This window comes from Styela clava, chromosome 2, assembly GCF_964204865.1.
Source record: "Styela clava chromosome 2, kaStyClav1.hap1.2, whole genome shotgun sequence".
In the NCBI taxonomy this organism is placed as follows: domain Eukaryota; kingdom Metazoa; phylum Chordata; class Ascidiacea; order Stolidobranchia; family Styelidae; genus Styela; species Styela clava.
In genome coordinates, this window is record NC_135251.1 from 6,674,056 (window position 1) to 6,962,413 (window position 288,358).

The 288,358-nt window shown below is 34.3% G+C and overlaps 5 protein-coding genes and 2 long non-coding RNA genes across 9 annotated transcripts in view; 4 read left to right on the plus strand and 3 right to left on the minus strand.

The window, feature by feature from the left end:
• The first annotated feature begins 23,418 nt into the window (after positions 1 to 23,418).
• On the plus strand, positions 23,419 to 218,453 carry LOC120336611 (uncharacterized). 2 transcript variants are annotated; one of them, XM_078110157.1, is made up of 17 exons: positions 23,419 to 23,694; positions 24,938 to 25,135; positions 25,516 to 25,608; positions 26,564 to 26,755; positions 27,194 to 27,274; positions 27,425 to 27,613; positions 28,111 to 28,188; positions 28,462 to 28,545; positions 31,430 to 31,507; positions 31,783 to 31,866; positions 33,228 to 34,372; positions 35,005 to 35,167; positions 35,667 to 36,001; positions 38,390 to 38,557; positions 215,917 to 216,087; positions 216,967 to 217,039; positions 217,430 to 218,453. In XM_078110157.1, the coding sequence occupies exons 1-16, from the start codon at positions 23,451 to 23,453 to the stop codon at positions 217,021 to 217,023; spliced, it is 3,360 nt and encodes a 1,119-aa protein (XP_077966283.1). In that variant the 5' UTR covers positions 23,419 to 23,450; the 3' UTR covers positions 217,024 to 217,039; positions 217,430 to 218,453. The 2 variants fall into 2 exon arrangements, with proteins under 2 accessions (XP_077966283.1, XP_077966284.1); XM_078110158.1 differs by having other exon boundaries at positions 31,786 to 31,866; positions 217,430 to 218,452.
• LOC120336614 (uncharacterized) lies at positions 64,236 to 116,050 on the plus strand. Its single transcript, XM_078110246.1, has 6 exons — positions 64,236 to 64,383; positions 69,124 to 69,291; positions 83,111 to 83,278; positions 93,380 to 93,547; positions 106,759 to 106,926; positions 115,680 to 116,050. The coding sequence occupies exons 1-6, from the start codon at positions 64,246 to 64,248 to the stop codon at positions 115,857 to 115,859; spliced, it is 990 nt and encodes a 329-aa protein (XP_077966372.1). The 5' UTR covers positions 64,236 to 64,245; the 3' UTR covers positions 115,860 to 116,050.
• LOC144431378 (uncharacterized) lies at positions 126,722 to 127,925 on the minus strand. Its single transcript, XR_013479963.1, has 3 exons — positions 127,742 to 127,925; positions 127,178 to 127,336; positions 126,722 to 126,876 (listed from the first exon to the last, which is right to left on the minus strand). It is a non-coding gene; the product is annotated as an uncharacterized LOC144431378 (long non-coding RNA).
• An 18,850-nt stretch (positions 218,454 to 237,303) lies between the features above and the next one.
• LOC120332350 (E3 SUMO-protein ligase ZBED1-like) lies at positions 237,304 to 241,366 on the plus strand. Of its 2 annotated transcripts, XM_078109729.1 has the most exons (4): positions 237,304 to 239,214; positions 239,476 to 239,771; positions 239,955 to 240,203; positions 240,459 to 241,366. In XM_078109729.1, the coding sequence occupies exons 1-4, from the start codon at positions 238,602 to 238,604 to the stop codon at positions 240,891 to 240,893; spliced, it is 1,593 nt and encodes a 530-aa protein (XP_077965855.1). In that variant the 5' UTR covers positions 237,304 to 238,601; the 3' UTR covers positions 240,894 to 241,366. The 2 variants fall into 2 exon arrangements, with proteins under 2 accessions (XP_077965855.1, XP_077965857.1); XM_078109731.1 differs by lacking the exon at positions 239,955 to 240,203.
• A 28,639-nt stretch (positions 241,367 to 270,005) lies between these two features.
• LOC120336615 (uncharacterized) lies at positions 270,006 to 271,027 on the plus strand. The gene is made up of 2 exons (XR_013479852.1): positions 270,006 to 270,150; positions 270,535 to 271,027. It is a non-coding gene; the product is annotated as an uncharacterized LOC120336615 (long non-coding RNA).
• Positions 271,028 to 275,375: 4,348 nt separating this feature from the next.
• On the minus strand, positions 275,376 to 278,333 carry LOC144419843 (uncharacterized). The gene is made up of 2 exons (XM_078109948.1): positions 278,129 to 278,333; positions 275,376 to 277,522 (listed from the first exon to the last, which is right to left on the minus strand). The coding sequence occupies exons 1-2, from the start codon at positions 278,204 to 278,206 to the stop codon at positions 277,064 to 277,066; spliced, it is 537 nt and encodes a 178-aa protein (XP_077966074.1). The 5' UTR covers positions 278,207 to 278,333; the 3' UTR covers positions 275,376 to 277,063.
• Positions 278,334 to 282,398: 4,065 nt separating this feature from the next.
• LOC144413628 (uncharacterized) overlaps positions 282,399 to 288,358 on the minus strand; it is an 8,169-nt gene continuing 2,209 nt past the window's right edge. The window contains exons 5-8 of the mRNA XM_078109675.1: positions 286,239 to 286,451; positions 285,397 to 285,739; positions 284,885 to 285,006; positions 282,399 to 284,284 (exon numbers count right to left, since the gene is read on the minus strand). Coding sequence (XP_077965801.1) covers positions 283,844 to 284,284; positions 284,885 to 285,006; positions 285,397 to 285,739; positions 286,239 to 286,451 — 1,119 coding nt within the window. The 3' untranslated portion in view covers positions 282,399 to 283,843. The remainder of the gene's footprint in view (positions 284,285 to 284,884; positions 285,007 to 285,396; positions 285,740 to 286,238; positions 286,452 to 288,358) is intronic.

Genomic DNA, 288,358 nt, shown 5'->3' on the forward strand with positions numbered 1-288,358 from the left:
GCAATAATATTCACATGAAACAAGAGTTATGTTTCTTTATGGAAATTTCAGTTCTAATTTTACTAGAACTTTAAAATTGTAATTTCAGCACTAGGGGACAACAGATTGCTATTCGATTGCATCTCCTATAGGCTGTAACTACAGTGACCTCATAAATTATAAAACATAAAATAGGACCTTTAAATATGTTTGAAGTAGATAAAATTATTTGCTCATAAAAGGCAAAAGAATGTCCGACGTCTGCAGTTTTGGCTGTCCTTGTTTGTAGAGTAAACGCATATATATGTCGGCGTTTTATCGCTTCAACTTAATTTATTGCAACGTTTGCGAAAGTAAGCCCTCCCTGCTTTGTAGTTAAACATTTTCTTGTTAGTTACGTTAGATAACAAACTGGTATGGTGACGCAATATCTTTTAAATATATCAATTTTATTGCAGATGTACTGAGAAATGGATCCGAGAATATTAAAGTATAACATTTTTATAGATTTGTACATAATAGTCCTAGTCATAGTCAATTTTTTTTCTTCATCCATTAAAAACGAACATGCGAAATAGAAAAATAAATAAAATTCAACACCCATTTTTACTGGGGAAGGGAAGCCACGAGGAACCAAAACTGGTTATCGAGCAGCGACACCCAAGATACGCCCTCGTAAACATCCCATTTCATTTTTTCAGCAACACAATAATTTTTTCGTGTTGTTAAATCCTAATAAATTGGCTTATTTTTTTTAACTGAAAATTCATATTTAAAAGTCGTTTAACTGCAGGGATTAAACAGCTTTTAAACACGGTTTTATTTTATTGAAATATAAATATTTAAAAGGAAGTATAGCGTAATTAAAAATAACGATGAGTCTAAGAATTATTAATATTTATACTCGATTTTTACTTTATATAAACCTGTTACTCTATGAGGGAAACTTTGACGGATTTATTAACTCATTTTCCAATTTCAAGTTGATGTAACAGTTGAAAATATTTAAAATAATAATCAAGTGCGAAATTGTAATTGTTGATGTTTATTCTAGGCGATGGCGCTGGATGGTAAATTTCGTTTTTAAGATGAGAGCCGATAAGACCATATTAATGAACACTCGGTTACGAACGAAAATCTGAAAATGCAGCTATATATTAAAAAACCTAGTATTTAGGCGTTGCAATAATGCATTTTTGTTGAATGTTTGTTTCCACAATAAATTGACACGCCATGAATCATGCAAAAGATACGAATCTAGCAACTTTCATTTCTAATGTTTATAACATATAAATGTTACTTTGAAGCCGTTCGAACGCGTAGTTTAGGATGATGCCTCGTAAATGTTATTTCCGAACAAACACTACAAACAAAAGAAAGAGAGAACACTTGTCAAAACTTATATAATAAAATATTCAAATTAAAAACGACTAAAAGGAACTTTGAAAAAATATATTTTGTGAAATTTAACTAGAGAGTCCTACGCTGCAACAGTACTTCATTGTGATTAATCGCAAAGTGAATTACCTTTAGGTAACAGTACATGTATATATTTAATGAAACTTGAAAGAGTGAATAGCTTCTAAATCTTGTGTCTCTTTTAATCACGCGAATAAAAGTATTTTGTAAAATTGGATTCGTTACTGTATAAGGATTTGTTATACGTTTATTATTATTATTATAATATTATTTTAATGGTGCTTATAACTGGCTTAGTTTTGTGCACCAGGACTGTGATATTAAGCGTTTGGTGCTCAAATGCTTCGACCCGTTACGAGGACGTATTCTATAACAAATGATATAATTCTGGGGTTTGTTAGCAAATTGATAATATTCACGGGGCCTATATTCAGTTCTTTGCAATGATTAAGTAAAATTGATCTTGGGAAGTTATAACGGGGACAATTCAATATTAAATGTTCGACGGTTTCGTTTTCCGTGCAGGTGTCGCAAAATCCACTTCCGTGGAGTCCAATTTTATGAAGATGAAAGTTCAGACGACAGTGGCCTGTTTGTAGTCTGAACAATAGTATTTCATATTTTCTAGATAATTTGCAGTAATTATGTACTTTAATCGATGGGAAGAATAATTTGAAATGTTGAGCTTTTTCTAGTGTGATATAATAGTTATTCCATTCCATTTCGCACTTCGCATTAATAATTGACTTTGCTTCGTTTTTCGAGAAATTGATGACAGACGTTAAAATACTTCCGTCCATTGTTGCTTCTTTTCTAGTTTGTCTGCACTTTCGTTGCCAGCAATTCCAACATGTCCTGGGATCCACACGAAATCTACGAAAATATTTTGGTTCCTGAGGGAAGATAGAATAGTTTTAATTTTAAAAAACAACATATGATTAACAAAGTAAATTTTACTTAATCCTTGTAAAAGGCTCAGACAATCGGTCAAAATTAAAACACGTGACGGCCGATGCAAAGTTATCCAAAGCAATGCTCTGTACACGGCATAAAGTTCAGTTGTAAACGAACTTAATTTTTTGTCAAGTGTAAAAGATTTGGAGACGTCATACTTTAAAATACAAAATGATGAACCACATCCTGTATCCGTCTTTGATCCGTCCGTATAAATTAACAAGTATTGACTGTAATTCTCAGTAATATATTCATCACATATTAGTTTACTTATAGGTAACGGATCTGTTTTCGAAATAATATTCGCGAGCGACACATCAATATTTGGAAGTTCCATTTCCAAGGAGGTGACTGAAGAGGGGGTACACGGTTAACCGAAATTTGCTTGAAAACATCCGATGTGGTTAGCATGTTGAAGGTTTGAAACAAGGGTGACTTCGGGTAAAGCTCGTGCCATGTTTGTTCTATTATGTTTCTATTCGGATATTGCGTAATCGATAAAATTTTGCTCTTATATCTCATGCAAGCCTGTCGGTGACGAAATTTAATCGGAATCTCTCTACAGGTAACATTTAGGCAGCAGATCGGGGTGCTGGGCAAAGCACCACAGCAAATACGAAGAGATTTATTTTGTAACAGCGATATTTTCCTAATTACATACTTTGGTGCAAAATAATAAGCTTCTATTCCGTATTCAATTATTGACCGTATTAATACCCTGTATAATTTAAGCAAAGTTTCTCGGGAAGCTCCCCATGTTGTGCCTGTCAAAAGTCTCAACAGATTTAATCTTTTATCACATTTGTGTGTTACATGTTCTACATGAGCTTTATACTTCAATTTGTTGTCGAATATAACGCCAAGGTATTTATACTCAGATTTTTGTTATACGTTTGATGAAGCTAAGAACACATTCTACGCTCGTATGTTGACGCGAACTCTTATTTGGTAAAGTAATTAATCAAATGCTAAACAATCGAACCACATAATTTTTGACCATTTTTTTCATAATTCAGTCAATAATTAGTTTTATATTTGTCAATTTATCACCAACTGTCTGTTTTAGAGAGGCAACTTTCACATTTCAAATTTATAAAGAATAAAATGTACCAAAACAATTATGGGGCTCATGTCATTATATAAACTCTTTTTAACGAGTATTTTTAAAAATTTGCAATAATATTTACATTAACAAGAGCATCATGTTAGTTTTGGTAATTTCTTACAGCATCAGAGTACCAAAATATACAGTACTTGAAAACGAAAAACCAGATGCTGTTATATGTTTCGGAATTCCTATTTGCAAAGTATTTGTAACCTTACAACTATAAAATCGCTGTTGTCGCTCAATACTTTTATTAGAACTATAAAATTGTAATTTCAGCACTAGGTGACAACAGAAAGCTATTCGGTTACGTCTCTCATGGGTTGTAAATATAATGACCTCATAAATTATAAAACTTTAAAATTAAGATTTTTAAATATGTTCGAAATAGATAAACTTGTTTGCTCTTAAAAGGAAAAGAATGTCATATGTCTGCCCGTTTGTCGCCATTTGTTTGAAAAGTAAACACATATTTATGTCGATGTTTAATCGCTTCAACGCTTATTGCAACGTTTGCGAACGCGAACGTCAGCAATTTCTTTCAAATTATAGTAGATAATAAATTGGTGTGGTGACGCAATATTTTTTAAATGTGTCAAACTTGAAGTAGATCGACTGAAAAAAGCTTTTGTGAATATTTAAGTATGAGCTTTTCATAGGTTTGTATGCATTTATAACAATCTCCTAAATATCCTATTTCATTTTTATTCAGCAACACGTTCTTGCACGTTGTGAACATTTTTTCTTAGAAATCCTAATAAATTGGCCGATTTGTTGAACGAAATAGATCCAAAGTGTAGGAAATAAATTTTAAAAATTATTTTGGCGCATAGATTAAACAGCCTATGAAAAACAGTTTAGTTTCATTGAAATATAAATATTTAAAATGTACCAAGGGCGATATCAAACATAACGATGGGTCTAAGAATGTTCGAATTATTTATATTTATATTCAATTTTTATTTGATAGCAACTTGTTTGTACATAAGAAAACTTAGCAAATCAATTTGACAAAACTGATAATAATTTATTTTCTTGTATTAGTTTTCCGGTATGAGATGCAAACTTGGAACAAATATCTTTGCGCTCACGTCAGAACAAAAGCATGTCAAGGACGATATATTTTCTTATATAAAAGAATCACTGGTTTGGTTGACAATGTAAATCAAATGAAACAAAGTAAAATATATTTCTCGTAAGCACATACTTGTCACTTTATTTGTGTTGTTTAGGTCAGATATTTGTCAGTTCTCTTGCATGGCATATGGCATTTATGAGTCCCGGTACACATACAAACAGTATTGGCGTAAAACCGTATGTTACTTCTAAATACTTCTAAATATAGTGGTAACTTGTAGTACATGAAATTCTATGCCCTGCAAGAAGTATTACCAAAAATATTTTATATGCAGGTCTTGACGCATTTGTTGTTTTGTTATTTTATCTATTAATTGAGCTTGAATTGTTATGTCACAATGTAATCGTAAACAAGACGTCCACCCTTCCACACGTCGACTTGCGCGCTTAGTTAGGCTAACAGGAAAGTAAGTTTGGACAAGTTTATTTGCTTAAAAATTCTTTTCAATCATCGGTCAAAGAGCCATAAATATGTTCTAGCCGTTTGAATCTTCATGGCTCTGTAAAAACGGATTATTTGCTATGGCCAAATTTAAAAGCAAAAAGGGCGGGACGGAACCTCAATTCAATTGTTTTTTAAATTGGGCACACACATCGCATTAACATTTGCAGAACAATTTGTTCAAATCCAACTTTTTCTAGCTAGCTTCTTGTCATCATAACCTTTTATTCATTTATAGTTATTTTCGAAAATTTGCAATAATACTCACATGAAACAAGAGTTATGTTTCTTTTTGGAAATTTCAGTTCTACTTTCACTAGAACTTTAAAATTGTGATTTCAGCACTAGGGGACGACAGATTGCTATTCGATTGCATCTACTATAGGCTGTAACTACAGTGACCTCCTAAAATATAAAACATAAAATAGGACCTTTAAATATGTTTGAAGTAGATAAAATTATTTGCTCTTAAAAGGAAAAGTATGTCATATGTCTGCCCTTTTAGCGCCATTTGTTTGAAAAGTAAACACATATTTATGTCGATATTCAATCGCTTCAACCTAATTTATTGCAACGTTTGCAAACGCGAACGTCTAGCAATTTCTTATAAATTATAGTAGATAATAAATTGGTGTGGTGACGCAATATTTTTTAAATGTGTCAAACTTGAAGTAGATCGACTGAAAAAAGCTTTTGTGAATATTCATTTATAAGCTTTTCATAGATTTGAATGCATTTGTAACAATCTCCTAAATATCCTATTTCATTTTTATTCAGCAACACGTTCTTGCACGTTGTGAACATTTTTTCTTAGAAATCCTAATAAATTGGCCGATTTGTTGAACCAAATAGATCCAAGTGTAGGAAATAAATTTTAAAAATTATTTGGCGCATAGATTAAACAGCTTTAACAGAAAAACAGTTTAGTTTTATTGGAATATAAATATTTAAAATGTACCAAGGGCGATATCAAAAATAACGATGGGTCTAAGAATGTTTGAATTATTTATATTTATATTCAAGTTTTACTTTATAGCAACTTGTTTGTACATAAGAAAACTTAGCAAATTAATTTCACAAAACTAATAATAATTTATTTTCTTGTGTTAGTTTTCCGGTATGAGATGCAAACTTTGAACAAATATCTTTGCGCTAACGTCAGAACAAAGGCATGCCAAGGACGCTATTTATTCTTATATAAAAGAATCACTGGTTTGGGTAACAATGTAAATTAAATGAAACAAAGTAAAATATATTTCTTTTAAGCACATACTTGTTACTTTATTTGTGTTGTTTAGGTCAGATATTTGTCAGTTCTCTCGCATGACATATGGCATTTATGAGTCCCGGTTCACATACAAACAGTACTGGCGTAAAAACGTATGTTACTTCTAAATACTTCTAAATATAGTGGTAACTTGTAGTACATGAAATTCTATGCCTTGCAAGAAGTGTTACCACAAATATTTTCTATGCAGGTCTTGACGCACTCATTGTTTTGTATTTTTATCTATTAATTGCGCTTGACAAAGTGCCTTATTGTAAAACGCTACTGCGGAAGAGTTTTATATATGCTGTGACAGTACTAGATCGCAGCTTCACGGGTGTTGGTGTCTACCATGAGTATAGTCGGAAACAAATTGATTTGTTATCTGGTGTCAATGCACATTCGTGAAGTAAGCAATACAGTATTGTAAGACTCATGCCTTGTTTCCGCTCACTATACTTATTTTCTCATTCACATCAAGATTACAACATTGTGCTACTGTGTCCCATTTTTTGTTCGACACAATTTTGATGTCCTAATATGCTAATAAAAAGTTATTCGAAGGATAATTTATTTGTAATACTTAAGTTTCAAGAAGTAAAAAAATCTCTGACGTTTGTGGCAATTGCCTGCACATTAAACGAGTCGTTAAGTCGCACGAAGAAAAATGATTTTTCTGGTATTTGGTTATTACTGAGCCACGATCGGTAATAGGATAGTTATACTTACTCAGTGGTAATATTAAATGAATAGTTATGAACACAGTATTACTTGAGAAAAATCACAATGAAATATTATTATTTGCAAGTTATAGACGTTTGTCATCAATTAATGTTAACAGGTAATGTTTCAAACACAGAAGTTATCGATCTTATAATCCAAATTGAACTTTGGGAAATTAAAATTGTAATGTAATAAAGAATTATTTTATGTTTAACCAAATATTTCATTGTGGACTTATTTGAGTAATATTTAAAAATTAACGAGGTGTACAATTTCAAATTTGACAATAAAGTGCATGAATTACCTCGTTTTTTCAAAGACAGCGAAATTTGTAATAATGAATAAATTAGCCAATTGTAACAGACTGCAATGACGCAGGTCAACGGACACTATTAATATTTGTAAACTAGGAAAGTTAAATATTTTATCTGACCAACTGAAGAATGAGTCACCCTCAATGTACTCTTTTTCTTTGATTCACGTTGATCACATTTAACATTGAATATTTTTGTATTTTACAATTTATAATAAATGTTTTTAATTTAAATCAGATTATTGTCTCATGGCAAAATGAGTAAAAATAAAGATACTAAATTAATAATGTGCTTTAATTTTAAATTATTCACATTTGTCCTTATTAAAATTTAATTGAGACGCAGTTAATAACATATTTTAAATAACAATAGAGTTTGAATAAAATAAAAGAATTTATTTGTTTTAAAATTCAACTGTTTATCACTTTTACATAGTTATGGTGCTTTGCAGCCAGCAGAATATTTTTTAGATAGAAAATATTAGTCAAACTGAGCATAATGGTTTTAAAAAATTCTTTACCAGGACGATCTTAATATTGAAAATGATATAGACCCATCCGTATTTTTTTAATATTCACATATTGAACATTTATAAATTTGTTTGATTTGTTTTAAAAATTCAAAGTGAAGCAAAATTAAAATGGATTTAAATATTTGTGGAAATTTACTTGTAAATAGCAATTTTAAGTTTAATATTTAATAGCAACATGTTGCTCAAACATTACTCGTGCGTTAACCTGTGATTAGCTCATGACTTTGTTCATAAAGAACCGGTAGATATAACCGACGTAAAAAGAATATGTAAAAAATCAAACTCACTCTTAATATTTATGGTCATGTAATTTTCACCTATTCAGAATGGTTGAACTAAGCATTATTTTAGGTTTCTTTTAACATTTTCATCTACTATCCATTCAATCTAATATATATATATATATATATTTTGAACTTTGTTAAGCTGTAGTAACCATTGACCTATTTTAATATTGAATCACATAGATGGATTATGGTTTTAGCAATGGCTTTGTTAAAAATAGAGAATGCATAGACTATCGCAGTGTCAGTTACTGCGAATTAACCAAGAAGATTAAAATTGAAACTATAGAGTATATGACAGATGATGGCGCTCTGGTGTCAAATAAAATTGGTCATGTTTATTTTCCTTCGTACGTCTTGGGGACCAGCCTTTCTTTAGTTATTTGGGAATATTAGCTAACGAAAACGATCGCTTTGCAATATTCCTTCATAAATGAAGTATTTTTCAGAGATATATGAAAGAATTCCAGACATCGCTAAACTATTTTTGCTATAAAACCGTTGATTATACTAACTAAATCAATTCGGACACTTACGTCATGTTAGATTTCAATTTGATAAATTAATCATTAAATATTTTTGAGGTAATTTTCTTGAGAACAATCAGAAATGTTTTTTCAAATCGTATCCTCGATCCTGTTTTCGGTAATGTCAATAATATTATGTCCAAGTATCCAAAAACCAAACAAAGACGGAAAATTCGAATGATGCAAAACAAAACAGTTTCTTGCTATAGGTATACTAAAACGAATGTAGTCACTAGATTTGATTCTTCAATTTCTGATATAGTACAATAATTTGTAAAGCAGCTTAAAGGCAGAGTTTAAAAATGGTGTTTCAGTTATTAATTATATTTGAATTGCTTGTTTTACGATCTATGTACTCGCTTCGCGTACAATATTTAAAAATATCAATGTAGTTTTAGTTAAAATAACTCTTCTTCACTACTTTGATTGTCCAACTCAAAACTAATAAAAAATAAAAGTACAAAAAAGTAGAGCAAAAAATACAAAGTTTTTCAAATTGCTAATTAGTTATTGTCTGATGTTTGTGCTTCCATCTTTATTTTATGTTCAAAATTCCTATCATATGACTTGAGACAATTTCTTGAAATATTTTGAAAATGTTATGATATTTTATTGAATTATACTAAAATAAATTTTTATATGTTGTATTTATTTTGAGTTGTATTTGTTTCACCTGGAATTCATGGAGCAATTATTATGTACACAGAATATAAAGTCTGTAACGTAATATAAACTCATTCAACAAGTTTCGTTTCGTAACGGAAATGGGAAATAGATTAAAAACAAAAATCCTACTAAATACTTTTTCGCTTGATATATTCATAATTTTTATCTAAAATGTTCAAAATTATTTAACACTAAATTTCAAATTTAAGAAGGGTAATTCATAAACAATTCTACACATGATATATAACTGCGAGTTTCTTAATGTTACACGAATAACAAAATTTTATTACGAAAATAATGGATATACATTCATTTTTACAAATTGAGTAGTCAGTTGCGTATTGTTTGCATAAGATAAATTTGTTTTACAAAACCTAAATTTGGTGATAAGTATGATTAATGCTGTTTGCTTATGGTGTGAAAAACAGGTCGTCGAGCAAATCGTTGTAATTTTCCGACGTTTGCTTTATCCCTTTTTTCATTTTATGCGTAATATTTTTCCCTGTTTTTTTTCTCTGCTTTGTATATATACGATAATATACTTTCCATATTATGCACAGATGAAATTTCTCAGATTAAAAATTCGAAACTTCAGCAAATTACATCGTTTTGCTAACGCCGGTTGTGCTCTATTTATCCTCGTCATGAGAATATACCTGGTGGCAATCATTCGCTAAACAGGTCGTCTGTTGTTCAAAATCTTGAAAATTTTAAAATTGCAATGAAATTCATTATACCCTCGTAACTAAACATTGGAATTTTATTAACAACACAATATTTTTTTGAACGTGGTTGAAGTTTGTACTAAAAAATGTAAAAAAATAAAACGCTGAACTGGAAATAATCGGAATAATATGATATTTTTATGAATTCATTTAGCGCAGAAAGCGCAGAATGTGTACAGCTAATAAAAACCATTACAGATTAATGAAAAATATAAATGAATTGAGCCCTCTGTAGTTCCGCTTAGTATTGATAATAACAATGATTTATGATATTCAACTCATAATACTTGTTCGTCTTTTATGGCAAATTATTAAATTGGTTTGAATGTACTTATCATTATAAATATATTCTCCCATATTAGTTTCCCAGCATTGCAGTGTCATAAAATCTGAAAGTTGACCTCTTAGTTCAAGTCGTTTACAATATTTGTCACTGACGACATGGTATTGCATGGCAGTTGATGGATACGTTAGTCGATGGCGCCATGGCGTGTTTTTTAGGAAGTTTCGCTGAACTGTAATGAAAGTCTTTTAATCAATTAAATAAGAACCAATGAATACTAACGAATATTAAAAATTGAGCGACTTAACATAAAAGTGACATGTCATGAATGTATGAAGAAGCTTTTGCCAGTCAGGGATTTCCGGGAAAAGTACGAATTACACACAATTATTTCAGATGAAAACCTTTCGATAAGACTATATTAATGAACATGTGATTACGATAAAAATAGGGATATATAATCAAAACCCTAGTATTTAGGCGTTGCGACACTGCCTTTTTGCTCAATGTCTTTTTAACAAAAAGTGACACCTCATGAATCATGGAAAAGCTAAGGAATCTTGAATTTTTTATCCCTTATTTTTATAACATATAAATGTTACTTGTAAACCGTTTGTGCTCGTAGTTTAAGATGATGCCTCGTAAATGTGATTTTTTCTCAAACAATTTTTCTCAAACAATTTTTTTCCTCGTGAATGTGGTTCGAACAAAAAATACGAAGAAAAACAGGGAAGAATACTTGTGAAAATTTATGTAATAAAATAATTAAGTTAAAAACGACTAAAAGGTACTTTGGAAAAATATATTTGGTCGAATTAAACTCTGAAGAGTCCAACGCTGCAACAGGAATCGTTAATGCTCATTGTGATTAATCGCGAATCGCTTTAGTCAAGCGTTCATGTTCGTTTCGGTAATTTCTTATAGCTTCTGAGTTACACAAAAAAATACACAACACTTGAAAACGAAAAACCAGATGTCGTTAAATGTTTCTGAATTTTAATTTGCAAAGTATTTTGATATCTCGAGTCAAACGTACATTTTATTAATCGGTCAATTTCATAATTACTTATCACAAAATGTCTGTTGAAAAACCTCAACACTTTATCAACAGAAAGTCAGTGTCAAGACATTTATGCTGCTTCACGTCATTTTATACTATTTATTTGAAAAAATGTTTTTGAATTTTTTCAGAAATAGAATCTATTATAGGATTTCAATCAATTTATTTTATGAATAATTTTAATATTAATCCGGCATCCGGCCCGCGGAGTAGTATAATCTGTAGTATAATTATAATTGAACAAAATATTTGAGGAAATAAGGAATTCCATGAGGAAATAAATTTATATTCTATTTGGGAGATGTATAACGGCTTGATTTTTATTATAAAAAGTATCTTTTCAACTTTCTAAAAATACATGCGGCCCGCCAATCACTCGCAACCCTCAATTTTGGCCCGCGAGCGACAAAAACTTGCCGACCCCTGACGTATATTTTAGTGGAAAACATTTGAATCTTACAATATCTAATACCACTTCTATTCGTTGAACACGAAATTGAATTTATCTCGTTAGATAATCAAAGGGGAATAGAATTTCAGACCAAAATACACTAGCGTACAGGGATAATAGTCATTCTACTACAAGTTGCTCAAACAATACGCATATGTTAGTGTAATCACATTATTTAACATACTTTACTTTTATCACCTTAGCTTGTGATTTTATTCATAAAATGCAGCTATTTGATTAATATAAAATGTGAATTTTGAAAAAAAATAATTCATGTAATTAATGTAATTAATTAATTCATAAATCCACCTATTTAAAATAGACCAACCAAACAATACTTTGGGTAAACTGTGGATTCAGTTTCATATTCTCATCTACTGAAAAACAAATTTAAATTAATATATATTTTTGAACTTTGATAAATTATTGAATTATTTTGAATGTACTGTTCATTATATAAGTATATTCTCCCATATAAGTTTCTCGACATTGCAGTGTCATAAATCTACAAGTTGACCATTCAGTTCAAGTCGTTCACAGTATTTGTCACGTGCGACATGGTATTAGTTGATGTATACGTCACTTGAAGGCATGGGGTATTCTTTAGTAGGTTTTGCTGGTTTCTGATGAATATATTTTGATCAATCAAAAAAGAACCATTGTATACTAAGGAAACTCAAAAACGTAGTGTCCTAGCAACAAAGTGACATGTCATGAATTCCCAAAAAGCTTTGGCGAATCATGAACTTTTTATGTCAACAGTACGAACCACAACATTTTTTTTTCATAATTCAGTCAATAATTAGTTATATATTTTTCAATTCATCACCAACTGTCTTTTTTAGAAAGGCAACTTTCACATTTCAAATTTATAAAGAGTAAAATGTACCAAGACAATTATGGGGCTCATGTCATTATAAACTCCTATTTACAAGTATTTTTGAAAATTTGCAATAATATTTACTTTATAACAAGAGCGTTATGTTTGTTTTGGTAATTTGTTACAGTGTCGGAGATAAAAACAATTACACAGTACTTGAAAACAAAACCAGATGTCGTCAAATTAATCAAAATTTTCATCTTCGAAGTGTTTGGAATATCACAAATTATATTCGCACTTGTCGCTAAATCATGCTACCAGAACTATAAAATTTTGATTTCAGCAGTAGGTGACAACAGAGTGCTATTTGATTACGTCTCTTATAGACTGTAGCCGGTAACTACAATGACATCATGAATTATAATAATTTAAAAATAGGACCTTGAAATATGTATAAAGTAGATAAAATTATTTGCTCATCAAAGGAAAAGAATGTCATATGTTTGCAATTTTGGCGACACTTGTTTGGGGAGTAAACGCACATTTATGTCGACGTTTAATCGCTTCAATCTAATTTATTGCAACGTTTTTGAAAGTAGGCCATACTTCGTAGTCTAACAATTTCTTGTAAATTACAAAAAATAACAAAATTGATATAGTGACGCAATATTAGTTGAATACGTCTCAATCTTGAAGTAGATCGACTGAGAAATGGTTTGGAAAGTATTTAAAATAAGATTTTTATAGATTTGTATGTGATACGCCCTTGTAAACGTCCCATTTCATTTTTTCAGCAATACAATAATTCTTGCGTGTCGTGGAAAACTTTTCTTTCAAATCCCAATAAATTGGCCGATTTGTGGAACAAAAAAAATCATATTTTAAAACTTTTTTTAATGCAGGGATATAAAGTAATTTAACTGTACCAATGACGTAAACCAACGTAACGATGCATCTAAGAATTTGGAAAATGTTTATATTTAAACTCAATTTTTATTTTAAATCGACATGTTTTCTATATAAGAAAACTTAGATGAAACTAGGATGCATTTATTTTTCCGTATTACTTTTTCGGTATCGCAGTGTTGCGCAATTTTAAGCTGATGTAACAGTTGATGACATTCAAAATAATAATTACGTGCGTAATGGTAATTGATGATGTATATGTCAGGCGATGGCACTGAATGGTACATTTCGTTCATTTTAGATGTAAGTCCTCCGATTATACTATATTAATGAACACGTGGTTACGAACTAAATCTAAAAATACAGATATATATTCAAAAACCTAGTATTTAAGCGTGGCGATAATGCCATTTTGCTCAAAGTCTTTTTAAAAAAAAAATGGCACGCTATAGATCGTGGAAAAGCTGCGGAATCTCTAGTCTTCCATGTCTAATGTTTATATCATATAAATGTTACTTGTAAACCGTTTGTGCTCGTAGTTTAAGATGATGCCTCGTAAATGTGATTCGAACAAACAATACGAACAAAAACACGGGAGAACACTTGTGGAAACTCATTTAATCAAATAATTAATTTAAATACGAAAAAAATAGTACTTTGGAAAATATAATTCGTCGAATTTGACTAGAGAGTCCTACGCTGCAACAGGAATCGTAAATACTCATTGTAATTAATCGCAAAGTAATTATTGTAAGTTGAAAGGTGAAAAGCCTCTAAATTGTGTGTCTTCTTCAATCACGCAGATGGAAGTATTTTGTAAATCTGAATTCGTTACTATACGATGATTTGTTATAGGTTTAAAAGAGCTAAGAACACATTTTTATAATTTTTAATTGATCACTAAGTGTCTGTTTTAGAACGGCAACATTCACGTTTTTAAATTTATAAGAATTAAAATGTACCAAGACAATTATAGGGCTCATGTCATTATATAAACTCTAATTTACGAGTATTCTTGTAAATTTACAATCATATTTACATTATAACAAGAGCATCATGTTTGTTTTGGTAATTTCTTACAATGTCTGAGTTGAAAAAAACACACACAGCAATTGAAAACGAAAAACCAGGTGCCGTTAGATGTTTCGGAATTTTAATTTGCAAAGTATTTGGAACCTTACAGATACGCCCACACGGATTTCGTTCAATACTTTCACTAGAACTATAAAATTGTAATTTCAGCACTAGGTGACAACAGAGTGCAACTCGATTACTTCTCTTATGGGCTGTAACTACAATGGCCTCATAAATTATAAAACTTCAAAGTTGAGATTTTGAAATATGTTTGTTGAAGTAGATTTTATCAGGCATGTAGGAACCCTTCGGCGGGCAGCGGGTTGGACGACCGTGCGTTATATAGATCCACGCAATCATTTAAATTTTTTTTATCCATTCTTTTCGAATTGATGTATCTCAGATAAATTACACCAAATAAAAACGTCGTGTTAATTGTTAAAATTAATTTAAAATACCGTTATCTAAAAATACGACGTTTTTTAATAATTCAATATTTTACTTTTGCAAGGAGTTGTTATGTATAAACTAGATTCAAATGCGATTCAAAATAGTTTTTCTGATAACTTATAGGCTATATTTAACAAAGTTCAAAAATTGAATTTTTTTTTTGATCCATATCAATTCCCTTGACGCCTTTGACAATTGAAAAATCAAAATTAGATCAAATACCCTTTCTTTTGACATTGATATTTTTGATTAATTGCACAGAAATTACCAGATCTCACTAACTTTCGTTCGTAATCAAATTTTTTATGTGAACTAAAATCACCTTAAATATTATTTGAAAAAATCTAACTGAAATAAACTTAAAGAGAGAGGCATTTAATTAAGAAAGTTTTATCATAAAACAAGTCAACGGGAACTCCAACTTGTATAATTTTGATACACATATCTGAATCTTCGTTTTATTCAGCAACAAATAGAAATACCAACTTAAAGAGATTAAAAAAGTTTGTTTATTTAAATGTAATTGATGCATTTTCTAGAGTATGTTTTTCAGCAGTGCACTTATCTTAGCTAGGTTAATTAAACTTGTAATATATGTTGTCGCTCAAAACAACCAAGAGAAAAAAATATTCAGACGTTGTGCTATTTGGTTTTAGCTAATATGATTTGTAACAGCACTGGCGTCGTAAATTATAACAATTTAATAATAAGACCTTTAAATGTTTGGAATCGATAAAATTATTTGCTCATACTTAAGTTTCAAACGGAAAAGAATGGCATACGTCTGCTGTTTTGGCGCCACTTGTTTGAACAGTAAACGCATAGTCATGCTGACATTTAATCGTTTTAACTTATTTTATTGTAACGTATGTCGAATCAAGCCCTTTGTAGTCTCACAGTTTCTTGTCTACGTATATAAACGTATTTAAAATACGTGTGGTGACGCAATATTTTTTAAATCTAGCATACTTGAATTGAATCAACGGAGAAATGAAATGAGAAATACAATAATAATAGCTTTTTATAAATACATCATTCTTTAGCTACTTTAAGTTTGACATGAGTAAACATTTGTATTGTTTTTGGTTCAAATAGGAATCGAGTAGTGTTAGGTTTCCGTCATTTTTAAATGACGTTTAAAGGCAATTGAATGCTATAATAGAATAAATGCATTACCTGTTGTTTATAAAACACATTTGAAAAAAATATATAAAGAAATCTTGAAACATGAGATAAACATAAAAAGGAAGTTATGAAAAAAATGCTCACAGATAAAAAAAGGTGTAGATAAATATATTTGTATATTGGAATAATAGATTCTCATTTTTTTGCCAAAGTGACATATGCCATAACGTTCTTCTTAACAAAGATGTACCAATCGATATCTTATTATATCTTGGTAAATATAATTTGCATTGACAAGGTTTGTTGAAAAAGCCATGAAATGCATATTAGGTTTATGTATTTTACTTCGACGTTTCCTAGTGTTGCAGTTTGGCTCAATTTTAAAATAAATTTAATATCAGCCTATTGTCCAACTTCAGAAATGTATCTACAACTTCGTCTGATATGGGTTTATAGTCAACGAAGAAACACGCTCAGGTGTCCAAGTAATTGACAAATACACCATGCACACAAGTCAATTTTAGTTAATAAAACTTGTCTATATTCTAACAAAATCATGAGTTTGAAATAAATTTTAAGATAATATTAAATTCTTGTATTTTACGTCTGGTGTTCAATTGTAGTGAATAAGGTGACCACTCGACCGACCTATCGCTTTCTGCTGATTAGCCTTTTTTTTAAATCGTACTCTCAACCAGTCAAGGGCGTGATTTGATATGTGGGGGTCGCCCATTCTCGCTGAAATCACTAATCAACTCAATCAATATTTCTACGTCTTTAAAATGATGCCCATCATTTTTTCAGCACCGCCACATATCGTTCAATATCCACCGCTTGATTTTCGCTTTCAAACCAATATTTCCCATGTATGTCCCAGTAATAAAATATTTGGAAATTGCTGCCCAAATATTTTTTCGGAAGTGTAGTTTCCACGAAATTAATATATTAACATACCCAACCAACAGGAAGTGCAATTCAGCAGAAAACACAATGGGTGACTGACAATGTTGCGCAGAAGATACAGGTCTGTCTCATATGGGTATTGGACCATATCCTTGAGAGAACATAACTTTTGTGCAAAACGATACATATACGAACAATAAAAATAATAACAAACAATCATGCACAAACAGAAGTTCAATTGTTAACAAAATAAAATAATTTACTTCATTTACATTTCATTACATTTCCATTACAGAAGTAATTTGAAAATTTATGGAATCCATATTTTTTGGTTAACCTCTACCCTCATTCATTTATATTATTTTTCATTGTAATGTAACGAATATTTCAATACACACTTTATACAAGAAAAAAATGGATCACTGCTGTCAAAAAAATAACGACATGATATGAAATGCGAAGAACAAATTTTCGCCTAATAAGCAATTCGACTAGCCGTTATCTCCTTTTAACGAACCAGTGACGATTTATGACATTTGCAAATGACATCACTTACCCCAGTAAATTTGAAACTTTTTCATGCTATATGCCATATTTAATTTAAGTTTACTCGTGCGATATTTTGATTAAACTAAAATGAAACATCTCCTGATACTTATTCTATATTTTAGGGCAATAGACTTCAACTATGACGTAATTTTTATTTCAAATTTTCAATGCTAGCTTATGTTTAAGCTCCTATATTAATGTTTTATTTGTATTGCTCAATGGCGTTAATGATATAAGCTTAACTCTGATTTTAAACTTTTTTAAAATCTTGTTGTCTAACTGAGATATTATATAACTGACAATAATTTGCAGGATGGCTCACTTGATGTACAGGCAAATTCATTAGACTATTTATTTTCAATTCTTCTCACGAATAAAAAATTATTCATTGCTAACAGACTAACTATACACATATAAATATTTTTAGAACAAGTGTTTGATTAATTTTTAATGATTCTCGTTATTTTAAATTAAAATATTTGCAACAGATTGGTGTTATGCTGCTTATGACAATGATTTGAATTTCAAAAATTCATTTTTTTTTGTTATAAAATCTGCATTAAAGCATGTTGTGTGTGTGAGACGAGGTTTGGTCGGGGGTTTTGTTTTGGAGGTCGACAGGACCGGCTCGACAGGACCGGGCCGATAGTCAGCATCTTTAGAAACTACATACCTATTCTGTTGCAGGTAATATTAAACTAATATTTTTGAAAAAGTAGCCTGAAATGTTTTTATGTAAAATTATCTCCATTAAATGAAATCAGGTTATTCTGTGCTAACCTTGTGACCGATAGGTTATTGTAATCGTAAGAGACAAACACAATTGAAAATTCATATATAATATAAAATTACGTCAACTAAATAAACATGACATTTTGAGTCAAGCTACCGCTCGTTATATCTATAGTAAACGAAGCACACTATATAATATATATTGAAATATAATTCATTGTTGAACATTAGATGGCAACACTGAAATTCTTTGCAATCTCTTTTGTGATATCAAATTTGTGGAAAAAAAAATATATCAAATTTGTGACGTCAGTATAGGTAATAACTTCATAGTAAGACCATAAATTATGTTTAAAGTAGATTAATTTGTTTGTCATACTTAAGTTTCAACGGGTAGAGAATTTGTTTCAAGAGGTAAATAGTCTGGAACGGGACAATTGTTTGAACACTTAATGGGTCTTTCAATTTGTAGCAACATTTCAAATGATATGTTTCAAGTTTGTAAATTGGCATAAATTATATGTAGAGTCAATTTCTTATCTTTCATGTAGATAACATTTTTTTTATTTCATGTCATAATTATACAAATAATATCAATCGTCGCCATTATCGCCGCATTGTAAAGCGTAACGATATGCACATGCTACAAGTTTCAAATAATATAAAATATTACGTCCTTGATTTTCAGCAATATATTTGTATAGTAAAAACTAGAAATAATAATGCGTAGAAAACTATAAAACACGGAAAAACCGAAGCTGATTCATGATGTTTGCGCATTGTTGAGTAAACATTTCAAACCCTACTTCCCGATGATTGGGTTATTGAATGTTAAATCCTGCAAACTTCAAAAAGATGACAGTTGTGAGCTATACCAATTTAGAATTGAGTTTGTGTTATTGATAGGCATCTGATGTAGATGTTCAGAAAAAAAAATTAGTTTCACCTATTATAGACCAAAAATTACTTGCATAACTCTTCATTTTATTTTTTCAGTTTTCAGTCATTTTTTTAGAAAAATAGGCTTTTGACGTTTTTTTTCTAACGTACTCAGGATAGTTTGCTTGAAGTTAATTGATGCATGTTTAGGATTCCGACTTTGTCCCAGCGCACTTTGAGTTCAATTCTGTGAATAACCTACTGTTGTCCTTTATTGTCAGATGAGGTATTTACAAAAGTTGAAAAAAGTGGGGATGTGTTACCTCAAATGTTATTCTACACTTCACTCACTTAAAATTCTGCTATTTTATTATTTCTCTATATTTTGAATTCATCAATTCCATTTTTTTAAAGATGAAACTTTTAAACGTATTTGAAATAGATGAAATTGTTTGCTAATATTCAAGTTATATGAGGTTCATCATGTCATATGTCGGCAGTTTTCTGTTGGAAAAAATCCTTGAGAAGTGTTCGAATTCTGTGCCAAAAAATACATTTATTCAATTGAATGGTGGTATAAAATCTTTATACTAAATTAATCATATTTCGATGCTTCAACAGTCTGGAGATGAATTAATAAGTAAGCGACTACGTATACGCGGTAAGCTTTTCAAATGTACTTCTGAGAAATATTTTAGAGCGTATACTGCTGATACTGCTTTTTATTATAAATATTAATGAATAATCTGTAGTTTATATCAGGGCTTCCCAAACTTTTGAGCTCGCGGCCCCTTTCAATATAATAAAATTTTCCGCGGCCCTTGTTCGCGCTAATAATGCTAAACAGCTCAAAATATGCATTTTTGATGTTTTATTGACACAGCTAATTCTCAACTTTTAGTAGGCCTACTCAATTACAAAAACAAGCACATACTTATTCAGATTAACGTTACGCAATTATTCAGTGTAATGGGTGCGAATACTTTTTGCTGCATAGCAAGTCCAGCCTTGGCTCAATGTTTGTTTATGCAGGCCTAAATGATGAATTACGGATGTCTGGCCACCGACGGCATGGTCTTTTTCCGGAATTGTTCACTGTTATTGATCAAACTTAGCATAAGACAGCGGTTTGTGTGCCGCCAAATTATCATGGAAAAAACTCATGGCGCACCTACACGAAAAATATGCTGCCTGATAATAAAACACAATTTTTGTCATCGTTAATATGTACTTATCTTATCTCTGCCTGGTTTTTCTTCAAAATGCTAAAAAAATCATCCATGTTCAGCAAATGAATAATTTGCAGCCTACGAAATTGCAGCATGTAGGATACCCGACGTAACAGAGCGTACTTAACATAGAACAGTAAAATGAAATTGATTCGTATATACATCATTGGCAACAATGAGAAACAATAAAACATTTGGAATAAATAAAATATGTAACATATTTCGAGGCGCACTTAGCAAATCGCCCTCGGTAACCGCTAGCTTAACGATTATTAAAGCCGGCATTGATTATGCAAGCCCACGCAAATCGGGTCTTTCGATCAGAATATGCATTGTTATACAAGCGCAGTGATTCTACTGTGTTTTCCCGAAAATAAAACCAAGCCTGAATTTTAGAAGTTATTTTAATATAAGCTCTTCCCTTTAAAAAAGACTTAGTCGATAGCGCAATTTTTTTTTTACCTAATTCCGTGGAAGTGCGTCGTTTCAATTTTGCTAGGACGTCGCAAAATTTCGTGATTCGTGAACTTTTCAAACAACACATATCTTCTACTTTTACAGAAAAACGGGAATACTATATCGATCTTACCTGTGATGGTGTTACAAAAAAAAAGTTTAATTCTGAAAATCCGTTTTTCTGTAGATAAAGATTATTTTTCTTGGTTTCAAAATCGTTGCGGGCTCCTATCCCTATTGCGATTTCGTTTTTACAGACTTTCTACCAAGGCCCGTCAAATATGATTTCACTCAATGTCGTTATGTTTTGTTTGTTTCTTCATATGAATTTCATCGCAAAAAAAAGTCTTTTATTGAAGAGTATCAATACCTATTTTTACTGGTAGTCGTAACTTGAGCATATTTTGGAAGGGCGTCACAATACAATGAAGTTCGAGAACCACTACGTCCTAGTCGATAGCAAGAAATTTATACTCAGGAAAACTCTTTCTACATTTTCAATGGTTAATAATCTATATGTAGCAGTTATTTTAAATGAAGACGTGCTATTTATAAGTAATGGAAATCGGTATTCATATTTGGCATATTAAAAAATCTCGTTATTCTCTACATCACTCTAAAATAAGCCCTAGTGTTATTTTTGAAATAAAATTGAAGACACTGCCTTATTTACACAGTATGATAATGTGTTCATTAGGAGTCGTGAAATTTTTGTTTCACATTTTTTTTAATAATTGTATTTCGAATCAAGAGTCTGAAAAAGTACAATAGATATAGTACTTTGTGTAAAATTGATGTTCTCTTTGCGGCCCCTAAAATTCGTTTCGCGGCCCCTAGTTTGGGAAGCCCTGGTTTATATTATATTGTGATATATACTGTGTGCGTACATAATGCATAAGGAAGTTAAGAAGTGATACTGGTTTTAAAAGTATTGTGAGTGTTAAAGAGAGCTACACAATTATTTGAAGTAATTTGATCTATAACTGTTGAATTTATTTTACGCCGAGTTATAGCATTTTGATGTCAATTACTAGAAATAATGTAAAATTCCACCATTCAAAAGCACGGAACATTTAATTCTAAGTCAAGATTAAAAGCTTTTTACAACAACAAAAAAATACTAATTTATCATACCATGAATCATTTGCTAAACTAAACTAGGTCAAACTCTTATAACATTTTGTCGCTTAATATAATCACGGAAATCAGTTTTCAACCCTTGGTAACAGCAATTTGATATTCGATTATGCTGATTTAACTCGATTAACGCTGATGTCATAAAATTATACAAATTTATGATTGGGGCCTTGAAATATGTTTGAAGTAGATAAAATTATTTGCTCATACTTAGGCTTTAAAACGAGAAGAATGCCATACGTCAGCAGTTTTGGCCTAACTTAGTTGAACAGTAAACACATAGTTAGATCGGATTTATGCGTTTCATGCATGGCGATGTAAATTCCGATGGTCAAATATTTTACGAATCTACCAAACTTAAATTGAAACAAACAATATTATTTTATTTTGATAATAAAAGCTATTACGCATTCGTTTTATCAAAACTATTGCATCGTTTCCCAAGTGTGTAGCCGCGAACCCCAACTAACCCCTTTTCTTTCTAATGTTAACAAACAAACAAAAAAATTTCCTCATCATACATAGCAGGTTTTCATCGTATGACACGCGTTTTAGATCCCGAAGACTCCAACTAAAAAAAAAGTTCTCCGGCCTCCGCTCGGACAAATCCCTTTTCTTTACATTCAAAATTTCTCGGCAACGCCCCTGTCGTTATATATGTAGAATTATTACACGTGGAAAGCTGTGCGGAATGAAAAATATTATAAATTCATGCTGATGTTCTATGCTCATCAAATGCTTATGTTACATTTTTGATTCAATATACCAAAATGTAATTTTTTCCTATATGAATCCAAAATTTGTTTGCAGCAGACAATTTTGTTTGTTCAATAAGGTCCAGAGACTGGTAAACAATTTATTTAGAAACCCATACTATTGCATTTAAAATAAACACAAATATATTCGATGTAAAATAGGGAAACACAAAATACTTTTTTATTTTGAGGTTATTGTTTTTGTACATTGGTAGCCTATTTTATATATGAATGACCTTGAAATATAATCATCTTCACTGAAGATGAATGCTAAAAAATTTGAAACATTTAAATTCGATACAGATAAACACTTTTGAAATAAAAGAACGTTTTGACTTCAAGAAGAACAGAAAATGCAATGATTTATTGTGAACTTGAAATGAATTGTTTGATGTGTAGAAATTATTTTTGTTGTGTTTCTCATCTGCATATGCGGTGATTATAAATGTGCTAATTTGTTGAATGAAAATTTTGGTTCACATTGCTGCCAATTCATTTTATTTCTGGCTCTCATATTTCATGCTCTCTTTTCAGATTATTTTTTCATGACTTTTTAACATAGTAATTATGGCAAACGTGGATTTGTCTACATACCGCATTAGAATCGGTCTATTTCGAGGCGGTTGTAGAACTAAAGAGAAGGGGACACCGATTTCCACTTTACAACTCTCGGATTATTCAACGGGACTGTCATTAGCAATTCGAACAGTCGTGTTTGCATTGCTTGCTGTTCACGGAATTGAAAAGAACCCGGGGCCGAGATCATCGGATCAAAATAGTGTAAATGAAGGATCTAGTGTTGACCCAGAAAGTGAGTTCACTTCTTACGTTAAAAATAAATATGCAACACGGAAGTTCAGTTCATTTTCAAAACCGCGATATCTAAAGATTTACGGATATTAGTTCAGATCGTTTTATTTGTCTTATATTGTATATAAATGCCAACTTTTCTGCACAAATTTTTCGATTCACTTTTGCAACCTTTGACTAAAGAGCTAATCAGGGGCCTCAAACTCAATTTACCTAGCGGCGACCATTGGATGCAGAGACTGGGTAGGTCTGGGCCGCATCATGTTTTCCACAATTAAAGATTAGCTTAAAATATTCAAATAATTTCAAGTTTCCTTTTTTTTTCAACAAAAAACAACAATGAACAAATTCAGACTAAATAAAAAATAATACCTGAAGATGTCAAGAATTAATTAGTGATTGTGACGTGTTAAATCCGAGTAGTTATAATTAAATATATTAATCATTAAACATGCGAGCTTAGTTGAGTGACACACTGACATTAAACTTAATACTAAGTCGGGGGCTATAAACTGTTGTCCTGCGGGCCGCAATTTGGCCTCTGGGTCGCAAGTTTAAGACCCCTGAGCTAATTCAAAGTTGGAAAAAAACTTACAGTTGTTTTACTGGCATTCAGTTTTTCTTTGAAATGCAATTATCTAGTTTATTGGTGATTTTTACCTCTTTTGGAGTATGTGGAGCGCTTTCGTTTGAAAAAGGAATCAATCAATTCAATCAGTAATCAGTAGTTTATTTCCCATCGTACTAAAGAGACAAACGAATTGCAATAAATTATCAGGGTGAAGGAGACGAAAAACTAATACTGGTTATCAATTAGTGGCATCCATAACAGTCAAATAATTATTTATTCCCTTTTAAAATAATTTTACCTGAACTAAAAAATTACCTCTAGGCTTAAATAAAACTGTCTAACCGAGAAAACAGACGGTCCGAAAATAAAAACATTTTTTAGTTTATCTCAATTATCAATATTACAGAAAGTTATGGAACGATTTTCAAATACAATACAGAATACAGATGTTAAATTGGCAACCAATATTATGGAAGTTTTAAATAATACTAGAAAATCAATTAAAATTTGCACTGATCATAAATTTAAAATGTATCAAAATTAGAACTCAAATTTTCCCAGCATCAGACTGCAATTTTTCAGACAAATAAATTAATACATTTCTAATAATTATTGATGTGGTATTTTACAAATAAAAATATATATTTGCATTAAATAATGAATACTTTTTCAGTGTCTGCAATCACCGAACTTGACAATGCTTTCTACGAGACAATAGACAAGTTTTCACTGCAACAATTCAAAATATTTGCTCAATCAAAAAATGGTCTCGTCCTCAGTTATCGAGAAGTTAGTGATATCACGGAGCACAGCTTGGAACCAGTGGATGAACAAAAATATGCTGTTCTATCCCTATGGAAAGAGAAAAATGGTTAGATAAACATTTTTAGATTTATAAGATCTTTCTTTAAAATTTAGATTTGTTCTTCTCTCTGATAACATTTACAACATATATATTTAATCAACCTATCCGAATGACGAGAACTAAAGCCAATTTTTATCATAGATTTACTCTAATAATATTTTATCACTATATTGTCTTAATAAAAGTAAAGTAAAACAATTTCTTCTCATCCTTTTCTGCAACTCAGCAATAAGGTTTTAAACTTTAATTTATTTTTCAATCTCAAGTACAAACTGACAATTATCATTTGCTCATTTCCATATAAATTCTATATTGTAGTAAAAGTATTATTGTATTTATGTTTGTGAACTGTATGCGATATGACCATTTATTATAAAAAAATACAGGAATAAACGGAACCGCGGGAAGAATAGGAGAAGTTGTTAACAATTTCATTAGGCTCGAGGCAAGAAAAGATGTCATTGAAAATTTTGAACCAGGTATAGAAAAAACGATTTGCAATCATTACATTACGCGGATTTAGAGTTGAAATTCAAGTACCCATTACAATCTTACCTGTTATATGTTATGATGATATATAACAGGGGGTGTGGCACCAGTACATGGTGTTGTTTCGACACAAAATTGACCAGAAATTTTTTGCACATATTGTTACATCACTAATGTCACTGAATTGACTACTGTTATGGCTAGCTGAAGCAATTAGCAAAGGTGAATGATGTGCTTGGCAGTCTAAATTGTTATTCAGCATTCTATTATTTGGACGGGAATATATGCAAATAATTTTGGTTGGTATAATCGAATGTTGGTATCATCATTTTGTTGGTTTCATAGAAAACTAGAAATCGAATACAGACTTATTGAACTAGATTAATGTTCATTAATCAGCCTAAACAGTAATACAATAAATGCTGCATATATGTCTGAAAATTCAGTAATTACTATCCTGTACATCACATGTTTTAGCTTGATAAATGACAAAAACAAATAAGCGTGTTTGCACAATGAAACTGTTTGTTTTGTATTGCACTGTTTATCTATTATTGGCACTATTGTGGTCCGCAAACAATACCAAAAAATTATTTTATGGCCCCCCTGAGCTGACAACCTTGGACCACCCTGATATATATATATCTATAAATATATATATCATTTTGCATAGACAAAATATTCAATACTTAAAAGCCCCCGATAGGATACCGGATACCACCATGTGATCACACGGGAGAACATCATTTTAATAATCGATTTAGTAACGTTATTAATATCAATAAATCTTAGTGTAAAACCATGGGCTGCCAATAAATACGATATAACATTTTAGAAAGTTTTTTTCGTAACAAAAAACGACGAAATTCCATTCCAGAACGAATCTTTGGGTCAAAAATGTCGTTAAAATTAACGAATTCAAATTATCACATTGATATATTTCAGGTGCAAGATTTGAAGATGTTTTTCTCGATTTACCGAGAAATTTTTTGAACATAGCTGAGTTCAAACGTTTCGCATTGTCGAAAAATGGATTGGTATTAAGCTTGACCGATGTTACCTCGATTGAAGACGATACAAAATACTCATCACTTGATCAAATGCTTAGCATGCTTTGGTTGTGGAAAGAAAACGCTGGTAGGAATTTCAGAAAGTAAACATAATGAAATATAATAAAATGCTTTCGCATCAACTGTTTTCTTATCGGCTAAACTTTGCTCAATTTGCTTTTAAGCCCACCCACTCGATTTCGTGTTTAGACAAACGAACGATGTAAATTCAACCTTTTTGTTTTATGGAAAAAAATTCTCTTGGACGCCAAACTGAATTTTCGAGAATGAATGTATAAACAAATGTCGAAGCTCTATAATGTCAAAATTAAAAGCTTGTTTCGAACAATTTGATGATGTCACAGAATGCTTATAATGAAGCACTGTACTTTTTAGGTTTAATATGAAAATTATTTTAAGTTTTAGCACTACAGTATTTATGTCGGCCGAATGAGAATTTCCGATTCAACCAGATTGATACATTAGCAACACGTTAGGAACTAATGAATGTATTTACTATATTTAGGTAATTCCGCATCGACGACCCTTATTATGGAAATACTTGATAACTATAAAGAAAATCAACATCTATATTCGAATGTTCAAGGTAAATATTCATCTAATTTATTTTCTTAAATGGAATTACAACATTGTCTCGGAAAATATGGAATGAGCAAAACATAAAATATTAAATGTACATGCTTATATAAAATTTTTCAATGCTAGAAATGATCCGACAAAAACCTTGGATTTTTAGACGAAAGAATTGAAGACGCCTTTCTCGAAATTATCGAAACGATTCACAACCTATCCGAGTTCAGAGAATTCGCACGATCTAGCAATGGATTATCATTGAATAGCGTCGATGTTACTATGATTGAGCAAGATAACAAATCGATTTTCGATAACAAGCTTAGCATGCTTCGACTGTGGAAGCAAAATACTGGTGAGTGGTTGAATTCTTCTTATACGACGAGTTTTCAATCTTTCGCTTTGAACAAGGCTTTGTGTAAGCATTACACTATATTTAAGAACTTCATATTATTACACGGAAAAATCGTAATCTTTCTGGTCGACATTGCTAAAACCAATTTATTGCATCCAGATAGGTGGCTGGAATTTTAACCAGAAATGTGTAATCTGAGTTGCCAACACATTTACCATCCTCATCGCTTCCCAATTATATTCGTTCAATTTTTATGACAGACATATATGAAATTCCATGCCTATTATGATAAAAGATTAATTAATTGCTCAGATGAAAAATATGTAGTTTGTCCAGTTGGCAATCACTTGCAATAAAATGAGCACAGATGATAAACTTGATATTTCAGTGTTACATAATTGCTAAATGGGGTGGTTTGCACTTTCGTCTACGTCAAATCTTTACTTTTTCTTATATTAAACTTGTACTATTGCTCAATGTAATACGTTTTATTCTAGATAATCTTGCAACGGCAGCAACGATCAGAGATCTATTTGAAAAATATGAGCACGCCTCGCATCCGACATCATACCAAGGTAAGCAGTGGATTTATACACAATGTAACGGTAAAACTAGTTTTGTTAAATACAGTTTTTTTTTTCAAATCAATTTTGTGGGAAAATTGGACCATTTAATAATATTCGTTATTGCTGTTTATTTCATGATACTACCTTCCAAAAATATTGACCGGTATATTACAACTGATCTAAAGTTAGAAAATGAATGAATATACTCTCTTGAAAAAATCCCGGTGTTATTTCAGAAAGATTTCACTTCCATTCGTTGAACTGACTCATTTTTATACAAAGCAGGTGAACGAATCGTACCTCGGCTACCTTTGCAGGCAGAACAAGGAAGCTCAATTCGAGAAAACACATCTGCGACAGCAGCAGGTGAATTTAATTTCTAAAATGAATAAAATACAGTGATTCTCAAACAGTGGGGCGCCTCTGACGGGTGTGAAGCTAATTGAAAATAAAAATATTTGTTAGATGTGATCTTGCGCGCTTTATTTTTGATATTTACATTTCTTTATTGTTCACATTTCTTTATTATGTACACATATTTTCAACGTGTTTTTCAAACAAAACATACTATCGCGGTACTCTCGTTTATTTATAGCTTATTTTTAGCTTGCTATTTTTAAGGTGAGCGCGAGACTAGACGAATTCTAAATCCGATGAGAGGCTTAGACAGTTTGAGAACCATTGGACAAAATCGATCGACAAAAGCTTCGATCAGTATAATTCATTTAAATCAGGGTCGACCAACCCGTGGCCTGCGGGCCAAATTTGGCCCGCCGAAGATTTTCGAGTGGCCCGCGTGGTATTATTCGAATCTCAATGTCTTTCCCAAATATGGGCCATTATTGAAACATCTAATAAGAGCGAGAACCATACCCAGCTATCGAAAGCTTATTTATGTCCCTTTGTGAGCTTATTGCTGGAGAGAGATGTTTGAATTTATTTTTATCGTCTGCCATGTATTTCAATCTGTTTTTCTGTGAAGCTAGAAGAGGCAGTTTATATGAATATTTGATATATTTGAAATCTCAATCAATATTTGAAAGCGCTTAGACTATTTGTACGAGCAAGTTTTTTCGCGGATGAACCATGTCGAATCCCCCGTGAGATCACTAATTTCCGCAGTCATATAAAAAATTCGCTATGCTGTGCTACATCGTTCATCGCACCGAATATTGACAAACTTATTGGATAAAAGCGGTGTCATACTTGACCTTAAAATATCTATGTGTGGTAAAAACTTATGACGTAAGTGTATCTTCATATTTTCATTGTTTTTATAACTTTGGTGTGAGGGTTTTATTTGTTTTTTCATTAATCATTAGTCGGTATAGTGAAAACTAGAACATAACAACGATGTCAAGTGGCCCGCGCAATCATTCGTAAACTAATTGTGGCCCTCTGGCCAAAAAGGTTGGACAACCCTGATTTAAATTATAACAAGAAATTTTGTTAGCACATATATTTTGTATGGACTGTTTTTTATGAATCATTAAGCATTTCGAATGTTTCGACTTATATTGCATGTAAAAAACTGTTATATTGAACAAAAACAATATTGAACTTTGATAAAAAAAAATGGCTTTTTTTATTTAAATTGAATATTTCATTAGCGCTGAATGACGTTTTCTACCAATTGACCAATTTATACCAACCAAAAAATTGAAACAAGTAAAAACATAAAATTCTCAATTCATACCAACTTTGTGATATGTGGCATGCTATATCCTAATAAAGTAGTTCCAAAATTGTGGGTCATTGTGGGTAATTATCTTCCGGGGTCGCCTAACTTTTGTTGAACATGCGCACACAAGTCACTAGTATTTGAAAGTTGGAAAGTGAAATTGGCGCTGGTGTAAAAATAAATGCAATTGAGTGATAGTCACCGTAGTGTTACGATCGTCAATATTATTTCCCTTCTTATAGATTTTTGATAAATTGATATCCGAATAAGTATTTGACCAAGTTTCAGACTGAACCAGTGGTCCCAACCGCTGATCATCAAACAAGATTTTTGCCGGTCTGAGTTGAATAATTGTGTTTTGTTATTTCACTACCATATACCGAATATACAAAATAACTTTGACTTATTGGATGATAGGGATTTTGACAAGTATGTTATATATTGATTTCTAGGCCGAATCTCGGCGTGTAATTACACTTTTCGATTCCCTTCCGTTGCGAAAGCGCAATATTAATTCTACGTTTTTGTCCATATCGCCCCCGTATAAAAGTGAAAAAAATCATATGTCTAATCTTTCTAAAACAAAAATACGGAGCGTGTTGTATTTCAAACATAACTTCGAAGAGCTTCACGCACCTGTCAAAAACAAAACGACAACAAATCGAACAAAGTAAACCCAATTAGAAAATTACACTGCACACGTTTCTTCCTATTTTACTTCCATCTGCTTTGATTTCGAATCTGCTTTGATTTCGAATTAATTTTAGAGCAATCTGAAATATTTTAACATGACTAAACAAAACACTGTTGGAATATACAGTATGAGATTTTTAATGGTATTCACATTCAGAAGTATCTTCCTATTTCTCAAAGTACCGTACGCTTTCTCACAACCACGTTTTATCAAGCCCGTCCTTGTTTCGCCGAAAAACTCAGCGTTCTGTCAATATTCCGAATCTCTCGTGGGCCGTCAAAAGGTGCCCTGTGACAACAAATCTTCTAAGATTTGCCCATTTTACCGGAACATCGTCAGACGTGTTCAATGATTTTAAAGTTTTGGGCCTATGTTCATTGTCCACATGAAGGTAATATTTGACCCTAATTGACCGTTTGTTGTCTGAACCATAAACTGTTTCTAGGGTTTTGGGATTTTTTGTGTCAAAGCTGTGCGAAATCACATGATAGTGAATGGTTGAATTCCTCTTTATATGACGAGTTTTCACCCATTTTCCTTCCATCCACAAGGCTTCGTGCATTCCACTATAAATAGGAACCTACTATTAGTATGCGTAAGATCAAGATCAGAAATGTGTATGCTGAGTTGCCAACACAGTGAGGTATAAATTCCATGCTTCTCATGAAATAAAGATAAATTAATTGTTCAGGAAAAATAAATAAAAAATGTAAAGTGGTTGGTATTCACTTGCTACAAAATGAACACAAATGATAAAATGGATATTCCAGCAGTACATAACTGCTGAAAGGGGTGGTTTGCTGTTTCCACTTCTGCAAACCTTCATTTTTTTATTAAACATCTACCATTGCTCAAGGTAATACGTTTTATTCTAGATAATCTTGCAACAACAGCAACAATGAGAGATCTAGTTGAAAAATATGAAAATGTCACGCTTCAGACGACATCCCAAGGTAAACAGTTGGTTTATAGTTATACGAAGTACGGTGAAACTAATACTTTTTAAAAACAGTTTTGAGTCCCAAAACAATTTGTTAAGTAAACTCGACCCCCCAATTTTTTTCATAGCTGCCCATTTTATGATAATACCTTCCCAACAAAAAATATTGACCGAAATATTGAATTGATCTACTGTTAAAAAATAACTAATGAAACTCACTAAAAAATCTCCGTGGGAATTCAGAACGATTTAATCTCCTTTTGTTTAATGCATTTTTTTTATACAAAGCAGGTGAACGATTCGTACCTCGGCTACCTTTGCTGACAGAACAAGAAAGCTCGAATCTAGAAAACACATCTGCGGCTTCAGCAGGTGAATTTAATTTTTAAAATGACTAAAATTCAGGGGTTCTCAAACGGGGGGGGGGGGGGGGCGGCCCCACGAGGAAGCGTAGACAGTTTTTTAGGGGATCATCAAGCTAATTAAAAATAAAAATATTTGTTAGATGTGATCTTGCCCGCCTTATGTCTGTTATTTACATTTCTTTATTGCGTACATATATTTTCAACGTGTTTTTTTTTTTAAATACATACTATACTTACTATCGTTTATTACTTATCGATCTTAAGATCGGTAAGTATATTGATAGGTATTTGTATGTATGTCTGTCTGTGTGTTTGTCTGTGTGTCTGTGTGTCTGTTAGATGCACGCGATATGTCACAAAAGCGAGATTGAATCTGCTCCAGATTTTGCATGTGCATTCATCTTATCTCGGACCAGAAGCCTATTGATTTTGGGCGAATTATGTCGTATAATTAGCGAGTTATCAATCAATTATTGATATAGTGATCTAGATTTTTGTAAAGCGAGAGAATTTTGAAACCCGCCGAGTGTGTGTGTGCGATGCGCAGTGCGCAAGTTACAAGAGCGGATGAATCAAACTGCAGTTTCTGTTTTGGGGGATCCCCTAACTATCGATCGATAAGTCCTCGGTTTCCAACCGATATTCTCGTTTATACCTTATTGTTAGTTATTTCTGAGGTGGGGCGCGGATACTTAACAAATTTTAAAACCGATGAGCGGCTTAGAAAGTTTGAGAACCACTGAAGTAAATTGATCGACAAAAGTTTTGATCAGTACAATCGGGCCTAATGCGGCCATCCGGGTAAAATTGTGCGGCCCGCGGGTAAGTGACAATTTTGAATGGTGTGCTCGCGAAACCAATTTATCAGTTAAGTTAATTTGGTACGTGCGAGCAATTTCAATCCATTTACGTATACCAGTACCTGGGTGCCACTGCAATATGAGTAAAATTAGCTAGAAAAATCATGTTGCAAAATACACAATGTTATAAAAACGTGTTTTTCACTGAATCTCTTCAAATTTGTGTGACGACAATAAATTTGAATAGCATTTTTTTTGCTTCAGATATAATCACCATACAAATACTGGAATAGCTATCTTAAATAATTGATCGGCCCGAGGATTCATCCAGTTACTTGTATCTGGTCTTACTGTAATAATGGTTGCACCTCCCTAGTTTATACCAATGTATAAAGTGTGGAAAAACATGGAGAAAACTTTCAGCTATAATCTATCATCATGAATTGAAACAAACAAACACAAAAAATCTTAAAGTATATATCTTAACCTTGTGATATGTGACAAGCTAAACCTAGTAATCGAATATTAAATAATTTTTTACTGAATATTTAATTGTTCACGGTAACAGAATTTGTCGAAATTGTCAACGATAACACTCGAAAAGAAATTGAGTATGACGTTCGATCCGTATTCAAAGATCTGGAAGTGTTAGAAGAAGAATTTCATCCAAAGCTCACCGTGGCCAATTTCAAAAATCAACCTGGCAACGAAACTCTCGGTCAATCAAACGCAATTGGAACTGAAAACCTTCAAATAAATCTCGATCAATTACACGATGACTTTAGAGGAACCACAACCAACCATGTAATGCTGTTGGGAAAAGCCGGATCTGGAAAAACAATTTCAGCCAAGAAATACGCAAAACTGGTTTATAAAAAGGGATGTAAAGTTTTAAAAAATAACTTAATGATCTTTTATATCTCTATTTCCGATCTTCAACACCAAACAAAATCGACCGCATTTGATATCTTAATTACACCACTAATCGACCTACCAACTGAACTGAAGAAAGCGGGTGAACGATGGGTGCAAAAAAACGCGGACAAAATATTGTTAATTCTAGACGGTCTTGATCGAGCACGCCAACCATTTGAAGGAACATATCCAAAAATTCATAATCTAAATAAGGATTGGGAAACAAACACAATTTTGGCAAACATTATATCCGGTTCCTTGTATCCAGGCATGAAAATCTTATCCACTTCCCGTTGGAGCACATTCTGGAAGATGGATTCAAAACAAAAACCTTCAAAGATCGTAGTTCTGGAAGGTTTCAACGACGATGAAATTCCGAACATTTTATCGAATTTAGTTGTATCTGACGCCAGAGAAGAAGCATTACAAAATGAGATTACCCAAAACCCAAATATCGTTTCTCTGTGTAAGAATCCAATGTTTCTCATCTACACAGCCAAAGTTATCAAACAAACTGGGACCAAAATACCAGAAACAGAGTCTGAGATCATAGTTTCCGTTCTAAATTTTTTCTCCGGTTCTGAACACCTCAATGCAGACATTCAAAAATTAACGAAGCTTGCTTTTTCTGGCATTGAAAATAATACTTTCTTGTTTTCTGCGAGTCATGCTGAAAAAATTGGTTTAGAAGTTTCGGATCTACAAGGTATTATAACAACAAAAGCAGATCCGGAACCCCATCAATTGCACATCGGGAAAATGGATTTAAATTTTGAATTTTTACATCAAACTATGCAAGTAGGTTCACGTCTTACCAAATATAAATCTGAGTGTTTTTTAAACGATATTTGACGGATTCCTGTAATCAGTCGGCCACATTCTACGCAATTCTTTTTATTTATTTGGCGCCATATCTTAGAAAGAAGTAAAACTCTTACTAGAACGTTGTAAAACTTTTTATTGTCTTATGTTTATTCATTATATGAATCTAGCATGAATCTTATACTATCTGGCAATAAGAATGCCAATTTTAATTATCACACTTTCCGCAAACAAAGAAAATCGTATTAATTACGCTTTACTTTAGTGTTGAAAAACTTGCTTCGTTCAAACCTTATCTGCATATGACTACACGTGCTAACGTGAATTACCTTCAAATTATTCGAATTATTCAATCCTCGCCTGTAACTAGTTATTCCACTTTCCACTTTACCTTTATAATTTCAAATTTTTTTGTCGTATTTGGGAATCAACAAATTTGCGCGTCCGCCAAAAAATATTTCCAAATATTATTTTGTGCTGTTTACGGTAATTCAGTGGTTAAACTATTTGTCCTGGCAACAGTGTATAGAAATGAAATTAAATTTTACAAATTCACGCTTAAATAATTAACATTGAGATAGTTTTTGAGATTTATTTCGTTTTTGAAGGAATTGCTGGCCGCTTTGGAACTATTCAATGTTGAAGTAAAGAAATTTCGTGAATTTGTCTCGGTCGAACTTAACAAACCTCAGTGGCAAGCAACTCGTAAATTCTTCTATGGAATCGTCTTGAACCCTATGACAAACAAGCTCGCAGAAAAATATGTCAGAGGTGCGTCAATATTATAGGATTGATCATATAAACTATTAACATTAAACTTTACAATGTCATTGAATGTTTATCAGATTTCTCTTGACCAAATTTGAATCTGATTTTTTCAATCAAAAAATTAAGTGTTTTGGTATGTTTGAACGGCCAATATATTGCTCATGGCTTTGATTAGGCTTGTTAGAAAAGACGTGTTAGGCGGGAAAATTTTTTATTCTTGATCATATAAAATATTAACAAAAATAGTTGTTAAAGCAAATGTTTATCGAGTGCTTCATGACATTTTAAATTTGATTCAAGTTCAATCAAAGACTTGAGAGTTTTATATAACTCGCTCGTTTGAACGGTCAATGTGGACCTGACATCTTCGAGTCGCCTCTGTATCATAGTTAAGGCCATTGCGTTGGAAACATCGCGCTAAAAACCCGTCTGAGTAAATAATGATATTTCACATAATCTACATGAATAATTATTTGAATTGAAATATAACGTTACTTTTCAGACCGGAATATAAGTCTACCACATTGCGTACAATTTCTTGAGTCTCAACTCGAGTCGTTTCTCAGCAGTGGGACAGTCTTAGACATCGAACTCGTTTCTCTCCTACTTGAATGTGGTCCGAATGCAATATTTAATGTAAAAGATTTGGTCAAACGATTCGAGATTTCACAGGATAACTCTGGTTACGAATCATTGAAGCCGGGTGAAGTTTACGCCCTGGCACACGTTTCCAATCAATGTCTGCCTCTAGAACATTTCAGCGTCAAAAGAATCATCCTGAATTCAAATGCATTGCAACTAATGCACGACTCCTCGAAATCGGTGGATGTGATCAAGGTTAGCATGACTATTCTGTTATTTTAATATATATAACGTCAATTATTCTGTTTGATAGCTTCAAAGTTTAAACTATTCAAAGTGTTTATAATTGTGTTTGTCATAATTATCTAGATATTTGATTATAGCAGTGGTTCCCAACCAGGGTGCCGCGGCACATTAGTGTGCCGCGAATAGATTTTGGTGTGCCGCGAAGAGATTTCATTTTTGAATTAATTTCAAGTGATTCCAATTTCAAATTTGAGGAGTTGTATTTCAGGTATTTGGGTATTGTTTCAATTCTAAGTTTCGCATAATGCGCGCCAACACCGTTTCGTAAAATTGAAAATGTCAACCAAGGTAACAAATTATTGTGCAAAATTTTCCCCAAATTTGACCAAGGAATTATTATTTGGCTAGTAGAATAGCCATTATTGCCAATTTATTGAATTATTATTTAAACCCAAAATAACAATCAGGATTCACACAATGACTTTGCAGGGTTTTTAATCACCATTTTATACGAAAATAAAACAGACACAATAGGAAATGTAAAATCATAAGAAAGTCAACTATCGCTTTATAAATATCGCATTCCGACGTCAGAAATGATAATATTGTCAGCTTAAAATTGGGACAGTTAATTTACAATCGGTGGGGAGAAATATCAAAACCAGCGTAAAAGATGAAATTCAGAATAAAATCCCGAATTCACTCTTTAATAGCCGTCTTTAACATATGTCGCCCATATGAACGCATAGTTCTCCCAGGAATATAAAACCAAACGTTGCGTAAGAATTAGTCCTTGTAAAAAAAAAAGAAAGGACGGGCGGAAATAGATTACCAACATTAGAATGCCTAGATGCCTATTTTAAAAATATCCGATATTTGACAATGCGTTAAAAATATTCGAACTATTAGATTCGATAAAGTTTATTTTGCCTATCCTCCCCTCCATCCCCATCTGTAATCATGACAGTAATCAGGCGAAACTCGTGGTAGCACAAACACTGATGCAATGAAACTCAATAACGAGAATATCGGTCGGAAACCGAAAGCTTATCGATCGATAGTTAGGGGATCCCCCAAAACAGAAACTGCACTTTCGATTCATCCACTCTTATTCCTTAGCGACATCGTGTGTCCCATCACTGATTAATAAATTACTCGCTAATTATACGACATTATTCCTCCAAAATCAATAGGCTTCTGGTCCGAGATATGATGATTGCACATGCAAAATTTGGAGTAGATCCAACTTCGCTTTCGTGAGATATCGCGTGCATCTAACAGACAAACAAACAGACAGACTAATACCTATCAACATACTTATCGAGATCGATAAGTGATAAAACCTTCATTAAATTTAGTAAATTGCACTACTTTACGAAAGCGTGCTGGAACTGACGATTATTTCATATCTCGGACACAGAACGGTTATTTTTCGGATAGTTTCTGCGATGTGAAAAGTCGAATAAGCGTTTCGACATAGTTAATGCTACGATATTTGCCATCAAATTATGCTCGGGCCTCGCAAAAAATTCATAACGTGAAAAGATTCTTTCATCGGTGAAAATTGTTTATAACAACTTTAAACCTATTCAGTGTTTTTTTAATAATTAATTGTTGTAATGAAATACGGATTGTTTGCCTCTTCCATTTCTTTCGCTAGTGCCGACAATTTCACCGTTGAATGATTTTGGCAATGGGAGAAACATTAAATTGTAAAAAAATGAATTAGGTCGTACAAAAGTAAGAATATCTGCGATAATAAGGCTACACCCAGGGGAAGGGCGAGAAAAACTAAAGCGTATTTGCGTCACGTATTACCCGTGCGGTCGCGCATCTTTTACAATAATGTGAGGTGCTCCGAAAGTGGGTCTCATGTACATTATTGTAAGAAAACAGTTATAATATCGGTAACTAATAAGCATCCATTTTAAATACAGGTTATGTTATGTTAACAAGAATAGATTTTTCATTATCTGATCTTCTATGTTTTTTATTGTTTTATAGCTAAATGGTTTCAAGAGTAGAAAATGTTCTTGTTTTGTGATAAGTGTGCCGCAATTATTTAAATAGCTCAATAGTGTGCCGCGACATAAAAAAGGTTGGGAACCACTGAATTATAGTATCCAACGAAATAGAGACGTGTACATTTTTTCGACTAATGTCCACCCTACACATATCATGATCATTCCTCTTTGTAAAGAAAATGGTTGCTTATTTTCTGAAGTAGTTAGAATTGATTGTTTATATGCTTGTGAGTGATGATGGACGTGATCGATTAAAATTCTATGAAATTAATACCAGACAATTTTTCATTCATTCTAATACGACGAATTTAAAACAAAGATTTTATTCAAATTTGCTGCAACTCGATGTGCCTATTAATAAATATTTTCACAGATTCATGATATTTTGGTTGAAGACAAAACACTAGAATGTGTCCAATATCGCAACCTTGCTGAACTTGCATCAACTGCGAAACCTGAAACATTTGCATTTTGTGTTTCCAATCTAAATATTGATAAATTAGATTATTTTAATCGAGGATCTTCCGAATACAAATTGAAGGTATGTACAAGAAACATGAAAACTATACTTATAACCGAATCCGTTTATTTTCCCGTGTTTGGTACAATAATCAAATTAGTGCAATTAGATTTTTTTTAAATTTGTCAGTTGAATTATATAGAGCAGGGGTGCACAACCTTTTTGCTATTGACGGCCACATTGCATTTAAATGTACGGCCGCCAGGGGGTTGAAGGCGCGCAAAAATTCTTTTTGGTTTTTATGACGCCATAACCGCGTATTTGACCCATGTGAGGTGCGGTCTGCTAAATTATGAAGTATGTAGGACTACTTGGCAGTATAATATTCGCATTTTAAACGGATTTTTCTTTTCGGTGGACCTATTCTTGAGCAGATTTATTACAGCAAGTTGAATAATGGTTGCACAATTTAAAAAAAAATCGACTGCATATAAGACACACCATCGTATGTGCTGCTGTCTCGATCCTGAAGTAATCTATCTCCTATTTGGAATTGAATACCCCTCCCTTTTCTGCCCCTGTTTTTTACCGTTTTAACGACATGAAGTAATGTTTAAAGGTTTTAGGCAGTTGAATATAGGCTAGCGCTGTAATAAACAAAATCTGGTTTCTAACAGCAAGCTTAATTAGACTTAATTTGAAATGGTAGTCTTCACTGATAAGTTGGCCAATCGACAGATTCCGTATCAAACTTGTCATACAAATCAGAGTCAGAATCAAATAAAACTGCTACAATATCCTCGGCTGTAAGCTGCGGATACCTTGCTAGGCTAGCTTGCTGCGTTGTTAGGCTGCCGGAACGCGTGGTCAATCTAAACCGTGAGGGGAAATCCCCAACAGCAAATACACCATCCAGATTGTGATGCATCGTGTCGCCTGACTCTTTTGCTGTGCTTCTGTTTTGCTTCAAAATACGCCAGCATAGCAGGCCAAATCCTATATTTTGATATGTTTTTTTTTGTTTATAGGATTTTCTATGTGGATGGCCGCATTATTTTTTCACGACGGCCGCAGATTGTGCACCGTTGATCTATTCTAGAACTTCTAGAACTTAGATAGTAATTTGGAAAGATTGAAATTAGGAAAAGAAATTGAAAATTTAAATTTATAATTTTTAAATTAGCGTTTCTAAAGCAGAGAAATGGAAAAATGCCACTTACTAGAATAATGCCACAAAAGAACACAAATTTCAAACAATAGCAATAATAAAGTTTAATATTATAACTGATATTACTGATAGCAAATTGAATATAATCACTATTCATGCTCACTGAGTTAGCTACAGTACATACGTGATATAAGTAAAAAATAGTTTTATGGGTTTTTTGGTTAGGGTCATGGTTAGATATGCATATGGCATTGGCTGTATGTCTATGCATATAGGTTGAGAAAATACGATTGATTAGTATAAGTCAAGACGCTTATATTTCTCTAAAAATGTGTCATATGACCCGAGTTTTGTGACCTGAACACTCATTGTTCAAATATTCGAATATCGATAACATTTATGTTTACTGCCAAAATAAAACACTGAGACTGCCATTACTTTCCATGATATTAAATATATCTTTTAATTAGTCATGCTAAATCAATATTTATCAAAGGTAGTTGTGCCACCATGTCGAATTAAAACTAGTAAGAGTTCAATTACTTCTTTTTGACTTAAACAAAAGAAATGTTGCCTTGATTATACACGCCGCATGCCTAACATTTGCAGTCTCTTTATTTCCAAATTTGTAAGTTGTGAAAAATAACTAAGTTTTTTACTAAATATTCCATTATTAACTTATTAACACAGCACATTTTTATATCTTCCTATAAGTCTTCAAGAAAATTAGATTTTCAGATTATTATTGTATCGGTAAACTTCAAACCAAATTCGAATCTAAAACGACGCCTGTAAATCGGGAACTCTTATTGGATGAGCAATATCCATACAGAAGGTCAACGCTTATAGTAGCTTATCAATTGCTTAACCGATAGAATTTCGGAATAAATTTTCAACCTAATTATAATTTAATCGCACAAATCTTTCGGTATACGGAAAACATATTAATGATTTCCCCCTTTTTTTCATCCTGCATTTTATATTTGATAGATAACCTTTTAGAGCGCGCGTGTAGAGGGAATGTAATAAAAATATAATATTTAGGATTTATAATCTAGCCCACCAAACTCCCGTGAAATAGGTTAATTGACGCTTGTTACATCATTATCACAGTTTAAGCACGTGTATATTCGTAACAAGTCAATTATTCCGGTATGTTATGTATACTCACCTGTATTAGGATTACATACGGCGTAATATAGGTATCGGCCGTATAAAAAGCTCAAAGATGTCAAAAAACGAAAACTAGACACTAAAAACAGACGTTTTTTAGATAAATGGTAGCGTTCTTATTTCTTTATTGAAAAGAATCAACCTTCAGAGATTTGTCTTCCATGTCAACAAACTAACCAGTTATGCAACATTAGACGCTATTATGAGACGAAGCATTCTTCAAATTACGATCAATTAACGCGTATTTTATTATCAAGGTCAACAAACATATTCGAAAAATGTCAAATGGAAGTGAATCCACTTTATTCGCTAGTTATGTTGTAGACCAGAACATCGCTAAAAACAACCGCCCGTTGATCGAAGGGGAATTTTTTTCGCGAGTGTATGCTGCAAGTTTTCAAAACTTCGGCCCAGACTGGCAGATAACCACTGGAATGCTTCATTGCTAATACAATGTACTGATTTGGAGCAACGTTTTGTCCACCTAATTACGAGTTTACGTATACAATAATACACCACCAAACTATGTTGGCATTTTTTTGTTTTATGTTGTTGCTTCCGGTGTTGTTTCAAAGACCGACCAAGACGTGGTGTCGCAGGACTCAAAGGTATTAATCCTTACCTTGATGTAAAGTTTACCCTTTGTAAGTGTATGGAATGGCGTGTTGCCAATAGTTGATGACTCCTTCAATCTGTAGATTTGTCTTGATGGTCTTGATAGCAGTTGTGGAGATGGAGTTTTGAGTGGACTTACAACGTTGTCGACATTTTCACATTTCGACCAGTCTTTTATCTCATTAAGGCAATTTAATTCGTAGTCGGAAGAAGAACATCCACGTACCTCATTAATTGCTCAGCAAGTTGTGCGTCATTCTGGCCCTGCTTTGTTGTTTCAGCGGGTTGCACATCATTCTGGCTCTACTCTGTTGTTTCAGCAGGATGCATGTCATTCTAGTATTGTTGCGAATCTCTTTGCAGAGGTTTTCTTCTCTGTGGAGACAGGTTCCATCCGGTTACAGGGTTGGTGAGAAGAACTGGATGGTCACTCTTTTGTTTTTGACATTCTTTTAGCATATGACCGGGTGCTTCACAATACTTACAAACGGCCTCGTCCTGGCATTCTCTGTATATATGCCCAGAGGTTAGGCACTTCCCACATGTCAGGGTGTATAACTCTCGTTGGAGGAAGGTCTTACAGCTGACGCCATTAACTACCACGTATTCCGGCAGACGGTCTTATTTAAAACCGTCTATTAGGAATGACGTGTGCCCATTGTAGAAGTCGATCCCTCGATACCAATTCTGAACTGCATTTTGTACCATTCCACTGCCTAGCTGGTTGATCTTCGTATCCGCCCTGTTGTATGAAGTTACTGCCGGGATTCCCCTATGGAGATCCGGACAGGAGCTTCGCTTGGCAGTTTCACTGTGATGGTACTCTTAGTCGTTTGTATCTGCCCACCTGTAAAAGAAAAAAAAAACTCTCTCTGCAGTTGGAATTCGGGCTTTCCGTTGCCGCAAAGGTGAGAATCCAAGTCCCTCTGCGGCCTACGAACAGCCCTTTGATCAGGTCGCAGAACTTTCGTGTTGACGCGTTGTTTCGGAGAACGTCCATCATCTTAGGAAAATCCATGTCTTCGTCTGTTTTTAGGAAAAGCATCCGAGGTCGAGATGGTGCAACGGAAACTTCTTCTGGTGCAGGAGTCGAGAATGCGGCGGCAGCGTAGCTCACGGTATTCGTCTTTTTTTCGGATTCCTTTCACTATCAAGGGTCTAACCCAGTGAAGGGATGCTTTAATCATCTTGATGAGAAAAACCAACTGAGATGCGATTTAGTGCAAGGCGCGATTTAGTTATTGAAAAGCATGCCAATAAGAAAATACCCCAATGCCAAACGAGCTGCGCTTAAGATATTGTAAATGTTTGGGTCAACATACGTCTGGAAATTTGTGTTAATTACACTAAAAGACGTGAAAACAAAACATTGATCTCTTCTGACTGACACCCATGTGAAAGAACCGTCTCGGTTGGTTACAGCGACATCAAAGCCAAATTTGAAGAGAATTGTTCAATTCAATATATGCCGGGGGACTCACTAAGTAGCATACCATTAAATGGCTTGTAAATTGATTGGTGACATTCACAATAAACTTGCATTTTAGCAGAGATGAATAAAAGCATATCTGATGTTCATGTGTTCTAGTTCATAATGTGGCTTTTCGCGTTAATGAAGTCCGAATTGTGGCTTTTGGTCTCTGACTGCTGGCTGGCCACCCCTGATCTAGAATGTTATGAGAAACAACTAGATATGTTGACTAAATAATGAATTATTTCCAAAAAATAAAATTTTAATTCATATCAATGCATAGGTAAACGTCATGATAACTTCGAGCTTAAATCGAATTCTGCTAACCGGGAAATTTTATCGGAAGAGCTATTTCCAAACAGAAGCTCAGCCCTTATTATACTGGCTTTTATATTTCCCAGACATAAATTATATTGTGTCTTATTTATGCGGCTTCGAATTTCAATAAGGCTCTTTACAGGCATCAATTGCTAGTTGAGAATCTACTATAGTTTGAAAAGCCTGTTTTTGCCTTTGACATTATCTGCCCAGTATATGAAGGAGAAGTGGCGTGAATTGATGGTATTTGGACCCGATATTTTAGCCTGCGATTTAATTAAAATTTTAGATCTTTCCTATCAAAGAATCTGAATAGGTCTTGTTTCATTATTGGTTCGTAAAAATCATGAATGACCTCTTATAACTTTTCTGTGGACCTAGTGAGAGTTTAACAATTAGTCAAAGCCCAGGGGACACTTAGTCTAATTTAGAACTGATATTCATTCCAAAGTCGTTTTTAATTTTTATATGCTTGTTCAAGAAGTTCACCAGTTCAATAATATTTAAAACTGACATTCATTCACTTCATACTCAGGATATTAATTCTTGTCGCAATTACTTTCTGTTTACAAGGTTAGCAATTAAATGCAGGGGAATAAATGAATTTTTTTAAACTTTTTTTTCAAAAACTCAACAAAAGTTACTATTTTTTTTTGAAAAGTAGCTTACCATTTTATCTTAGCAAAAACGAATCTTAGAATAATAAAATTTGTCTTGTTATATTCGAATGTGTTTCCATTGTAATCCCGTACATTTCAACGAATTCGAATGATTATTTTTATCATTAATGTTTTATTCATTACCTTTCGCGGCTAGGAATAGTTGTTAAGTCGTCAGTTACATTGTGACATGACGTTTTATTACATCTTTGGGTTTTTTGAACATACGATCCAATATATTTGGTTCATTAGCCTACGTGACGTACTCGTATTTTGTTTATGACGCCATAATACATTTAACATGATTTCTAACATCATATCATGACGTAATAATAAATTCAATTGAGCTCTGTTACGACATTGATCAATAGGGGCATCGAAATAGACCATGTCCTCTTCCTGTCTAAATTCGACCTTAAGTGGACCGATGGTTGGATTGACCTTTGAGCAAAATAAACACGTGTTTTGAGCACCAAGAGAAGAGGCACCACAATTTTTTTCGTAGTTTCCATTTCAATTTTCGAAAGTTTCTCAGTCTTTAATAATATGATTCAAGTTGGTCAGACGATACAGACAAAGGCGACCGAAATGTAAATTATTTGAAGGACCGAAAAAATAGCTCATAAGGCGTGCGATTTGCTAAAGGATAATTGGTTGAAATCGCCGATTTCTCTTCGTCAGCGTGACGTAAGTATTTATTTCGTGAACTTCGATATTATGTCGGTAAACTATATTTCGGCAAATTAGTCGATTCCAACAAATTATCCCGGCTTGTGCCATGGGGACGTCGGTAATTAGTTTTTTCATTTTCGAAGCAAGCCACAAGCGTAAAACAAATTGGTATTATGCGGTGACACAGGCAAAATATATATATAACCAAATGAGTGAATCCGCAACTCAAATTTTGTGAAGTGAACGTCAGCCGCTTGTCAACTGATCGAATATTCGTTTTAATACTAAGAAAATAAAGCAAACGAAAACAACGGCATTCTTATTAAAGCTGTAGAAAATCTGTTCAAGATCTTTACAGCTTGGACATTGGGTATATCTAATTGTCTTTTTAAACAATCTAAATTTTTTTTGTTACATTGGCTATGCCAGCTCAAACATCAAGAACAGAGATTTTGAAAACATTTTCACAGAGAGCGACTGATATTGGTTTAAAAGTAGGAAGTTAAAATATTGTTGATGATATGCTTTGAATGTCTACTTCATTGTAAAGTACCATAATGAACGGCATCCCCTATGTCCTCTATGTCCCGACAATCTGAGCAACTATTGAAAATTAGAATATTGTTGACGAAATGCTTTCAATGTCTATTTAATTGTAAATTATCAGCATGACCAGCAACATCAACATTTACATGTACACACGAGGAAAATATGTTACATGAGTACATGCAAGCGTGCATACTCACGAAGTCGGTTTTTTCTCCTCGCACTTGAAGATGCATAAACAGAAGGGCTCAAAATAGGTAGTATAACAACTCAAAGGGTGCTCTAACTAACACATAGGTTCTCAAAGTGCTCCGTACGGAGCCCCAGGGCTCCGCGAGAGAAACCCAGGGGCTCCGCGAGCTATTCGATTACTCTTCGAAATACTGACTCAAAATTTTGTAACTGTTGAAAGAAGCAATAACAGCGTTGATAAAATCTGACAACAATACAGCCTCGAAATATGGTAAAGAGGCTGAATTAAAAATGACATTATTTATAAGCAGGAGCGCAGCCAGGATTCTTAAGAGGGAGGTGGTTCAAAATTGAAATCGGAAATTTCCGCGCAACATTCTTCGCCATTAAAAAAACGGATAACGAGATTTCTCTTGCGTAAAATATTCAATCCATGACCGATGCGAGCATTCAACGTGTCTCTTCGTTATAATGTAATTGTGATCATCGTTACTCAAGTTTGATTCGAGATTAGTATTAGTATTACTTAAATGAAAGAATACTATTTCAAAATAACATAAAATATGTAATAAACTGCCAACAATAAATAAAGTGGAGTCGTATTTTCGCGATCTTGGGATTTGTCAAACTTGATTTGTTCTTTTGCACCTGAGATTATTTTTAAGCAGGATATCGCCGTTTAAAAAATCACAATGTCTGGGCAAAATACGAACAATTAGAATTTACTTTATTGCATTCGGCTCCGTCGGTAGTTTCAGAATGAAAAAAGGTACATTTAAATTTAAAAAGGTACTTTTAACTTGCCCAGGAATATTTATCTGAAAGTAACAATTTTAACATTTATTTTGGGGCTCCGCGAATAATATTCAAATTTTCTAGGGCTCCGCAACACCAAAAATTTGAGAACCCCTGCTCTAACAGATATTTTCCTTTCAACAATCTAGTCTAGTGTATGCTACTTAGTTAATAGACGGTACCATTAAAAGAAAATGTGAGATGCAATAAACAAATTTTAATTTTTGTTTCGTTAATTGCTAGTTTTGTTGTCATAGTGCGATATTTTCTGAAAATAAATGAATAATTTACCCAAGTGCCAAAATAGATCGGACTAAATGCTGTTAGCCATGACGATGAATCACAATTTGAAAAGCACGATTGTTTGTCGGTCTGAACATTGCTGGGAAATCACGACGAATGACAAAACACTCATACTGTAACAAAATAAAGTCTTGTCGGTAAACTGCGTGACCTTGATAACAAGAAACGGCCGCACCAATTGTCAAGCTATCGGTCCAGGCGAAAAATCATACTCATAGTTGAACAAATGTAGATGGTAAAGAAAAGAGTTAATCAATATCAAATATTTGCTTCGACTCTTAATTATTGCTCAAATATGGTTAAATACACAAGGGGATGTGTACATCATATATAATTTAATTCCCACAATTGAAAAACTGGATTCATTCGTTGCATGTTTATCAAATGTATTATTATAGTATTATGGTAAAATTGTATGCCTAATTTTATGAACCTTACGATTGTTCTATTCTATTTGATACATTGGTTTAAACCAAGTGCTTGAAAACATCACTACTCACCTCTGCCCTTTAAAAAAAACATGCTAAGCTAAATGGTAAAAGAGAAAAACAATTAAAATGGGTTTTAAATTTTAGTGTGTGCCATTATGTATAATAATTTAATTTTCGTGCTTGAATAATGAATAATTCAATTCAAAAATTGGATCTCATATAACGAATGATAGGAGTCGTAAGCAGTACAAAATCTGTAAAAATAAATACAAATGATAATTAGCAAGTCTAGCTTGGAAGAAAAGCTAATTTTCTACGCAGCAATATAGGAAATAACTTTATATAACGATTGGAAGTAATAAAATAGCGCTTAAATTTCGCGCGTGTACTCCCCACTTCGATAGAAGAACGCCGCACAACTGGAAATAGGATTTAATAAATCTCGGCGTTGCTAATTAATAATCCAAGCAAGTCCGATAAGTTCTTATTTTGAAGTTCAATTAATATGCCACGCTACATAAAATAGTGAGCCTTTTACAACATCAGGAAGGTGTGAAATGAACGAGTCGTTTGATCGCAGCTGCCATTACAGAAAAAAGTTAGTTTACATAACCGTGATATCGCTCTAATTCTTAATGTTTCACGATTATATTTCCTTTTATGATTCATAATAAATGTTTTATTATGACTCATAAAAGCTTTCACAAGATAACGAACAAATAAACAACAGAAAAATCGATCAATCATAGCCTAGTCTGATTCGATGTGGAGACTTCAAAGAGAAAAATATTTATTGCGCGCCATTCACTCGCGATATATGCACAAGTTTGGTATCATATAATACGTAAAACCAATACGCAGTTAACTGTATAGTCACATTTGAGCTTTGGAAAAGAATATCTCGTCCAACAGCTGACGAATGAAAAAATCGAATTTTTATTTTGGTATTTTAATATTTTGGTATCTCAAAAAGATCTTATCAATGATATATAATTATTGGTATATTGGATATCTTGGAATCGTATGGCATGAATAAGAATGGGCATACAAAGATGGGCCGGATTGCTCATCTGGAGCAGGATCTGATTCTGAAATTCTATCGTAAAAATTACGGAATTTATTTTTTTTATTTCTAAAAGTAAACTTTACTACATGGGAATAAACATATACGTCCGATCTTGATAATAAAAAGACGAATGAGGAGAGATCCAAATTTTGATTGTGTGCTATAATGCAGCTCGTTATACGTCTTAAGTAATGAACGTTTCTAAAAATTTCAATATCAACAACTTGGAAATTTATTCTACATGGAAAGAGAGCTAGAAGTTGTAATTGGGCGTAAAGTTTGGCCGTAAAGATCGTTTATTTATGAGTGTTATAAGACGAACGAAATTTACTGCTGAAATATTGTTGATAAATTTAAACAGTATGGAGTGTTATTACAAAACGCTTCATAACCAACAAATAATAGCTTTTAATGCATTCAAATCTCTTCGTATTTCCAATTACTTCGCTTTGTTGTATTGATTGCATGACTCCTTGGCAATCCAATCATGTTATAAACGTTGATGTATGGATATCGTTCGATGTTTGACCAAACAATTTGATATTGCATAAAGAAAAATCCAAATTTTTGCTTTATTATTGATGAGAACAAAAATTGGAATTTGAAACATTAATATTTACAAACAGTTCTCTCTTACGCAAACTTGAAATCAGATGAATATCACATTTCAATGACCGTTATTGATGAACATTTTGAATCGAAGTTCAGGGGTAAAACTTATTTGACATATATGGTGTTCGTTCTTCACCCATACGTGGAGACGAATTGTGGGGAGGGAAATTAGGATTGGGATTTACAAATTCATCCCGGGGAGAGGAAAACATATAAGACGGCTCAACCATATGGCGAACCATGGCCTCTCGTCCGGTTATCATTTCAAGTCGGGTATGGGATTAGTTAGGTATTTGTTTTCGGAAGCATGGATTCCTGCGAACCCACACAGAGTAATCAGAGATGCGGTGGAAGCGTATTCCAAATGCAAATGGGAATGAATACCTCTTGGCTCGAAATAGTAATTTTATTAATAATTTTGCAGATCAAACGCTTTGCCCTATCAGACAAGACCATGGAGTCCGAAGCGTTTTGTAAATTTGCTCAAGTTGCCTCAACTACAGGAGCAGATGTATTGCAGTTTGAAAACTGTAATCTGACAAGAGAAAAACTGAATGCATTTGCACAAGGAGCCACTGATTTCGGCTTGAAAGTAAGAAGTTAGAATATTTTTGATGAATACTTAATACTTATTCAATGTTCAAAATAACTTATTAAAGTGTATTTTATTTACTCGCGCGCATTAAACGAGTATTTATTTACGTATATAATGCAGGATAGAAAAAAAAAAGACTGTGGAAAACGATAATGCGTTTTTTGTATTCAGAAATATTTGTGTGATTAAATTATAATTATGATGGAAACGTATTCTAAAATTCTATACGGTAAAAAGTGCGTTATCTAATTTATTTGAAATTCTATCAGTTACAAACTGCGGTATTTAATGTGACAAAGCATTCTAGAGTAACCACCTGATCAGCATGTAAATCATCGCTAATGCTATTGCCTAATAATCACGAATATCTTTAGTCGAAATCGCTTTTTCATATTCGTGATGGAACGTAATTGTATGCGTTTTGCGTTGCGGCTGTGCTATTTTGTTGGATAATTGTGTTGTATTGCCTTGAAATCATTCTAATCAGATTATTTATTTGCTCAGAAAAGCTGCTAGAATAAAATGTATAAGTTCTTTATTCTTTTTTTTCTCTAAATAACCAAAATGTGAGTATGTGCCAACATGTAGCGCGGTTTACGTCGTTTTTCCAGCTTAAGTAATGAAAAATTCTAATAATTTCATTATCACCTCGAAAATTTGTCCGAGATGGAGAGAGAGCTGAAAGTCGTAATCGCGCCACGAAACAAGCAAGCCTCGTAATTAGGCGTAAAGAAGGGCAGATCGTATGAGTGTTATAAGACAAATGAAATTTATCGACGGAAACTTCGTGCCTCTTGTTTTGTATAACACAGTGCGCGGTACAGTGCAATACAGTGTAGTTTCTTTTTTTCTAAATTTTCGTATTAATTAGTATTGCACAGTACAGTGCAAACAAATATAGAAAGTGCAAATTTGGGACATTGGATTTTCTTAAGCAGAGAAATAGATATGCCACATACTTAATAAAATTGATGTATTCACTGAAATATCACAAATGTTATACAAAATTAATTATTGTTAATACTCACTGAGATATACAAAAAATAAATTTTTTGTTCGGGTGCAATATTGCTTTTTGGAGTGTATCAAAGATTTAGTTTATATACTTGTAAATATTTTATAATATTAATAAATTGAAATTTTCTTCAAAATAACATTGATGCGTATGATTTAGCAAGCTAAGTTTATCTAGAAATTTGTCACATGAAAATAGTGAAATGTAGACAGGGGCACACATAATTCATTGATCAATTTTTTGCCAAAATGAAGCACTTCGGCTACCATGATTGCCCATAGCATAGGAATACTTTGAGAAAACTTTGGCAGGGACAAAATTTATGAACAAATTTTTCATCGGATTAAGTGTTGTCATGTTAATAAAAACTAAAGAGCTCTAGAAGTATGTGCACCAAGATGGCGCACAGCCTGAATGTACTATGTGTACCAGGTAGAGTTCAGGTTGTGCGCCATCTTGGTGCGCATACTTCGAAAACACCAAAACTAGTACAGGTTCAAGATTTCAATATTGTCAGATGAAACTCTCTAACAAAAACGAGTTGTCCAACTACAAGCCAAATATCTGCAATTCATTTTTTCTTGATTTTCTCGAAAGTGGCTCGAACGATCCAAGAAAATGACGTGCAGCAATCAGGCGTGTAATTAGGCCCATGTTAATTATAAAACATGTACTAAAGATCCCAAACAAAATTCATACACACACTGAAAGAAATAAAAGAAAATGAAAATAAAGAAGAAACCAGTGTCGGAGTTTTTAGTATTCAGAAATATTTGTTTGATTAAATTATAATTAATTTGAAAATGGGTTCCGAGATTCTATCAGTTAAAAAGTTCGCTATTTAATGTGACAAAGCTTTCTTTAAATAGTAACCTCAGCAATTTGTAAATCATGGCTCATGCTTACTCTTCAAATTATTCATATTATTCTTCAAAAATATGTTTTATGCCAAGCCACTTATCCGCGACCGAACGTTGCTCTTTTCGCATTTTTGTAGTATTGTGAAATTTATTTATTCCTTCAACTTGCTTCGATTCCTTGATTTGTGTAAGCTCGAACGTTCATGTGGACTTGTGAATAATCGTTACAAATTTTGTTAGTATAGGTCTTTGAGATATGGTTATTCTTAAAATGAATGAAGTCCACGGTAAGAGCTTCGATCTCAAAATTTCATATCACAGAAATTGTAGCGCTAGTATGAGCCACTCAAAACTATTATATAATAACTGCGCAATGATAAGCCCGACATTGGCAATATTGACTTTTCAGCATATAACATCGCAATAATTAGGTTTGTTGCATTTTGAGATTCGTTGCGCAAAAGTAATTTGAGATTGCCGTCCAAAGTCAACGGTAGTGAGGCAACAAATATTGAAATATTCCAGCTTTCAGGAACAATATTCTTGCGAGTTAAAATACCAGTTTTGTGTAAAGTTCAAGGCCTTCCAATACAGTAATGACTAGTCTAATCGGAGCGGCTGTTATTTTAATAGAAATTTGTCATGTGATAAATGAAATCCAATTGCAAGAAGTTATTGTCTCACTGAAAACATAATGTTTGATTAAAATGTTACATTTCAAAGTAACATCTAATTCAGTAGTTCGTAGACGGTAATAAATTTATTCAATTCTAGTTATTCACGTGTCAATATGAGTGCATTATTCGGGTATTAGCCAACATAAATTAAACAATAAAGCTTTGCGTGTTGGCTCGGTTTTCTGATCACGCTAAAAACCATAGTTTAATTTGTTGGCTCGGTTTTGTTTTAAAAAAAAGCATTATTATCCACTATATTTAAAGTGGAAATGAATGACCTCCTATAATTTTTCTATGGATCAACTGGCAGTTCAACAATCAGTCAAAGCTAAGGGGACACTTAGTATAATTTAGAACTGATATTCATTCTAAAGTCGTTTCTAATTTTTAAATGCTTATTCAAGAAGTTAACTAGTTCAATAATATTTAAAAGTGACATTTAATTACTCTATACCCATGATATTTATTCTTGTCGTAATTACTGTAGTTTTTGTTTACAAGGTTATAAATTAAATACAGTCGAATAAATGAATTTTTTTTTCAAACTTCACTCTTGAAAACTTAACAAAAATTACTATTTTTTTTTTGAAAAGTAACTATACCAATTTATCTAAGCAAAAACGAATCTTAGAATATTAAAATTTGTCTTGTTATTTTCGAATATGTTTTCGTTGTAATCCCGTATATTACAAACAATTCGAATGATAATACTCGTATTTTCCACAATTTGAGAATTCGTTTATGACGCCACCAAAGCTTTTGACATCATTTTTGAATGGATATCATGAGGTAATATTGAATTCAATTGAGCTCTGTTACGACATTGATCATTGACATTGGAATTTTCTATTATGAACCCCCTCCCTTTTAATAAAACCATGGTTGCTGCGCCCTTAGTTATAGATAATGTTATTTTTGAATCACTACCACATTTTGACACCACCGTCGTCAAATTTTATTAGTGACGTTAACGCTTCTTTACAGATACAAAATTAACCAAGTCAGCTTTTCATGTGAACGAATAGCTCGCGGAGCCTTGAGGCTCCGTACGAAGCACTTATAGCAGTGGGGATCAACGCCCAACAAAAGACTCATCTTCTCACCCTCATCGGATAGAAATATATCACTCAAATCATACATATAAGCGGAACAACAGCGAATAATGTATAACAATTGGTTTCACGTGTATATTACAGCAAAGCATCCAACATTTATCAAAAAACAAAACATTTTTTCCCGCCTATCAACGTTTTCATACATAAAATACAATTTCAGTTCAAAGCTAGAGGTAGAAAATGATCTTCGAGTTGCCGTCTCCCAAATTAAACCTCGATTTGATATGTTGTGTATTATACACAAAGCTTATAATTTGCATTAGTCATAATAAACGCTATTATTCACAATTTTATGTGATAAGTTTCATATAATTTTGTGCAAGAAAAATGCTAGCGTCGACAATAGTCTTAAAATCGATAACTAATTACATGTTTATCAAATGCTTGGGTCGCGAGAAGTTGGAAAAAAAATTTTCGGGTCACGCTAAAAAGTAGTTGCGGACCCCTGGTCTAGAGCAGGATCTGATTCTGAAATTCTATCGTAAAAAGTACGGAATTTTTTTTTTTTTTTTTTTTTTTTCAAAAGTAAACTTTACTACGTGGGAATAAACATATATTTTCAATCTTGATAAAAAAAAAAGACGGATAAAGAGGGATCCAAATTTTGATTATGTGCTATAAGGCAGCTCGTTATACGTCTTAAGTAATGAACGTTTCTAAAAATTTCAACATCAACAACTTGTTGTTGATGAATTTAAACAGTATTGAGTGTTATTACAAAACGCTTCATAACAAACAAATAATAGCTTTTAAAGCATTCAAATCTCTTCGTATTTCCAATTACTTCACTTTGTTGTATTGATTGCATGACTTCTTGGCAATCCAAGCATGTTATATACGTTGATGTATGAATATCGTTTGATGTTTAAGCAAATAATTTGATATTGCATAAAGCAAATTATAAATTTTTGCTTTATTATTGATGAGAACAAAAATTGGAATTTGAAACATTAATATTTACAAAGAGTTCTCTATTACGCAAATTTAAAATCAGATGAATATCACGTTTCCATGACGGTTATTGATGAACATTTTAAATCGAAGTTCAGGGGTAAAACTTATTTGACATATATGGTGTTTGTTCTTCACCCATACGTGGAGACGAATTGTGGGGAGGGGAATTAGGATTAGGATTTACATATTTTCCCCGAGTGAAAGGAAAGCCTATAAGACGGCTTAACCATATGGCGAAACACGGCCTCTCGTCCGGTTACCATTTCAAGTTGGGTATGGGATTAGTTAGGTATTTGTTTTCGGAAGCATGGATTCCTGCGAACCCACGCAGAGTAATCATAGATGCGGTTGCAGCGTATTCCAAATGCAAATGGGAATGAATACGTCTTGGCTCAAAATAATAATTTTATTAATAATTTTGCAGATCAAACGCTTTTTTCTATCAGACAAGACCATGGAGTCCGAAGCGTTTTGTAAATTTGCTCAAGTTGCCTCAACTACAGAAGCAGATATAGTGCAATTTGAAAACTGTGATCTGACAAGAGAAAAACTGAATGCATTTGCACAAGGAGCCACTGATTTCGGCTTGAAAGTGAGAAGTTAGAATATTTTTGATGAATTCCTTAATACTTATTCAATGTTTAAAATAAATCTTACTAGAGTGTATTTTATTCACTCGCGCGCTTTAAACGAGTATTTATTGGACACGTAGTGGATATAGCAATCGTTTCAATATTATGTTGTTGTTGTTGTTGTTGTTCTTGTTCTTGTTCTTTGACACGTTTTTAAAATGTCGCTTTTCTCTTGGATTACTGGACCAACTGCTTTGAAATTTTCAGTGGTTGCAGATAAAAATTTTCTTCAGAAGGCTATTTCTTTTTTTTTCTGCAATGACGTCATCAGAATTATTGCCTTCAGGGGGCGCTACGTGTCCATATATTTGAGCATAGCTCTCTTGTTTACGTATATAATGCAAGGTAGAAAAAAAAAGACTGTGGAAAACGATAATGCGTTTTTTGTATTCAGAAATATTTGTGTGATTAAATTATAATTATGTTGAAAACGTATTCTAAAATTCTATACGGTAAAAAGTGCGTTATCTAATTTGTTTGAAATTCTATCAGTTACAAACTGCGGTATTTAATGTGACAAAGCATTCTAAAGTAACCACCTGATCTGCATGTAAGTCATCGAAAATGCTATTGCTTAATAATCACGAATATCTATAGTCGAAATCGCTTTTTCATATTCGTGATTGAACGTAATTGTTTGCGTTTTGCGTTGCGGCTGTGCTACTCTATTGGATAATTGTGTTATATTGCCTTGAAATCATTCTAATCAATGTTCAAAATAAATCTTACTAAAGTGTAATTTATTTACTCGCGCGCATTAAACGAGTATTTATTTACGTATATAATGCAAGGTAGAAAAACAAAGACTGTGGAAAACGATAATGCGTTTTTTGTATTCAGAAATATTTGTGTGATTAAATTATAATTATGTTGAAAACGTATTCTAAAATTCTATACGGTAAAAAGTGCGTTATCTGATTTATTTGAAATTCTATCAGTTACAAACTGCGGTATTTAATGTGACAAAGAATTCTAAAGTAACCACCTGATCAGCATGTAAGTCATCGCCAATGCTATTGCCTAAAAATCACGAATATCTTTAGTCGAAATCGCTTTTTCATATTCGTGATTGAACGTAATTGTTTGCGTTTTGCGTTGCGGCTGTGCTATTTTGTTGAATAATTGTGTTATATTGCCTTGAAATCATTCTAATCAGATTATTTTGTTTGCTCAGAAAAGCTGCTAGAATAAAATGTATAAGTTCTTTATTTTTTTTTCTCGAAATAACCAAAATGTGAGTATGTGCCAAAATGTAGCGCGGTTTACGTCGTTTTTCCAGCTTAAGTAATTTAAAATTCTAATAATTTCATTATCACCTCGAAAATTTGTCTGAGATTGAGAGAGAGCTGAAAGTCGTAATCGCGCCATGAAACAAACAAGCATGCCTCGTAATTAGGCTTAAAGAAGGGCAGATCTTATGAGTGTTATAAGACAAATGAAATTTATCGACGGAAACTTCGTGCCTCTTGTTTTGTATAACACAGTGCGCGGTACAGTGCAATACAGTGTAGTTTCTTTTTTTCTAAATTTTTGTATTAATTAGTATTGCACAGTACAGTGCAAACAAATATAGAAAGTGCAAATTTGGGACATTGGATTTTCTTAAGCAGAGAAATAGATATGCCACATACTTAATAAAATTAATGAATTCACTGAAATATCACAAATGTTATACAAAATTAATTATTATTAATACTCACTGAGATATACAAAAAATAAATTTTTCGTTCGGGTACAATATTGCTTTTTGGAGTGTATCAAAGATTTAGTTTATTTACTTGTAAATATTTTATAATATTATTAAATTGAAATTTTCTTCAAAATAACATTGATGCGTATGATTTAGCAAGCTAAGTTTAGCTAGAAATTTGTCACATGAAAATAGTGAAATGTAGACAGGGGCACACATAATTCATCGATCAATTTTTTGCCAAAATGAAGCACTTCGGCTACCATGATTGCCCATGAGCATAGGAATACTTTGAAAAAACTTCGGCAGGGACAAAATTTATGAACAAATTTTTCATCGGATTAAGTGTTGTCATGTTAATAAAAACTAAAGAGCTCTAGAAGTATGTGCACCAAGATGGCGCACAGCCTGAATGTACTATGTGTACCAGGTAGAGTTCAGGTTGTGCGCCATCTTGGTGCGCATACTTCGAAAACACCAAAACTAGTACAGGTTCAAGATTTCAATATTGTCAGATGAAACTCTCTAACATAAACGAGTTGTCCAACTACAAGCCAAATATCTGCAATTCATTTTTTCTTGATTTTCTCGAAAGTGGCTCGAACGATCTAAGAAAATGACGTGCAGCAATCAGGCGTGTAATTAGGCCCATGTTAATTAATAAAACATGTACTAAAGATCCCAAACAAAATTCATACACACACTGAAAGAAAAGAAAGAAAATGAAAATAAAGAAGAAACCAGTGTCGGAGTTTTTAGTATTCAGAAATATTAGTTGGATTAAAATATAATTAATTTGAAAATGGGTTCTGAAATTCTATCAGTTAAAAAGACGCTATTTAATGTGACGAAGCTTTCTTTAAATAGTAACCTTAGCAATATGTAAATCATGGCTCATGCTTACTCTTCAAATTATTCATATTATTCTTCAAAAATATGTTTTATGCCAAGCCACTTATCCGCGACTTTACGTTGCCCTTTTCGCATTTTTGTAGTATTGTGAAATTTATTTATTCCTTCAACTTGCTTCGATTCCTTGATTTATGTAAGCTCGAACGTTCATGTGGACTTGTAAATATTCGTTACAAATTTTGTTAGTATAGGTCTTTGAGATATGGTTATTCTTAAAATGAATGAAGTCCACGGTAATAGCTTCGATCTCAAAATTTCATATCACAGAAATTGTAACGCTAGTATGAGGCACTCAGAACTATTATATAAGAACTGCGCAATGATAAGTCCGACATTGTCAATATTGACTTTTCAGCATATAACATCGCGATAATTAGATTTATTGCATTTTGAGATTCGTTGGGCAAAAGTAATTTGAGATTGCCGTCCAAAGTCAACGGTAGTGAGGCAACAAATATTGAAATATTCCAGCTTTCAGGAACAATATTCTTGCGTGTTAAAATACCAGTTTTGTGTAAAGTTCAAGGCCTTCCAATACAGTAATGACTAGTCTATTCGGAGCGGCTGTGATTTTAATAGAAATTTGTCATGTGCTAAATGAAATTTAATTGCAAGAAGTTATTGTCGCACGGACAACATAATGTTTGATTAAAATGTTACATTTCAAAGTAACAACTAATTCAGTAGTTCGTATACGGTAATAAATTTATTCAATTCTAGTTATTCACGAGTCAATATGAGTGCATTATTCGGATATTAGCCAACATAAATTAAACAATAAAGCTTTGCGTGTTGGCTCGGTTTTCTGATCACGCTAAAAACCATAGTTTAATTTGTTGGCGCGGTTTTGTTTTAAATACGCATTATTATCCACTATATTTAAAGTGGAAATGAATGACCTCTTATAATTTTTCTATGGATCAACTGGCAGTTCAACAATTAGTCAAAGCTAAGGGGACATTTGGTATAATTTAGAACTGATATTCATTCTAAAGTCGTTTCTAATTTTTAAATGCTTGTTCAAGAAGTTAACCAGTTTAATCATATTTAAAAGTGACATGTAATTACTCTATACTCATGATATTTATTCTTGTCGTAATTACTGTAGTTTCTGTTTACAAGGTTATAAATTAAATACAGTCGAATAAATGAATTTTTTTTAAACTTCACTATTAAAAAATTACTATAGTTTTTTTTGAAAAGTAACTATACCAATTTATCTAAGCAAAAACGAATCTTAGAATAATAAAATTTGTCTTGTTATTTTCGAATATGTTTTCGTTGTAATCCCGTATATTACAAACAATTCGAATGATAATACTCGTATTTCCCACAATTCGAGAATTCGTTTATGACGCCACCAAACCTTTCGACATAATTTTTGAATGGATATCATGAGGTAATATTGAATTCAATTGAGCTCTGTTACGACATTGATCAATGGGGGCATCGAAATAGCCTATGTCTTCTTGTCTTGTCTAAATTCGACCTTATGTGCAATGGCTGGATCAACCTTTGACAAAATAAGCAACAATCTGAAAAGCTTGATCGTTTGTCGGTCTGAACATCGCTGGGAAATCACGACGAATGACAAAAGACTCATAACGTACTTAAATATAGTCTTGTCGGTGAACTGCGGGACCTTGATAACAAGGCGTGAACCAGGAACGGCCGCACCAATTGTCAAGCTAGTCGGTCCTACTCATAGTCATAGTTGAACAAATGTAGATGGTAAAGAAAAGAGTTAATCAATATCAAATCTTTTCTTCGACTCTTAATTATTGCTCAAATATGGTTAAATACACAAGGGGATGTGTACATCATATATAATTTGATTCCCACCATTGAAAAACTGGATTCATTCGTTGCATATTTATCAAATGTATTATTATGGTATTATGGTATGAATGGAATGCCTAATTTTATGAAACTTACGATTGTGGTATTCTATTTGATAAAACAGTTTAAACCAAGTGCTTGAAAACATCCCTACTCACCTCTGCCCTTTAGAAAACCATGCTAAGCTAAATGTTAAAAGAGAAAAACAATTAAAATGGGTTCTAAATTTTTGTATGTGCCATCATGTATAATAATATTTTTTCGTGCTTGAATAATAAATAATTTAACTCCATTTTTTTTAATTTCATATAGCGAATGCTAGGAGTCGTAAGCAGTGCAAAATCTGTAAAAATAAATACAAATGATAATTAGCAACCCTTCGCGGGCCAATTAGCGCATAGGAAAATTTGCGCGACGTTTTGCAATGCAATGTATAACCCATGATGTCTGGAACTCTGGAATTTTCCTTATGGTCTTCCTTGGAAGAAAAGCTAATTTCCTACGCAGCAATATAGGAAATAACTTTATATGACGTTTGGAAGGGATAAAATATCGCTTAAATTTCGCGTGTGTACTCACCCCTTCGATAGAAAAACGTCGCACAACTGAAATAAGATTTAATAAATCTTAGCGTTGCACGCTAATTAATAATCCAAGCAAGTCCGATAAGTTCTTATTTTGAAGTTTAATTCATATGCTACGCTACATAAAAAAATGAGCCTTTTACAACATCAGGAAGGTGTGAAATGAACGAGTCGTTCGATCGCAGCTGCCATTACAGAAAAAAGTGAGTTTACATAACCGTGATATCGCTCAAATTCTCAATGTTTCACGATTATATTTCCTTTTATGATTCATAATAAATGTTTTATTATGACTCATAAAAGCTTTCACAAGATAACGAACAAATAAACAACATAACAATCGATCAATCATAGCCTAGCCTGATTCGATGTGGAGACTTTTCAAAGAGAAAAAGATTTTTTGCGCGCGATTCACTCGCGATATATGCACAAGTTTGGTATCATATAATACGTAAAACCAATACGCAGTTAACTGTATAGTCACACTTGAGCTTTGGAAAAGAATATATCGTCCAGCAGCTGACAGAATGAGAAGCTGAATTTTTATTTTGGTATTTTAATATTTTGGTATCTCAAAAAGATCTTATCAATGATATATAATTACTGATATATTGGATATCTTGGGTCGTATGGCATGAATAAGAATGGGCATACAAAGTTGGGCCATATTGCTCGTCTAGAGCAGGATCTGATTCTGAAATTCTATCGTAAAAAGTACTGAATTTTTTTATTTATTTTTAAGAGTAAACTTTACTACATGGGAATAAACATATACGTCCGATCTTGATAAAAAAAAAAGACGAATGAAAAGAGATCCGAATATTGATTGTGTGCTATAAGGCAGCTCATTATACGTCTTAAGTAATGAACGTTTCTAAATATTTCAACATCAACAAATTGAAAATTTATTATACATGGAAAGAGAGCTAGAAATTGTAATTGGGCGTAAAGTTTGGCCGTAAAGATCGTTTATTTATAAGTGTGATAAGACGAACGAAATTTACTGCTAAAATATTGTTGATGAATACAAACAGTATGGATTGTTATTACAAAACGCTTCATAACAAACAAATAATAGCTTTTTTAAAGCATTCAAATCTTCTCGTATTTCCAATTGCTTCGCTTTCATTGTTAAAATTTTTTACATGGAATTCCATGGCAGCAATTTTTACGGTATTTTCCGCTTAAAATTACTCAATTTGCCTTCTAAAAATTACAGGGCAATCCCGTTTTCACAGCCCAAATTGCAGGGAATTTCCAGTAATATTTATCTGACTTTCCGAGTTGATTTCACCTTAATTCCAAGTGAAACCGACCTGCTTTTCCCTGTAGAAAGTACACGACTTGCATGTATACTTGACATGGATGTTCGTGTAAAATGCGTGATAGAATTTCCCTGTATATGCAGTTACAGGGAATTCCGTGGTAGCAATTTAAACTTGGAATTCCGTGTATTCTCTAAGACTAAGTAACACCCAATCTTATGACAGATCAACTAAAACAAACTTAGAGAAGTTTTTACTCATAAACGAATCACCAAAAAATTAAGCATAAAAATCACAGACACTGACAGTGGATGTGGTAACGACCCCAAAACTTTCAATATGTTTTTAGTGGATTTTCGAGGATGTCATCGAAATAACAAATTTTTCAGCATGCGCCAAGACAACTTCCAAATACGACCATGAACTCAAGCTAGAAGTCCTAATATTTAATCCCCATCCCCTCAAAAATATATTGTTTCCGACTTCCAATTGGTTATTGTCCAAATCTGAAGAACAGTACATTATATAAATGAAGTTTGATTTTGAAAATTAGTGGATTTCCAAAAATCAGGTTTTCGAGGGAAATTTTAACAAAAAACAGCCGAAAATTTTCTTTTTATATAGTCTGGAGCGATTTTCTGGTGCTTTGATACTCCAGAGCCGTATTCCTTGCATTCTAAGTAAAATATTTTGAATAATTTAATACCAAAATAGGTTGAATAACTTTTTGGCAGGCAAAATTAATCAAAAAAAGATGTTTTTTTTCAAGATTTCCAACGAGTCGATTTAGGTACTAATATACATAGTCACCCATCTTCCGCTCATTGTACTGCCATTGATAATGGACGTTCACAAATTCAATATGCATATTGAATACGTTAACGTCCTTTACCAATGACAGTACTGTGAGCGAAGGATAGGTGACAGCATATGACTGAGTACTTGTAAAATCTACTTGGACTATAGTTGAAAATCTAGAAAAATATAACTTGTTCGATCGATTTTGAGTTTTTTAATTCAAGATGTCTTACATAGAATACAAGGAATATAACTATGAAATATCAAAACTCTAGAGAGGAATCGCACCAGACTATTACAATGGAAGTTTTCATACAATTTTCCACCTCCCAAAAAAACGGGAAATCCCCCATTTTAACAAAATCAAACTTTAAAGAAAAATAGGGATTTCCTCAATGTAAGTTAACAGGAAAACTAGGTAAAAAACCGTGAGTTTTTTCGTTACACAGTGTATTCGAAATTATATATAGTGAGTTCGCATATTTTATAGGTTGCATATTTTCTTCAGCTACCTCCGAACCTTCGGGTTGATCTCATGTCGAATTTCTTTTCTTCAGTTTTACTGTCTGCTTACCGAAATATCTGAAAAAGAAAGAGGTCATAAATCCTAAACAAACATATATGCACAATTAGCAAGTGCCAGCCAATATTCAGGCAAGTATTGACAACCCCATTATGTCAAATACAAAGTCGGAGAAACAAGCACATCTCGTCTGTTTTTTAACTCCATATAAAGTTCTAGTATGATGCTTGTTATTCAGCACAACTAATAATCCTGCACAGCAGTCAAGTTAGAATCTGAGTAGTTGTAAACAAAAAAATATATTTACTTACCATTATGTTGTCATAAAATGCTCAATAGAAGTTGTTTCAACCTACTTTTGAATGAACTCAAGAATAGCAGCAGTCTTCCTTGGGTAGACCAAAGGCAAAAACATGCCATGAATACATACATTATTCTATTAAAAAATCCTCCACTGTTGCCAATATTATCCTCTCAATAGACAGATAGTAATAATATTACAATGTCACAGTACCGCCTGTAAAAAGGAAAGTGTACTTAGCTCAAACCCAAAGTCTACATATTTGGAGAGACTTACAACGCAGTGCTATTGACAAACATCAAGATAAGATGGTGGATCGTTTTGCTTAAGAACAGGAAAACCACAGTGTGAACAGCAAGAAATGAGTCTCGGGGGTATAACATGAGAGTCATAGTTCTACTTGCGGACGAGCACGTGAGAGATATATTCGAAAACAGGTCTTATTCACCATTGCTCAAATTTGGTTATTAATGGTATTATTAGAGATTTAGGAAACATAATATCGAAGTTGTATTCTTTGTGATTGTATCACTTGATTTTTTGTTTACTATGGCCACATATGGTAAAAGCACTTCTCTCTGTAAGCCACTACATAGACATGCATTATTGGTAACACTTACCTGCAGACATTGATCGATTTTTCATCGAGGGTATTGAGCAACTCATTCTGCCCTTCCTTGTAGGTGAAATGTTCGTCTAGAAATCCACTCTCAAATAGGAAGGCCAACCCAGTCTGAATGTCTGCAATCGGCAAATTGTTTTTGATATCAAGTCTGTGTTGCGTGTGATGCTTTTATCATAGAGTATCTCTCGCAATAACAGCATCTTTTACTGGTTTCTTATACTCTAATTGTAACATGCTCTAATTGACATGCTTGACAATCATGCTAGAAGTTTGAAAAGATTTCTGACAAGTTGTTAATGAACAATTTAAATCCATTTTTTGAGCATTTACATATAGACCTATAAGTCATCTCAACTTTCTGACATTATATAGCTATCACATAGTTCGGTAATATACTGGTATCGCCTACCCATCAGTATAGCTCAAACATCCTACATTGATCAACTTCCTCAATAAAACGGAAGAACTCGCCTTCTTGGTCAATGGCGGATCGCGGTTCGTGACAGTCAGTCGCTTTATCGCTTGCCGCAAACGTTTTGGCGCGAGAAAATAAGCGTCTGTGATTAGTTTGTTTGAAAACGAGAGAATACAGTAGCCAATAGAAAAGCAAAAGAGATGACGTAGAGTGAAATCCCATCGTTCTTTCTGGAATTCTCAGTATATTTTACGGCGTCACAAAAACAGAGAAGTGAAATGTATTTTTAACTGCCATTTCCTCGTTAAATCTACGAAAATTTTTAGCAGTGTTGCTGCATTGATTGCATGACCCCTTGGCAATCCAAGCATATACGTTGATGTATGGATATCGTTCGATGTTTGACCAAATAATTTGATATTGCATAAAGCAAACTCCAAACTTTTGCTTTATTACTGATGAGAACAAAAATTGGAATTTGAAACATTAATATTTACAAAGAGTTCTCTATTACGCAAATTTAAAATCAGATGAATATCACATTTCAATGACCGTTATTGATGAACATTTTAAATCGAAGTTCAGGGGTAAAACTTATTTAACATATATGGTGTTTGTTCTTCACCCATATGTGGAGACGAATGGCGGGGAGGAAAATTAGGATTAGGATTTACATATTTATCCCGGGGGAGAATAAAGCATAGAAGACGGCTCAACCATATGGCGAACCACGGCCTCTCCTCCGGTTATCATTTCAAGTCGGGTATGGGATTAGTTAGGTATTCCTTTTCGGAAGCATGGATTCGAACCTGCGAACCCACGCAAAGTAATCAGAGATGCGGTGGCAGCGTATTCCAAATGCAAATGGGAATGAATACCTCTTGGCTCAAAATAGTAATTTTATTAATAATTTTGCAGATCAATCAATTTGCCCTATTAGACAAGACCATGGAGTCCGAAGCGTTTCATAAATTTGCTCAAGTTGCCTCAACTACAGGAGCAGATGTATTGCAATTTGAAAACTGTAATCTGACAAGAGAAAAACTGAATGCATTTGCACAAGGAGCCACTGATTTCGGCTTGAAAGTAAGAAGTTAGAATATTTTTGATGAATACTTAATACTTATTCAATGTTCAAAATGAATCTTACTAAAGCGTATTTTATTTACCAACGCGCATTATCAAAAGAGTATTTATTAAAGTATAAAATGCAAGGTAGAAAAAAAAGACTGTGGAAAACGATAATGCGTTTTTTGTATTCAGAAATTTTGTGTGATTAAGTTATAATTATGTTGAAAACGTATTCTAAAATTTTATACGGTAAAAAGTGCGGTATTTAATGTGACAAAGCATTCTTAAGTAACCACCTGATCAGCATGTAAGTCATCACCAATGCTATTGCCTAATAATCACGAATATCTTTAGTAAGAAATAAATTTGCGTTCGGGTAGAATATTGCCTTTTGGAGTTTATCAAAGATCAGTTTATTCACTTGTAAATATTTTCATAATATTAATAAGTTGAAATTTTTTAAAAAGAAGATTGATGCGTATAATGTAGCAGGCTAAGGTTTATCTAGAAATTTGTCAAATGAAAATAGTGAAAAGTTGACAAGATATCATTAATGTTTTATTCATTACCTCTCGCGGCTAGAAATGGTTGTGATGTCGTCAGTTATATTGTAACATGACGTTTTATCACATCTTTGGTTTTTTTGAACTTACGATCCAATATATTTGGTCTATTAGCGTACGTGACGTACTCGAATTTTCCACATTTTGAGAATTTGTTTATGACGCCACAATACATTTAACATGGTTTCTAAAACCATATCATGACGTAATAATAAACACAATTGAGCTCTGTTACGACTTGATCAATAGGGGCATCGAAATAGCCTACGTCCTCTTGCTGTCTAAATTCGATCTTAAGTGGACCGATGGTTGGATTCACCTTTGAGCAAAATAAACACGTGTTTTGCGCACCAGGAAAAAGAGCACCACAGTTTTTTTCATAGTTTCCATTTCAATTTTCGAAAGTTCGTCAGTCTTTAATATTATGATTCAAGTTGGTCAGACGATACAGACAAAGGCGAAACCCCCCGTATTAAATTTTTTCAAGGACCGAAAAAGTATCTCATAGGGCGTGCGATTTGCTAATGGATATTTGGTTGAAATCGCTGATTTCTTTTCGTCAGCGTGACGTAAGTATTTATTTCGTGAACTTCGGTGTTATGTCGGTAAACTATATTTCGGCAAATTAGTCGATTCCAACAAATTATCCCGGCATGTGCCACGGGGACGTCGGTAATTAGTTTTTTTCATTTTCGAAGCAATGCCACAAGAGTAAAACAAATTGTTATTATGCGGTGACACAGGCAAAATATATATATAACCAAATGAGTGAATCCGCAACTCGAATTTTGTGAAGTGAACGTCAGCCGCTTGTCAACTGATCGAATATTCGTTTTAATACTAAGAAAATAAAGCAAACGAAAACAACGGCATTCTTATTAAAGCTGTAGAAAATCTGTTCAAGATCTTTACAGCTTGGACATTGGGTATATCTAATTGTCTTTTTATACTATCTAAATTTTTTTTTGTTACATTGGCTATGCCAGCTCAAACATCAAGAACAGAGATTTTGAAAACATTTTCACAGAGAGCGACTGATATTGGTTTAAAAGTAGGAAGTTAAAATATTGTTGATGATATGCTTTGAATGTCTACTTCATTGTAAAGTACCATAATGAACGGCATCCCCTATGTCCTCCGATAATCTGAGCAACTATTGAAAATTAGAATATTGTTGACGAAATGCTTTCAATGTCTATTTAATTGTAAATTATCAGCATGACTAGCATCATCAACATTTACATGTACACACGAGTAAAATAGGTTACATGCGTACATGCAAGCGTGCATACTCACGAAGTCGGTTTTTACTCCTCGCACTTGAAGATGCATAAACAGAAGGGCTCAAAATAGGTAGTATAACAACTCAAAGGGTGCACTAACAGATATTTTCCTTTCAACAATCTAGTCTAGTGTATGCTACTTAGTTAATAGACGATACCATTAAAAGAAAATGTGAGATGCAATAAACAAATTTTAATTTTTGTTTCGTTAATTGCTAGTTTTGTTGTCATAGTGCGATATTTTCTGAAAATAAATGAATATTTTACCCAAGTGCCAAAATAGATCGGACTAAATGCTGTTAGCCATGACGATGAATCACAATTTGAAAAGCACGATTGTTTGTCGGTCTTAACATTGCTGGGAAATCACGACGAATGACAAAACACTCATACTGTAACAAAATATAGTCTTGTCGGTAAACTGCGTGACCTTGATAACAAGAAACGACCAGAAACGGCCGCACCAATTGTCAAGCTAATCGGTCCAGGCGAAAAATAATACTCATAGTTGAACAAATGTAGATGGTAAAAAAAAGAGTTAATCAATATCAAATATTTGCTTCGACTCTTAATTATTGCTCAAATATGGTTAAATACAAAAGGGGATGTGTACATCATATATAGTTTGATTCCCACAATTGGAAAACTGGATTCATTCGTTGCATGTTTATCAAATGTATTATTATAGTAATATAGTAAAATTGTATGCCTAATTTTATGAACATTACGATTGTTCTATATTCTATTTGATAAAATAATTTAAACCAAGTGTTTGAAAACATCCCTACTCACCTCTGCCCTTCAATAAAACCATGCTAAGCTAAATGTTAAAAGAGAAAAACAATTAAAATGGGTTCTAAATTTTAGTGTGTGCCATTATGTATAATAATTTAATTTTCGTGCTTGAATAATGAATAATTCAATTCAAAAATTTGTATCTCATATAACGAATGCTAGGAGTCGTAAGCAGTACAAAATCTGTAAAAATAAATACAAATGATAATTAGCAACCTTACGTGGGCCAATTAGCGCATAAGAAAATTTGCGCGACGTTTTGCATTGCCATGTATAAACTATGAGGTCTGGAACTCTGGAATTTTCATTATGGTCTAGCTTGGAAGAAAAGCTAATTTTCTACGCAACAATGTAGGAAATAAATTTATATAACGATTGGAAGTGATAAAATAGCGCCTAAATTTCGCGCGTGTACTCCCCGCTAGGAGGATTTAATAAATCAAAATAATAATAGGATTTAATAAATCTCAGCGTTGCCCTTTAATAATCCAAGCAAGTCCGATAAGTTCTTATTTTGAAGTTCAATTAATATGCTACGCTACATAAAAAAGTGAGCCCTTTACAACATCAGGAAGGTGTGAAATGAACGAGTCGTTCGATCGCAGCTGCCATTACAGAAAAAAAAGTGAGTTTACATAACCTTGACATCTCTCAAATTCTCAATGTTTCACGATTATATTTCCTTTTATGATTTATAATAAATGTTTTATTATGACTCATAAAAGCTTTCACAAGATAACGAACAAATAAACAACAGAACAATCGATCAATCATAGCCTAGCCTGATTCGATGTGGAGACTTCAAAGAGAAAAAAATTTATTCGCGCGATTCACTCGCGATATATGCACAAGTTTGGTATCATATAATACGTAAAACCAATACGCAGTTAACTGTATAGTCACAATTGAGCTTTGGAACAGAATACCTCGTCCAACAGCTGACAGAATGAGGAAACCTGAATTTTTATTTTTGTATTTTAATATTTTGATATCTCAAAAAGATCCAATCAATGATATATAATTATTGGGTCGTATGGTATGAATAAGAATGGCCATACAAAGTTGGGCCGAATTGCTCGTCTAGAGCAGGATCTGATTCTGAAATTCTATCGTAAAAAGTACTGATATTATTTTTTTATTTTTAAAAGTAAACCTTACTACATGGGAATAAACATATACTTCCGATCTTGATAAAAAAAAAAGACGAATGAAGAGATATCCGAATTTTGATTGTGTGCTATAAGGCAGCTCAGTATACGTCTTAAGTAATGAACGTTTCTAAAAATTTCAACATCAACAACTTGAAAATTTATTCTACATGGAAAGTGAGCTAGAAAATGTAATTGGGCGTAAAGTTCGGCCGTAAAGATCGTTTATTTATGAGTGTTATAAGACGAACGAAATTTACTGCTAAAATATTGTTGATGGATTTAAACAGTATGGAGTGTTATTACGAAACGCTTCATAACAAACAAATAATAGCTTTTTAAAGCATTCAAATCTCTTCGTATTTCCAATTACTTCGCTTTGTTGTATTGATTGCATGACTCCTTAGCAATCCAATCATGTTATAAACGTTGATGTATGGATATCGTTCGATGTTTGACCAAACAATTTGATATTGCATAAAGAAAAATCCAAATTTTTGCTTTATTATTGATGAGAACAAAAATTGAAATTGGAAACATTAATATTTACAAACAGTTCTCTCTTACGCAAATTTGAAATCAGATGAATATCACATTTCAATGACCGTTATTGATGAACATTTTAAATCGAAGTTCAGGGGTAAAACCTATTTGACATATATGGTGTTCGTTCTTCACCCATACGTGGAGACGAATTGCGGGGAGGGGAATTAGGATTAGGATTTACATATTCATCCCGGGGAGAGGAAAGTATATAAGACGGCTCAACCATATGGCGAACCATGGCCTATCGTCCGGTTATCATTTCAAGTCGGGTATGGGATTAGTTAGTTATTTGATTTCGGAAGCATGGATTCCTGCCAACCCACACAGAGTAATCAGAGATGCGGTGGCAGCGTATTCCAAATGCAAATGGGAATGAATACCTCTTGGCTCAAAATAGTAATTTTATTAATAATTTTGCAGATCAAACGCTTTGTCCTATCAGACAAGACCATGGAGTCCGAAGCGTTTTGTAAATTTGCTCAAGTTGCCTCAACTACAGGAGCAGATGTAGTGCAATTTGAAAACTGTAATCTGACAAGAGAAAAACTGAATGCATTTGCACAAGGAGCCACTGATTTCGGCTTGAAAGTGAGAAGTTAGAATATTTTTGATGAATACTTAATACTTATTCAATGTTCAAAATAACTTATTAAAGTGTATTTTATTTACTCGCGCGCTTTAAACGAGTATTTATTTACGTATATAATGCAGGGTAGAAAAAAAAAGACTGTGGAAAACGATAATGCGTTTTTTGTATTCAGAAATATTTGTGTGATTAAATTATAATTATGATGAAAACGTATTCTAAAATTCTATACGGTGAAAAGTGCGTTATCTAATCTATTTGAAATTCTATCAGTTACAAACTGCGGTATTTAATGTGACAAAGCATTCTAAAGTAACCACCTGATCAGCATGTAAATCATCGCCAATGCTATTGCCTAATAATCACGAATATCTTTAGTCGAAATCGCTTTTTCATATTCGTGATGGAACGTAATTGTATGCGTTTTGCGTTGCGGCTGTGCTATTTTGTTGGATAATTGTGTTGTATTGCCTTGAAATCATTCTAATCAGATTATTTATTTGCTCAGAAAAGCTGCTAGAATAAAATGTATAAGTTCTTTATTCTTTTTTTTTCTCGAAATAACTAAAATGTGAGTATGTGCCAACATGTAGCGCGGTTTACGTCGTTTTTCCAGCTTAAGTAATGAAAAATTCTAATAATTTCATTATCACCTCGAAAATTTGTCCGAGATGGAGAGAGAGCTGAAAGTCGTAATCGCGCCATGAAACAAGCAAGCCTCGTAATTAGGCGTAAAGAAGGGCAGATCTTATGAGTGTTATAAGACAAATGAAATTTATCGACGGAAACTTCGTGCCTCTTGTTTTGTATAACACAGTGCGCGGTACAGTGCAATACAGTGTAGTTTCTTTTTTTCTAAATTTTTGTATTAATTAGTATTGCACAGTACAGTGCAAACAAATATAGAAAGTGCAAATTTGGGACATTGGATTTTCTTAAGCAGAGAAATAGATATGCCACATACTTAATAAAATTGATGTATTCACTGAAATATCACAAATGTTATACAAAATTAATTATTATTAATACTCACTGAGATATACAAAAAATAAATTTTTCGTTCGGGTACAATATTGCTTTTTGGAGTGTATCAAAGATTTAGTTTATTTACTTGTAAATATTTCATAATATTAATAAATTGAAATTTTCTTCAAAATAACATTGATGCGTATAATTTAGCAGGCTAAGGTTTATCTAGAAATTTGTCACATGGAAATAGTGAAAAGTAGACAGGGGCACACATAATACATTGATCAATTTTTGCCAAAATGAAGCACTTCGGCTACCATGATTGCCCATGAGCATAGGAATACTTTGAAAAAACTTTGGCAGGGACAAAATTTCAGAACAAATTTTTCATCGGATTAGGTGTTGTCATGTTAATAAAAACTAAAGAGCTCTAGAAGTATGTGCACCAAGATGGCGCACAGCCTGAATGTACTATGTGTACCAGGTTATGGTTCAGGTTGTGCGCCATCTTGGTGCGCATACTTCGAAATCACCAAAACTAGTACAGGTTCGAGATTTCAATAATGTCAGATGAAACTTTTCAATAAAAACGAGTTGTCAAACTACAAGCCAAATATCTGCAATTCATTTTTTCTTGATTTTCTCGAAAGTGGCTGAACGATCTAAGAAAATGACGTGCAGCAATCAGGCGTGTAATTAGGCCCATGTTAATTAATAAAACATGTACTAAAGATCCCAAACAAAATTCATACACACACTGAAAGAAATAAAAGAAAATAAAAATAAAAAAGAACCAGTGTCGGAGTTTTTGTTATTCAGAAATATTTGTTTGATTAAATTATAATTAATTTGAAAATGGGTTCTGAAATTCTATCATTTAAAACGTACGCTATTTAATGTGACAAAGCTTTCTTTGAAAAGTAACCTTAGCAATATGTAAATCATGGCTCATGCTTGCTCTTTCAAATATTCACAAATATGTTTTATGCCAAGCCACTTATCCGCGAATGAACGTTGCCCTTTTCGCATTTTTGTAGTATTGTAAAATTTATTTATTCCTTCAACTTGCTTCGATTCCTTGATTTATGTAAGCTCGAACGTTCATGTGGACTTGTAAATATTCGTTACAAATTTTGTTAGTATAGGTCTTTGAGATATGGTTATTCTTAAAATGAATGAAATCCACGGTAATAGCTTCGATCTCAAAATTTCATATCACAGAAATTGTAACGCTAGTATGAGTCACTCAAAACTATTATATAATAACTGCGCAATGATAAGCCCGACATTGTCAATATTGACTTTTCAGCATACAACATCGCGATAATTAGATTTGTTGCATTTTGAGATTCGTTGGGCAAAAGTAATTTGAGATTGCCGTCCAAAATCAACGGTAGTGAGGCAACAAATATTGAAATATTCCAGCTTTCAGGAACAATATTCTTGCGAGTTAAAATACCAGTTTTGTATAAAGTTCAAGGCGTTCCAATACAGTAATGACTAGTCTAATCGAAGCGGCTGTGATTTTAATAGAAATTTGTCATGTGATAAATGAAATCCAATTGCAAGAAGTTATTGTCGCACTGACAACATCATTGTTTGATTAAAATGTTACATTTCAAAGTAACAACTAATTCAGTAGTTCGTAGACGGTAATAAATTTATTCAATTCTAGTTATCTACGAATCAATATGAGTGCATTATTTGGGTATTAGCCAACATAAATTAAACAATAAAGCTTTGCGTGTTGGCTCGGTTTTCTGATCACGCTAAAAACCATAGTTTAATTTGTTGGCTCGGTTTTGTTTTAAAAACGCATTATTATTCACTATATTTAAAGTGGAAATGAATGACCTCCTATAATTTTTCTATGAATCAACTGGCAGTTCAACAATTAGTCAAAGCTAAGGGGACACTTGGTATAATTTAGAACTGATATTCATTCTAAAGTCGTTTCTAGTTTTTAAATGCTTGTTCAAGAAGTGCAATAATATTTAAAAATGACATTTAATTACTCTATACTCAGCAATTCCATAAATGTCACTCCGTGACATTTCACACATTTAATCAATTTTACTATATCAAGATCTTGGTGGTTTGTTATTTTTAGAATGCCAATTGGTAGCAGTAACACTGATGTATTTACCATATTTCACTTTTCACTTTCAACCAAATATTTTTCAAACGACGAGACAAAACAAGTGATGTCACGGAGTGACAAAAAGTGGACAAAAATGCATAAAATAACTGCGATATATCAACCAAATTTCGTCAAAAGCTTCATGACATATCAATTATAATAACTTGTCTCTGTATTCTAGAGATATTAATCTCTACATTTGTGACAAAAATTCCTTATCATTAAAATGGTATTAAGAATGTTGAACAATTAGTTGTATTAGGTCAAAATTGGTTGTTTGAAATTACAAAACATTTAAACAAAAAATTGGGATACATTATATTTTTTTGTCGTTCTGCTTGTGTCTCCCTCATATTAATATGCTAAACGAGTGCACTAACTTTAATAATCTATATAGTTAAGTAAAAAGCTATGTTGCACAGACAACATGAAACAAACATAATTATTCCATTCCTATATATCTGGAATCTTATTGCAGTGACTTGGCAAAGTATGGGCAATTCAAAATATAGAATCTGGAGGATCCGTTAATGCAATTCAGTTTAAGAATCTTTGCACCATGCGACGATTTTTGTTATTTGGATATCTAATTTATTAACCATAGAAAAGCATTTTCTATTGCGTTGAAGTCTCTCTTGTTAGGTAGTACTTGCATCTGCTTGCAAAGCACACATAGGAGCAGTGGGTCCCAAACACAGTACTCTTAGTCTGCATATTCAGAACAAGAAGACAGCGATAAATATGTCCCTGCGAAAACTCGTTATTGCATCATTTTTGCTTTTTCCAGCTTTATGATATAGTTGGCACGTAAAAATATTCATTGGTGACAATGAGTGACGCACTGGCGTTTTCTAATTGGAAGTAACTTCAATTTTTGACAAACATATCATATTTCTTTCACATTTCATGATTTTTCGCATCCTATGAGTTAACCCGATAAATGGATATAAACGAAAATCCAGATGTTGATGTTAAAACTTGAGATTTAATATTGTTTGTGAATTATTTGAATTCACTTACGCCTTTTTACAAAAATGTCGAATTATATTGCAAAACGATGCATTTTGCCATATTTATTCTGCCATTCCAACAGATTACATATTTTTTCAATTGTAGTCTACAATAAGTTCGTTCATATTGTTCAAAACCGGGACATGTTAGATCAAATATTTTGGTCATCGATAGCTTTAAAAAAGTTGCCATTGCCATTCCATCATGTCGTTCAAGTTTAATTGTGGGTAAGATCCAAAGTAAGTAGAGGGCAAAGTGGAAGAATTTGCAGTTCAAACCCAATATTATAGTACTTTGCGTACAGAAAAATAATATTTTCCAAAAATGACATCCTTTTGTCACTCCGTGACGTCACGAGATCTCTTGAAGTGCTGCGAAAGAACAACAAGCAACTATCAACTGCCAAATTGGTAAATTATTGGGCCCTACCCCCAAATTGACGTCTCAGTTTTTGAGGCAAAAAGGTATTGAAATATATCAGATAATTAAAATAAAGTTAAAAAATTGTCACGGAGTGACGCGTCACGGAGTGACAACACAAGGCAAATTCTCATAAGCTCTGTTTAGCCCAGTGTTGCCAATAGTGTACAGTGCAATATTTATATTAGGCACAGATATCAGAGGTAAAACTTAACACATACTTTGGTTGAACAAATACATTTTAAGGTAACATAAATAGCATGAGAGTTTATGTTACAAAACTGAAGAAAATTGGGCAGAAAATCATCAATTATTCCGCTGAAGAAAAAAAAATTATTTTGAGCCGTAAATGTACCTTCTCATGCGTTTTTAAAAACTTCAAGATATGTCCCACATTTTCTGCAGTTCAATATTTCAATTGGGCAAGATATAATTTTTACCAAGTTTTCAACGAATTTATGGAATTGCTGTACTCATGATATTTATTCTTGTCGTAATTACTGTAGTTTCGGTTTACAAGGTTATAAATTAAATACAGTCGAATAAATGAATTTTTTTTAAACTTCACTCTTAAAAACTTAACAAAAATTACTATTTTTTTTTTGAAAAGTAACTATACCAATTTATCTAAGAAAAAACGAATCTTAGAATAATAAAATTTGTCTTGGAATTTTTGAATATGTTTTCATTGTAATCCCATATATTACAAACAATTCGAATGATAATACTCGTATTTCCCACAATTTGTGAATTCGTTTATGACGCCACCAAACCTTTCGACATAATTTCTAAAATGATATCATGAGGTAATAACAAATTCAATTGAGCTCTGTAATGACATTGATCAATAGGGGCATCGAAATAGCCTATGTCCTCTTGTCTTGTCTAAATTCGACCTTATGTGCAATGGTTGGATCAACCTTTGAGAAAAATAAGCAACAATCTGAAAAGCTTGATCATTTGTCGGCCTGAACATCGCTGGGAAATCACGAAGAATAACAAAACACTCATAACGTAACTAAATATAGTCTTGTCGGTAAACTACGGGACCTTGATAACAAGGCGTGAACCAGAAACGGCCGCACCATTTGTCAAGTAATCGGTCCAGACGAAAAATCATGCTCATAGTTGAACAAATATAGAAACCAAGTTCTTGAAAACATTCCTACTCACCTCTGCTCTTTAGAAAATCATGCTAAGCTAAATGTTAAAAGAGAAAAACAAATAAAAAGGATTCAAATGCTAGGAGTCGTAAGAAGTGCAAAATCTGTAAAAATAAATACAAATGATAATTAGCAACCTTACGTGGGCTAATTAGCGCATAAGAAAATTTGCGCGACGTTTTGCAATGCCATGTATAACCTATGAGGTCTGGAACTTTGGAATATTTATCATGGCATTGCTTGGAAGAAAACCTAATTTCCTACGCAGCAATATAGGAAATAACTTTCTATGACGTTTGGAAGTGATAAAATATCGCTTAAATTTCGAGCGTGTACTCCCCGCTTCGATAGAAAAACGTCGCATAACTAGAATACGACCTAATAAATCTCAGCGTCGCGCGTTAATTAAAAACCAAGCAAGTACGATAAGTTCTTATTTTGAAGTTCAATTCATATGCTACGCTACATAAAAAAGTGAGCCTTTCACAACATCAGGAAGGTGTGAAATGAACGAGTCGTTTGATCGCAGCTGCCATTACAGAAAAAAAGTGAGTTTACATAACCGTGATATCGCTCAAATTCTCAATGTTTCACGATTATATTTCCTTTCATGATTCATAATAAATGTTTTATTATGACTCATAAAAACTTTCACAAGATAACGAACAAATAAACAACAGAACAATCGATCAATCATAGCCTAGCCATATTCGATGTGGAGACTTTTCAAAGGGGAAAATATTTATTGCGCGCGATTCACTCGCGATATTTGCACAAGTTTGGTATCATATAATACGTAAAACCAATATGCAGTTAACTGTATATTCACATTTGAGCTTTGGAATAGAATACCTCGTCCAACAGCTGACAGAATGAGAAACTTGATTTTTTATTTTGGTATTTTAATATTTTGGTATCTCAAAAAGATCCAATCAATGATATATAATTATTGGGTCGTATGGTATGAATAAGAGTGGGCCTACAAAGTTGGGCCGGATAGCTCGTCTAGAGCAGGATCTGATTCTGAAATTCTATCGTAAAAAGTACTGAATTTAGTTTTTTATTTTTAAAAGTAAACTTTACTACATGGGAATAAACATATACGTCCGATCTTGATAAAAAAAGACGAATGAAGAACGATCCAAATTTTGATTATGTGCTATAAGGCAGCTCATTATACGTCTTAAGTAATGAACGTTTCTAAACATTTCAACATCGACAACTTGAAAATTTATTCTACATGGAAAGAGAGCTAGAAGTTGTAATTGGGCGTAAAGTTTGGCCGTAAAGATCGTTTATTTATGAGTGTTATAAGACGAACGAAATTTACTCCTAAAATATTGTTGATAAATTTAAACAGTATGGAGTGTTATTACAAAACGCTTCATAACAAACAAATAATAGCTTTTTAAGAATTCAAATCTCTTCGTATTTCCAATTGCTTCGCTTTGTTGTATTGATTGCATGACTCCTTGGCAATCCAAGCATGTTATATACGTTGATGTATGGAATGGATATCGCTCGATGTTTGAGCAAAAAATTTGATATTGCATAAAGCAAATTATACATTTTCGCTTTATTGCTGATGAGAACAAAAATTGGAATTTGAAACATTAATATTTACAAAGAGTTCTCTATTACGCAAATTTGAAATCAGATGAATGTCACATTCCAATGACCGTTATTGATGGACATTTTAAATCGAAGTTCAGTGGTAAAACTTATTTGACATATATGGTGTTTGTTCTTCACCCATACGTGGAGACGAATTGCGGGGAGGGGAATTAGGATTAGGATTTACATATTTACCAGAGGGAGAGGAAAACCTATAAGACGGCTTATCTATATGGCGAAACACGGCCTCTCGTCCGGTTACCATTTCAAGTCGGGTATGGGATTAGTTAGTTATTTGTTTTTGGAAGCATGGATTCGAACCTGCGAACCCACGGAGGGTAATCAGAGATGCGGTGGCAGCGTATTCCAAACGCAAATGCGAATGAATACCTCTTGGCTCAAAATAGTAATTTTATTAATAATTTTGCAGATCAAAAGCTTTGTCCTATCAGACAAGACCATGGAGTCCGAAGCGTTTCGTGAATTTGCTCAAGTTGCCTCAACTACAGGAGCAGATGTATTGCAATTTGCAAACTGTAATCTGACAAAAGAAAAACTGAATGCATTTGCACAAGGAGCAACTGATTTCGGCTTGAAAGTAAGAAGTTAGAATATTTTTGATGAATACTTAATACTTATTCAATGTTCAAAATAAATCTTACTAAAGTGTATTTTATTTACTCGTGCGCATTAAACGAGTATTCATTTACGTATATAATGCAGGGTAGAACAAAAAAGACTGTGGAAAACGATAATTCGTTTTTTGTATTCAGAAATATTTGTGTGATTAATTTATAATTATGATGAAAACGTATTCTAAAATTCTATACGGTAAAAAGTGCGTTATCTGATCTATTTGATATTCTATCAGTTACAAACTGCGGTATTTAATGTGACAAAGCATTCTAAAGTAACCACCTGATCAGCATGTAAATCATCGCCAATGCTATTGCCTAATAATCACGAATATCTTTAGTCGAAATCGCTTTTTCATATTCGTGATGGAACGTAATTGTATGCGTTTTGCGTTGCGGCTGTGCTATTTTGTTGGATAATTGTGTCGTATTGCCTTGAAATCATTCTAATCAGATTATTTATTTGCTCAGAAAAGCTGCTAGAATAAAATGTATAAGTTCTTTACTCTTTTTTTTCTCTAAATAACCAAAATGTGAGTATGTGCCAACATGTAGCGCGGTTTACGTCGTTTTTCCAGCTTAAGTAATGAAAAATTCTAATAATTTCATTATCACCTCGAAAATTTGTCCGAGATGGAGAGAGAGCTGAAAGTCGTAATCGCGCCATAAAACAAGCAAGCCTCGTAATTAGGCGTAAAGAAGGGCAGATCGTATGAGTGTTATGAGACAAATGAAATTTATCGACGGAAACTTCGTGCCTCTTGTTTTGTATAACACAGTGCGCGGTACAGTGCAATACAGTGTAGTTTCTTTTTTTCTAAATTTTTGTATTAATTTGTATTGCACAGTACAGTGCAAACAAATATGGAAAGTGCAAATTTGGGACATTGGATTTTCTTAAGCAGAGAAATAGATATGCCACATACTTAATAAAATTGATGTATTCACTGAAATATCACAAATGTTATACAAAAATTTTTATTAATAATACTCACTGAGATATACAAAAAATAAACTTTTTGTTCGGGTACAATATTGCTTTTTGGAGTGTATCAAAGATTTAGTTTATTTACTTGTAAATATTTTATAATATTAATAAATTGAAATTTTCTTCAAAATAACATTGATGCGTATAATGTAGCAGGCTAAGGTTTATCTAGAAATTTGTCACATGAAAATAGTGAAAAGTAGACAGGGGCACACATAATACATTGATCAATTTTTGCCAAAATGAAGCACTCCGGCTACCATGATAGCCCATGAGCGTAGGAATACTTTGAAAAAACTTTGGCAGGAACAAAATTTCAGAACAAAGTTGTTATCGGATTAGGTGTTGTCATGTTAATAAAAACTGAAGAGCTCTAGAAGTATGTGCACCAAGATGGCGCACAACCTGAATGTACTATGTGTACCAGGTTAGGGTTCAGGTTGTGCGCCATCTTGGTGCGCATACTTCGAAAACGCCAAAACTAGTACAGGTTCGAGATTTCGATATTGTCAAATGAAACTATCTAACAAAAACGAGTTGTCAAACTACAAGCCAAATATCTGCAATTCATTTTTTCTTGATTTTCTCGAAAGTGGCTCGAACGATCCAAGAAAATGACGTGCAGCAATTAGGCGTGTAATTAGGCCCATGTTAATTAATAAAACATGTACTAAAGATCCCAAACAAAATTCATACACACACTGAAAGAAAAGAAAGAAATGAAAATAAAGAAGAAACCAGTGTCGGAGTTTTTAGTATTCAGAAATATTAGTTGGATTAAATCATAATTGATTTGAAAATGGGTTCTGAAACTCTATCAGTTAAAAAGTACGCTATTTAATGTGACAAAGCTATCTTTAAATAGTAACCTTAGCAATATGTAAATCATGGCTCATGCTTGCCCTTCTAAATATTCTCAAATATGTTTTATGCCAAGCCACTTATCCTCGACTGAACGTTGCCCTTTTTGCATTTTTGTAGTATTGTGAAATTTTTTTTATTCCTTCAACTTTTGCTTTTTCCAGCTTTATGATATAGTTGGCACGTACAAATATTCATTGGTGACAATAAGTGACGCACTGGCGTTCTCTAATTGGAAGTATCTTCAATTTTTTACAAACATATCATATTTCTTTCACATTTCATGGTTTTTCGCATCCTATGAGTTAACCCGATAAATGGATATAAACGAAAATCCAGATGTCGTTGTTAAAACTTGAGATTTAATATTGTTTGTGAATTATTTGAATTCACTTACGCCTTTTACAAAAATGTCGAATTATATTGCAAAACGATGCATTTTGCCATATTTATTCTGCCATTCCAACAGATTACATATTTTTTCAATTGTAGTCTACAATAAGTTCGTTCATATTGTTCAAAATCGGCACATGTTAGATCAAATATTTTGGTCATCGATAGCTTTAAAAAAGTTGCCATTGCCATTCGATCATGTCATTCAAGTTTCATTGTGGGTAAGATCCAAAGTAAGTAGAGTTCAAAGTGAAAGAATTTGCAGTTCAAACCCAATATTATAGTACTTTGCGTACAGTAAAATAATATTTTCCAAAAATGACATACTTATGTCACTCCGTGACGTCACGGAGTGACGAGATTTCTTGAAGTGCTGCGAAAGAACAACAAGCAAATATCAACTGCCAAATTGGTAAATTATTGGGCCCTCCCCCCAAATTGACGTCCCAGTTTTTGAGGCAAAAAGGTATTGAAATATACCAGATAATTAAAATAAAGTTAAAAAATTGTCCCGGAGTGACGCGTCACGGAGTGACAACACAAGGCAAATTCCCATCAGCTCTGTTTAGCCCAGTGTTGCCAATAGTGTACAGTGCAATATTTATATTAGGCACAGATATAAGAGGTAAAACTTAACACATACTTTGGTTGAACAAATACATTTTAAGGTAACATAAATAGCATGAGAGTTTATGTTACAAAACTGAAGAAAATTGGGCAGAAAATCATCAATTATTCCGCTGAAGAAAAAACAATTATTTTGAGCCGTAAATGTACCTTCTCATGCGTTTTTAAAAACACTCCAAGATATGTCCTACACTTTCTGCAGTTCAATATTTCAATTGGGCAAGATATAATTTTTACCAAATTTTCAACTAATTTATGGAATTGCTGTACTCATGATATTTATTCTTGTCGTAAATACTGTAGTTTCGGTTTACAAGGTTATAAATTAAATACAGTCAAATAAATGAATTTTTTTTAAACTTCACTCTTAAAAACTTAACAAAAATTACTATTTTTTTTTTGAAAAGTAACTATACCAATTTATCTAAGAAAAAACGAATCTTAGAATAATAAAATTTGTCTTGTTATTTTCGAATATGTTTCCATTGTAATCCCATATATTACAAACAATTCGAACGATAATACTCGTATTTTCCACAATTTGTGAATTCGTTTATGACGCCACCAAACCTTTTGACATAATTTCTAAAATGATATCATGAGGTAACAACAAATTCAATTGAGCTCTGTTACGACATTGATCAATAGGGACATCGAAATAGCCTATATACTCTTGTCTTGTCTAAATTCGACCTTATGTGCAATGGCTGGATCAACCTTTGAGAAAAATAAGCAACAATCTGAAAAGCTTGATCATTGGTCGGTCTGAACATCGCTGGGAAATCACGACGAATAACAAAACACTCATACTGTAACAAAATATAGTCTTGTCGGTAAACTGCGGGACCTTGATAACAAGGCGTGGACCAGAAACGGCCGCACCAGTTGTCAAGCTAATCGGTCCAGGCGAAAAATCATACTCATAGTTGAACAAATGTAGAAACCAAGTTCTTGAAAACATTCCTACTCACCTCTGTCCTTTAGAAAATCATGCTAAGCTAAATGTTAAAAGAGAAAAACAATTAAAAAGGATTCGAATGCTAGGAGTCGTAAGCAGTGCAAAATCTGTAAAAATAAATACAAATGATAATTAGCAACCTTACGTGGGCTAATTAGCGCATAAGAAAATTTGCGCGACGTTTTGCAATGCCATGTATAACCTATGAGGTCTGGAACTCTGGAATATTTATTATGGCATTGCTTGGAAGAAAACCTAATTTCCTACGCAGCAATATAGGAAATAACTTTATATGACGTTTGGAAGTGATAAAATATCGCTTAAATTTCGAGCGTGTACTCCCCGCTTCGATAGAAAAACGTCGCATAACTAGAATACGACTTAATAAATCTCAGCGTCGCGCGTTAATTAATAATCTAAGCAAGTACGAGAAGTTCTTATTTTGAAGTTCAATTCATATGCTACGCTACATAAAAAAGTGAGCCTTTTACAACATCAGGAAGGTGTGAAATGAACGAGTCGTTTGATCGCAGCTGCCATTACAGAAAAAAGTGAGTTTACATAACCGTGATATCGCTCAAATTCTCAATGTTTCACAATTATATTTCCTTTTATGATTCATAATAAATGTTTTATTATGACTCATAAAAGCTTTCACAAGATAACGAACAAATAAACAACAGAACAATCGATCAATCATAGCCTAGCCTGATTCGATGTGGAGACTTTTCAAGGGGGAAAATATTTATTGCGCGCGATTCACTCGCGATATTTGCACAAGTTTGGTATCATATAATACGTAAAACCAATATGCAGTTAACTGTATAGTCACATTTGAGCTTTAGAATAGAATACCTCGTCCAACAGCTGACAGAATGAGAGACCTGATTTTTTATTTTGGTATTTTAATATTTTGGTATCTCAAAAAATCCAATCAATGATATATAATTATTGGGTCGTATGGTATGAATAAGAGTGGGCCTACAAAGTTGGGCCGAATAGCTCGTCTAGAGCAGGATCTGATTCTGAAATTCTATCGTAAAAAGTACTGAATTTAGTTTTTTTATTTTTAAAAGTAAACTTTAAAACATGGGAATAAACATATACGTCCGATCTTGATTAAAACAAAAGACGAATGAAGAGGGATCCAAATTTTGATTGTGTGCTATAAGGCAGCTCATTATACGTCTTAAGTAATGGACGTTTCTAAAAATTTCAACATCAACAACTTGAAAATTCATTCTACATGGAAAGAAAGCTAGAAGTTGTAATTGGGCGTAAAGTTTGGCCGTAAAGATCGTTTATTTATGAGTGTTATAAGACGAACGAAATTTACTCCTAAAATATTGTTGATAAATTTAAACAGTATGGAGTGTTATTACAAAACGCTTCATAACAAACAAATAATAGCTTTTTAAAGCATTCAAATCTCTTCGTATTTCCAATTACTTCGCTTTGTTGTATTGATTGCATGACTCCTTGGCAATCCAAGCATGTTATATACGTTGATGTATGGATATCGTTCGATGTTTGACCAAATAATTTGATATTGCATAAAGAAAAATCCAAATTTTTGCTTTATTATTGATGAGAACAAAAATTAGAATTTGAAACATTAATATTTACAAACAGTTCTCTATTACGCAAATTTGAAATCAGATGAATATCACATTTCAATGACCGTTATTGATGAACATTTTAAATCGAAGTTCAGGGGTAAAACTTATTTGACATATATGGTGTTTGTTCTTCACCCATACGTGGAGACGAATTGTGGGGAGGGAAATTAGGATTAGGATTTACATATTTATCCCGGGGAGAGGAAAGCATATAAGCCGGCTCAACCATTAAGCGGACCACGGCCTCTCGTCCGGTTATCAATTCAAGTCGGGTATGGGATTAGTTAGGTATTTGTTTTCGGAAGCATGGATTCCTGCGAACCCACGCAGAGTAATCATACATGCGGTGGCAGCGTATTCCAAATGCAAATGGGAATGAATACCTCTTGGCTCAAAATAGTAATTTTATTAATAATTTTGCAGAGCGATCACTTGATCCTAATAGACAAGACCATGGAGTCCGAAGCGTTTTGTAAATTTGCTCAAGTTGCTTCAACTACAGGAGCAGATGTAGTGCAATTTGAAAACTGTAATCTGACAAGAGAAAAACTGAATGCATTTGCACAAGGAGCCACTGATTTGGGCTTGAAAGTAAGAAGTTAGAATATTTTTGATGAATACTTAATACTTATTCAATGTTCAAAATAAATCTTACTAAAGTCGTAATCGCGTCATGAAACAAGCAAGTCTCGTAATTAGGCGTAAAGGAGGGCAGATCGTATGAGTGTTATGAGACAAATGAAATTTAACGTCGGAAACGTCGTGCCTCTTGTTTTGCATAACACAGTGCGCGGTACAGTGCAATACAGTGTAGTTTCTTTTTTTCTAAATTTTTGTATTAATTAGTATTGCACAGTACAGTGCAAACAAATAAAGAAAGTGCAAATTTGGGACATTGGATTTTCCTAAGCAGAGAAATAGTTATGCCACATACTTAATAAAATTAATGAATTCACTGAAATATCACAAATGTTATACAAAATTAATTATTGTTAATACTCACTGAGATATACAAAAAATAAATTTTTCGTTCGGGTACAATATTGCTTTTTGGAGTGTATCAAAGATTCAGTTTATTTACTTGTAAATATTTTCATAATATTAATAAATTGAAATTTTCTTCAAAATAACATTGATGCGTATAATGTAGCAGGCTAAGGTTTATCTAGAAATTTGTCACATGGAAATAGTGAAAAGTAGACAGGGGCACACATAATTCATTGATCAATTTTTTTGCCAAAATGAAGCACTTCGGCTACCATGATTGCCCATGAGCATAGGAATACTTTGAAAAAACTTTGGCAGGGACAAAATTTCAGAACAAATTTTTTATCGGATTAGGTGTTGTCATGTTAATAAAAACTAAAGAGCTCTAGAAGTATGTGCACCAAGATGGCGCACAACCTGAATGTACTATGTGTACCAGGTTAGGGTTCAGGTTGTGCGCCATCTTGGTGCGCATACTTCGAAAACGCCAAAACTAGTACAGGTTCGAGATTTCGATGTTGTCAGATGAAACTCTCTAATAAAAACGAGTTGTCAAACTACGAGCCAATGTCTGCAATTCATTTTTTTTGATTTTCTCGAAAGTGGCTCGAACGATCCAAGAAAATGACGTGCAGCAATCAGGCGTTTAATTAGGCCCATGTCAATTAATAAAACATGTACTAAAGATCCCAAACAAAATTCATACACACACTGAAAGAAAAGAAAATAAAGAAGAAACCAGTGTCGGAGTTTTTAGTATTCAGAAATATTAGTTGGATTAAATTATAATTAATTTGAAAATGGGTTCTGAAATTCTATCCGTTAAAAAGACGCTATTTAATGTGACAAAGCTTTCTTTAAATAGTAACCTTAGCAATATGTAAATCATGGCTCATGCTTACTCTTCAAATTATTCATATTTTTCTTCAAAAATATGTTTTATGCCAAGCCACTTATCCGCGACTGAACGTTGCCCTTTTAGCATTTTTGTAGTATTGTGAAATTTATTTATTCCTTCAACTTGCTTCGATTCCTTGATTTATGTAAGCTCGAACGTTCATGTGGACTTGTAAATATTCGTTACATATTTTGTTAGTATAGGTCTTTGAGATATGGTTATTCTCAAAATGAATGAAGTCCACGGTAATACCTTCGATCTCAAAATTTCATATCACAGAAATTGTAACGCTAGTATGAGGCACTCAAAACTATTATATAATAACTGCGCAATGATAAGCCCGACATTGTCAATATTGACTTTTCAGCATATAACATCGCGATAATTAGATTTATTGCATTTTGAGATTCGTTGGGCAAAAGTAATTTGAGATTGCCGTCCAAAGTCAACGGTAGTGAGGCAACAAATATTGAAATATTCCAGCTTTCAGGAACAATATTCTTGCGAGTTAAAATACCAGTTTTGTATAAAGTTCAAGGCGTTCCAATACAGTAATGACTAGTCTAATCGAAGCGGCTGTGATTTTAATAGAAATTTGTCATGTGATAAATGAAATTCAATTGCAAGAAGTTATTGTCGCACGGACAACATAATGTTTGATTAAAATGTTACATTTCAAAGTAACAACTAATTCAGTAGTTCGTAGACGGTAATAAATTTATTCAATTCTAGTCATTCACGAGTCAATATGAGTGCATTATTCGGGTATTAGCCAACATAAATTAAACAATAAAGCTTTGCGTGCTGGCTCGGTTTTCTGATCACGCTAAAAACCATAGTTTAATTTGTTGGCGCGGTTTTGTTTTAAATACGCATTATTATCCACTATATTCAAAGTGGAAATGAATGACCTCTTATAATTTTTCTATGGATCAACTGGCAGTTCAACAATTAGTCAAAGCTAAGGGGACATTTGGTATAATTTAGAACTGATATTCATTCTAAAGTCGTTTCTAATTTTTAAATGCTTGTTCAAGAAGTTAACCAGTTTAATCATATTTAAAAGTGACATGTAATTACTCTATACTCATGATATTTATTCTTGTCGTAATTACTGTAGTTTCTGTTTACAAGGTTATAAATTAAATACAGTCGAATAAATGAATTTTTTTTAAACTTCACTATTAAAAACTTAACAAAAATTACTATATTTTGTTTTGAAAAGTAACTATACCAATTTATCTAAGCAAAAACGAATCTTAGAATAATAAAATTTGTCTTGTTATTTTCGAATATGTTTCCGTTGTAATCCCGTATATTACAAACAATTCGAATGATAATACTCGTATTTCCCACAATTCGAGAATTCGTTTATGACGCCACCAAACCTTTTGACATAATTTTTGAATGGATATCATGAGGTAATATTGAATTCAATTGAGCTCTGTTACGACATTGATCAATAGGGGCATCGAAATAGCCTATGTCTTCTTGTCTTGTCTAAATTCGACCTTATGTGCAATGGCTGGATCAACCTTTGACAAAATAAGCAACAATCTGAAAAGCTTGATCGTTTGTCAGTCTGAACATCGCTGGGAAATCACGACAAATGACAAAACACTCATAACGTAACTAAATATAGTCTTGTCGGTGAACTGCGGGACCTTGATAACAAGGCGTGAACCAGAAACGGCCGCACCAATTGTCAAGCTAGTCGGTCCTACTCATAGTCATAGTTGAACAAATGCAGATGGTAAAGAAAAGAGTTAATCAATATCAAATATTTGCTTCAACTCTTAATTATTGCTCAAATATGGTTAAATACACAAGGGGATGTGTACACAATATATAATTTGGTTCCCACAATTGAAAAACTGGATTCATTCGTTGCCTGTTCATCGCATGTATTATTATGGTATTATGGTAGAATTGTATGCCTAGTTTTATGGACCTTACGATTGTGGTATTCTATTTGATAAAATAGTTTAAATCAAGTGCTTGAAAACATCCCTACTCACCTCTGCCCTTTAGAAAAACCATGCTAAGCTAAATGTTAAAAGAGAAAAACAATTAAAATGGGTTCTAAATTTTAGTATGTGCCATCATGTATATTAATATTTTTTTCGTGCTTGATTAATGAATAATTCAACTCAAAATATTTTATCCCATATAGCGAATGCTAGGAGTCGTAAGCAGTGCAAAATCTGTTAAAATGAAAATAAATACAAATGATAATTAGCAACCTTACGCGGGCCGATTAGCGCATAGGAAATTTGCGCGACGTTTTGCAATGCTATGTATCAACTATGAGGTCTGGAACTCTTGAATGTTTATTATGGCATTGCTTGGAGAAAAAGCTAAGTTCCTACGCAGCAATATAAGTAATAACTTTATATAACGTTTGAAAGTGATAAAATATCGCTTGAATTTCAAGTCTGTACTACCCGCTTCGATAGAAAAACGTCGCCCAACTAGAATATAATTCAATAAATCTTAGCGTCGCGCGAGTCTCTTAAATCAGCTATTTAATATTCCAAGCAAATCCTATAGAGTCTTTTTTTGAAGTTTATTTCATATGCTACCCTACATAAAAAATGAGCCTTTTACAACATCAGGAAGGTATAAAATGAACGAGTCGTTGGATCGCAGCTGCCATTACAGAAAAAAGTGAGTTTACATAACCGTGACATCGCTCAAATTCTCAATGTTTCACGATTATATTTTCTTTCATGATTCATATTAAATGTTTTAGACTTTTCAATAAGAAAAATATTTATTGCGCGCAATTCACTCGCCCAACAGCTGACAGAATGAGAGAGGTAATTGTTTTTTTTTTTCTATTGCAAACATTTGGTTTATTTATTTTTAAAAGTAAACTTTACTACATGGGAATAAACATATACTTCCGATCTTGATAAAAAAAAAGACGAATGAAGAGGGATCCAAAATTTGATTATGTGCTATAAGGCAGCTCATTATACGTCTCAAGTAATGAACGTTTCTGAAAATTTCAACATCGACAACTTGAAAATTTATTCTACATGGAAAGAGAGCTAGAAGTTGTAATTGGGCGTAAAGTTTGGCCGTAAAGATCGTTTATTTATGAGTGTTATAAGACGAACGAAATTTACTGCTAAAATATTGTTGATGAATTTAAACAGTATGGAGAGTTATTACAAAACGCTTCATAACAAACAAATAATAGCTTTTTAAAGCATTCAAATTTCTTCGTATTTCAAATTGCTTCGCTTTCAGTGTTAAAAATTTTTACATGGAATTCCATGACAGCAATTTTTACGGTATTTTCCGCTTAAAATTACTCAATTTGCCTTCTAAAAATTACAGGGCAATCCAGTTTTCACAGCCCAAATTGCAGGGAATTTCCAGTAATATTTATCTGACTTTCCGAGTTGATTTCACCTTAATTCCAAGTGAAACCGACCTGCTTTTCCCTGTAGAAAGTACACGACTTACATGTATACTTGACATGGATGTTCGTGTAAAATGCGTGATAGAATTTCCCTGTATATTCAGTTACAGGGAATTCCGTGGTAGCAATTCAAACTTGGAAATCCGTGTATTCTCTAAGACTAAGTAACACCCAATCTTATTACAGATCAACTAAAACAAACTTAGAGAAGTTTATTCTCAAAAACGAATCACCAAAAAATTCAAAATAAAAATCACAGACACTGACAGTGGGTGTGGTAACAACCCCAAAACTTTCAATATGTTTTTAGATGATTTTTAAGCATGTTTTTCATCACTATATGTCATCGAAATAACAAATTTCTCAGCGTGCGCCAAGACAATTTCCAAATACAACCATGAACTCAAGCTAGAAATCCTAATATTTAATCCCCATTCCCTCAAAAATGTATTGTTTCCGACTTTCAATTGGTTATTGTCCAAATCTGAAGAACAGTACATTATATTAATGAAGTTTGATTTTGAAAATTAGTGGATTACCCAAAATCAGGTTTTCGTGGGAAATTTTAACAAAAAAAAAGGCAAAAATTTTCTTTTTAATATAGTCTGGAGCGATTTTCTGGTGCTTTGATACTCCAGAGCCGTATTCCTTGCATTCTAAGTAAAATATCTTGAATAATTTAATACCAAAATAAATTGAATAACTTTTTGGCAAGCAAAATTAATCAAAAAAGATGGGTTTTTTCAAGATTTCCAATGAGTCGATTTAGGTACTAATATACATAGTCACCCATCTCCCGATCATTGTACTGCCATTGATAATGGACGTTCACAAATTCAATATGCATATTGAATACGTTAACGTCCTTTACCAATGACAGTACTATGAGCGAAGGATGGGTGACAGCATATGACTACGTACTTGTGAAATCTACTTGGACTATAGTTGAAAATCTAGAAAAATATAACTTGTTCGGTCGATTTTGAGTTTTTTTAATTCAAGATGTCTTACATAGAATACAAGGAATATAACTATGAAATATCAAAACCCTAGAGAGGAATCGCACCAGACTATTACATTGGAAGTTTCCATACAATTCTCCACCCCCCCCAAAAAAATGCGAAATCTCCGATTTTCACAAAATCAAACTTTAAAAAAAAATAGGGATTTTCTCAATGTAGCTAACAAGTAAACTAGGTAAAAAACCGTGAGTTTTTTCGTTACACAGTGTATTCGAAATTATATATAGTGAGTTCGCATATTTTATAGATTGCATATTTTCTGCAGCTACCTCCGAACCTTCGGGTTGATCTCATGTCGAATTTCTTTTCTTCAGTTTTACTCTCTGCTTACCGAAATATCTGAAAAAAAAGAGTTCATAAATCCTAAGCAAACATATATGCACAATTAGCAAGTGCCAGCCAATATTCAGGCAGGTGCTGCCAACCCCATTATGTCAAATACAAAGTCGGAGAAACAAGCACATCTCGTCTGTTTTTTAACTCCATATAAAGTTCTAGTATAATGCTTGTTATTCGCACAACTAATAATTCTGCACAGCAGTCAAGTTAGAATCTGAGTAGTTGTAAACAAAAAAATATATTTACTTACCATTATGTTGTCATAAAATGCTCAATAGAAGTTGTTTCAACCTGGCTTTGAATGAACTCAAGAATAGCAGCAGTTTTCTGTGGGTAGACCAAAGGCAAAAACATGCCATGAATACATACATTATTCCATTAAAAAATCCTCCACTGTTGCCAATATTATCCTCTCATTAGACAGATAGTAAGAATATTACAATGTCACAGAACCGCCTGTAAAAAAGAAAGTGTACTTAGCTCAAACCCAAAGCCTACATATTTGGAGAGACTGACAACGCAGTGCTATTGACACACATCAAGATAAGTTGGTGGATCGTATTGCATAAGAACAGGAAAACCACAGTGTGAACAGCAAGAAATGAGTCTCGGGGTATAACATGAGAGGTCATAATTCTACTTGCGGACGAGCACGTGAGACAGGTCTTATTCACCATTGCTCAAATTTGGGTAATAATGATAATATTAGAGATTTAGGAAACATAATATCGAAATTGTATTCTTTGTGATTGTCTCACTTGATTTTTTGTTCACTATGACCACATATGGTAAAAGCACTTCTCTCTGTAATCCACTACGTAGACATGGATTATTGGTAACACTCACCTGCGCTGCATACATTGATCGATTTTTCGTCGAGGGTATTGAGCAACTCATTCTGCCCTTCCTTGTAGGTGAAATGTTCGTCTAGAAATCCACTCTCAAATAGGAAGGCCCGCCCTGTGAATGTCTGCAATCGGCAAATTGTTATTGATATCACGTCTGTGTTCCGTGTGATGCTTTCATCATAGACTATCTCCCGCAATAACAGCATCTTTCACTGATTTCTTATAGTCTACTCTAATTGTAACATGCTCTAATTCAGGGCTTCCCAAACTAGGGGCCGCGAAACAAATTTTAGGGGCCGCAAAGAGAACACCAATTTCACACAAAGTACCATATCTATTGTACTTTTCCAGCAGACTTTTGATTCGAAATACAATTAATAAGAATAGTGTAAAACAAAAATTTCACGATTCCGAGTCAATACATCATCATAATACCGTGTTTCCCCGAAAATAAGACACTGTCTTCAATTTTCTTTCGAAAATAACACTAGGGCTTATTTTTGGGATAAAGAATAACGAGATTTTTTATTATACAAAATATGTATACCGATTTCCATTTACTTATAAATAGCACGTTTTTTTCAAGATAACTGCTACATATAGATTATCAACCATTTAAAAAGTAGAAAAGACTGGGACTCAGTGGTTCCCGAACGTCATTGTATTTTGACGCCTTTGAAAAATATGCACAAGTTGCGACTCCCAGTGAAAATAGTATTGATACCTTTTAATATAAGACCTTTTTGTCAATGAGTTTCATATAAACGAACAAACAAATCTTAACGACAGTCAGTGGAATCTGCCTCATATAAATACGAAATAGCAAAGCAGATGGGAGTGCGCAACGCTTTTTGAACCAAGAACAAAGAATCTTTATCCACAGAAAATCGAATTTTCAGAATTAAACTTTGTTATTATAGCCCTATTACAGGTAAGCCCGATTTCATCTTCCTTTTTTTCAGTAAAAGTATAAGATATGGGTTGTTTGAAAGGTTCACGAATCACGAAATTTTCCGACGCCTTAGCAAAATTGAAACGACGGGATTGAGTTAAAAAAAAAGTTGCGCTATATCGACTAAGTCTTTTTTAGAGGCGAGCACTTATATTAAAATCTTTTTTGAAATTCAGGCTTGGTCTTATCCTCGAAGAAACACGGTAGAATCATCGCGCTTGCTTAACAATGCATATTCTGATCGTAAGACCCGATTTGCGGGTGATTGCATAACAATGACGGCTTTTATCGTTAAGCTAGTGGTTTCCAAAGACGATTTGCTGAGTGCGCCTAGAAACATATTACCTATTATATTTATTCTAAATGTTTTATTGTTTCTCATTGTTGCAAATGTTGTGTATATGAACAAATTCATTTTTACTGTTTTATGTTGTGTACTTTCTGTTACGTAGGGTCTATTGTGACGTAACATAAGAGGTACCGGTGGTACGCTACATGCTGCAATTTTGTAGGCTGCAGTTTATTTATTAGCTTCACCGAGTTTATCAAGTATATATGAGTTATTTTTCAGCATTTTGCAGAAGAACCGGGCAGAGATAAAAAAAAAAAAACGTTATCCTTTTGCCTTCATTCAACAGGCCTACATGTTTGAAAAACTCAAAAGACATAAAATACATATTAACGATGACAAAATTGTGTTTTGTTTTGAGTCAGCCTATTTTTCGTGTAGGTGCGCCATGAGTTTTTTATTGATAATTTTGCGTCGCACAAACCGCTGCCTCATGCTAAGTTTGATTAATAAGGGTGAACATTTCGAGATAAGCACCATACCGTCGATGGCCAGACGTCGTAACTATCATTTAGGCCTGCATAAACATACATTGAGCCATGTCTGGACTTGCTATGCAGAAAAAAGCATTCGCACTCATTACACTGAATAATTGAGTAACGTAAATCTGAATAAATATGTGCTTGTTATTGAGTAGGCCTAATAAAAGTTGAGAATTGGCCAATAAAACATCAAAGATGCATATTTCGAACTGTTTAGCATTATTAACGTGGACGAGGGCCGCGAAAAATTTTATTATATTAAAAGCTGAAAAGTTTGGGAAGCCCTGCTCTAATTGACATGCTTGACAACCGTGCTAGAAGTTTGAAAAGATTTCTGACAAGTTGTCAATGAACAAATTAAATCCATTTTTTGAGCATTTACATATTGGCCTATATGTCATCTCAACTTTCTGACATTATATAGCTATCACATAGTTCGGTAATATACTGGTATAGCCTACCCATCAGTATAGCTCAAACCTCGTACATTGATCAACTTCCTCATGAAAACGGAAGAACTCGCCTTCTTGGTCAATGGCGGATCGCGGTTCGTGACAGTCAGTCGCTTCATGGCTTGCCGCATACGTTTTGGCGCGAGAAAATAAGCGTCTGTGATTGGTTTGTTTAAAAACGAGAGAATACAGTAGCCAATAGAAAAGCAAAAGAGATGACGTACAGTGAAATCCCATTGTTCTTTCTGGAATTCCCAGTATATTTAACGGCGTCACAAAAACAGAGAAGTGAAATGTATTTTTAACTGCCATTTCCTTGTTAAATCTACGAAAATTTTTGCAGTGTTTTTGCATTGATTGCATGACACCTTGGCAATCCAAGCATATAATATACGTTGATGTATGGATATCGTTCGATGTTTGACCAAATAATTTGATATTGTATAAAGCAAATTCCAAATTTTTGCTTTATTACTGATGAGAACAAAAATTGGAATTTGAAACATTAATATTTACAAAGAGTTCTCTATTACGCAAATTTAAAGTTAAATGAATATCACGTTTAAAGGACCGTTATTGATGAACATTTTAAATCGAGGTTCAGGGGTAAAACTTACTTTACATATATGGTGTTCTTTACCCATATTTGGAGACGAATGGCGGGGAGGGAAATTAGGATTAGGATTTACATATTTATCCCGGGGGAGAGGAAAGTTAATGAGACGGCTTAACCATATGGCGAACCACGGCCTCTCCTCCGGTTACCATTTCAAGTCGGGTATGGGATTAGTTAGTCATTTGTTTTCGGAAGCATGGATTCGAACCTGCGAACCCAAGCAGAGTAATCAGAGATGCGGTGGCAGCGTATTCCAAACGCAAATGCGAATGAATACCTCTTGGCTTAATATAGTAATTTTATTATTAATTTTTCAGATCAATCACTTTGTCCTATTCGACAAGACTATGGACTCCGAAGCATTTCATAAATTTGCTCAAGTTGCCTCAACTACAGGAGCAGATTTATTGCAGTTTAGCGACTGTAATCTGACAAGAGAAAAAATGAATGCATTTGCACAAGGAGCCACTGATTTCGGCTTGAAAGTAAGAAGTTAGAATATTTCTGATAAATACTTAATACTTATTCAATGTTCAAAATGAATCTTATTAAAGTGTATTTTACTTACTCGCGCGCATTAAAATAGTATTTATTAAAGTATAAAATGCAAGGTAGAAAAAAAAGACTGTGGAGAACGATGATACGTTTTTTGTATTCAGAAATATTTGTGTGATTAAATTATAATTATGTTGAAAACGTATTCTAAAATTCTATACGGTAAAAAGTGCGTTATTCAATTTATTTGAAATTCTATCAGTTGAAAACTGCGTTATTCAATGTGACAAAGCATTTTAAAGTATCCACCTGATCAGCATGTAAATCATCGCTAATGCTATTGCCTAATAATCACGAATATCTTTAGTCGAAATTGCTTTTTCATATTCGTGATTGAACGTAATTGTTTGCGTTTTGCGTTGCGGCTGTGCTATTCTATTGGATAATTGTGTTATATTTCCTTGAAATCATTCTAATCAGAATATTTATTTGCTCAGAAAAGCTGTTAGAATATAATATATAAGTTCTTTTTTCTTTTTCTTCTCGAAATAACCAAAATGTGAGTATGTGCTAACATGTAGCGCAGTCCAGCTTAAGTAATGAACAAACAAATATAGAAAATGCAAATTTGGGACCTTGGATTTTCTCAAGCACAGAAATAGATATGCAACATACTTAATAAAATTCATAAATTTAATAAAATATTACAAATGTTATACTAATTTATTTACTATTAATACTCTCTGAAATATATAAAAAATAAATTTTTCGTTCGGGTACAATATTGCCTTTCGGAGTTTATCAAAGATCAGTTTATTTACTTGTAGATATTTTATAATATTAATAAGTTGAAATTTTTTTTAAATAACATTGATGCGTATAATGTAGCAGACTAAGGTTTATCTACAAATTTGTCACATGGAAATAGTGAAAAGTAGACAGGGGCACACAAAATTCATTGCTCAATTTTTTGCCAAAATGAAGCACTTCGGCTACCATGATTGATCATGAGCATAAAAATACTTTGAAAAAACTTTGGCAGGGACAACATTTATGAACAAATTTTCAATCGGATTAAGTGTCGTCATGTTAATAAAAACTAAAGAGCACCAGAAGTATGTGCACCAAGATGGCGCACAACCTGAATGTAGTATGTGTATCAGGTTATGGTTCAGGTTGTGCGCCATCTTGGTGCGCATACTTCGAAAACGCCAAAACTAGTACAGGTTCGAGATTTCGGTATTGTCAGGTGAAACTCTCTAATAAAAACAAATTGTCCAACTACAAGTCAAATATCTGCATTTCACTTTTTCTTGATTTTCCCGAAAGTGGCTGGAACGGTCCAAGAAAATCACGCGCAGCAATCGAGCGTGTAATTAGGCCCATGTTAATTAAAAAACATGTACTAAAGATCCCGAACAAAATTCATACACACACTAAAAGAAAAGAAAAAAAGGGAAAAAAGGAAGAAACCAGTATAGGAAAGGAGAGTGAAGTCAAACCAAACGACTGTCAGAGAATCCAAACCCGGACAATCTGATACAATTTTGCATAAAACTAACAAAATGTGATTTTTATAATATTCTCACTTGTAACATCGCTCATTTTAGTACTTATTGTGTTTTTATACAATGTATTTATGCGATTTTGAATCCCAACAAAACTCTTCACAAGATTAGTAGATACTATAGATGGGAAGGACATGTTTTTACTTCGGTTGGATATTGGCTGCATGCTCAGTATAGTACACCCTGGATTAGGTGGGGAGAGTGGATGGCATTCAGATCCGAGACTTTTGCCTGGAATTTTATAACTGTAATCTGACAAGTGAAAAACTGAATCTATTTGCACAGGGTGCCACTGATTTCGGTTTGAAGTAAAAGTTAAAATATTTTTGATGAATTTTTGTTTTATATCAAAAAAGGAATCATACCAGAGTCATTGCATTTTCTATACACGCGTGCATTAGAAAAGTATTTATCAAAATATAAAATGCAAGCTGGAAAATGAGTTTTTAGTATTCACAAATATTTCTGTGAATAAAATATAAATATTTGAAAATGTGTTCTGAAATTCGATCAGTTAAAAGATACGTTTTTAATGGGACGAAGATTTCTTTAAAAAGTAACCTTAACAATATAAAATTCATGGCTCATGCTTGCTCTTCTAAATTATTCACAAATATGTTTTATCCCAAGCCACTTGTTCATATCCGCGATTGAACGTAGCTCGTTTTGCCTTTTTGTAGCATTGTGATATTTATTTATTTCTTCAACTTGCCTCGATTTATTGTTTTATGTAGGCTCGAACGTTCATGTGAACTTGTATATATCCGTTACAAATTTTGTTAGTTTAAGGCAGGGGTGGGCAACCCCTGGCACGCGTGCCAAACTTGGCACGCGTGCCCATTTATTCGGCACGCGAGCGAGGCCTCGAAAACGAGATCGTTCTCCTTCAGATAAAAATTTTCAAGATTCTGAATTACCTGAATAAACTTGGTGTTTGTTTATTCATTATCGTTTGTTAACAATCCGTTATTTATTTAAACTCTCTTTGTCTATTCATGACATAGTACTACAAAGAAATATATTATGACGTACAAATGAATGAGCTCGAGAAATTTTGTCGAGAAGAGCGCAGCATTCATTTGTATACATCCTTCCGTAATATAGTCCGTCTGTGCCACCCCTTTACACTTTATTTCCGCTTGATTTATGAAATTGTACAGCTTTGTGGTGTTGCGCATCGAGCTAAGCGTTAGGAATACGCTCGCCACCGCACCGCTGATTGCCTGCATATGAAAAACAAATACCTGGCTAACTAATCCTATACCCGAATTGGACTGGTAACCGGACGAGACGCCGTGGTTTGGCATATGATTAGTCGTCTTATCGGCTTTATTCTACCCCGGGATAAATATGTAAATCCTATCCTATGTCGGTTAGAGTTACTTGCTAACTTACTGTTATAAACTAATTTCGATAGAAATACACGCGGTTAGGAAAGGGAATACAAGAGAGAATTGCAGAAAACGAGCTATTGCGTGATTGGGATGCCACTCCCGGAAATTTTTCATGTCTCAAAAACTTTGCAACTGCATTACTCTCCTTGATTTGATCTACATAATGGTTGTGAATCTCTGTTCTCAGTTATGGACTTTATTAGGTTTCGTAACAGGAGTAGCCCGAAACATGAAACCAGTTGTTCGTGTATTTGTTTAAAGCAGGGGTCATCAAACTTTTTTGACCACGGGCCAGGTATGACTCAAACTGTGTTGAAACGGGCCGGAAAAATATTTTTAAGAGTGCAATACAATGAATTCCCAAAAGTTGGAAAATTCATTCAATTTATTCAACAATATAAACTCTATATTGCAGAATATAGATCAAGAACATCATAGCAAAACAAATCTACAATATGTTTAACAACTATCTCGAGGTTAGCTGTTAACATAACAATTGCTGTCATGAATATCCGCGTGTAAGCAGTACAAAAGTTAATGTGTCTTGTACTATTAGCACAAAATGCACGTTCGACGTTTATTTTAGCACGAGAAACGTACACGGCAATAGTTTCGCCGAAAGAACGCGTCACGAGTGTACGGTACGAGTGCATCCTTCGCAGAAACGCTGAGTTCCGGTATAGAATTTTAGCCTTCTTTATCACAGCTATCTCTAGACAATTTTTGATTACTGCGATTAAACTACAACTCCTAACAAGAAAAATGGACCTCCAGAAGTATGTGCACCAAGATGGCGCACATACTTCGGGAGCGCCGAAAAAATAAGGATTGACTTATTTGATTCATACTTAAATTTCTGAATCGCGACCAAAAACTAACGAATAGCATTCAAAATCGCGAAAACGACATACAGTATTATTTGAAACCACAACTGAAAATTTGGAGCCGATGCAAAAAGGTCTATAGTTAGGTCACGTTTTGCATGATGCTAATTGGCCAATGTCACAAAATAAACAAGGAAGTCGATGCTCGGGAAAACATCCCTTGAAAAAAATGCGCCATTTTTCATGTTAATGCGGGCCGGATCCGGCCCGGGGACCGTATTTTGGTGACCCCTGGTCTAAACGGTACAAGATATAAACCCTACGTAAAATTTCTGTTTGCGTTAATGCAGCAGCAGAAGTCTCACTGACATAGATTAAGAAAAGTAATCAAATCTATTTCTCTTGTATAGTGAATATGTCCTCACATGTTCAAAAGGTTTAATATTGTGTAATTTTGCTTTGAAAGTGGAAAGCATTGTTTTAAATTTTGGTCGGCACGCGGAAGATTTTTGTCGTAAAATTTAACTGATTTTGGCACGCGAGCCGAAAAAGGTTGCCCGCCCCTAGAATAGGCCTTTGAGATATGGGTATTTTTAAAAAGTCTCGTGTAACCAAAGAAATGAAGTCTACGGTATTGTCAGAAAATGGCAGGTAAACGCTTTGATTTCAAGATTTCATGTCACAGATATCGTAACGCTAGTATGAGCCAGTCAAAACTATAATATATTAACTGCGCAATGATAAGTCCAACCTTGGCAATATTGACTTTTTACCGTATTCACATACACAATAATTAGACTTGTTGCATATTGAGATTCGTTGGGCAGTAAGAATTTGAGATTGGCGTTCAAAGTCAACGGTTGTGAGGCAACAAAAATTGAAATGTTTCAGCTTCCAAGAACAATATGTTTGGAAGATAATTGAAATACCAGTTAAGTACAAGTCATTTCAACGTTTTTCAATATAGTGACTATAGTCTAAACCAGTGCTCTTCAACCGGGTATACTGTATACCCAAGTGTATACCAGACAATAAGTTGAGTATATAACTGATAAAGAGTATACAGCCTAAGTCAGAGATTCCTCTAATATAATAAATATAATATAACGCAAAGAACCGACTTGAGCAGTTGTTACATCACAAATTATATAGATAATGCGGGCACGTGTCTGGATTGGTAATTTCGCCTGCCAGCCTGCAATGCACGTCGATTAATTGCTTGATTTGTTGAACATTATTCCCGTTGACGCTAGGGCTGCCAGTCAAATTTACAACGTTTACATTACGGGGGTCGGCAAACTGCGCCCGCGAGCTATTTTATTGCGGCCCTCGAATAGCCGGACATTTAATACATGAAACAAAAATTAATTCTAAATGTAATATTGTATCTACACGGATTTATGTGGAAAAAGTGCTGCTATACGTCGCTTGTTTTGTAATAGGTAGCGTCATTTCTACGTCGTTCGAGTTAATTTTGGTTTTTAAAATGTAAAAATGTCTGAGAAACGGAGGTAAGTTTGCTACGACGGTCGAACATTCTCAAGTGCTTGGAAGGAAAGTATATTTTTATTTCTTTAGCATTTCAAAACCATTTTGCGTGATATGTCCAGTCTGCATCGCAGATAACAGGGGATTCATTGTTAAACTGAAATGCCAATTGAATGCTACCAACATTTTTGGTTTCTATTAATTATATCAAAATTTATGAATAATAAACGTTAAGAAAAAAAAAAATTGAATCAAATTTTCTTGAAAACTATTCCATCAATTTTAATGATAATAACATATTTATCTTTATTTTGCTGAAATCTATTTAAATATACTAAAACTGCAATAGAACAAATTTTTTATTTGGTGCTCAAAGGTGAAATAGGTAATCGAAACCACTCCCTCAAAATGGAAACACAAAATTTTCAAATTTGACTAAAAATTCGCGGATCAATATGTGTTCGAAGTTTAACTCACGACTTCGTAAATGTCAGCAATAAGTCATATCTCAGATAATAATCCAATCTATGAAACTATGGAAGTTTTGTCATCTGTTATCTGAATTTACCATGAACTTTAAAATATCGCTATTGAATCTATTTTCAGTTACACTTTGGCCTATGTATATACACAAATACTTTTTATACTTCTGTGTGAGAGCATTGAGAATAAAGTTATAGTCAATCAGAATCAACGGCGGATCTAGATCTTGTTGTACAGCTATAAATTTATACATCTATCTATTGCATTGTGGTCGCATGCTATTTTTTGCCGCATTCGGGTTACTCCTTTGAAATTTCACGGAAGTGATACAGTTGGTTTAAAATATAGTAAGATTGCCGTCCATTCGTCGTCGCCCAATTCCCAGCAACTATTAAACATCGTCTCTCATTAAAAACGTTCACTGCTTCCCATAAATGCTTTGCTTGTAAGGTAAATTAAACACATGTTTTTTGAACGATATTTGGTATATTTGGTTTATTAGCCTACGTAACGCACCAATATTTTCCACAACTTGAGAAATCGTTTATGACGCCACGATACATTTAACATAATTCTAAAATCATACGTTAACGTAATAATAGATTCAATTGAGCTCAGTTACAAAAATGATCAATAGGGGCATCACAATCGAAATAGAATATGTCACCTTATTGTCTAAATGCGACCTTATGTTCTTATGTGGACAAATGGCTGGATTAACTTTAGAGCAAAATAAACACGTGTTTGAGCCCCAAGAGCATCACAGATTTTTTCATAGTTTTCATTTTAATTTTTGAAAGTGCCTCAGTCTTTACCGATATGATTCAAGTGGGTCAGACGACAAAGACAGAAGCGAAACCTTTACCCGACCGCCTGTGTGAAACACTTCCGAGGACCGAAAAAGTAGCTCATAAAGCGTGCGATTTGGACAGGGATAATTTTGTCAGCGTGACGTAAGTATTTAGTTCGTGAACATCGATATTATTTCCGTAAACTATACTTCGGCAAATTCGCATAAGAATTCTTCTGGGCACGTGCCACGCGGACGTCGGTAGTTGGTTTTTTCTTGTCCAACAGTTTGAAAAATTTATTATTATGCTGTCATCTGTGAAACACGCAAAATATATATAAACAAATATGTGAATTTGCAACTCAAATTTTGTGGAAAGTGGCATCCAAAGTCCGCTCCTCAACTGGTCGGATATTCTTTTTAATACTTAGAAAAAAAAGCAAACGAAAACAACGGCATTCTTATTAAAGCTGTAGAAAAATCTGTTCAAGATCTTTACAGCTTGGACATTGGGTATATCTTATTGCAGAGGCCACCAACGCGTTGCCCGCGGGCACCAAGTCGCCCGCGAAGACCATGTGAGTCGCCCGCAGGTCTGTTCCAAACTAAGCTTAATAACGGCGCTACATCAATTAAATTTTGTCCTGCTATTCTTGTATAAATCACACTTATATGGGAACTGGAAATGACACTATAGGAATATTTGTAACCATCAACCTTATTTTTATTTGACCTCAGTAATGTGACGGGTCAATTTACACTCTTTCAATTATGACATCACACCGATAACACTTTCCACGAAAACGCACCTTTTCTTGTCCGCTGGTTTGTGGAGCAGCAGTAATACAATTATTGATTCATTCCAAAGAAAAATGGCAGAAAAGCAATAAAAAACCCATCATTTTCACAATGAAATCATTTTTACCACCATGAAAACAGCCTGCGTGTGCCTCATTAGTGGGGCGATCATAGCGACGGCAAAGCGGAGAGATATTTCACATCTTGCACGTAATCTTTCGCGCTAACTATCCACTGGTCAACGCAGTACGGGCAGAAAAAGCTCGCGATTCAAATCATACAGCAATCCTATTTTACGAGACCATTGTTTGGTTCAACCTATCTTTGTGAATTAACATTTTTAACATAATCTCAGGATAGGAGGGGATTTACATATTTATCCCGGGGAGAAGATAGCCGATAAGACGGCCTAACCATATGACGACCAAGGCCTCTCGCGCGCTTACCATTCCATGTCTGGTATGGGATTAGTTAGTTATTTGTTTGCGAAAGCATAGAGTTGATGGCGAATAAAGCCGTAACCGGCCAGCGGTTACGTGAACCACCCTACGGCGAGGAATCCAGCAATCTTATAGTACATCTAAATTTTTTTTGTTACATTGGCTATGCCAGCTCAAACATCAAGAACAGGGATTTTGAAAAAATTTTCACAGAGAGCGACTGATATTGGTTTAAAAGTAGGAAGTTAGAATGTTGTTGATGATATGCTTTGAATGTCTACTTCATTGTAAAGTACCATAATGAACGGCATCCCCTATGTCCTCCGATAATCTGAGCAACTATTGAAAATTAGAATATTGTTGACGAAATGCTTTGAATGTCTATTTAATTATAAATTATCAGCATGACCAGCATCATCAACATTTACATGTACACACGAGTAAAATAGGTTACATGCGTACATGCAAGCGTGCATACTCACGAAGTCGGTTTTTACGCCTCGTACTTGAAGATGCATAAACAGAAGCGCTCAAAATAGGTAGTATAACAACTCAAAGGGTGCACTAACAGATATTTTCCTTTCAACAATCTAGTCTAGTGTATGCTACTTAGTTAATAGACGGTACCATTAAAAGAAAATGTGACATGCAATGAATTATCGTTTTTGTTTCGTTAATTGCTAGTTTTGTTAATTGCTAGTTTTGTTGTCATAGTGCGATATTTTCTGAAAATAAATGAGTAATTTACCCAAGTGCCAAAATAGATCGGAGTAAATGCTGTTAGCCATGACGATGAAGCACAATTTGAAAAGCACGATTGTTTGTCGGTCTGAACATTGCTGGAAAATCACAACGAATGACAAAACACTCATACTGTAACAAAATATAGTCTTGTCGGTAAACTGCGTGACCTTGATAACAAGAAACGACCAGAAACGGGCGCACCAATTGTCAATCTAATCGGTCCAGGCGAAAAATCATACTCATAGTTGTAGAAATGTAGATGGTAAAGAAAAGAGTTAATCAATATCAAATATTTGCTTCGACTCTTAATTATTGCTCAAATATAGTTAAATACACAAGGGGATGTGTACATCATATATAGTTTGATTCCCACAATTGGAAAACTGGATTCATTCGTTGCATGTTTATCAAATGTATTATTATAGTATTATAGTAAAATTGTATGCCTAATTTCATGAACCTTACGATTGTTCTATTCTATTTGATAAAATAGTTTAAACCAAGTGTTTGAAAACATCCCTACTCACCTCTGCCCTTCAATAAAACCATGCTAAGCTAAATGTCAAAAGAGAAAAACAATTAAAATGGGTTCTAAATTTTAGTGTGTGCCATTATGTATAATAATTTAATTTTCGTGCTTGAATAATGAATAATTCAATTCAAAAATTTGTATCTCATATAACGAATGCTAGGAGTCGTAAGCAGTACAAAATCTGTAAAAATAAATACAAATGATAATTAGCAACGAGGGCCAATTAGAGCATAAGAAAATTTGCGCGACGTTTTGCAATGCCATGTATAAACTATGAGGTCTGGAACTCTGGAATTTTCATTATGGTCTAGCTTGGAAGAAAAACTAACTTTCTACGCAACAATATAGGAAATAAATTTATATAACGATTGGAAGTGATAAAATAGCGCCTAAATTTCGCGCGTGTACTCCCCGCTAGGAGGATTTAATAAATCTAAATAATAATAGGATTTAATAAATCTCAGCGTTGCTCTTTAATAATCCAAGCAAGTCCGATAAGTTCTTATTTTGAAGTTCAATTAATATGCTACGCTACATAAAAAAGTGAGCCCTCTACAACATCAGGAAGGTGTGAAATGAACGAGTCGTTCGATCGCAGCTGCCATTACAGAAAAAAGTGAGTTTACATAACCTTGACATCTCTCAAATTCTCAATGTTTCACGATTATATTTCCTTTTATGATTCATAATAGTTGTTTTATTATGACTAATAAAAGCTTTCACAAGATAACGAACAAATAAACAACAGAAAAATCGATCAATCATAGCCTAGTCTGATTCGATGTGGAGACTTCAAAGAGAAAAAAATTTATTCGCGCGATTCACTCGCGATATATGCACAAGTTTGTTATCATATAATACGTAAAACCAATACGCAGTTAACTAGTCACATTTGAGCTTTGGAAAAGAATACCTCGTCGAACCCACACAGATAGTCCGGCAGAATCGGGCCTTAACATTGTTTTGGGACATAAAGTTTTTTTTATTGTTTAGATATAATGTATATGACATATATAATAATACCCAGGTGGCTGTGGAGTATATAATGTTGAGCAATTTTTTTTAAGTGGATTTAAAGTATTCGGTCCAAGATGACGCACATCCTGAACCCCGACCTGGTAAACATACAATGTTCAGGTTGTGCGCCATCTTGGTACGAATACTTCAGAAGCGCCTTTTTGTTAAAAACAATTATTTCATAACCACATGGTTTAGTTTTGCATACATAGTAACATTGAATCTCCTTACAATGTCAGAAATCCAAATTTAGTACAATAAATAGTAGTTTATTTCACTAATACAAGCCAAGATCCATCGACAGCATCTAGCCACTTTCTATTGCGCTCTTCAAACTAAATTTGCGTTGCCGCGCGCATTTCGTTTTCCTAGTTTAAGCTTAGGGACTTGGGAAATATTTTATTAGTTGAATTGAATTAGAATATTTGACCTAGTCTTTCACTCTGAACAAGGCCATGTAAAACCGTCCACTGGTATCTAAAGATGTGTAACGTGTTTTCTTTTGGAAGAACCGCAACCTTTCAGTGCTGCATTGACTTTGGCAAAATTAATATACAGTATCCTTGTGGAGATAGAAAGTATGCGTATGCGAAACCGAGATGTGCACCTGTTATGCCAACATAGTTGAATCAAACGTTTTGAATACTAATACATCACACACATTTTCCTGCGTGCTTCGGTTGTACGTAGTAACGCGCAAATTTTGCGAACATGCATCAGATTCCACTTGATTATTGAGCTATAGGTTTTTGACGAGCTTCTGTGTATAATTTCATTCCATAGAATTTCTATGCTGTTCTAAAGAATACTAGTTTCAGCTTTTTCATTCTCTTAAACCGCGTGTTGAAAGTGAGTTTTGTAATATTGCGTGTTGGTTTCCAACATCCCTAAATCGGTGATGTCAGTAAATCCTTAATACAAAAAGATCAGTAACATCAGCAATAAAAACAGCAGTACCCACTCAAATGACAGCTGGGGGATGGATACTCTTAGTATCTGCTCCATCGCTTGCCTCTTACAGTCTTACCAGTTTACATGCGTGTCAATCGGTATCTAAGCTCAGCCAGAGACAAAAAAGTTTCGGACTGCAGTTGGCGTGACGAAATGTTTTTAAATATATATATTCAACAATAAGATTATTTGATTGCATACTACTGAAAGTTCCGCCTTATATGTCTTTTCCCATTGCACTATTCCTTCACTGATATTCTATAATACGACGCTCATATGACATAGTTCTTAAAGTGTGTAGATGGGTATTCTCTTTTCCACGCTGTTCAGATGGGAATGCGCAAATATATATATATAAGAATTGCTAATATTGGTTTGCAATGCGATGAAATCCCATCTTGGCATTTTTGCCTCTTGCAATTGCCGCGTATTCTTATCGGGGATGTTCTGTGGCGTGGTTATCGAATGAAAAAAAAACATGGGAGTATTTTTTCTACTTATCTACTACCATCAAACCTTGACATTTTGTGAAAACTTTTTCCCATGCAACCTTTTTTAAAACATCCCCAACAACCACAATTAATTCTGTAATTAAACTTCCGAAACAAACACATAAAATCATCAACAGATGCATATCACCAAGTAGATATTGCTGAATTGATCTTTATTTTACCATTTTTCATGTAATTCTTTTTGTTAAACCTGTTATCTATCGTAAATACAGCACATTTGACAATGCTGTAGTGTGACTATTTTGGCCTCATATTTTTGATATTTGTAGTTAGTTAGAGCTCTTGGGGCTCTGTCAAACAAAGGTACATACAAAATATTGGTTGCAAATTGCAAAACATGATTATGTTGTTGGAATAACTTGGCATTTTACCACCCGTATGTCATTCATTGTTGAGAATATTAATAAAATCATAAAAATCCGTTTTTGTGAAATTTTTGTTGTAGCTGAATTCCAGGGACAGCATGACAACAGGCAGGAGAGGCACGGTCGCCTCTTTTAGTTTATGACAGGGTTTCTTGAGAGTGTGAAAGTGTTGAGAGTCTTTTGTAGTTTGAAAAGCATTGGCATGGAACGGTGACCGTACATTTGAACCCATGTACATTTGAACCCATGCGTATATCCACGGGTTCAATCTATGTGCGGGTGCTAAAACCCATGGGTTAGGGTTAGTATGGGTTTAACTATCCGTGAAACAAAAAAAATTCCATAGTTGCAATAGCATACAGGTGCAATTGTCATGGGTTCAAATGTACGTGGGTTCAAATGTAATGGAACCGCATGGAACATAAGAATGAACTACATTCTTTCGCAGAGATATACTATAAAATGTAGCAATTTTCTCATTCTTGTTCTCGTGATATTATCTTTCACTGCGTCGTCGTGATCAACCCGCTGCATAACAATTCTCGCTAACAAATAATTGACTGTTCTCCATTGAACCACTGGCGACTGCATTAGCAGGCTTGTATTGTTAATTGCAACGAAAGTGGGTATTTTGAAATAGTACTCTTTATTTTACGCGTATGTTTCGACAGAATTCCCATATACTGTATATGGGTCGCGACCCAAAGCTGGGCTCAACAAATACTTAAAAGTTATTGATTTTATTTCCTAGTAAATTTGGTGCTTGCGTAGTTTGTGCACCAAGATTGCGCACAACCTAAACATAGTATTGTAACAGGTTATGGTTCAGGTTGTACGTCATGATTATGCACATGTTTGACGAAAAACACTAATACAAATATCTCAATAAATACCAAAAAGTTATTGATTTTATTTCGTAATAAATTTGGTGCTTGCGTAGTTTGTGCACCAAGATTGCGCACAACCTGAACATATTATTGTAACAGGTTATGGTTCAGGTTGTGCGTCATTATGATGCACAGGTTTAACGAAAAACACTAATACAAATATCGAGCCGTAAAAAAAATTGCTCAAGGCTGCAAACTCCACACCCATGTAGAAATGATGGGCAATGACCCCAGGATGAATAATCACAAATAAAAAAAACTTTATGTCTGAAATCAAACTTGGGCCAAAAAGATCCCCTTATCTGCCGGACTAAGAGTAATCAGAGATGCGGTGGCAGCGTATTCCAAATGCAAATGGGAATGAATACCTCTTGGCTCAAAATAGTAATTTTATTAATAATTTTGCAGATCAAACGCTTTGTCCTATCAGACAAGACCATGGAGTCCGAAGCGTTTCATAAATTTGCTGAAGTTGCCTCAACTACAGGAGCAGATGGAGTGTTGTTTAGCGACTGTAATCTGACGAATGAAAAACTGAATGCATTTGCACAAGGGGCCACTGATTTCGGCTTGAAAGTAAGAAGTTAGAATATTTTTGATGAATACTTAATACTTATTCAATGTTCAAAATAAATCTTACTAAAGTGTATTTTATTTACTCGCGCGCATTAAACGAGTATTTATTTACGTATATAATGCAAGCAAGAACAAAAAAAGACTGTGGAAAACGATAATGCGTTTTTTGTATTCAGAAATATTTGTGTGATTAAATTATAATTATGTTGAAAACGTATTTTAAAATTCTATACGGTAAAAAGTGCGTTCACTAATTTATTTGAAATTCTATCAGTTACAAATGCGGTATTTAATGTGACAAAGAATTCTAAAGTAACCACCTGATCAACATGTAAGTCATCGACAATGCTATTGCCTAATAATCACGAATATCTTTAGTCGAAATCGCTTTTTCATATTCGTGATTGAACGTAATTGTTTGCGTTTTGCGTTGCGGCTGTGCTATTTTGTTGAATAATTGTGTTATATTGCCTTGAAATCATTCTAATCAGAATATTTATTTGCTCAGAAAAGCTGCTAGAATAAAATGTATAAGTTCTTTATTCTTTTTTTTTCTCGAAATAACTAAAATGTGAGTATGTGCCAACATGTAGCGCGGTTTTCGTCATTTTTCCAGCTTAAGTAATGAAAAATTCTAATAATTTCATTATCACCTCGAAAATTTGTCCGAGATGGAGAGAGAGCTGAAAGTCGTAATCGCGCCATGAAACAAGCAATCCTCGTAATTAGGCGTAAAGAAGGGCAGATCGTATGAGTGTTATAAGACAAATGAAATTTATCGACGGAAACTTCGTGCCTCTTGTTTTGTATAACACAGTGCGCGGTACAGTGCAATACAGTGTAGTTTTTTTTTTTCTAAATTTTTGTATTAATTAGTATTGCACAGTACAGTGCAAACACATATAGAAAGTGCAAATTTGGGACATTGAATTTTCTTAAGCAGAGAAATAGATATGCCACATACTTAAGAAAATTAATGAATTCACTGAAATATCACAAATGTTATACAAAATTAATTATTATTAATACTCACTGAGATATACAAAAAATAAATTTTTCGTTCAGGTACAATATTGCTTTTTGGGGGGAATCAAAGAATTAGTTTATTTATTTACTTGTAAATATTTTATAATATCAATGAAATGAAATTTTTTTCAAAATAACATTGATGCGTATAAGTTAGCAGGCTAAGTATATCTAGAAATTTGTCACATGAAAATAGTGAAAAGTAGACAGGGGCACACATAATTCATTGATCAATTTTTTGCCAAAATGAAGCATTTCGGCTACCATGATTGCCCATGAGCATAGGAATACTTTGAAAAAAATTTGGCAGGGACAAAATTTATGAACAAATTTTTTATCGGATTAAGTGTCATGTTAATAAAAACTAAAGAGCTCTAGAAGTATGTGCACCAAGATGGCGCACAGCCTGAATGTACTATGTGTACCAGGTTAGAGTTCAGGTTGTGCGCCATCTTGGTGCGCATACTTCGAAAACACCAAAACTAGTACAGCTTCGAGATTTCAATATTGTCAGATGAAACTCTCTAACAAAAACGATTTGTCCAACTACAAGCTAAATATCTGCAATTCATTTTTTCTTGATTTTATCGAAAGTGGCTCGAACGATCTAAGAAAATGACGTGCAGCAATCAGGCGTGTAATTAGGCCCATGTTAATTATAAAACATGTACTAAAGATCCCAAACAAAATTCATACACACACTAAAGGAAATAAAAGAAAATGAAAATAAAGAAGAAACCAGTGTCGGAGTTTTTAGTATTCAGAAATATTTGTTTGATTAAATTATAATTAATTTGAAAATGGGTTCTGAAATTCTATCAGTTAAAAAGTACGCTATTTAATGTGACAAAGCTTTCTTTAAATAGTAACCTTAGCAATATGGAAATCATGGCTCATTCTTGCTCTTCCAATTATTCACAAATATGTTTTAAGCCAAACCACTTATCCGCGACTGAACGTTGCCCTTTTCGCCTTTTTGTAGTATTGTGAAATTTATTTATTCCTTCAACTTGCTTCAATTTCTTGATTTATGTAAGCTCGAACGTTCATGTGGACTTGTAAATATTCGTTACAAATTTTGTTAGTATAGATCTTTGAGATATGGTTATTTTTAAAATGAATTGAAGTCCACGGTAATAGCTTCGATCTCAAAATTTCATATCACAGAAATTGTAACGCTAGTATGAGCCACTCAAATTTATTATATAATACCTGCGCAATGATAAGCCCGACATTGGCAATATTTACTTTTCAGCATATAACATCGTGATAATTAGATTTGTTGCATTTTGAGATTCGTTGGGCAAATGTAATTTGAGATTGCCGTCCAAAGTCAACGGTAGTGAGGCAACAAATATTGAAATATTCCAGCTTTCAGGAACAATATTCTTGCGAGTTAAAATACCAGTTTTGTGTAAAGTTCAAGGCCTTCCAATACAGTAATGACTAGTCTATTCGGAGCGGCTGTGATTTTAATAGAAATTTGTCATGTGATAAATGAAATTCAATTGCAAGAAGTTATTGTCGCACTGACAACGTAATGTTTGATTAAAATGTTACATTTCAAAGTAACAACTAATTCAGTAGTTCGTAGACGGTAATAAATTTATTCAATTCTAGTTATTCACGAGTCAATATGAGTGCATTATTCGGGTATTAGCCAACATAAATTGAACAATAAAGCTTTGCGTGTTGGCTCGGTTTTGTTTTAAATACGCATTATTATCCACTATATTTAAAGTGGAAATGAATGACCTCCTAAAATTTTTCTATGGATCAACTGGCAGTTCAACAATTAGTCAAAGCTAAGGGGACACTTAGTATAATTTAGAACTGATATTCATTCTAAAGTCGTTTCTAATTTTTAAATGCTTGTTCAAGAAGTTAACTAGTTCAATAATATTTAAAAGTGACATTTAATTACTCTATACCCATGATATTTATTCTTGTCGTAATTACTGTAGTTTCTGTTTACAAGGTTATAAATTAAATACAGTCGAATAAATGAATTTTTTTTAAACTTCACTCTTGAAAACTTAACGAAAATTACTATTTTTTTTTTGAAAAGTAACTACACCAATTTATCTAAGCAAAAACGAATCTTAGAATATTAAAATTTGTCTTGTTATTTTCGAATATGTTTGAGTTGTAATCCCGTATATTACAAACAATTCGAATGATAATACTCGTATTTCCCACAATTTGAGAATTCCTTTATGACGCCACCAAACCTTTTGACATAATTTTTGAATGGATATCATGAGGTAATATTGAATTCAATTGAGCTCTGTTACGACATTGATCATTGACATTGGAATTTTCTATTCTGAACCCCCTCCCTTAATAAAACCATGGTTGCTGCGCCCTTAGTTATAGATAATGTTATTTTTGAATCATTACCACATTTTGACACCACCGTCGTCAAATTTTATTAGTGACGTTAATGCTTCTTTACAGATACAAAATTAACCAAGTCAGCTTTTCATGTGAACGAATAGCTCGCGGAGCCTTGAGGCTCCGTACGGAGCACTTATAGCAGTGGGATCAACGCCCAACAAAAGACTCATCTTCTCACCCTCATCGGATAGAAATACATCACTTAAATCATACATATAAGCGGAACAACAGCGAATAATGTATAAAGATTGGTTTCACGTGTATATTACAGCAAAGCATCCAACATTTATCAAAAAACAAAACATTTTTTCCCGCCTATCAACGTTTTCATACATAAAATACAATTACAGTTCAAAGCTAGATGTAGAAAATGATCTTCGAGTTGCCGTCTCCCAAATTAAACCTCGATTTGATATGTTGTGTATTATACACAAAGCTTATAATTTGCATTAGTCCTAGGAAACGCTATTATTCACAATTTTATGTGATAAGTTTCATATAATTTTGTGCAAGAAAAATGCTAGCGTCGACAATAGTCTTAAAATCGATAACTAATTACATGTTTATCAAATGCTTGGGTCGCAAGAAGTTAGAAAAAAAAATTTTGGGTCACGCTAAAAAGTAGTTGCGGACCCCTGGTCTAGGGCAGGATCTGATTCTGAAATTCTATCGTGTAAAGTACGGAATTTTTTTTTTATTTATTTATTTTTAAAAGTAAACTTTACTACATGGGAATAAACATATATTTTCGATCTTGATAAAAAAAAAAGACGAATAAAGAGGGATCCAATTTTTGATTATGTGCTATAAGGCAGCTCGTTATACATCTTAAGTAATGAACGTTTCTAAAAATTTCAACATCAACAACTTGAAAATTTATTCTACATGGAGAAAGAGCTAGAAGTTGTAATTGAGCTTAAAGTTTGGCCGTAAAGATTCTTTATATATGAGTGTTATAAGACAAACGAAATTTATCGCTAAAATATTGTTGATGAATTTAAACAGTATGGAGTGTTATTACAAAACGCTTCATAACAAACAAATAATAGCTTTTAAAGCATTCAAATCTCTTCGTATTTCCAATTACTTCGCTTTGTTGTATTGATTGCATGACTTCTTGGCAATCCAAGCATGTTATATACGTTGATGTATGAATATCGTTTGATGTTTAAGCAAAGAATTTGATATTGCATAAAGCAAATTATAAATTTTTGCTTTATTATTGATGAGAACGAAAATTGGAATTTGAAACATTAATATTTACAAAGAGTTCTCTATTACGCAAATTTAAAATCAGATGAATATCACGTTTCAATGACGGTTATTGATGAACATTTTAAATCGAAGTTCAGGGGTAAAACTTATTTGACATATATGGTGTTTGTTCTTCACCCATACGTGGAGACGAATTGCGGGGGGGGGGGGGGGGGGGAATTAGGATTAGGATTTACATATTTTCCCCGAGGGAAAGGAAAGCCTATAAGACGGCTTAACCATATGGCGAAACACGGCCTCTCGTCCGGTTACCATTTCAAGTTGGGTATGGGATTAGTTAGGTATTTGTTTTGGAAGCATGGATTCCTGCGAACCCACGCAGAGTAATCATAGATGCGGTGGCAGCGTATTCCAAATGCAAGTGCGAATGAATACCTCTTGGCTAAAAATAGTAATTTTATTAATAATTTTGCAGATCAAACGCTTTGTCTTATCAGACAAGACCATGGAGTCCGAAGCGTTTTGTAAATTTGCTCGAGTTGCCTCAACTACAGAAGCAGATATAGTGGAATTTGAAAACTGTAATCTGACAAGAGAAAAACTGAATGCATTTGCACAAGGAGCCACTGATTTCGTCTTGAAAGTAAGAAGTTAGAATATTTTTGATGAATACCTAATACTTATTCAATGTTCAAAATAAATCTTACTAAAGTGTATTTTATTCACTCGCGCGCTTTAAACGAGTATTTATTGGACACGTAGTGGACATAGCGATCGTTTCAATATTATGTTGTTGTTGTTGTTGTTCTTGTTCTTTGACACGTTTTTGAAAAGTCGGTTTTCTCTTCGATTACTGGACCAATTGCTTTGAAATTTTCAGTGGTTGAAGATATAAATTTTCTTCAGAAGGCTATTACTTTTTTTTTCTGCAATGACGTCATCAGAATTATTGCCCTTAGGGGGCGCTACGTGTCCATATATTTGAGCATAGCTATCTTGTTTACGTATATAATGCAAGGTAGAAAAAAAAAGACTGTGGAAAACGATAATGCGTTTTTTGTATTCAGAAATATTTGTGTGATTAAATTATAATTATGTTGAAAACGTATTCTAAAATTCTATACGGTAAAAAGTGCGTTATCTAATTTATTTGAAATTCTATCAGTTACAAACTGCGGTATTTAATATGACAAATCATTCTAAAGTAACCACCTGATCTGCATGTAAGTCATCGAAAATGCTATTGCCTAATAATCACGAATATCTTTAGTCGAAATCGCTTTTTCATATTCGTGATTGAACGTAATTGTTTGCGTTTTGCGTTGCGGCTGTGCTATTCTATTGGATAATTGTGTTATATTGCCTTGAAATCATTCTAATCAGAATATTTATTTGCTCAGAAAAGCTGCTAGAATAAAAAGTATAAGTTCTTTATTCTTTTTTTTCTCGAAAAAACTAAAATGTGAGTATGTGCCAACATGTAGCGCGGTTTACGTCGTTTTTCCAGCTTAAGTAATGAAAAATTCTAATAATTTCATTATCACCTCGAAAATTTGTCCGAGATGGAGAGAGAGCTGAAAGTCGTAATCGCGCCATGAAACAAGCAAGCCTCGTAATTAGGTGTAAAGAAGGGCAGATCGTATGAGTGTTATAAGACAAATGAAATTTAACGACGGAAACTTCGTGCCTCTTGTTTTGTATAACACAGTGCGCGGTACAGTGCAATACAGTGTAGTTTCTTTTTTTCTAAATTTTTGTATTAATTAGTATTGCACAGCACAGTGCAAATACATATAGAAAGTGCAAATTTGGGACATTGGATTTTCTTAAGCAGAGAAATAGTTATGCCACATACTTGATAAAATTAATGAATTCACTGAAATATCACAAATGTTATACAAAATTTATTATTATTAATACTCACTGAGATATACAAAAAATAAATTTATCGTTCGGGTACAATATTGCTTTTTGGAGTGTATCAAAGATTTAGTTTATTTACTTGTAAATATTTTATAATATTAATAAAATGAAATTAGCTTCAAAATAACAATGATGCGTATAATGTAGCAGGCAAAGGTTTATCTAGAAATTTGTCACATGAAAATAGCGAAAGATAGACACAGGCACACATAATTCATTGATCAATTTTTTGCCAAAATGAAGCACTTCGGCTACCATGATTGCCCATGAGCATAGGAATACTTTGAAAAAACTTTGGCAGGGACAAAATTTATGAACAAATTTTTTATCGGATTAAGTGTTGTCATGTTAATAAAAACTAAAGAGCTCCAGAAGTATGTTCACAAAGATGGCGCACATAGTACAAGGTTAGGGTTCAGGTTGTGCGACATCTTGGTGCGCATACTTCGTAAACACCAAAACTAGTACAGGTTCGAGATTTCAATATTGTCAAATGAAACTCTCTGAATGCACACACACGCACGCACAACATGAATGTAGTACGTGCACCAGGTTAGAGTTCAGGTTGTGCGCCATCTTGGTGCGCATACTTCAAAAACGCCAAAACTAGTTCAGGTTCGAGATTTCAATGTTGTCAAATGAAACTATCTAATAAAAACAAGTTGTCAAACTACAAGCCAAATATCTGCAATTCATTTTTTCTTGATTTTCTTGAAAGTGGCTCGAACGATCCAAGAAAATCACGTGCAGCAATCAAGCGTGTAATTAGGTCCATTTTAATTATGAAACATGTACTAAAGATCACAAACAAAATTCATAAACACACTGAAAGAAAATAAAGTAATGAAAATAAAGAAGAAACCAGTATCGGAAAGGAGAGTGAAGTAAAATTAAACGACTGTCAGAGAATCCAAACCCGGACATCCTGATACAACTTTGCATAAAACTGTCAAAATGTGATTTTTATAACATTCTCACTTGTAACATCACTCATTTTAGTACTTATTGTGTTTTTATACAATGTATTTATGCGATTTTGAATCCCAACAAAACTCTTCACAAGTTTAGTAGATACTATAGATGGGAAGAACCTGTTTTTACTTCGGTTGGATATTGGCTACATGCTCAGTATAGTACACCCTGGGTGAGGTGGGGTGAATGGATGGCATTCAGACCCGAGTCTTTTGCCTGGTTTAATTGAATGCAAAGATGAATGTTGGTAATGAAAAAAAGTGAAGGAATAATTGTTTACTCGAAATAGTATGTTTATTACTCGTTTTGCAGATTAAACTTGCCTCGTTTCCTTGATTTCTGTAAGCTCGAACGTTCATGTGGACTTGTAAATATTGGTTACAAATTTTGTTAGCATAGGTCTTTGAGATATGGTCATTCCTAAAAAGCCTCGTGTAACCAAACGAATGAAGTCCACGTATTGTGAGAAAATGGCAGGTAATAGCATCGATCTCAGAATTTTATATCACAGAAATTGTAACGCTAGCATGAGCCGCTCAATACTATTGTATATTAACTGCGCAATGATGGGCCCAATATTGGCAATATTGACTTTTCACCGTATTCACATCCACAAAAATTGGACTTGTTGCATTTTGAGACTCGTCGGGCAGTAGTAATTTGAGATTTGCGTTCAAAGACAACGGTAGTGAGGTAACAAAATAGAAATATTTCAGCTTTCAAGAACAATAATTTTGGGAGTTGATTTAAATACCAGTTTTGTATAAAGTACAAGGACTTTCATAACCACAATGACGAGTCTAATCGGAGCGGTTGTGATTTTAATAGGAATTTGTCGTGTGACAATATAAACCGAGTTGCAAGAAATTATTGTCGCACTGACAACATCATGTTTGATTCAAATGTTACATTTTAAAGTTGCGACTAACTTAGTAGTTGTGTTAACGTAGATGGTAATAAAGTTAATTCCATCCTAGTTATCCACGATATCAATATTATTGCATCATTCGGGTATTATAGCCAACATAGATTAAACAACAAAGCTTGGCGTGTTGGCTCAGATTCTAATCACCCGAAAACCATAGTTTAATTTGTTTGTGCGGTTTTGTTTTAAATACGCATTATCATTCCCTGTGTGAGGTATATACTATATTCAAAGCCCTAAAAACATAAAAGGTCATCGTAACATTGAGGTTAATAGATTGATAAATATTTTATAGATCAATCATTTAAAACTAATAGACAAGACCATGGAGTCAGAAGCATTCCACGAAGTCGCTCAAGTTGCCTCAACTGCAGAAGCAGATATAGTGGAATTTGAAAACTGTAATCTGACAAGAGAAAAACTGAATGCATTTGCACAAGGAGCCACTGATTCCGGCTTGAAAGTAAGAAGTTAGAATATTTTTGATGAATTTTTGTTTCATATCTAAAAATGAAATCATACCAGAGTTTGTTTCATTACATTTTCTATACATGCGTGCAATAAAATAGTATTTATCAAAATATATATTGCAAGATAAAAAAGACTAGGAACTCATCAATGAGTTTTTTGAATTCAGAAATATTTGTGTGATTAAATTATATTTAATTTGAAAATGTGTTCTGTAATTCTATCAGTTAAAAAGTACGCTATTTAATGTGACAAAGCTTTCTTCAAATAGTAACCTTAGCAATATGGAAATCATGGCTCATGTTTGCCCTTCCAATTATTTACAAATATGTTTTATGCTATGCTACTTAATTATATCCGCCACTGAACGTAGCTCGTTTTGCATCTTTGTAGCATTGTGGAATTTATTTAATCCCTCAACTTGCCTCGTTTCCTTGATTTATGTAAGTTCGAATGTTTATGTGGACTTGTAAATCTCCGTCACAAATTTTGATAGCATAGGCCTTTGAGATATGGCTATTTTTATAAAGCCTTGTGTAACCAAACGAATGAAGTCCACGGTAATAGCATCGATCTCAAAATTTCATGTCACAGATATCGTAACGCTAGTCACTCAATACTATGAGCCACTCAATACTATTATATATTAACTGCGCAATGATAGGCCCGACATTGGCAATATTGACTTTTCAGCGTATTCACATCCGCAACAATTAGACTTCTTGTATTTTAAAACTTGTTAGGCAGTTGTAATTTGAGATTGGCTTCCAAAGTAAACGGTAGTGAGGCAACCAAAATTAAAATATTTCAGCTTTGAGTAACAATATTTTCGGGAGTTAAATAAAAATGCCAGTATTGTATAAATCATAAAGCACAAAGCCATTCAAAACAACGATGACGAGTCTAATCGGAGCGGCTGAAAATTGAATAGGAATTTGCCACGTGACAATATAAATCGAGTTGCAAGAAATTATTGTCGCACTGTCAACACAATGTTTGATTCAAATGTTACATTTTATAGTAGCGACTACCTTAATAGTTAGGTTAACATATATAAAATTAATTCAATTCTAGTTATCTACAAATTCAATATTAATGCATTATTCGGGTATTAGCCAACATAAATTAAACAATAAATCTTGGTGTTTTTGCTCGGTTGTCTAATCACGCTGAAAATCCCATACAATCGTCCATTATTCCGTCACAGTCGAATTCACAAATTACGTCGTCGACGACTCATTTGATTCTGAGACGAATTCTTCAAAATTCCCTCTTGTCTTAGATGAGGCTGCAACTGACTTGAAGATGAAGATCTATCTTATTTTATTTTATTCTTATGGATCAGGACGTCAAAGTCTAAAATCCAGCCCAAATGCCTTCATACCCAGACTATGCCAACGGAAGTTTCATGGATCATTTGCTCTTCAGTAGAGATCACCGTTGTATGTACCACGTAAAAGTGATAAGCTTCCTGTCATCACATCCGCTTTATGTGTGATGGTATTTTTTGATTTGTTGGGGTTTTACGCCGTAAAATAGACGTTATATAAGAGGAATTTGACAAGCCGAATTGTGATTTGAATTGTCCAAAAGATCTAAATGAGATATAAGCCGAGAAATTCGGTTGAATGATGCCGAAATTTGTATTTATTTTTTTTTACTGTGAGTCCTTTTGGTGATTGTCTGAAATGTTGAAGAATCTGTAGATGTTGTTGTGTCTCTGTTTCTTTTGTTGCTGTTCTCTGTCAGATCCACAATTGACGGCGATTCGTTTGACTGCAGGTAGGCTGGCGCAGATGTTGTTGCTTCCGGTGTTGTTTCAAAGACCGACGAACGTGGTGTCGCAGGACTCAAAGGTATTAATCCTTACCTTGATGTAAAGATTACCCCTTGTAGGGGGATGGAATGGCGTGTTGCCAATAGTTGATGACTCTTTCAATCTGTAGATTTGCCTTGATGGTCTTGGTAGCAGTTGTGGAGATGAAGTTTTGAGTGGACTTACGACGTTGTCGACATCTTCACATTTCGACCAGTCTTTTATCTCATTTAGGCAATTTAATTCGGAGTCGGAGAGAGAAAATCCACGTACCTCATTTATTGTGGCAGCAGGTTGTGCGTCATTCTGGCACTGCTTTGTTGTTTCAGCGGGTTGCACATCATTCTGGCTCTACTCTGCTGTTTCAGCAGGCTGCACGTCATTCTGTTGTTGTTGCGAATCTTTTTGCAGAGGTTTTCTTCTCTGTGGAGGCAGGTTCCATCCGGTTACAGGGTTGGTGAGAAGAACTCAAAAGTCACTCTTTCGTTTTTGACAGTCTTTTAGCATGTGGCCGGGTGCTTTGCAATACTTACAAACGGCCTCGTTCTGGCATTCGCTGTATACATGCCCGGTAGTTAGGCACTTCCCACATGTCGGGGTGTATAACTCTCGTGGGAGGAAGGCCTTACAGCTGACGTCATTGACTACCACGTATTCAGGCAGATGGTCTTTTTTAAACCTGTCTGTTAGGCATGACGTGTGCCCGTTGTAGAAGTCGGTCCCTCGATATCAATTCTGAATTGCATCGTACCGTTCCACAGCCTAGCTGGTTGATCTTCGTGAACGCCCGGTTGTTTGAAGTTCCTGCCGGGATACCCCGTATTAAGATCCGGACAGAAGCTTCACTTGGCAGTGTCACAGCGATGGTACTCTTAGCCGTTTGTATCTGGCCACCTGAGGAAGAAAAAAAATTCTCCCTGCAGTTGGAATTCAGGCTGTCCGTTGCCGCGAAGGTGAGAATCTAAGTCCCTCTAAGGCCTACGAATAGCCATTTGATCTGGTCGCATAACTTTCGTGTTGACGCGTTGTTTCGGAGGACGTCCATCATCTTAGGAAATCCATGTCTTCGTCTGTTTTTAGGAAAAGCGTCCGAGGTCGAGATGGTGCAGCGGATACTTCTTCTGTGGCAGGAGTCGAGGATGCAGCGGCGGCGTAGCTCAAGGTATTGGTCTTTTGTTTTCTTCGGATTCCTTTCGCTATTAAGGGTCTAACCCAGTGAAGGGCTGCTTTAATCATCTTGATGAGAAAGGCCAACTGAGATGCGCTTTAATCAAAGGCGCGATTCAGTTACGGAAAAGCATGTCAATGGAAAAATACCGCAATGCCAAACGAGCTGCGCTTAGGATATTGTAAATGTTTGGGGTGGCATACGTCTGCAAATTTGTTCTGCAACTACACTAAAAGACGTGAAAACAAATCATTGATCTCTTCTGACTGACACCCATGAGAAAAAACCGTCTCTGTTGGTTACAGCGACATACAAGCCAAATTTGGAAAGGATTGTTCAATTCAATAAATGCCAGGGGGGCTCACTAAGTAGCATACTTAACAATAAATGGCTTGTAAATTGATTGGTGACATTCACAATAAACTAGCATTTTAGCAGAGATGAATAAAAGCATATCTGATGTTCATGTGTTCTTGTTCATAATGTGGCACTTCGCCTTAATGAAGTCCGAATTGTGGGTCTTGGTCTCTGACTGCTGGCAGGCCACCCCTGCTCTAGAATGTTATGAGAAACAACTAGATATGTTGACTAAATACTGAATTATTTCCAAAAAATGGAATTTTAATTCATATCAATGCATAGGTAAACGTCATGATAACTCCGAGCTTAAATCGAATTCTGCTAACCGGGAAATTTTATCGGAAGAGCTATTTTCAAACAGAAGCTCAACCCCTATTATATTGGCTTTTATATTTCCCAGACATAAATTATATTGTATCTTATTTATGCGGCTTGGAATTACAATAAGGCTCTTTGCAGGCATCAATTGCTAGTTGAGAATCTACTATAGTTTGAAAAGCCTGTTTTTGCCTTTGACATTATCTGCCCAGTATATGAAGGTGATATGGCGTGAATTGATGGTATTTGGACCCGATATTTTAGCCTGCGATTTAATTAAAATTTTAGTTCATTCTTATCAAAGAATCTGAATAGGTCTTGTTTCATTATTGGTAAAGATCATGAATGACCTCTTATAACTTTTCTGTGGACCTAGTGAGAGTTTAACAATTAGTCAAAGACCAGGGGACACTTAGTCTAATTTAGAACTGATATTCATTCCAAAGTCGTTTTTAATTTTCAAATGCTTGTTCAAGAAGTTCACCAGTTCAATGATATTTAAAACTGACATTTATTCACTTCATACTCAGGATATTAATTCTTGTCGCAATTACTTTCTGTTTACAAGGTTAGCAATTAAATGCAGTGGAATAAATGAATTTTTTTAAACTTTTTTTTCAAAAACTTAACAAAAGTTACTTTTTTTTTTTGAAAGGTAGCTTACCATTTTATCTAAGCAAAAACGAATCTTAGAATAATAAAATTTGTCTTGTTATTTTCGAATGTGTTTCCATTGTTATCCCGTACATTTCAAAGAATTCGAATGATTATTTTTATCATTAATGTTTTATTCATTACCTTTCGCGGCTAGGAATAGTTGTTAAGTCGTCAGTTACATTGTGACATGACGTTTTATTACATCTTTGGGTTTTTTGAACCTACGATCCAATATATTTGGTTTATTAGCCTATGTGACGTACTCGTATTTTGTTTATGACGCCATAATACATTTAACATGATTTCTAATATCATATCATGACGTAATAATAAATTCAATTGAGCTCTGTTACGACATTGATCAATAGGGGCATCGAAATAGACTATGTCCTCTTGCTGTCTAAATTCGACCTTAAGTGGACCGATGGTTGGATTCACCTTTGAGCAAAATAAACACGTGTTTTGAGCACCAAGAGAAGAGGCACCACAATTTTTCTCATAGTTTCCATTTCAATTTTCGAAAGTTTCTCAGTCTTTAATAATATGATTCAAGTTGGTCAGACGATACAGACAAAGGCGACCGAAATTTAAATTATTTTAAGGACCGAAAAAATAGCTCATAAGGCGTGCGATTTGCTAAAGGATAATTGGTTGAAATCGCCGATTTCTTTTCGTCAGCGTGACGTAAGTATTTATTTCGTGAACTCCGGTATTATGTCGATAAACTATATTTCGGCAAATTAGTCGATTCCAATAAATTATCCCGGCATGTGCCACGGGGACGTCGGTAATTAGTTTTTTCATTTTCGAAGCAATGCCACAAGCGTGAAACAAATTGGTATTATGCGGTGACACAGGCAAAATATATATATAACCAAATGAGTGAATCCGCAACTCAAATTTTGTGAAGTGAACGTCAGCCGCTTGTCAACTGATCGAATATTCGTTTTAATACTAAGAAAATAAAGCAAACGAAAACAACGGCATTCTTATTAAAGCTGTAGAAAATCTGTTCAAGATCTTTACAGCTTGGACATTGGGTATATCTAATTGTCTTTTTAAACAATCTAAATTTTTTTTGTTACATTGGCTATGCCAGCTCAAACATCAAGAACAGAGATTTTGAAAACATTTTCACAGAGAGCGACTGATATTGGTTTAAAAGTAAGAAGTTAAAATATTGTTGATGATATGCTTTGAATGTCTACTTCATTGTAAAGTACCATAATGAACGGCATCCCCTATGTCCTCCGACAATCTGAGCAACTATTGAAAATTAGAATATTGTTGACGAAATGCTTTTAATGTCTATTTAATTGTAAATTATCAGCATGACCAGCAACATCAACATTTACATGTACACACGAGGAAAATAGGTTACATGCGTACATGCAAGCGTGCATACTCACGAAGTCGGTTTTTTCTCCTCGCACTTGAAGATGCATAAACAGAAGGGCTCAAAATAGGTAGTATAACAACTCAAAGGGTGCACTAACAGATATTTTCCTTTCAACAATCTAGTCTAGTGTATGCTACTTAGTTAATAGACGGTACCATTAAAAGAAAATGTGAGATGCAATAAACAAATTTTAATTTTTGTTTCGTTAATTGCTAGTTTTGTTGTCATAGTGCGATATTTTCTGAAAATAAATGAATAATTTACCCAAGTGCCAAAATAGATCGGACTAAATGCTGTTAGCCATGACGTTGAATCACAATTTGAAAAGCACGATTGTTTGTCGGTCTGAACATTGCTGGGAAATCACGACGAATGACAAAACACTCATACTGTAACAAAATAAAGTCTTGTCGGTAAACTGCGTGACCTTGATAACAAGAAACGGCCGCACCAATTGTCAAGCTAATCGGTCCAGGCGAAAAATCATACTCATAGTTGAACAAATGTAGATGGTAAAGAAAAGAGTTAATCAATATCAAATATTTGCTTCGACTCTCAATTATTGCTCAAATATGGTTAAATACACAAGGGGATGTTTACATCATATATAATTTAATTCCTACAATTGAAAAACTGGATTCATTCGTTGCATGTTTATCAAATGTATTATTATAGTATTATGGTAAAATTGTATGCCTAATTTTATGAACCTTACGATTGTGCTATTCTATTTGATAAAATAGTTTAAACCAAGTGCTTGAAAAATCCCTACTCACCTCTGCCCGTTAAAAAAAACATGCTAAGCTAAATGGTAAAAGAGAAAAACAATTAAAATGGGTTCTAAATTTTAGTGTGTGCCATTATGTATAATAATTTAATTTTCGTGCTTGAATAATGAATAATTCAATTCAAAAATTGGATCTCATATAACGAATGCTAGGAGTCGTAAGCAGTACAAAATCTGTAAAAATAAATACAAATGATAATTAGCAACCTTACGCGGGCCAATTAGCCAGTGATTTCCCTACACCCCCCCTATAGTGGGTGAACACCCCCCTAAAATTTCAAACGACCCCCCTAATTTTGAGGTGCGATTCCACACTGAGGGGTTCTAAACCGCAGTCTGCGGGCCAATTACGGCCCGCGTGACGATTTAAAATGGCCCGCGGAACTTGAGTGAAATAGTTTAACCCTTCATGTGGTACCTTTTCAGTTTTAGATACCGTCTATTGTTACATCATTATCACAGTTTAAGCACGTTTATTTCGTAACAATTGAATTATTCCGGTATCTTATGTATAGGTATGGGTATTATGATTACACACTGCAGTATTTTAGATATCAGCCATATATTAGGAAAGCTTAAAGATGTCACAAAACGAAAACTAGGCACTGAAAACAGACGTTTTTTAGATGAATGACAGCGTTTTTATTTCTTTATTGAAAAGAATCAAACTTCAGCGATTTGTCTTCTTACAAAATATTTCAGTTCTGAAGGAATACAACATTGTGCGACATTATGATCAGTTGACGAGCGTATTTCAAAATTTAATTCATACAAAAGTCAAACAAACATATTAAAAAAAATTAGAAATGTGTAACAAAACAAGCCATAAGTAGCCATTCATACAATGCCAGATGAGCAAGTAACTTCATTAGTCACTATCAGTTGCAAATTACTTGTTGAAACGTAGTAGTAGTAGTATATATTTACGGTTGAAAGCTATTCCTCGGGAATTCTATCAGCTAAATATTATAATTATTGATTTTATTACATAACAAACTGCGATGCTAGGTGTATCTAAAATCAAGCTTAGAGCCTATTTTGGTGCCTATTTCTCAAAATTTTCTCAGGGCGCTTAAGCGCGACCTGAACCCCAGCCGTGTCGTCCCGCACTTTTCCTCGCTCCCCTTTTCTGGCACTACAATTTCATTCTGCTGTGGATTTTGGCTCGCCGTCAATCAACTTGGGGGGCCCCCATGTACATCGTTTCTTAAATACATACCATTTTTTTAAGAATACAAATAGCCTAGTTTTATCTCTAATAGCAAATTATTTACCACCCCCTAAATTTTGAAACACCCCCCCTAAAAAGAAAAGCTGGGGAACATACTGCAATTAGCGCATAAGAAAATTTGCGCGACGTTTTGCAATGCCATGTATAAACTATGAGGTCTGGAACTCTGGAATTTTTATTATGGTCTAGCTTGGAAGAAAAGCTAATTTTCTACGCAGCAATATAGGAAATAACTTTATATAACGATTGGAAGTGATAAAATAGCGCTTAAATTTCGCGCGTGTACTCCCCACTTCGATAGAAGAACGCCGCACAACTGGAATAGGATTTAATAAATCCGGCGTTGCTAATTAATAATCCAAGCAAGTCCGATAAGTTCTTATTTTGAAGTTCAATTAATATGCCACGCTACATAAAAAAGTGAGCCTTTTACAACATCAGGAAGGTGTGAAATGAACGAGTCGTTTGATCGCAGCTGCCATTACAGAAAAAAGTGAGTTTACATAACCGTGATATCGCTCAAATTCTCAATGTTTCACGATTATATTTCCTTTTATGATTCATAATAAATGTTTTATTATGACTAATAAAAGCTTTCACAAGATAACGAACAAATAAACAACAGAAAAATCGATCAATCATAGCCTAGTCCTAGTCTGATTCGATGTGGAGACTTCAAAGAGAAAAATATTTATTGCGCGCCATTCACTCGCGATATATGCACAAGTTTGGTATCATATAATACGTAAAACCAATACGCAGTTAACTGTATAGTCACATTTGAGCTTTGGAAAAGAATATCTCGTCTAACAGCTGACGAATGAGAAAATCGAATTTTTATTTTGGTATTTTAATATTTTGGTATCTCAAAAAGAGTTTATCAATGATATATAATTATTGGTATATTGGATATCTTGGAATCGTATGGCATGAATAAGAATGGGCATACAAAGATGGGCCGGATTGCTCGTCTAGAGCAGTATCTGATTCTGAAATTCTATCGTAAAAAGTACGGAATTTATTTATTTATTTTTAAAAGTAAACTTTACTACATGGGAATAAACATATAGTCCGATCTTGATAAAAAGAAGACGAATGAAGAGAGATCCAAATTTTGATTATGTGCTATAAGGCAGCTTGTTATACATCTTAAGTAATGAACGTTTCTAAAAATTTCAACATCAACAACTTGAAAATTTATCTTACATGGAAAGAGAGCTAGAAGTTGTAATTGGGCGTAAAGTTTGGCCGTACAGACCGTGTTATAAGACGAACGAAATTTACCGCTAAAATACTGTTGATGAATTTAAACAGTATGGAGTGGTATTACAAAATGCTTCATAACAAACAAATAATAGCTTTCAAAAAATTCAAATCTCTTCGTATTTACAATTGCTTCGCTTTCACTGATGAAAAGTTTTACATGGAATTCCATGGCAGCAATTTTTACGGTATTTTGCGCTTAAATTACTCAATTTGCCCTGTAAAAATTACAGGACAATCCCGTTTTCACAGCCCAAATTACAGGGAATTCCCAGTGATATTTATCTGACTTCCCGAGTTAATTTCACCTCAATCCCAAGTAAAACCGACCTGCTTTTCCCTGTAGAAAGTACACGACTTGCATGTATACTTGACATGGATGTTCGTGTAAAATGCCTGATAGAATTTCCCTGTATATGCAGTTACAGGGAATTCCGTGGTAGTAATTCAAACTTGGAATTCCGTGTATACTCGTCTGTTCGCAGTACAGTACGGTTTACCGTACCGTCAGATCACAGTCTACAAATATATTCACACCAAGCGAAGCAGTACAGTAGGACACAAAACGGCGTCCGATGTCCGCAGAACATTTAATGACGTCATAGCAAACAAAAACAAATCTCACAGAGCTGACAGAAATATTTAAAATGAATAAAAGTAATAGCCTTCTGGGAAAAAATTTTATCTTCAACCACTGAAAATTTCAAAACAATTGGTCCAGTATTTGAAGAGAAAAGCGTATTTTTAATATTTCCACTAGGTGTGTTATTCTGTGTCAAACAACAAGAACAAGAACAACATAATATTGAAACGATCGTTATGTCCACTACGTGTCCAAAAACAAACTTAGAGAAGTTTATTCTCAAAAACGAATCACCAAAAAATTAAACATAAAAATCACAGGCACAGACAGTGGGTGTGGTAACGACTCCAAAACTTTTAATATGTTTTTAGGTGATTTTTGAGCATGTTTTTCATCACTATATATGTCATCGAAATAACAAATTTCTCAGCATGCGCCAAGACAATTTCCAAATACGACCATGAACTCAAGCTAGAAATCCTAATATTTGATCCCCATCCCCTCAAAAATATATTGTTTCCGACTTCCAACTGGTTATTGTCCAAATCTGAAGAACAGTACATTATATTAATGAAGTTTGATTTTGAAAATTAGTGGATTTCCCAAAATCAGGTTTTCGTGGAAAATTTTAACAAAAAACAGCCAAAAATTTTCTTTTCAATATAGTCTGGAGCGATTTTCTGGTGCTTTGATACTCCAGAGCCGTATTCCTTGCATTCTAAGTAAAATATCTTGAATAATTTAATACCAAAATATGTTGAATACCTTTTTGGCAAGCAAAATTAATCAAAAAAAAATGTTTTTTATTTTTTCAAGATTTCCAACGAGTCAATTTAGGTACTAATATACATAGTCACCCATCTCCCGCTCATTGTACTGCCATTGATAATGGACTTTCACAAATTTAATATGCATATTGAATACGTTAAAGTCCTTTACCAATGACAGTACTATGAGCGAAGGATGGGTGACAGCATATGACTACGTACTTCTTAAATCTACTTGGACTATAGTTGAAAATCTAGAAAAATATAACTTGTTCGATCGATTTTGAGTTTTTTAATTCAAGATGTCTTGCATAGAATACAAGGAATATAACTATGAAATATCAAAACTCTAGAGAGGAATCGCACCAGACTATTACAATGGAAGTTTTCATACAATTTTCCACCCCCCCCCCCCCCCCCCCAAAAAAAAACGGGAAACCCCCCATTTTCACAAAGTCAAACTTTAAAGAAAAATAGGGATTTCCTCAATGTAAGCTAACAGGAAAACTAGGTAAAAAACCGTAGTTTTTTGGTTACACAGTGTATTCGAAATTATATATAGTGAGTTCGCATATTTTATAGGTTGCATATTTTCTTCAGCTACCTCCGAACCTTCGGGTTGATCTCATGTCGAATTTTCTTTTCTTCAGTTTTACTCTCTGCTTACCGAAATATCTGAAAAAGAAAGAGGTCATAAATCCTAAGCAAACATATATGCACAATTAGCAAGTGCCAGCCAATATTCAGGCAAGTGTTGGCAACACCACTATGTCAAATACAAAGTCGGAGAAACAAGCACATCTCGTCTGTTTTTTAACTCCATATAAAGTTCTAGTATAATGTTTGTTATTCAGCACAACTAATAATCCTGCACAGCAGTCAAGTTAGAATCTGAGTAGTTGTTGAGCAAAACAAAATATTTACTTACTCCCATTATGTTGTCATAGAATGCTCAATAGAAGTAGTTTCAACCTACCTTTGATGAACTCAAGAATAGCAGCAGTCTTCTTTGGGTAGACCAAAGGCAAAAACATGCCATGAATACATACATTATTCCATTAAAAAAAAACCCACTGTTGCCAATATATCCTCTCAATAGACAGATAGTAAGAATATTACAATGTCACAGAACCGCCTGTAAAAAGGAAAGTGTACTTAGCTCAAACCCAAAGCCTTCATATTTGGGGAGACTTACAACGCAGTGCTATTGACAAACATCAAGATAAGATGGTGGATCGTTTTGCTTAAGGACAGGAAAACCACAGTGTGAACAGCAAGAAATGAGTCCCAGGGGTATAACATTAGAAGTCATAATTCTACTTGCGGACGAGCACGTGAGAGATATATTCAAAAACAGGTCTTATTCACCATTGCTCAAATTTGGTTATTAATGGTAATATTAGAGATTTAGGAAACATAATATCGAAGTTGTATTCTTTGTGATTGTCTCACTTGATTTTTTGTTTACTATGACCACATATGGTAAAAGCACTTCTCTCTGTAATCCACTACGTAGACATGCATTATTGGTAACACTTACCTGCAGACATTGATCGACTTTTCGTCAAGGGTATTGAGCAACTTATTCTGCCTTTCCTTGTAGGTGAAATGTTCGTCTAGAAATCCACTCTCAAATAGGAAGGCCCACCCTGTCTAAATGTCTGCAATCGGCAAATTGTTATTGATATCACGTCTGTGTTCCTTGTGATGCATTCATCATAGAGTATCTCCCGCAATAACAGCATCTTTTACTGGTTTCTTATACTCTAATTGTAACATGCTCTAATTGACATGCTTGACAATCATGCTAGAAGTTTGAAAATATTTCTGACAAATTGTTAATGAACACTTTAAATCCATTTATTGAGCATTTACATATAGGCTATACCTATAAGTCATCTCAACTTTCTGTCATTATATAGCTATCACATAGTTCGGTAAAATACTGGTATCGCCTACCCATCGGTATTGCTCAAACCTCCTACATTGATCAACTTCCTAATGAAAACGAAAGAACTTGCCTTCTTGGTCAATGGCGGATCGCGGTTCGTGACAGTCAGTCGCTTTATCGCTTGCCGCATACGTTTTGGCGCGAGAAAATAAGCGTCTGTGATTGGTTTGTTTAATTAAAAACGAGAGAATACAGTAGCCAATAGAAAAGCAAAAGAGATGACGTAGAGTGAAATTCCATCGTTCTTTCTGGAATTCGCAGTATATTTTACGGCGTCACAAAAACGGAGAAGTGAAATGTATTTTTAACGGCCATTTCCTTGTTAAATCTACAAAAATTTTTAGCAGTGTTGTTGCATTAATTGCATGACACCTTGGCAATCCAAGCATATAATATACGTTGATGTATGGATATCGTTCGATGTTTGACCAAATAATTTGATATTGCATAAAGCAAATTCCAAATTTTTGCTTCATTACTGATGAGAACAAAAATTGGAATTTCAAACATTAATATTTACAAAGAGTTCTCTATTGCGCAAATTTAAAATCAGATGAATATCACATTCCAATGACCGTTATTGATGGACATTTTAAATCGAAGTTCAGGGGTAAAACTTATTTAACATATATGGTGTTTGTTCTTCACCCATATGTGGAGACGAATGGCGGGGAGGGAAATCAGGATTAGGATTTTCATATTTATCCCGGGGAGAGGAAAGCATATAAGACGGCTCAACAATATGGCGAACCACAGCCTCTCGTCCGGTTATCAATTCAAGTCGGGTATGGGATTAGTAAGTTTTTTTTTTCGGAAGCATGGATTCGAACCTGCGAACCCACGCAGAGTAATCAGAGATGCGGTGGCAGCGTATTCCAAATGCAAATGGGAACGAATACCTCTTGGCTCAAAATAGTAATTTTATTAATAATTTTGCAGATCAATAAATTTGCCATATTCGACAAGACCATGGAGTCCGAAGCGTTTCATAAATTTGCTGAAGTTGCTTCAACTACAGGAGCAGATGTATTGCAGTTTAGCCACTGTAATCTGACAAGAGAAAAACTGAATGCATTTGCACAAGTAGCCACTAATTTTGGCTTGAAAGTAAGAAGTTAGAATATTTTTGATAAATACTTAATACTTATTCAATGTTCAAAATGAATCTTACTGAAGTGTATTTTATTTACTCGCGCGCATTAAAAGAGTATTTATTAAAGTATGAAATGCAAGGTAGAAAAAAAAGACTGTGGAAAACGATAATGCGTTTTTTGTATTCGGAAATTTTTGTGTGATCAAGTTATAATTATGTTGGAAACGTATTCTAAAATTTAATACGGTAAAAAGTGCGGTATTTAATTTATTTGAAATTCTATCAGTTAAAAACTGCGGTATTTAATGTGACAAAGCATTCTAAAGTAACCACCTGATCAGCATGTAAGTCATCGCCAATGCTATTCCTTAATAATCACGAATATCTTTAGTAATGAAATAAATTTTGCGTTCGGCTAGAATATTGCCTTTTGGAGTCTATCAAAGATCAGTTTATTCACTTGTAAATATTTTCATAATATTGATAAGTTGAAATTTTTTCAAAATAACAATGATGCGTATAATGTAGCAGACTAAGGTTTATCTAGAAATTTGTCACATGAAAATAGGGAAAATTAGACAGGGTCACACATAATTCATTGCTCAATTTTATGCCAAAATGAAGCACTTTGGCTACCATGATTGCCCATTAGCATAGAAATACTCTGAAAAAACTTTTGCAGGGACAACATTCATGAAAAATTTTTAATCGGATTAAGTGTCGTCATGTTAATAAAAACTAAAGATCTCTAGAAATATGTGCACCAAGATGGCGCACAACCTGAATGTAGTATGTGTACCAGGTTAGAGTTCAGGTTGTGCGCCATCTTGGTGCGCATACTTCGAAAACGCCAAAACTAGTAGTCCGGCAGAATCGGTTTTGGGACATAAAGTTTTTTTTATTGTTTAGATATAATGTATATGACATATATAATAATACCCAGGTGGGTGTGGAGTATATAATGTTGAGCAATTTTTTTTAAGTGGATTTAAAGTATTCGGTCCAAGATGACGCACATCCTGAACCCCGACCTGGTAAACATACAATGTTCAGGTTGTGCGCCATCTTGGTACGAATACTTCAGGAGCGCCTTTTTGTTAAAAACAATTATTTCATAACCACATGGTTTAGTTTTGCATACATAGTAACATTGAATCTCCTTACAATGCTTTGGAAAAGAATATCTCGTCTAACAGCTGACGAATGAGAAAATCGAATTTTTATTTTGGTATTTTAATATTTTGGTATCTCAAAAAGAGTTTATCAATGATATATAATTATTGGTATATTGGATATCTTGGAATCGTATGGCATGAATAAGAATGGGCATACAAAGATGGGCCGGATTGCTCGTCTAGAGCAGTATCTGATTCTGAAATTCTATCGTAAAAAGTACGGAATTTATTTATTTATTTTTAAAAGTAAACTTTACTACATGGGAATAAACATATAGTCCGATCTTGATAAAAAGAAGACGAATGAAGAGAGATCCAAATTTTGATTATGTGCTATAAGGCAGCTTGTTATACATCTTAAGTAATGAACGTTTCTAAAAATTTCAACATCAACAACTTGAAAATTTATCTTACATGGAAAGAGAGCTAGAAGTTGTAATTGGGCGTAAAGTTTGGCCGTACAGACCGTGTTATAAGACGAACGAAATTTACCGCTAAAATACTGTTGATGAATTTAAACAGTATGGAGTGGTATTACAAAATGCTTCATAACAAACAAATAATAGCTTTCAAAAAATTCAAATCTCTTCGTATTTACAATTGCTTCGCTTTCACTGATGAAAAGTTTTACATGGAATTCCATGGCAGCAATTTTTACGGTATTTTGCGCTTAAATTACTCAATTTGCCCTGTAAAAATTACAGGACAATCCCGTTTTCACAGCCCAAATTACAGGGAATTCCCAGTGATATTTATCTGACTTCCCGAGTTAATTTCACCTTAATCCCAAGTAAAACCGACCTGCTTTTCCCTGTAGAAAGTACACGACTTGCATGTATACTTGACATGGATGTTCGTGTAAAATGCCTGATAGAATTTCCCTGTATTTGCAGTTACAGGGAATTCCGTGGTAGTAATTCAAACTTGGAATTCCGTGTATACTCGTCTGTTCGCAGTACAGTACGGTTTACCGTACCGTCAGATCACAGTCTACAAATATATTCACACCAAGCGAAGCAGTACAGTAGGACACAAAACGGCGTCCGATGTCCGCAGAACATTTAATGACGTCATAGCAAACAAAAACAAATCTCACAGAGCTGACAGAAATATTTAAAATGAATAAAAGTAATAGCCTTCTGGGAAAAAATTTTATCTTCAACCACTGAAAATTTCAAAACAATTGGTCCAGTATTTGAAGAGAAAAGCGTATTTTTAATATTTCCACTAGGTGTGTTATTCTGTGTCAAACAACAAGAACAAGAACAACATAATATTGAAACGATCGTTATGTCCACTACGTGTCCAAAAACAAACTTAGAGAAGTTTATTCTCAAAAACGAATCACCAAAAAATTAAACATAAAAATCACAGGCACAGACAGTGGGTGTGGTAACGACCCCAAAACTTTTAATATGTTTTTAGGTGATTTTTGAGCATGTTTTTCATCACTATATATGTCATCGAAATAACAAATTTCTCAGCATGCGCCAAGACAATTTCCAAATACGACCATGAACTCAAGCTAGAAATCCTAATATTTGATCCCCATCCCCTCAAAAATATATTGTTTCCGACTTCCAACTGGTTATTGTCCAAATCTGAAGAACAGTACATTATATTAATGAAGTTTGATTTTGAAAATTAGTGGATTTCCCAAAATCAGGTTTTCGTGGAAAATTTTAACAAAAAACAGCCAAAAATTTTCTTTTCAATATAGTCTGGAGCGATTTTCTGGTGCTTTAATACTCCAGAGCCGTATTCCTTGCATTCTAAGTAAAATATCTTGAATAATTTAATACCAAAATATGTTGAATACCTTTTTGGCAAGCAAAATTAATCAAAAAAAGATGTTTTTTATTTTTTCAAGATTTCCAACGAGTCAATTTAGGTACTAATATACATAGTCACCCATCTCCCGCTCATTGTACTGCCATTGATAATGGACTTTCACAAATTTAATATGCATATTGAATACGTTAAAGTCCTTTACCAATGACAGTACTATGAGCGAAGGATGGGTGACAGCATATGACTACGTACTTCTTAAATCTACTTGGACTATAGTTGAAAATCTAGAAAAATATAACTTGTTCGATCGATTTTGAGTTTTTTAATTCAAGATGTCTTGCATAGAATACAAGGAATATAACTATGAAATATCAAAACTCTAGAGAGGAATCGCACCAGACTATTACAATGGAAGTTTTCATACAATTTTCCACCCCCCCCCCCCCCCCCCCCAAAAAAAAAACGGGAAACCCCCCATTTTCACAAAGTCAAACTTTAAAGAAAAATAGGGATTTCCTCAATGTAAGCTAACAGGAAAACTAGGTAAAAAACCGTAGTTTTTTGGTTACACAGTGTATTCGAAATTATATATAGTGAGTTCGCATATTTTATAGGTTGCATATTTTCTTCAGCTACCTCCGAACCTTCGGGTTGATCTCATGTCGAATTTTCTTTTCTTCAGTTTTACTCTCTGCTTACCGAAATATCTGAAAAAGAAAGAGGTCATAAATCCTAAGCAAACATATATGCACAATTAGCAAGTGCCAGCCAATATTCAGGCAAGTGTTGGCAACACCACTATGTCAAATACAAAGTCGGAGAAACAAGCACATCTCGTCTGTTTTTTAACTCCATATAAAGTTCTAGTATAATGTTTGTTATTCAGCACAACTAATACTCCTGCACAGCAGTCAAGTTAGAATCTGAGTAGTTGTTGAGCAAAACAAAATATTTACTTACTCCCATTATGTTGTCATAGAATGCTCAATAGAAGTAGTTTCAACCTACCTTTGATGAACTCAAGAATAGCAGCAGTCTTCTTTGGGTAGACCAAAGGCAAAAACATGCCATGAATACATACATTATTCCATTAAAAAAAAAACCACTGTTGCCAATATATCCTCTCAATAGACAGATAGTAAGAATATTACAATGTCACAGAACCGCCTGTAAAAAGGAAAGTGTACTTAGCTCAAACCCAAAGCCTTCATATTTGGGGAGACTTACAACGCAGTGCTATTGACAAACATCAAGATAAGATGGTGGATCGTTTTGCTTAAGGACAGGAAAACCACAGTGTGAACAGCAAGAAATGAGTCCCAGGGGTATAACATTAGAAGTCATAATTCTACTTGCGGACGAGCACGTGAGAGATATATTCAAAAACAGGTCTTATTCACCATTGCTCAAATTTGGTTATTAATGGTAATATTAGAGATTTAGGAAACATAATATCGAAGTTGTATTCTTTGTGATTGTCTCACTTGATTTTTTGTTTACTATGACCACATATGGTAAAAGCACTTCTCTCTGTAATCCACTACGTAGACATGCATTATTGGTAACACTTACCTGCAGACATTGATCGACTTTTCGTCAAGGGTATTGAGCAACTTATTCTGCCTTTCCTTGTAGGTGAAATGTTCGTCTAGAAATCCACTCTCAAATAGGAAGGCCCACCCTGTCTAAATGTCTGCAATCGGCAAATTGTTATTGATATCACGTCTGTGTTCCGTGTGATGCATTCATCATAGAGTATCTCCCGCAATAACAGCATCTTTTACTGGTTTCTTATACTCTAATTGTAACATGCTCTAATTGACATGCTTGACAATCATGCTAGAAGTTTGAAAATATTTCTGACAAATTGTTAATGAACACTTTAAATCCATTTATTGAGCATTTACATATAGGCTATACCTATAAGTCATCTCAACTTTCTGTCATTATATAGCTATCACATAGTTCGGTAAAATACTGGTATCGCCTACCCATCAGTATTGCTCAAACCTCCTACATTGATCAACTTCCTAATGAAAACGAAAGAACTTGCCTTCTTGGTCAATGGCGGATCGCGGTTCGTGACAGTCAGTCGCTTTATCGCTTGCCGCATACGTTTTGGCGCGAGAAAATAAGCGTCTGTGATTGGTTTGTTTAATTAAAAACGAGAGAATACAGTAGCCAATAGAAAAGCAAAAGAGATGACGTAGAGTGAAATTCCATCGTTCTTTCTGGAATTCGCAGTATATTTTACGGCGTCACAAAAACGGAGAAGTGAAATGTATTTTTAACGGCCATTTCCTTGTTAAATCTACAAAAATTTTTAGCAGTGTTGTTGCATTAATTGCATGACACCTTGGCAATCCAAGCATATAATATACGTTGATGTATGGATATCGTTCGATGTTTGACCAAATAATTTGATATTGCATAAAGCAAATTCCAAATTTTTGCTTCATTACTGATGAGAACAAAAATTGGAATTTCAAACATTAATATTTACAAAGAGTTCTCTATTGCGCAAATTTAAAATCAGATGAATATCACATTCCAATGACCGTTATTGATGGACATTTTAAATCGAAGTTCAGGGGTAAAACTTATTTAACATATATGGTGTTTGTTCTTCACCCATATGTGGAGACGAATGGCGGGGAGGGAAATCAGGATTAGGATTTTCATATTTATCCCGGGGAGAGGAAAGCATATAAGACGGCTCAACAATATGGCGAACCACAGCCTCTCGTCCGGTTATCAATTCAAGTCGGGTATGGGATTAGTAAGTTTTTTTTTTCGGAAGCATGGATTCGAACCTGCGAACCCACGCAGAGTAATCAGAGATGCGGTGGCAGCGTATTCCAAATGCAAATGGGAACGAACACCTCTTGGCTCAAAATAGTAATTTTATTAATACTTTTGCAGATCAATAAATTTGCCATATTCGACAAGACCATGGAGTCCGAAGCGTTTCATAAATTTGCTGAAGTTGCTTCAACTACAGGAGCAGATGTATTGCAGTTTAGCCACTGTAATCTGACAAGAGAAAAACTGAATGCATTTGCACAAGGAGCCACTAATTTTGGCTTGAAAGTAAGAAGTTAGAATATTTTTGATAAATACTTAATACTTATTCAATGTTCAAAATGAATCTTACTGAAGTGTATTTTATTTACTCGCGCGCATTAAAAGAGTATTTATTAAAGTATGAAATGCAAGGTAGAAAAAAAAGACTGTGGAAAACGATAATGCGTTTTTTGTATTCGGAAATTTTTGTGTGATCAAGTTATAATTATGTTGGAAACGTATTCTAAAATTTAATACGGTAAAAAGTGCGGTATTTAATTTATTTGAAATTCTATCAGTTAAAAACTGCGGTATTTAATGTGACAAAGCATTCTAAAGTAACCACCTGATCAGCATGTAAGTCATCGCCAATGCTATTCCTTAATAATCACGAATATCTTTAGTAATGAAATAAATTTTGCGTTCGGCTAGAATATTGCCTTTTGGAGTCTATCAAAGATCAGTTTATTCACTTGTAAATATTTTCATAATATTGATAAGTTGAAATTTTTTCAAAATAACAATGATGCGTATAATGTAGCAGACTAAGGTTTATCTAGAAATTTGTCACATGAAAATAGGGAAAATTAGACAGGGTCACACATAATTCATTGCTCAATTTTATGCCAAAATGAAGCACTTTGGCTACCATGATTGCCCATTAGCATAGAAATACTCTGAAAAAACTTTTGCAGGGACAACATTCATGAAAAATTTTTAATCGGATTAAGTGTCGTCATGTTAATAAAAACTAAAGATCTCTAGAAATATGTGCACCAAGATGGCGCACAACCTGAATGTAGTATGTGTACCAGGTTAGAGTTCAGGTTGTGCGCCATCTTGGTGCGCATACTTCGAAAACGCCAAAACTAGTAGTCCGGCAGAATCGGTTTTGGGACATAAAGTTTTTTTTATTGTTTAGATATAATGTATATGACATATATAATAATACCCAGGTGGGTGTGGAGTATATAATGTTGAGCAATTTTTTTTAAGTGGATTTAAAGTATTCGGTCCAAGATGACGCACATCCTGAACCCCGACCTGGTAAACATACAATGTTCAGGTTGTGCGCCATCTTGGTACGAATACTTCAGGAGCGCCTTTTTGTTAAAAACAATTATTTCATAACCACATGGTTTAGTTTTGCATACATAGTAACATTGAATCTCCTTACAATGCTTTGGAAAAGAATATCTCGTCTAACAGCTGACGAATGAGAAAATCGAATTTTTATTTTGGTATTTTAATATTTTGGTATCTCAAAAAGAGTTTATCAATGATATATAATTATTGGTATATTGGATATCTTGGAATCGTATGGCATGAATAAGAATGGGCATACAAAGATGGGCCGGATTGCTCGTCTAGAGCAGTATCTGATTCTGAAATTCTATCGTAAAAAGTACGGAATTTATTTATTTATTTTTAAAAGTAAACTTTACTACATGGGAATAAACATATAGTCCGATCTTGATAAAAAGAAGACGAATGAAGAGAGATCCAAATTTTGATTATGTGCTATAAGGCAGCTTGTTATACATCTTAAGTAATGAACGTTTCTAAAAATTTCAACATCAACAACTTGAAAATTTATCTTACATGGAAAGAGAGCTAGAAGTTGTAATTGGGCGTAAAGTTTGGCCGTACAGACCGTGTTATAAGACGAACGAAATTTACCGCTAAAATACTGTTGATGAATTTAAACAGTATGGAGTGGTATTACAAAATGCTTCATAACAAACAAATAATAGCTTTCAAAAAATTCAAATCTCTTCGTATTTACAATTGCTTCGCTTTCACTGATGAAAAGTTTTACATGGAATTCCATGGCAGCAATTTTTACGGTATTTTGCGCTTAAATTACTCAATTTGCCCTGTAAAAATTACAGGACAATCCCGTTTTCACAGCCCAAATTACAGGGAATTCCCAGTGATATTTATCTGACTTCCCGAGTTAATTTCACCTTAATCCCAAGTAAAACCGACCTGCTTTTCCCTGTAGAAAGTACACGACTTGCATGTATACTTGACATGGATGTTCGTGTAAAATGCCTGATAGAATTTCCCTGTATATGCAGTTACAGGGAATTCCGTGGTAGTAATTCAAACTTGGAATTCCGTGTATACTCGTCTGTTCGCAGTACAGTACGGTTTACCGTACCGTCAGATCACAGTCTACAAATATATTCACACCAAGCGAAGCAGTACAGTAGGACACAAAACGGCGTCCGATGTCCGCAGAACATTTAATGACGTCATAGCAAACAAAAACAAATCTCACAGAGCTGACAGAAATATTTAAAATGAATAAAAGTAATAGCCTTCTGGGAAAAAATTTTATCTTCAACCACTGAAAATTTCAAAACAATTGGTCCAGTATTTGAAGAGAAAAGCGTATTTTTAATATTTCCACTAGGTGTGTTATTCTGTGTCAAACAACAAGAACAAGAACAACATAATATTGAAACGATCGTTATGTCCACTACGTGTCCAAAAACAAACTTAGAGAAGTTTATTCTCAAAAACGAATCACCAAAAAATTAAACATAAAAATCACAGGCACAGACAGTGGGTGTGGTAACGACCCCAAAACTTTTAATATGTTTTTAGGTGATTTTTGAGCATGTTTTTCATCACTATATATGTCATCGAAATAACAAATTTCTCAGCATGCGCCAAGACAATTTCCAAATACGACCATGAACTCAAGCTAGAAATCCTAATATTTGATCCCCATCCCCTCAAAAATATATTGTTTCCGACTTCCAACTGGTTATTGTCCAAATCTGAAGAACAGTACATTATATTAATGAAGTTTGATTTTGAAAATTAGTGGATTTCCCAAAATCAGGTTTTCGTGGAAAATTTTAACAAAAAACAGCCAAAAATTTTCTTTTCAATATAGTCTGGAGCGATTTTCTGGTGCTTTAATACTCCAGAGCCGTATTCCTTGCATTCTAAGTAAAATATCTTGAATAATTTAATACCAAAATATGTTGAATACCTTTTTGGCAAGCAAAATTAATCAAAAAAAGATGTTTTTTATTTTTTCAAGATTTCCAACGAGTCAATTTAGGTACTAATATACATAGTCACCCATCTCCCGCTCATTGTACTGCCATTGATAATGGACTTTCACAAATTTAATATGCATATTGAATACGTTAAAGTCCTTTACCAATGACAGTACTATGAGCGAAGGATGGGTGACAGCATATGACTACGTACTTCTTAAATCTACTTGGACTATAGTTGAAAATCTAGAAAAATATAACTTGTTCGATCGATTTTGAGTTTTTTAATTCAAGATGTCTTGCATAGAATACAAGGAATATAACTATGAAATATCAAAACTCTAGAGAGGAATCGCACCAGACTATTACAATGGAAGTTTTCATACAATTTTCCACCCCCCCCCCCCCAAAAAAAAAAACGGGAAACCCCCCATTTTCACAAAGTCAAACTTTAAAGAAAAATAGGGATTTCCTCAATGTAAGCTAACAGGAAAACTAGGTAAAAAACCGTAGTTTTTTGGTTACACAGTGTATTCGAAATTATATATAGTGAGTTCGCATATTTTATAGGTTGCATATTTTCTTCAGCTACCTCCGAACCTTCGGGTTGATCTCATGTCGAATTTTCTTTTCTTCAGTTTTACTCTCTGCTTACCGAAATATCTGAAAAAGAAAGAGGTCATAAATCCTAAGCAAACATATATGCACAATTAGCAAGTGCCAGCCAATATTCAGGCAAGTGTTGGCAACACCACTATGTCAAATACAAAGTCGGAGAAACAAGCACATCTCGTCTGTTTTTTAACTCCATATAAAGTTCTAGTATAATGTTTGTTATTCAGCACAACTAATAATCCTGCACAGCAGTCAAGTTAGAATCTGAGTAGTTGTTGAGCAAAACAAAATATTTACTTACTCCCATTATGTTGTCATAGAATGCTCAATAGAAGTAGTTTCAACCTACCTTTGATGAACTCAAGAATAGCAGCAGTCTTCTTTGGGTAGACCAAAGGCAAAAACATGCCATGAATACATACATTATTCCATTAAAAAAAAAACCACTGTTGCCAATATATCCTCTCAATAGACAGATAGTAAGAATATTACAATGTCACAGAACCGCCTGTAAAAAGGAAAGTGTACTTAGCTCAAACCCAAAGCCTTCATATTTGGGGAGACTTACAACGCAGTGCTATTGACAAACATCAAGATAAGATGGTGGATCGTTTTGCTTAAGGACAGGAAAACCACAGTGTGAACAGCCAGAAATGAGTCCCAGGGGTATAACATTAGAAGTCATAATTCTACTTGCGGACGAGCACGTGAGAGATATATTCAAAAACAGGTCTTATTCACCATTGCTCAAATTTGGTTATTAATGGTAATATTAGAGATTTAGGAAACATAATATCGAAGTTGTATTCTTTGTGATTGTCTCACTTGATTTTTTGTTTACTATGACCACATATGGTAAAAGCACTTCTCTCTGTAATCCACTACGTAGACATGCATTATTGGTAACACTTACCTGCAGACATTGATCGACTTTTCGTCAAGGGTATTGAGCAACTTATTCTGCCTTTCCTTGTAGGTGAAATGTTCGTCTAGAAATCCACTCTCAAATAGGAAGGCCCACCCTGTCTAAATGTCTGCAATCGGCAAATTGTTATTGATATCACGTCTGTGTTCCTTGTGATGCATTCATCATAGAGTATCTCCCGCAATAACAGCATCTTTTACTGGTTTCTTATACTCTAATTGTAACATGCTCTAATTGACATGCTTGACAATCATGCTAGAAGTTTGAAAATATTTCTGACAAATTGTTAATGAACACTTTAAATCCATTTATTGAGCATTTACATATAGGCTATACCTATAAGTCATCTCAACTTTCTGTCATTATATAGCTATCACATAGTTCGGTAAAATACTGGTATCGCCTACCCATCAGTATTGCTCAAACCTCCTACATTGATCAACTTCCTAATGAAAACGAAAGAACTTGCCTTCTTGGTCAATGGCGGATCGCGGTTCGTGACAGTCAGTCGCTTTATCGCTTGCCGCATACGTTTTGGCGCGAGAAAATAAGCGTCTGTGATTGGTTTGTTTAATTAAAAACGAGAGAATACAGTAGCCAATAGAAAAGCAAAAGAGATGACGTAGAGTGAAATTCCATCGTTCTTTCTGGAATTCGCAGTATATTTTACGGCGTCACAAAAACGGAGAAGTGAAATGTATTTTTAACGGCCATTTCCTTGTTAAATCTACAAAAATTTTTAGCAGTGTTGTTGCATTAATTGCATGACACCTTGGCAATCCAAGCATATAATATACGTTGATGTATGGATATCGTTCGATGTTTGACCAAATAATTTGATATTGCATAAAGCAAATTCCAAATTTTTGCTTCATTACTGATGAGAACAAAAATTGGAATTTCAAACATTAATATTTACAAAGAGTTCTCTATTGCGCAAATTTAAAATCAGATGAATATCACATTCCAATGACCGTTATTGATGGACATTTTAAATCGAAGTTCAGGGGTAAAACTTATTTAACATATATGGTGTTTGTTCTTCACCCATATGTGGAGACGAATGGCGGGGAGGGAAATCAGGATTAGGATTTTCATATTTATCCCGGGGAGAGGAAAGCATATAAGACGGCTCAACAATATGGCGAACCACAGCCTCTCGTCCGGTTATCAATTCAAGTCGGGTATGGGATTAGTAAGTTTTTTTTTTCGGAAGCATGGATTCGAACCTGCGAACCCACGCAGAGTAATCAGAGATGCGGTGGCAGCGTATTCCAAATGCAAATGGGAACGAACACCTCTTGGCTCAAAATAGTAATTTTATTAATAATTTTGCAGATCAATAAATTTGCCATATTCGACAAGACCATGGAGTCCGAAGCGTTTCATAAATTTGCTGAAGTTGCTTCAACTACAGGAGCAGATGTATTGCAGTTTAGCCACTGTAATCTGACAAGAGAAAAACTGAATGCATTTGCACAAGGAGCCACTAATTTTGGCTTGAAAGTAAGAAGTTAGAATATTTTTGATAAATACTTAATACTTATTCAATGTTCAAAATGAATCTTACTGAAGTGTATTTTATTTACTCGCGCGCATTAAAAGAGTATTTATTAAAGTATGAAATGCAAGGTAGAAAAAAAAGACTGTGGAAAACGATAATGCGTTTTTTGTATTCGGAAATTTTTGTGTGATCAAGTTATAATTATGTTGGAAACGTATTCTAAAATTTAATACGGTAAAAAGTGCGGTATTTAATTTATTTGAAATTCTATCAGTTAAAAACTGCGGTATTTAATGTGACAAAGCATTCTAAAGTAACCACCTGATCAGCATGTAAGTCATCGCCAATGCTATTCCTTAATAATCACGAATATCTTTAGTAATGAAATAAATTTTGCGTTCGGCTAGAATATTGCCTTTTGGAGTCTATCAAAGATCAGTTTATTCACTTGTAAATATTTTCATAATATTGATAAGTTGAAATTTTTTCAAAATAACAATGATGCGTATAATGTAGCAGACTAAGGTTTATCTAGAAATTTGTCACATGAAAATAGGGAAAATTAGACAGGGTCACACATAATTCATTGCTCAATTTTATGCCAAAATGAAGCACTTTGGCTACCATGATTGCCCATTAGCATAGAAATACTCTGAAAAAACTTTTGCAGGGACAACATTCATGAAAAATTTTTAATCGGATTAAGTGTCGTCATGTTAATAAAAACTAAAGATCTCTAGAAATATGTGCACCAAGATGGCGCACAACCTGAATGTAGTATGTGTACCAGGTTAGAGTTCAGGTTGTGCGCCATCTTGGTGCGCATACTTCGAAAACGCCAAAACTAGTAGTCCGGCAGAATCGGTTTTGGGACATAAAGTTTTTTTTATTGTTTAGATATAATGTATATGACATATATAATAATACCCAGGTGGGTGTGGAGTATATAATGTTGAGCAATTTTTTTTAAGTGGATTTAAAGTATTCGGTCCAAGATGACGCACATCCTGAACCCCGACCTGGTAAACATACAATGTTCAGGTTGTGCGCCATCTTGGTACGAATACTTCAGGAGCGCCTTTTTGTTAAAAACAATTATTTCATAACCACATGGTTTAGTTTTGCATACATAGTAACATTGAATCTCCTTACAATGTCAGAAATCCAAATTTAGTACAATAAATAGTAGTTTATTTCACTAATACAAGCCAAGATCCATCGACAGCATCTAGCCACTTTCTATTGCGCTCTTCAAACTAAATTTGCGTTGCCGCGCGCATTTCGTTTTCCTAGTTTAAGCTTAGGGACTTTGGAAATATTTTATTAGTTGAATTGGATTAGAATATTTGACCTAGTCTTTCACTCTGAACAAGGCCATGTAAAACCGTCCACTGGTATCTAAAGATGTGTAACGTGTTTTCTTTTGGAAGAACCGCAACCTTTCAGTGCTGCATTGACTTTGGCAAAATTAATATACATATCCTTGTGGAGATAGAAGGTATGCGTATGCGAAACCGAGATGTGCACCTGTTATGCCAACATAGTTGAATCAAACGTTTTGAATACTAATACATCACACACATTTTCCTGCGTGCTTCGGTTGTACATAGTAACGCGCAAATTTTGCGAACATGCATCAGATTCCACTTGATTATTGAGCTATAGGTTTTTGACGAGCTTCTGTGTATAATTTCATTCCATAGAATTTATATGCTGTTCTAAAGAATACTAGTTTCAGCTTTTTCATTCTCTTAAACCGCGTGTTGAAAGTGAGTTTTGTAATATTGCGTGTTGGTTTCCAACATCCCTAAATCGGTGATGTCAGTAAATCCTTAATACAAAAAGATCAGTAACATCGGCAATAAAAACAGCAGTACCCACTCAAATGACAGCTGGGGGATGGATACTCTTAGTATCTGCTCCATCGCGTGCCTCTTACAGTCATACCAGTTTACATGCGTGTCAATCGGTATCTAAGCTCAGCCAGAGACAAAAAAGTTTCGGACTGCAGTTGGCGTGACGAAATGTTTTTAAATATATATATTCAACAATAAGATTATTTGATTGCATACTACTGAAAGTTCCGCCTTATATGTCTTTTCCCATTGCACTATTCCTTCACTGTTATTCTATAAGACGACGCTCATATGACATAGTTCCTAAAGTGTGTAGATGGGTATTCTCTTTTCCACGCTGTTCAGATGGGAATGCGCAAATATATATATATAAGAATTGCTAATATTGGTTTGCAATGCGATGAAATCCCATCTTGGCATTTTTGCCTCTTGCAATTGCCGCGTATTCTTATCGGGGATGTTCTGTGGCGTGGTTATCGAATGAAAAAAAAACATGGGAGTATTTTTTCTACTTATCTACTACCATCAAACCTTGACATTTTGTGAAAACTTTTTCCCATGCAACCTTTTTTAAAACATCCCCAACAACCACAATTAATTCTGTAATTAAACTTCCGAAACAAACACATAAAATCATCAACAGATGCATATCACCAAGTAGATATTGCTGAATTGATCTTTATTTTACCATTTTTCATGTAATTCTTTTTGTTAAACCTGTTATCTATCGTAAATACAGCACATTTGACAATGCTGTAGTGTGACTATTTTGGCCTCATATTTTTGATATTTGTAGTTAGTTAGAGCTCTTGGGGCTCTGTCAAACAAAGGTACATACAAAATATTGGTTGCAAATTGCAAAACATGATCATGTTGTTGGAATAACTTGGCATTTTACCACCCGTATGTCATTCATTGTTGAGAATATTAATAAAATCATAAAAATCCGTTTTTGTGAAATTTTTGTTGTAGCTGAATTCCAGGGACAGCATGACAACAGGCAGGAGAAGCACGGTCGCCTCTTTTAGTTTATGACAGGGTTTCTTGAGAGTGTGAAAGTGTTGAGAGTCTTTTGTAGTTTGAAAAGCATTGGCATGGAACGGTGACCGTACATTTGAACCCATGTACATTTGAACCCATGCGTATATCCACGGGTTCAATCTATGTGCGGGTGCTAAAACCCATGGGTTAGGGTTAGTATGGGTTTAACTATCCGTGAAACAAAAAAAATTCCATAGGTGCAATAGCATACAGGTGCAATTGTCATGGGTTCAAATGTACGTGGGTTCAAATGTAATGGAACCGCATGGAACATAAGAATGAACTACATTCTTTCGCAGAGATATACTATAAAATGTAGCAATTTTCTCATTCTTTTTCTCGTGATATTATCTTTCACTGCGTCGTCGTGATCAACCCGCTGCATAACAATTCTCGCTAACAAATAATTGACTGTTCTCCATTGAACCACTGGCGACTGCATTAGCAGGCTTGTATTGTTAATTGCAACGAAAGTGGGTATTTTGAAATAGTACTCTTTATTTTACGCGTATGTTTCGACCGAATTCCCATATACTGTATATGGGTCGCGACCCAAAGCTGGGCTCAACAAATACTTAAAAGTTATTGATTTTATTTCCTAGTAAATTTGGTGCTTGCGTAGTTTGTGCACCAAGATTGCGCACAACCTAAACATGGTATTGTAACAGGTTATGGTTCAGGTTGTACGTCATGATTATGCACATGTTTGACGAAAAACACTAATACAAATATCTCAATAAATACCAAAAAGTGATTGATTTTATTTCGTCATAAATTTGGTGCTTGCGTAGTTTGTGCACCAAGATTGCGCACAACCTGAACATATTATTGTAACAGGTTATGGTTCAGGTTGTGCGTCATTATGATGCACAGGTTTGACGAAAAACACTAATACACATATCGAGCCGTAAAAAAAATTGCTCAAGGCTGCAAACTCCACACCCATGCAGAAATGATGGGCAATGACCCCAGGATGAATAATCACAAATAAAAAAAACTTTATGTCTGAAATCAAACTTGGGCCAAAAAGGTCCCCTTATCTGCCGGACTATAGTACAGGTTCAAGATTTCGATATTGTCAAATGAAAATCATTTTTTTCTTGATTTTCTCGAAAGTGGCTCAAACGATCCAAGAAAATCACGTGCAGCAATCAAGCGTGTAATTAGGCCCATGTTAATTATAAAACATGTACTAAAGATCCCAAACAAAATTCATACACACACTAAAAGAAAAGAAAGAAATGAGAATAAAGAAGAAACCAGTATCGGAAAGGAGAGTGAAGTCAAATTAAACGACTGTCAGAGAATCCAAACCCGGACAACCTGATACAACTTTGCATAAAACTAACAAAATGTGATTTTTATAATATTCTCACTTGTAACATCACTCATTTTAGTACTTATTGTGTTTTTATACAATGTATTTATGCGATTTTGAATCCCAACAAAACTCTTCATAAGTTTAGTAGATACTATAGATGGGAAGGACCTGTTTTTACTTCGGTTGGATATTGGCTGCATGCTCAGTATAGTACACCCTGGGTGAGGAGGGGAGAGTGGATGGCATTCAGAACCGAGGCTTTTGCCTTGAATTTTATAACTGTAATCTCGCAAGGGAAAAACTGAATGCATTTGCACAGGGAGCCACTGATTTCGGTTTGAAAGTAAAAGTCAAAATATTTTTGATGAATTTTTGTTTTATATCAAAAAAGGAATCATACCAGAATTCATTTCTTTGCATTTTCTATACACGCGTGCATTAAAAAAGTATTTATCAAAATATAAAATGCAAGCTGGAAAATGATTAAAAACTCATTAATGAGTTTTTAGTATTCAGAAATATTTCTGTGAATAAAATATAAATATTTGAAAATGTGTTCTGAAATTCGATCAGTTAAAAAGTACGCTATTTAATGTGACAAAAATTTCTTTAAAAAGTAACCTTAACCATATAAATTTCATGGCTAATGCTTGCTCTTCCAAATTATTCACAAATATGTTTTATCCCAAGCCACTTATTCATATCCGCGACTGAACGTAGCTCGTTTTGCTTTTTTGTAGTGTCGTGATATTTATTTATTCTTTTAACTTGCCTCGATTCCTTGTTTTATGTAGGCTCGAACGTCCATGTGGACTTGTAAATATCCGTTTCAAATTTTGTTAGTATAGGTGTTTGAGATATGGATATTCTTAAGCCTCGTGTAACCAAACAAATTAAGTCCACGGAATTGTCAGAAAATGGCAGGTAATAGCATTGATCTCAAAATTTCATATCAAAGATATCGTGACGCTAGTATGAGCCACTCAAAACTATTATATATTAACTACGCAATGATAGGCCCAACATTGGCATTATTGACTTTTTACCGTATTCAGATCCACAAAAATCGGACTTGTTGCATTTTGAGACTCGTTGGGCAGTAGTAATTTGAGATTGGCTTTCGAAGTCAACGGTAGTGAGGGAACAAAAATTGAAATATTTCAGCTTTCAGGAACAATATTTTTGCGAGTTCCAGTTTTGTGTAAAGTTCAAGGCCTTCCAATATAGTAATGACTAGTATAATCGAAGCGGCTGTGATTTTATTAGAAATTTGTCATAAAATAAATGAAATTCAATTGCAAGAAGTTATTGACGCACTGACAACATAATGTTTGATTAAAATGTTACATTTCAAAGTAACAACTAATTCAGTAGTTCGTAGACGCTAATAAATTTATTCAATTCTAGTTATTCACGAGTCAATATGCTAAGTTTATCTAGAAATTTGTCACATGAAAATAGTGAAAAGTAGACAGGGGCACACATAATTCATTGATCAATTTTTTGCCAAAATGAAGCATTTCGGCTACCATGATTGCCCATGAGCATAGGAATACTTTGAAAAAACTTTGGCAGGGACAAAATTTATGAACAAATCTTTTATCGGATTAAGTGTCATGTTAATAAAAACTAAAGAGCTCTAGAAGTATGTGCACCAAGATGGCGCACAGCCTGAATGTACTATATGTACCAGGTTAGAGTTCAGGTTGTGCGCCATCTTGGTGCGCATACTTCGAAAACACCAAAACTAGTACAGCTTCGAGATTTCAATATTGTCAGATGAAACTCTCTAACAAAAACGAGTTGTCCAACTACAAGCCAAATATCTGCAATTCATTTTTTCTTGATTTTATCGAAAGTGGCTCGAACGATCCAAGAAAATGACGTGCAGCAATCAGGCGTGTAATTAGGCCCATGTTAATTATAAAACATGTACTAAAGATCCCAAACAAAATTCATACACACACTAAAAGAAATAAAAGAAAATGAAAATAAAGAAGAAACCAGTGTCGGAGTTTTTAGTATTCAGAAATATTTGTTTGATTAAATTATAATTAATTTGAAAATGGGTTCTGAAATTCTATCAGTTAAAAAGTACGCTATTTAATGTGACAAAGCTTTCTTTAAATAGTAACCTTAGCAATATGGAAATCATGGCTCATTCTTGCTCTTTCAATTATTCACAAATATGTTTTATGCCAAGCCACTTATCCGCGACTGAACGTTGCCCTTTTCGCATTTTTGTAGTATTGTGAAATTTATTTATTCCTTCAACTTGCTTCAATTTCTTGATTTATGTAAGCTCGAACGTTCATGTGGACTTGTAAATATTCGTTACAAATTTTGTTAGTATAGGTCTTTGAGATATGGTTATTCTTAAAATGAATTGAAGTCCACGGTAATAGCTTCGATCTCAAAATTTCATATCACAGAAATTGTAACGCTAGTATGAGCCACTCAAAACTATTATATATTAACTGCGCAATGATAAGCCCGACATTGGCAATATTTACTTTTCAGCATATAACATCGTGATAATTAGATTTGTTGCATTTTGAGATTCGTTGGGCAAAAGTAATTTGAGATTGCCGTCCAAAGTCAACGGTAGTGAGGCAACAAATATTGAAATATTCCAGCTTTCAGGAACAATATTCTTGCGAGTTAAAATACCAGTTTTGTGTAAAGTTCAAGGCCTTCCAATACAGTAATGACTAGTCTATTCGGAGCGGCTGTGATTTTAATAGAAATTTGTCATGTGATAAATGAAATTCAATTGCAAGAAGTTATTGTCGCACTGACAACATAATGTTTGATTAAAATGTTACATTTCAAAGTAACAACTGATTCAGTAGTTCGTAGACGGTAATAAATTTATTCAATTCTAGTTATTCACGAGTCAATATGAGTGCATTATTCGGGTATTAGCCAACATAAATTAAACAATAAAGCTTTGCGTGTTGGCTCGGTTTTCTGATCACGCTAAAAACCATAGTTTAATTTGTTGGCTCGGTTTTGTTTTAAATACGCATTATTATCCACTATATTTAAAGTGGAAATGAATGACCTCCCATAACTTTTCTATGGATCAACTGGCAGTTCAACAATTAGTCAAAGCTAAGAGGACACTTAGTATAATTTAGAACTGATATTCATTCTAAAGTCGTTTCTAATTTTTAAATGCTTGTTCAGGAAGTTAACTAGTTCAATAATATTTGAAAGTGACATTTAATTACTCTATACTCATGATATTTATTCTTGTCGTAATTACTGTAGTTTCTGTTTACAAGGTTATAAATTAAATACAGTCGAATAAATGAATTTTTTTTAAACTTTTTTTTTTGAAAAGTAACTATACCAATTTATCTAAGCAAAAACGAATCTTAGAATAATAAAATTTATCTTGTTATTTTCGAATATGTTTCCATTGTAATCCCGTAATTTACAAAAAATTCTAATGATAATACTCGCATTTCCCACAATTTGAAAATTCGTTTATGACGCCACCAAACCTTTTGACATAATTTCTAAAATGATATCATGAGGTAATAATAAATTCAGTTGAGCTCTGTTACGACATTGATCAATAGAGGCATCAAAATAGCCTATGTCCTCTTGTCTTGTCTAAATTCGACCTTATGCGCAATGGCTGGATCAACCTTTGTGCAAAATAAACACGTGTTTCGAGCACCGAGAGTAGGGGCACCACAAATTTTTTTCATATTTTTTATTTCAATTTTTGAAAGTGACACGACGGTCAGACGACACAGACAAAGGCGAAACCAGGACGCAAAATCCCTATTAATTTTTTTTCAAGGACCTAAAAAGTAGCTCATAGCGCGTGCGATTTGCTAATGAATAATTGGTTGAAATCGCCGATTTATTTTTGTCAGCGAGACGTAAGTATTTAGTTCGTGAACTTCGGTATTATGTCGGTAAATCATATTCCGGCTGTTGACTTAAAGCTGTAGAAAAATCAGTTGAATATCTTTACAGCTTGGACATTGGGTATATCTAGTTGTCTTTTAAAACTATCTAAACTTTTTTTTGTTACATTGGCTATGCCAGCTCAAACATCAAGAACAGAGATTTTGAAAGCATTTTCACAGAGAGCGACTGATATTGGTTTAAAAGTAAGAAGTTAGAATATTGTTGATGATATGCTTTGAATGTCTACTTCATTGTAAAGCACCATAATGAACGGCATCCCCTATGTCCTCCGATAATCTGAGCAACTATTGAAATTTAGAATATTGTTGACGAAATGCTTTGATTGTCTATTTAACTTAACCTAATTTCCTACCCAGCAATTTAAGAAATAACTCAATATGAAGTTTGGAAGTGCTAAAATATCGCTTGAAGTTCAAGCGTGTACACCCCGCTTCGATAGAAAAACGTCGCACAACTAGAATATAATTCAATAAATCTCAGCGCGCCAATTAATATTCCAAGCAAGTCCTATAGTTTCTTATTTTTAAGTTCATTTCATATGCTACCCTACATGAAAAAGATTGAGCCTCTTACAACATCAGGAAGGTATGAAATGAACGAGTCGTTCGATCGCAGCTGCCATTACAGAAAAAACTGAGTTTACATAACCGCTCGCTCAAATTCGCTCGCTCGCTTTATTTTTAAAAGTAAACTTTACCACATGGGAATAAACATATACTTCCGATCTTGATAAAAATAAAGACGAATGAAGAGATTATTTGGTTTCTGCGAGACTAACTACTTATCCTTCTTCTATGTTTTTGTGCCGGTGGATCCGTATGCATATATTGCAAGGATGCTGTAGCAAGAGTAGAGATAACTATCCTAAGTGATTCAAGAGTCTTGCTGCACACTAACACAAATATATTTCTGTAACGTTTCGTCTGACCAAGGTCAGACTTCTTCAGACATACATAATTCAACTACAACACGAAAAGCAGTTACATGCATATTTAAACAATCATAGTAGAATTATAGGAGTCACGCATGTTAAATAATCAATAAAATCTGTGAATTTCTTGATTAAATAACAGCGGGTGGCCGAAATAAGTGTCATTGATGAGATCTCTCTCTTTGTTTTATATTTAGCAATTGAAGTCCAAATTATTCAATGGTGTTTTATTTCTCAGTATTGTATAATGCAGACCAGAAAAGTTGTCTGTGTGTCAAATGTAATATAGTGATATTTTGTCTGTTATTAGCATATCTGGCCATGCATGATCCAATTCTGAGAAAAAAATATATTAGGTACAAGAATTAATTAAAACAATGAATGAAAATATCTAAACTTCCTTAATATTCATCCCTTGTGGCTCGTGTGTCCCGAAAAGATGAATGTAATGGGATTCCTTGTTCTTTCGATAAATGTGGTCATGAAATAGTTTTTCAATGCCAATGACACTCAAATCTTTAAGTGAATGTCCCGGTTGACTGAAATGGGCGCCAACAACCAGATCTTTGTTTTGGGTTTTTATACTTCTAATATGCTCAGTTATTCGGTATTTTAAATGTCTTCCCGTTTCTCCTATGTATTGCATGCCACACTTTTTGCAGCTTATCAGGTAGATTACATTTTCCGAGTTGCATGTAACTTTTTGACGAATCCTTATTTCTGCTGTCTTTTGTTTGTTTGTTGCAATTTTCCTTTCTTCGGAATATTGGCAGGTACTGCACGATTTTCTGCCACATTTGAAAAAGAGAGATCCAACTTTTGATTGTGTGCTATAAGGCAGCTCATTATACGTCTTAAGTAATGAACGTTTCGAAAAATTTCAACATCAACAACTTGAAAATTTATTCTACATGGAAAGAGAGCTAGAAGTTGTAAAAGGGCGTAAAGTTTGGCCGTAAAGATCGTTTATTTATGATTGTTATAAGACGAACGAAATTTACCGCTAAAATATTGTTGATGAATTTAAACAGTATGTAGTGTTATTACAAAACGCTTCATAACAAACAAATAATAGCTTTTAAACATTCAAATCTCTTCGTATTTCCAATTGCTTCGCTTTGTTGTATTGATTGCATGACTCCTTGGCAATCCAAGCATATAATATACGTTGATGTATGGATATCGTTCGATGTTTGACCAAATAATATGATATTGCATAGAGCAAATTCTAAATTTTTGCGTCATTATAGATGAGAACAAAAATTGGAATTTGAAAAACATTAATATTCACAAAGAGTTCTCTTTTACGCAAATTTAAAATTAGATGAAAGTCACATTTCAATGACGGTCTAATGATGAACATTTTAAATCGAAGTTTGGGGGTAAAACTTATTTGGCATATATGGTGTTCTTCACCCATATGTGGAGACGAATGGCGGGGAGGGAAATTAGGATTTACATATTTATCCCGGGGGAAAGGAAAGCATATAAGACGGCTTAAGCATAAGGCGAACCACGGCCCCTCGTCCGGTTATCATTTTAAGTCGGGTATGGAATTAGTTATAGATATTTGTTCTCGGAAGCATGGATTCGAACCTGCGAACCCACGCAGAGTAATCAGCAAATGCGAATAAATACTTCTTGGCTCGAAATAGTAATTTTAATAATAATTTTGCAGATCAATCAATTTGTCCTATCAGACAAGACCATGGAGTCCGAAGCATTTCATAAATTTGCTCAAGTTGCTTCAACTACAGAAGCAGATGTAGTGTCGTTTGAAGACTGTAATCTGACAAGTGAAAAACTGAATGCATTTGCACAAGGAGCCACTGATTTCGGCATGAAAGTGAGAATATTTTTGATAAATAATTAATACTTATTCAATGTTCAAAATAAATCTTACTAAAGTGTATTATATTTACTCGCGCGAAATATTAAAAGAGTATTTATTATAGTATAAAATGCAAGGTAGAAAAAAAAAAAAAGAGACTGTGGAAAACGATAATGCGTTTTCGTATTTAGAAATATTTGTGTGATTAAATTATAATTATGTTGAAAACGTATTTTAAAATATTATACGGTAAAAAGTGCGGACTTTACTTTATTTGAAATTCTATCAGTTAAAAACTGCGTTATTTAATGTGACAAAGCATTCTAAAGTAACCACCTGATCAGCATGTAAGTCATCGCTTATGCTATTGCCTAATAATCACGAATATCTTTAGTCGAAATTGCTTTTTCATATTCTTGATTGAACGTAATTGTTTGCGTTTTGCGTTGCGGCTGTGCTATTTTATTAGATAATTGTGTTATATTGCCTTGAAATCATTCTAATCAGAATATTTATTTGCTCAGAAAAGCTGTTAGAATATAATGTATAAGTTCTTTTTTCTTTTTCTTCTCGAAATAACCCAAATGTGAGTATGTGCTAACATGTAGCGCAGTCCAGCTTAAGTAATGAAAAATTCTAATAATTTCATTATCACCTCGAAAATTTGTCCGACATGGAGAGAGTGATGAAAGTCGTAATCGCGCCATGAAACAAGCAAGCCTCGTAATTAGGCGTAAAGAAGGGCAGATCGTTTAACTATGAGTGTTATAAGACGAATAAAATTTATCGACGGAAATTTCGTGCCTCTTGTTTTGTATAACACATTGCGCGGTACAGTGCAATACAGTGTAGTTTCGTTTTTCTAAATTATTTTATTAATTAATATTGCACAGAACAGTGCAATAAGTGCAATTTCATTTAATTTTTTTTTTCAAAAGAATTTGTCTGAACGAAAATTTGGAAAGATTGGCTTGAACAAACAAATATAGAAAATGCAAATTTGGGACCTTGGATTTTCTCAAGCACAGAAATAGATATGCAACATACTTAATAAAATTCATAAATTTAATAAAATATTACAAATGTTATACTAATTTATTTACTATTAATACTCTCTGAAATATATAAGAAATAAATTTTTCGTTCGGGTACAATATTGCCTTTCGGAGTTTATCAAAGATCAGTTTATTTACTTGTAGATATTTTATAATATTAATAAGTTGAAATTTTTTTAAAATAACATTGATGCGTATTATGTAGCAGACTAAGGTTTATCAAGAAATTTGTCACATGAAAATAGTGAAAAGTAGACAGGGGCACACAAAATTCATTGCTCAATTTTTTGCCAAAATGAAGCACTTCGGCTACCATGATTGATCATGAGCATAAAAATACTTTTAAAAAACTTTGGCAGGGACAACATTTATGAACAAATTTTCAATCGGATTAAGTGTCGTCATGTTAATAAAAACTAAAGAACATCAGAAGTATGTGCACCAAGATGGCGCACAACCTGAATGCAGTATGTGTATCAGGTTAGGGTTTCAGGTTGTGCGCCATCTTGGTGCGCATACTTCGAAAACGCCAAAACTAGTACAGGTTCGAGATTTCGATATTGTCAGATGAAACTCTCTAATAAAAACGAGTTTTCAAACTACAAGCCAAATATCTGCAATTCATTATTTCTTGATTTTCCCCAAAGTGGCTGAACGATCCAAGAAAATCACGCGCAGCAATCGAGAGTGTAATTAGGCCCATGTTAATTATGAAACATGTACTAAAGATCCAAACAAAACTAATACACACACTAAAAGAAAAGAAAGAAAGGAAAAATAAAGAAAAAACCAGTATCGAAAAGAGAGTGAAGTCAAATTAAACGACTGTCAGAGAATATAAACCCGAACATCCTGATTCAACTTTGCATAAAACTAACAAATGTGATTTTTATAATATTCTCACTTGTAACATCACTCATTACTTATCGATCTTAAGATCGGTAAGTATATTGATAGGTATTTGTCTGTATGTGTGTATGTCTGTCTGTTAGATGCACGCGATATCTCACGAAAGCGAGATTGAATCTGCTCCAGATTTTGCATGTGCATTCATCTTATCTCGGACCAGATTCCTATTGATTTTGGGCAAATTATGTCGTATAATTAGCGAGTTATCAATCAATTATTGATTAAGTGATCTAGATTTTTGTAAAGCGAGAGAATTTTGAGACCCGCCGAGTGTGTGTGTGCGATGCGCAGTGCGCAAGTTACACGAGCGAATGAATCGAAACTGCAGTTTCTGTTTTGGGGGATCCCCTAACTATCGATCGATAAGTATTCGGTTTCCAACCGATATTCTCGTTTTAGTACTCATTGTGTTTTTATACAATGTATTTATGCAATTTTAAATCCCAACAAAACTCTTCACAAGATTAGTAGATACTATAGATGGGAAGGACATGTTTTTACTTCGGTTGGATATTGACTACATGCTCAGTATAGTACACCCTGGGTGAGGAGGGGAGAGTGGATGGCATTCAGACCCAAGACTTTTGCCTGGAGTTTCATAACTGTAATCTGACAAGTGAAAAACTGAATGCATTTGCACAAGGAGCCACTGATTTCGGTTTGAAAGTAAGAAGTTAGAATATTTTTGATGAATTTTTGTTTTATATCAAAAAAGGAATCATACCAGAGTTCATTTCATGGCATTTTATATACACGCGTGCAACAAAAAAGTATTTATCAAAATATAAAATGCAAGCTGGAAAACGACTAGAAACTCATTAAAGAGTTTTTAGTATTCAGAAATATTTCTGTGAATAAAATATAAATATTTGAAAATGTGTTCTGAAATTCGATCAGTTAAAAAGTACGCTATTTAATGTGACAAAAATTTCTTTAAAAAGTAACGGTATATGCCATCATGTATAATAATATTTTTTTCGTGCTTGAATAATGAATAATTCAACTCAATTTTTTTTTATCCCATATAGCTAATGCAGAGTCGTAAGCAGTGCAAAATCTGTAAAAATTAAAATAAATACGAATGATAATTAGCAACCTTACGCGGGCCAATTAGCGCATAGGAAAATTTGCGCGACGTTTTGCAATGCTATGTATAAACTATGAGGTCTGGACACTGGAATGTTTATTATGGCATTGCTTGGAAGACAAGCTAAGTTCCTACGCAGCAATATAAGAAATATCTTTATATGACGTTTGGAAGTGATAAAATATCGCTTGAATTTCAAGCCTGTACTATCCGCTTCGATAAAAAACGTCGAACAACTAGAATATAATTCAATAAATCTTAGCGTTGCGCGAGACTATAGCAGCTAATTAATATCCCAAGCAAATCCTATAGAGTCTTTTTTTGAAGTTCAATTCATATGCTACGCTACATAAAAGAGTGAGCCTTTACAACATCAGGAAGGTGTGAAATGAACGAGTCGTTTAATCGCAGCCGCCATTACAGAAAAAAGCGAGCTTACATAACCGTGACATCGCTCAAATTCTCAATGTTTCACGATTATATTTCCTTTTATGATTCATAATAAATGTTTTATTATGACTAATAAAAGCTTTCACAAGATAACGAACAAATAAACAACAGAACAATCGATCAATCATAGCCTAGCCTGATTCGATGTGGAGACTTTTCAAAGAGAAGAATATTTATTGCGCGCGATTCACTCACGATATATGCACAAGTTTGGTATCGTATAATACGTAAAACCAATACGCAGTTAACTAGTCACATTTGAGCTTTGGAAAAGAATACCTCGTCCAACAGCTGACAGAATGAGAAACCTGAATATTTTTTAGTATTTCAATATTTTTGTATCTCAAAAAGATCTCATCAATGATATATATTTATTGATATATTGGGTAAATCTTGAGTCGTATGGCATGAATAAGAATGGGCATACAAAGTTGGGCCGGATTGCTCGTCTAGAGCAGGATCTGATTCTGAAATTCTATCGTAAAAAGTACGAAATTTATTTATGTAGTAAACTTTACTACATGGGAATAAACTTATACTTCCGATCTTGATAAAAAAAAAAAGACAAATAAAGAGGGATCCAACTTTTGATTATGTGCTATAAGGCAGCTCATTATACGTCTTAAGTAATGAACGTTTCTAAAAATTTCAAAATCAACAACTTGAAAATTTATTCTACATGGAAAGAGAGATAGAAGTTGTAATTGGGCGTAAAGTTTGGCCGTAAAGATCGTTTATTTATGAGTGTTATAAGACGAACGAAATTTACTCCTAAAATATTGTTGATAAATTTAAACAGTATGGAGTGTTATTACAAAACGCTTCATAACCAACAAATTATAGCTTTTAATGCATTCAAATCTCTTCGTATTTCCAATTACTTCGCTTTGTTGTATTGATTGCATGACTCCTTGGCAATCCAATCATGTTATAGACGTTGATGTATGGATATCGTTCGATGTTTGACCAAACAATTTGATATTGCATAAAGAAAAATCCAAATTTTTGCTTTATTATTGATGAGAACAAAAATTAGAATTTTAAACATTAATATTTACAAACAGTTCTCTATTACGCAAATTTGAAATCAGATGAATATCACATTTCAATAACCGTTATTGATGAACATTTTAAATCGAAGTTCAGGGGTAAAACTTATTTGACATATATGGTGTTCGTTCTTCACCCATACGTGGAGACGAATTGTGGGGAGGGAAATTAGGATTAGGATTTACATATTTATCCCGGAGAGAGGAAAACATATAAGCCGACTCAACCATATGGCGAACCATGGCCTCTCGTCCGGTTATCATTTCAAGTCGGGTATGGGATTAGTTAGTCATTTGTTTTCGGAAGCATGGATTCCTGCGAACCCACACAGAGTAATCAGGGATGCGGTGGCAGCGTATTCCAAATGCAAATGGGAATGAATACCTCTTGACTAAAAATAGTAATTTTATTGATAATTTTGCAGATCAAACGCTTTGTCCTAATCGACAATACCATGGAGTCCGAAGCGTTTCATAAATTTGCTCAAGTTGCCTCAACTACAGGAGCAGATGAAGTGCAATTTGAAAACTGTAATCTGACAAAAGAAAAACTGAATGCATTTGCACAAGGAGCCACTGATTTCGGCTTGAAAGTAAGAAGTTAGAATATTTTTGATAAATACTCAATACTTATTCAATGTTCAAAATGAATCTTATTAAAGTGTATTTTATTTACTCGCGCGCATTAAACGAGTATTTATTTACGTATATAATGCAGGGTAGAAAAAAAAAAGACTGTGGAAAACGATAATGCGTTTTTTGTGTTCAGAAATATTTGTGTGATTAAATTGTAATTATGATGAAAACGTATTCTAAAATTCTATACGGTAAAAAGTGCGTTATCTAATCTATTTGAAATTCTATCAGTTACAAACTGCGGTATTTAATGTGAAAAAGCATTCTAAAGTAACCACCTGATCAGCATGTAAATCATCGCCAATGCTATTGCCCAATAATCACGAATATCTTTAGTCGAAATCGCTTTTTCATATTCGTGATTGAACGTAATTGTTTGAGTTTTGCGTTGCGGCTGTGCTATTTTGTTGGATAATTGTGTTATATTGCCTTGAAATCATTCTAATCAGATTATTTATTTGCTCAGAAAAGCTGCTAGAATAAAATGTATAAGTTCTTTATTCTTTTTTTTCTCTAAATAACCAAAATGTGAGTATGTGCCAACATGTAGCGCGGTTTACGTCGTTTTTCCAGCTTAAGTAATGAAAAATTCTAATAATTTCATTATCACCTCGAAAATTTGTCCGAGATGGAGAAAGAGCTGAAAGTCGTAATCGCGCCATGAAACAAGCAAGCCTCGTAATTAGGCGTAAAGAAGGGCAGATCGTATGAGTGTTATAAGACAAATGAAATTTATCGACGGATCGACGGATGTTTTGTATAACACAGTGCGCGGTACAGTGCAATACAGTGTAGTTTCTTTTTTTCTAAATTTTTGTATTAATTAGTATTGCACAGTACAGTGCAAACAAATATAGAAAGTGCAAATTTGGTACATTGGATTTTCTTAAGCAGAGAAATAGTTATGCCACATACTTAATAAAATTGATGTATTCACTGAAATATCACAAATGTTATACAAAATTAATTATTATTAATACTCACTGAGATATACAAAAAATAAATTTTTTGTTCGGGTACAATATTGCTTTTTGGAGTGTATCAAAGATTTAGTTTATTTACTTGTAAATATTTTATAATATTAATAAATTGAAATTTTCTTCAAAATAACATTGATGCGTATAATGTAGCAGGCTAAGGTTTATCTAGAAAGTTGTCACATGGAAATAGTGAAAAGTAGACAGGGGCACACATAATACATTGATCAATTTTTGCCAAAATGAAGCACTTCGGCTACCATGATTGCCCATGAGCATAGGAATACTTTGAAAAAACTTTGGCAGGGACAAAATTTCAGAACAAATTTTTTATCGGATTAGGTGTTGTCATGTTAATAAAAACTAAAGAGCTCTAGAAGTATGTGCACCAAGATGGCGCACAACCTGAATGTACTATGTGTACCAGGTTAGGGTTCAGGTTGTGCGCCATCTTGGTGCGCATACTTCGAAAACGCCAAAACTAGTACAGGTTCGAGATTTCGATGTTGTCAGATGAAACTCTCTAATAAAAACAAGTTGTCAAACTACAAGCCAAATATCTGCAATTCATTTTTTCTTGATTTTCTCGAAAGTGGCTCGAACGATCCAAGAAAATGACGTGTAGCAATCAGGCGTATAATTAGGCCCATGTTATTTAATAAAACATGTACTAAAGATCCCAAACAAAATTCATACACACACTGAAAGAAAAGAAAAAAATGAAAATAAAGAAGAAACCAGTGTCGGAGTTTTTAGTATTCAGAAATATTAGTTGGATTAAATTATAATTAATTTGAAAATGGGTTCTGAAATTCTATCTGTTAAAAAAACGCTATTTAATGTGACAAAGCTTTCTTTAAATAGTAACCTTAGCAATATGTAAATCATGGCTCATGCTTACTCTTCAAATTATTCATATTATTCTTCAAAAATATGTTTTATGCCAAGCCACTTATCCGCGACTGAACGTTGCCCTTTTCGCATTTTTGTAGTACTGTGAAATTTATTTATTCCTTCAACTTGCTTCGATTCCTTGATTTATGTAAGCTCGAACGTTCATGTGGACTTGTAAATATTCGTTACAAATTTTGTTAGTATAGGTCTTTGAGATATGGTTATTCTTAAAATGAATGAAGTCCACGGTAATAGCTTCGATCTCAAAATTTCATATCACAGAAATTGTAACGCTAGTATGAGGCACTCAAAACTATTATATAATAACTGCGCAATGATAAGCCCGACATTGTCAATGTTGACTTTTCAGCATATAACAACGCGATAATTAGATTTATTGCATTTTGAGATTCGTTGGGCAAAAGTAATTTGAGATTGCCGTCCAAAGTCAACGGTAGTGAGGCAACAAATATTGAAATATTCCAGCTTTCAGGAACAATATTCTTGCGAGTTAAAATACCAGTTTTGTGTAAAGTTCAAGGCCTTCCAATACAGTAATGACTAGTCTATTCGGAGCGGCTGTGACTTTAATAGAAATTTGTCATGTGATAAATGAAATTCAATTGCAAGAAGTTATTGTCGCACGGACAACATAATGTTTGATTAAAATGTTACATTTCAAAGTAACAACTAATTCAGTAGTTCGTAGACGGTAATAAATTTATTCAATTCTAGTTATTCACGAGTCAATATGAGTGCATTATTCGGATATTAGCCAACATAAATTAAACAATAAAGCTTTGCGTGTTGGCTCGGTTTTCTGATCACGCTAAAAACCATAGTTTAATTTGTTGGCGCGGTTTTGTTTTAAATACGCATTATTATCCACTATATTTAAAGTGGAAATGAATGACCTCTTATAATTTTTCTATGGATCAACTGGCAGTTCAACAATTAGTCAAAGCTAAGGGGACATTTGGTATAATTTAGAACTGATATTCATTCTAGAGTCGTTTCTAATTTTTAAATGCTTGTTCAAGAAGTTAACCAGTTTAATCATATTTAAAAGCGACATGTAATTACTCTATACTCATGATATTTATTCTTGTCGTAATTACTGTAGTTTCTGTATACAAGGTTAAAAATTAAATACAGTCGAATAAATGATTTTTTTTTAAACTTCACTATTAAAAACTTAACAAAAATTACTATACTTTTTTTTTAAAAGTAACTATACCAATTTATCTAAGCAAAAACGAATCTTAGAATAATAAAATTTGTCTTGTTATTTTCGAATATGTTTCCGTTGTAATCCCGTATATTACATACAATTCGAATGATAATACTCGTATTTCCCACAATTCGAGAATTCGTTTATGACGCCACCAAACCTTTTGACATAATTTTTGAATGGATATCATGAGGTAATATTGAATTCAATTGAGCTCTGTTACGACATTGATCAATAGGGGCATCGAAATAGCCTATGTCTTCTTGTCTTGTCTAAATTCGACCTTATGTGCAATGGCTGGATCAACCTTTGACAAAATAAGCAACAATCTGAAAAGCTTGATCGTTTGTCAGTCTGAACATCGCTGGGAAATCACGACGAATGACAAAACACTCATAACGTAACTAAATATAGTCTTGTCGGTGAACTGCGGGACCTTGATAACAAGGCGTGAACCAGAAACGGCCGCACCAATTGTCAAGCTAGTCGGTCCTACTCATAGTCATAGTTGAACAAATGCAGATGGTAAAGAAAAGAGTTAATCAATATCAAATATTTGCTTCAACTCTTAATTATTGCTCAAATATGGTTAAATACACAAGGGGATGTGTACACAATATATAATTTGGTTCCCACAATTGAAAAACTGGATTCATTCGTTGCCTGTTCATCGAATGTATTATTATGGTATTATGGTAGAATTGTATGCCTAGTTTTAGGGACTTTACGATTGTGGTATTCTATTTGATAAAATAGTTTAAATCAAGTGCTTGAAAACATCCCTACTCACCTCTGCCCTTTAGAAAACCATGTTAAGCTGAATGTTAAAAGAGAAAAACAATTAAAATGGGTTCTAAATTTTAGTATGTGCCATCATGTATATTAATATTTTTTTCGTGCTTGAATAATGAATAATTCAACTCAAAATATTTTATCCCATATAGCGAATGCTAGGAGTCGTAAGCAGTGCAAAATCTGTTAAAATGAAAATAAATACAAATGATAATTAGCAACCTTACGCGGGCCAATTAGCGCATAGGAAAATTTGCGCGACCTTTTGCAATGCTATTTATCAACTATGAGGTCTGGAACTCTTGAATGTTTATTATGGCATTGCTTGGAGAAAAAGCTAAGTTCCTACGCAGCAATATAAGTAATAACTTTATATAACGTTTGAAAGTGATAAAATATCGCTTGAATTTCAAGTCATTACTACCCGCTTCGATAGAAAAACGTCGCCCAACTAGAATATAATTCAATAAATCTTAGCGTCGCGCGAGTCTCTTAAGTCAGCTATTTAATATTCCAAGCAAATCCTATAGAGTCATATTTTGAAGTTCATTTCATATGCTACCCTACATAAAAAAATGAGCTTTTTACAACATCAGGAAGGTATAAAATGAACGAGTCGTTGGATCGCAGCTGCCATTACAGAAAAAAGTGAGTTTACATAACCGTGACATCGCTCAAATTCTCAATGTTTCACGATTATATTTTCTTTCATGATTCATATTGAATGTTTTAGAATTTTCAATAAGAAAAATATTTTTTGCGCGCGATTCACTCGCTCAACAGCTGACAGAATGAGAGAGGTAATTGTTTGTTTTTTTGGATTTCAAACATTTGGTTTATTTATTTTTAAAAGTAAACTTTACTACATGGGAATAAACATATACTTCCGATCTTGATAAAAAAAAGACGAATTAAGAGGGAACCAAATTTTGATTGTGTGCTATAACATCAACAACTTGAAACTTTATTCTACATGGAAAGAGAGCTAGAAGTTGTAATTGGGCGTAAAGTTTGGTCGTATAGATCGTTTATTTATGAGTGTTATAAGACGAACGAAATTTACTGCTAAAATATTGTTGATAAATTTGAGCAGTAGGGAGTGGTATTACGAAACGCTTCAAAACAAACAAATAATAGCTTTTTAAGAATTCAAATCTCTTCGTATTTCCAATTGCTTCGCTTTGTTGTATTGATTGCATGACTCCTTGGCAATCCAAGCATGTTATATACGTTGATGTATGGAATGGATATCGCTCAATGTTTGAGCAAAAAATTTGATATTGCATAAAGCAAATTATACATTTTCGCTTTATTATTGATGAGAACAAAAATTGAAATTTGAAACATTAATATTTACAAAGAGTTCTCTATTACGCAAATTTAAAATCAGATGAATATCACATTCCAATGACCGTTATTGATGGACATTTTAAATCGAAGTTCAGGGGTAAAACTTATTTGACATATATGGTGTTTGTTCTTCACCCATATGTGGAGACGAATGGCGGGGAGGGAAATTAGGATTAGGATTTACATATTTATCCCGGGGGAGAGGAAAGCCTATAAGACGACTTAACCATATGGCGAACCACTGCCTCTCGTCCGGTTACCATTTCAAGTCGGATAAGGGATTAGTTAGTTATTTGTTTTCGGAAGCATGGATTCGAACCTGCGAGCCCACGGAGAGTAATCAGAGATGCGGTGGCAGCGTATTCTAAACGCAAATGCAAATGAATACCTCTTGGCTCAAAATAGTAATTTTATCAATAATTTTGCAGATCAATTACTTTGTCCTATTCGACAAGACCATGGAGTCCGAAGCATTTCATAAATTTGCTCAAGTTACCTCAACTACAGGAGCAGATGTATTGCAATTTAGCGACTGTAATCTGACAAGAGAAAAACTGAATGCATTTGCACAAGGAGCCACTGATTTCGGTTTGAAAGTGAGATGTTAGAATACTTTTGAAAAAAAACTTAATACTTATTCAATGTTCAAAATGAATCTTACTAAAGTGTATTATATTTACTCGCGCGCATTAATTAAAAGAATATTTATTAAGGTATAAAATGCAAGGTATAAAAAAAAAGACTGTGGAAAACGATAATGCGTTTTTGTATTCAGAAATATTTGTGTGATTAAGTTATAAATATGTTGAAAACGCATTCTAAAAATCTATACGGTAAAAAGTGCGCTATTTAATTTATTTGAAATTCCTTCAGTTGAAAACTGCGTTATTTAATGTGACAAAGCATTCTAAAGTAACCACCTGATCAGAATGTAAGTCATCGCCAATGCTATTGCCCAATAATCCCGAATATCTTTAGTCGAAATCACTTTTTCATATTCGTGATTGAACGTAATTGTTTGCGTTTTGCGTTCCGGCTGTGCTATTTTGTTGGATAATTGTGTTATATTGCCTTGAAATCATTCTAATCATATTATTTATTTGCTCAGAAAAGCTGCTAGAATAAAATGTATAAGTTCCTAATTTTTTTTTCTCGAAATAACCAAAATGTGAGTATGTGCTAACATGTAGCGCAGTCTACATCGTTTTTCCAGCTTAAGTAATAGAAAATTCTAATAATTTCATCATCACCTCGAAAATTTGTCCGACATGGAGAGAGAGCTGAAAGTCGTAATCGCGCCACGAAACAAGCAAGCCTCGTAATTAGGCGTAAAGAAGGACAGATCGTATGAGCGTTATAAGACAAATGAAATTTATCGACGGAGATTTCGTGTCTCTTATTTTGTATGACACAGTGCTCCGGTACAGTGCAATACACTGTAGTTTCGTTTTTCTAAATTATTGTATTAATTAGTATTGCACAGTACAGTGCAATAAATGCAATTTCATTTTTTCTAAATTTTTCAAAAGAATTTGTCTGAACGAAAATTTGGAAAGATCGGCTTGAACAAACAAACATAGAAAATGCAAATTTGGGACAATGGATTTTCTTAAGCAGAGAAATAGATATGCAACATACTTAATAAAATTAATGTATTTAATTAAATATCACAAATGTTATACAAAATTAATTACTATTAATACTCACTGAGATATCTAAGAAATAAATTTTGCGTTCGGGTACAATATTGCTATTTGGAGTTTATCAAAGATCAGTTTATTTACTTGTAAATATTTTACTAATAATAAGTTGAAATTTTTTCAAAATAACATTGATGCGTATAATGTAACAGGCTAAGGTTTATCTAGAAATTTGTCGAATGAAAATAGTAAAAGGTAGACAGGGGCACACATAATTCATTGATCAATTTTTTGCCAAAATGAAGCACTTCGGCTACCTTGATTGCCCATGACCATAAAAATACTTTGAAAAATCTTTGACAGGGACAACATTTATGAACAGATTTTTAATCGGATTTAGTGTCGTCATGTTAATAAAAACTAAAGAGCCCAGAAGTATGTGCACCAAGATGGCGCACAACCTGAATGTAGTATGTGTACTAGATTAGGGTTCAGGTTGTGCGCCATCTTGGTGCGCATACTTCGAAAACGCCAAAACTAGTACAGGTTCGAGATTTCGATGATGTCAAATGAAACTCTCTAATAAAAACAAGTTGTCCAACTACAAGCCAAATATCTGCAATTCACTTTTTCTTGATTTTCCCGAAAGTGGCTCGAACGATCCAAGAAAATCACGCGCAGCAATCGAGCGTTTAATTAGGCCCATGTTAATTAAAAAACATGTACTAAAGATCCCAAACAAAATTCATACACACACTAAAAGAAAAGAAAAAAAAGGGAAAAAAGGGAAGGAACGAGTATCGGAAAGGAGAGTGAAGTCAAACCAAACGACTGTCAGAGAATCCAAACCCGGACATCCTGATACAACATAATAAAACTAACAAAATGTGATTTTTATAATATTCTCACTTGTAACATCACTCATTTTTGTACTTATTGTGTTTTTATACAATGTATTTATGCCATTTTGAATCCCAACAAAACTCTTCACAAGATTATTAGATACTATAGATGGGAAGGACCTGTTTTTACTTTGGTTGGATATTGGCTACATGCTCAGTATAGTACACCCTGGGTGAGGTAGAGAGAGTGGATGGCATTCAGACCCAAGACTTTTGCCTGGAATTTTATAACTGTAATCTGACAAGTGAAAAACTGAATCTATTTGCACAGGGTGCCACTGATTTCGGTTTGAAGTAAAAGTTAAAATATTTTTGATGAATTTTTGTTTTATATCAAAAAAGGAATCATACCAGAGTTCATTTCATTGCATTTTCTATACACGCGTGCATTAAAAAAGTATTTATCAAAATATAAAATGCAAGCTGGAAAACGACTAGAAACTCAATAATGAGTTTTTAGTATTCAGAAATATTTCTGTGAATAAAATATAAATATTTGAAAATGTGTTCTGAAATTCGATCAGTTAAAAAGTACGCTATTTAATGTGACGAAAATTTCTTTAAAAAGTAACCTTAACAATATAAATTTCATGGCTAATGCTTGCTCTTCTAAATTATTCACAAATATGTTTTATCCCAAGCCACTTATTCATATCCGCGATTGAACGTAGCTCGTTTTGCTTTTTTGTAGTGTTGTGATATTTATTTATTCTTTTAACTTGCCTCGATTCCTTGTTTTATGTAGGCTCGAACGTTCATGTGGACTTGTAAATATCCGTTTCAAATTGTTAGTATAGGTGTTTGAGATATGGATATTCTTAAGCCTCGTGTAACCAAACAAATTAAGTCCACGGAATTGTCAGAAAATGGCAGGTAATAGCATTGATCTCAAAATTTCATATCACAGATATCGTAACGCTAGTATGAGCCACTCAAAACTATTATATATTAACTACGCAATGATAGGCCCAACATTGGCATTATTGACTTTTTACCGTATTCATATCCATAAAAATCGGACTTGTTGCTTTTTGAGACTCGTTGGGCAGTAGTAATTTGAGATTGGCTTTCAACGTCAACGGTAGTGAGGGAACAAAAATTGAAATATTTCAGCTTTCAGGAACAATATTTTTGCGAGTTCCAGTTTTGTGTAAAGTTCAAGGCCTTCCAATATAGTAATGACTAGTATAATCGAAGCGGCTGTGATTTTATCAGAAATTTGTCATAAAATAAATGAAATTCAATTGCAAGAAGTTATTGTCGCACTGACAACATAATGTTTGATTAAAATGTTACATTTCAAAGTAACAACTAATTCAGTAGTTCGTAGACGGTAATAAATTTATTCAATTCTAGTTATTCACGAGTCAATATGAGTGCATTATTCGGGTATTAGCCAACATAAATTAAACAATAAAGCTTTGCGTGTTGGCTCGATTTTCTGATCACACTAAAAACCATAGTTTAATTTGTTGGCGCGGTTTTGTTTTAAATACGCATTATTATCCACTATATTTAAAATGGAAATGAATGACCTCTTATAATTTTTCTATGGATCAACTGGCAGTTCAACAATCAGTCAAAGCTAAGGGAACACTTAGTATAATTTAGGACTGATATTCATTCTAAAGTCGATTCTAATTTTTAAATGCTTGTTCAAGAAGTTAACTAGTTCAATAATATTTAAAAGTGACATTTAATTACTCTATACCCATGATATTTATTCTTGTCGTAATTACTGTAGTTTCTGTTTACAAGGTTATAAATTAAATACAGTCGAATAAATGAATTTTTTTTAAACTTCACTCATGAAAACTTAACAAAAATTACTATTTTTTTTTTGAAAAGTAACTATACCAATTTATCTAAGCAAAAACGAATCTTATAATATTAAAATTTGTCTTGTTATTTTCGAATATGTTTCCGTTGTAATCCCGTATATTACAAACAATTCGAATGATAATACTCGTATTTCCCACAATTTGAGAATTCGTTTATGACGCCACCAAACCTTTTGACATAATTTTTGAATGGATATCATGAGGTAATATTGAATTCAATTGAGCTCTGTTACGACATTGATCATTGACATTGGAATTTTCTATTCTGAACCCCCTCCCTTAATAAAACCATGGTTGCTGCGCCCTTAGTTATAGATAATGTTATTTTTGAATCACTACCACATTTTGACACCACCGTCGTCAAATTTTATTAGTGACGTTAATGCTTCTTTACAGATACAAAATTAACCAAGTCAGCTTTTCATGTGAACGAATAGCTCGCGGAGCCTTGAGGCTCCGTACGGAGCACTTATAGCAGTGGGGATCAACGCCCAACAAAAGACTCATCTTCTCACCCTCATCGGATAGAAATACATCACTTAAATCATACATATAAGCGGAACAACAGCGAATAATGTATAAAGATTGGTTTCACGTGTATATTACAGCAAAGCATCCAACATTTATCAAAAAACAAAACATTTTTTCCCGCCTATCAACGTTTTCATACATAAAATACAATTACAGTTCAAGGCTAGAGGTAGAAAATTATCTTCGAGTTGAGTCTCCCAAATTAAACCTCGCTTTGATATGTTGTGTAATATACACAAAGCTTATAATTTGCATTAGTCCTAGGAAACGCTATTATTCACAATTTTATGTGATAAGTTTCATATAATTTTGTGCAAGAAAAATGCTAGCGTCGACAATAGTCTTAAAAAATCGATAACTAATTACATGTTTATCAAATGCTTGGGTCGCGAGAAGTTAGAAAAAAAAATTTTGGGTCACGCTAAAAAGTAGTTGCGGACCCCTGGTCTAGAGCAGGATCTGATTCTGAAATTCTATCGTGTAAAGTACGGAATTTTTTTTTTATTTATTTATTTTTAAAAGTTAACTTTACTTCATGGGAATAAACATATACTTTCGATCTTGATAAAAAAAAAAGACGACTAGAGAGGGATCCAAATTTTGATTGTGTGCTATAAGGCAGCTCGTTATACGTCTTAAGTAATGAACGTTTCTAAAAATTTCAACATCAACAACTTGAAAATTTATTCTACATGGAGAGAGAGCTAGAAGTTGTAATTGGGCGTAAAGTTTGGCCGTAAAACTTTTTTATATATGAGTGTTATAAGACGAACGAAATTTATCGCTAAAATATTGTTGATGAATTTAAACAGTATGGAGTGTTATTACAAAACGCTTCATAACAAACAAATAATAGCTTTTAAAGCATTCAAATCTCTTCGTATTTCCAATTACCTCGCTTTGTTGTATTGATTGCATGACTTTTTGGCAATCCAAGCATGTTATATACGTTGATGTATGAATATCGTTTGATGTTTAAGCAAAGAATTTGATATTGCATAAAGCAAATTATAAATTTACGCTTCATTTTTGATGAGAACAAAAATTGGAATTTGAAACATTAATATTTACAATGAGTTCTCTATTACGCAAATTTAAAATCAGATGAATATCACGTTTCAATGACGTTTATTGATGAACATTTTAAATCGAAGTTCAGGGGTAAAACTTATTTGACATATATGGTGTTTGTTCTTCACCCATACGTGGAGACGAATTGCGGGGACGGGAATTAGGATTAGGATTTACATATTTACCCCGAGGGAGAGGAAAACCTATAAGACGGCTTATCTATATGGCGAAACACGGCCTCTCGTCCGGTTACCATTTCAAGTCGGGTATGGGATTAGTTAGTTATTTGTTTTTGGAAGCATGGATTCGAACCTGCGAACCCACGGAGAGTAATCAGAGATGCGATGGCAGCGTATTCCAAATGCAAATGGGAATGAATACACTGTTAAAAATTTTTACATGGAATTCCATGGCAGCAATTTTTATGGTATTTTCCGCTTAAAATAAGTCAATTTACCTTGTAAAAATTACAGGACAATCCCGTTTTCACAGCCCAAATTGCAGGGAATTCCCAGTAATATTTATCTGACTTTCCGAGTTGATTTCACCTTAATTCCAAGTGAAACCGACCTGCTTTTTCCTGTAGAAAGTACACGACTTGCATGTATACTTGACATGGATGTTCGTGTAAAATGCGTGATAGAATTTCCCTGTTTATTCAGTTACATGGAATTCCGTGGCAGCAATTAAAACTTGGAATTCCGTGTATTCTCTAAGTAACACCCAATCTTATGACGGATCAACTAAAACAAACTTAGAGAAGTTTATTCTCAAAAACGAATCACCAAAAAATTAAACATAAAAATCACAGGCACAAACAGGGGGAGTGGTAACGACCCCAAAACTTTCAATATGTTTTTAAGTGATTTTTAATCATATTTTCCATCACTATACATGTCATCGAAATAACAAATTTCTCAGCATGCGCCAAGACTTAAGACAATTTCCAAATACGACCATGAACTCAAGCTGGAAATCCTAATATTTGACCCCCATCCCCCCAAAAATATATTGTTTTCGGCTTCCAATTGGTTACGGTCCAAATCTGAAGAACAGTACATTATATTATTCAAGTTTGATTTTAAAAATTAGTGGAGTAATTAGTAAATTTTAACAAAAAACAGCCAAAAATTTTCATTTTAATATAGTCTGAAGCGATTTTTTAGTGTTTTGATACTCCAGAGCCGTATTCGTTGCATTCTAAGTAAATATCTTGAATAATTTAATACCAAAATATGTTGAATTACTTTTTGGCAAGCAAAAAGACTGAAAATTAATCAAAAAAAATATTCCAACAAGTCGATTAAGGTACTAATATGAAATAATAATAATAAAATTTTAACAAAAATCAGCCCAAAATTTCATTTTAATATATTCTGGAGCGAGTTTCTAGTGTTTTGATACTCCAGAGCCGTATTCGTTGCATTCTAAGTAAATATCTTGAATAATTTAATACCAAAATATGTTGAATAACTTTTTGGCAAGCAAAAAGACTGAAAATTAATCAAAAAAAAAATATTCCAACAAGTCGATTAAGGTACTAATATGCAATAATAATAATAAAATTTTAACAAAAAACAGCCAAAAATTTTCATTTTAATATAGTCTGGAGCGATTTTCCAGTGTTTTGATACTCCAGAGCCGTATTCGTTGCATTCTAAGTAAATATCTTAAATAATTTTTTACCAAAATATGTTGAATTACTTTTTGGCAAGCAAAAAGACTGAAAATTAATCAAAAAAAATATTCCAACAAGTCGATTAAGCTACTAATATGAAATAATAATAATAATAAAATTTTAACAAAAAACAGCCCAAAATTTCATTTTAATATATTCTGGAGCGATTTTCTAGTGTTTTGTTACTCCAGAGCCGTATTCGTTGCATTCTAAGTAAATATCTTGAATAATTTAATACCAAAATATGTTGAATAACTTTTTGGCAAGCAAAAAGACTGAAAATTAATCAAAAAAAAATATTCCAACAAGTCGATTTAGGTACTAATATACATAGTCACCCATCTCTCGCTCATTGTACCGCCATTGATAATGAACGTTCACAAATTCAATATGCCTATTGAATACGTTAACATCCTTTACAAATGACAGTACTATGAGCGAAGAATGGGTGACTGCATATGAGGACTTACTTGTGAAATCTACTTGGACTATAGTTCAAAATCTAGAAAAATACAACTTGTTTGATCGATTTTGATTTTTTTTGATTCAAGATGTCTTACATAGAATACAAAGAATATAACTATGATATATATCAAAACCCTAGAGAGGAATCGCACCAGACTATTACAATGAAAGTTTTCGTCCAATTTTCTACAAAAAAAAAACGATTTCGGGGTAATCCCCCATTTTCCCAAAATCAAACTTTAAAAAGACAAAAATGTGATTTCCTTAATGTAAGCTAACAGGGAAACTAGGTAAAAAACTGTGAGTTTTTTCGTTACACAGTGTATTCGAAATTATATATAGTGAGTTCGCATATTTTAAAAGTTGCATATTTTCTTCCGTAACCTCCGAACCTTCGGGTTGATCTCATGTCGAATTTTCTTTTCTTCAGTTTTACTGTCTGCTTACCAAAATATCTGAAAAGAAAAGAGGTCATAAATCTTAAGCAAACAGGTGTTGATAACCCCATTATGTCAAATACAAAGTTAGAGAAACACGCACATCTCGTCTGTTTTTTAACTCCATATAAAGTTCTAGTATAATGCTTGCTATTCAGCACAACTAATAATCCTGCACAGCAGTCAAGTTAGAATCTGAGTAGTTGTATGCAAAAAATATATTTACTTACTACCATTAAGTTGTCATAAAATGCTCAATAGAAGTTGTTTCAACCTACCTTTGAATGAATTCAAGAATAGAAGCAGTCTTCTTTGGGTACACCAAAGGCAAAAATATGCCATGAATGGTATTCCATTAAAATATCCTTCACTGTTGCCAATATTATCCTCTCAATAGACACATAGTAAGAATATTAGAATTTCAGAGAACCGCCTGTAAAAGGAAAGTGTACTTAGCTCAAACTCAAAGCCTACATATTTAAAGAGACTTACAACGCAGTGCTATTGACAAACATCAAGATAAGATGGTGGATCGTTTTGCTTAAGAACAGGAAAACCATAGTGTGAACAGCAAGAAATGAGTCTCGAGTGTATAACATGAGAAATCATAATTCTACTTGCGGACGAGCACGTGAGAGATAAATTTAAAACAGGTCTTATTCGTCATTGCTCAAATTTGGCCGAAGCTAGCACAATTGGCAAGTTCATTAATGGTAATATTAGAGATTTAGGAAACATAATATCGAAGTTATATGCTTTGTGAGTGTCTCACTTGATTTTTTGTTAACTACTGTACATATGGTAAAAGCACTTCCCTCTGTAATCCACTACGTAGACATGCATTATTGGTAACACTTATCTGCAGACATTGATTGTATTTTTGTCTATGTTATTGAGCAACTCATTCTGCCCTGCCTTGTAGGTGAAATGTTCATCTAGAAATCCACTCTAAAATAGGAAGGGCCTCCCTGTCTGAATGTCTGCAATCGGCAAATTGTTACATCACGTCTGTGTTCAGTGGGATGCTTTCATCATAGAGTATCTCCCGCAATAACAGCATCTTTTACTGATTTCTTATAGGTCTTATATATCTAATTGTAACATGCTCTAATAATCTAAATGACATGCTTGACAATCACGCTAGAAGTTTGAAAAATTGTCTGACAAGTTGCTGATGAACAATTTAAGGCCTATAAGTCATCTTAACTTTCTGACATTATATAGCTATCACATAGTTCGGTAATATACTGGTATCGCCTACCCATCAGTATAACTCAAATCTCCTACATTGATCAACTTCCTCATTGAAACGGAAGAACTCGCCTTCTTGGTCAATGGCGGATCGCGGTTCGTGACAGTCAGTCGCTTTATCGCTTGCCGCATACGTTTTGGCGGGGGAAAATAAGCGTCTGTGATTGGTTTGTTTAAAAACGAGAGAATACAGTAGCAAATAGAAAAGCAAAAGAGATGACGTACAGTGAAATTCTATCGTTCTTTCAGGAATTCCCAGTATATTTTACGGCGTCAAAAGAACAGGGAAGTGAAATGTATTTTCAACAGCCATTTCCTTGTTAAAGCTACGAAAATTTTTAACAGTGTACCTCTTGGCTCAAAATAGTAATTTTATTAATAATTTTGCAGACTAAAGGCTTTGTCCTATCAGACAAGACCATGGAGTCCGAAGCGTTTCGTGAATTTGCTCAAGTTGCCTCAACTACAGAAGCAGATGAAGTGCAGTTTAAAAACTGTAATCTGACAAGAGGAAAACTGAATGCATTTGCACAAGGAGCCACTGATTTCGGCTTGAAAGTAAGAAGTTAGAATATTTTTGATGAATACTTAATACTTATTCAATGTTCAAAATAAATCTTACTAAAGTGTATTTTATTTACTCGCGCGCATTAAACGAGTATTTATTTACGTATATAATGCAAGGTAGAACAAAAAAGACTGTGGAAAACGATAATGCGTGTTTTGCATTCAGAAATATTTGTGTGATTAAATAATAATTATGTTGAAAACGTATTCTAAAATTCTATACGGTAAAAAGTGCGTTATCTAATTTATTTGAAATTCTATCAGTTACAAATGCGGTATTTAATATGACAAAGAATTCTAAAGTAACCACCTGATCAGCATGTAAGTCATCGACAATGCTATTGCCTAATAATCACGAATATCTTTAGTCGAAATCGCTTTTCCATATTCGTGATTGAACGAAATTGTTTGCGTTTTGCGTTGCGGCTGTGCTATTTTGTTGGACAATTGTGTTATATTGCCTTGAAATCATTTTAATCAGAATATTTATTTGCTCAGAAAAGCTGCTAGACTAAAATGTATGAGTTCTTTATTCTTTTTTTTTTCTCGAAATAACCAAAATGTGAGTATGTGCCAACATGTAGCGCGGTTTACGCCGTTTTTCCAGCTTAAGTAATGAAAAATTCTAATAATTTCATTATCACCTCGAAAATTTGTCCGAGATGGAGAGAGAGCTGAAAGTCGTAATCGCGCCATGAAACAAGCAAGCCTCGTAATTAGGCGTAAAAAAGGGCAGATCGTATGAGTGTTATAAGACAAATGAAATTTATCGACGGAAACTCCGTGCCTCTTGTTTTGTATAACACAGTGCGCGGTACAGTGCAATACAGTGTAGTTTATTTTTTTCAAAATTTTTGTATTAATTAGTATTGCACAGTACAGTGCAAACAAATATGGAAAGTGCAAATTTGGGACATTGGATTTTCTTAAGCAGAGAAATAGATATGCCACATACTTAATAAAATTAATGAATTCACTGAAATATCACAAATGTTATACAAAATTAATTATTATTAATACTCACTGAGATATACAAAAAACAAATTTTTCGTTTGGGTACAATATTGCTTTTTGGAGTGTATCAAAGATTTAGTTTATTTACTTGTAAATATTTTATAATATCAATAAAATGAAATTTTCTTCAAAATAACATTGATGCGTATAAGTTAGCAGGCTAAGTTTATCTAGAAATTTGTCACATGAAAATAGTGAAAAGTAGAATTCATTGATCAATTTTTTGCCAAAATGAAGCACTTCGGCTACCATGATTGCCCATGAGCATAGAAATACTTTGAAAAAACTTTGGCAGGGACAAAATTTATGAAGAAATTTTTTATCGGATTAAGTGTTGTCATGTTAATAAAAACCAAAGAGCTCTAGAAGTATGTGCACCAAGATGGCGCACAGCCTGAATGTACTATGTGTACCAGGTTATAGTTCAGGTTGTGCGCCATCTTGGTGCGCATACTTCGAAAACACCAAAACTAGTACAGGTTCGAGATTTCAATATTGTCAAATGAAACTCTCTAATAAAAACGAGTTGTCCAACTACAAGCCAAATATCTGCAATTCATCTTTTCTTGATTTTCTCGAAAGTGGCTCGAACGATCCAAGAAAATGACGTGAAGCAATCAGGCGTGTAATTAGGCCCATGTTAATTATAAAACATGTACTAAAGATCCCAAACAAAATTCATACACACACTAAAAGAAATAAAAGAAAATGAAAATAAAGAAGAAACCAGTGTCGGAGTTTTTAGTATTCAGAAATATTTGTTTGATTAAATTATAATTAATTTGAAAATGGGTTCTGAAATTCTATCAGTTAAAAAGTACTCTATTTAATGTGACAAAGCTTTCTTTAAATAGTAACCTTAGCAATATGGAAATTATGGCTCATTCTTGCTCTTTCAATTATTCACAAATATGTTTTATGCCAAGCCACTTATCCGCGACTGAACGTTGCCCTTTTCGCATTTTTGTAGTATTGTGAAATTTATTTATTCCTTCAACTTGCTTCGATTCCTTGATTTATGTAAGCTCGAACGTTCATGTGGACTTGTAAATACTCGTTACAAATTTTGTTAGTATAGGTCTTTGAGATTTGATTATTCTTAAAATGAATTGAAGTCCGCGGTAATAGCTTCGATCTCAAAATTCCATATCACAGAAATTGTAACGCTAGTATGAGCCACTCAAAACTATTATATAATAACTGCGCAATGATAAGCCCGACATTGGCAATATTGACTTTTCAGCATATAACATCGCAATATTTAGATTTGTTGCATTTTGAGATTCGTTGGGCAAAAGTAATTTGAGATTGCCGTCTAAAGTCAACGGTAGTGAGGCAACAAATATTGAAATATTCCAGTTTTCAGGAACAATATTCTTGCGAGTTAAAATACCAGTTTTGTGTAAAGTTCAAGGCCTTCCAATACAGTAATGACTAGTCTAATCGGAGCGGCTGTGATTTTAATAGAAATTTGTCATGTGATAAATGAAATCCAAATGCAAGAAGTTATTGTCGCACTGATAACATAATGTTTGATTAAAATGTTACATTTCAAAGTAACAACTAATTCAGTAGTTCGTAGACGGTAATAAATTTATTCAATTCTAGTTATTCACGAGTCAATATGAGTGCATTATTCGGATATTAGCCAACGTAAATTAAACAATAAAGCTTTGCGTGTTGGCTCGGTTTTCTGATCACGCTAAAAACCATAGTTTAATTTGTTGGCGCGGTTTTGTTTTAAATACGCATTATTATCCACTATATTTAAAGTGGAAATGAATGACCTCTTATAATTTTTCTATGGATCAAGTGGCAGTTCAACAATTAGTCAAAGCTAAGGGGACACTTGGTATAATTTAGAATTGATATTCATTCTAAAGTCGTTTTTAATTTTTAAATGATTGTTTAAGAAGTTAACCAGTTCAATAATATTCAAAAGTGACATTTAATTACTTTATACTCATGATATTTATTCATGTCGTAATTAGTTTCTGTTTACAAGGTTATAAATTAAATACAGTCGAATAAATAAATTTTTTTTAAACTCCACTCTTAAAAACTTAACAAAAATTACTATTTTTTTTGAAAAGTAACTATACCAATTCATCTAAGCAAAAACAAATCTTAGAATAATAAAATTTGTCTTGTTGTTTTCGAATATGTTTCCATTGTAATCCCGTATATTACAAAAATTCGAATGATAATACTCGTATTTCCCACAATTTGAGAATTCGTTTATGACGCCACCAAACCTTTTGACATAATTTTTAAAGTGATATCATGAGGTAATTATAAATTCAATTGAGCTCTGTTACGACATTGATCAATAGGGCATCGAAATAGCCTATGTCCTCTTGTTTTGACTAAATTCGACCTTATGTGCAATGGCTGGATCAACCTTCGAGCAAAATAAGCAACAATCTGAAAAGCTTGATCGTTTATCGGTCTGAACATCGCTGGGAAATCACGACAAATGACAAAACACTCATACTGTAACAAAATATAGTCTTGTCGGTAAGCTGCGGGACCTTGATAACAAGGCGTGAACCAGAAACGGCCGCACCAGTTGTCAAGCTAATCGGTCCAGGCGAAAAATCATACTCATAGTTGAACAAATGTAGATGGTAAAGAAAAGAGTTAATCAATATCAAATATTTGCTTCGACTCTTAATTATTGCTCAAATATGGTTAAATACACAAGGGGATGTGTACATCATATATAATTTAATTCCCACAATTGAAAAACTGGATTCATTCGTTGCATGTTTATCAAATGTATTATTATAGTATTATGGTAAAATTGTAAGCCTAATTTCATGAACCTTACGATTGTTCTATTCTATTTGATACATTGGTTTAAACCAAGTGCTTGAAAACATCCCTACTCACCTCTGCCCTTTAAAAAAAACATGCTAAGCTAAATGGTAAAAGAGAAAAACAATTAAAATGGGTTCTAAATTTTAGTGTGTGCCATTATGTATAATAATTTAATTTTCGTGCTTGAATAATGAATAATTCAATTCAAAAATTGGATCTCATATAACGAATGCTAGGAGTCGTAAGCAGTACAAAATCTGTAAAAATAAATACAAATGATAATTAGCAACCTTACGCGGGCCAATTAGCGCATAAGAAAATTTGCGCGACGTTTTGCAATGCCATGTATAAACTATGAGGTCTGGAACTCTGGAATTTTCATTATGGTCTAGCCTGGAAGAAAAACTAATTTTCTACGCAGCAATATAGGAAATAACTTTATATAACGATTGGAAGTGATAAAATAGCGCTTAAATTTCGCGCGTGTACTCCCCACTTCGATAGAAGAACGCCGCACAACTGGAATAGGATTTAATAAATCTCGGCGTTGCTAATTAATAATCCAAGCAAGTCCGATAAGTTCTTATTTTGAAGTTCAATTAATATGCCACGCTACATAAAAAAGTGAGCCTTTTACAACATCAGGAAGGTGTGAAATAAACGAGTCGTTCGATCGCAGCTGCCATTACAGAAAAAAGTGAGTTTACATAACCGTGATATCGCTCAAATTCTCAATGTTTCACGATTATATTTCCTTTTATGATTCATAATAAATGTTTTATTATGACTCATAAAAGCTTTCACAAGATAACGAACAAATAAACAACAGAAAAATCGATCAATCATAGCCTAGTCTGATTCGATGTGGAGACTTCAAAGAGAAATATACTTATTGCGCGCGATTCACTCGCGATATATGCACAAGTTTGGTATCATATAATACGTAAAACCAATACGCAGTTAACTGTATAGTCACATTTGAGCTTTGAAAAAGAATATCTCGTCCAACAGCTGACGAATGAGAAAATCGAATTTTTATTTTGGTATTTTAATATTTTGGTATCTCAAAAAGATCTTATCAATGATATATAATTATTGGTATATTGGATATCTTGAAATCGTATGGCATGAATAAGAATGGGCATACAAAGATGGGCCGGATTGCTCGTCTGGAGCAGGATCTGATTCTGAAATTCTATCGTAAAAAGTACGGAATTTATTTTTTTTATTTTTAAAAGTAAAATTTACTACATGGGAATTAACATATACGTCCGATCTTGATAATAAAAAGACGAATGAAGAGAGATCCGAATTTTGATTGTGTGCTATAAGGCAGCTCGTTATACGTCTTGAGGTAATGAACGTTTCTAAAAATTTCAACATCAACAACTTGAAAATTCATTATACATGGAGAGAGAGCTAGAAGTTGTAATTGGGCGTAAAGTTTGGCCGTAAAGATCGTTTATTTATGAGTGTTATGAGACGAACGAAATTTACTGCTAAAATATTGTTGATGAATTTAAACAGTATGGAGTGTTATTACAAAACGCTTCATAACCAACAAATAATAGCTTTTAATGCATTCAAATCTCTTCGTATTTCCAATTACTTCGCTTTGTTGTATTGATTGCATGACTCCTTGGCAATCCAAGCCTGATATATACGTTGATGTATGGATATCGTTCGATGTTTGACCAAACAATTTGATATTGCATAAAGAAAAATCCAAATTTTTGCTTTATTATTGATGAGAACAAAAATTGAAATTGGAAACATTAATATTTACAAACAGTTCTCTATTACGCAAATTTGAAATCAGATGAATATCACATTTCAATGACCGTTATTGATGAACATTTTAAATCGAAGTTCAGGGGTAAAACTTATTTGACATATATGGTGTTCGTTCTTCACCCATACGTGGAGACGAATTGTGGGGAGGGAAATTAGGATTAGGATTTACATATTTATCCCGGGGAGAGGAAAGCATATAAGCCGGCTCAACCATATGGCGAACCATGGCCTCTCGTCCGGTTATCATTTCAAGTCGGGTATGGGATTAGTTAGTTATTTGTTTTCGGAATCATGGATTCCTGCGAACTCAAACAGAGTAATCAGAGATGCGGTGGCAGCATATTCCAAATGCAAATGGTAATGAATCCCTCTTGGCTCAAAATAGTAATTTTATTAATAATTTTGCAGATCAAACGCTTTGTCCTAATCGACAATACCATGGAGTCCGAAGCGTTTTGTAAATTTGCTCAAGTTACCTCAACTACAGGAACAGATGTATTGCAATTTGCAACCTGTAATCTGACAAGAGAAAAACTGAATGCATATGCACAAGGAGCCACTGATTTCGGCTTGAAAGTAAGAAGTTAGAATATTTTTGATGAATACTTAATACTTATTCAATGTTCAAAATGAATCTTACTAAAGTGTATTTTATTTACTCGCGCGCATTAAACGAGTATTTATTTACGTATATAATGCAGGGTAGAAAAAAAAAGACTGTGGAAAACGATAATGCGTTTTTTGTATTCAGAAATATTTGTGTGATTAAATTATAATTATGATGAAAACGTATTCTAAAATTCTATACGGTAAAAAGTGCGTTATCTAATTTATTTGAAATTCTATCAGTTACAAACTGCGGTATTTAATGTGACAAAGCATTCTGAAGTAACCACCTGATCAGCATGTAAATCATCGCCAATGCTATTGCCTAATAATCACTAATATCTTTAGTCGAAATCGCTTTTTCATATTCGTGATGAAACGTAATTGTATGCGTTTTGCGTTGCGGCTGTGCTATTTTGTTGGAAATTGTGTTGTATTGCCTTGAAATCATTCTAATCAGATTATTTATTTGCTCAGAAAAGCTGCTAGAATAAAATGTATAAATTCTTTATTCTTTTTTTCTCTAAATAACCAAAATGTGAGTATGTGCCAACATGTAGCGCGGTTTACGTCGTTTTTCCAGCTTAAGTAATGAAAAATTCTAATAATTTTCATTATCACCTCGAAAATTTGTCCGAGATGGAGAGAGAGCTGAAAGTCGTAATCGCGCCATGAAACAAGCAAGCCTCGTAATTAGGCGTAAAGAAGGGCAGATCGTATGAGTGTTATAAGACAAATGAAATTTATCGACGGATCGACGGATGTTTTGTATAACACAGTGCGCGGTACAGTGCAATACAGTGTAGTTTCTTTTTTTCTAAATTTTTGTATTAATTAGTATTGCACAGTACAGTGCAAACAAATATAGAAAGTGCAAATTTGGGACATTGGATTTTCTTAAGCAGAGAAATAGATATGCCACATACTTAATAAAATTGATGTATTCACTGAAATATCACAAATGTTATACAAAATTAATTATTATTAATACTCACTGAGATATACAAAAAACAAATTTTTCGTTTGGGTACAATATTGCTTTTTGGAGTGTATCAAAGATTTAGTTTATTTACTTGTAAATATTTTATAACATCAATAAAATGAAATTTTCTTCAAAATAACATTGATGCGTATAAGTTAGCAGGCTAAGTTTATCTAGAAATTTGTCACATGGAAATAGTGAAAAGTAGAATTCATTGATCAATTTTTTGCCAAAATGAAGCACTTCGGTTACCATGATTGCCCATGAGCATAGGAATACTTGGAAAAAACTTTGGCAGGGACAAAATTTATTAACAAATTTTTTATCAGATTAGGTGTTGTCATGTTAATAAAAACTAAAGAGCTCTAGAAGTATGTGCATCAAGATGGCGCACAACCTGAATGTACTATGTGTACCAGGTTAGAGTTCAGGTTGTGCGCCATCTTGGTGCGCATACTTCGAAAACACCTAAACTAGTACAGGTTCGAGATTTCAATATTGTCAGATGAAACTCTCTAATAAAAACGAGTTGTCAAACTACAAGCCAAATATCTGCAATTCATTTTTTCTTGATTTTCTCGAAAGTGGCTCGGACGATCCAAGAAAATGACGTGCAGCAATCAGGCGTGTAATTAGGCCCATGTTAATTATAAAACACGTACTAAAGATCCCAAACAAAATTCATACACACACTAAAAGAAAAGAAAGAAAATGAAAATAAAGAACAAACCAGTGTCGGAGTTTTTAGTATTCAGAAATATTTGTTTGATTAAATTATAATTAATTTGAAAATGGGTTCTGAAATTCTATCAGTTAGAAAGTACGCTATTTAATGCGACAAAGCTTTCTTACCTTAGCAATCTGTTTACCTTAGTAACCTTAGCAATATGTAAATCATGGCTCATGCTTACTCTTCAAATTATTCATATTATTCTTCAAAAATATGTTTTATGCCAAGCCACTTATCCGCGACTGAACGTTGCCCTTTTCGCATTTTTGTAGTATTGTGAAATTTATTTATTCCTTCAACTTGCTTCGATTCCTTGATTTATGTAAGCTCGAACGTTCATGTGGACTTGTAAATAATCGTTACAAATTTTGTTAGTATAGGTCTTTGAGATATGGTTATTCTTAAAATGAATGAAGTCCACGGTAAGAGCTTCGATCTCAAAATTTCATATCACAGAACTTGTAGCGCTAGTATGAGCCACTCAAAACTATTATATAATAACTGCGCAATGATAAGCCCGACATTGGCAATATTGACTTTTCAGCATATAACATCGTGATAATTAGATTTGTTGCATTTTGAGATTCGTTGGGCAAAAGTAATTTGAGATTGCCGTCCAAAGTCAACGGTAGTGAGGCAACAAATATTGAAATATTCCAGCTTTCAGGAACAATATTCTGGCAGTTCAACAATTAGTCAAAGCTAAGAGGACACTTAGTATAATTTAGAACTGATATTCATTCTAAAGTCGTTTCTAATTTTTAAATGCTTGTTCAAGAAGTTAACTAGTTCAATAATATTTAAAAGTGACATTTAATTACTCTATACTCATGATATTTATTCTTGTCGTAATTACTGTAGTTTCTGTTTACAAGGTTATAAATTAAATACAGTCGAATAAATGAATTTTTTTTAAACTTCACTCTTAAAAACTTAACAAAAATTACTATTTTTTTTTTGAAAAGTAACTATACCAATTTATTTAAGCAAAAACGAATCTTAGAATAATAAAATTTGTCTTGTTATTTTCGAATATGTTTCCGTTGTAATCCCGTATATTACAAACAATTCCAATGATAATACTCGTATTTCCCACAATTTGAGAATTCGTTTATGACGCCACCAAACCTTTTGACATAATTTTTGAATGGATATCATGAGGTAATATTGAATTCAATTGAGCTCTGTTACGACATTGATCATTGACATTGGAATTTTATATTCTGAACCCCCTCCCTTTTAATAAAACCATGGTTGCTGCGCCCTTAGTTATAGATAATGTTATATTTGAATCACTACAACATTTCGACACCATCGTCGTCAAATTTTATTAGTGACGTTAATGCTTCTTCACAGATACAAAATTAACCAAGTCAGCTTTTCAAGTGAACGAATAGCTCGCGGAGCCTTGAGGTTCCGTACGGAGCACTTATAGCAGTGGGGATCAACGCCCAACAAAAGACTCATCTTCTCACCCTCATCGGATAGAAATACATCACTCAAATCATACATATAAGCGGAACAACAGCGAATAATGTATAAAGATTGGTTTCACGTGTATATTACAGCAAAGCATCCAACATTTATCAAAAAACAAAACATTTTTTCCCGCCTATCAACGTTTTCATACATAAAATACAATTACAGTTCAAGGCTAGAGGTAGAAAATTATCTTCGCGTTGCCGTCTCCCAAATTAAACCTCGATTTGATATGTTGTGTATTATACACAAAGCTTATAATTTGCATTAGTTCTAGGAAACGCTATTATTCACAATTTTATGTGATAAGTTTCATATAATTTTGTGCAAGAAAAATGCTAGCGTCGACAATAGTCTTAAAATCGATAACTAATTACACGTTTATCAAATGCTTGGGTCGCGAGAAGTTAGAAAAAAAAATTTTGGGTCACGCTAAAAAGTAGTTGCGGACCCCTGGTCTAGAGCAGGATCTGATTCTGAAATTCTATCGTGTAAAGTACGGAATTTTTTTTTTATTTTTCAATTTTGAAAATAAACTTTACTACGTGGGAATAAACATATATTTTCGATCTTGATAAAAAAAAAAGACGAATAAAGAGGGATCCAAATTTTGATTATGTGCTATAAGGCAGCTCGTTATACGTCTTAAGTATTTCAACATCAACAACTTGAAAATTTATTCTACATGGAGAGAGAGCTAGAAGTTGTAATTGAGCGTAAAGTTTGGCCGTAAAGATCGTTTATTTATGAGTGTTATGAGACGAACCAAATTTACTGCTAAAATATTGTTGATAAATTTAAACAGTATGGAGTGTTATTACAAAACGCTTCATAACAAACAAATAATAGCTTTTAAAGCATTCAAATCTCTTCGTATTTCCAATTACTTCGCTTTGTTGTATTGATTGCATGACTTTTTGGCAATCCAAGCATGTTATATACGTTGATGTATGAATATCGTTTGATGTTTAAGCAAAGAATTTGATATTGCATAAAGCAAATTATAAATTTTTGCTTTATTATTGATGAGAACAAAAATTGGAATTTGAAACATTAATATTTACAAAGAGTTCTCTATTACGCAAATTTAAAATCAGATGAATATCACGTTTCAATGACGGTTATTGATGAACATTTTAAATCGAAGTTCAGGGGTAAAACTTATTTGACATATATGGTGTTTGTTCTTCACCCATACGTGGAGACGAATTGCGGGGGGGGGGGGAATTAGGATTAGGATTTACATATTTTCCCCGAGGGAAAGGAAAGCCTATAAGACGGCTTAACCATATGGCGAAACACGGCCTCTCGTCCGGTTACCATTTCAAGTTGGGTATGGGATTAGTTAGGTATTTGTTTTCGAAAGCATGGATTCCTGCGAACCCACGCAGAGTAATCATAGATGCGGTGGCAGCGTATTCCAAATGCAAATGGGAATGAATACCTCTTGGCTAAAAATAGTAATTTTATTAATAATTTTGCAGATCAAACGCTTTGTCTTATCAGACAAGACTATGGAGTCCGAAACGTTTTGTAAATTTGCTCAAGTTGCCTCAACTACAGAAGCAGATATAGTGGAATTTGAAAACTGTAATCTGACAAGAGAAAAACTGAATGCATTTGCACAAGGAGCCACTGATTTCGGCTTGAAAGTAAGAAGTTAGAATATTTTTGATGAATACTTAATACCTATTCAATGTTCAAAATAACTTATTAAAGTGTATTTTATCTACTCGCGCGCTTTAAACGAGTATTTATTGGACACGTAGTGGACATAGCGATCGTTTCAATATTATGTTGTTGTTGTTGTTGTTCTTTGACACGTTTTTAAAAAGTCGCTTTTCTCTCTGATTACTGGACCAATTGCTTCGAAATTTTCAGTGGTTGAAGATAAAAATTTTCTTCAGAAGGCTATAACTTTTTTTTTCTGCAATGACGTCATCAGAATTATTGCCCTTAGGGGGCGCTACGTGTCCATATATTTGAGCATAGCTATATTGTTTACGTATATAATGCAAGGTAGAAAAAAAAAGACTGTGGAAAACGATAATGCGTTTTTTGTATTCAGAAATATTTGTGTGATTAAATTATAATTATGTTGAAAACGTATTCTAAAATTCTATACGGTAAAAAGTGCGTTATCTAATTTATTTGAAATTCTATCAGTTACAAACTGCGGTATTTAATATGACAAAGCATTCAAAAGTAACCACCTGATCTGCATGTAAGTCATCGAAAATGCTATTGCTTAATAATCACGAATATCTTTAGTCGAAATCGCTTTTTCATATTCGTGATTGAACGTAATTGTTTGCGTTTTGCGTTGCGGCTGTGCTATTTTGTTGGATAATTGTGTTATATTGCCTTGAAATCATTCTAATCAGAATATTTGTTTGCTCAGAAAAGCTGCTAGAATAAAATGTATAAGTTCTTTATTTATTTTTTCTCGAAATAACCAAAATGTGAGTATGTGCCAACATGTAGCGCGGTCTACGTCGTTTTTCCAGCTTAAGTAAAGTAAAATTCTAATAATTTCATTATCACCTCGAAAATTTGTCCGAGATGGAGAGAGAGCTGAAAGTCGTAATCGCGCCATGAAACAAGCAAGCCTCGTAATTAGGCGTAAAGAAGGGCAGATCTTATGAGTGTTATAAGACAAATGAAATTTATCGACGGAAACTTCGTGCCTCTTGTTTTGTATAACACAGTGCGCGGCACAGTGCAATACAGTGTAGTTTCTTTTTTTCTAAATTTTTGTATTAATTAGTATTGCACAGTACAGTGCAAACAAATACAGAAAGTGCAAATTTGGGACATTGGATTTTCTTAAGCAGAGAAATAGATATGCCACATACTTAATAAAATTAATGAATTCACTGAAATATCACAAATGTTATACAAAATTAATTATTATTAATACTCACTGAGATATACAAAAAATAAATTTTTCGTTCGGGTACAATATTGCTTTTTGGAGTGTATCAAAGATTTAGTTTATTTACTTGTAAATATTTTATAATATTGATAAATTGAAATTTTCTTCAAAATAACATTGATGCGTATGATTTAGCAAGCTAAGTTTATCTAGAAATTTGTCACATGAAAATAGTGAAATGTAGACAGGGGCACACATAATTCATTGATCAATTTTTTGCCAAAATGAAGCACTTCGGCTACCATGATTGCCCATCAGCATAGGAATACTTTGAAAAAACTTTGGCAGGGACAAAATTTATGAACAAATTTTTCATCGGATTAAGTGTTGTCATGTAAATAAAACTAAAGAGCTCTAGAAGGATGTGCACCTAGATGGCGCACAGCCTGAATGTACTATGTGTACCAGGTAGAGTTCAGGTTGTGCGCCATCTTGGTGCGCATACTTCGAAAACACCAAAACTAGTACAGGTTCAAGATTTCAATATTGTCAGATGAAACTCTCTAACAAAAACGAGTTGTCCAACTACAAGCCAAATATCTGCAATTCATTTTTTCTTGATATTCTCGAACGTGGCTCGAACGATCTAAGAAAATGACGTGCAGCAATCAGGCGTGTAATTAGGCCCATGTTAGTTAATAAAACATGTACTAAAGATCCCAAACAAAATTCATACACACACTGAAAGAAAATGAAAATAAAGAAGAAACCAGTGTCGGAGTTTTTAGTATTCAGAAATATTAGTTGGATTAAATTATAATTAATTTGAAAATGGGTTCTGAAATTCTATCAGTTAAAAAGACGCTATTTAATGTGACAAAGCTTTCTTTAAATAGTAACCTTAGCAATATGTAAATCATGGCTCATGCTTACTCTTCAAATTATTCATATTATTCTTCAAAAATATGTTTTAAGCCAAGCCACTTATCCGCGACTGAACGTTGCCCTTTTCGCATTTTTGTAGTATTGTGAAATTTATTTATTCCTTCAACTTGCTTCGATTCCTTGATTTATGTAAGCTCGAACGTTCATGTGGACTTGTAAATATTCGTTACAAATTTTGTTAGTATAGGTCTTTGAGATATGGTTATTCTTAAAATGAATGAAGTCCATGGTAATAGCTTCGATCTCAAAATTTCATATCACAGAAATTGTAACGCTAGTATGAGGCACTCAAAACTATTATATAAGAACTGCGCAATGATAAGCCCGACATTGTCAATATTGACTTTTCAGCATATAACATCGCGATAATTAGATTTATTGCATTTTGAGATTCGTTGGGCAAAAGTAATTTGAGATTGCCGTCCAAAGTCAACGGTAGTGAGGCAACAAATATTGAAATATTCCAGCTTTCAGGAACAATATTCTTGCGAGTTAAAATACCAGTTTTGTGTAAAGTTCAAGGCCTTCCAATACAGTAATGACTAGTCTATTCGGAGCGGCTGTGATTCCAATAGAAATTTGTCATGTGATAAATGAAATTCAATTGCAAGAAGTTATTGTCGCACGGACAACATAATGTTTGATTAAAATGTTACATTTCAAAGTAACAACTAATTCAGTAATTCGTACACGGTAATAAATTTATTCAATTCTAGTTATTCACGAGTCAATATTAGTGCATTATTCGGATATTAGCCAACATAAATTAAACAATGAAGCTTTGCGTGTTGGCTCGGTTTTCTGATCACGCTAAAAACCATAGTTTAATTTGTTGGCGCGGTTTTGTTTTAAATACGCATTATTATCCACTATATTTGAAGTGGAAATGAATGACCTCTTCTAATTTTTCTATGAATCAACTGGCAGTTCAACAATTAGTCAAAGCTAAGGGGACATTTGGTATAATTTAGAACTGATATTCATTCTAAAGTCGTTTCTAATTTTTAAATGCTTGTTCAAGAAGTTAACCAGTTTAATCATATTTAAAAGTGACATGTAATTACTCTATATTCATGATATTTATTCTTGTCGTAATTACTGTAGTTTCTGTTTACAAGGTTATAAATTAAATACAGTTGAATAAATGAATTTTTTTCAAACTTCACTTTTAAAAACTTAACAAAAATTACTATAGTTTTTTTTGAAAAGTAACTATACCATTTTATCTAAGCAAAAACGAATCATAGAATAATAAAATTTGTCTTGTTATTTTCGAATATGTTTCCGTTGTAATCCCGTATATTACAAACAATTCGAATGATAATACTCGTATTTCCCACAATTCGAGAATTCGTTTATGACGCCACCAAACCTTTTGACATAATTTTTGAATGGATATCATGAGGTAATATTGAATTCAATTGAGCTCTGTTACGACATTGATCAATGGGGGCATCGAAATAGCCTATGTCTTCTTGTCTTGTTTAAATTCGACCTTATGTGCAATGGCTGGATCAACCTTTGACAAAATAAGCAACAATCTGAAAAGCTTGATCGTTTGTCGGTCTGAACATCGCTGGGAAATCACGACGAATGACAAAACACTCATAACGTAACTAAATATAGTCTTGTCGGTGAACTGCGGGACCTTGATAACAAGGCGTGAACCAGAAACGGCCGCACCAATTGTCAAGCTAGTCGGTCCTACTCATAGTCATAGTTGAACAAATGCAGATTGTAAAGAAAAGAGTTAATCAATATCAAATATTTGCTTCAACTCTTAATTATTGCTCAAATATGGTTAAATACACAAGGGGATGTGTACACAATATATAATTTGGTTCCCACAATTGAAAAACTGGATTCATTCGTTGCCTGTTCATCGAATGTATTATTATGGTATTATGGTAGAATTGTATGCCTAGTTTTATGGACCTTACGATTGTGGTATTCTATTTGATAAAATAGTTTAAATCAAGTGCTTGAAAACATCCCTACTCACCTCTGCCCTTTAGAAAACCATGTTAAGCTAAATGTTAAAAGAGAAAAACAATTAAAATGGGTTCTAAATTTTAGTATGTGCCATCATGTATATTAATATTTTTTTCGTGCTTGAATAATGAATAATTCAACTCAAAATATTTTATCCCATATAGCGAATGCTAGGAGTCGTAAGCAGTGCAAAATCTGTTAAAATGAAAATAAATACAAATGATAATTAGCAACCTTACGCGGGCCAATTAGCGCATAGGAAAATTTGCGCGACGTTTTGCAATGCTATGTATCAACTATGAGGTCTGGAACTCTTGAATGTTTATTATGGCATTGCTTGGAGAAAAAGCTAAGTTCCTACGCAGCAATATAAGTAATAACTTTATATAACGTTTTAAAGTGATAAAATATCGCTTGAATTTCAAGTCTGTACTACCCGCTTCGATAGAAAAACGTCGCCCAACTAGAATATAATTCAATAAATCTTAGCGTCGCGCGAGTCTCTTAAATCAGCTATTTACTATTCCAAGCAAATCCTATAGAGTCTTTTTTTGAAGTTTATTTCATATGCTACCCTACATAAAAAAATGAGCCTTTTACAACATCAGGAAGGTATAAAATGAACGAGTCGTTGGATCGCAGCTGCCATTACAGAAAAAAGTGAGTTTACGTAACCGTGACATCGCTCAAATTCTCAATGTTTCACGATTATATTTTCTTTCATGATTCATATTAAATGTTTTAGACTTTTTAATAAGAAAAATATTTATTGCGCGCAATTCACTCGCCCAACAGCTGACAAAATGAGAGAGGTAATTTTTTTTTTTTTTGTATTTCAAACATTTGGTTTATTTATTTTTAAAAGTAAACTTTACTACATGGGAATAAACATATACTTCCGATCTTGATAAAAAAAGACGAATAAAGAGGGATCCAAAATTTGATTATGTGCTATAAGGCAGCTCATTATACGTCTTAAGTAAAGAACGTTTCGAAAAATTTCAACATCAACAACTTGAAAATTTATTATACATGGAGAGAGAGCTAGAAGTTGTAATTGGGCGTAAAGTTTGGCCGTAAAGATCGTTTATTTATGAGTGTTATAAGACGAACGAAATTTACTGCTAAAATATTGTTGATGAATTTGAGCAGTATGGAGTGTTATTACAAAACGCTTCATAACAAACAAATAATAGCTTTTAAAGAATTCAAATCTCTTCGTATTTCCAATTGCTTCGCTTTGTTGTATTGATTGCATGACTCCTTGGCAATCCAAGCATGTTATATACGTTGATGTATGGAATGGATATCGCTCGATGTTTGAGCAAAAAATTTGATATTGCATAAAGCAAATTATACATTTTCGCTTTATTACTGATGAGAACAAAAATTGGAATTTGAAACATTAATATTTACAAAGAGTTCTCTATTACGCAAATTTAAAATCAGATGAATATCACATTCCAATGACCGTTATTGATGAACATTTTAAATCGAAGTTCAGGGGTAAAACTTATTTAACATATATGGTGTTTGTTCTTCACCCATATGTGAAGACGAATGGCGGGGAGGGAAATTAGGATTAGGATTTACATATTTGTCCCGGGGGAGAGGAAAGCCTATAGGACGACTCTACCATATGGCGAACCACTGCCTCTCGTCCGGTTACCATTTCAAGTCGGGTATGGGATTAGTTAGTTATTTGTTTTCGGAAGCATGGATTCGAACCTGCGAACCCACGGAGAGTAATCAGAGATGCGGTGGCAGCGTATTCTAAACGCAAATGCAAATGAATACCTCTTGGCTCAAAATAGTAATTTTATCAATAATTTTGCAGATCAATCAATTTGTCCTATTCGACAAGACCATGGAGTCCGAAGCATTTCATAAATTTGCTCAAGTTGCCTCAACTACAGGAGCAGATGTATTGCAATTTAGCGACTGTAATCTGACAAGAGAAAAACTGAATGCATTTGCACAAGGAGCCACTGATTTCGGTTTGAAAGTGAGAAGTTAGAATACTTTTGAAAAAAACTTAATACTTATTCAATGTTCAAAATGAATCTTACTAAAGTGTATTTTATTTACTCCCGCGCATTAATTAAAAGAATATTTATTAAGGTATAAAATGCAAGGTAGAAAAAAAAAGACTGTGGAAAACGATAATGCGTTTTTTGTATTCAGAAATATTTGTGTGATTAAGGTATAAATATGTTGAAAACGCATTCTAAAATTCTATACGGTAAAAAGTGCGCTATTTAATTTATTTGAAATTCCTTCAGTTGAAAACTGCGTTATTTAATGTGACAAAGCATTCTAAAGTAACCACCTGATCAGCATGTAAGTCATCGCCAATGCTATTGCCCAATAATCCCGAATATCTTTAGTCGAAATCACTTTTTCATATTCGTGATTGAACGTAATTGTTTGCGTTTTGCGTTCCGGCTGTGCTATTTTGTTGGATAATTGTGTTATATTGCCTTGAAATCATTCTAATCAGATTATTTATTTGCTCAGAAAAGCTGCTAGAATAAAATGTATAAGTTCTTAATTTTTTTTTCTCGAAATAACCAAAATGTGAGTATGTGCTAACATGTAGCGCAGTCTACATCGTTTTTCCAGCTTAAGTAATAGAAAATTCTAATAATTTCATCATCACCTCGAAAATTTGTCCGACATGGAGAGAGAGCTGAAAGTCGTAATCGCGCCACGAAACAATTAAGCCTCGTAATTAGGCGTAAAGAAGGACAGATCGTATGAGCGTTATAAGACAAATGAAATTTATCGACGGAAATTTCGTGCCTCTTGTTTTGTATAACACAGTGCTCCGGTACAGTGCAATACACTGTAGTTTCGTTTTTCTAAATTATTGTATTAATTAGTATTGCACAGTACAGTGCAATAAATGCAATTTCATTTTTCTAAATTTTTCAAAAGAATTTGTCTGAACGAAAATTTGGAAAGATCGGCTTGAACAAACAAACATAGAAAATGCAAATTTGGGACAATGGATTTTCTTAGGCAGAGAAATAGATATGCAACATACTTAATAAAATTAATGTATTTAATTAAATATCACAAATGTTATACAAAATTAATTACTATTAATACTCACTGAGATATCTAAGAAATAAATTTTGCGTTCGGGTACAATATTGCTATTTGGAGTTTATCAAAGATCAGTTTATTTACTTGTAAATATTTTACTAATAATAAGTTGAAATTTTTTCAAAATAACATTGATGCGTATAATGTAACAGGCTAAGGTTTATCTAGAAATTTGTCGAATGAAAATAGTGAAAAGTAGACAGGGGCACACATAATACATTGATCAATTTTTTGCCAAAATGAAGCACTTCGGCTACCTTGATTGCCCATGAGCATAAAAATACTTTGAAAAATCTTTGACAGGGACAACATTTATGAACAGATTTTTAATCGGATTAAGTGTCGTCATGTTAATAAAAACTAAAGAGCCCCAGAAGTATGTGCACCAAGATGGCGCACAACCTGAATGTAGTATGTGTACCAGATTAGGATTCAGGTTGTGCGCCATCTTGGTGCGCATACTTCGAAAACGCCAAAACTAGTACAGGTTCGAGATTTCGATGATGTCAAATGAAACTCTCTAATAAAAACAAGTTGTCCAACTACAAGCCAAATATCTGCAATTCACTTTTTCTTGATTTTCCCGAAAGTGGCTCGAACGATCCAAGAAAATGACGTGCAGCAATCGAGCGTGTAATTAGGCCCATGTTAATTATAAAACATGTACTAAAGATCCCAAACAAAATTCATACACACACTAAAAGAAAAGAAAAAAAGGGAAAAAAGAAGAAACCAGTATCGGAAAAGAGAGTGAAGTCAAACCAAACGACTGTCAGAGAATCCAAACCCGGACAATCTGATACAACTTTGCATAAAACTAACAAAATGTGATTTTTATAATATTCTCACTTGTAACATCACTCATTTTTGTACTTATTGTGTTTTTATACAAAGTATTTATGCAATTTTAAATCCCAACAAAACTCTTCACAAGTTTAGTAGATACTATAGATGGGAAGGACCTGTTTTTACGTCGGTTGGATATTGGCTACATGCTCAGTATAGTACACCCTGGGTGAGGTAGAGAGAGTGGATGGCATTCAGACCCAAGACTTTTGCCTGGAATTTTATAACTGTAATCTGACAAGTGAAAAACTGAATCTATTTGCACAGGGTGCCACTGATTTCGGTTTGAAGTAAAAGTTAAAATATTTTTGATGAATTTTTGTTTTATATCAAAAAAGGAATCATACCAGAGTTCATTTCATTGCATTTTCCATACACGCGTGCATTAAAAAAGTATTTATCAAAATATAAAATGCAAGCTGGAAAACGACTAAAAACTCATTAATGAATTTTTAGTATTCAGAAATATTTCTGTGAATAAAATATAAATATTTGAAAATGTGTTCTGAAATTCGATCAGTTAAAAAGTACGCTATTTAATGTGACAAAAATTTCTTTAAAAAGTAACGGTATGTGCCATCATGTATAATAATATTTTTTTCGTGCTTGAATAATGAATAATTCAACTCAATTTTTTTTATCCCGTATAGCTAATGCAGAGTCGTAAGCAGTGCAAAATCTGTAAAAATTGAAATAAATACGAATGATAATTAGCAACCTTACGCGGGCCAATTAGCGCATAGGAAAATTTGCGCCAAGTTTTGCAATGCTATGTATAAACTATGAGGTCTGGACACTGGAATGTTTATTATGGCATTGCTTGGAAGACAAGCTAAGTTCCTACGCAGCAATATAAGAAATTTTATATGACGTTTGGAAGTGATAAAATATCGCTTGAATTTCAAGCCTGTACTATCCGCTTCGATAAAAAACGTCGAACAACTAGAATATAATTCAATAAATCTTAGCGTTGCGCGAGACTATAGCAGCTAATTAATATCCCAAGCAATGTTCCCTCTAATTTTTGTAGTATGTGTGCGCAGAAATTTTAGTGTGTGCGCGCTTTTTTTGAAATGACTGATATTTGTGCAAAAACCAATGAAGAAATTTCGGCGTTCTAACCGGGTAATAAGTGGGTCAACAACAAACTTTCTCAACCTGCCAACCGAGCACATTGTTACATTACATCGAAATACGTTTGTGCGCAGTAAATCTATTCGTGTGCGCACCCTCTGAAAGCTGTGTGCGCGCGCACACGCGCACACCTTAGAGGGAACACTGATCCCAAGCAAATCCTATAGAGTCTTTTTTTGAAGTTCAATTCATATGCTACGCTACATAAAAGAGTGAGCCTTTACAACATCAGGTGTGAAATGAACGAGTCGTTTAATCGCAGCTGCCATTACAGAAAAAAGCGAGTTTACATAACCGTGACATCGCTCAAATTCTCAATGTTTCACGATTATATTTCCTTTTATGATTCATAATAAATGTTTTATTATGACTAATAAAAGCTTTCACAAGATAACGAACAAATAAACAACAAAACAATCGATCAATCATAGCCTAGCCTGATTCGATGTGGAGACTTTTCAAAGAGAAGAATATTTATTGCGCGCGATTCACTCACGATATATGCACAAGTTTGGTATCGTATAATACGTAAAACCAATACGCAGTTAACTAGTCACATTTGAGCTTTGGAAAAGAATACCTCGTCCAACAGCTGGCAGAATGAGAAACCTGAATATTTTTTGGTATTTCAATATTTTGGTATCTCAAAAAGATCTTATCAATGATATATATTTATTGATATATTGGGTAAATCTTGAGATCGTATGACATGAATAAGAATGAGCATACAAAGTTGGACCGGATTGCTCGTCTAGAGCAGGATCTGATTCTGAAATTCTATCGTAAAAAGTACGGAATTTATTTATGTAGTAAACTTTACTACATGGGAATAAACTTATACTTCCGATCTTGATAAAAAAAAAAGACAAATAAAGAGGGATCCAACTTTTGATTATGTGCTATAAGGCAGCTCATTATACGTCTTAAGTAATGAACGTTTCTGAAAATTTCAACATCGACAACTTGAAAATTTATTCTACATGGAAAGAGAGCTAGAAGTTGTAATTGGGCGTAAAGTTTGGCCGTAAAGATCGTTTATTTATGAGTGTTATAAGACGAACGAAATTTACTCCTAAAATATTGTTGATAAATTTAAACAGTATGGAGTGTTATTACAAAACGCTTCATAACCAACAAATAATAGCTTTTAATGCATTCAAATCTCTTCGTATTTCCAATTACTTCGCTTTGTTGTATTGATTGCATGACTCCTTAGCAATCCAATCATGTTATAAACGTTGATGTATGGATATCGTTCGATGTTTGACCAAATAATTTGATATTGCATAAAGAAAAATCCAAATTTTTGCTTATTATTGATGAGAACAAAATTTGGAATTTGAAACATTAATATTTACAAAGAGTTCTCTATTACGCAAATTTAAAATCAGATGAATGTCACATTCCAATGACCGTTATTGATGGACATTTTAAATCTAAGTTCAGGGGTAAAACTTATATAACATATATGGTGTTTGTTCTTCACCCATATGTGGAGACGAATGGCGGGGAGGGAAATTAGGATTAGGATTCACATATTTATCCCGGGGAGAGGAAGGCATATAAGACGGTTTAACCATATGGCGAACCACGGGCTCTCGTCCGGTTATCAATTCAAGTCGGGTATGGGATTAGTTAGTTATTTTTTTTTGGAAGCATGGATTCGAACCTGCGAACCCACGCACAGTAATCAGAGATGCGGTGGCAGCGTATTCCAAATGCAAATGGGAATGAATACCTCTTGGCTCAATATAGTAATTTTATTAATAATTTTGCAGATCAATCACTTAATCCTAATCGACAAGATAATGGAGTCCGAAGCGTTTCATAAATTTGCTGAAGTTGCCTCAACTACAGGAGCAGAAGTATTGCATTTTCACGACTGTAATCTGACAAGAGAAAAACTGAATGCATTTGCACAAGGAGCCACTAATTTCGGCTTGAAAGTAAGAAGTTAGAATATTTTTGATAAATACCCAATACGTATTCAATGTTCAAAATAACTTACTAAAGTGTATTTTATTTACTCGCGCGCATTAAACGAGTATTTATTTACGTATATAATGCAAGGTAGAAAAAAAAAGACTGTGGAAAACGATAATGCGTTTTTTGTATTCAGATATATTTGTGTGAATAAATTATAATTATGTTGAAAACGTATTCTAAAATTCTATACGGTAAAAAGTACGTTATCTAATTTATTTGAAATTCTATCAGTTACAAACTGCGGTATTTAATGTGACAAAGCATTCTAAAGTAACCACCTGATCAGCATGTAAGTCATCGCTTATGCTATTGCCTAATAATCACGAATATCTTTGGTCGAAATCGCTTTTTCATATTCGTGATTGAACGTAACTGTTTGCGTTTTGCGTTGCGGCTGTGCTATTTTGTTGGATAATTGTGTTGTATTGCCTTGAAATCATTCTAATCAGATTATTTATTTGCTCAGAAAAGCTGCTAGAATAAAATGTATAAGTTCTTTATTCTTTTTTTTCTCTAAATAACCAAAATGTGAGTATGTGCCAACATGTAGCGCGGTTTACGTCGTTTTTCCAGCTTTAGTAATGAAAAATTCTAATAATTTCATTATCACCTCGAAAATTTGTCCGACATGGAGAGAGTGATGAAAGTCGTAATCGCGCCATGAAACAAGCAAGCCTCGTAATTAGGCGTAAAGAAGGGCAGATCGTATGAGTGTTATGAGACAAATGAAATTTAGCGACGGAAACTTCGTGCCTCTTGTTTTGTATAACACAGTGCGCGGTACAGTGCAATACAGTGTAGTTTCTTTTTTTCTAAATTTTTGTATTAATTAGTATTGCACAGTACAGTGCAAACAAATATGGAAAGTGCAAATTTGGGACATTGGATTTTCTTAAGCAGAGAAATAGATATGCCACATACTTAATAAAATTAATGAATTCACTGAAATATCATAAATGTTATACAAAATTATTTATTATTAATACTCACTGAGATATAAAAAAAATAAATTTTTCGTTCGGGTACAATATTGCTTTTTGGAGTTTATCAAAGATCAGTTTATTTACTTGTAAATATTTTATAATATTAATAAATTGAAATTTTCTTCAAAATAACATTGATGCGTATGATTTAGCAAGCTAAGTTTATCTAGAAATTTGTCACATGAAAATAGTGAAATGTAGACAGGGGCACACATAATTCATTGATCAATTTTTCGCCAAAATGAAGCACTTCGGCTACCATGATTGCCCATGAGCATAGGAATACTTTGAAAAAACTTTGGCAGGGACAAAATTTATGAACAAATTTTTCATCGGATTAAGTGTTGTCATGTTAATAAAAACTAAAGAGCTCTAGAAGTATGTGCACCAAGATGGCGCACAGCCTGAATGTACTATGTGTACCAGGTAGAGTTCAGGTTGTGCGCCATCTTGGTGCGCATACTTCGAAAACACCAAAACTAGTACAGGTTCAAGATTTCAATATTGTCAGATGAAACTCTCTAACAAAAACGAGTTGTCCAACTACAAGCCAAATATCTGCAATTCATTTTTTCTTGATTTTCTCGAAAGTGGCTCGAACGATCTAAGAAAATGACGTGCAGCAATCAGGCGTGTAATTAGGCCCATGTTAATTAATAAAACATGTACTAAAGATCCCAAACAAAATTCATACACACACTGAAAGAAAAGAAAGAAAATGAAAATAAAGAAGAAACCAGTGTCGGAGTTTTTAGTATTCAGAAATATTAGTTGGATTAAATTATAATTAATTTGAAAATGGGTTCTGAAATTCTATCAGTTAAAAAGACGCTATTTAATGTGACAAAGCTTTCTTTAAATAGTAACCTTAGGTAATTTACGGATTTACGTAATTACGTAATTATTTTGAGTTACGGAAGGGAAGTTACGAATTACGTAAAGTCGTAATTATTGCATTGAAACGAGCTTTCTTCAAAGCAGTCAATTTCGTCGATTGCGAAAAATGAAAGCTCAACAAGTAGAAGTTAGAGTTCCGGTATTCGCAGCCGTTTTTCTCTCTTTTACCTTTCTTGCTACGTATGTGAAGGAGGGCATGACGCGTTGCCATTCACTAACCTATTATCAACTTCTCTGGCATGGCCAATGTAAATTATTAACGTAGTTAAGGGGGAAGAACTGAGTAGGGCCGTTTGACGCCAACACACCTGGTTTTAACTTCTCCCGTAACTTAACCGTAGATAAGGGATAGAATTGCGTTGAGACCGATTGACGCCAACACACCTGGTTTCAACCTTTCTCGCATCTTATCTAGCATGGCCAATGTACATAATAACCGTAGAAAGGGGGAAGAATTGTGTTAAGACCGATGGACGCTAACACGCCCGGTTTCAACTTCTTCGGGTGAAATGACTTATGAACGCAGGAGATCAATCTTTCAAACATGGTCTATTAAACATTTGTATCTATTTTACTTTTATTTATTATTTACTTGTTCCAGTTTTCCGTTACTTATGGTATATATGTTCCGTTTCTATTTTATTCTATTTTATAGTCACGCGTTTAAATAGTGGGAATTCCCCACCAAGTGTGGATTAGCAATGCTTAACCATTCTTTATTGTTAATATCAACACTTGATATATGAACATGGAATATCATACTGTTTTTGGCTGTTTTATTTCAGACTTGGGGTATAAACAGGAAAATGTCCATAACCTTTCAACACGACGATCTTGTGAAATTTAACGAAGAGCTTTCGCGACGAATTGGAACCAAATAAGCGAAAAGAGCGATTGATCCCTCGCGCCAATACCTCGCCGTGATAATTAATGTCGCGCTTATCAAATAGCAATATGACGACAAAAGAGAGATTGCGTAATGAACCAACGCAACTTCGTCTTCTCGGCATCGGTAAAGCGATTGAAACGGTAGAGAAACAGCAAAACGACGGATTCCTCGCGGACCGCAAAAAATTTAACTGCTATCATATATAATCAAATATGAGCCAGTGTGTTTATTCTGTGCGAGATCCATTTTCTATTACAAAATCTTGATGTTCTGTTAACGGTTTTATCGTTATATATCAGTCCGGATGATGTTATATATCAGTCCGCATGATGTTTTTCACAATTCCTCTCAATATTTCGGCCATATATGATTAACTGTCTTACCAAATGCGCCAACTTATTTTGATTTATCGTCGACTTGAATACCACCGGCACTCGACCAAACTTGTGTCAATCTTGGCCGATAGGATCGCCGACTTGAGTTAGCAAATAAATGTCGTGAGTGTAAAATAAATGTCACAAAATGCATTGTTTTGCGATATAACTTTTGTATTTTCGGAGAAGGCATATCATATAAGTTCGATATTTAAATTATACTCAAATAAATAATATTTGATCTAAATTTATCGCAAATAATGTTATAAACATTCAGTCCGCGAGATGATCAAATGTAAAATGAAGCATGGTAATCGGAATATCGTCAATAAGTCGACATCAATAATTATTATTATAAAATGCTTAACAAGGCAGTAATGTCGGATAATGCAGAAGACGCTGCAAAAACAAGTCTTCGTCGCGAGGAAATCGCAAGTATAATAATCAAACGAGTGAATACGCTCGTCGTTGGTTAATAAATTAGAAACCCGTAATTTTTATTCAGTATTAAGGTGGTTTTAAAAAACTATCGTTTCCATAAATATCCGTATACCAGTGTCGGTAATGATAAAATAAAATTGATCGCATAAAAATGGGACGGTTAATTTGCGAAGGTGATAAAGGAAAACCAAAGCTAACACAAAAGATAAAAATCAGAATAAAATTTATTTGAATTCACTCCTTGATATTTGTCTTTAACATCTGTCGCCGGCGTGTAGTACTGCCAAGAATATGAAAACCCAACTTCAATGTCCCATTCGGAAAAGAAGTAGATTCAATTGGTTGTTATGATAGGTTTAAATGCGTGGAAAAATATCGCAATTACGGGGTCATTACGTAATTGATTTTGCCGTAATTACGGAATTGATTTTTGTCAATTACGTGCAAGCCTAAGTCCTTAGCAATATGTAAATCATGGCTCATGCTTACTCTTCAAATTATTTATATTATTCTTCAAAAATATGTTTTATGCCAAGCCACTTATCCGCGACTTTACGTTGCGCTTTTCGCATTTTTGTAGTATTGTGAAATTTATTTATTCCTTCAACTTGCTTCGATTCCTTGATTTATGTAAGCTCGAACGTTCATGTGGACTTGTAAATATTCGTTACAAATTTTGTTAGTATAGGTCTTTGAGATATGGTTATTCTTAAAATGAATGAAGTCCACGGTAATAGCTTCGATCTCAAAATTTCATATCACAGAAATTGTAACGCTAGTATGAGGCACTCAAAACTATTATATAAGAACTGCGCAATGATAAGTCCGACATTGTCAATATTGACTTTTCAGCATATCACATCGCGATAATTAGATTTATTGCATTTTGAGATTCGTTGGGCAAAAGTAATTTGAGATTGCCGTCCAAAGTCAACGGTAGTGAGGCAACAAATATTGAAATATTCCAGCTTTCAGGAACAATATTCTTGCGAGTTAAAATACCAGTTTTGTGTAAAGTTCAAGGCCTTCCAATACAGTAATGACTAGTCTATTCGGAGCGGCTGTGATTTTAATAGAAATTTGTCATGTGATAAATGAAATTCAATTGCAAGAAGTTATTGTCGCACGGACAACATAATGTTTGATTAAAATGTTACATTTCAATGTAACAACTAATTCAGTAGTTCGTATACGGTAATAAATTTATTCAATTCTAGTTATTCACGAGTCAATATGAGTGCATTATTCGGATATTAGCCAACATAAATTAAACAATAAAGCTTTGCGTGTTGGCTCGGTTTTCTGATCACGCTAAAAACCATAGTTTAATTTGTTGGCGCGGTTTTGTTTTAAATACGCATTATTATCCACTATATTTAAAGTGGAAATGAATGACCTCTTATAATTTTTCTATGGATCAACTGGCAGTTCAACAATTAGTCAAAGTTAAGGGGACATTTGGTATAATTTAGAACTGATATTCATTCTAAAGTCGTTTCTAATTTTTAAATGCTTGTTCAAGAAGTTAACCAGTTTAATCATATTTAAAAGTGACATGTAATTACTCTATACTAATGATATTTATTCTTGTCGTAATTACTGTAGTTTCTGTTTACAAGGTTATAAATTGAATACAGTCGAATAAATGAATTTTTTTTAAACTTCCCTATTAAAAACTTAACAAAAATTACTATATTTTTTTTTGAAAAGTAACTATACCAATTTATCTAAGCAAAAACGAATCTTAGAATAATAAAATTTGTCTTGTTATTTTCGAATATGTTTCCGTTGTAATCCCGTATATTACAAACAATTCGAATGATAATACTCGTATTTCCCACAATTCGAGAATTCGTTTATGACGCCACCAAACCTTTTGACATAATTTTTGAATGGATATCATGAGGTAATATTGAATTCAATTGAGCTCTGTTACGACATTGATCAATAGGGGCATCGAAATAGCCTATGTCTTCTTGTCTTGTCTAAATTCGACCTTATGTGCAATGGCTGGATCAACCTTTGACAAAATAAGCAACAATCTGAAAAGCTTGATCGTTTGTCAGTCTGAACATCGCTGGGAAATCACGACGAATGACAAAACACTCATAACGTAACTAAATATAGTCTTGTCGTTAAACTGCGGGACCTTGATAACAAGGCGTGAACCAGAAACGGCCGCACCAATTGTCAAGCTAGTCGGTCCTACTCATAGTCATAGTTGAACAAATGCAGATTGTAAAGAAAAGAGTTAATCAATATCAAATATTTGCTTCAACTCTTAATTATTGCTCAAATATGGTTAAATACACAAGGGGATGTGTACACAATATATAATTTGGTTCCCACAATTGAAAAACTGGATTCATTCGTTGCCTGTTCATCGAATGTATTATTATGGTATTATGGTAGAATTGTATGCCTAGTTTTATGGACCTTACGATTGTGGTATTCTATTTGATAAAATAGTTAAAATCAAGTGCTTGAAAACATCCCTACTCACCTCTGCCCTTTAGAAAACCATGTTAAGCTAAATGTTAAAAGAGAAAAACAATTGAAATGGGTTCTAAATTTTAGTATGTGCCATCATGTATATTAATATTTTTTCGTGCTTGAATAATGAATAATTCAACTCAAAATATTTTATCCCATATAGCGAATGCTAGGAGTCGTAAGCAGTGCAAAATCTGTTAAAATGAAAATAAATACAAATGATAATTAGCAACCTTACGCGGGCCAATTAGCGCATATGAAATTTGCGCGACGTTTTGCAATGCTATGTATCAACTATGAGGTCTGGAACTCTTGAACGTTTATTATGGCATTGCTTGGAGAAAAAGCTAAGTTCCTACGCAGCAATATAAGTAATAACTTTATATAACGTTTGAAAGTGATAAAATATCGCTTGAATTTCAAGTCTGTACTACTCGCTTCGATAGAAAAACGTCGCCCAACTAGAATATAATTCAATAAATCTTAGCGTCGCGCGAGACTCTTAAATCAGCTATTTGATATTCCAAGCAAATCCTATAGAGTCTTTTTTTGAAGTTCATTTCATATGCTACCCTACATAAAAAAATGAGCCTTTTACAACATCAGGAAGGTATAAAATGAACGAGTCGTTGGATCGCAGCTGCCATTACAGAAAAAAGTGAGTTTACATAACCGTGACATCGCTCAAATTCTCAATGTTTCACGATTATATTTTCTTTCATGATTCATATTAAATGTTTTAGACTTTTCAATAAGAAAAATATTTATTGCGCGCAATTCACTCGCCCAACAGCTGACAGAATGAGAGAGGTAATTGTTTTTTTTTTTGTATTTCAAACATTTGGTTTATTTATTTTTAAAAGTAAACTTTACTACATGGGAATAAACATATACTTCCGATCTTGATAAAAAAAAAGACGAATGAAGAGAGATCCAAATTTTGATTATGTGCTATAAGGCAGCTCATCATACGTCTCAAGTAATGAACGTTTCGAAAAATTACAACATCAACAACTTGAAAATTCATCATACATGGAAAGAGAGCTAGAAGTTGTAATTGGGCGTAAAGTTTGGCCGTAAAGATCGTTTATTTATGAGTGTTATAAGACGAACGAAATTTACTGCTAAAATATTGTTGATGAATTTAAACAGTATGGAGAGTTATTACAAAACGCTTCATAACAAACAAATAATAGCTTTTTAAAGCATTCAAATTTCTTCGTATTTTCAATTGCTTCGCTTTCAGTGTTAAAAATTTTTACATGGAATTCCATGACAGCAATTTTTACGGTATTTTCCGCTTAAAATTACTCAATTTGCCTTCTAAAAATTACAGGGCAATCCAGTTTTCACAGCCCAAATTGCAGGGAATTTCCAGTAATATTTATCTGACTTTCCGAGTTGATTTCACCTTAATTCCAAGTGAAACCGACCTGCTTTTCCCTGTAGAAAGTACACGACTTGCATGTATACTTGACATGGATGTTCGTGTAAAATGCGTGATAGAATTTCCCTATATGCAGTTACAGGGAATTCCGTGGTAGCAATTCAAACTTGGAATTCCGTGTATTCTCTAAGACTAAGTAACACCCAATCTTATTACGGATCTACTAAAACAAACTTAGAGAAGTTTATTCTTAAAAACGAATCACCAAAAAATTCAAAATAAAAATCGCAGACACTAACAGTGGGTGTGGTAACGACCCCAAAACTTTCAATATGTTTTTAGGTGATTTTTGAGCATGTTTTTTATCACTATATATGTCATCGAAATAACGAATTTCTCAGCATGCGCCAAGACAATTTCCAAATACGACCATGAACTCAAGCTAGAAATCCTAATATTTGATCCCCATCCCCTCAAAAATATATTGTTTCCGAATTCCAATTGGTTATTGTCCAAATCTGAGGAACAGTACATTATATTAATGAAGTTTGATTTTGAAAATTAGTGGATTTCCCAAAATCAGGTTTTCGTGGAAAATTTTAACAAAAAACAGCCAAAAATTTTTTTTTTAATGTAGTCTGGAGCGATTTTCTGGTGCTTTGATACTCCAGAGCCGTATTCCTTGCATTCTAAGTAAAATATCTTGAATAATTTAATACCAAAATATGTTGAATACCTTTTTGGCAAGCAAAATTAATCAAAAAAAGATGTTTTTTATTTTTTCAAGATTTCCAACGAGTCAATTTAGGTACTAATATACATAGTCATCCATCTCCCGCTCATTGTACTGCCATTGATAATGGACTTTCACAAATTTAATATGTATATTGAATACGTTAACGTCCTTTACCAATGACAGTACTATGAGCGAAGGATGGGTGACAGCATATGACTACGTACTTGTTAAATCTACTTGAACTATAGTTGAAAATCTAGAAAAATATAACGTGTTCGATCGATTTTGAGTTTTTTTATTCAAGATGTCTTGCATAGAATACAAGGAATATAACCATGAAATATCAAAACTCTAGAGAGGAATCGCACCAGACTATTACAATGGAAGTTTTCATACAATTTTCCACCCCCAAAAAAACGGGAAATCCCCCATTTTCACAAAATCAAACTTTAAAGAAAAATAGGGATTTCCTCAATGTAAGCTAACGTGAAAACTAGGTAAAAAACCGTAGTTTTTTCGTTACACAGTGTATTCGAAATTATATATAGTGAGTTCGCATATTTTATAGGTTGCATATTTTCTTCAGCATCCTCCGAACCTTCGGGTTGATCTCATGTCGAATTTTCTTTTCTTCAGTTTTACTGTCTGCTTACCGAAATATCTGAAAAAGAAAGAGGTCATAAATCCTAAGCAAACAAGATAAATGAATATTGGTAAAACTACAGGGAATATAAGGCAGAATTCCTCCTCATAAACGGAAAACTTCGGTCCTAGTGTGGAGTTCTTCTACAGTTTTTTCAAAGTCAATAAAACTTTAGATGGGAAGAATAAATTTATCGGTAAACTTCAAGATAAATTCGAATGTAAAACGACGCCTGTAAATCGGGAACTCTTATCGGATAAGCAATTTTCATGCAGAAGGTCAACGCTTATAGTAGCTTACCAATTGCTTAAATATTATATTTTTATTACATTTTCTCTACACGCGCGCTTTAAAAGATTATCTATTAAATATAAAATGCAGGATGAAAATAATGAGGAACTCATCAATGTGTTTTCCGTATTCAGAAATATTTGTGCGATTAAATTATAATTAGGTTGAAAATTTATTCGGAAATTCTATCGGTTAAAAAGACACGGTATTCAATAGGACAGAGCATTCTTCAAAGCAGGGATTTCCAAATCGCGTCCCGCGGGCCAATTACAGCCCGCATAACGATTTAATATAACCCGCCGAACTCCTGTGAAATAGGTTAATTGACGCTTGTTACATCATTATCACAGTTTAAGTACGTTTATATTCGTAACAAGTCAATTATTCCGGTATGTTATGTATACTTACCTGTATTAGGATTACATACGGCGTATTATAATTATCGGCCGTATAAAAAGCTTAAAGATGTCAAAAAAACGAAAACTAGACACTAAAAACAGACGTTTTTCAGAAAAATGGTAGCGTTCTTATTACTTATCGATTTAAATCGGTAAGTATGTTGATAGGTATTTGTCTGTTTATCTGTCTGTGTGTCTGTTAGATGCACGCGATATCTCACGAAAGTGAGATTTAATCTGCTGCAGATTTTGCATGTGCATTCATCATATCTCGTACCAGTAGCCTATTGATTTTGGGCGAATTATGTCGTATAATTAGCGCGTTAATAATTAATTAGTGATGGGACACAAGGTGTCACTATGGAGTAAGAGCGCTGTTTTGGAGGATCCCTGACTTTCGATCGAGAAGTCTTCGGTCTCTGACCGATATTCTCGTTTCTTTATTAAAAAAAATCAACTTTCAGAGATTTGTCTTCCATGTCAACAAACTAACCAGTTATGCAACATTAGACGCTATTATGAGACGACACATTCTTCAAATTACGATAAATTAACGCGTATTTCATAATCAAAGTCAACAAAAATAGATAGAAAATAAATAGATAATTTTAACCATGTGCCAAAATAGATCGGAGTAAATGCTGTTATCCATAAGATTGTAGATGCAAGCATGAATTCACAATAGTCGTGACGATGTATCACAATTTGAAAAGCACGACTGTTTGTCGGTCTGAACATCGCTGGGAAATCACGACGAATGACAAAACACTCATACTGTAACAAAATATAGTCTTGTCGGTAAACTGCGGGACATTGATAACAAGGCGTGGACCAGAAACCGCCGCACTAATTGTCAAGCTAGTCGGTACAGGCGAAAAATCAAACTCATAGTTGAACAAATGTAGATGGTAAAGAAAAGAGTTAATCAATATCAAATACTTGCTTCGACTGTTAATTATTGCTCAAATATGGTTAAATACACAAGGGGATGTGTACATCATATTTAATTTGGTTCCCACAATTGAAAAACTGGATTCATTCGTTGCATGTTTATCAAATGTAGTATTATGGTAGTATGGTAGAATTGTGTGCCTAATTTTATGAACCTTACGATTGTGCTATTCTATTTGATAAAATAGTTTAAACCAAGTGCTTGAAAACATCCCTACCCACCTCTGCCCTTCAGAAAACCATGCTAAGCTAAATGTTGAAAGAGAAAAACAATTAAAATAGGTTCTAAATTTTAGTGTTTGTCATCATGTACAACCTTACGCGGGCTAATTGGCTCATAGGAAATTTACTCGACGTTTTGCAATGCTCTGTATAAACTATGAGGTCTGGAACTCTGGAATGTTTATTATGGCATTGATAGGAAGAAAAGCCAATTTCCTACGCAGCAATATAAGAAATATCTTTGGAAGTGGAACGTTTGGAAGTGATAAAATATCGCTTGAATTTCAAGCCTGTACTACCCGCTTTGATAGAAAAACGTCGCACAACTAGAATAGGATTTAATCAATCTCAGCGTTGCGCGCTAATTAATAATCCAAGCAAGTCCGATAGATTCTTATTTTCATATGCTACCCTGCATAAAAGAGTGAGCCTTTTACAACATCAGGAAGGTATGAAATGAACGAGTCGTTCGATCGCAGCTGCCAGTATAGAAAAAAATGAGTTTACATAACCGTGACATCGCTCAAATTCTCAATGTTTCACGATTATATTTCCTTTTATGATTCATATTAAATGTTTTAATATGACTCATAAAAGCTTTCAAGACTTTTCAATAAGAAAAATAATTAGTGCGCTTGATTCACTCGCCCAACAGCTGACAGAATGTGAGAGGGAAATTTTTTTTTTGGTAATTCAAACATTTGGTATTTCAAAAAGACCTTCCAATGATTTTTAATTAGTCATAAATTGGGTAAATCTTGGGGTCGTATGGCATGAATAGGAATGGGCATACAGAGTTGGGCTGGATTGCTCGTCTAGAGCAGGATCTGATTCTGGAATTCTATCTTAAAAAGTCGGAATTTATTCATTTTTTTAAGTAAACTTTTACTACATGGGAATGAACATATACTTCCGATCTTGATAAAAAAAGACGAATAAAGAGGGATCCAAAATTTGATTGTATGCTATTAGGCAGATCATTATACATCTTAAGTAATGAACGTTTCTAAAAATTTCAACATCAACAACTTGAAACTTTATTCTACATGAAAAGAGAGCTAGAAGTTGTAATTGGGCGTAAAGTTTGGCCGTAAAGATCGTTTATTTATGAGTGTTATAAGACGAACGAAATTTACCGCTAAAAAATTGTTGATAAATTTAAACTGTATGGAGTGTTATTACAAAACGCTTCATAACAAACAAATAATAGCTTTTAAAGCATTCAAATCTCTTCGTATTCCCAATCGCTTCGTTGTATTGATTGAATGACTCCTTGGCAATCCAATCATGTTATATATACGTTGAGGTATGGATATCGTTCGATGTTTGAGCAATGAATTTGATATTGCATAAAGCAAATTATAAATTTTTTTCTTTATTATTGATGAGAACAAAATTTGGAATTTCAAACATTAATATTTACATTAATTTACAAAGAGTTCTCTATTACGCAAATTTAAAATTAAATAAATATCACGTTTCAATGACCGTTATTGATGAACATTTTAAATCGAAGTTCAGGGGTAAAACTTATTTGACATATATGGTGTTCTTCACCCATATGTGGAGACGAATGGCGGGGAGGGAAATTAGGATTAAGATATACATATTTATCCCGGGAGAGAGGAAAGTTAATGAGACGGCTTAACCATATGGCGAACCACGGCCTCTCGTCCGGTTACCATTTCAAGTCGGGTTTGGGATTAGTTAGTTATTTGTTTTCGGAAGCATGGATTCGAACCTGCGAACCCACACAGAGTAATCAGAAATTCGAAGGCAGCGTATTCCAAACGCAAATGCGAATGAATACCTCTTGGCTTATTATAGTAATTTTATTAATAATTTTGCAGATCAATCACTTAATCCTAATCGACAAGACCATGGACTCCGAAGCGTTTCATAAATTTGCTCAAGTTGCTTCAACTACAGGAGCAGATGTATTGCAGTTTAACGACTGTAATCTGACGAGTGAAAAACTGAATGCATTTGCACAAGGTGCCACTGATTTCGGTTTGAAAGTAAGAAGTTAGAATATTTCTGATAAATATTTTATACTTATTCAATGTTCAAAATGAATCTTACTAAAGTGTATTTGATTTAATCGCGCGCATCAAAAGAGTATTTAATAAAGTATAAATGCAAGGTAGAAAAAAAAAAGACTGTGGAAAACGATAATACGTTTTTTGTATTCTGAAATATTTGTGTGATTAAATTATAACTATGTGGAAAACGTATTGTAAAATTTTATACGTTAAAAAGTGCGTTATTAAATTCATTTGAAATTCTATCAGTTAAAAACTGCGGTATTTAATGTGACAAAGCATTCTAAAGTAACCACCTGATTAGCATGTAAGTCATCGCCAATGCTATTGCCTAATAATCACGAATATCTTTAGTCGAAATCGCTTTTTCATATTCGTGATTGAACGTAATTGTTTGCGTTTAGGGTTGCGGCTGTGCTATTTTATTGGATAATTGTGTTATATTGTCTTGAAATCATTCTAATCAGAATATTTATTTGCTCAGAAAAGCTGCGCTATGTTGTTTTGATTGCATGACTTTTTGGCAATCCAAGCATATTATATACGTTGATGTATGGATATCGTTCGATGTTTGACTAAATAATTTGATATTGCATAAAGCAAATTCTAAATTATTGCTTTATTATTGATGAGAACAAATATTGGAATTTGAAACATTAACATTTACAAAGAGGCCTCTATCACGCAAATTTAAAATTAAATGAATATCACGTTTTAATGACAGTTATTGATGAACATTTTAAATCGAGGTTCAGTTGTAAAACTTATTTTTCCTTTTTTGGTGTTCTTCACCCATATGTAGAGACGAATGGCGGGGAGGGAAATTAGGATTGGGTTTTACATATTTATCCCGGGGGAGAGGAAAGTTAATGAGACGGCTCAACCATATGGCGAACCACGGCCTCTCGTCCGGTTACCATTTCAAGTCGGGTATGGGATTAGTTAGTTATTTGTTTTCGGAAGCATGGATTCGGACCTGCGAACACACGCAGAGTTATCAAAGATGCGAAGGCAGCGTATTCCAAATGCAAATGGGAACGAATACCTCTCGGCTCAAAATAGTAATTTTATTAATAATTTTGCAGATCAATCAATTTGCCCTAATCGACAAGACCATGGAGTCCGAAGCGTTTCATAAATTTGCTCAAGTTGCTTCAACTACAGGAGCAGATGTATTGCAGTTTAGCGACTGTAATCTGACAACAGAAAAACTGAATGCATTTGCACAAGGAGCCACTGATTTCGGCTTGAAAGTAAGAAGTTAGAATATTTTTGGTAAATACTAAATACTTATTCAATGTTAAAAATGAATCTTACTAAAATGTATTTTATTTACTCGCGCGCATTATCAAAAGAGTATTTATTAAAGTATAAAATGCAAGATAGGAAAAAAAAGAATGTGGAAAACGATAATGCGTTTTTTGTATTCAGAAATATTTGTGTGATTAAATTATAATTATGTTGAAAACGTATTCTAAAATTCTATACGGTAAAAAGTGCGGTATTTAATTTATTTAAAATTCTATCAGTTAAATACTGCGTTATTTTATGTGACAAAGCATTTTAAAGTAACCACCTGATCAGCATATAGTCATCGCCAATGCTATTGCCTAATAATCACGAATATCTTTAGTAAGAAATAAATTTGCGTTCGGGTAGAATATTGCCTTTTGGAGTTTATCAAAGATCAGTTTATTCACTTGTAAATATTTTCATAATATTAATAAGTTGAAATTTTTTCAAAATAACATTGATGCGTATAATGTAGCAGGCTAAGGTTTATCTAGAAATTTGTCACATGAAAATAGTGAAAGGTAGACAGGGGCACACATAATTCATTGCTCAATTTTTTGCCAAAATGAAGCACTTCGGCTACCATGATTGCCCATGAGCATAGAAATACTCTGAAAAAACTTTTGCAGGGACAACATTCATGAACAAATTTTTAATCGGATTAAGTGTCTTCATGTTAATAAAAACTAAAGAGCCCTAGAAATATGTGCACCAAGATGCCGCACAAACTGAATGTATTATGTGTACCAGGTTGGGGTTCAGGTTGTGAGCCATCTTGGTGCGTATACTTCAAAAAAGCCAAAACTAGTACAGGTTCGAAATTTCGATGTTGTGAAATGAAACTCTCTAATGAAAACAAGTGGTCAAAATACAAGCCAAATATCTGCAATTCATTTTTTCACGATTTCTCAAAAGTGGCTCGAACGATCCAAGAAAATCACGTGCAGCAATCAAGTGTGTAATTAGGCCCATGTTAATTATAAACATGTACTAAAGTTTCCGAACAAAAATCATACACACACTGGAAGAAAAGAAAAAAATAAAGATAAAGAAGAACCCAGTATTGGAAGGGAGAGTGAAGTCAAATTAAACGACTGTCAGAGAATCCAAACCCGGACATCCTGATTCAACTTCGCAGAAAAATACCAAATCTGATTTTTATAACATTCTCACTTGTAACATCACTCATTTTAGTACTTATTGTGTTTTAAACAATGTATTTAGGCGATTTTGAATCCCAACAAAACTCTTCACAAGTTTAGTAGATACTATAGATCGGAAGGACCTGTTTTTACTTCGGTTGGATATTGGTTACATGCTCAGTATAGTACACCCTGGGTGAGGTGGGGAGAATGGATGGCATTCAGACCCGAGACTTTTGTCTGATTTAATTGAATGCAAAGATGAATGTTGGTAATGAAAAAAGTGAAGGAATAATTGTTTACTCGAAATAGTATGTTTATTACTCATTTTGCAGATCAAACTTGCCTCGATTCCTTGATTTATGTAAGCTCGAACGTTCATGTGGACATGTAAATATCGGTTAAAAATTATGTTAGTATAGGCCTTTGAGATATGGTTATTCTTAAAAAGCCTCGTGTAACTAAACAAATGAATTCCACGGTATTGTCAGAAAATGGCAGGTAATAGCATCGATCTCAGGATTTATGTCACAGATATCGTAACGCCGGTATGTGCCACTCAATACTATTATATATTAACTGCGCACTGATAGGCCCGACATTGGCAATATTGACTTTTCATCATATTAAAATTTACAATAATTAGACTTATTGCATTTTAAAACTTGTTAGGCAGTTGTAATTTGAGATTGTCGTTCAAAGTCAATGGTAGTGAGGCAACAAAAATTAAAATATTTCAGCTTTGGAGAACAATAATTTTGGGAGTTAATTAAAAATGCCAAAATTGTATAAAGTATAAAGTACAAGGCCATTCAAAATAACAATGACAAATCTAATCGAAGCGGCTGATATTTTAATAGGAATTTGCCACGTGACAATATAAATCGAGTTGCAAGCAATTATTGTCGCACTGACAACATAATGCTTGATTCAAATGTTATACTTCGTAACGTTGCGTCTACTTTAGTAGTTTAATCACAGTAGATGATGATAAAATTAATTCAATACTAGTATCCACGATAATCAAATTGAGGACAATATTTTTATATTGAATCTCTATAGTTTAGCTAACATAAATTAAACGAGCAAGCTTTCATTTTAAAGGTTTTATTTTGAATACACATCATTGTCTACCGTGTAAGTCTTACACAGTATAGGCTACAGCAATGGTTTCCAAACATTTTAGAATTGTGACCCACTATTTATTACCACTGCTTATGGCGAACCATTCAATTTTTATGACATAACACAGAACACAGCAATGGCTAATCTTCGCAAAACTACCGTGTTTCCTCGAAAATAATACCTGTCCTGAGAATAAGACCTAATTTGAATTTTAAAAAGGATTCTATTTAAACCCTACCTTTAAAATAAATTTAAAATGTGTGGGAGAGGAAAGGTTCGATAACCTGAGGTAAGGTGGAGATCACACCACTATTTAAGATTGTGTGATATCACAATTATGATATTTGTCACTTGATTTTTTTTTTTTTTGAAATACAAATAAAATGAATGGATGTCGGTTTTAATATAATGTTTATTAAAAAATCTCGTGCTTCTCTTCAATGTAATTTTATTTTTAAATGTATGAACACAAACGACCTCTTCCAAAAAAAAACAAAGTGGTATTCTTCAAAAGAAAATAAATCTAAATCCTGTCTAAATTTCAGGGAAACACGGTAAGAAGTGCTGTACAGTGTACAAAACTGCTATGCGTAAAAAAGCCACATGGTCATTCTTTGTGTAGCAAATTTTTGTTCCGTCGAGAAGATCGTAAATAAGAAACTTCCACAGATTAGAATTTAAATTTAATTTTTTTTTTTGAAGATTTACGTATTCGCCACCGATTCTAATAACCTGTATAATTAATCAAATCTTTCTACATCTTTTCACGACCCACTAAGATTCCTTTTGCGACCCACCAGTGGGTCGCGACCCATAGTTTGGAAACCGCTGGGCTACAGTATATAGTGGATTCAAAGAATAAGGCATCGTTATATTGAAGTTGATAGATTAATAAATATTTCACAGATTAATCGATTGAACCTAGTGGACAAGACCATAGAGTTCGAAGCATTCCATGAATTCGCTCAAGTTGCCTCAACCACAGAAGCATCAACCGTGGTGATTCACAACTCTAGTCTGTCCAGTGCAAAACTGAATGCATTTGCGGGGGGAGCCACTGAATTAGGATTAAAAGTAAGTATCGGGAAACTTGTTGTTAACATTTTTATTATGTCTATGTATATTAAAATATGAGGCTAAGAGTTGGATCAATTACATTAATTCAGTTCAATTACAATTACCATTACAATTACCCCCCTAAATTTTTCAATACACTACAATTACAATTACTCCGTGCAAAAAATATAAAATTACAATTACAACAAAGCAATGTTTTAATATGTGGACACGTTACTTAGAGCGAAGCAGTCCTTATCCTTGACACTAACGATACCCTCCCAAAAATTCCGAGTTTAGCGTAGCAAGAATCAAACCAGACAATCAGTGTTCCCATGGATAAAATAATACAGCAAAATATTAGACGAAGGATCATATTTTAAACGAAATTTAGAAATGAAGAAAGTAATAGCCTTCTAGAAAAAAATTCCATCTTCAACCACTGAAAATTTTAGAGCATTCGATTCAGTAATCGAAAAGAAAAGCGACCTTCCAATAACTATGTCAAAGAACAAGGACAACAACACAAAATAACAAAAGTTTTCGTCAAAACGATCATTGTGTCCACTAACCTGTCCAATAAAATTTTGGTTCATATTTTCAGTTTCACTTGCTCAAAAACTGTTGGATTGCACTTGATGAAAATTAGACTGCGAAAAGTTTCTGACCACAATAAATTTCTTCTTGCCGTATAAAAGTTACCCGCAATTGAAAAAACTCCTTCTGATGGGGCTGATGTTGCTATTAGTCCCAAATAATCCTTGGCTAATGAAGCAAGCCTGGGAAATTCTTCTGATATCTTTGTTCAATACATTAATGGGTTTTTGTCAAAATGCAAACTAACGAAAAGCATTCAAAATCGCAAAATGAGGTATTGTTTACAACCACGACTGAAAGTCTGTCTGAGTGTCTTAACGCATACGAAAAGACATATTGTTACGTCACTTTTTCGCATTCTGCTGATTGGCTAATGTTACGAAATAAAAAAGGAAGGCGATTCTCAGAAAACGCCCCTTGGAAAATTATTGGACGCCGTAGTTTGGTGACCCCAGATATAATTGAGCCAAAATTTTAGCAAACTGAAATCAAATTTACAATTACACAGAATGAAAATGCCTCAATTACTTCACAATTACATGAAAAACTGTAATTAATTACATTAAAGTAGTGCGCAAAAGTATTCAGAAATTTGTTGGAAAAATAAATCTCCTATCGATTGGGAAAAAATATTATGTGAGAAGTATTTTTAACGCGGTCACCACCGTTATTAAAACTGTTATCTGGCCACAACGTCATCAAAAACGACAAATCTGGAACATCAATCTGATTGGCTACTTATGCTAGGGGTCAAAGTTCATTATGTCATTCTTTTTAGTCAACAAGTCTCGTATTTGCATTCCATGTATGCACATATTCGGAAATTCTCTTACACACTTACTTACTTTTTACACACTTATGTGCAATAAAATAAATGATATAGCGGTTTCAATTCAATCCTTGTCGATAAATTATATACGTTCGTTGAGTATTCTGACATTCTCACTTGTAAGGCTCGCTTATATTTCGTATTTATGATGTTTAGTTTTTTGAACCCAATTTTTTCATTGTTTATTCAAAGTCTGTTGCGGATTGACTAATCTACATTTAATTTCAAACTCTGGACGCATCGGTGACAAAATGCTGCATAAACCATTCAGAAACCGTAAAATTGTGAATCACCACCAAATACACCGTCGTCTCATGAGGTTTAATTTATTTTCAAAGGAAAATAAGATATACGATTATATTTCGATTAGAATGTTCAGGTTAATTTGTAAATTAGAAGATGTGTTAACATAATAAAAGTAAAAAAATTAGCATCCAAAATGTCCACTGTTCGATATTATATAAATGAATATCACGTAAATGCGTATAAAAAAAAATATATAACGTATTATAATAATGTGATCCCTACCAACCGGTCGCTCTGGGGCCATTTTACATGGATTCTTTTTTTGTCAACCATTAAGCCCTAAAGCTTCACTCATGGCTTTTTAATGACGCGTGCAAGAGTTCTATTCAGCAATATATGTTTAGTACGCACTCCTCCAAAAATAATTTTTTTATGTGCCAAAATTCCAAAATTTCTATTGAACTTGCGAGATTTTGTGTCTAGTAGAGGGTTAATAATTATACCTAATTTATTAATTTTTATTTTAACGTTTTCTTGTGTTATTTTCCAACAGAACAACACCAAAACCACTATTATAGCAAGAATGATTACTCTAAAATTCACGATTGTATTTACAGAATTTTCAAATTCAAGGCTCCAATTGACAATTTTGATGACGTCACACCTCTAATTATTACTGCACAGGCCCCCCTCAATGAAAAAAATGTTCCTTTTTCCGACGAAAATGCGCGTAGATAGACATAAACATTGTAATGCGCGCCCTTACGCGTGAAAATTACCATTAATTTTACGTTTTTTCCATGTTTAAAAATTCTCTATACCTACACCAAGTATGGTGCAGTCGAAATCATATTTTTCAAAACATCACAGGGCCTGGGATGGAATGTATGACTAAAAGTACCTTTTAGAGTTGAACTAGGCATGAATGATACTGTTTTTATGCCATCCGGCTGTGTTGGATTTTAAAGTTTGCATCGAGATAAATTGAAATAATTGTTTATTCCAAGTTTATTCTTTGAAAATAGTTGACATTTTATTATAGATATGTGTATTGCAATTAAGATAACATGCTACGTCATCGAGGACTCATTTTGTGCACTCATTAGGCATATAAGTGCAGCCAGTTGAGGCAAGTCATTGAAAATATTCCGTATTGGACATGGAAATCTTTTCGTGACGCCAATTTAGACCGTCATAAGATTACATATTATCGGGATAAATTCGAAGCACAAAATTATAAAGTTATAGAATATTACAACAAGAAAATTAGGTAATTGTTTCTTTGTTAATGCAAGCCCATCAAAAAAGTAAATAAAATTATAAACACCCTTTTGACAGTAAGAACTGAAATTTTTATTTAATCATGTCAACCAATATCCCATTAAATTTCTTGTTCTCTAACGTTCATAAATTTTCTGTTGGTAAACATATGAAAAACTGAATCCAAATTTTATATTATGCACTGACTGATATGATTGATCTTAAATTATCCAGATCCAGCAACTTATCCTGAGCGAAGAAAACTTCAAACCATCTCATGCTATCATCAAAAACCTCTGTCAACTGTTTAGTTCAGTAGAGGAATCTATTTACCTTAATGGTTGGGAAATTGACCAACAAGGTATTGATGCCCTACAATCGGATTTAATAATGTTAAACAAAAAAGTAAGTACTTACGATATAAAGGATATCTTTATAGATCTGTTATTAATTGAATAGAGTAAAAATTGAATCACAGTGAAAGTAACATTAATTTATTATTTTATAGTAGTTCGGCTAATATCATATTCTCCATTATCATGGAATATATCCAAAACTGACGACGTATTTAAAAACGGTGTAAACAAACTGGAATAGAGAAAGATTTTTGAATATTTCTAAGTAATTTATTAATATTAATTAATAATTTTTGTGGGACATATCTAGTTGTTCAATTTCTCTAACAGCTTGCGCCATCTGAATGTCGCGTTAAATCTAGCCCGCCATCTAATATTGAATTTGTGAATGTAACAATTTTATATATATTTTCGCTTCTATTTTGGATTGATCTATGTAATATGATTCAAATAAGCATTTTTATATTGTTTTTTTCAATTCACTTTAAAAATACGTTAGCTGTCAGTTTTATTCCTTCTAGGTTATCATTCATAATTTTCGAATTTTCTGTGTGATGCTAAATATATACATAATTAAAACGTTTAAATAATAATGGATACGTGTTTCAATTCTGCTGTTTATTCATATTGCATACAGTATATCCTGATTCTGATATTAAAAAGTCAATTACATATTGATCATTTTCGCAAAACTGAGTCCAGCCCCAAATTTAATTACATTATTTGACATAAAGGTAGTGCAAAGTATTCGTAATTTAATCACCATTTGACGTGTCATGCCTGTTGTACCATATATGATGTGCAAAAATATTAAACAAGCTGTATGTCGATTAAACGCCATTGATTATATACCTTCAAAGAGAAACATTAATAAAGTAATCCTATTTTTATGAAAAAGATTTTATTTAAAGAAATATCTTTATTTTAGCTGAGAATTCGCATTAACGGTGTTTATCTATCAGCATCCACCGATCAGCAAGGCTAATCTTCACGAATTCAAAGTAAGTCAAGCTTTTAAATAAACAACGAGCCGACATTAAAAATATTAGGATAATTAGGTATGTCACATTGAACGTATTTTCAATATAGTGCTTTTCACCTTCTGCTGGAAACAAAATTAAAGCAAATGTTAAACAACACTTATTACAGAGACTCTGAATAATAAGTCATCAAGAGCTGCTATACTGAATATCATTTGCTGCACTACAGTGACATTTTAACTAGACGCTCACATACAAATTTAAATCTATATTTAAACGATTTCGAGCCCAAACATAAATAATGAAAATTCAACAAATAAAGTAACTTACAAATATGAATGTTGTTTTTCATGAATTTATTTGATAAATTTGCTTATATTGTACAATAACAAATATTATTTTTCCATTTAGAGAAACTCAATTAGACGTATTTTCAGATAAGGAAGAAACTGATAATAAAACACGGATGGTGAAGTGTTGTCCCAAATTGATTTGATTATTCGATGCTCCTGAAGTATGTGTAACAAGATGGCGCACAGCCTGAACATAGTATGTGAACCAGGTTAGGATTCATGATGTACGTCATCGTGATACGAATACTTCCTGAGCGCCGATTATTGAGCACATAGTCGTGTATTTGTTGAATCACGTTGGGTTCAAGATATTTAGGTCATAGTCTAATTTTGATTCGTTGCTTATATTCGTTACTCCGTGATTTGTGGTATTACTTGTCAAAAATGATATACTGTCAAATACCGCAAGAAATATTTAATTATATTTTGAAAGAAATTTTGAAAGTTTCGATAATTTGCTTATTTTAAAATTATGCGACATTGTGGCGGTACATGTATATCATTCATTCATTTTTTTTATTCATAATTTTGTCATATGGTTTATTTATCACTAATATTATCACTAATATTCAATATTTAATACATGTAGTTCTAAATTGTAGTTTTGTTTAGTAAACAAAATTTCAAATGTTACGCAAATGGTTTATGAGTATAATAATTTATTCTAATATTCTGTGGATTGATAACAAATGCAAACAATGCCAAAATTTTACTACTTATCCATACTTTGTTTTCCGAAGAAATGAACACTCTGTGACGAGTCCTAAATTGCAAATCGAAAGTTAAATGTGTATACTCACTTTTAAGACACCGTGTATATATAAACTCTGCTTGAATTTTTTGTGTATTTAATTTGCATGCTGATGTTAAAATAGCTTGGTCAATGATTTATTTTAACAAAATGAGTAGTAAAAAATTTTTGAAATACAAACTAAGCAGATTTAGAAGAAGTTTGTGACAATCTTTATGGGTAATGTGCATTTCATTTCTAAGGTGCGGATTGGAAAAAAAATGAATTCGGCACATATTGCATAGAATTGAATCACAAATCTATCAATGAGTTGTAATAGTTCACCGCCGTTTATAGTTAGCTAAACGTGCTCTGTCGTAGTCGACGCATCATCAGAGATGAATAAAATGTTAAATAAAAACAAACGTGCATGAGTGTTGCCAAATATTTTAATTACCGATTCGGTATGAAAAAAAAGAATTTTGTCCATTTTTATTGCCTACATATTTAGAGAGTCCTATTTAGGCCTTACACTTTACCTGACATAAATCTTGATTTAATATATTCAACAGTACGTTATTTATCAGGTCAGTGAGAGATTGGGTATATTCGTATATTCCAACTAAAATTCAAACTTAGATTCATTATATTGCAACAGTAGTAATTATATTTTTACACAATTTAACTGCGAGATGAGTTTTTAGTCCCAATTAAAACTAGAAAATCCACAAAAAACAATCCTGTAGTTGCCCAGGATCTAACGTACCCCATCAAACCGTTACCAGTCCAACCAATAACAATCGCGTATTGCGAAACTGCCTGCTAAATTTGAGCGTCGTCATCCACGCGTGAATGACATATTGGGGTTGATGAGCGAAACATGTTACCTAAAATTTCCAAGACTTATCCAGTTTATGGAGTAACGAGACAACTTTTTGAAGGAGTTTTCTTTTTCGGAGGGTATCGTTCTCGAAATTATATATTTTGACTCAGTTCACAAAAAAATAGCCAGAAATTGTGAGTAAATGGATAATTTTCCGACCATGGGCCCATATTTAGAAATATCAATCTGGATACATTAGCAACTTTGACATATAGACATAAATTTTTCCGCAGTTATTTCGTTCAATGCCGAAAAGCGCAGCGGTATTTATATCATGAACTACAATATCTAGGAATACCTAAAGTGTTTTTTCAATGCTCAAAATGAATTGTTTTGTTTTGACATTAACAGATGAGCATTAAAAAAACATAATTTATTTGCGTACGATGACTATGTCAAATTTGATTTCAATTATTTTTGGTGAACTGTGTGACCAAACTTATTGACTGAAATGAGTTTTGGTTTTTTTCGGCCGCGCACCAGACTCTTATTTCCATAGTGCAGATCTTTTGGATATTTATTTCAATAAGGGTTGATATTGTGGATTCGGATCGAATTAACTTTCTTCGGTCATTGACTCTAAATTATTATTGGCAATATTTTCCAGCAATACCTGTTAAACAAGTAGAAATTGTAGGAGAGTGTTCTATATATTCTTAATCCCAATCTCACGCATCTGTTCTTTGCAAGGCAGCTATTTAAATAGGAAAAATAACATCACAGTAGTTGTAAAATACAATTACTGTTTTAAAAAAAATCATATAAAATTAACACGGTGTCAATCGGCGCCATTTTAATTACATTCACACTCATCTTCAGCAATAATTTTTTAGTTTAATGTAAAAAAGTACAAAAATTTTGTAGAAAATTCATTAGGTAACTAGTTGGTTTATCATTGTCCCAGATGATACATTGAATGCGCATGCACTATTACAGCCGGATTCAATATTCCAAGTTCTAATAACGCAATATTATCAAAGTCGATGTTCTTGTAGTCTTGAGTAATTTCTACTCTGTGCGTTTCAATCAGAATAGTTGACCCTTTTTAAAGACCGTCCTAAAGAATGGTCTAATCGTAGTAAAAATGTTCAAGGATGGTACTTGAGTCATATTTTTATTATCTTTTCACATCAAACTGCAGCTCTTGATTGAAGCGTAGCGAGAGGGTGGGGGTATAGAGGGCGCGGACTTGCCCTTAAATTACTGAAAAAAGTCGCTAATAACACGTGCGATTTCATTTTTAAATCGCCGATTGTTTTTGTCAGCGCCCCGTGCTATTTAAGCCGTTGACACCCTTGTGTCGATATTCATTCATTCCCTGAATCGCAAATTTCCATCAACATATGCATGTCGTTTTCCACGGGGTTCTTGCAGGGAATTGCGTATTAGTTGCCAAAAACGAGGTATTACATTATAATCATTAGTGATGCTAAAGATGAACTTTCAACCAGATTTCATATTCTTTTTTAGACATTGCAAATCACAAAATTTGGCCACACATAGTGACGTTTATCGGGAAATACAAATCGAATCAAGATATAATAACGGCTTAAAAATAATCTCAAATGGCAGTAATGCCAAAAGAATAGCACAAAGCTGAAAAACCCCAAAGTCGCAAAATTCGAAACCAAGCTATTTATTATCTGACAGTTTATCAATTGTTTCATGTTCACAGACTGTTGTAGTATTTTACAGTAATAAAGTTTTATTATATATACCGTAAATCGACACAGAGTTGAGTCGGAAGGAATACAATTAAATTATTATGGATACATATTTTTAATGGATCGCATGGATTGAATATATTACACAAAAAAATCGTTATCCGCTAAACAAGTCTGCGATTTTAACGTATGACGTGATCGCGGGACTGGTCGATAATCGCCTAATTTATTGTTTAGCACAGACCTTGAACACGAATATATAGTATATAGGGTAAGCACATTACTTCTACAAAAATCCAATAAAATACATCAGGCTGGTCCAAGCATGTCGGCGTTCGGGGCCACAATATTAATTCTGTGATGTTTTCGGCCATATTAGTTTCTGACTCTTTACAACAAAGATGGTACTTTTATATAAATGAAGCACTCTTGGACAAAAAGAGTTTAAATACCGAACTGTTAACAGACGATAAAGAATAAACGAACACCTAGTTTCATCAGATAATTCTTGTCCTAGAACCTTTTATCTGAAGGAGAATGATCTCGTTTCCGAGGCCTCGCTCGCGTGCCGGATAAATGGGCTCGCGTCCCACGTTCGGCACGCGTGCCATGGGTTACCCACCCCTGTTCTAGTTTATCGAAATGTGTTTACACATTTCCGGAATCTGGGTAACTACTATGACTAACACAAGGTGTCATATTTGCAAGATGAATTAGAATCTACAAAAATCTTTTATATTCACTCAAAACACAAATATTAGGAAAGGATCGAAAAAATTGGAAAACTACTTTGATGAAAAAATTTCTGTCCATAGTAGAATAGCTTATAATCTTAGTCAAATGTTAATTTTACCGTTATTTAAGAATTTTGTTCTGTGCATTTCAATCTTCCATTCCAACGCGAAAACATTGTTGTTCAACATAAATCTGTAGTTCAAAACGAAAGACTAGGAGATACATAAAAATAAAAGAATGTGATATGAAAACGTAAACGTTTTACGAGTTTTCATGTAGTTCTTATCGTCAGATTTATTTTTTGATGAAGGATTGAACAAGTTTGTTATAACTTGCCTAAAAATGTCAGTGTTGGGAAATCACTAACAGATATGTTTATAAACTCGTCTGTCTTGCATAAGGGCAGCAATTTTGTTTACTACTTCTCAAAATTTGAAAACAATTATCTTAAGTTAATTGCTTAAAAACTCGGACGTTATAAATAAATATTATAAATGGGCTCGCGTCCCACGTTCGGCACGCGTGCCATGGGTTACCCACCCCTGTTCTAGTTTATCGAAATGTGTTTACACATTTCCGGAATCTGGGTAATTACTATGACTAACACAAGGTGTCATATTTGCAAGATGAATTCGAATCTACAAAAATCTTTTATATTCACTCAAAACACAAATATTAGGAAAGGATCGAAAAAATTGGAAAACTACTTTGATGAAAAAATTTCTGTCCATAGTAGAATAGCTTATAATCTTAGTCAAATGTTAATTTTACTGTTATTTGAGAATTTTGTTCTGTGCATTTCAATCTTCCATTCCAACGCGAAAACATTGTTGTTCAACATAAATCTGTAGTTCAAAACGAAAGACTAGGAGATACATAAAAATAAAAGAATGTGATATGAAAACGTAAACGTTTTACGAGTTTTCATGTAGTTCTTATCGTCAGATATATTTTTTGATGAAGGATTGAACAAGTTTGTTATAACTTGCCTAAAAATGTCAGTGTTGGGAAATCACTAACAGATATGTTTATAAACTCGTCTGTCTTGCATAAGGGCAGCAATTTTGTTTACTACTTCTCAAAATTTGAAAACAATTATCTTAAGTTAATTGCTTAAAAACTCGGACGTTATAAATAAATATTGATATATCAAAACGGAATTAAAAGAACTTGAAGAAAATCTCAATGACAAAATAAAAAATATTGACAGTTTCGGGAAGCAGGGTGAGAATAACTAATAATTCCGATTCTTAATGCAGTGTTACCCAAATTTATTCGCCCGCGTACCATTTCGAGATTTTGTGGAGTGCTCGCGTACCAACTACATAAGTAACGTGCGCTGAAAGTGGTCAATATTTCCCACCGTTGCGACGCCATAATAGCGTATTTGATCCATGCAAAATGTAACAACAAATTCTATTAAACTAGGCCACATCAGCCAATGTTGATGAAGTGCATGTTATTATTGAGACGACCACGTCTATAACTCTGTTTTTATTCTGTATGCCCATATTTATTCTTACCACTTGAGTCATTAGTGAGCAGCTGAGTATCTTTCCTTTTTAGCTGGTTTGTCAGAGTGCCGGCAGTGTGGAATTTCCTCTGTGTTTTAGGTTATCGTTTTAGTGTTTAGTTTTTTTATTTTTTTAATTGCGGTTGCCTGATATTTTGGAAAAATGGTTAAGAGAAGAAAGATTGTACCGACACCAAAGGAAGCAGAGGAGAATGAACTTTTGCATTTGCAAATACAGTTATTGAAGGCGAAATTGAGGGAGTCAGAGGAAAAGCAAGAGGACACTGACAGCCGTTTGCAACTGATGGACAGTCGTATACAGCAGATAGACGGTTGTGTACAACAGATTGGAAGTCAACTAGAATCAGTTAAACTCCAAAATACAAAAATGGGCTCGTCTTTCGATAATATCTACAGCATGCTTCAAGATATCACTGGCATGATTAAACCGGGTGGAGTTTCTGATCCCGAGGAAACCCAGCCCATGTCACATGACCCAAATGTCAGCCTGATCACTTCAACACCAGCAACGTTTGTTCCAAAAACAGCGTCTGTTCTCAAAGATTATGAAATTTCTGATTTTGGATCAGAAGATGGACAGCCAGAAGGGAAGCGGAACGCGTTCTCGCAGACATTAGAAGTGAAATTTGCAGAGAATGGTCATCTGAGTAACCTTGCACCTACACTTCCTTTTTTGATCAATAATGGTAATGAGGACCCAAATGTTGTCAGAAGACAACTTAGTACTAGGCCGAAAATGATTACAGTGGCTACGCAATCAGCTCCTCCAGTGAGCGCTAGCAGTGTCCTAAATGCCAATGTTAATCGTAGTGTTCTCAATAGCACAGCTAATGCTACGATGATGGCAAGAAATGTCAAAAAGCCGATGTATTTCGATGGGTCCACTGTCATGGCGTGGCCTAGTTATTTATGCTATTTTGAAATGATTACCAGTTATAATCAGTGGGATGATGACACTGCGGGACTGGAATTGGCTACTTGCATGACAGGACAGGCTCTAAATGTATTGAAAGATTTACCAGATATGAAACGTACTAGCTATCGTGATATTGTGGCTCATTTTAACCATTTCTTTAAACCTGCCGGAAATGAGAGTTCATACCGTACTACATTTCATTGTCGTAGGATTAGGCCAAATGAAGCCCCACGGGATTATGGTAACAAATTGAAAAAGCTTGTTATTTTTGCTTACCCAAATCTTGATATTGCTGGTCAAGATGATATTTTGAAATCGCAGTTTCTCGCCGGTTTAACTGATGAAAGCATGATCGAACATGTTACCATGCAACAGCTTGATACTTTTGAAATTGCACTGTCTCTTGCAACGCTGTATTATTCTGTTGATACTAACAACTCTGAGAGAAAAGACATGCCTAAACCTCGCATTGCCGCAGTGAAACAGAGTAACACTGGTAGGGCTGTCCAAGCGAACCAAATATTCGAAATCGAATCGAATCGCAAATTATTCGAATCGTTTTTCGGCTAATTTTCGAATCGCTAAAATTAGGTACCGGTACATAAAGCGGAAACCACCTTTACGGGATGTTTTTCATCGGGCAAGCGGCGGCGCTCCGAGCTCAGACCACTCTCGCTCCCGGATTGCTTAATTGGTTTCCCGATATTTCTCTCGCCTTCATTTTGTGATAAACATGTCATTACTAATGCCCGCCCGGTGGCACGTGATTAGCCATTTCATGCATGGTCGTCATAACAAGGTATAGTCGATCGTGACGTTTTTGAGAGAGAACAAGGAGAAAAAGGAGACAATTTAGAAAACGATAGTTCTATAAATAGAATCGATTTGAAGCTGTTGAGTTAGTTATCATAGGAACATGGTACAGGCAACTCAAGGCTGAAACAGGTGTTTTGGGATCCTTATGATGGCAATACCTTCTTTAAATGGAATTTGTAATTTCTCATGATGGCATTACTGTATTATCCATCTATATACCAAGACAAATAATTGCACTCTTGCATTTTGATGGCTGTTGTACACTAACAATATTATAATCCTCAAATAATATTGTCATCAAACTAGCTTGGAATTTTTAAATGCAATTTTGAACTTGAGCAACAGTTTTATCTATATTGATGGTTGTTATTATTTTGCTGAAATTTACACAAAAAAACATAAAGACTAGTGAATAGGATTAAAATAGCATCTACAGGCTTTATATGTCCTACTAAAACTGAATCCATCAAAATTGAGATTGCAATTTTTGAATAGTGCAATTTTTACTCTTAATACTCAACAGTTTTCGAGACCCAAATTTTGGAGTTCTCCATTTTTTTTGACCAGTTCATACAAGCGTGTGATCTCCTTTGATGTAACTGCACATACGTTACCACAACATCGAAGGGCAGGCGTTTATTGTATAATAGAGACAGATTTACTATTGCGCAATAATATTCGGTTCGATTCGGCGAAAATATTCGATTCGAATCAAAAAATTATTCGATTTTGGACAGCCCTAAACACTGGTAATGCAGCTAATTAGTTCCTCGAGAGCAGTTTTGAGCGACTTGTAGCAAAACTGGATGAGATCATAGGATATGTTAAGCCACGCGCTAACAACAATCGCAATTTTGATGGTGTACTACGCAACCCGTGTCCTCGATGTGGTAAACATGGTCATTGGGGCAGAGATTGCAAGGCATGTTTTAATTGCAAGCAGACTGGTCATCTTAAACGGAATTGTCCACATCTTCAGAATCCCGCTGATCCTGCAACAGCCAGTGGCGGCGCGTCAATAGGGCCAACAGGGGCAATGCCCCGGTTGTTTTTTCGGTATAATGAAAAATATTCAAAAAAGACCTCAATATCGGTTGCACAGACTGTCTACACTAGCCATATTCTCCCGACATGGTTCATTTTTCGCTCGCAAAACCTTCACCGAACGTCGACGGGGCGACGCCGATTTTGCCCCGGTTGCTCATTGTATATCGTATTCTCTCTTTAATCTTCCACTCGCCGCGTTTATTTTCTGTTTCTTTTACTAAATCATCGGGGCTAGCCCCTAAATTATGACGACACAATGCCGACGTTTCTTACAACAACGTGTTGACATATTCACGCATTCCTTCTCGTTCGTTGGTTGCTTGAAGAGTTGATAGTTTCCTCGCCTTCGTTTTTGTCGCTTGTTTCGCTATTTGAATCAGTTAGAGACCTTTAGTCCATTTGCTTTCGATTTTCCACATTCCTTTTGAGCTCCTCACTTCTTTCCGGCATCGCATATCTTAGCCTTAGACCTCATAATGAATAAGGTTGATGCACTACTTCGCACTCCGTTTTCGCAGCTGCCGCTGGAACAAAAATTAGAGGTACAACGTCTTGGGCCTTATCAACCAAACAATTGTTCACTGGAACAATCCCATGACGGAGGAAAGCGTCGGCGTACATTCTGCGCAGAAACTTGGTATAAAAAACACGAATGGTTGTGTTACAGCGAGGACAAAAATTCACATTTTTTGGTTTTATTGCCTATTTTTTGCTATCGCCCGTGACTCACGTTGGTGTAAATTTGGTTTTAGAGATCTTAAACATCTTTCCGAGCGTGCCAGGGATCATCAATCTTCTATGGAGCATCTGGACAATGCAGTAAAATACCGAACATTCGGAAATGTTAATATTGCAGCACAGTTGGATGAAGGACGCGCGGTTTCTATTCGTCGGCACAACCAAAACGTCGAGAAAAACCGCCATGTTCTCGGTCGATTGATAGATGTTTTGAAGTTCATTGGTTGCCACGAGCTGTTCCTCCGTGGGCACGATGAACGGGCTGGCTCTTCTAATAGAGAGGTATTTTTGGATATGGTGGAATACACCGCATCCCTAGATACAGTATTGAAAGATCATCTTGATGCCGCAACTGTTTCGAAAGGGACATCCAAGGATATCCGAAATGATTTGCTCGACTCAATGTATAAAATTTATTTACAACATTTGGCTCTGGAAATTGAGAATTGCCAGTTCCTTTCGATTCAGTCTGACGAGACAACTGACATAACGTGCGTTTCCCAACTGGCTGTGATTTTTCGGTTTGTGAAAGATGGTAAACCTACCGAGAGATTTCACAGCTTTGTACCAATCGTTGATCGCACGGCTTGCGGGATATCGGCTGTACCGAAAGAAGTGTTACAGCCTTACAACGCGAAGTCAAAATTGATAGCTCAAACTTATGACGGCGCGGCAGTCATGAGTGGGTCGAAAAATGGTGTTCAAGTTTATATAAAAGAAGATTTTCCTCATGCGCATTTTTTACATTGTTATGCACACCAATTTAACCTCGTTATTAAAAATATGTGTCTTGATACCCCTCTCGTCCGTATATTTTTTGCAAATGTTTCGGGGTTTTCTTCATTTTTTTCCGTTTCGCTGAAGCGCTCTGACCTCCTTCGCCAGATATGTAGCCGCCGTCTCCCAGCTTGTGCACCAACACGTTGGAACTTCCAATCACGCGTGGTGCAGGGCGTGTCCGAAATTGGGTCTGAGCTCATTGAGTGTTTTAATGGCATTCAGAGCTCTCCGGTTTGGGACGAACGCACTGTGAGGGAGGCGGCAGGTCTAAAGCGTCTGCTAGAAGATGGTGAGTTTTCATTTTTCTCCACAATATTCTATCACGTGGATGTATTATACGGCGCATTGCAGTCAAGGCTAATGGATGGAGCGTCTGTGCAGTCGTGTATTTCAGACTTCTGCGATGCTGTATCTCGTATCCGGGAAACAATAAAATACGACGACACATGGAGTGCTTCTTTACGCCGCGGGCAAACAACGCAGCGTTTGATTTTGTCTGCAAAGGAATGCTGTGACATTCTGGTGAATCAAATAGGCGATCGTCTGCGCACTGAACACCTTGCCGCGTTCTCTTTGATGAACCCCAAATATTTTTCAAAATTTGCACGTCAATTTCCCATCCATTTGTTGGCTACTGTCTCCAAATTTTACCCCATGATAAACGTGGGTAAATTGGAAAATGAATTGCGATGTATATACACCAATCAATTATTTTTGAACATCACATCAACTTGCGCGCTCTATGGGTTCCTCATAGATAACACTCTAGTAACTACCTTTGCGGCGTCTGCAAAATTTCTGGACATCATTTTGACGACGCCTATTTCTTCCGCCGACGCAGAGCGAACATTCAGCACGCTGAAGCGTATTAAAACGTATCTCAGAAACACAATGAAGCAAGATAGATTAAATTCCTTGGCTGTTTTATCCAATCACATAGACGTTATTTCTGGGATGCATGACTTTAATCAGCGCGTTATTGAGCATTTTGCTTCCAAGAAACCGCGGCGTGTTGCATATATGTTCAAGCAGTAGAAGTCTAGCAGCATATATATCTATGAGTGAGCGACGCATGTCCTTATCTTTGCATTACCTTTCCTTTCTTCATAGTAACGTTTTAAACCTTATTTTAGGTTTTGTCTGCTTTCCCGAAGTTTCTGTTAATATGTCATTGTATTTATCTGGGTAAATATTGTCTTTCCTTTTGAAAGAGGTTTCAAAATAAACTATGTCTATATTTATTAATCCCTTGACTTGGACCGGTTTTAAAGACACTTTCTTATCGTTAAAAATTGTCGCTTTTGCCGATTGGTTGTTACCGATGGAATGGTTTTTATACTCATAAAATGATGGGAGAACTTACAGCGCTCATCCTGTCCCCGTAGATGGGGGTGACTTGGTCCCGCAGTAGCTTGCCCCGGTTGTCAAAATGACCACGCGCCGCCACTGGCAACAGCTGCTTCCTCTTCAACCGCAAATTTAAACGACACTCAGCGGGCTTGAGGTCCTCAGTGTCCGCTGAAATATTACTTGATGACGGACCAACGAACCAGAATATAGACCTGAATATTTGTTCCTTGCAATATGACAATAGTTGGCATGCGAAGGTACTTGTAAACAATCAACCGTTCAATTTTCTTGTAGATAGTGGTGCTATGACTACTCTGATCGACATTTCAATCTTTGACGCTATAGGTGGGAAGGAAGCACAATTGGCACCGAATCTCTTTTTGCAGTGGGAGGACATGATTTATCACCACAGGGTACATTGGAAGTTGATTTGTCTATTGATTCTTTTGCATCACGACGCACTGTTGTTGTTGCCAACCAAGGTATGTCTAATGGTATTTTGGGCTAGACTATCTCCGAGAACATACTTGCGTTCTTTACTTATCATCTGGACACATTATGATAGAGGGTCATGAAATCAAACTGTTTACTGAAAAGTACCTGAAAAGTCTGTACCGTGTTGTCGTGTAACTGTTCGAGAAGATATTATTATACCGCCATATTCTAAGGTTGTCATCCCTGCACAACTTAGTCGTCCTTGGCCGAAACGCATTGTGTCTGATATTGCAGCTCTTGTTGAACCGCTGAATTCTTCTTTCCTTGCTGATGGCGTTCAGCTGCTTTCTTCTGTGGTGGACCCTGGAAAGTCCACTGTTCCGGTTTTTGTTATCAACCAGAAAGGCAGACAACTTAAGATCAGGGCTGGATCTTTGCTTGGTATTGCACATCCTCAACCTATAGCACAAATTCAAGTTGACGAATCCGATAATCGGGTTATAGCTTATGAATTACCAGAACATCTACATGACATGGTCAATTCCGTTGAGGATCTAACCCCGAGTCAACGTGAACAGTTGGTCAATTTGATTTGTGAATTTCATGATGTATTCATAGGACCAGATGTTGAACTTGACCGTACTTCAGCAGCAAAGCATAGGATCATCACAACAACATCACAGCCCATTCGGTAGGCTCTTCGTTGAATGGGGTGGGCGCGTAGGAAGATGGCCGAAGAAGCGGTTGACAATATGCTGGCTCAGGGTGTCAGTGAACCCAGTGATTCCTCATATTTTTCTCCCATTGTCTTAGTTCCTAAGAATAATGGTTCTACCAGATTTTGCGTGGATTTTAGATTGTTCAATGACGTCACCTACAAATATGCATATCCCTTGCCGCGTATTGAGGATAACATTGAGTCGCACAATGGTTCTCAATTCTTGACCTCGCAAGCGGGTATTGGCAAGTGGAGGTTGACCCTGCAGACCGCGAAAAGACAGCATTCAGCATCCCAGGCCGTGGACATTTTCACCGGTTTAGCGAATGCTCCAGCGACATTCGAACGGATGATGTACAACATCCTTGGTGATCTCCTGTGGAACGGGTGTTTCAATTTTCTTGATGATGTTTTGGCTCATGGTAGTGATTTCTCAATGGCACTCTCCAATCTTCGGAAAGTTTTTATAAGACTTCGCCGTGCCGGTTTGCGTTTGAAACCCTCGGAATGTAAACTTTTCCATCGAAGCACCTCTCTCTTGGCCATCTTATTTCATCTGAAGGTGTCTGTTGCGAACCCGGAAATGTTGCGGCTATCAAAGAATGGAAAACGCCAAATTCTGTCAGCGATATTCGTAGTTTGCTAGGCACAGCGAACTACTACCGGAAGTTTGTTCAAGATTATTCAACAATTGCTGGACCTCTTATTCGATTGACCAGAAAGAATATTTCTTTTGTATGGAGTACTGAATGTCAAAAGGCTTTTGAAACTCTTAAACACTGTCTGACGTCAGCCCCAATTCTTAGCTTTCCTAGAAAAATCGGCGAATTTGTATTGGATATGTATGGGCTGTTCGTCACTTCAGTCGTTTTCTCCTCGGGAGACCGTTCAGAATTCGCACAGATCATGCTGCTCTGAAATGGTTGATCAATTTTCGTGAAACTCAAGGAATGTTGGCAAGATGGATATTAACAATTTGCGCTTATGACTTTAAGATTGAACCCAGACCTGGCGTGAAACATGGCAATGCTGACGGATTGTCACGCCAAGTTCGCAAACGCAAGCGAGAAGATTGTTCTAATTGTGGTACCAATGGTGATTTCGATGTGAGTAATGTTATTCTAAGTGCAATATCAAAACAGCCCGGTCAATCATCGTCAGACGGTTCCGATTGTAATTAGCTAGATACCTACACAGATGAGCAAATTAAATCTTGGCAAAGTGAAGATCAAATTTAAGACAGGATTTGTTCCATAAGCTCCATTTTTTGCGCACTGCAGGTCATCTTGATGCTAATCGAACTCAAGAGTATGGACCTTTCCCCGACATATAAACATCAGGATTTCTAACCAATCACAAGCGAGCAGAAATGTAAACAAACATTCACCGCTGAAACTCGCTCAGACAACTTTTGGCGCGCTGGCGGTTGTATGTACGTATGTTTAGGCAAAGTTTTGTCCTCTTTTGTCACTTTTTGTTTTCTTTTACAGTGCTGTGAGAATTAGAAAGCTGCAATACTATATGTTACTTGTTGCAAATCACGCGCACAAAATTTACCGTATATATGTATACTAAAAGGCTTCCCCTTATGCCGGCACCTTACAACAGGTACCGGTACAGGACAACCAACTAATGCTTTCGAAAAATAGTAGACAGTCATGCTGATGAAATCAAGGGTACGATACCGGTAGCTTACCATATGTCAGTGCGGCAGAATTTGTCACCGATACGATGTTGCATTTTTATTAAACAGAATCTAATATTGGAATATTTTGCTAGACTAAACATGGTCAAACGGTGTGCATACAGTATTTGTGGGTCTGACAACCGGTACTCCCGCCGGACGAATGGAATAAGTTTTGTGCCATTCCCAAAGCCACATATCGACAGAGAAAAGGCAATGAGGTGGATAAAAGCATGCAACAGGCCTCACAGTCAATTTAATCTTGGGAAAATCACCAGGAATACTTACGTATGTACTAAGGTAGGCCAACATATATATATTGTTTTCGATACCTATGATATATTCTACATGTGGATTCCATTTCAGCACTTTCATGGAGGCGATGGGCCGACCGATGAATACCCTGACCCTATATCAGATCTTTGTCGCCCAACAAGAAAGCACCGTCAAACTGTGAGGTAAGGATTACTTATACCATAATTTAACCTTTTGGTAATACATTGTCAAAAACCTGTTTTGTTTGCATAGGCATTTGCATGAGGACATCCAGCCAGCTCCCTCTATAGTGACGAAAGTGAGGAAGGAGTATCAGGGATCCAACCAGATATGCCCTCAGACTCTTTAGTTGAAACTACGTCAAGTGCCGCTCATGATAATATTGCTTTGTCAAAAGCAAGTCAGACTGCAGAAAAATGTAAGCAAGTATCATGATTATTTTATTTTGGTCCTCTGGCAGAAAACATCACGAACAAAATGCAGAAAAAAATGGAAGGCAAGCATAAATTAAAAGTTATAATAGAGTTAAAAAACGTACAAGTAACAACCCATCTGAAATAGTAAGCACACAAAAGAATTAACAAGATTCAGAATCGCACAATACTTTTTAGGGCCCGACCGATACTGCCTTTTTGAACCGATACCGATACTGCTAGTTTTCCAAAACTAGGCCGATAAGCCGATAACGATACCGATGTTTCTTCACATATATTTGTGGCAGCATTTCTGTTCTGAAATACTTCTCAGTCTTTAGGGCGTAGCGAGGTTCAATGGTTTCTATTAGCCTGCGGAATCCATCATCTTGCACTATTGCAAATGGCCTGTTGTCAGTGGCTATCATCTCCATTATTATTTTATCAAGTGATTTCGTTCTTGCGTCATTTCCATGCCATTTATTAAATTTATCCATTATGTGTTCCCATGAAGGTTGCCGATTAAACTGGGAAGCTTCAGCTGGCCTTTTTCGCGTTAACTGCGTCTGCGAAATCTCATCATACTTGCTCTTGTGTTTCGATCTGAGATGACTCCACAAATTACTGGTGTTTTTCTTTTTGGAATCGGCGGAACCTTGACTTAACAATGATGAGCATATTTTACAAAGTACACAATCACTGTGGCATACAAAGTATTCCCATACTTTGCTCTTACCGCTAGAACCTGCCATCTATAACATACCAATACAAGAAGTTAAATAATACCTTCAACGACTAAAGCGCAAGGGAAATCAAGCGCCGTGTAAACTACGCGAAAATTCTCTATCTAGCGTATATTATTTGACACAAATAAGCCGTTCACGTGTTCTATTGCTTCGATTTGTAAGCCACCACGCTGCAAACTTGCTTGCAAAGTGTGAAATCCCGTGTCGCAATCGTCCGTGAAACCGCTTTTGATAAGAGAGAAATAGAAATAGTGAAGAAAAAGAGTTTCACGCAGAACCGCTCTCGAATTAAACAAGCGATAAAACTGCTTTCCCGGCAACCTTCAACAACTAAAGCGCAAGGGAAATCAAGCGCCGTGTAAACTACGCGAAAATTCTCTATTTAATCTAGCGTATATTATTTGACACAAATAAGCCGTTCACGTGTTCTATCGCTTCGATTTGTAAGCCACCACGCTGCAAACTTGCTTGCAAAGTGTGAAATCCCGTGTCGCAATCGTCCGTGAAACCGCTTTTGATAAGAGAGAAATAGAAATAGTGAAGAAAAAGAGTTTCACGCAGAACCGCTCTCGAATTAAACAAGCGATAAAACTGCTTTCCCGGCGCAATTTTGACACTTTGGCAGTCACGTGATTAGCCGATAACTATCGGTAAAATTAGCCGATACCGATAGTTCAAAATTTGTGAAAAACAAGGCCGATATATCGGCCGGCCGATATATCGGTCGGGCCCTAATACTTTTAATGCATTTCAAAATGAGTTAACACATACTTCTAGCATTGGTGTCATATTTGCCTAACTGTGTAAAAAGGATGAATAAAAAAAAATTAATACTGAAGTCTTCATGCAGAATCTTTTACAATCCATTGGTGATAGAATGATGTTACTTTAATGAGGACGCTTTGCATGCATGCCATGTCTGGTGTGACCCTGGTGGTTGCAATAACATTTTTTGTGTAGATTACAAAGTCACACCAAGGTGCTCCCGATATCAGAAGCTGGCCCTGTACTTGGTAGTAACTGTGGTGATCTTTATTAATTTCTATTCCGCTGGGGGTTAGTGTCAGGTAGAAAATTGGAATTGTAGAACATGCTTCAGCAATAGTCATGTTTCTGGCAGAATATGGGCATTTTATTTCGAGGAGACCACACACACCATCATCACAGACCTTTCCATCTGGTGTTGATACAAGATGTGGAAATTCAGGGTTGATTATGAGGCCGCAAGCATGTACATGAACATTTGTCTTTTTCCTCAGATACTCCTCTCTGGCATGTTTTTCGTTTTTTATCCTATATGATACAGATGCTGAATGAAATGATTTTTGGTTCATTACAGCCCTGAGAAACGAAGGATTGGGTTTTGAAACACGTTTTATAATATTCCCAAATTTGGAAGATGTTATTTTGCCTGATCTTTTTTGATGCCAAATTGCAGACTCTGCTTGCATGTTTGTATTTTTTTCAGTAAATTCTGCCTCCTCTTGACTAATGGTCATTCTCATCTTAAAACAAAGGTATAATGCTATAATTTTTGGGTAGACGCATTTAAATTAACAGAAAACTGGCTTAATTTCAAGTATGAGTAGTTGGGAGGGATTTTAACAGGTGCCAGCTTCGGAAAGGCAGTGTCTCCACAAGAACTCGACCATGTCATGTCCATCGAAGCATTCTGATTACAAACACGGTCTGCCTGAAATGCAACTTTGGAATAATTTTGTATATTTATTTTAAATACAGATGTTTCACATCTATATTTTCTGTCGATGGCTACATCTATTAGAGATCTGGAGGACAAGGTAGTGGAACAAAAGTCACAATTGGGGAAAGTTTTTAGCGTTCAAAATCTTTGTATCGACCCTAGAAAAAAATTACTCATTTACTACACAGGTCTATCTCCAGATTGCTTCGAAAAATTATTTATAATAGCTTCTAAACACATTAATTTTGATAAAAAGCGAAGAGATATAACAAAAATAAATTTACAAGATCAGCTGCATCTAACCTTGGCAAGACTACGTCTAAATTTGGGATTGAGAGATTTGGCGTCTCGATTCGGGATTTCCATACAGGCAACAAGTGATATCTCCAACACATGGATCACACACTTGTATCAAAAACTTGCTTCACTACCAATTTTTTCCGAGTAGAGAAGTAATCATCAAGAATACGCCCCCAAATTTTAGAAAAAATTTCTCGACCACTCTCATCATCATCGATGGAACAGAAATTAGGACCGAAACCCCCTCATCGCTTAAATTAAATTCACAGTACTATTCGAACTATAGGAGCCATGCTACATTAAAAGCAGTTGTAGGATGTGACCCCAGAGTTTCACTGATATTTACCAGTGCTTTATACACAGGGTCAATATCGCACAAAGAATTAACTGTACAATCTGGATTTTATGATCTCCTTAAAAATTTAATTAGTCATGGTTTTGTTAAATCAGTTGACTGTATCATGGCAGAAGAAGGTTTTACCATAGCTCAAGAGTTGGAAGAATTAGGCCTACATCTAAATGTACCCCCATTTGCCCGTTCAGCATTCCAAATGAGTGAAGCAGACGCTAACCTAACATCCAAAATAGCCCAGCATAGAGTTCATATTGAAAGGTGCATTAGGCGTATTAAACAATGTAAAATTTTATCGCAAACCATACCATGCGTGTTATTTAACAAAATCAATGAAATTTGGACTGTTTGCTGTCTCTTGACATTATTCCAGAGTCCTAATATTAAGTAAATATTATCTTATAAAAAATTGTGTGATAAATATCCTTGTTTTGCATTTATCACTGTCCTATGAATACAACTTGTTCATAATCACCTGATAACCTAGAACTGAACCTAGTGGTGTTTGCCCATCTGACACAATCGGGCCACTCAAGAGGTATGACAATGGCGTAGTGCTCAGTGTGCGCAATTCTTCTATGTCACCAGGAGATGAAATCAGGCAGCTTTAATAAAATAACTCATAGTAAAATCATTGTGTCCATGATTGAGATTGTGAAATGAATTCAATTCTTTTATTTTGACGTTCCATTGCTCTTGTGGTTTTTGTTTGATGTGCCTAAAACATATCTGGTGTGGATTTTGTCCTATACAACACAATAGCTGGCAAATTGTATCATTTGTAGTAATTTTCTAAGATTTACTTGCTTGTTCTTTCACAATTCAGTTTTTATAATCTGGTTTATTCTATTTCTACACTGAATGAATAAACTACATTGTAAAACTTTTCATATACCTGACTGTTTTTGGTTGAACCGGTATGATCGGAACTCTGCCTCGATCTAACTTTGTGGGCTTAGCAACAACTACTGATGACAAAACTGTTGGATCTATTTTGTTCCCTCTAGGTCAGTGGTTCTTAAAGTATGGGTCGCGGAAGGTTTAAAAATGGGTCGCGACAAGGTCGTCAATGCAAGGGCAATTTAAGAGGAGAAGGAAGAATTTTCAGCTTTCCCAATGTTTCAATTTAGCTTCTAAACTCTGGTATTTAAAAATAATGAAATATAAAATTTCATTCACGGAAAGAACTGTCTTGAGCTCATTGTTACATCACAATTCTGATATGCCAGTTACGTGTATTATTTTTATGGTATCGGTAACCATGCACGTCGCTTGTCGTTGTGTTGACTGCGTGGAATGTCGTCTTAGTGGATTAAAATAACCAAAAATGGGTGTATTTTTGGTAATGTAAATTGTAATAGACGACGCAATGAAAAAGCTCGCTTCTCGACATTAGATTATTCAATATCTAGAGAAAATGTGACTTCATCTCGAGGCACCATTTACCGCAAACGAAGCAGTGTGTGAACATTTGATGAGTAAAAAGTTGTATATTGCGAGAGATACCGAAGGCCAGCTAGGATGTCGTGTTTGCGACGGACAGCGGGCGCCTTTTCTGCTACAATTCGCGATAAGGCACTTGTGCGAGCGAGGATATTTGGCACTGAAGGTTATCAAAACTAAGCTCGCAATCGCCTCGATACCCGTGACAACTTGCGTATAGCGTTAAGTAAAATAGAGCTGTGTATTGAAGATATAATGAAAAGGAAATTTCAGTTTCATCAATCTCACTGAGTCAATGGACTTTTCTAATAAATAGTTGTCTGTATTTGAGTCAAACTGTACTATCATTAAAAACACATTTTGCGTTATTTAGGATTGGGTCGCGAGTATTCATAAAACTCAGATTTGGGTCGCGCTCGAGAAAGTTTAAGAACCACTGCTCTAGGTTGATGCCGCTGCTGGGGAAGGCTTGTACATGTGTGACGACCCTTGTTTTGCCTGTTAAATGACTTCATGTGATTAGGGATGTCCTTATCGTTTTCGTTTAGAGCTGTATTCGAATAGTTTTTTCCAATTTCGGTTAATCGTAATTTAACATGTATAAAACTTGCGACGTCGCGCACGATCTTGTTCGGTATTTTTTTTTCAAAGTACGTTAGGAAGTGAATGAAAGTGCTGAATCGTCCGTCGCGTGAACCATAGTGACCTCTGCTTTCTATCAAGCGTGACGAAACGGGCATGTCTGGGCATGTCCAGACTTGTGCGATTATTGCCGACAATCTGATGTTGACGGTGCAGGCAACCGGTACGGTATCTCTGTTATTGAAGTGATTAGTTTTCTATTGCGAGTTTATCATAACTGCATAACGCACGGTGGAAGTTTTAAAGGTAAAGATGGGTACGGTAAGGTGTCGTTTGATTGAATAGCAGTGCAGCAGTACCGTACCGGTAGCCTAATGGAATCGGAGTTTATCTGTGCCAGTAAGCTACGGTACTAGTACAGTCATACGGCACTGTGCCGGGCGGCAGCAGAAAGAGCGATTTTGTTGAAATGAATATCGGTAGATCTAGTTTCTTTGATTGTTTATCCAGTCACATAGTTCATTTTCATATTGTAGTATATAATAAGAAGTATCAGTATAACATAGTCTACAATGGCATTGAGGCGAGGAAGAAAGAGGAGTTCAGATGTTTGGAGTCATTTTTCATTGCCTAAGGAAAGGGAGGATAAACTGATAGTTACATGCATACATTGTAATGAAGAATTGTCTTACTGCAACAGCACAGGAAGTTTAATTAATCACATAAAGGCGAAGCACCCTATTTCGAGGTACTAGTGCTGTAGTTTATGTCAAGTGTAAAACAGATCAACGTTCTGACGTTAGCTTAATATAGACCAGGGGTCAGCAAGCTTTTGTTGTTTGCGGGCCAAAATTGAAGGTTGCAAGTCATTGGCGCGCTGCACATATTTAAATAAAGTTAAAAACTGAGGGGATGGCAAATGAATCATGTTTTTTTACACTGATTTCAGTAACATCTCAAGCATTTTAATATTTTTTGCTTCATTAACCACTTGCACTACTTAGCAGCAACTTTTTTTCGTTATGTTGCCATTTGTCTAACTAAAATCAATTCATAGACTCTGAAACGAGTAGTTTTGAGTTATATATAGGTAATATTATAATTTAGTGTCTCAAAATAAGTAAATTCTGTTACTGGTACACAGAGGCAATCGTCAATACAGCTTTTCTGCCGGCCGGATTCTATTGGGCCATAGTATAGTTTGCTGACCCCTGGATAAACAGAACAGAAAAACCACAGTTTTCACTCATTTATCACAAAAATACTCTTATAAGTGTTGCACTGGACGCCCTTTCTTGTCACAATGCTGACTAAATATTTCGTGTTTATTTTAGCTTGGGTAGATCAGAAGAACCTTCCACCAGTACGTCTTCTTCACATGGCCAAATGACAATGATTCAATTTGGTCAAAGGCCACTCAACAAACAAAGGGATGCTAAAATCACTTCTTTGTTGGTGAACATGATAGTAGGTGACATGCGGCCTGTAAATATGGTACACGGTACCAATTTTACGAAGTTGATGGGTTATATAGAGCCCAACTACAAAATACCGAGCCGTCAATTTTTTACCCGAGAAATAGAGGCCAGATATGTAAACTGTAAACTCAAACTCATTGACTTTCTCAAATCAGTTGAAAATAAGGCTCTGACTATGGATACGTGGTCTAGCCCCAAGATGGAGTCCTACATCGGAATAACATGCCATTTCTGGGCGGGCCGTGACATAAAAAGTTATGTCCTGGCTACCTGCCAGGTTATTGACAGCCACACTGGAGAGAACATCGCCTCGTGGATTTGTACTTCCATGGAAGTGTTTGCGATACCCCCCAGTAAAGTTGTTGCAGTTGTAACTGATAATGGGGCCAATGTGATATCGGCTATTAGAGTATTGAAGGAAAAGTATGAGTGGTGTTTGCACCACATACGCTGCGCTGCCCATACTTTGCAACTCTGTATCAAAGACTGCCTTAGTGAGACTTCAATAAAGCGTGCAATAGGTAACTTACCTATTAATTCTTACTAATTACTTTTTTTGAACGGTGGCCTAATCTGTTAATAGTAATGTCTCTGATTGGCTATTTATTCTGTCATTTTCATCTGTATCCATTCATCAATTCCTTAGGAGCATTATGAATTGGTTCACCAATAGCCATATAAACTCTTACCTACTGGATACTGCTCGTCTCTCAGTAGATTTTTAGATTTATTTAATGTTTACTACACTACATCAATGCGAAACCAAGTTCTTTTGTGTTCAGGAGCTGCGAGGCACTTGGTACAGCACTTCCGTCACTCCCCAAAGGCAATGGACGAAATCAGAAAAAGATATACCGCCAACAGGGAGCCAGATACTCCACCGACCATAGAGTTATCCATGGACTGCACGACGCGCTGGAACTCAACACATGATATGCTGAAAAATCTTTGTAACCATCAATGGGTGATAAGGCAGTATTTACAAACTCTGCCCATATCAAAGGCAGCAACATTGGAGATGAAGGACGAGTACTGGCAAATTTGCCAAAAACTGGTGAAATTGTTGGAAGATTTGAAGGTATTGATAATATTGAAAGAGATTCACTGAGATTTACTCAATTCTGTAACAATAAACAAAATTGACATAGAACTTCAGTGAAATTTACTTGTGCTTTGTAAATTGGACTTATCAGTACCAAAACCTAAATGTAAAGTACTTGCAGTAACACAACCCTAAACCATCCATCTTAATTAATTTCAGACTGCTACTACTGCATTAGAGGGGGAAAAATATGTGACCATATCGTGCCTTATACCCATGGTGCGTGGCCTGCACAAAATCTATAGGCCGACACAAGATGGAACATTCCAAAACAAATTCAAAGAAGCATTCATCAGTTCTTTAAAAACCAGATTTGACAGCAATGTGGCTCATGATATATATAAACTGGCCACATTTCTGGATCCAAATTACAGATCCAGATTTTCTACAAGATCCGAGATTGCCCAGGTACGAGTTTTGTATTCTTTTGTCAAAAAGACCCGTGAATATAGCTTACAAAATTATGAAGTGAAAATAGAGGTCTGGCTTGTTTATGCGGCTACATTTTGTTTAAGTCACTTCTTTGATTTGACGAGTATCGTATAACTCATAAAACCTGCATTTGCTGATTTATGGATTAACGAAGTTGGGTCGAATAGGTCAAATTCCAGGTTGCGACCTATCTATTGTTATATTCTAGTGTCAGTGCATTTATATTTGCAGATTAAAGTTAAACTTGAAATGGAGGATATGGGCCACGATCAAGCTGGGTCATGTGAAACTGTTACACCAACACCAACACCAGTATGTGATGAGCCCAATGCTAAAAGCAGTTTTTCAGACATACTTGAATCTGGGCAGGTTTCTGATGGCAGCGATGATTCTTCTCCCAACAATGAAGATTTGATTCTAGGACAAATAAACTGGTACATCCAGAAGAAAATTGGCGGCAATGCTATTCCTATAGAATGGTGGAGTGGAAATCGCACAGAGGCAGAGTATCTATTTGCTCTCGCAAAAAAATATCTTTGCATACCGGCAACCTCCGCGCCAGCAGAGAGGGTGTTTTCAAGTGCCGGCCTCACAATAGGCAAACTTCGAACCAGAAAACATGTAGAAGCTCTGAATTTTTTACATTGCAACCAGGATTTATTATGAAAATACATTCATGTGTGCACATAAATTTCAAAATGTTTCTGTTTCATGTCTCATTTTATTAATTTTCAAAGTGTCTTATTTTGATTGACAAGCAGGACTGGGAAGTCTGAAACTATGGTGCTAGATTTTACCCCCGAGAAATTTTAGTAGCTCCCACTCCCAATTATTTTTTGACTTAAATTTTTTTATCATCGCATACAAATAATAATAAAATCTACCTCTTTCGGCTCGTAAATTTCTATTAACTTCAATATAACAATATTGATTAGAATATTAAATAAAATTTATATACAGGGTGTCTCAAAAGCAAGTATACACTTTTTAATTTCAATTTGTGTCTAGGTTCTCGTCATAGATCGTTAATATTTTTCAGAAAACATAGATTTAGGTATTGTTCATCATCCCACAGAATGACTCAAAAAAATAATGTGCAAAATTGCTGTTAAGGCAAGAAACATAAAAATCAGTAAGTCAAACTCAAAGAATTTTAAAATTGATTCAGGGTGTTTTCCTCAGTACGTCCCATCCCACCCTTAATAATCTCTCTGATCTTTGTACATGAACTACATATCCAATTTCCATAGCTTTACGATGAAAACAGTGTTCGTCGTGTCGGGGCCAAATTCGGTTTAAAACGCGAAACAACAATTTTGCACCTTAATCTCCATTTCATTCTGAGTTGACAAAAATGGAACAATACCTAAATCTTACTACTACTTATCCATACTATGTTTCCTGAAGAAATGAACGATGTGAACCTGAAAAGCAAATCGAAATTAAAAGTGTATACTACTTACTTTTGAGACGCGCTCCCATGAAACTTTATCTGGGCTGATATTCCATGTTTTTTGTCGATCCTAAAAACTATATAGGTAAGGAGTTCTGAGCTTGAGTCTAGTTCCAAGATGAAAAAACAGGTGCTCCTGAAGTATGCGCACCGTATGCACACTAAGATGTCACACAACATGAACATTATTATGTGTACCAGTTTAGGGTTCAGGTTGTGAGCCATGCACATACTTCAGGAGCTCTAAAAAGGAACTGTGGTCCCTGGAGCTGTAGCCAAAGCCACTGTGATTAAGAATCAGCTTCCCAGCTCTGATTAGAAGCTTGTGATGGCAACAGTATGTTTTCTTTAATTCAGAGAAATAACTTTCTCGGAGAATGCTCCAGTGATTCGCATCAGTTTAGTTTGACAGACTATGTCACATGTTCATTTCACCCACTTATGTTGGGAAATAAAGTTACTGAAACACTTGTGAAGTATTATTTTGGTTTTAGTAATTTAGTTTAAACGATATTCGAAATGTTTTTTCAGAAGCATTCTAGGATAGTTTAGTATTCGGATACGGACATCCCTACATGTGATATCGTTTCCATATTTGGTATTCTAGCCGTTTAGACGCTGCGACACGGTCGATCTGGTCTCTGGGGCAGCGTGGTCTGTTGGGGTATGCTGTGTGTGACAGAGTGCAGTCGTCTGAGTGTTTCGGTTGGATTGGTGGGTTTTGAATGTCTGTGTGAATGCCTCTGGTCTTCAGGGATGTTTGTCTGTGTTGTGTGACTGTCGGATGTTTTGTGCTGGACAGTGGGCTGACGTAGGGACCATGTTATTGATTTTACCAGTACAGTGCCATTACAGTTCATTTACCGTAGTGTTGTATTTTCAGTTTTATCGTGGAATTAGCTTTCATCAGTATTGTTCAAATGTTGTGCACCTATAGAATTGTTCATAGTCTTTTTAAATGCCTGTCATAAGTTACTTTCGGCCTGTTTTGCAAATTGCAGTAGCTAGTTTATTGTACCAGATTCTAGGGGTCATTTGGTTTTTATTCAGAGTTGTCTTGGATTTCAGGGTTTGTCAGTGTTTTTGTTGTGTATGTGGTCTTTCTTGCATTTTACTGCCTGGTATCTGTTATTTTTATTTTATGATTTTCGTTCCTTTGTGAGTGTTTTTTTTTTTTTTAATCTTTTACTGTTCGAGTTGTTAATAAATGACACAAAATAGCATAAAGACTTGGACTATTGAGAGGGAAACTAGAGGACAGAGCATATAAGAAGATATTCTGAACCTGGATAATTATTTCATACATTGCCGGTACGGTACAATTTTTGGCAAGAGCACGCCAGGATATTCTCATGAACTATGATTTTGTTTCTCTTACCTCGACTAATGGATGATATGTCAAGGCTCTGGTCAATAACGTGCCTGTTTTGTTTTTGATTGATACCGGCGCGGGTGTCTGGCTCATTGACACCGCTGTTTACTCGACGTTGCAGGAAGATTCGAACATTTCGGGGCTGCATCCTGTTCCAGTGCCACTCTGTACTGCCGGTTGCGAGTCATTGGTGTCTCATGGTGTACTTGATGTCAACCTGACGATTGAAAGCTGGTCTGTGGAGCATACAGTTGTGGTCGCCAATCCAGGGTCACGTGCGGGTGTCTCGCTCATAGACACCGCTGTTTACTCGACGTTGCAGGAAATTCGGACATTTCAGAACTGTATTCTTTTCCAGTACCATTGCGTACTGCCAGTGGCGAGTCGTTAGTGTCTCATGGTGCACTTGATGTCAACCTGACGATTGAAAGCTGGCCTGTGGAGCATGCCGTCGCCGATCTAGGGTCACGGATGGACTATCTTAGCAAATTCATCGCATCGTTTTGTTCTTGAGGGACAGGATGTTAAGGTACAGCACCAAACAGCTTCTCCCTGCTGTCATGGGACTATAGTTGAAGATGTGGTTATACCGGCCGCTCGGGACTGGTTGTTCTAGTTCAGCTACAACAGCCTTGGCTGTCCGGAGATCTAACATAGTAGCCGTTGTTGAGCCAGTGGAGATATGCAACATCAATTTGGTCGTTTCGATGACGTTGGTGGACTCAATCCGAGTGCTTAAGCGTGAGGGTAGACGGCCTGCATATTTTAAAGACATTCGTGGACATATTTTGGTTTTGACTACTGCTTTTCGTGTTTCAAATATTTGTTATATACCCTTGTTTTGCCTGTTAAATGACTTCATGTGATATCGTTTCCATATTTGGTATTCTAGCAGTTTAGACGTTGCGACACGGTCGATCGGGTCTCTGGGGCAGCGTGGTCTGTTGGGGTATGCTGTGTGTGACAGAGTGCAGTCGTCTGAGTGTTTCGGTTGGATTGGTGGGTTTTGAATGTCTGTGTGAATGCCTCTGGTCTTCAGGGATGTTTGTCTGTGTTGTGTGACTGTCGGATGTTTTGTGCTGGACAGTGGGCTGACGTAGGGACCATGTTGTTGTTTTTACCAGTACAGTGCCATTACAGTTCATTTACCGTAGTGTTGTATTTCCAGTTTTATCGTGGAATTAGCTTTCATCAGTATTGTTCAAATGTTGTGCACCTATAGAATTGTTCATAGTCTTTTTAAATGCCTGTCATAAGTTATTTTCGGCCTGTTTTGCAAATTGCAGTAGCTAGTTTATTGTACCAGATTCTAGGGGTCACTCGGTTTTTATTCAGAGTCTTGGATTTCAGGGTTTGTCAGTGTTTTTGTTGTGTATGTTTGGTTGTTTTGGATCTTTTACTGTTCGAGTTGTTAATAAATGACATAAAATAGCATAAAGACTTGGACTATTGAGAGGGAAACTAGAGGACAGATCATATTAGAAGATATTCTGAACCTGGATAATTATTTCATACATTGCCGGTACGCTACACATGCTTGGCTTAACGGAAAATCTTTTATTCCCATCAATTTCATTTGTTGGATATTCTTGGTTAGTCCAATGATGTGACAACAAGCACCAGTAGTTCTGATAAATATGTAACAATTTTTCAATTACCGGTATATAATATTATTAGCCTTGTAATTTCATGCTGTATGTAATTGTAATCGAGCGTAATGCAGTAATGCCTCAATAAACCTATTGAAACTAGTCTTTCAATGATATATTTGCTTCCTCCTGACCTAGCTTATAAAGCTGTTTCTATGGTACAACATAAACTTAACTGCCCTCACCCTGCCTTGCATGTACAAATTGCATCAGAGACTCGGTGACTATCCAGCGACACCACTATTTGAAGATGTGGTGGCAGAGACTCCTGAACTTATCTATAGCACTTGGCTTTGAACTCTAGCGTTGAACCGAGATTGACCACTGAACCATCATGTAAATGGGGGACAGCTGGTGGGAAGAAAAATTCCTGGAGAACCAAGTCATAGAGAAGTCCCCTCTGAGTAATTCCATTTTGTATGGTCAGATCACTCAGATGGTAGGTACCGGTACGGCCTTTGTAACTATGGTACGGTAACGGCAATATCAAGGAAAAATAAATTTAGGAATAGATCACTTGACAATATGTTAAAACTTCGAAAGCACAAAAATAGCGCCATTACTAGTGAAAACTAAGTTGCAGTTCACTCAAACAAGCAACGCATCACTCTGCCGCCCTAGACAAGCTTAAAAAGTTGCAATGTTTGTCTGAGCGACCAAAATCAAAACAATAATGGTCAAAGGTCGGGGAAGGGTCCATAAGACGCAGATTTTATTGGCCCGGTTTCAAAAGGGACATTCTCAGATGGTGCAAATTTTGCAAGTCTTGTGCTTCGACCAAGATGCTTTACGAAAGATGACAGAGAGATTTGAAACAACTTGAATCTGGATCTCCTATGGAAAGGATTGCCATTGGTTTTTTTGGACCATTGCCAGTGACTGAAAATGGCAACAGACACCTTTTGGTTTTGTAGGACTATTTCTCTAAGTGGGTAGAATGTTTTGCTTTACCAAATCAGCGAGCGGACACCACTGTTGATGCATTGGTTACCAAATTCTTTTCAAGATTTGGGGTACCAAGAATTCTTCACTCAGATCAAGGAAGAGACTTTGAATCGAAATTGTTTTCAGAAATGTTCCAATTATGAGGTATTCAAAAGACTCTAACAACTCCATATCATCCCCGTTCAGATGGACAAGTTGAACGTTTCAACAGGACTGTACAACAAATGTTGAAAGCTTTTGTAAATGAGAATCGAAATGATTGGGACGATCACCTCCCATACCTTTGCATGGCATATGGCTCCACTGTACATGATAGTACAGGATATTCACCGAGCAAGTTAATGCTTGGACGAGAAATCGAGATGCCTGTTGATGTTATGTTTGGCAAACCAGAGTCATCTACACATTCGTGTTACACTGAGTTTGTCGAATGGATTTCATGTGTAACTGAAAAAGCTTTTCTTCATGCTAGGCAACATCTAAATGCTGCGGCAACCAGACAAAGGCGAAATTTTGATCTTGGTGTTAAACCTCTCACATTCCAGAGAGATGAATTGGTGTGGTACTATTATCCACCTAAGCATCGCAAGTTGAGTATTCCTTGGATTGGACCTTATGGAATTGTGGATTGTTTACCTAATCACTTGTATAGGATTCAGGAGAATTCGGGAACACGTTCTCTAATTGTACATGTTGACAAACTGAGACCTTATCTTCAAGAAGATGAAGAAGACAATGATATTGATTTAACTGGATTTGATATTTTACCTGATGTGAAACCTATTATGGAAAAGGATGAGCATTGAAGAATTACCTTTCTCTTCAATGCCAGACACTGTACCAGAAGAGGTTACAGTTGATGCGAACTCTGATAATAATCAACGTATTAGGCGAAGGCCTAGATATTTGCATGATTACATTTGATTTGACTGTGATAATGCTTTTATCAATCTTTTAACAATTGATTGTTTTAATTTTAGATAGACATTTCGTTTGAGTGTACAGTTCTTTACAGTTTCTTCAAAAATTTGTATGAATTTTCAATTTTAAAGATGGAAAATTCTTTTGTAATTTCCCATCTGAAGGGGGGAGGGATGAGACGACCACGTCTATAACTCTGTTTTATTCTGTATGCCCATATTTATTCTTACCACTTGAGTCATTAGTGAGCAGCTGAGTATCTTTCCTTTTAAGCTGGTTCGTCAGAGTGCCGGCAGTGTGAAATTTCCTCTGTGTTTTAGGTTATCCTTATAGTGTTTTAGTGCCGTTAATCTGTATAATTCTTGTTGTAAAATGATATTAGTAGTACAGGTTTAGTGTTTTTCCAGTTTGGTATAGCTCTGCTCACTAGTTATCTTGTATTTAACGTTTCCGTAACTAGTATACTTTCGTAGTTTAGTTCCAGTGTGATATCCGTATTTCTATGTGTATTGCCAGGTATATAGGTGTTTGTCGGTAATATAGGATTTGTGTTGTATCTTTAGTGTCATACTAGTTATTCTTATGTATTTCTATGTATGTTTTGCCTGGTTTTTGTATATTCCATTACATGTCAATAGTTCATGACTGTGACGTCATAGACCAATTCCTAATTGTGTTCTGTATGGTATTTTGTACTGTATTTTAATTTGTTTATTGTATTTCTAATTGGAGTATTTGGTTGTATTAAGTTCTTACAGGTGTATAATGAATCTAGTTAGTTAACTTAGTTACTCTGCTGTAATTGGAACCGCAAGAAGATCATTTTGTGATCGACATTCATTGCAACTTCAGTGTCCAAGAAGCTGGCAGAAAGAACCTGAGTGGTGATACCAATTCCGGTATGCCACATTATTTTTCCACCACCAGTCAAAAGAAGAACAACAGAATGAAATAACAACAATCAATTTATTCAATGCAATGGCTGAATTTGTTGATTTTCTACGAGTTGGTCGAAGTGTGGCATACAGTTGCTCACAGCGCATCGAAAGTCATGCATGGGCTCGAAAAGTCTGTTTTGTTTCTTTGACTTGATAGTCATCAGGGATGAAAATCCTTGCTCGCACTCCCTCGTCAAAGGGGAAATTAGCAGCTGGGGAATAGCGCGAGAAGCGAACGTCACAAACGAGGAGGCCATGTTGAGCCAGAGGTTTATTGAAGAACAATGTCTTTGCGGTCTGGTCAGTCTGGATATCTATGAGCTTGCTCCCCAGTCCCGACAAGCAGTTCGACTAGATCATCAGAGAAAGGATCGGTTATGTAGGCACAACATGTAACATTGGGAAAGTAATGCCCCAACTCAGCATTGAGAGGTATCATTGGGCGCGCTGTGAAGGGTTGTCAAGGATGTAAACATTCCGTATTGCTTGCTACGTTCTTTTCCAGAGGTCAAACTTCCGGACAAACGTCCTCAGTTTTGAAATAAACTCTACGATAGTGCAGTTTGGTCCTGAAATGACAGATTCAAAGGTTTCAAAATTGTCTGACAATTAAGCCAATCTTATGATAAATCCGCCGTCCTCCAGATCTTGTTGAAAATCTTGGTTTTTCTCCCTTGAAAACACAAGTAGTGTCACGGTTTCTAAAGAGATGTTGTTACCGTGGTTGTAAAATGAATCAGAAGACTCAAAGGTTCCGGATTGGTTGTTTATTGTACGGCAATTCTAATATCAAACTTAAAACAACATAAACAGACAACACAACAAAATATAACTAAGGAACCGAAAACACGACCTCCCGCCAGCGCGGCAGCCGGAGAAGAGAGATCGAAAGACAGTTTTTGCCTCACATGTAGTGAGTGGTCGGAGTCCAAATCCGACAAAACAGCATCAAATAGATTTCAACATAACATTCTATAAACATCAAAATATATATATACACAAAACATAAACGCGGACACTTTAGTCCGCGACAGTAGTTCATCTCTCAATTGAAAAAGACGCTTTGTTGTATTCCCCCTGGAGAGCCAGAGATAGAAAATTCTTTTGTAATTTCCCATCTGAAGGGGGGAGGGATGAGACGACCACGTGTATAACTCTGTTTTATTCTGTATACCCATATTTATTCTTACCACTTGAGTCATTAGTGAGCAGCTGAGTATCTTTCCTTTTAAGCTGGTTTGTCAGAGTGCCGGCAGTGTGGAATTTCCTCTGTGTTTTGGGTTATCCTTATCGTGTTTTAGTGCCGTTAATCTGTATAATTCTTGTTGTAAAATGATATTAGTATTACAGGTTTAGTGTTTCTCCAGTTTGGCATAGCTCTGCTCACTATTTATCTTGTATTTAACGTTTCGGTAACTAGTCTACTTTCGTAGTTTAGTTCCAGTGTGATATCCGTATTTCTATGTGTATTGCCAGGTATATGGATGTTTGTCGGTAATATAGGATTTGTGTTGTATCTTTAGTGTCATACTAGTTATTCTTATGTATTTCTATGTATGTTTTGCCTGGTTTTTGTATATTCCATTACATGTCAATAGTTCATGACTGTGACGTCATAAACCAATTCCTATTTGTGTTCTGTATGGTATTTTGTACTGTATTTTTATTTGTTTATTGTATTTCTAATTGGAGTATTTGGTTGTATTAAGTTCTTACAACTGTATAATAAATCTAGTTAGTTGACTTAGTTACTCTGCTGTAATTGGAATCGCAAGAAGATTATTTTGTGATCGACATTCATTGCAACTTCAGTGTCCAAGAAGCTGGCAGAAAGAACCTGAGTGGTGATACCAATTCCGAAATGCCACATTATTTTTCCACCACCAGTCAAAAGAAGAACAACAGAATGAAATAACAACAATCAATTTATTCAATGCGATGGCTGAATTTGTTGATTTTCTACGAGATGGTCGAAGTGTGGCATACAGTTGCTCACAGCGCATCGAAAGTCATGCATGAGCTCGAAAAGTCTGTTTTGTTTCTTTGACTTGATAGTCATCAGGGATGAAAATCCTTGCTCGCCCTCCCTCGTCAAAGGGGAAATTAGCAGCTGGGGAATAGCGCGAGAAGCGAACGTCACAAACGAGGAGGCCATGTTGAGCCAGAGGTTAATTGGAGAACAATGTCTTTGCGGTCTGGTCAGTCTGGATATCTATGAGCTTGCTCCCCAGTCCCGACAGGCAGTTCGACTAGATCATTAGAGAATGGATCGGTTATGTAGGCACAACATGTAACATTGGGAAAGTAATGCCCCAACTCAGCATTGAGAGGTGATCAATGATTTCATTGGAGACTTTATCATTCGGCGCGCTGTGAAGGGTTGTCAAGGATGTAAACATTCCGTATTGCTTGCTACGTTCTTTTCCAGAGGTCGAACTTCCGGACAAACGTCCTCAGTTTTGAAATAAAAGGTTCCGGATTGGTTGTTTATTGTACGGCAATTCCAATATCAAACTTAAAACAACATAAACAGACAACACAACAGAATATATAACTAAGGAACCGAAAACACGACCTCCCGCCAGCGCGGCAGCCGGAGAAGAGAGATCGAAAGACAGTTTTTGCCTCACATGTAGTGAGTGGTCGGAGTCCAAATCCGACAAAACAGCATTAAATAGATGTCAACATAACATTCTATAAAAATATACATATACACAAAACATAAACGTGGACACTTTAGTCCGCGACAGTAGTTCATCCCTCAATTGAAAAAGACGCTTTGTTGTATTCCCCCTGGAGAGGCAGCGGATCTCTGTGTGATAGAGAAGTCAAGTGTGATCAGAACCGAGATCTTCACAGATCAGCTTAAACAGGCGACTATACAGAGCTGACGCTTTGACAAAATTTACAATTTTAAAAATTCCGTTGAGGCACGATAACAACTTCGGTGGGAACGTTCGAGAACCAGATTTCACATGGACTTGAAACCCAGACTTTCGACCAAGCATAGACGAAGCCCCATCTGTCGTGCATTCTATTAGTTTTCCCCAATCCAGTTCATTCAGCTTGAAGAAATTGTCTAAAACTCTGAAAGCATCCTTTACTTTTGTTGTACTGCACAACTCTTAGCTCAGCAGTAATTCTGTTTTCACAGCATCATGAGAGACTCTGCGCAATAGTATGAGCCGTCATGCTTTAGGCCACCAGTAAAACGATTTGATATGACGCTTTGAAAATCTATGTCCCCTTCTGGTGGAATAGGCCAGTTCTGTCTACACGCTGCCGCTTCATTTGCTCTCCAAGTCGCCGAAGGTAGCTCTGATATCAGTTTTTCTTATCAGCGTGTTTCGTTCTAAGATGACGTTGAAGCAGGCTGGGTTTCATGAAGGCGTTGGAAAGAGTATTCATGCAGACCACACATTGCGGAAGAACGTCTCCTTTGTGTTCGATTGAGATGAACCCATAATTTAAAAAATTTTGATCATAAGTTCGCTTGGACATGGTAGTCAGTGACAAACCTTCCCTAAACAAACCGACACGCGCATGTAACCTATAGCTCCAAACATTCTATGAATTCACACTGGTGAGAGGCAAAAAGACGTCTCCTACCATGGCGGCTTCGAAAAAGCACCGCGATTAATTAAGAACTCTCTTCAATTTCTTGAATGAAAAAAGACAGAATGTTCTCGCGTTCCACCTGGAAGACCTTCGCGTTCCACTAGTGCATCCGGCCCACTTGTGCCTGCTGAAATTAGGACTATAGTTTATTATGAATATAAATATCCGTTGAACATATCGATAACTGATTGTCGGCTAAAGTAAATACCGTAATTCTTCGCGTATTATAAGCACCTGATTATAATGTGCAAAAATCACTCATCCGAATTACTTATGTCATTGAAAAACTCATATCAGCATTTGGGCCTGCAAATTTTTTCGTTCGTTCGTGAATGCTCTGACACATGTTCTTTCCTTTTGTTTTGTACAGCGATTCTCAAAGTGGGGGCAAAAGAGATAGGAAACAGGGCGGCAGGGGCCAATTGCGCATTCTCGGTAAGGAAAATTTAGGACGTGAACATCGAAATTATGTTGGTAAACTATATCACCTCGAAATTTTCAATCGGAAACTATTGCATAGTCCAGCGGTTCCCAAACATTTTGTTTGTGCGGCGCCAGATTACCGCATTAGTTTAGAGTTGTAATGCTTTTACTTTATCGTAATAAATTGTACTCAGACTTTGGGATTTAGTGAACGGTGATATTTTAAAATTATTCGGATTTTTTAAGAATATTCAGATTAAAATTCAGATCGTAGTATTTCAGAATAGTAAAATTTTCATTTATTGTACCTCGGCGCAACGGCGATTACCGTTGAAAATAATTGAATTAATATGGCGAGACAATTTTAATGCTCTTATCGGTCACGGACTGAATATTTTACGCAACAGGAAATTCATCATCGGTGACAAAGTCGGCCATTTTAACGAATGGCGTGAGCGCGACGACTCGTTTGTAAATATACTGGAAATATAGTATCCGCAAATCATCTGGCATTTTTGACGAAGTAAAACTGTTGATTCTTTCATTGCTAACATCATATTTGGTAGAAAAGTGTCAAATCAAATAATGATTTGAGCTTGTACCTGACTAAAATTCCTCCATCTTATTAACAACATCATGTCAGTGTAGTTTTTTTTTTTGTGTACTGGTATAATACATGATTAACAGTACTTAAATCATTCTGTCTGTACTCATGACATTTTCAATGTTTTTTCAGCGCTAATATTTCAATGTTATTTACTATATACCCAGCTGCAAATATCTGATGCTTTACATCACTTAGACGCGATCAATGAAACGGGAATGCAATTAACTGACTTGCGAATTTGCAAATAAACCGTTTTTGATCATATTGAGTTTTGATCACCCGGCCCAGTAATCCGTCTATATCCGCATCCGGCCCACCCAGGAAAGTAATTGCGCACCCCTGCACTAGTGGTACGCGTATCACAGTTTGGGAATCACTGCTTTAACTGGATGCTTCTCATGCAAAACACGGAGGGGAGAATTGTTTAACCGTGCGTTGAGTATTTACTTACGAAAAATGTTTTGATTGATGAAGTCAAGTTGTTCGACCAACACCTAAACCTATGCAAGTTCATAGAAAAGCAAATTCAATCCAATTCAGTTTCCTTCTGTAAACTTATGGCACATGAATGATGAACAGAACATTTTAAAACTGCAACACCCGCGACTTTCACAACGAACTGATTAAGTTAAGCTGTTTTGATTAAGTTTGCAGATATAAGCTAAAGTAACTACTGAACTAATATAATAGTCTTCAATGGATTTTCTGTCACTGAAATGTTAAACTTCTGGAATAGAACTTGAGCCTGCAGCAATATTGGAACATAACATCTTTTTTGATCTGTGAAATCAGCGACGGACATGATGTCATTCTCAAGATCCTGTGACACTCCTCCTGAACCACCAAAGCGAAGAAGTCCCACAGATCGCGTTGCTGCCAGTTCTTCCACAGTTACCAATATAACAGAATCTAATGTCTCTAACTTAGTCTCTGTACTTGAAAGCACTTTGCTTAAAACATTAAGGCTCGAAATACCTACAATCATACAGCAACACTTGGAAAAACTAGCTATGGATGTATCTTCCACCACTCCAACTAGCATCGGCATCCAGGAATCTTTATTGTCGCTTGATGAGTCTCTTAAGCAAGTTAAATCTCAGCTATCTTCCATAAGCATAATAAAAGATGAAGTTAGTGATATAAAAAGAAGCCAAGACTTCATCTCCAAAAAATTTGACGAGTTAAATGCCAACTATAAGGAACTAAACAACGTTACTGCTAAAAATAACAAAAAAATTCGTGAACTCGAAAATATTGTTGAAAATCTTGAAGAAGAAATTGATATTCTAACAGAACGCCAACAAGACCAAGACCGCAGATCCAGACTCAACAATCTTGAATTTCATAACATTCCATATGCAGCTGATGAAAATTGTGAAAATCTGGTCATTAAAGTGGCAGCCCGAATTAATGTTCCGCTGCGTTCATTCGACATCTCGAACTGCCACAGGATGTCCAAATATAACAACAAAAAACCATCGCCAATCATTGTAAACTTCATAAACAGAAAAACAAGACACCAAATTTTGAAAAATCGTCGCCAGCTCAGATCATCGAACATTCAAGATGCATCTGCCACTAAAGCAGGTGGTGTTGCTGCTTTTATCAGGGATGACGTTACGTTTAATGAAATTACAGATTATAATATCGTCTATTCCAACTGCGAAAATTTGTGGTTTGAGATCAGTTTGGCAAATACTGTTAGCAGATTGGTTATTGGCATTATTTATAAACATCCTCGTAATGACATAACTTATTTCACTGATATTTTTGAAATATCTTTAGCTAAATTGGCTAAGAAACACTTTTTGATAGTCGGTGACTTTAACATTAACTTGCTTTCAACATCCAGTAATGTCCAAATTATCAATTATGTTAATATGCTCATTTCTCATAATGCCTTCTCCTTGATAACCAAACCCACTAGAGTAGGTCAAACTTCTGCAACATTGATCGACCACATGTACACCAATTTGACAAATTTGAAAATTAATTCCTATGTTGTTCTATCAGATATAACAGACCATTTCCCAATAATGTGTTCTCTTAGTGGTGTAACACCTATTCATAAAAATGATTGCATAATTTCTAGGGACATGTCAAACTTATCGATTGACCCTTTTCGCACAGATGCACAGAGCATTTTTGATAACTTGTTTGATACATTTCAATTGAATGCCCTGAACTACAATAGTGCTTTTGAAGAATTTATACTATCAATCAATACTCTAATTGATCGCCATGCTCCCCTTCGGCCACTTTCACGACGACAGAAAAGGTTGAAACTAAAGCCCTAGTTGAGTAAAGGGTTAAATAGCTGTATTCGACACAAAAATAAGATTTTCAAATCCCATTTTCTGAAAGGTAACAGCTCTCAACGCTCCTACTTTAAAAATTATAGAAATGTTTTGTCAAAAACATTGTATAAAGCAAAACAAATTTATTACCAAAATCTTATTGCCCAAAACAAAGGTAATCCAAGGACAACATGGCAGATAGTTAACCAAATTACACATACAAATAATAAATCCAAATCAAATGTTGATGAAATCTTCCGAGAGAATGGCTGTATCACTAAAGATGGTATTTCAATCGCTACCGAATTCAATAAGTACTTTTCAACGGTTGGGTCCAGTCTCTCAGACAAGTTTTCTAATGATATGACTAGCTTCAAACATTTTCTTCGCAATCGTGTAAGCCAGTCCATTTTCATGAGTTTGACTGATTCAAACGAAGTGATAATAGAAATACAAAATCTGAAAGATAGGAAGGCAGTAGGTCCAGACAATATTCCAGCACGGTTCCTTAAACTTGTTGCTGACCTCATTTCGCCATGTTTAGCTGAACTTTTTAATTGTTCTCTCTCGTTAGGAATCTTTCCTTCGTGTCTCAAAATTGCTCGAGTAATCCCCCTCTTCAAATCTGGAAATAAGAAATGTGTTCCAAATTATAGACCGATATCAATCCTTTCATCGATTGATAAGATATTTGAGCGCTTGATCCATAAGCGACTTATTAGTTTTTTTACTAAATATAATGTTATAAACAGATCTCAGTTTGGTTTTCAGAATAATCATTCGACATCCCACGCCATTTTAGATACAATATCTTATGTTTATGATAAATTAGAGAAAAAAGAGTTCGTCAGCGCAACATTTTTAGATTTAAAAAAGGCTTTTGATACTGTGGATCATGACATTTTAATTTACAAGCTGAATCATTATGGCATCAGGGGACAAGCAAATAAACTAATTACTAGTTATCTAAGCGATAGATCACAATATGTCAAAGTGGGAACTTATTGTTCCTCTCTCTTACCAGTGACTCACGGAGTTCCACAAGGTAGTATATTGGGCCCATTATTTTTCCTAGTATATGTCAATGACATAGTTCACTGCTCTTCGCTCTCAACCAAATTGTTTGCTGACGACACTAGCCTCCTCGACAGCGACAAATCCCATGCAGCTCTTCAATCAAGAGCAAACGCTGAAATTGCAAAGGTGGCTAATTGGATGAGATCTAACAAACTAACAATAAATATAGAAAAGTCTAAAACATTGTTAATATCACCATATAGGCGTAAATCTCTAAATGGTCTGTCAATCCAAATTGATGGTACACAACTTGAAAACGTTATTTCTTATAAATACCTTGGCATATATATTGATAACAAATTGAAATGGGATACACAAATTTCAAACCTGGCCGTTAAATTATCCAAGTCGGTTGGGATATTATATAAACTTAAAAGATTTACATCGCTACCTACATTACGCATGGTTTACTACTCCCTATTCCAGTCCCATATTCAATATGGCGTAGTTGCATGGGGCTCTTCTGATAAATCTTTATTGCACCGATTAGAAATTATGCAGAATCGGGCCATTCGCGCTATTTCTGATGTTGCTTATCGCACACAACTAAGTCCTATTTATAATAAACTAAGAATTATTAAACTTGTAGATATACATAGAATTGAAGTGTTAAAGTTAATGCATCAACACCATAACAATAAACTCCCTGCAGCATTCACTAACTACTTTTCAAAGCAGAGCAGTATTCACTCCTATGGGACACGGTCATCTGCTAAAGGCTCTTACTTTGTGGATCGCTTTTCCACCAAGCTTACTCAAAACTCCATCAAATTCGTTGGTGTCAAGTTATGGAACACGCTCACTGACAGTATTCGATCAATGAACTACATCTCCTTCAAACATGCATTGAAAAATCATTACCTTGATGTTCATTTTTGCCAGTAGTCTGAAAACATTGCCTTTTCATGTGTCTGATCTTCTTCTAGTCGTATATTCCCTGAACCGTTACCGGTACCATTCCGGGATGCAATCGTGTTCTTCCACTGTATTCTAAATTCGCATCGTCATTTACTCTGTATGTGCCAAGTTCTGTTTTTCACTTTCGACAACTTTTTATCATATAACCTAAATGTGAAAGAAATGCATGCTTCAGCATGCATCAGTTCATTAAGCCAGTAAAGTTCTGTCAAATTGAAATTAACGTTGCTGGGCACGCCGATCCAGTTTTCAAAGTGCTTAGTCATGTTAATAAGCGTTATTCTCGTTTAATTGTGTACATTGAGGTATATCGCATTCGCTTGATGGCGCCCTTGCGCTCGTCAAGCGGTACCGGTTTCCTTAATTAAAGTCCTCATGGCTCTTCATATTTCCGTATTTTGTTTATCATCCGTTGTTGTTGTTTCTATGCTTTTTAGTATCGTATTGTACGTGATAAACCCAAGTCTTTTGCTATATCTGTTGCTGTAATCCTGCATATAGGTGTCGCTGACACGATGACTTAATAGTCTTTCGCGACTCCTCGTCAATTGCGAAACATTGTGTATTTTTGATTTATTTAAATTTATTATTATTTGTTGACAATGTTTCATGCACGACGAAATAAAATATCTGAATCTGAATCTGAACGCAAAATATTATTTCAGCATTATTGCACATTACGCCAACATTGAGCGCATTTTCTTTTTAATCGAACGCGAAAACTTCTTATTTGGGTCTGTTGCTAGTATAATCACTTTAGTTTACAATTTAACGACATTTCTTGCAGCCAGTTTTACGATATATATTGCTAAAAATAATCCAGGGACGGTCGCTGCGCTACCCGCGAGGGGAAATGTAAGGAAGAGATTTGAGTATAAGCAAGCGGATGTTTCATTATGAGTTTGATGTAAGCACCAGGGTCGTTGCGCCGGACGAATGGCGGAAATTCGTCCGGCGCGTGGCCCCCAGCCACTTTAGTTCATTAAGTAGTTTAAATAACAAATCATAAACTGATATTTCTTGATGGATGTCGATTTCTAGCAATTTTAGGGTCCGTGTTCACTCGACCGTGACGAAAATTTTTTGTCGTAATCTTCACTTCAATTACCTTGTATAGGCCGAACATGGAACGCGTTTTCAGTGTATGACTCGAATTTTTAATTTTCTAGACTTATTAATAATGATAGCTTGAAATGCTTAAACGCTGTCAAACTGGCTTGTCAGACATTTCAAATTATTTTTAATATCGGAATTACCTTAATAAAAGTCACAATGGAAATAACCTGTAACTATTACCCACTCACGACTTTAATACGCCACTAGCACAAAACGAAAAGACCAGTCCACTGTCACGAATTACACAGCAATAACGAAAACTGTTTTTGTACATAAAACCACTTCTATTTTATATATAAGTAATGCGAATACAAATTTGTATAAGTTTTATTGTGCTGGCATACGTAGATTTGTCACAAATCACACGGAGAAAATAAAATTTTTAAATTAGAAATAAAGCATATAGTACATTTTCTAAGAGCTAGAAGTAGATTGTTCATTGGTTCGTGCTCTTTTAGGAGGCATATCATGGCCCTCCGACAACACAAGGTCTCCGCTTCCCCACCGTGGCAATTTGGCACCAAGTATTTTGAGCTCGCTTATGTGCAATTTGAAACTGCTTGTCAGAGTGTCCGATCCACTTTTTCCCGGTCTGAACCAATCTAATACACGGAATCTTTTGTGTAGTCGCAATGCATTCTTCAAAAAACGCAACATTTCAATACAATTTAATCTACTTGGAGTCACCTTCAGGAATGAATTATCGAAAACGGCAAGAGCGATCGTTCTGCTACTGTAGGGCTCCCATTCCACGTCAAGTCCCGGAATGTCAATCCCAATTCTTACAACACTCATTTTCATGTCCACGGTATGCCTGGACATTCAATTCCGTAACGTCCGTCACAATACCTGTGATCGCAGCTTTCCAAAAAATTGGCGTGTACCACTCTTATGTGGTCCACTTCAAAACAGAATGATTGCATTGTGGTCGTTTCCAGTAACCCTTCTGGCAGTTTCATATTATTTGGGACCCGAGGGGCTGTTGCAGGTAGGATAGGATGTATTGTCTTAATGACGGGCAGACCTCGCCATTCGCTCCGACATGTTGGATCAATCACAGTAACATGTTGTCCCATTTGGAGCCTGTTTTCCAATCGCAGAACAATAGCCTCCATCTTAGCTTCTACCATTAAGACTGACATTCTTGTGCCAAATCTGATGTACATCATTCGGTAGTAATTTACCGTTATGTTACCATGATTCGATCTTTTGCCAAGATTCTTCGTTTGAACATTGGTTGTCATTGCAGCTCTATTTGGTTTCTTTGTATGAAGAAGTTCTCCTATCATTTTGAAACCTTCTTCCATAACCACTTGGCAATTTTCAATCTCCTCAATCACTTTTTCTTCATAATTGTTTTCAACTATACGCTGCAAGTGCTCAAAGTCATTAACGTCCAACTCTCTAATTAGTACAGACATAGTTAGCTAAGTTGTTTAGGTATCCTACGAAAATCTATTGAAATAATTGTATAATTTAAAAAACGACTTTGAAAACAGAGATGAGCACGGCAAAATTGAGTGCAATCAGCAATGATACTCATATCATACAATAAACCTAATCAATTTATAATTAAACATACACACTATTTCCTTTGTGCCACAACATGTTAATTCTGAATTTTCAATAAAATCTTAAGTTTTCTCTTAAATGAAACCAGTCATTATAATAATATTAAACTATTTCAATTTGAACGCGACATGTAGTGCTTTAGTTTTTTTTATAGGTGTAACATGCACATTTTTATTATTATTTTAATATGTGCGACACCTACAAAGCTTCAGTTCATTTTTAATGCATTTCTTTTATGTCGTACATTACTAACATCATTCGGTTTTATTTCTTAAAAGCGGGTTGACAACATTACATAGCTGAATTATTTCATTTCTTCGTTCAAATTTATGCATACCTAGAATATACGAACAAACTTCACTACGCGTTTTAATACGATGTCGTCCTGGAGACATTACATCGATGAATTAAAAATAACATATTATCCACCCCAAAATAAAGAGATTTCAATTTACAAAATCATTAACAGCACCATAATTTGTTAAGATATCTTTAAAAAATCAAAACCCTCATTGATATGAAACCGCGCTTTCAAAATGCTGTTTAATCAAAACAACTCTGAAACCGTATGCTAATGCTAGATCTATATGTACGCATTTCCTTTTTCATTCAAATACGTTTCTTCCTAACATTTCGTTAATATTTCTTCAATTTCTATATCATTGCAGAAAAGTCTACGCAAAATGTCACCGCCATTTTTTATGCGACGACTTTACATTCCTGCCGGATTAATATCTGCTCCTACTACATATGTTGCCAACTCAATTATTGTCAACTTATCTTATTCAGTAACTTAACTTATCAGTTAGACCGACAGTTCGGAGATGATATGGATTAAATTACCATAGCATCTAAATCAGTTATAGAAAACTTAATTTTAAAATAAATTAAATTCTTGTGATCTTTATATTTACAGTTATATCTTGTATTGTTTGAAGAAGTTAGACCATGATCTAACGAAAGCTCACAAATATACTTACTATTTCGTTGAAAGAGATCATGTTATCTTTACTTAACACTTTAATACTATCTCGTTCAAGCATCCTTGTGGTGACTACCACATACCGATCCGAAGTAGAAAGTAAACAAGGAGAAAGGACCTGCAGTTCAATACACAATATCCAAGTTCCCTTAGTTATCTTACTCAGATATGGAATATTGCAAATTAACAAACATCACAAATATATTGAATGTTGAACGTTCAACAATGGTTATGATACATCTTACTATCAATTTTAGATGCCAATCACGCCAGTTATTGCTCGCTTAGTTGTGAGTTAGTTGTAGCGTTTTCGACGTAACAATCCCAGAAGAGATAATCGATTCGATGTCGCCTTCAACTCTGAATAAAACAAACATTCTATCTATTTACATACATGTCATCAATGAACTTATTGCGACGTCACTGTCCCTATGCTAGCGGGTTAGTGTCGTCTTAAAGCCGGAGCTTCATATCAAGATCAGGGCTTAGGCTAAGCCACATTATAATACATGTTTGTTGTGAGTATTTGAATGCGGTTTGCCCTGCGTCATTTATCAACAAAACGCATTCGCACAAAAGTTCAGTCTAGGGACGATGCGGGCAGTTGAAATGCATTAGCATTATAATATAATTGCGTTCGTAGCTATTCGTCTTGAAGATCACTCAAATTAAAGATTACTATTCCAAAATACCATAAATAAACTGCCAACCATAAATAAATTATTTTCGTATTTTCGTCTAATTACGATAAAATATAATTAGTACTCAAAAACACCGCCTGGATCCCCGAACATGAAATGAAATCAATGTAATAAAGTCTAGTAAATGAAGCTCATGTAGTCTACAACGTGAACAACGCTGTTATCCCAAGATATTAAAAGTACTGTTTTACTGCCCACAAAAAAACATACCTACCATCGGCGCCGGTAATTTGATTAATATATTTGTGCCTGTTCCGATTAAATCGCAATCATTACATACTTCATATATAGTCACATACCCAGAAAAGATTGCATGCGGCTCCGTCGGCAGTTTTGGAATGAGTATAGAAATAGCTGATATATCACTCCCAACGCCCACTTTTCGTCCCTTAGACATTTTCAACCGCAATTTTGTTAGGATTTCGTTTAATTTTCGCTATACGAGTATATGTTGCTACTGTGATGACTTCATATTCGTAATGTAAAAAATATTTTCTTGCTTACACATGCTATGACTTCCTACAATTTTTCCATTTAATAGCTGCTTCCGTCCGAAATAGCTAAAGGAGTTCAAAATCGCCAAATCAAATGAGAACATTTTTTGAGAATGACATACAATACAATTATTTTAATTATACTTTCAACCTTCATAAAACTCATTTTAAGATACACATAAAGATGCTTCGATCATGTGTATACTTAACTGATTTCAATCCAATTAAACAACATATTATTGAAATTTTCTGTTAAATTCAGAATTTATGTGCACACTAAAACTAATGTGTTTCTACAAAGTTTCGTCTTACCGAGGGCGGAATCAAGAGAAGCGACAAATATATTCATCCTGTATTAAATTAATAATACACACTAAAACTGCTTATTTTTACATTTCAACAATGCCTCAGATCTGCGTCGTGGCAATAAATTCTAGCCTACATTGACGGGTTTAAATCATCGCCCGCTTGAAATACTTATAGCACTCCGAAGACGTTATGATCGAACATATTATGCAATTGTTATCATGTATTTCCAGCATGTAAATCAAGCTCATTAACTGATTTCACCCCGAGTTTAGATAGTGATCGTTGGTGGATGGACATCTGTTTATTACGTTCACTTATTTAATAAAGCCGATGATCGCATTATAACAGTGCGTTACTTTAAATTTACGCAAAGTTTCGCGAGCAAAAGAGGAATTAGTTTGGAATCAAGAGAACTACTAATTGCAATTATACCAAATATGTCATTCATATTTACATTTCTTACGATTTGTATATTTATGGCTGACAGACTTGAGTGGATTTTTCAAATTATTTAAAGTTTTAAAAGCTTTGGGTACGGGTAAGCAAAACAAAATAAATTACACATGATAACACTCTAAAGGCCTAGCTCGACAGGAAATATTAACGATAACGTTATTGCACCCCAAACAAGAACGACGGAACACACATGAAAATCGAGATGTAAAATACATGCGCGACACGTTCACATAGCATGCAAAGTAAACCCCGCGTAATTTGCTATAAAGCAGCTAACAACTATTGATCACAATACCCATAATTATTTCTCATCGCAGACGTAATAAAATGGTAAACAGTGTTTAAAACATAACAAACTAAAAAAACAATCCATTGCTTACAATGTATCATATACGTTTCTTCGTTGCAACTAAAATACATCGCTAGTGATGGAAATATCATGGCATAAGTATCTTGAGTACTGAGAAATGTGACGGAAACATATGGTATCACCCTAGATTGGTTTCTTGAAAACGCCCACCCTAACAACGTTATAAGTGTTTACTACCATGAAATTAATATGATAGTAATACTGCAATAAAGTCCCACTGTTTCCGTTCAGCACTGTCAACTTTACAATTCTATAGCTGAGATGTTTACTTTCGGAAGGGCGTATCGAAATCTCTATAATAAGTAACTGCTTTATTTTTAAAAGTATGGCGAGTGTCATGACACATTCGCTTGGTACAAATTTAGTTTCGAATTAACAACTTCCCAAAACTACAAGGTATTCACCCACACGTCCTCTTCTGCCAGACTCTTGTAAATACAGCTGCTAAAAAAAAGTTTAGAGTTCATTTTTGGTCAATATTTAGTAATATATATTACTATTTTCTGAAAGCTTGTCACGCATACGTTTAGGTACTCCAGAAGTATGTGCACCAAGGTGGCGGACACGGGAACGTCGTATGTGTACCAGGTTAGGATTGGGCCATAATTTTGGGTAAAAATACCACGGGAATCACTTGGCTAGTCACCTAACTCGTGATAAAACTAAAATAGGAAAAATTGAAATAAAATATGGCCTATCCGTAACCTGGTACACAAACGACGTTCCCGTGTCCGCAAACCTTGGTGCACATAGTGCCGGTGCGCCTAAGTTGAAACAAATATATAAAATAAATATTTTACACTTAGATAAAATATAAAAATACATTTTAGAAAATTATAAAATTACCTTGACCCCTTTGGGGAGTTAATAAGCAAATTAGATTTGAAATAATCCGAGGCTACGTCCTAAATGATTTGTTTTTGATCAATATTCATTCAATATTAGTTATTACTAGCTTCTGAGGACTTGCCACGCATAAGTTTATTACAGTTGAGTAAAATACAAAAATACCTTTCAGAAAATTATAAATAAAACCTGACCTTTGCGTAAAGTTAATATACAAATTAGCTTCAAAATTTTAAATTAGCTCTCTGCTACGTCTGAGATGATTCATTTTTGGTCAATATTTAGTAGTATACATTACTATTTTCTGAAGACTTGCCACGCATAGGTTTATTACAGGTGGATATAGTACAAAAATACCTTTCAGAAAATTATAAAATGAACTTGATCTCTTTGAAAACCTTCTGAACTTGACCTTCTGGAAGGTATTTTCGTATTTTTTTCAACTTTATCAAACTATTGCGTGGCAAGTGTCTAGAAAATAATATTTTTTCCTTGTGAAATTCGGGAGCACGGAATGAAATATTGTTGGGTAATTTGGGAAAAAAAATTCTACAATCCGCTATTATTATCTTTGAGTTGAATTCAATATGAATTCTATGTTGACCTTGTTTCGAGTACTTTTTTTCATTCACTTTAAGGTAATGCACAATTTTAAAAATAGTTAATATCGTCAATCTCAATCGGAAATCCAAGTTCTTGTTCGAGGTTATTCAGCGACATCCAGTGTTTTCGGATATTTTGCGGGTCCTCAGGTCTTCTGATAGTGCAGAAAGTTACTCTAGCCCACAATTTCAGTTTCTAACTTTGAAGGTCTTTGTTCAGTTCAGGTATTTTTGTATCGGAAATTCTCTTTTAAAACTTTGCTTCAGATTAACTAAAAATAGGTACGAAGTTATCGCGTTAGAAATTAGAGCATGTGGATACAGTGGCATTTTGTTGTAGGGCATGGTTACTCTAGCCCACAATTTTGGTTTTCCTAGACCACAATTTCGGTTATCCCAGCCCACAATTCTGGTTACGCCAGCCGACATTTCTCTTTAGCGGTCGGCACATTTGATTGTGGGGATCGGTTTTGATGTAAAAGAACATGTAATTAGTCTAGTAAATAGATTCAATAGGTTTACCTTGCTTAAATCCTGTAATCGCTGTAAATACATATATGATTAACTCTCTGACCCCCATGAAATTGTGGGCTGGGAAACTGTGAGTTAGAGCAGTGGTTCCCAACCGCCGGTCCGCGGGAAATTTCATTTTGTTGTTTTTCTACCTTCTCAATCGCTTTACCGTAGCCGAAAAGACGACGTTACGTTGGTTTATTACACTTTTTCTCTTCCGTCGTCATATTGCTGTTTGACGAGGGCGATATAATGGCCCGACGACGTCATGGCGTCGAGTAATCACACTTTTTGCTTTTTCGGGTCCGATTCATCGCGAAAGCGCTCGGTCAAATCTCGCAAGATTCACCATGACACCCAGCGAGGTATGAACTTGTTGCGACACTGCAGGTGGTCACGAGACGCATAACAAACCCCGGGTCCGCTGAGATATTTTCCGGGTGATGCACAGCAGGATTTTGAGCCTGATGCCAAGTTAACAACGACTTTATCATTGTATTATAAATTCATGTTATTTGGGGCGTCGAGGGATTGATATGATGAACCCGATGAAACCTATACTTTACATTCCAGATTTATAAAAGAATCATTGTCACAATTCATTCTTGAGCTATTTTGATAACGAATACCCATCGCTGAGTAATCGAGCAATCAAACAGTTGTCTGAATTTTCAACCAATTACCTCTAGCTTGAATTAAAACGAAGGAAATAAATTTACTGTTGGCCGCTGCAGAGCTACGTGTTGCAAATCCGTTTTTTGATGCCTCGTTTGCAGTCCTGTATTGGAAATTCTCACTGGAGTTAATTGTGTTTGCACATGATTTTTATATGTGAGATGTGTGCCTTTTTTACGCATAATGGGTTGTTATTATTTGATGTTTCACCCATTTAAAATTTTGCCGGACGCGAGTACATGTTATTTTATTTTACTGGTCCGCCAGGGTAGAAAGGTTGGGAACCACTGACTTAGAGTAACTTTGGTACTCTGCAGCTAGAATGCTACAGCGTATCAAAACAATAACTTTTAGAACATACCTGACAGTGCAGTTTCAGTTCGGGAACTAAACAAGTTATGTGAAGCCCTGACTTCAGCTCCCAATCACTAGATCCCATCAACAGATACCACAATTCTTTTCTACCGTAAAGGTATGGTTTATTCTTTGGTGATCCTGTTGTTGCCCTCAGCAAACCATGGGTTCCACTATAACCATGCGCCATCCGAATTTGACATTTATTGCCCATTTTCAGCAGTCCACTAACGCCATCTCCGTGGTGTTCGGAGTCGTCTTTTCCTTTGTTGAAGCGAGCGACTGCTGGTTACAGCAGATCGCCTCGAGATATATTTTTTTTTCTTAATTTATTTAAACTTAGTTCGACTCTTTATAATATAGTGTTAGACCTATTTTATAGGTGCCGCTGCTCGATAACCAGTATTGGTTTCTCGCGTCTCCTTCACCCTGAAATATGGCCTATTTATAATTTAATTTATTGCAATTTGTATGTTTGTGCCTATTTTAAGTATGGTGAGAAATAAACCACTGATTATTGATTGAACTTCACTAAATTCTGACTGACATTATTAATTTTGAACAGTCATACAACCAAAGGATAACTAAATTGCTGCGCTGCAATGCCGGGCAGCGTATCAGGTTTTGCGTATCGCACGGATGTATTTTGAAACCACAAGTAAAAAATCAGTGGGTAAAACTATTTTAGGGTGATACAGTCATTAAAGTTATAGTCCGCTAGCGCCGCCAGGGATGGTAATAAAGCAAATAGGGAAGTTTCAGCGTATGTATTTTATCAACCAACAAGTATGCAGTTCGTAAAAAAAAACTGTCTGCCTCACACCATGTTTTCCCAAAAATATAACCTAGCCTGAATTTTAAAAATTATTTTTCATTTGATTTGTTATTTATAAACATCAGTTTTCATATTTTGTATTATTTTTTTTCTTCACTTTGTAATATTGTTTTGGATAAATAAAAATAAAAAACATCCTCCCAAAATAAGCCCTAGTGTTATTCTTCGAAAGAAAAGTGAAATAAGATTGTTGATAATTCAATGAAAAACAACTGATAAAGAACCAAGTGTTAATCATTTCAAGACTACGAATTTTAGCCGAGGAAACTCAAACAAAACGCCAAAATTAGCTAAACACGATTCAAAGTATTTTCATTCATGCCCATGTCTTTAGATTCTTGATAAAACCTCTCAAATGCCCGCAATAATCTAAAATCACTGAAGCATGATTGGGGGGGTGAGAAAAAGAATTTCTTGAAAAAGTATTATTTTTTCCAAACGTACCTATGTATTTTGTTTCTCAATATCCTTATTCCGAGTTGCCCAAAATTCCAAACTCACTGGAGCGTTACAGGGAGGGGAAATCCCAAATTTCTGGTGGTGAAATATTCGATTAATTACTCCCTTCGAGATTTAGGCATCGCATTTCCCGGAGTCCTATTCCAAGTGCTCATAATTGTCCAAAATCAATAATATCAAAGTGGGCATGGATTCCCACATGATTTCTTACCACTGAGAAGCGGAACCACTGCGCCTACCCCCAATTAATTATACTTGAAAAAATTCTCAATACTCGGGCAAACGCTTTCTGGCCCCGGAAACGGAGCAAAACGGCCTCTAAACCCCAAACTCACTCTAGTGCAGTGCTCGTCAACCGGGTGTATAATACACCCCAGTGTGTACCAAAAAGTTTGAAGGGTGTACCACATTAATAGGTTGTACCAGGGGTGTATCGTACCGACTGTTGTAGAGTACACACTATGCTTCTAACCCAGCAAAGACTTTCGATGGCTGCTAGTTTTAAAGATATCTTTTGGCTTGCGAATTTGTCTTAACTAACAGCCATATTCAAAATCAGTTAAAATGATCGAAGGGAAAGGACGTGATATTTTTTGAAGCTTGTAGCAAGATTGAGCTTATTAAAATGGAATTGAAGTTGTGGCAGAATAATGTATCAAAATGTGATTTTTCCTATTTGGAATGTCTGGGCTATTTTTTTGAAGCTTGCCGATGAAAAAAAAAGCAAGATGAGATCAATTGTTCATACCTTGTTTTCTCGAAAATAAGGCCCAAAAGTAAGACCTAGCCTGGATTTTTAAAATGATTTCAATGTAAGCCCTTCCCCTAAAATAGAACCTATTCCAAGTCGGTAACGCATTTTTTTTTACCTATTCGATAACAAGATAAATATACATTTCAAATGAGTAATAATTCTAAATTTAGCAGTTATTTTAAATAAGGACGTGTTATTTATGAGTAAGTACATTTAAAAATCTCGTAATTCTCTACGTTGTATTTTGTTTTTGATAAATGAAAATAAAAGAAATCCCCCTAAAATAACCCCTAGTGGTCATTTTAGAGAGAAAATTAAAAAGGACCTTGTCTTAATTTTGGGGAAACACGGTAGGCATCTTGATTTGCTACTGCAAATGGTTGAAGTGAATGGTTGAAAAAAGCGAAATGGTTGCTCTCGACCAAATAACTGGTGAACTGCGTGAATTACGATCAGATCTTGTACAAAAAGCAGAGTTCGACGCATATAAAAACTACAACTAATTTTAAGCAGCTCTATTAGAAGTTCCCGAGTATCGCAATCTTTCACAAAAAGCATTCATCATTCTCGTCCGAATACCTACAGCCCTACGACATACCTGTCCGAACAAGGGTTGACTGCACTCATATAAATTAAATCCAAAAAAAGAGCAAATGGCCGATGGAATCCAATAGCAACGGTCACATTAACATAATATTAAACTATTGAGTTAACATAAACATATATAACTTCTTAATACTGAGTTATTTACGTATTAAAAAATGTAGGACGGACGGGGTGTACCAGATTTTAAGTAATGGTTGGAAGGGTGTGCCATTACAAAAAAAGGTTGACGAGCACTGCTCTAATGTGACTTGACTAAACTAAAAGCTCCGTTTTGGCCCGAGCCTGTATCACACGGGGCATAAATTAATGGACATTCGTGAAAAAACATTTATTGACATGAATGAATTGCATGTGATGAAAACTTCTGATAGCTTGCTGAAATGTCGTGGATCAGAAAATGGTAAAAATTAAATAAAAACGTGATTTGATAAACTCCCTTAGTTATGAATTGCATGTGATGAAAATTTCTGATAGCTTGCTGAAATGTCGTGGATCAGAAAATGGTAAAAATTAAATAAAAACGTGATTTGATAAACTCCCTTAGTTATTTTTGTATTGAGCTGTGGGTAAGAGTTTGCATGACTTCAACATAATTTTGAGGCCGATCCTTCAAATTTGAGAACTTCTTTTAGTTCCATTTAGCCATCAGAACAAGTAGTTACTTGAGAAAACTTGATCCATAGTTTTCTTCTTGTTTCGAGTTTTGGGACAGACCCATCTCTGTGAATTCAGCAGTAACCACCAACTATACATTCAATAGTATTTGAAAGCACATACGGTATATGCTAATTCTAATAGAGTCTATATATACCGACAATATAACAAAAGTACTGGTTATAGAATCGGAAAGACCCCCAGAAATATTAAATCTAGAATAGATGATCTGAGACAAAAGATTGCCTGTTATGCGTTATTTCTTGGAGAATATGTTATAAGGTCCGGCACATACATCGAGTATATCTCGACCTCGGTTCGTTAGGTTACTGTAATTTCTAATAATGCAACGATGTTATTTGGAGATATTGATATGTATTTAAACCACTGCAGCATTTTCTGAATGCACCGCCCAATAGAACTAGCACGCGGTTTAAAATAGGTGCATAGAACGCTAAAATTGTCTTCAGACTAATGCAAAATCACGCCGACGAATTCTCACTACTACGTCATCAACGGGACATACTAATTTGCGTTCGATTTTGGCAGGGTTGACTTTTAAAAATTCAAGTGTTTCAAACGAAGTCCACTTTATGCAAGCGGTAAATGCCAAAAATCTTAAAAAATCATATAGAAATTTTCCACAAAAATGTTTGCGTGATAACCACCTTTAAAGGAAAGTTTAGCAGTCTCGATTTGTATTTCTGCTTTTGAGCGACTCCTTATTTTCTAGTATATTAATAGGGTGCTTGTATTATTCGAAGCTTGATTGTAAAGCCAGTGTGACAATTTACACAATAAACTTTCAATTTGTCGAGCTTGTGTAAAAGAACGTCGCATATTGTTGATAATAAATTTGTTTGTATATTTTGTTTGTTGGGTTGGCCGATACTGTCGTTAATCCAGTTTTGATATATTTTAGATGCGTTAATTCTCATTTGTATTTATTTTAAAAAAATACTGTTTGTTTTCATGTGCGGGGTAGAACAGGGTTACTGGCGAATGTCCTGTAATATTTAAAAAGCCTCGAGTCAAAGTTGACCGAGTATGTGTTTGAGGTTGTTTAGGTGTTATATTGAATGTCGCGTCGTCCTAAGTTTGATTTTGCTTATGCATATTAGCATATAGTAGTCAACCAGTAGTGTACTATAAGCATATTAAAAGTTAATCGAATTGTCTGGCGCAGAAGACTTGAAGACACACAAACACACGCGAACGCATACATTAGCTTAGTATATACCGGTACTTTAACTATTGAATCGATCGCATTTCTTCTACAGCAAATTAGATTCTTCTTTTTATATTTAGTATTCAGCTATATTGCCATGGAGAAAGAAAACCCGGGGAACGACGAAAAGAGTGAGGAGGTCGAAGAACAAGCTCAATATCAAATAACTAAAGACAAAGGTAAGTGCATGCCTATTTGAAACTACATTGCAAAAATCGCACATCATGTTAATTATTTTGTTCTGCATTAATCAAGAAATGGGTAAATGCGTAACAATAACAACAACAATTTTTTTTCTGAATGAAATACTATTAACGGTAATTTTATTTATTATAATTTTTATGAACTACGCCATGTCTTTTCTCCTAACACGACTCGGATCGACGCTTACAAGCAATGCTATTATTGTATATCTAATGTACAACCACTCACTGTGTGAAAAACAATAGTAAACCATTCGCGAGGAGTTGGGTGTGAAGCTAGGTCCCAAGATAATTGACTCGTATACAAACAGAGTTAGTACAATTGAAATGTGAATATTTGAAAATTTGGTTTATTTATAGATGATAAAGATTTTGGTAAAGAAGCATCAAACATAAAATTAAAAGCTGAAGATGGAGTTCAGCAGACTGAAACAGTAACAGGTAGCTATGATTCTATTTAAACGCATGTTTAACTTGTTGCTCAACTTGTTTTAAGTGGGGATTTGAATTAAATTAATTCTCAAACGGAACTCAAACTGGGGTCGATAGTTTTTGTAAAATCGGGGTCTCGATTTAGAGTCGCTTTGTTTATTACCCTGAACCTCAAGTAATTTTAATGAAATTCGATTCTCGAGTCGTTTGTCTAACCGGAGTTGGAGTCAATTTATTTGCTGGAACAGGATGACGAGTTGCAGTCGATCTGTTTGTCTAACCGGAGTTGAAGTCAATTTATTTGCTGGAACAGGATGACGAGTTGCAGTCGATCAGTTTGTCTAACCGGAGTTGGAGTCAATTTATTTGCTGGAACATGATGACGAGTAGCAGTCGATCAGTTTGTCTAACCGGAGTTGGAGTCAATTTATTTGCTGGAACAGGATGACGAGTAGCAATCGATCAGTTTGTCTAACCGGAGTTGAAGTCAATTTATTTGCTGGAACAGGATGACGAGTTGCAGTCGATCTGTTCTTCTAACCGGAGTTGGAGTCAGTTTATTTGCTGGAACAGGATGACGAGTTGCAGTCGATCTGTTTGTCTAACCGGAGTTGGAGTCAATTTATTTGCTGGAACAGGATGACGAGTTGCAGTCGATCTGTTTGTCTAACCGGAGTTGGAGTCAATTTATTTGCTGGAACAGGATGACGAGTTGCAGTCGATCTGTTTGTCTAACCGGAGTTGGAGTCAATTTGTTTGCAGGAACAGGATGACGAGTTGCAGTCGATCTGTTTGTCTAACCGGAGTTGGAGTCAATTTATTTGCTGGAACAGGATGACGAGTTGCAGTCGATCTGTTTGTCCAACCGGAGTTGGAGTCAATTTATTTGCTCGAACAGGATGACGAGTTGCAGTCGATCTGTTTGTCTAACCGGAGTTGGAATAAATTTATTTGCTGGAACAGGATGACGAGTTGCAGTCGATCTGTTTGTCTAACCGGAGTTGGAGTCAATTTATTTGCTGGAACAGGATGACGAGTTGCAGTCGATCTGTTTGTCTAACCGGAGTTGAAGTCAATTTATTTGCTTAAAAAGAATTATTTTTATATATATGCTATTTGTAGTCGAACTCGATTAGTTTGAATCTGGTTGGGTGGTAGTCGAATTGATTTGTCTAATCAAGAATCACAAACCGAAATTTGTAGAATTCTAAAATTGGAATTGATATTAATATAACTTGCAGACATTAAAGTTTTATGATCTGAGTTTTTCCTCATCGTTTTTCGTATCAGGGAAATGGGAGTCCATTCATCCTATTTTCTCTACGACACCAAAGTCTAAATCTTTAATCTTATGAAACAGAGCACATTTACCTTTCAATCAACATCCAGGCCAGAAATATTTTGGAATCGAAGGTTGGGTCGTGTTCCACAAGCCGAGATCTTATACCTGACAAAAAAATAATATTGGTGTTTGCCTTCGTTTTTTCAACTTTCAACTTAAACTCGCAAATAGAATGCTTGTTGAATTTCACAATTAAAATTAGCAAAAATATCTATAATATTCAATTCAAGAGTCCTGCTGCACACTAACACAAATATATTTCTATAACGTTTCGTCTGACCAAAATCAGACTTCCTCAGACAAGCAGTTTACAACAAAATTGTTGTTACATTGTTGTAAACTGCTTGTCTGGGGAAGTCTGATTTTGGTCAGACGAAACGTTACAGAAATATATTTGTGTTAGTGTGCAGCAGGACTCTTGAATTGGATATTATGGTATTTTATTCCTGCTACAGCATCCTTGCATTACATGCATACGGATCCACTAGCGCAAAGGCATAAAGAAAGGATTGGGAGTTAGTCTCGCGCAACCTCTACTGATCGAAAAATATCTATACTTCAAAAAGGGTTGAAAGCTTCAATCCCATGCTTAAATTATTATAGGAGTTATGATTGGTTGAATAGGCTAGGCTGAACGGGAAAATAACTTATTTGTATAGTTTAACCCGCTGCAAATACAGATTTCGAACTTGACAATTTAATATGTTTAATAGGTTATTGAGAAAGTTAGGATATTTCAACTCATATGTATAAATTATTGCATGGCAGGTGCTGTTGTTGAAAATCCTGGCCCGGATAATTGTGAAATAATGGGAGGTGAGAACAAATATTTTTGAGTTAATTTTAGTGGATATAAAATATAAAGTACCTAAGCTATATTGAGCAGCAATATCGATAAACAAAAAAATCGTGTTTTGAAACGCTCTGTAGAACAATGAAAATACGGTACTGTAAAATGTCACTTCAGACGTACAGGAAAGTAATTGCTGGCTAACGGGGGAAAAGCGCGCCATATGACTGAGACTAATTAGCCATTCGAATTACTAATATGCACTAACATATTGATTGATGTTTTATTCCGACCCTTAGATTTCTATGTCAGCCATTAATTTCAATTCGGCAGTTTAGTGAGTTTTCAGTTCTTGAAAAATTTGAAAAAATTTCATGATTGAAGTAATGATGTGTTTTTTTGCATTTAGTGTTACAAAACATACAACAACAATTGGATGCGTTAACCACAACTGTTGCTAACATTCAGCGTGGTAAGTCGATCTCATATTCATAAATTAAAGCTGTGATTTTTTGATACACTACGCTTCGTACTACTTGTAAAATTGTTGTAAAACTAGGTTCCAATACAAAACTTAAGATTGCATTTTCAGCATTTATCTCTCTAATACTGTACAATCATGGTGTGCATTATCGCTTCTAGTCAAGTTACAGCCAAGGTGGTATATGACAAAATATACCGTGATAACCAGTAATTGCGTGGGCAACTCTGATACGTGAAGAAGCACTCCACCAGTTTTTTGCAGATAATCTCACCTATTGGTTTCGAACTCACCAACCGCGGTACCAATAATCTTAACTCCTGTTTTTTTCAGATGCTGTACTTGCAAGGCAACCAGCTATAGGGCTACCTCCTCCTGGTCCTTTAGCTATTGCTAGGCCTTCATTACCATTATCTGGAGATCAGTCACAACAATTTCCGGGAGATGAAGAGCGGGCCATATTATTACCACTAGCAGAGCAATCAGCAATTGGACCACCACCAGTTGGGAATCGTCCTCCCAGCGAATCAGCATCCGGTGGTTTAAGTATACAACCATCGCAGGCACGGGATCCTATTTCTGTAAATCGTCTTGCAAACGCACCAGCTTCCGGTGGTGTGTGTATACAGGCACCGCAGGCAGGAGCTTATATTTCTGGAAATCTTCCTGCATTGTCAAATAGTTGTAACGTTGATCCGTTTGTTGAACAGTCTCAAGAAGTCCAACGATCTGCTGGCATCTCTCCGTTAGTTAGTTCAGTACGATCTGCCGTACACCGTAGATTCAATCGCGATCGATGTAATCCTTTTTAATTAACAGTTGGACGACCCAAAACGAACGTACGGGATTAAAAATTATTGTTGTTCTTTAGTGAAAAATAGCCTTCCCTCTCAACTAATGTGTTATAGAATTTATTTTAGTATTATTGCGGTGTCTTTCCAGAATAATTAAAAAGGAATTGGTCTACTAGGCTCTTTAAATTTTTCCGTGCCGTGTGGCCTATAATTCCTCGTGTCCTGGTTATAATTTCGTATCACCTTTTCATTTTATTAAATTAAATAAATATTTAAAGATGTTGAAGCAATAATTCTGTTTGAAAGAAACAGTCCTCTTGCGCGAAAATTTTACGATGACCAAACGAATGTATTGAGATAAGCCACAAGACTTTTTTGCAAAATTGTTTAGGGAGGATGTAAAATGGTATTAATAGCAAAACTTCATTCAAGATAGATGAATGTAGATTAGCTTTGATCTGTATTTATTAGATCTTCGCTCTAGGATACCCTTATCCTCAGTCGTTTTGTATATCTATCTGTTTAGATGTAGCTTTTAAACAGCTAGATCAATCTGGAAATTTCCACGTGGGTTATCCTGCCACCCTAATAATGTGAGTTTCATAGAAAGTCCGAATTGAAGTTTCGTTTCCATGGCAACAACAAAACAACCGCCGATTGGTAAAAATATTCTTCTTTCTCATAAATTTTCGCCATTTCTTCGTCAACCAATGTGAGTATAAAACTTCCGAGAATGCTGTACTCCGTGGAAGAAGTTACTATTACAAACAAGACGTCATTCATCTCGATAGTTCATAAACTGAAGCCTTTGGAATTTTAGTGTTTTAATTAATATCCGAAGCATAATTTCGCACAGCATTCAAAATGAACTGGTTTAGTTTCAGTATAATGGCGTCACCCCATTACCCGTTAGCAAGATTTCCCAAACTTATTTAGCCGCGGACCACTGGTTGTAAATCTTATTTTTGAAGGGCCATCCTATGTCGTATCAATTTCTGGGCCTAACCAACGAGGAAGAATGATTTTTCCTTTGACGGAATAAAACTCATGAAATTCTGAACCAATACATACTACTGTCGAATATTGCCAGATGATTTATTCGTATATGTTTTAGACTCTTTTCATATCGTTGCGGACCCCCGTTTGGGAAACCTTGCGTTAGAGTACCTGAATTGACGCGACTTCAAAGTAATGGCGAAGATCTATACTGGGCGTCTGTCGGCTTGTCAGTCTGTCTGTTTGGCTTGCTGTAGCGTCCAAACGGCTGGACAGATATGGATCCAAAAAATATCACATGGGTGATTTTGTCACCCTAGTATGCATTTCACCCATTGATGTTTCGTTCCTTCCTGTTTCGGTCAGACTTTAACGGACACATACGTGTTAGTGTCAATTTTATTTTCAATTTTTCCTGCTTTCTCAAATACAATATCTATGAATTTTTCTGAATTTATATCGATATGCGAGTTTTGAAAAATTCGACATGTATTCGACATCCAAAAAATGTATTTTAGAATGTATTTGAAATGGCATATAAATCGGTTTAAAATAATACTTGAGTTCTTCTCCTCGGGCGTTAAGCGGTGTGTGCAGAACCAATAAAGAGAATAAACGATACCTGAATATTCTTGTCAAAACCTGTATTTTATAGCATGTATTTGTATTTCTTTGTAAAATAATATTTAAATATATCGACGCTTCAGAATTGTGTGTACCAATATGAAGGTAACTAATATTGTTCGCCTACTTCACATCAAGTTGTATAAAGGGACTAAAACCTATGGGCAAGGGGTATGTATATTCACTTGGATAGCACAGTCAGTCCCCGAACTCGTAATAGAACTAAAATAAGGAAATTCGAAAAAATATTATGGCCTAACCCTAACCTGGGATATATACTACGGAAGTAACACTTATTGTGTTATGTTTCCATCCTTACAATAATAAATATCCTCAGTATACATTTATCTCTTTTTTAATTGCTCTACCAACATTTTGGGACGTCTATTACTACTAAGGTAAACTCAAGCTTGTATTAGAGAAAGAAGAAACGCAAAAACTAGACATGCAACTACAATTTAACTAGCCATGTAAATGAACATAATCTTAAGGCAATCCCATTTCGACCTCAAAATCGTCTTGAGTTGTGAAATTTCAGAACATTGTAAGAAACGAAACACTTAACTATTATTAACAAAACTAAAACTAATTTGTATGTTGGTATTTACTAATTTTACTGACAACGATGAATACACAACAAACCTAGTATCCACAGTAGTAAAGTACACCGAGAAATAAAACAACAACAATAATAAAAAATAATAAAAATTTTGAATTCACCAGGAAGACTGCAATCAACATAAACAAGGTATGAATAATCAATGGAAGGCAAATTCCAGAATTTAAAATTTCGGGACCATACAAAATATTTTTAATCCTTCAAACACGGTTTACTGCGAGCTGTCACTCGCGCCGTATTGACTATATATATGTGTCCGAAAAAGTAAGACGAGTACTAGACAATGTTATATGTACATTATAAACAAACGGTTGACTAAAAACAAGAAGAAACATTAAGAAAGTAATTACATATAAGTAAGAAATTTAAAAACACAAAATAACAGCGAATTCTACAAAAATCGATACTTAAAATTTGTAAAAAAGCATAAAAATCACTAGACAATCGACAATTCAATTTTGTCTGGAATGAAATTTAGGGTGCCTTTGGTTATTGTTTATGATAGTGAATATAGTAATAGACTCGCACGATATACTGTATTACCTCATGAGAAACTAACTACTGGCAAAAACGGTTCAGTATTTATTTAGTTTACGGCACACAAGATTTTTGACTGATTTTTGTTATACAGGAACTACAAGAAAATGAAGTGCGAATTTGGTCATACATAAAGAAGGCAGATGAAAAGTTTTATATGTTAAGGTGGACACGCGGGAGGTTGTCAAATTAACACTCTTGAAAAAATGAAAATGCCATTGATCACGGTATAAAACAAAAATTGTAACAAACAACAACAATACAAGAACAACTACTAAATTACAACATCACACCCATGTATTCCGCCTTTCAATCTTCCGTACGGCATTTCAATGTGTTCATCCGCATAGTATTCTTCTTCAAGCAAATATTCGTTGTCAATACTACTATTCAAACCAGAATCATAACTCATTGGTATCTTGTACGCTTCTTTCTTGTCATCATCCAAAACATCTTCAATCTGAAAATTGTTGTGGACATCTTTCTCGTTTACATGGCCAGGAGAAGAGTCTATGACACTTTGGCCAAGTGATGTTTCCATAGTAATGTTTTTATTATCTTCTTCGTTCCTCTGTTCACTTTCAGCACTGAATGCCAATGTTGGAGATTTAGGTAAAGGGTCGTTCGTTGTGTTTGATTTCTGTGGTATCTGATCAACATGTTCCGAGTTCATTGCTTCGTTTTTATTTGCTTTCAGATTGATTTCATGTTGCAAACTTAGATCCAATGAAATCTAAAAAAATAATAATAAAGACAAATAAAGAATAATATTGTTAATTTGAAAGTTAAGAGACATGCGAAACTGGAACAAAACTGAATAAAAAAAGACTAGAAAAGAGTTTTATACAAAAGGGTAACAAATAGGAAATATGACAAAACATTGAAACAGATTTATTGAGCATTTTTGAAAGGCAGAAAATATCAAGAGATCGCAGAGTAATCAGAAGTAGTTCAAGTAGAGTAATCTAATGGGTTATAAAAACAAACTTTTTCCCGACGAACAACAACGAAGTTATATTTTTTTATGACGATTAATGGGTTTATTTTTGCTAGCTAATCACTGAAAATTTCAAACAATTAGTCAAGCAGTTTTGAACTTGATGACGTCATCACACAAAAATTCAAAGTGAAAAACGAACCCCACTGAGCCCACATAAATTTGTAAAGTAAATGAAGGTCATAGGCTTCTAACAAAAAATACAATCGTGAACCAATGAAAACTTCCAAACAATTTTTCAGTGGTTAATGAGAAAGCATCACAACAAAACAACAACAATAAGAATACTAACAACAACAAAAATTTGGGAAAACGATACATAGGTCTAATAGTGAGTTATACTTGCTGATGCCTTGTCATTGGGCGTGGTGAAATTTTATTTGTTCTCGGGATATGAATCGTGTCATTCTTGACCGGCATTCCCAGAATTGGAGGAAGTAGATGAGTTTTCTTGAACACCGAACCTGAATATTATATTAATAAGAAATTACATGACTTGATTGATAAGTTTTTGTAAGAATCAAAATGTGCTAATAACACATGGTTTTGATTTTATGTCTGGTATCGCCCGTGGCACGAATACAAAATCTAATAAACAGCTTGAATGAGTTGAAATTGTTTTACGGTTTGAAAAGTTACTTACTGTATTGTATCAACTGCATGATTCGTAAGAATAATGAATGTAATCAGATTGAATGAAAATCTTAAAGCTGCCAATCCTCAAACTAAAACATGAATGAATTCATGAAAAAAATCTTGTTAATCCTAACCATAGCAAAATATGTAAGTAACAACTCACCGACTTGTTTATTGTCTTCCGTATCAGGAGTTATTGAATTCGTATCAGAGTTATCACTTGTTATCATGTGTTCAACCTCATTTCATTCGCGTATTTAACTTGGGATCTGATTCAAACCAATTGCATCGATCTTCAGTGAAGTAGTCTTTTGTTTTTCATTATGCCCGAGACTTGTTTACTCCCTTCTAGTGAATATATTGCTGTTCTTTTATTAGTATTTGGCGCAGTCAATGATTTGCTTGTCTTTGTTCGTTTTGGCCGTGGAACTTTTGGCTCAGCAACACTTTCGACTGCGTCAGGAATCGTTGAGAGTTTTCGTTTCGAGTCCTTATTATGTACAAAAAAAGAAGTAATTTAAAATCATCAGATATGTTTCTGTTGAATACAAAGTAGTGCAGTCAAAATAAATTACTCCAGAACTGCGGATTAGCTTTAAATATCATCAAGATTCAAAAGCTTATGTTCAACCCATGCAAATATTGAAAGCTTTATAAAGAAGGGCGAGTTGAAAAGGACCCAATAAAGGTCGATATATAGGGGGTCAATAACGTCTCAAAAATTTTGTTTAAATAACAAAGAGAATTTATCGATACCATATATTTTTTTGGTCCACACAGATGTATTAAATGAGATAAAAATATTTGAACGATTACTGATTCAAAAACAAAAACTTAGTTAAGATATATTGACTTCATAACAAAATGAAATCGTAAAGGGACTTTATGGGTAGCAACAGTCAAAGATAGCGTTTACAAATTGCATTGTTTGGCTAGAAGTTCAAAATTCTACATAAATATTTAATATCTTGTATGAAACTATTTAACTAACTGATATTCAATAATTGTAGAAGCAATTTCTTACTTTGGTTGTTTTAACAACCATATTTAATATCGTACCTTTGGTGATTCTTTCACGGCTTCCCCTCCAGTAGAGTGTTCCGAGTTTGAACTTGGATAAGAAGAACTAGCGAAGTCAATACTTATGCTGTCTCGAAACTTCCGAAGTCCAGAAGCCACCTTCAGACCAAACACACCAGAAAACCAGAAAGGGGATTTCCCCCCGTGAGATGATGACTTTAAATTGTGACGACGAGCAAAATCAGCTCTCACCTATTCAAAATTAGAAGTTACATTACTGGTATCAATCGTGCTGGGAATAGTTTATTCATTCAATCGGATTATTCATTCGCATTTTTGCATTTCAGAGTTACCTTATTGTTATACTTTAGTTAATTGAGTTATATCGAATACACATGGAAGCATTTCAATGCTGTTGACTTATAGCTCATAATGCCATTATGGGATATAGCCGGGAGATCACTTAAGTGCTTATAAAAATATGGCCCTAATATAATTGGTGAGTAAGAAGTATTATCCTTTATGTATACCTCTTATCGTGGACTAAGTCAAAACAAGAGCAATAAGAAACTTTTGCGTCGTTTTCAAGCATGGCATATGCTTGCCCGATTGTTCGAGGCCACGGTAGCACGTCATTTTTCTTTATCATATTTTCAATTCTCCGAGTTTTATGTCAAGAAGTATTTGAAAGCTAAGAAAAATACAAAGAATCTGCTATTACTTGAAAGAAAGTAATTTAAGTGAGCTAGAAATCGTTTTCTGCGCGTGAACATGCTACCAATCGTTCAAACAATGATTGCGCTCGGTCGAAACTGCTAGCGAAAACATGCGCTCTTTGTATCTTGAATAACCAGTGTTGGAGAGGTGACGTAATTCTCCTTTCTGAGCGACTTTGTTATTGAGTCAATTTCGCTTGTATTAATCATAACGATTTCAAAACGAAACTTTTTTCAAAAAAAAAATATTCTCTCATTTCAACGCGACATGGTTGAGCAAAAAGCACACGCGCCTCGAGAAACAGCTGGCATAAAGCGTGAATACGCTTTCCAACGAAATCTAAGTGAAATTTCCTGCTCATTTGAACGAAAAGTCATGACATTTTATAGCAGCGATATACAAGAGGCTCAGAGAGAGGGCGTCTGAATTGGACTAATCCCTATTATCTGCAAGCTTTGCTTTCTGAAAACAATGAAAAACTGGAAATTCATTTATTGGCTGTGTATCGTATTCATACAATCATATATCAGCTAGAGTAATTCAAATTCATATTACTTTATAAAATAAGTTTTCATTGTATTATGAAATACATAAAAAATAATTTTCTAAAATTACCAACAACAATTTGTCATGTTTCAATTTTCTACATGTTAGCATTCTGATAGTTAAAAATATTTTTTATTGTAGTTGGGAAAACGTGTTTGGTGTCCTGCTACATATTGGTTGAAATATGAGAAATACAATTATCTAAAAATATCTTATCTCTGAATTACACTAACAATGGAAAACAAATAAAGATAATATTTTGTCTTTATACCTAACAAGGGAAATGTGTTCAAGTATACGGACACGAAGTCCAAAACAAAATGTTTTACCATCATTTCCTCAAAAATCATGCGGTGTTTCGTGTCCCCTGAGGAATATAAATGTGTGCTGTCTCATCCCATCCCATGGGACGTTTCAAATTTCCACGGACAAGCCTGGATATTTAGGAAATATATGTTCATCCGTTTTTAAACTTCTACTATTTCGATAAATTAGATATAAACTATATTTTCTGGATTGGTTAACTTAGGTTGAGTTTCCACATAGTTCAGATGTGTTAGCTTTCAAGTATTTTTTTTTTTTTCATTATTTCTTTACCAAGAAAGGCAAAAAAACAAAAAATAGTTTGCTCAAGTAGCGCTAAGTTAATCTTGGCTAGCGAAAATTCCGTTATTAAATAATTAGAACTTGCTGAATTTTGATGGTTTTTGGTAGCAAACTATACGGCTGCGTGGCCAATCAATTGGATTTCAATGCAATTCATGTCATAAAGAGAGGACATAGACCAATTTTAGAGAAGTAGAATTTCTGAAATATAAAAATTATGTAAAAAACATTTGAATTTTGTATAGTCTTTGATTTATCAGGCTGTACTATTAATCACTTGGTGCAAACAATTGGCTAAATGTACTTTTTTTTGTGCCATTCTATTGTGTCGTTTGAAAAAACATTTTAGTTTTGACGTTTCACTTTGTTTGCTATTTTTATATAATACAAATTACTACAACTATTGATATACGACATACATTATAACTTACAATGATTGATACAGCTTCATAAGCTATATTAAATGAGTAACAAATGTACAAGTGATTTTCGGCTGTAAATGCTTTTTTATATTTTATTTGCTTGCATAGCCAATGTAGTGTTATCATGCTTAGTAGCATGATCTGGTCTGGTAGTCAATACGTTGGTAATATTTTGGTGTAACAGGTTAGAGTTCCCGGGTTTGAATACCATGTAAATTTGAATTAAAACTCAAAAGCGATGGTCAGAGTCATGATCCAATGCTGAAATATTTTAGTATTTGTAGACATACCAGACCTTCTGGCTAAATAAGACTTATAATCTTACAAAATAAACTTTTTAACAATAAAGTCTTTCAGATTGTTTAAGCTTTTTCTGTTGAATCTTTCTAAGTTTCCCAAGACTAATGTACATATCTTGTAGCTTGCTTTGTTAACCTACCATACCCCTAAATTGATATTTACAATGCAATGTCTTAAATTTAATTTAGCATTTTTCTATTGAATTCAAATATGTTGTAAATATCTTGCAGTTTGTTGTGCATAGCATTTTACCATATACATACACTAATTGCTATGCCTAGATAAAAATCAGCAGATACTTTTACAACTTGTTTTTTATTTACTCCATTAACATCTCAAGACACATGGTACAACTACTAAGATCTCAGGTAAACTTAGAAACGTATCAAAAAAAAAAAAACGATAATAAAAAATACATCGAACTAAAGAAGGCAATCCTATTTTAGACCGCAAAATCGCCTTGAATTGGAGTATAATAAATATTTGGAACTCCAGAAGTATGCGCACCAATATGGCGCACAACCTGACATAATATTTGTGTACCGATTAGAATTCAGTTTCTGCGACATCTTGGTGCGTATACTTGTGGACCACCAAATATTTACCTTCAGCTATTTTTTCATTCTCAATCCCATGGGTTACTTTGGGAACATTCTAGGGAACGAAACTTATTAATTAAACTACTACAAATTGTTAGTATTATTTTCTAACAGTATTGACAACGATGAATACACAACTAACCTACTATCCACAGTAGTAAAGTATACCGAAAAACAGAACAACAAAAATAAAAAAAGAAATAAAAAGGATCACAATTATAAAATAAAGATTCGAATATTCGAATGATGCATTTAGTATAGAACTGATTCTAAATGATTAACAAAAGTCAAATTCTATTTGTGGAATTCGAAAACTCGGTACCCTGGGTTGAATACTTAAGATTTTTCCCAACTTGTCCTTACAAAGAAGTTTTGTGTTATCAAATAGGGTTGGATTTTAGCTTTTATCTGTTTACTGGCAGTGTACAAGACAAACTAATTGTGAACCCTTATTTTTTCGAAGAACTCCAGTAAAGTGGAATTAACCTAAAAGCTATTTTTCGATCATATTAGCATGATCTACTTCAAGCATTGCGTCAATCTGTATGTAGTAACGCGGAATTCTGCACCATAGTTCTTTATAGTCTTGGCACTTCGGTGTTCACCTGTAACTTTGTTTAGAAATCAATCTTCTATACATTCGAATGAGTATTCGTAATTTGCTTTTTGAGCAAATTTCTCCAGAAACAAGTGGGAATGTGAGCTTCTACATGCAGATAATGTACAAACAATAAAGAAAAAAACAAGACAGAAAATTAGGAATAAAATCTTCAGATAGGTAACAAATATAAAAACGCAAAACAACAGCGAAACCTTTGAAAAATTCCATAATTATTTTTTCTCAAATATGCAAGTTCAAAAAAAACATAAAAAATAGCTAAACAGTCGACAATTCCATTTAGTCTGAAATGAGATTTATTGGGACTTTGGTTACTGCTTTTGATATACCTTGAGTGTAATAATAGTAATATGCTTATAGCAATTTTAATCTTTTCTTGCAAGACGAAGCACATAAGGACTAACATTTGTTTTACTCAAACTAGAAGAAAGTGAAGAGCGAATTTGATCATACATAAGGTAGACAGATGAAAAACTTTATATGTTAAGGTGGACTCGTAGTAAGGTCACAAATTTACACCTCTTAAAAACGAAATTGCCATTGATCGCGGTATAAAACAAAAGTTGTAACGAACATAACAATACAAGAACAACTATATTACAACATCACATCCATGTATGCCTACTTTGAATCTGCCGTAAGGCATTTCAATGTATTCATCCGCATAGTATTCTTCCTCCAGCAAAGATTCATTGTCAATACTATTCAACCCAGAATCATAACTCATTGGTATCTTGTACGCTTCTTTCTCATCTTCATCTAAAACATCTTCGATCTGGAGATCCGCTTGCGTTTTGTTTGTATCGACCTCGTTTACATGGCCAGGAGAAGATTTTATATTGTCTCCTGATTCCGGACAACTGTCGTTTGTCTGTTCACTTTCTTCACTGAATGCCAATGTTGGAGATTTAGGTAAAGAGTCGTTCATTGCGTTTGATTCTTTTGGTATCTGATCAACATATTCCGAGTTCATTGCTTCGTTTTCATTTTCTTTCTGGTCACTCACATGTTGCAGCATTGAATCCAATGCAAGCTACAGAATAAAAAAGTAATAAATCTGACGAATAAAGAGTAAGAATGTTAATTTAAAAGTAAAAAGACATATAATAGGAGACCATGCAAAACAAGAACAATATGGAGTAAAAAAAGACAAGAAAAAATATATATACAAAAAGGGTAACAAAAAAGAAATATGACAAAAACAATGAAACAGATGTATGGCACATATTTCAAAAGCACAAAATATCAAGGGATCGCAGAGTAATTAGGAGTAATTAAAGAAGGCCCAATCATTTCTAGCTAAAAAAAAATTTGTCGACTAACAACAACAAAAAAACACTGAAAATTTTAAAACGATTGGACCGACAGTTTTGAATTTTGAAGACGTCATCACACAAAACTTCAAAGTAAAGAGTGAATCATACTGAGCCCGCAGAATAGCCGCACAGCCCACAGGTAATATAATGATGGACTTTAAGCGAAAAACACAATATTTAACCACTGAAAATTTCAAAACAATTGGTCCGATACTTCATGAAAAAAGTATCACAACAACACAACAACAATAAGATTACTAACAACAACAACAATTTGACAAAACGATTCATGGATCTAATAGTCAGTTAATGCTTACTTGCTGATGCCTTGTCATTGGACTTGGTGAAATCTTATTTGTTCTCGTAATATGAATCGTGTCGTTTTTGACTGGCATTCCCAGGATTGGAGGAAGGAGATGAGTTTTCTTGAACACCGAACCTGAATATTATATTATTACAAAATTACATGACCTAATTGGTGAGTTTTTGTAAGAAATAAAATATGCTAATAACACATGGTTTTGATTTTATGTCTGATATAGCATGTGGCACGAATATACTACTAAACAGTTTGAATGAGTTGACAAATTCTTTCATGGTTTGAAAAATTACTGCTTGTCATGTTATTCAATCCACTCAGCCATAAAAACTTGAGCTATGAAAAGTACTGTGTTTTAACGAATCAATCAAGTTAATAACTACAAGCTTTGAAAGAATAATAATTGTAATCAGATTGAATAATCTGATCATCCTCATTCTCAAAAATCAATGAATAATCCTTTCAATCTATCTAAAACGCAGCAATATTTGTGAGTAATAAATAACCTACCGACTTGTTTGCTGTCCTCTGTATCAGGAGTTATTGAATTTGTATCAGAATCATCACTCGTTATCTTATCTGTGCCATTATTGTCTTCAACCTGATCTGATTTGAATGTTTCAGTCGTGAATTGTTCCAAACCAATTGCATCGACCTTAGCCGAAGTAGTCTTCTGCTTTTCATTGTGCCCGAGACTTGTTTTCTCTCTTCTAGTAAATTTACTGCTGATCTTCTTATTTGTATTCGGCGCAGTCAATGATTTGCTTGTCCTCGTTCGTTTTAGTCGTGGAATTTTTGACTCAGTAATGATTTCGTCTGCGTCAGGAATTGTTGAAAGTTTTCGTTTCGAGTCCTGATACCAAACACAAAAATAAGTAGTTTAAAATCATCAGATATATGTTTCTGTTGAATACACAGTAATACAGTCTAAATTAATTTGTCCTCATCTGCGAAAGTAGGACAATTTAAAAAAGGGCCCAATAGAGGTCGATATATAAAGTATCAATAACGTCTTAGAAATGTTTAAAATTGCAAGGGGAATTTATCGATACCATATACTGTTTTGGTCCACACAGATGTATTAAATGAAGTAGAAGTACTTGAACAATTACTGATTGAAAAACAGAAACTTAATTGAAAACTGACTTCATAACAAAAATGAAATTGTAAAATATCTTTATGAGTAGTATCAGTCAAAGATAGCGTTTACAAGCTGCATTGCATGGCTAAAAGTTCAAAATACTACATAACTATTTACAATCTTGTACGGAACTATTTAACCAATTTATATTCAATAATCGAGAAAGCAATTTTCTACTTTGGATGCTAAACGGCCATATTCAATATCGTACCTTTGGTGATTCCTTTACAGCTTCCCCTCCAGTAGAATGTTCCGAGTTTGAACTTGGATGAGAAGAACTAGCGAAGTCAAAACTTATGCTGTCTCGGAACTTCCGTAGTCCAGAAGCCACATTCAGACCGAACACACCAGAAAACCAGGGAGGGGATTTCCCCCCGTGAGATGATGACTTCAAATTGTGACGACGAGCAAAATCAGCTCTCACCTAATCAAAATTAGAAGCATATTACATTATTGGAATTAATCGCACTGAGAATAAAATATTCATCTCGTAGGATTAATCATTCCTATTTTTGAATTTCTGAATTACGTTTCTTCGCTTTGTACTTTAGTTAGTTAACTGAGTTATATCGAAAATATGTAGACGTATTTCAATGTCATTGACTTTTACCTCATAATGACATTATGGGTTTTTTATCTCTATTTTCCGCTCCTAAATTAAATAACCTATGCTTCGTACTACCCGAAAACAATACAAAACCGAACATTCATTAAATGATCGCCCATCGTATCAAAAATTATATATCAGATAGAGTAATTCGAAGTCAGATTACTTCAGAAAATAAATTGGCAGTTGAATACGCAATACACCAAAACAATTTTTTAAAATTAAGAGCAACATGTTGTCATGTTCCAATTTTTAAATTTTATACATTTTAGCATTTTGATAGTAAAAATATTCTCCATTGTTGGACGAAAATGTTTGGAGTGTTGCTACATATTTGTTAGGGACAGGATAGGATAGGATTTACATATTTATCCCCGGGGAGACCGCTTAATCATATTGAAAACTACGATGGTGGAGGAATCCGTAACCCACCAGCGGTAACGTGAACCACCCTACGGCAGGGGTCACCAAACTTTTTTGACCGCGGGCCGGGTATGACTCAAACTGTGTTGAAACGGGCCGGACAAATATTTTTGTCAATGTAATACAATAAATTCACAAAAGTTGGGAAATTCATTCAATTTATTCAACAATATGTATTCTACATTTCTGAAGACTTGGAATATTAAATTCTATCTATATCGCAGAATATAGATCGAGAACATCCTAGGAGAACATATATACAAGATTTCTATATCTAGACAACTATCCTGAGTTTAGCTGTTATCAAAACGTTGCAGTCATGGATTAGGAATGTTACAAAATCCGCCTTTTCGCGCCAAAAAAATGTACGCATCACGTACCATACGTACGTAAGTGCCGTTACGCCGTGTCGGAATACTGCTCATAAAAAACGACTGCGGACTGCCTGCTGTAGCATTGAATTCCAAGAAATATTGACATAATTAGATAAAATAAACAACTATTATCTGGTATTTGATTTTATAAATTCCCCAACATTCGGAGCTTTTAAAAATTACGCTCAAGTTATACGTAGTGCAAACTAATGATATTGTCCATGGGCACCAATAAAATTTATGTCGACGTGTGTATTTCTTTCCTAACTTGATACTTACCAATTTTTATGAAGTTTGTACTATCAGAACATTGTTAATTATTACCCCCAATGAATCACTGTCAAACTGTCATGCACAACTCCAGCGTTTATTTGCACGATCTTTCGGCGGTGTCAAGACCGTTGCCAGAATAAAATCCTGAAATAGTCTCAATATTCCATAGTGACGCAATCGAAAGGTTAGTGATTGATATATATGTACATTCATATTTATTACAGTTCTTATCAAAAAAGTATTAGAATCTTTATGGAAAAAATTGGCCTGTCGGGCGGTTCTAAAATTCCGATATCTCCGTAAACTTGGTATTGTTTTTCCTTTTCACTCAGATCTATCCAATGACGCAGTTTTTGTTTAAATCGGATGAACTTTAATTTTTTTGTAACATACCTACATGAATATCCGCATTTAGGCAGTACAAAAGTTAGTGTGACTTGTGAAATTGGAGCAGTACGCGAGGGATTACAGTTACTGTTAGCGCGACGTGCACATTCGGCATTAATTTCAGCACAAGAAACGTAAACAGTTTCGCCCCACGAGTGCATCTTTCACAGAAACGTTGCGTACCCGGTAGAGAATTTTAGCCTATTTTGTCACAGCTATTTCTACACTAATTTTTCATTACTACTATTAAAACTACAATCCCTAAGG

Coding starts and splice junctions, on each gene's coding strand:
- LOC120336611 (XM_078110157.1), top strand. CDS start 23,451: ATGGCAAACGTGGATTTGTCTACATACCGCATTAGAATCGGTCTATTT. Junction 25,136..25,515: donor CCTATGGAAAGAGAAAAATG/GTTAGATAAACA, acceptor AAAAAAATACAG/GAATAAACGGAACCGCGGGA. Junction 26,756..27,193: donor GTTGTGGAAAGAAAACGCTG/GTAGGAATTTCA, acceptor TACTATATTTAG/GTAATTCCGCATCGACGACC.
- LOC120336614 (XM_078110246.1), top strand. CDS start 64,246: ATGGAGTCCGAAGCGTTTCATAAATTTGCTCAAGTTGCCTCAACTACA. Junction 83,279..93,379: donor CCACTGATTTGGGCTTGAAA/GTAAGAAGTTAG, acceptor TTAATTTTTCAG/ATCAATCACTTTGTCCTATT. Junction 93,548..106,758: donor CCACTGATTTCGGCTTGAAA/GTAAGAAGTTAG, acceptor ATAATTTTGCAG/ATCAAACGCTTTGTCCTATC.
- LOC120332350 (XM_078109729.1), top strand. CDS start 238,602: ATGACAATGATTCAATTTGGTCAAAGGCCACTCAACAAACAAAGGGAT. Junction 239,215..239,475: donor TTCAATAAAGCGTGCAATAG/GTAACTTACCTA, acceptor TTTTGTGTTCAG/GAGCTGCGAGGCACTTGGTA. Junction 239,772..239,954: donor AATTGTTGGAAGATTTGAAG/GTATTGATAATA, acceptor AATTAATTTCAG/ACTGCTACTACTGCATTAGA.
- LOC144419843 (XM_078109948.1), bottom strand. CDS start 278,206: ATGCCGGTCAAGAATGACACGATTCATATCCCGAGAACAAATAAAATT. Junction 277,523..278,128: donor CAATGACAAGGCATCAGCAA/GTATAACTCACT, acceptor TTATTTTTTTAG/ATTTCATTGGATCTAAGTTT.